The 281,150-nt window shown below is 27.2% G+C and overlaps 7 protein-coding genes and 3 long non-coding RNA genes across 14 annotated transcripts; 4 read left to right on the top strand and 6 right to left on the bottom strand.

Annotated features, from left to right (window-relative positions):
* Positions 1-8,153: 8,153 nt before the first annotated feature.
* LOC135922236 (uncharacterized) lies at positions 8,154-14,645 on the bottom strand. 2 transcript variants are annotated; one of them, XM_065456650.1, is made up of 4 exons: positions 14,593-14,645; positions 9,419-9,830; positions 9,330-9,367; positions 8,154-8,592 (listed from the first exon to the last, which is right to left on the bottom strand). In XM_065456650.1, exons 2-4 carry the CDS (start codon positions 9,813-9,815, stop codon positions 8,374-8,376), a joined length of 654 nt encoding a protein of 217 aa, XP_065312722.1. In that variant the 5' UTR covers positions 9,816-9,830; positions 14,593-14,645; the 3' UTR covers positions 8,154-8,373. The 2 variants fall into 2 exon arrangements, with proteins under 2 accessions (XP_065312722.1, XP_065312721.1); XM_065456649.1 differs by having other exon boundaries at positions 9,330-9,830.
* Positions 14,646-27,697: 13,052 nt separating this feature from the next.
* LOC135929305 (uncharacterized) lies at positions 27,698-29,472 on the bottom strand. The gene is made up of 2 exons (XM_065465834.1): positions 28,810-29,472; positions 27,698-28,321 (listed from the first exon to the last, which is right to left on the bottom strand). Exons 1-2 carry the CDS (start codon positions 29,470-29,472, stop codon positions 27,698-27,700), a joined length of 1,287 nt encoding a protein of 428 aa, XP_065321906.1.
* A 5,959-nt stretch (positions 29,473-35,431) lies between these two features.
* LOC135922844 (uncharacterized) lies at positions 35,432-35,916 on the top strand. The gene is made up of 3 exons (XR_010571049.1): positions 35,432-35,563; positions 35,602-35,812; positions 35,859-35,916. It is a non-coding gene; the product is annotated as an uncharacterized LOC135922844 (long non-coding RNA).
* Positions 35,917-65,904: 29,988 nt separating this feature from the next.
* On the top strand, positions 65,905-78,853 carry LOC135922674 (DCN1-like protein 1). The gene is made up of 7 exons (XM_065457106.1): positions 65,905-65,973; positions 66,024-66,240; positions 66,283-66,448; positions 66,692-66,825; positions 73,099-73,181; positions 73,421-73,517; positions 78,525-78,853. The coding sequence occupies exons 1-7, from the start codon at positions 65,971-65,973 to the stop codon at positions 78,629-78,631; spliced, it is 807 nt and encodes a 268-aa protein (XP_065313178.1). The 5' UTR covers positions 65,905-65,970; the 3' UTR covers positions 78,632-78,853.
* Positions 78,854-89,025: 10,172 nt separating this feature from the next.
* Positions 89,026-128,004, top strand: LOC135922785 (ceramide synthase 6-like). The gene is made up of 10 exons (XM_065457255.1): positions 89,026-89,257; positions 89,301-89,458; positions 89,498-89,684; positions 89,959-90,016; positions 109,209-109,259; positions 109,862-109,954; positions 125,327-125,455; positions 125,886-125,992; positions 126,309-126,468; positions 126,623-128,004. Exons 1-10 carry the CDS (start codon positions 89,067-89,069, stop codon positions 126,683-126,685), a joined length of 1,197 nt encoding a protein of 398 aa, XP_065313327.1. The 5' UTR covers positions 89,026-89,066; the 3' UTR covers positions 126,686-128,004.
* A 13,168-nt stretch (positions 128,005-141,172) lies between these two features.
* On the bottom strand, positions 141,173-154,918 carry LOC135922784 (uncharacterized). The gene is made up of 9 exons (XM_065457254.1): positions 154,760-154,918; positions 154,558-154,716; positions 154,419-154,512; positions 154,297-154,373; positions 149,124-149,305; positions 148,647-148,989; positions 143,766-144,134; positions 143,238-143,494; positions 141,173-141,903 (listed from the first exon to the last, which is right to left on the bottom strand). Exons 2-9 carry the CDS (start codon positions 154,645-154,647, stop codon positions 141,660-141,662), a joined length of 1,656 nt encoding a protein of 551 aa, XP_065313326.1. The 5' UTR covers positions 154,648-154,716; positions 154,760-154,918; the 3' UTR covers positions 141,173-141,659.
* An 11,079-nt stretch (positions 154,919-165,997) lies between these two features.
* LOC135922458 (uncharacterized) lies at positions 165,998-166,698 on the bottom strand. Its single transcript, XR_010570913.1, has 3 exons — positions 166,451-166,698; positions 166,097-166,235; positions 165,998-166,040 (listed from the first exon to the last, which is right to left on the bottom strand). It is a non-coding gene; the product is annotated as an uncharacterized LOC135922458 (long non-coding RNA).
* Positions 166,699-167,993: 1,295 nt separating this feature from the next.
* Positions 167,994-168,310, bottom strand: LOC135922459 (uncharacterized). The gene is made up of 3 exons (XR_010570914.1): positions 168,260-168,310; positions 168,151-168,212; positions 167,994-168,106 (listed from the first exon to the last, which is right to left on the bottom strand). It is a non-coding gene; the product is annotated as an uncharacterized LOC135922459 (long non-coding RNA).
* A 17,313-nt stretch (positions 168,311-185,623) lies between these two features.
* Positions 185,624-214,432, top strand: LOC135930999 (carboxylesterase 1E-like). Of its 4 annotated transcripts, XR_010572906.1 has the most exons (15): positions 185,624-185,763; positions 185,804-185,962; positions 186,004-186,150; positions 186,208-186,364; positions 186,843-187,034; positions 201,746-201,981; positions 202,598-202,772; positions 208,192-208,257; positions 208,720-208,976; positions 209,773-209,902; positions 210,247-210,412; positions 211,796-212,157; positions 212,721-213,087; positions 213,275-213,351; positions 213,438-213,656. XR_010572906.1 is itself a non-coding variant. In XM_065467840.1 (14 exons), exons 1-14 carry the CDS (start codon positions 185,671-185,673, stop codon positions 213,610-213,612), a joined length of 2,682 nt encoding a protein of 893 aa, XP_065323912.1. In that variant the 5' UTR covers positions 185,624-185,670; the 3' UTR covers positions 213,613-214,432. The 4 variants fall into 4 exon arrangements, 3 of the variants coding, with proteins under 3 accessions (XP_065323912.1, XP_065323913.1, XP_065323914.1); XM_065467840.1 differs by lacking the exon at positions 213,275-213,351 and having other exon boundaries at positions 213,438-214,432; XM_065467841.1 differs by lacking the exon at positions 213,275-213,351 and having other exon boundaries at positions 210,247-210,379; positions 213,438-214,432.
* A 34,071-nt stretch (positions 214,433-248,503) lies between these two features.
* On the bottom strand, positions 248,504-258,679 carry LOC135922382 (GRIP and coiled-coil domain-containing protein-like). The gene is made up of 8 exons (XM_065456768.1): positions 258,363-258,679; positions 258,212-258,322; positions 257,704-257,729; positions 257,034-257,183; positions 254,249-254,393; positions 250,957-252,450; positions 250,796-250,890; positions 248,504-250,267 (listed from the first exon to the last, which is right to left on the bottom strand). Exons 1-8 carry the CDS (start codon positions 258,493-258,495, stop codon positions 248,504-248,506), a joined length of 3,918 nt encoding a protein of 1,305 aa, XP_065312840.1. The 5' UTR covers positions 258,496-258,679.
* Positions 258,680-281,150: the final 22,471 nt, after the last annotated feature.

Raw genomic sequence — 281,150 nt, forward strand, 5'->3', positions numbered from 1 at the left:
TTTTGTATTTTTATTGGGACTATAAGTAAAATGCTTTTTAACAAACTTTTCTTTTTCATAGTATATTGCAAAATAAAAATAAACTAAAAGAAAAATCATAAAAACTAAAGTGACTCCAAAAAAGTAATAAAAAATAAAATATAAAAATTTAAAAAATATATGAATTATAGCAAAGCATATTTTAATATTAATAAAAGATTGGTCCGGACATCGGTCCTCAAAAAAGATAGACCCTTTGATCAATCCAGGTCGGTCCAAATCCAGGAACATGTTGACCTTCACTAATCTAAAACTAGTTACCCTCCAGACATAATTTGTTTATATAATTTTAACAAAACTTGAAATACCTCTTTCTTGCCCTACAGGTTTCTTTAAGCAAATTATAATTTTATTCTTTTTAAATCTGAGAAAGAATGTTTATGTATGAACTTAGTATAAGATTTTTTAAAATAGAACCATGATATTGGAAAATAAGTTATTATTTTTAGGAATTTTCTCAAATTTTTTAGGTATTATAAATTTATTTTCAAATTTTTAACTTACCATGATTAATCATAGGTTAAAGGAATTTGATAAATAGCCAATATATTATTATTATTTTTATATAAATCTTTTTAATTCAGAAGATAATTAAATCGAAAATTAAAAAGAATAATCTTAGGTTCAATAATAATAACTGTTTAATGTTTCTTTTATTATGGCAATGTATTAAAATTGGTTTTTTCGAATGTGTGAAAAACTTTGTCTATTTTTATGTCATGTTAACAGGCCCGTAGCCAGGAATTTTATGTTGGAGAGGGGGGGGGGATATTTATTTGAAATAAAACAAATAGTCAGACATTCATAGAATTCTTTTTTGTAAATGCAAATAATTATAAATATACAAACGATATTTATTTCTAAATTTTAACATAAAGTAAAAACTAAATTTTGGAGTATTTTTTTCATAAGCCATTAGAACTAAATTTTATTTTTGTTTATCTTTCATTGATTTTCTGGTGTTCCATAAAACCCTCAAAGCTCACAAGAAGCTGGATGCCCCAATCATAATAGCTACTGATAGTATTTATATTTCTTTAAATACTATGTGATAATTTATTTTATACATAATATTATTTTATTTTCAAAATCATATCACTCTTACTCCAGTCGCTTCCCTTTGCGATTTTTATTTCAAGATGTAATTCTTGATGTTAAGAATTAATAAAGAAATGTCTTCAATCGGTTTTTAATAGTGAAGCTGGCTAAATTTACCCTTTTACTAATATTTTTTCTTTATACTAGCTACAAACCACTCCAAATGATAGAAAAGAATCTAAAATAAGGCAAAATCAAAGAAGAAATGCATAACGACGCATATATGCAAAAGGCACAAAATAAAATCAAAATGATGCAAAATCAGAGATAAGCGATAAAATGACTTACACGTATTGTTTGAATACACAAAAAATATGTTAAAAAATTATTAATAAATTATGCATGGATCAGCACTCAAAATGATGGAAAAAGATATGAAAATACATTAAAAATTTTATTAACTTTTTTTGGAGAAAGGTAGTGTTAAATTACTTCTCTTTGGCCAACTCTTAAACAGCTTAGCCAAGTTTTTATTCTAAAATATTTATTTCAATCTTCTTGAGACTGAATCAAAAAAGTTAAAACCAATTTTTTAGGCTAGCTTGGCTACTAAGGCACAATAGAGGACAGATTTAGAACATTTAACCACATTACTTCTTCCAAACGCGTTTAGATCATAGAAGAGGGGAAGGGGGGAAGGGGGGTGATTTGACTTTTTAAAATTTTTTTCTTATAAAATTGTTAGCATCAAATTAAAAATATTATCTGATTGGATAATAATTACTATGCCTACAATGCAGATCTAAGTCTACTTTACCTTTCTGAATTGTATTATCACTAATGATAACAAAATTTATTTAAAAATCAATTTTAACGTTTTCGCCAAAATTAATTAAAATTCAAAAATGACAATTTGACAATTGTTACCTTGTATTTTACATACATTAGCACATTATACCAAATATATTTTAAATATCCATTTAAAATTATTTTCGCCCCCCAAAAAAATTAAAAATACTTTAAAATAATGATATGGCATTTGTGACCTTTATCTGAATTATGTTTAATAATTTAATGGAAGGCAATAAAAATTAAAAAATTATATTTTTAACACTTTATTAACACTTTATTAACACTTTTAACACTTAAATATTTAACATTTTGTGCTCTACATATATACATTTTAAATTTACATTTTTACATATTAAAAATAAAGTTTTTTAAAAGGTTATATAAAAAAAGAATTTCGACAAGTTGTCCTTTATATTTTATAAAAAGTAAAAGAAAATTTACGAAAAGGTCATTTAATTTAAAAAGAAAAAAATATAAAGTTTATTCAAAATTTATATATTAACATTTCCCTCTTTTTTTTAAATGTCTTCTTTCCTCAGTTTCTTATCTTCACTTCCAGTCATTCTTTTCTCAATTTCTCCATTAGTCACTTGTTCGTATATCTTGAGATTGTTTGTTTGACCATCTGATTATCGTTTGTTGAATCGATTATTGAACATCGTTTGTGAAACATCGTTGGTTGAACATTGCTTGCTGATTTGCTGTTTGTATTGATCATCCCATTTCTCTTTCAAAATTTTATATATATTTTTTTTTACAAAATTTTTATTTATTTATAACAATCATTTTCTATATCGTAAGTCATTTTCTCGCTTTTGAACTTGACTTTGAATTTTCGAATTTTGAACTTGAACTTGAACTTGTTCATTTCTTCCCCCTCTAAAAATTTTTTCTCCTTTGTAGTAGAATTTTCATTTGATATTTTGTTCGTTGTTTAGCCTGAGTCATATCTTTTCATTGGTTTGTTTTAGCTTGTTATCCTTATCGTCTAATCATTCGCTTGTACATCATCCTCACATTAGCTTGTTCATCTCGTTTATCATTTTTATTTATTTATCAATGTTTGTAAATATATATTATGATCAATATATCTCAAATAAAATAATTTTGGAATAATTGAAATGATAATGGAATAAATAATTTATCGAAATCATTCATAAGAATAAGAATCATAATTTGGAATATAGAATAATAGAATATTTGGAATTGTCTCTTTTTATATAATAATTTATTTATTTATTATTTAATTATTTTTAAATCTTACTCCTTTATTTTTCAATTTAAACAATTTTTTTATATCATAATTAGGGGAGACCGGGGTAAAGTTATTGACGGGGTAATAATGTTAACGCGAATAACTTTTTAACCCTTGAGCACAAAGATTTTAAATTTGGTGTGAAGATGTATTTTTATATCTAATTTCTTACCTATGTTCATCTTTTAAAAAACTTCCCTGGTTTTATATATTTTGTCAAAAAAACTGTTTTTTACCCAAAAAATATAAAAATCATTCTCTAGTATATTTTGCTTTTAGTAAAATATACATATCCTCAGAATTCAAAATTTGGCACACATGTTCCTTTATGTATTAGCTCTAAAATAAAATTTATCTGACATCTATAGCTATATTAGAAGTCACGTAATAACGGTTTTTATAATATATGTCACCTTGGGGTAAAGCTGTTATGGGTAAAACGGTTAAAATATATAATTATTCACATTAAATTTTCATTTATTATAATTTTTATTGTATCAATCAAATAATGAGAAATTATAAAAAAAAACAATATTCAGAGATGTAAGTATAATAGATGAAGCCATAAAATATAAAATAACAAATAATCATTGAATTTGTCTGCTAAAAAATATAACATACCTTATACAAAGTTGAGAAGAAGATTTAATAATGGTATTAAAAGTTCAGATCATCATAAAAAATATTTACACAATGAAGAGAATCTAAATTGTGTGACTACATATTAGAAGCAAGTAGCTCATTTATGGGATTAACGCCTAAACAAGTAATTAAATTACATATTTTATATTTGAATTGACAATGTGCCTTGAATATTCTAAATGTGCTAATTATGATAATTACTTTTCATGTCCTTATTGTATTGATTAGTTTGTAAATAAAAATCATAAATATATCTTAAATTTGTAATATTTGTTAAATAAAACAATAATATATGTCAAATATTATTTTAACCACTATACCCCAGTGCTTATCCATGAAAATGAGTACTTTGACATAACTAATCATAGCTCCTAAAATATTATAGGTTGAGGGCTACACTTTTTTTTATCTTGTAGATGAGGGATGAGGCTACACATTGATTTATAATTTGTTGTGTTTGACTCTTGTTTAAAATTTTTATGGTAAATATGCAAAATGCCTATCGTTTTACCCCGGTCTCCCCTAATCTTCAACTTGTTCTTTATAAAAAATTTCTCTTTCTCCTTCCATTTTTAACATACGATCTCCATATCATACTCTTAAAAGCTTTTTCAACATCAAGATATTTAATCATCTTGCCTCTCTTTTTAATATTTGTTCTAATTTTCTTTATTTCCAAAGTTTTTTAAAATTTTTTATTAATTGCAAATTTTTTTATTTCATTATTGTCTTTAATCACTATTATTTCTTCATTTAATTTAATTTATAAGAATTTATTTCTTTTTTAACATTTGGTATTAATTTACATAATTTAATTTCATTCAAGTTTTTATTATTTTGACTTTTAAAATTTTTATTAGGATAAGATATATTATTTGATCTAGATTTTCCATTTATCTCTTTTACCTCTTTATAATTACAAAAACATTTTAATATAGATATTGCTTCTTCATAACTTGAACTTCCATATATCGGTAACATTGTGTCCATAAGCAAATATAAGTCATCTGGTAGATTAAATGTTAAACTCAAAACATCTTTACTCTCATGGTATATTAAATAATCTTCTAATTCATCTATGGATTTTGTTTTATTCTTATTGTCCCATATAGGTTTATTCATATTTTAAATATTTTATTAATAAAATTTTATCATATATATTTTTAATTTTACATTTTAATCATCTCTTACGTGTTTTAGAATTAAATTAACATCATTTTCAATAATCCTCTTTCTTCTAGCTTCACCATGTTCCAGTATCTAAAATCATGTCTAAAATTTTTTTTATACATATTTCAATTGGTAGCGTAATGATTATCAAGTATTCTGCCACCATAATAATTTTATGGAAGGCAATAAAAATTAAAAAATTAAATTTTATTAACACTTTTAACACTTAAATATTTAACATTTTGTGCTCTATATATATACATTTTAAATTTACATTTTTACATATTAAAAATAATAAGTTTTTTAAAAGGTTATATAAAAAAAAAGAATTTCGACAAGTTCGTCCTTATATTTTATGTTAAAGAAAATTTACGAAAAGGTCATTTAATTTAAAAAGAAAAAAATATAAAGTTTATTCAAAATTTATATATTAACAATGTCTAAAGGTAATTTTGTTAAACGGCTCGTTTTGAGCCGATTTTAAAAACGGCTAACTCAATATTTTAAAGAAAAATGTTATACAAGCCTAAGATTTTGCTCATAGATGGCACAAAATTTTGATCTAATAATGAAATCTCTAGGTTTGTCAATATTTTTCTGGCGAAAATATTGAGTAAGCTGCTTTTAAAAATCAACTCAAATCGAACAGTTTAACAACTACTTGTAACGATATACTAAAATATTTTTAAAATAACAATTTTAACTTATTTTACTAAAAAATTTAAAATGTTTTTTATATCTTTTTGCGTCAATTTGCTTGCATTAAGTGTGATTTTGGGCAATTTAATACTTTCTTAAATCTAATTTCATGTAGTTTCAAATTTGGACTGCTTTTTTATTTGCGTAATTTTTGCATATTTTATGTGCCTTATGCATATTTGCGTTATTTTAAGTGCTTTTCTATATTTTGGGTGGTTTAGGTAAATATATTTTGCATGTTTTCTGTTTAATTTTGCAGACATTTTGCGTCATTTTGTGCATAGTACAATAATTTCCTAATAGGCATTTAATACTGGAAATAATTTAAGTGCTTTAAATTGTCACTCATTACTTTATGAATCTGAAATGTACATATCGTGGCATGAGAATTAGGTTATTTTATATCCACTTTTTGTCAAGAATGATTTTTTTACATAAGCCAAAATTTTGTAATTATACCATTTTATTTACATTAAAAAATTCGAAATATAGAAAAAATAACTCAAATTAAATCTTATACTAGGTTAACCATCCTATTATAAAACTATAGAAACTTAATTTTTAAAATTGCTCTCCTATAAAATTATAAAAAGTGGAGATAGAATATTCTAATTCTCAGGCGACGATATAAATAAATAAAAATCCCTAAAAAAATTGTTATCAAACCCCCAGCCTCTCATCACGTTATTGCTTGATCTTCTTTTAGGATAAATTAGAGAGATTTGTTGTTTTAGCAGAAAAATTGAATTCCAGTTTCCGGAGTGTAATAAAGAATTCATAAATATTATTATAGTATCACTATCATATAGCTTATTCAAATTTATTTAATGTTTTTGTTTCTAGCTTCATCCGGCAATAGCATAAAATCCAGAATAATATAATATCATTAGACTTTTTTATTATTATTTAGTATATCATTGATTGTATAGATCCAATGGGTAAATATTTGGAAATTAATAAGTTTTTTTAAATGAATCTTATTTTATAAAATTTATTTTCTTTATTTTTGCTTTATTATTTATATTTCTCTTTCCTTTGCATCTCCTCCTAATTTTCAAAAGTATCTCTATCTTTTATAGGATATCTCTGACTTACTGATTCTTTTAAATATATTTCACACTAATTGATTTGCCTTATTTTAGAGAGACCATAAAATGTTATATTTCGTTGCATTTTAATAATTTAAAAATAATAGACTTTTACAAAGGCCGATATAATATTATAGAGACTATTGGTTTAATAGAAGGAATTTTTGACAATTTTTTTTAGGAAAAGGAGGGCGCGTATTGACACCATCCCCTTTCCTATCCAGGATTGATTGAAAAAAATGCTATAATTAGTCTCACATTTTAAGATTTAACGCTTCTGTATTTATTATTTTGAAAATGTAACGAAGAGCTCTGTAATAGTTAAATTAACGAGTATCTTAAAATCAAGTTCCTTTTTTATTGCTTTATAAATCTTAGCCAATTTATTAAAACTATTATATTACCAACCATTAGAAAATAAAAAAATATTAATAAATTTGTTTTTGCTAAAATACAGTTTTTTTATATTATAATAACTTGTTGGGTGTATTTTAATATCAATCTCCCCTTCTCTAATTTCCACCAAAAATAACATAAACCCTAATTATTCATATATTACACTTTAAAATGGACTTTTACCCAATGACTTTGATTATCTTTATCGAATTTTCCCCATTTTCACTTATTATTTTATTGTAATTATGAAATTAAAAACCTTTAACAGTTGCATTTTTAAGTAATGATAAATGTATTGTTACATCTTATCCTTTATCGAATAACGTGCTTTTTTCAAAATACTTAGTAATCAGGGGCTTGCTGAAGGGAAATCCTTAAAATTAAGCATAATTTTCATTTTTGAAATTTTTGTGACTAAAAATATTTTTGATTTGAATTTTATTTTTCACCTTCCCTGTTTTATGAAGATAAACTATTATGCCTCAACTTATTTTGATAATCAAAATTTAGAAATAAATTCATTGGAAACATTAATATTATATATACTTTATATTTAACATAAATTCACTCCTAGCTTCATTAAAATTTTGTTTATATACATAGTAGTTTAAAATGAAATTTGATAGTCTGTATAGATTTTTCTTTCAAAAAATGACTTTTTAGAAAGGCATAAACGTGAGGAACTATCTACATTTTTACTCGTATTCAGTCTTAAGGAAACCACAATATAATAAATAGGTATTATATTATATTACTTATTATTAGAGGTTTATAATTTAAAAAAAATATAACAATTAAAATATGATCCATTTTTTCGAAACATGTCATATTAATTTTAAAGATTCTCTAGAGAGGTAATATTTTTGACAAGTATAACGGTATTATTTATACACCTAACTACTAAAAAAGTATCAATTTATGTTAAATTTTAATGCTATAAAAAAATATACATATATTAAGGATTGAACCAAAAATTATAAATTATTTTCTTTATATAAAAAAAATGATGTTCCATAAAATATGCCAATATTTACATGACAACAAAAGGATTTTTTGACATAAAATTATATTAACAAAAGAATGTTTAAACATTAATTAAATTTTAGATATAAAAAAAAATCTACAACTGCAAAAATGATAGAGACAATTATATGGGCATATTGTTATAATTGTAAACCTTTTTAAATATTTTTTTCAAGTCCCCTTGACCCTGTTGTCGTTTCTATCATTATGAATGTTACTAGAATCGATTGGTAGTTGTCCCAAATCCATTATGGTATTAACTGGGCTCATAAAAGACCACAAATTTTGTTTATCATTCAAAGAATTTTCAGGGATTCTCTTTATATACCTTTTCCAGTTATTCCGGTCACCATAGCTGCCAGCAAGGAATCGCTTAGCGTACAAGAAATCCTTTTCATAAAATAAGTTTTAGATAAAAGTGAGATTATAATAATTGTTTTGAGGTTGGAAAAGAATTATAATTTTACCAGTAGAAACATATGCCCTATAATTTTTTAATGATGGAGTCTTTTTCGTTAAGGTTTAAGTGAAAAATGTAACCATTAATAAATAATTATAAATATGCGCTCAATTTTTAAATGTATTTTATTTAAGCCTAAAAGAGACCTCGTCAACTAAGGATCCTATTTATAATAAAGTTGGTCGTTGTATGACCTTTCTATATTATATGCTTTAAGATTATTCTGTCCCGGATGTACCTACATTATAAATAGGCTAAGGAGTTCAACTGATAAATTTTCTAATATTCTAATTGATCCTTTATGAATCATATTAGAAACCTTCCAGGCTCCAAAATATCTTTTAAAATAACCTTAATAAATACAAGAATACAATACAATCTGATCCAAGTCTAAATCTAGCTAACCAATGTTTTAAAAATAAATTTAAATATATAAATATGCCAATTTATAAATCACGTGATGGATAATTTACACCCAGCTTCTATAAAATTCAAAATTATTTTAAAATGATTAAAATGTTAAAAATCGGGGCTGGGCCTAGAACTCGGGCCTAGCCAAAATTAAGAAAAAAATCCCGCCTGAGCTGCAAAATGGAGGAATTTATTTTAAAATTAGGGCTGGACTTAAAAATTATACCCCTGCACTTTTCTGTTCTATATGATGTACCTTATCGTAATCAGATAGGTATCCGTAAGAGTTGTTATCTATAAATTTATTAGAGTTATAATCGATAGACTGATAACCACCTAATATACCTTCCAAGGTTGGATGATAGTTTTGAAACTCAAGCTGATTATTAAAATCTTCTATATTAGGGAACAAATATTCTATTTTCATTTTTCGACGAAAGTTAAATCTATTTTCCATCGGATATTCATGATTGTTTTGTAGTAATCTTTTGTTATATCTGGTCACTTTATTATTTATCCCATCGTCCATATCCATTTCATTTGTTACACTGGGTTTATTAACTTTGTTAATATATATTTTATAAAAAGGTGGTATAAGTTTCATCTCTTGCTTTGTTGCATCGACATCTAAAAAATTTTTACCGTTATTTTGGTCATACATACTTTTTGCGAATCCGTGTTGAAAGATCAGAGCCATTACCGTTGATATGAAAGTTATATTAAGATATGTAAAGAATATCATTTGTAATCAGATTCCCTTTAAAAATATTATATGATTTTTTTTTTAAATGTATATTAAAACTTAAGATGAAAATTAAAATTATAAAAATAATAAAAAATGTGACTTCAAAATTTGACTCAATTTGAATTTTAGAATCATAAAATGAGTATTTTTAATGGCTGTAATTACTTTTATAGTTATACTTTACGGAAACGAGTTGTTATTCGTTATTTTTTAGAATAAATCTACGAGTTACTCCTTACTTTCAATCTAAATACTCTATAAATTTTTTAGCATAATATAGAATATATTTACCCATGATTATGAATATGGTTCAACATTAATATTATAGATTCTTAACAAAATTTTAAAAAAATGAGAATATAAATCTTAAAAAATTAAATTGAAAAGGAAAGAAAATTTGAATTTTGTTGAATATTTTCGACAAAAATTAATTAAATTATATAATTAATAAATTTAAAAAAAAATTATACTACTTAGCAGTATTGATTAAATTTTGTTAAAATATCATTTTAATCATACTTTTATTAATTAAAAAAATAAAAAATATTTTTGAAATGAGGTTTGATCCCTATTCATTAATTATGTATTATATTAAAATAAAATTTTTAGACTGTTTTGGAAGATTGGAAAAATCTTATTTGAGAAAAAGAAGAAAAATAGTAAAAATCGATTCTTAATTTGTTTTAATTGTTTTAGTCATCCTCCTAATATGAATTTTTTTTAAAAAATTAACAATTTATGTGTTCTATTATTTCCTTCACCAATAGTTGCATAGTCACTTTTATTTTATAATATAGAATAAAATATATTCTTTATGAATTTTAAAGGTTCAGGATGATATACTTTTTAACTAGTGATTATTTTAACATTTCTCTAGCAAACAAAATTTTTATAATGTTTTATATAATTCTAAAGCTACAGTAGAGACTTGCTAAAAAATTTATTTAGTTTTTTATTTAATCGGTCTCAAAAATGTTTTTCTCTAATAGAGAATTATGTTTTCTATCAAATAAATTTTATCCTGTTGAACAGGTATTTGCCGCTATCTAGCGGATGCCTATAAACAGTTATGAACGACAGATAATATAAAATGGCTTGTACCATATTATACAAATTTTGTGTATACATTATCATATTTTAAAACAAATTTCGATCTTTATTATATTTTTTGAATTATTATTTATAAAGAGTCTAGATTTATTTATTTTTCCATAATCACTTCAAAATAAAAAACCGGTCTATATGTAGTAGGGTTTAGAAAATTCAGCGCCATGTTTCATTTACTCAGATTCATAAACAAATTTTGAAAACTTATTATAATTTTGAATGTAGGGGAGACTGGGGTTAGGTAAACCCCGGGGCTTGGCATACCACTTAATCTCATTCTAAAATTAAATACACCAGAAGGTTAAAATTTTAACCTAATATAGTTTTTATTAGTTTATATCTATAAAAAAATCTTTTGATATATTTAATTATTAAAATTTTATTTAAGAAATATAATTTTGATAAAATTTTCAAAAGATTTTTACTTGACAGAATTTTAATTTTTATTAAAATATATAATAATTTATATGTAAATTAAATTTCATAGCAAAGTTTAAACCCTCTATAATTTGGGAAAGTTTTATAAGTATTTATTATATCTATATATCATTTTAATCATAATTTGTCAATTTAGAGCTAGCGGATCTAAACCATACATGTCAATTATGCAGTTAAATAATGAAAACAATTTCAAAATCTTGAAGAGGCAATTTCATGGCTGTTTTATGAGTGGTATTTAGGATTTATGCTAAGAAATCATAATCTCACCTTGAGATCCTTATTTAAATTAACCAAAATTAAGTTTCAATTTTTATATATAATTAGCTACAATTTATAAGTATTATGACATTTTAAACAATAGAACAATAAAATTATTCTATACGTATCATTATTAATAAATAAAAATGCATTTCAATTTATTATGACCTAAAAAAATTAATGGTTTAGGAAGCCCCATAAAGTGGATTGCCTTACACCGCTATCGGGCTTGTTGGACAAAATTTTCACTTTTACAAAATATAAAATTTTAAAAAAATGATTATATTTTTAAAATTTTTTATAAACCACCTTTATAGAGTATAGTTTTAGGTCTCTAATCATATATTATTTTTTATATTATCTAAAAAAAACCAGGAGCTATAGCCAATTTTGTAAAAATTGGTTCTACTAACCCGAGTCTTCCCTACTGACAATTTTATTATAATTTTTCTTAATATTTTATTTATATAAAATATCTATTACAATTAATTATATATTAATGTATTAACCACATTAGCACATGTATATATGTTGAAATATGATTTAGGAAATCAAATCTTTCAAGATTAAAAAACGAGAGCCATAAATAATTTTAAGTTAAAAATTTGCTAAAAATTCTATTTGACCGTTAGAATTTCGATGAATCGGGATCAGCCTGAGAAGCAATTAAATTTATTAATAATTTTTTAGCTAGCCAAATTTGAGAATTTGAATATATTCCATGCTGGAGGGTCAGCTAAAAATTTTAAAAACACAATAACAATTTTAAAACGTTAAGTATTTTAAATTTTAAACCTGTCCAAAAGCAAATAAGATAAGCCTTAAATTCTCTAATCATATTATTATGTATAACAGGAATGTCCAAATGTCGTGAATTTGTAGAAGAAAAATTTTTGGGGACATATTATAAATTTATTAAATGGGAATTATAATATCAATATTATAAAAAAACATGATTTATAACTGAAATTATTTATGGGGAAACATGTATAAAATTTCTTATTGAACTCGTGAAAAAATATAATAATAAGTTTTTAAAGTTTTATAAAGAAGTGGGAGTCAAAGAACGGAGAGCAATAAAGTATGGCTATAATATAATGACAATAATGATATCAAGGAAGATAGATAATATGAGCCGCAAAACACATTATCGTAAAACTGGAATATTGGGGAAAGTGGTCTCGATGGACAAGGATTTTTGCAAACTGAGCTGGTATGTACATATGAATAGAAAACCAGCTAATTAATAAGTTGGAAAAGTGTGAAAATTTATATAAAAATGGAAATGGCAGCACGTTATCAATATAGATATTGATAACTGTCTATGTATAAATGATTGATCCTGCTAAATGGAAACAAAAAATAAATGAGCTAATCACCAGCAATGGTAAAAATAGTGGATGATTTTTTAAAATAAATTATATTTTTGATTTGTTATTATAAAAAACCCCTATTAAATAGTCAATTGATATTGGGGAATCTCCATCATTTACTCAGAATTTCTACCAAAATTTGTTGGAAAATTTATATCTAAGATTTTTTGACTTATGCATATAAAAATCAAAACGAAAGATAGTAATCAGGGATGTGAGATTCATAAAATAAAAAGATTATAAATAAAATTATCGTAATAAGTTTTAAAGAACTTTTCAAATTATTTAAAATCTATCCTGATATTGGTTCCAACCATAGCCGTATCCAGGTTTGCCTGCGGACTATTAGGCTAGCTTCTCCGTCAAATTTTTTTGGAGGTCTTTAGGTCTACTTATTGTAGGCCTTTGGCTGTATTATATTTTATAACAATAATTTTTGGGTTTCACTTATTTTTTTTTATAAAAATGCTTTCTTTCTAGAAATTTTGATTCTAGTCATTATTTTAAAAATCTTAAAATGATATTTACGAGTGAACAGGCAAATTTGCAATGGGAGAAAAATTTCCTCCCCCCCCCCCCCAGTCCTTGGCTTTCACAACTGTAAGTTCAGAGCGTAATTTTCATATGTAAGAAAAATATTTGTAGAAATAAAACGAATCAGATTAGATTTTCAAATTTATTAATTTCAATTTAAAATTTTAAAAATTTATTCAATGATAATTTTGTATTAATTGAGCATTTTATACAAAAAAGTAAAAACATAAATATTACTATTTTGTATCGTTCAACTTAGTATTATTAAACAGCTCGAAGTAGCCTATTTTTTAAGACTAACTTAAGATTTTAGCCAAAAGTAAATTACTCACGCTTTGAGATATTGCCTACAAAGGGCAGCAAAGTGGTTACATTTATAAGCAAAATTTGAGGCATAGGCAACAATATTTTGGTTAAAATTTTGATATTGAGCCTTTTACTAGTCAATTAATAAAAAAAAATGTTATTTCCAAAATTTATTTCCTAATACTAAACGTGTCGCTTCATCTTTGAAAGATATGAAATTATATAAAAGTGCAATTAGGTTTATGAGGATTTATAAAAGTTAAATAAATAGAACGAAGGACTCATATCAAGAAAGTCGATAAAAGGAAAGCTGGAACAACTATAGAAGGATAAGTCAATGATTTAAATAAAAAAAATTTATAAAGGTTTTTGTAAAATATATAATAACATCAAAGCCTGTTCTTCTAATAAAATTACTCAATCCAGTGGCATTGTTGAGTGGCAAAAGCTTTTATCAATTAACTATATTTTAAAAAAGTGTGTGACTTTTTTTCGCATATTTATAAATTTCATCAAAATTTTCTTATAATTTTATATCGGTAAAATGAAAATTATTTTACTTATATTATTAATTTTTTAAAAGAAAATCAAATTTTATAGAATGAATCTCCAGCAAAATCTATATTAACATTTTAATCGAGATTTACCTCAGTCCCCAAATGTGCAAATCAAAATATGTAATAATATTTTTTAAATATGTAAATTATTTTTAAGATGTGAGTTCTAAAAAGAAAAAAATTATATTCGTGATTTACCTATATAACCTTTAGAATTTTTTTTTTACAAAAATAATGTGAAAGGAATGTTCTTATATAGTAAAACATCTTAGCAATCCAAAGAAAATATATAGAAAAAATTTCGTCATATTTAATTCAATGATCATCAATAAAAAAAATAGGAATTAGCACTAGAAGATTATGACTAATTACCTTATTTATTATAACTAACTATATTATCGAATGTATAAACCCTATTAATTATTAATCATTCTCTGAATATAAGTTGAAAACATTTTCCACATAAATAATTAATTAATTCTTTTCTATTCGATTGATTAGTTTGACCCCATTTAATTTTAAAAATAAATATATAATTGGCTTATTATGTTAGGCTTAAGATAAGTATGGTCAGGACCTTCAAACAAGATGGTACGATGTAATTACGTCATAAAAATGTCAGAGGTTAGGTTAATTCATAGGTTTGCACTGTTTTTTAGTGATTGTTGCCCATGCCCATAGATGGCAAACCCATCATGATTGATGCTATTTAATATAAAATAAATAAAATAAGAATTAAATGATCACAAAATTTGTTGTTGATTTTATAGACGGGCGGATTCAAGGAAAATTTAATATAGTATTAAAAAGATATCGCAAATTAATAATTAATATTGACGTCATAACATTTTATTTTCTGAAAATTGATTAACAATTAGAAAATGTTAAGATAGAAAAGATATATAAATAATTTATAAAGAAAATTTATATAATATAGAGACTTCACTTATAATATATACATTACATAAAAGATCAAGTTTATAACTAGATGTTTATCAAATCATTAATATGAATATTATATTATATATATACTACTATTTGTCTTCATAATATCATGATCCAATTCAGTTTAAGCGAGTTTAATCTACTATTACGATTTAATTGAAAATCGTGAATTAGAAATTATTTATCACGTATAATAATAAATAAAAAATAAAGAAATTTTATATCATTTGAAGGTCAATAATTCCTACCTAGCATTGAAGAAAGAAAACCTCTTCTAATATTATAAATTAGATAAATTTATTTCACTGAATTAAATATTGATCATAAGAATTTCATGTTATGTCATCGGTAGAGAGCTGTAGGCACAGGTCCCCCCCCCCAAATTTCTGGACCCCCAAACCTGGCCCCTCTAAAATTTTTTAGCCCCAAAAAGTGGTCGCCTAAATTTTTCCGACTACCAATTTAAAAAAATTATTAGTTATTAAATTTTAATCACAAAACAACTAAATCTAAATGAGAATATAAAAAAATTTCTAGAAAAATATTATTTATTATAAAAATATTATTTATAAAATATCCATTCACTCAATGGTCGCTCAAGACTCAAGAGATGAATATTGACAAAAGTGGGACTGCTATAACATGAAAGCTAAAAAGCTCATTTATATTCAATAACAATATTGCGTGATAAAAATCTTAATATAAATAAGGATACTGAGATAACAACAATTTGGTAAGCCAACAAATTAACCATAATCGTTAATATCTTAAATCAATATTTAATTTAATGCTATTTTTTTTAGCATACAAGAGCTATCTTTTCATGGGGATGGTTCAATAAAATTACGGTTGCTGCAAAAGATGAAAACATAATTTATTAGCTATTTTCATACATCATCCAAAAGGATCCTGAATTAAATAAAATTATTAAATTAATACCCAAAAATGCACAATATACATCAACCAAATTAGAAACAAATTAATAACTATTATGGCAGATATGGTGCTGGAATATATATCAGAAAAATATCAAAAGTGAGATGCCTTTATTTGTCTTAAGGTTGATGAGACAAAAGATGTACCAGGTTAAACCTGAGTATAAATATTCGTTATATTTTTTGTGGAGATATGAAATAAAATTTAATAGGAATTATTAATTTACAATATCTTTTTGCTGAAAGCATTGGCGTACGCAGCGGACCCCCCCCCCGCCCCCCAAAGCCAAAATGCAGATGCCGGACATATTTTTCAAAAATATTATTTTTTATATTTTTATATTTTATTATAATTATTCATATCTATTTCTTTTTAAATTTTTATATTATTACCTTTTTCATTTACTAATTTACTTTATCAATTAATTTCATTTTCAAGTTTTCCTTGTGGCGTAATATTTATCTATTATTTATAAATTTCCCGGTATTATAATTTTCAAATTTCTAGTCATGGATATTAGACTTTTTTTAAAAAACGCTGAAGGTGAAAATTATGCCAAAAAGAAAAAAAGTATAGTATAATAATTTAATAAACAAAAGCTGTGAACTGATGATTTCCTCAAAAGAATCAATTCAAAAGGGGGATATGATTCCCATTTCATCAATAATTGATAAAAATAGGGTTAAAATTGCAAAAGAAAATAGAGGCAAGATAAAACTAACTATTGAGGCTATTTTATATTGTGGCTTGCAAGGCCTAGCACTTCGTGGCCACAAGGATTCAGGAAGCTTAAATTTTAATAATAATGATAACGAAGGTAATTTCCGTGGACTTATAAAATTTAAAGCATTAGGAGATCCTGTATTAATGGAGAGCCTCATTAGTACCAATAAAAATGCTACTTATCTCAGCCCTAGGATACAAAATGAGATAATTGATATTTGCAACAATATCATTTTAGAAAAATTGATTGTTGAAATCAATTCTGCCCCATGCTTCTCAATTTTGGCAGATGAGACCACGGACATTGCTGGCATTGAGCAGATGTCGTTGTGTGCGCGATATGTAGATACTCATAAAAACAACATTATCAAGGAAATGTTTCTCCAATTTATTCCTGTTTCAAGCATGACTGGGTCTGCTTTAGCTGATGTAATATTTGTGAATCTTAAAAAATTAAAAGTAATAATTAATCTTATTATATAATTATTTTCAAAAATATAGCTAAATATAAATATGATACGTGGGCAAGGGTATGATGGAGCACGTGCAATGAGTGGACAATTCAATGGGCTTCAGGCATTTATTAAAAAAAATGCCCAACAGCTATATATGTCCACTGTGCTGCCCATTCACTCAACTTAGCAATATCGGATTCATGTTCTTTACCATTGATATCAAATTGCTTAGGTTTTTAATTATTAAAATTAAATTTTTTATATTTATATCAGGTAAAATATCTAGCATCCATGAGATGTTTAGATACCCCAAGCGTCAAAATATTTTGAACAGAATTATATCTGAAACTCCTTGCCCAACAAGGAGAAAAAAATTGCAAAAAGCTTGTCCAACAAGATGGAGTCTTCGACATCAAGCAGTAACAGCTTTTATCGAGTTAGAAGAGCCGATTATTAATGCTCTTACAGAAATATCACAATGGTCTGAAAGAGATATTTCTTCAGAAGCAAGCAAGTTACTGGATTCAATACTTATACCAAATTTTTTTTTCGCATTAGATGTATTAATAAATTATTTAATTATACAACTATTTTATGTAATACTTTTCAAAAACCTGATATTGATTTGATTGAGATGATGAGAATAGCAGAGACAATTTTATTAGAACTCAAAGAAATTAGAGCTAATGCTGATGAGGAATTTCATATTTTATATGTTAATGTTGAATCAAAAGCAGAGCTATACGAGTTCAATATTTGTCTCCCTCGACTTGCATTAAGGCAAACTTATCGTCCCTATATTAATATAGGGTCAATAGAAGAATATTATAAAATAAATGTCTTTATACCTCCTTTGGATGCATTTATAACCCAAGTAAATGAAAGGTTTTTAATACATCAAGAAGCACTTATCAATCTGCAGATATTACTTCCAAAAGCCCTCTGAACCTTTTTCAGATGGTGATAGAAAAAAAATAAAATATTTGGAAGATTTTTATCATGAAGACATTAATGTATCTCATAATGCTTTATTAGCTGAATGCCAACTATGGTATAAAAGATTAACTATGGTTGATATAGTCCCAAAAAATGCTATGGATGCTTTGCATCATTTCAAACATCTTTTAGATTATTTTCCCAATATATTGAAATTATTATATATATTAGCAACTCTTCCCATTAGTACTGCAACTAATGAGAGAACATTCTCTTCTTTAAGAAGATTAAAAACGTACCTAAGAAGTACAACTTCTGAAAGTAGGTTGAATGGTCTGGCCCTTTTGATAATTCATAGGCATTTGACGCCAAACACGGATGAGATAATTGAAAAATTAGCTCACTCCCAACGAAGATTGGATTTTACATTATAAAAATATAATGTTTCTATAATATATTTTGTGCTATCATTTTTTAATGTCTTATATATTTTTCTTTTACATAAAAAATATAATTATTCATATTTCCAACATTTCGATTTTTTATACTTTATATATAAATTTTAAAAGCTCAAATAAATTTAAATATATATTATGGATTATTATAGTCATCATATCCTGGTTATATCCACTTAATATTTTATAATTCAGATTTATTTAAAGTATTTATATGCCGCCGGTTATATCCGTTTAATATTTTTTAAATCAAATTTATTTTTATATATCGGTTTATATATTTAATTTTTTATAATTCATATTAATTTAAATTTGTATATTAGAAATAGTTATTAGTCCTAATAAATTTATGCTTGATATTTTTAAATAACAATAATTTTATTTAAAAAAATTTTAATTATCCCCCCCCCCCCCCACACCAAATTCCTGCGTACGCTACTGGCTGAAAGCATAATTAATTGTATTTTAAAGAAACTTAAATTAAATATAAATTCATCGAATGAAACCAGGCATGATGGTGCAAACTTTACATCTGGCCAAAATGAAAAAGTACAAACATTGCTTCAAAAAAAAATTAATAAAAAAGTGCCTTGGCATATAGTAATATTGTTCTAATTTTTTTATTGCATTGTATCATTTTTTTAATCGTTTAACGTATCCTGTAAATATTCATAATATTTTAAGAGAATTTTAGACCAGAGAGGTAGACTAATCATTTCAAATCGTATCATCATTTATAAGAATTTTGAGGTTATTTATGAAAATTATGTTACCTAGAACTCTTAACTCAGAGGCTTCCACTTCATGATTCAGTCGAACACTAGTTTTTGTTATCTCATATTATAATTTATGAAGTATAAATAACCATATATCCACTAAATAAGTATTTATAGTCAGTTGCTAAATGTATTGATTATACAATTAATATATTAAAAATGAAAAAAGTGTTCTTTTGATTTGATATTATGGATTTTAAGCGATACCAAAAATTTCTTTGTGAAAGGACTCCAATTGGAGTTCTTAAAAAAAATATTAAAAATTATTGCAGATCGTTTTTTAGACAGACTGTCCCAACTAAACCCTGGTTATTTATATCATATAAAAGGTCCTCATTAGAATCATTATTTAACTTAAATGTGAAGACGTTACATAATGAAATGAAATCGCAAAAGGATTATTAGCTAAAGAGACATAATTTTTAAAATGTAATAATTATTATGTATAAAAAAAATTTGCATCTTGCATTCAAAGACAGCCATCATCTGGGGTATCAATGGCTTCTTGTTAGGTTTCATTCTCTACACTAAAAAGAGTTCTTAGCAGTAGAGAATCGATGAGAGATCGACGTAAACAAAATTTTATATTTTAATTTATTTCTGTTAAAATTCAAAAATAAAAATCGTCGTATTTTATTAGTATTATTTTGTATATATTCATACTATAAGTATTATTTTGTATTCATATTTACATTTACAAATTTTTTATAAAAATGGCAAACTATGAGTGCCTAACTATTTGTTTTATTTCAAAAAAATATTGGCCCTCCCCTAAGCAAGCAACTGCCCACCCCCAGCAAAAAATTCCTGGCTATGACCCTGCATCGGTAGGAACTATAACCTGTCGATATCCAAATTTTAAGCCCGATCCGTTTAAAAAATTTCTATTTTCAAGATAGCAAAGTTAGGATTTTTTAAATTTTCATTATTTTACTGTTCAGTTTTAGTATTCTTAAAATTTATTATTTTAAATATTTTTAACTATATTTTGTGAATTGCCTCAAAAATTATGAGCAGTAAATGAATATTAAACATTCATTCCATTAGATTTTATAACATTTTCTAATTGGTATATTTTTTTTTTAAAAAAAAAGGTGACTCGACAGCTTATATATAGCCCCTGCCTGGATTTTTAAGTTTTTAAGTCTGTCAGGTTTTTAAAATTATTCAATAAAGGCCCCATCCCATGGCTAGAAGATCCCTGATTCAGATATTAAATTTAGACCCAGAATTGAAATGAATAGATTAATATTATTGAATCAATCATATGTCTGAATAGAAATCAGTAAAGAAATTTGATGAAGAGTGAACCCCATTGATGAACAATTTTCAAGGAAAAGAAAAATTTTCAAGTAATCTTATTTAAGAAAATTTAAAATTTTTCTAAAGATAACTTATATTTTAAATAGTTCTACGCAGAGACCCGAACCATTATTTATAATAGTTCAGTTTGGTTAGGGTTCAATATGTAAAAAATTATAATGGCTACGGGTCGATTACTGTTCTTAAGAAAAGTTTTATGAAGTTTCGGTTCGGCTCCGCTATTTGTAAAGGTTCATAAAAGTACATTACGATTAGACATTTTTTTCTAAATTATTTTTATTGAAACAACACCATCGTATAATGATTTTAATTATAAATATTATGTATTAAAATTTTTGCCATCACTTAAGTTAATAATATTATTTATTTATAAAATAGATGAAATTAATTTCTTTTTATTATAAGTATCTATGAATAATATAGAAAAAATTTATAAGAATCATAACTCATTTCTTATTTTATTAATTAATCCTTTTTTTTTATTTGAAACCTCTCATATTGAGCATCTTTCTCGCTCGTTGCTCGATTTTTCTGACATACATATTCATCATTCCTTCGCTATTTTTGCTCATCAATCAACAGACCTCTCACAGGCGCTTTTGCTTTATTATTGGCTGCATTTTTTTTATACCTATGGCCATCCCCCATGAACGCAAAATCTGCCCATCCTGCCTGAAACCAATACATTTAACAAATGATGGAAAATTTTTTGTTCATGGACCAATCTCTAACAGGTGTCCGCATTCAAAACACACCCCTCTTTCTCAGATCACTTACTCGCTTCCCCTCCCTCTCATAGATCCCCCCCCCCTTAACCAAGAAATTGGTGCCTCATTCTCAGATATTTTTCTTAACTCCACAAAACCAAGTATCATAACCCAAAGGAGCGAGAATACAAGTAGCTAAATCTCTCAGCAACTGCATATCTTCTCTTTTGCAAAATTTTAACAAAGAAGAAGAATGGTTAAAATTTCTAAACTTCGGGTACAATACTTTCAAAATACCTGACATATCACTCCAAAAATCCTTAACTCAACAAATAAAAGATGCCTGTTTAAACATCAACACTCATCTTCATGAGTCCCAAATCTCCAGACATCCCAAAAAAAAAAAATAACCCCACTTCAACAAAAAGCCTCATTGATTTCGAAGAAAATTGACAGTCTTAATATCAAAGGGGCCCTCAAACTCATTTCAACCAATTACACTCTGGCGGAATTTAATTTAGATACCTTAATTAAGCTTCGATCAAAGCATCCCACAACAACATTTATGCCAATATTGCCCCAACCCTACTCCCATTGTGCAGCAGACTTCACACAGGAAGAAGTAAGGAAAGCAATCCTATCTTTTCATCGGGATTCGGCTCATGGTCTAGATGGGATTAGACCAATTTTTTTACAGGACATTACCTCTCCTGATCTGTACACAGGTTTCAATTCTTACTAAAATCACAAACTTAGTCAACAAAATCCTAAATGGAGACGTACCCAGCTTTATTACCCCCTTACTCTTCGGTGCCAGACTCATCGCACTCCAAAAACCAAACAAGGACATTCGGCCCATCGCCATTGGTTCAACATACCGTAGATTGGTCGCTAAATTAATCGCATCTAGAATCAAACACGATGCTGCAACATTCTAAGCCCCTACCAACTTGGTGTAGGGATACCTGGTGGGTGTGAAGCTGCTGTGCACTACAAGAATTCACCTTAAAAATAACCCAAAAAACGAATCCCTAGTAAAAATTGACTTCTCTAACGCCTACAACACTCTTTCGCGCAACACGTTCCTACATTCAACTTGCTTCCATTTCCCCGCTTACACCAAATTTCTTTTCTCTTGCTACCAATCACCAACAATCTTACAATTCAACAAAGAAAAGATACTTTCTGTCGAGGGTATCCAACAGGGTGACCCTCTCGGATCCCTTCTCTTTAGTCTTGGAATCAATGACATGATAAAATCAATAAACTCTTCATGTACTCTATTGCTCCACGCTTGGTATATTGATGATGGAATCTTGAGTGGTCCCTGTAGTGAAATTACCAAAGCAGTCAACATAATTAAAGAAATGGACACAACCATTGGACTTTCGCTTAACCAGAGCAAATCTGAATTCTCACATTTAAATTCTAATGCTCCCAACACTCACGATTTCAAATTCACATCAAGCGTTGAATTAACACATCTAGGATCGCCTGTAGGAGGGCACGAGGCAATAAGCACCTTTCTTCATTCCCCACACTTGACATACTCCTTAAACTGGAGGACATCTTTACACTTCTTCCATCACACAAGTCCTTTTTTTGCTAAAAAATTTCTTTTTTATACCAAGGATTCTTTACGCACTTCGGTCAACACCAATTTTTAAATATCCTATTCCTCTCCAAACTTACGAAAAAGGAATAAAGGACTTAACCGAAAAAATAGTAAATATCAGATTCAACGAAACCGTTTGGGCCCAAGCAACTCTTCCAACCAAATTTGGTGGTCTCGGCATCAGATCTCCACATGACTTAGCAATAACTACTTTCATATCGAGTAGTCTCTTGACAAAGCCAATAACCACCGCCCATAATTCTAAAGAAGACCTTTCCTTAATCGTGGCTGTGGATATTTGGAAAACAAGGATCAATGCTGATTCTCATCCCCCCACAACCCATAGACAGAAAGACTGGGATGCTCCAGTGGTTGCTCGCTGCGTTGAAACTCTCTTATCTAGCATGCAATCTACCGACCGCACCCTATTCTCTTCCCTGCTCAATGGTACGGGACATGAGTTTCTTGAGGCCATCCCATCTACCAATCTTCAGCTTCAACTATCCAACAATGAATTTACCCACGCCATCGGCATTCGTCTAAATTGTTCCATCACTCACCCTCACATCTGCTCAGGGTGCAACTCGCCAGTTGACTCGAAGGGTAGACATAGTTTACATTGTCGCTCCTGCAATGGACGATTCATCAGACACAAGCAATGTAATACAATCATCCAACATGCTCTGAAATCCGCCCAAATTCCTTCCACTCTAGAACCACAGGGTCTTTTTAGATCTGATGGTAAACGTCCTGACGGGATCTCTCAAATCCCATGGAGGAGAGGCCAACTTTTGGTATGGGACTATTCCTGTATTGACCCCTTGGCCCCATCCAACCACGCCATCAACATCCTTGACCAGAAGGAACAACTTAAAACTTCTAAATACACAGAAATAATGAACGATCATTGCTTCATCCCAATCATATCAACCACTCTTGGCACCTTCAGCAAACTCGCCTTAGCATTTTTCAAAAACTTAGGATCACAAATCAGCAAACTCTCAGAAGAACCTCGAGAGGGTTTTTTTCTTCGTCAACGACTATCCATAGCGATTCTCAAAGCTAATCATATCAGTTTCAATGGTAGTCTTCTAGCCAAAGAGCTATCCTAAACAACACTTACGTCTCTTTTTCATTTTTGTTTCCCTGCGCCACACCATCTCCGTTCTTTTTTTTTATAGCATTATTATATATATTAATAATATATTTTTGTTTTATAAAAAATTGATTTCTTTGTTTGTTTTGGATGATGAAAAATAAAGGTTATTATATATTTTAAAAGAAATATATATATATATATTATTTGAACTTATAAGTAATACATCTTCTGATACAAGTGGAATCATATATATTCGTTGTGGCGATAACACAAATCTTAGCCCGAGAATGCCCTTTTAACAGAAACTTGTGTTGCGAAAACCGCAAAGAGCAAGTTTATATAATTTTGGATATTTTAATTTATATGATTCCCAATATATAAAAACTGATGTGATTTTTTAGATTAATTAAATAAAACTAAATTAAAAATTGGTTGTTTAGATATTTTGCATATAGGAAATAGGAATGCTCTAATACTATATGGAGCAAATAAAAGATTGTGGATTGGTTTAAGTATAGTGAAAAATTAATACATACTTGGATATTAAACAAATATTTGTATCATTTAATAATTATAAATAACGACATAGATGTGGTAAAATATATACATCACAAGGAAAAGTATGTAATAAAAGGTGAAATTATTTATTTTAACTTTTTCTTATAAAGGTTCTTTTTACTCCTTCTGAAAATATTTATATCGGTTTGGTTACGGTTCAGATATTTATAAAAGTTTATAACGTTTTAGTGGTTTATTGGTTCACAGCGAGTCCCTGGTTACAAGTCAATTCTACGTATATCTAATAAAATTGAAATTTATTATAAATTTATTAGTATAAAAAAAAGAATGATTAAATAGAAGTCATTTTGAATGTTGGTCCTATTAATTATTTCTTCATATTTTTTTTCTTTCAAAAATCTCAATTTTATTTACTAAATGTGTAATATCAATAAAAATTCTCTGTTTCGCAGTTCGGTTCGAAACCCTGATTTAAAAATGATATAATTTTTTATGATTAATAGAATTATTTTATGGATTTTTAATAAATCTATAAAATAAGTCAGTCTTAAAGGAAAATCTATTTTTAAGTCAATAATTATTTTCTAAACTAATACAATCGCTGGATATGATTGAAAAATTCAAACCCTAGCATGTCCCTTTTGTTAATTCTTTACTTCTAAAAGATAATTTGAATTTTTTGGATCAACACATCTTATAAGATGGTAATTTTCGAGTATAAATATTTGTTTATTAAATTTTTTTTATTTGATATCCAGCCCTCAACATGACTTCCATCTAATGATCCCTTTGTTTTATACTAATAAATTGCAACCATATTAGATACGCGCCAAATTGTCGCTGGGTTGAGTTGACACTGCGCCGAATTTTCCGAGTCGAATTGACGTGATACCTTTTAAAATATTATATAAATTTCATAAGGAGAAATAAAATTTTTACCACTCATAATATGGCGACTTTATTTTTTTTAAATCATACCATACCATTTTATCCCAATAAAGAAATATCCATCATAATTAGGTATAGGAAAAGTGTTTCAAAGGGTGAGTTAACCCACCTCCCTCCCCCCACTCCTTCAAATAAATAAATAAGAAATCTAGAATCTCATAAGAATCAATAAAATTTTTACCATCAATCAAAATTAAACTTAGGAATAATAGGAAGTGATCAAAAAAATGAAATTGATAGCCCCCCTCCATAAAAAAAATAAGTAAATTTAGAATTTCGGAGTATAGCAAGAGGAGAAGATTTAGGCAACTTTATTTTGTTCAGTTTTATTTTATAATGACTATATTTAGAGCCTTTATTAGATTATAATCTTTTTTCAATAATGTTATAATCATTAAAGGATGTTTTATCAATTATATGGCAAATATATTTTAAGGTTGTTGAACGGCTTGGCATGTCATTTTTTCGATTTCTTCATTCATTAAATACATTTCGCAAGGAAAACACGGTATCCGGGTACATACTACATTTTTAGCAACGGGAAAGCAATCCTTAACCTTTTTAGGACATTTCTTGCATCTTTAGGAAAATAACTGACATTTGATGTATTATATTAAATTTCATTCATTCATTCATCACCACGTTTCATCACCCACCAGGAGTTGAAGCGTGCATCATGTATTTTCACTAGTATATAGATCCCATACATGATGTCTACCCGTTTTATTATAGTGGACGGTACCACTATGTAGTCTGTTAGCAAAGTGAAGAAGGAAGAAGTACAATAATGGTGATGTATTAGTTCCGTTACCGGCAGAATAGTGTTAAGGAAAAAAAAATTGTCATATAATAATGTACCTGCATCCTAAAGTGGTATTTAGTGAGGCAACAAAAAATAGTAACCCTTATATCTTGTTAAGTATTGAGAGTTTATGTTAAGTTTGCATGAAGAGTCTCTTCCTTGTTTGTTGTTCGGTGTGCCAAAATATTGTATGTCCTGTAGATCTTGTATGTGCTGTGCCAATGATATTTGGGTTCGTCCGATTTATTGCGTTATTATTATAGCCAGTTTATCTTCTCATTGTCTATTACACAACTAATAGTTTCGTAATTGTTATCGTTATCGTCGCCGATATCGTGTGTCCAGAAAGGAAGGTCGTGGGTTAATAAAGGAAGTTAAGTTATGTTGTTGTTGTTCAGGTTATTATCATTATCAAATACACTAATTCCATTTATTGCAAGAACGTAAAGGTGAAGAACGGTTGCGATATTAATTTAGGCCATATTTTAGCATGTATTGTAAATGTTCCTTTAGCTGTTTCTTGTTTTTGCTGAGCGCCATGAAATCTGCAAACGAGAGGTTAATCAGGTCCATATCTTTTAAACATTTCGCCAACCAATAGTATTTAGGGGTTTTCTTCCTACCGTCAGGGCACCATTTCAAGGATGAGAATATCATATTTTCCTGCGAGTGTCTTAAGCTATGGCCTAGTAATTCTAGTCTCCTCAAGGGTATGAGACGATTGATTGGTAGGATGTTTCATCTATTCCAGAGCATTGTATTTGATGTGTTGTATGGGTAATACGTTTTGGTGATTCTTCTAAGGCATTTGTTTATAAAAGTCTGAATTGTGCTGATGTTACTTTTTGAGTCTTGCCAAGTCTCCAGGCCGTAGGTAAAAATGGGTACAATTAGGGACTTAAAGAGTCTTATTTTTAAATTAGTTGATATTTGGTTGGATGACCATAATTTCGACAGTTGATGATAGCGGAGTCTAGCATTATTCGTTCTCGATTTCATATCTAAAAAGGTGAGGCCTAATGACGTTATCCTGATTCCTAGGTATTTAAAATCTGACACTAATTCTATCGTATTAAGGGGTTTAAGTTACTCGCATCAGTATTTGAGGTGATCAGCTTGGTTTTTGTGTAGTTTACTCTTAAACCATATCCATCACAGTTGTTGACAAATAATGATAAAATATTTCTTAATTTGTATTCTGAGTTGGCTAGAATACATACGTCGTCAGCATAACCTAGAAAGTTTAAAGAGTTGTGCATATCATTGAGGTGTTGTTGATCACTGTAATATGTGTTGAGTGCATATTCCTGTTTAAAGGATTTATTTAGGATATCATTCATTATTACATTAAAAATAATCTCCCTAAAGAGGGGAAGTAGTAAGCTGGAACTTAGGTCTACCTCTATCTTCCAGAGTTCTGCAAAAATTCCATCAGCTCCAGCAGCTTTATGCATTTTTAGACGTTTGATGGCACCGACTATATCGGACTTGTTCAAATTCTGACTGGGTGATTGGAAGGGGTAGTCACATCTAGGTCTAGGCCATCTCGTTTTGTAGAGGTTCATGTAGTGGTCTATCCATAAGTCTAATTGTTCCTTAGGGTCAGTTATAATCTTGTTGTTATTTAATTGTAGTCTTGGTAAAGGATTGGTTTTAAAGGTGTTGAGTAGTTTTAGAGATTGGAAGGCCTTATAAATATTATTATTATCAAAATTTAATTGGATAGAATTCGATAAGTTAGCAATAAACAGTCTTTTGTCAGCTCTTATGCGGTGGGTAATGTACCTCCTATGATGTCTTGCGAATTGATGGTGGGATATATTTGTTTAAAGATTCTTAATTATTTGTATTGTTGAAGGGGTGAGCCACTCTCTGCGCTTGGTGCGTGGTCTTAAGCATGATGTTATACTACCTAATACATTATGCTTAATGTCCTTCCAGGTCAGATTTGGGTTTATCATGCCATTTACTGAGTTTCTCCATGATGTTAATTTAGAGACGAACTCTTCTTTCACCTCTAAGTCATTTAGTTGTGCCAAGCTTTTCTAGCTATGTATTTTACAGTGGTGAGACTGTTCTGTCTAGTGTGGTTTGGGAAGATACTGTTGTTAATTTTGAGTTCACAGCCCAGTGGATAATGATCCGTAAAAAGTGCAAGGTTTAGTTTACTGATTACCCTGATGTCTTTCACCCATTTGAAAATTTTAGTGGAAATTATAAAGAAATCTATCTGTGAGGTAGTGCCAAAGGAAGGACTCTTGTAAGTCATGATGTGATGAGTTGGATGATTGAAGAAAGTATTTCCAATTTTCAAGTTGAAAAGCTCGCAGATTTCTATTAACCTTTTACCGTTGGGGTTCGTGCTTTGTATTAATGTGGCGTTTCCAAGGCAGGAAGAGTTCTTAGATTTACCTACCGAAGCATTGAAGTCACCTGCTAGAATGATGCCATCCCGATGCGGTAGTTCCTTTAAGACATTTTCCAATTCCATATAGAAAACGCTATCATTGTGAGGCGCGTATATATTAAACAAATGGACTTTTTTGTATCCTAAGTTTAGGGTAAGGCAGCATATTCGGCTGGAAATTGGGTTGAAGCTTACGAATCTTATTAGTTTATTATGTATCATAATCGCCACCCCTGCCCATACGTGTTCTGCATTTGAGCTGCAATATAAGGTGTAATCTAAGAGGTTCCTTACCTCAGTTACTTTAAGGTGGGTCTCCTGTAAAAGGAGGATATCGTAATGTTGGTCTTTCATAATTTGCCTAAGTATAGTTAGTTTATCATTCAGGGATCTTATATTTAAAGAGATCATTTTAATATTGTGGTCCTTCATTGAAAACTTTATTAAAAATTTAATTATGATTACCGTGCCGATTCTGTAAGGGAGAGAAGGGAAAAGGTAAAAAGTAATATATATATATATATTCATTTCAATTATGTCATTCTGATGTAAGTATAGTTTATAAAGTTCCATTACTTATTTGTGTGCTACCTAGTGTTGTTAATTGGTTAGTTGTATAAAACCAGACCCGGGGTTTGGGTCTAAAAAATCGACCAACCAGCTCTGAGCACAGACCCGGGGTCTAGACCCGGGGTTCAGACCCGGGGTTCAGACCCACATTAAGATAAATTATCCTTAATAATAATTATTAAACTTTATTAATTAATAAAAGATAAAAAGTATAAATTGATATTATAAATTATACTATATTTTGACTTTAGAATAGGCACCCCCCCCCCCTTAAATAATACGAATATCCAAGTATTCTAATTATCTCAATCAAATTTAGGAACTAATGTTATCAAATATATATGTCCAATAGATACATTTCTAAAATTATTTAAAAAATCAATATTATAGCGATGAAATTAAAAGAAAGTTAGCACCTCATTCTGAACTAGTAAGGGGAATTGGCATAACGATACTAATTTATTAAGCCAGGGTATGCTGACACACTTTCTAAGAAAGTTTCCAAGACCCATAAACCGGTCTGTTTTTTTTATTCCTTTTTCCCAATACCGGAAATTATTTTTAAAACTCACAAAAAAAAGATTTATATTTTGATTTAAAAATTTTAAAAAAAATGAAATAAAAATATATTACTAGATATATAAAATACAAATGTGTTATCTTAAACATAGTAATTACTTATTAATTAGCGAGAGGAAAATATATTATAATAATGTATTATAGTGATCTGCATAGGGCCTAATTTTTCAAGCCCAACCCAAAATTTTTTAAAAATGTTTTCCGGCTCGAACCCGATTAAAAAAATTTTACCAGCACAGGCAGCAAAAATTTATTTTTTATAATTATTCATATATTTATATTTATTTTAAAAAAATTTCCAAGGCACTACCCTACCTGGCCGGAATTTAAAAAAAAAATTTTTTTTTTTTATAGAACCTATAAAGCTCAAACCCATTTTTTTAAAAATATGGGTTTAGCACATCTTTACTATTATATAATATGCAACACTACCTACACTCTCATTGGAAACAGTTATAAGCTTTTCAATAAATTTTTAAAAAATTTTTTTTTTTACAATTCAAATAAATAAAAATTATTTCACTTTTCTATGATAATATTAAACTCTTATATCAATCCAAAAAAAATTCTTTGTATTATAATTATATAAATATAATAACCATATTTTAAAAATAATGTGTTCAAGAGATAATTGACGATATAACTAAGAAATGAATAATAAATAAAATAAAACATTTGCAATTTATAAAAAAATTAAATCAATTTATATAGTTTATTTAATTATAGTTAAATAACTTTTTAAATAAATGTGTTATTTATTATAATTAATTTTACAAACAAAAATTTTTATCTCAACAATGGGTTTTATTTATTAAATCGTCACGCACAAGTGCAAGTCAAAAGCAAGACAACACAAGCACAACAAGAACAACACTGAAAAATAGTGACTATTTATAAAATATTGGCAATTTCTAAAACACAAATTCAAATATAAATTAATGATAAAATATTAAATATAAATAATATTAATATGGTTAAGTTTAAATGTTATGTTAGCATCACTCTCCTCAGTCAGTCAGTTAGTGTTGTTTTAATTTGCTATGCTATGCTAGGTCGTAAAATTTAAGACGAAATTTTATGCACAGGCTTGCTTGAGCCCGAAACCCGGGGTCGAAACCCGGATTGTGAATGTTTTAACAAATTCCAATCAAAAGCACCCAAAATTATAAATATTTAAATGGTAAGAAAAATGAGAATAAAATAAAGCTTTAAATTATTAATTTAGAAGGTATAATAATATTAATTTAATTTAAGATTAGATATGAGATTTATTTTATCTTACTTTACATTTATCTGAACCCCGTGTCTAGATTCCGGAATAAAAAATTTAACAATATAAAAATAATATGAACCTCGGGTCTGGACCCCGGGTCGGCCTGAGTACAAAATTTGGTCGTAAATTTTACGACCAAGCAAATTAACAACACTAGTGCTACCTACAAGATAAATTTCGAGTGATAATCCTTATTGGAGATAAAGAGACCAAACTATATATTTATTTTCATTTTTTTTGTGCCACTCATAAGATATATTCCGGATGATATCCTTGGTTTCAAATATTGTAAAAGGGGAGGGCAAGGCCATCCGATTAGGTTATTATCTTATATTATAATGTATTTAGAAACATAAGCATTAGAGTGAATAATGATTTACTCGTTATGTAATATTTATTAGTATAAGGGGTTAATTTTTATTAGAATACAATATATATCAAACCAATTATCAACTTATAAGTAGAACGAGTTCGGGACTTAGCTAGTTTTCAAGGTTCATGAAGTAAAACTTAATCATTTATTCCTATAATTCATTTCCTTAAATTATTTTTTCCCCTTTTGCCTAACTTAGAACATATATTCAAGACAGGGTGAGATACTAACTAATATATGCAACTGGAATTTAAAAGTTTTATCCCTATTAAAAAGTTTGGGATGGAGTTATATCCAGGTATGAGATTTGGCACAACCTGAAACCCCCTTCTATGATTCCCTAACCCGGTGGAAATCCGTTTGTGGTTCTAACTATGCTGTTATCTATTATAGTTGAGTGTCATACTACATAACGTATTATAAGTTACCAGTTAAAGTGAGGTTAATTATGAAATTTATTTAATCTTTTACCTATATCTTACAGAGAATCCGCCTTGTAATAATAGCAATCACACACGATGATAGATAGAATATATATAAGAAACTGTTTCAAAAAGATTCAATTAATATATATATATATATATATAAATGGTATCTAAATTAAATGATTATAGTATATGATAATAGATTAAATGAGTATTTGAGTAAGTTTCATATAGTAGTTTAGGATAGGATAAGAGGTTTTTGTTCTTATATTAAATTTATTTCTTCTTTTTTTCAACTGTTTAATATCTATAATGTTATATGTGCATAAATAAAGATGAATTCTAGTAATGTTTATTATATTTATTTAATATTATTAGAAAGGGATTATTTTGGATTGATAAGTTATATTTTTGAGAGTAAAGGGCATTTTTTTTATATATTTTTTTCAATATTGTTGCCAGCTGACCAGGATCGACAACATATGGATTTAGGTACACAACGCATAAGTACTAATCACTATACAGGTGTAAGTGAGATTAAGAGGTGAGTTTAGGGTTTCTATAATTTTTAAATATTTAGCTTACAAAGCTTAAGATAGAAAGTATGTAATGAATATTAGGCAGGAATATGAAAATAAGATCAGGAATTTAAGACAGTAATATTTGGTATATCATATGACTAGATGTATATTGTATATCCAATTTTGACAGTAGATATGGTCTTATTATTTAGTATGCCTTAAAACTCATTGAATGGTGTTATAGGTATTCCGTCATAGGAAGATAAGACCTTTAAAAATAGCAGGGCAGAAAGGATTGCTAAATATTTAAATATTTGAAATTTATGAAAATACATATAGAAATGGACTTTTGTAATTATGCATTTTAGGTTATTAAAGGGATGGACATGTGTGGGATAATTTATTATTAATCAATGTTAATATATTGTATATGTAATTAAGTTTCAATTAAGGTTGATATGTTATTAAGGGATCTATTGAGGGTGAGTTAATGTTGTTTATTTTGAAGTAATTAACCATTTTTATGAAATAGGGTGTAATGTGAATAACACATATGATATATTTAATTATGAATGATAATTTAAAGGAATTGAAGTATGATGAAGTCAGAATAATATCTATAATGTTAGATGTAGATAGTTATTTTGATTTAGTGTCTGCATTTGATATATATATATAAATTGGGTAGGGATTTATATTATATATTAGATGATGTGTAATATTTTTTTTTTAAATTATGAAATCTCTATATTTAATATATAAGGTTTTATTTGCAATTATTATATTATTTTTATGGTATGCAATGATGTGAAGGGAAAATATTTTTACAGATAAGGTCAGCCCATGTTGAGGGGTATGCCTTGAGGTGGGAATAATGTTTAGTTTGCATACTGGAGAAAGTTTTTTTTTTGTGTAAATTTTTTTTTGTAAATTTATGATGCATATTACATTTTTTTTATCTTTGTAATAATTTTATAGCACATCACATTTTACTATTTATTTTATGAACATTTTTTTTTAAAAAAAAGACTCAAATTATTTTATATTGTGAAGGTATATTAAAAATTCTTTACATATATACCATATAGCCTATTATATTCTCAATTTTTGTTACTTTGTATTCTACATTTTTGTGAATTTGGGCTAATTGTGATGGCAGAGTTAGGTAGAAATGGTATATTTTTCTTAGGATACTGAGTAATTCCTAGATGGGAAATATTGTATTTTCTACATATTATATATTTTTCCTCCCTATAAAATATTAAATTTATTTCTATACATGTGTCTTGTAATTTTATTTAAAATCTTTGTTCTGCAAATTTCACAATTATTTTTAATACCTAAATGGATTATTATATCTATTTTAGGAGATATTTATAAAAATGTAGCTTTGATTTTGTTTACATGACAGAAGGACAATTACATGTGTTGAAATTGCATTTCACACATAGACCATGTGTTCACATTACAGTATTATATGTAAAATCATTATTTTCTAATTACCAGTAATTATACCCAAATAATGTATATTATAGCTCCTATTTCCCAAATGTCTTAAAATGAATGAATTATTATGTTTTGCTGATATTACATTGTCCATATTAATGTTCCATAGATTATAGATACCTCAATATAGGGGAGACTAGGGTTAGGTAAACCATGGGGCTTGGCAAACCATTTAATATTATTTTAAAATTATAAACACTAGAAGGTTAAAATTTTATCCTAATATAGATTTTATTGTTTACATCTATAGACAAAAAATCTTTTGAAATGATTAATTATTAAAAATTTTATTTAAGAAATAAAATTTTGATGAAATTTTCTAAAGATTTTTACATGACAGAATTTTAATTTTTATTAAAATATATATTCATTTATATATAAATTAAATTTTATGGCAAAGTTTAAACACTCTTCTATAATTTGGGAAAGTTTTATGAATATTTATTATGTCTATATAGTATTTCAATCATGATTAGTAAATTTAGAGCTAGCGGGGCTTGCTAAACCATACATGTCAATCCATTTTAATAATTTTTTTTAGCAATTATTACATTATTCGATATGGTGCGAAAATATAAATCCAAAAAAATTAATATAGGAGAATCATTTAATATTGATAATTATTTAGAAGTATATAAAAATTTAATGAATTAATATTATATTTGTAATTAGGCTATTAGGGTATATGAAAATTGTAAATCAACAAGGAAGACTAGCCAACTTACAGGTAAATTTATCTACATTATCTGTCTTATTTTTAAGATATAATCACAATAATTTTATGTAATTTTTAAACAATATAATCAATTTTTAGCAAATAATAATAGAAATTATGTAAATATTTCTATTAAATGTAATTTATAAATGATCTTATATTTTAGATTGATTACAATTTAGATGAAATATAGTATTATTGTATTAATTTTATGTAATTCTTAAACATTAAAATCAAATTTTAGCAATATTTAATAATAGAGAATATGCTAATAAAATCTAAATGGTAATGGTAATGGTAAAGAGATTATCATTTTTAAATTTTATGTTCTTAAACGTTAATCTTATAATTAAATAATTATATATTTTACTTGACATTTTTATTTTAGGTATTCCTAGATCAAACTTTATGAGATATTATAAGAGATATCAAGAAAGTGGCATACTTACTAGTGTAGGATAAAATAATAAAAAGAGGATATTCACAGAAGAAGAAGAGGGAGATATAACTAAATATCTGATTCAATCTAGCCAAATTTTTTATGGCCTTTCAATTAAAAAGGTATAGTTTATTCTTCATTATTTTATATTGTTTTTTAGATAAAAATATTAGCCTACCAAATGGCAGTAAATATGAAGAAAAAATTTCCTAAATCTTGGAAGGACAATTCAATGGCTGGCCATGACTGGTATTTAGGATTTATGTCAAGAAATCCTACTCTCTCCTTAAGATCCCCTGAAGCTACAAGTATGGCTAGGGCAACTGGATTTAATGAAGAAAATGTTCTATACTTTTTTGATTTATATAAAAGTTTATTAAATGATTTGTTAAGTAAATGTTTACATTTAATATTTAGGAATATTAGATGAACATAAATTAGAATGTATGGCAATTTACAACATGGATGAAACTGGACTTACCTTACCACAGTTCAAACCCCATCCAAGATTATTGCACAAAAGGGTCAAAAACAGGTAGGATCTATTACTTCCGCAGAAAGGGGTACCTTAATAACATTAGCGCTTGCTGTAAATGCAATTGGTCATACAATTCCTCCAATGTTTCTTTTTCCCAGAAAAAAATATTATGACTATTTTGTTAGAGAAGCTATAGGGGTATCATATGGTTCTGGATGGATGCAAGAGGAGGATTTTATTATTTTTTTGAAGCATTTTTCTAAACACACTCGGTGTACTCCAAAGTCCAAAGTTTTATTAATCCTTGACATTCATATATCACACCACTCCTATTCAGCTGTCAAATTTTGTATAGATACGGGAATAATTCTATTATCTTTGCCACCCCATTGCACCCATAAATTACAGCCTCTTGATCGGTCTGTTTTTGGGCCTCTCAAAAAATATTACAATAATGCACTTGATTACTGGATGGGTAGCCATCCAGGAAAATTATTTACAATTTATGATAGTCCATTAGTTATTAAGGATGTCTTGCCTTTAGCAGCATCACCTCTCAATATATCAAATGGTTTTAAAGGTGGAATATATCCACTGAATACAGATATATTCAATAAAGAAGATTATGTGGCCTCAGTTTATGGAGATTCTATATGTGAACTTCCAAAAAGCCCATTATTAGAATCAAACTCAGTATCTTTGGTATTAAAAGATATTTTAAATACTAATAGAAACTTAGATATATGTAATGATACTCCATCTACGTCTTATGTTCATTTAGATAATATTCCTGGACCATCGTGCAATTTATCAATATCCTTGCCTCATCCCAAAAAGGAAAGAGTCAAGAGAGTTAAAAGGAGAGCAGAGATATTTACATCATCTCCTTATAAAAAGAAATTAATTGAGAAAGATAAGAAAATAATGGAAAAAGAAAATATTAACAAGAGAAAAATAGTGAAAAAAATTATTCACAAAGATATTTGTGTTTGTTGTAAGCTGGAATATATCAAACATGTACCAGTGCAGAATGTGCCACGAATGGGCACATGGTACATGTGCTAATTTTGATAAATTTTTTATATGTCGAAAATGTGTATTAAATTAACCAAAATTAAGTTTCAATTTTTATATATAATTAGCTTCAATTTATATGTATTATAATATTTTTAACAATAAAAGAATAAAATTATAGTATATGTATCATTATTAATAAATAAAAATATATTTTAATTTATTATGGCCTAAACAAATCATTGGTTTAGGAAGCCCCTTGAAGTGGTTTGCCTCACCCCGCTATTGGGGCTTGTTGGGCAAATTTACGACTTTTACAAAAAATAAAATTTCAAAAAAATGATTATATTCTAGAATTTTTTTATAAGGCACCTTTATAGAGTATAATTTTAGGTATCCAATCATATATTGCTTTTTATATTATCTAAAAAAACCCAGGAGCTATAAACAATTTTGTAAAAATCAATTCACCTAACCCCAGTCTCCCCTACTGACTAATATTAATGAAATAATGTTGATTTATTATTATATAAAAATAAAACAGGATAGAAAGAAATTTACAAACTAGACATGTTTTTCGAATAAATATTTAAAATTTAATTTAAAAATATAAAAATAATCAATTAATGTCTCAAAATTATTATTAACATATTAAAAACGTTTAAAATACTTTTTTAAAAAAATTGCGGGAGAAATTAAATTGCGGTAGATTTTTGCGGCAGATTTCCAATTGCGGTAGTTTTGCGGGAGAGAGATATCCTCTTTTAAACTAAAAAATTGCTGAGTCCCGCTGATGGGGAGAGACATGGCAACCCTGTTCATACTTAAAGGTTGCTATTGTCTATTTCTCTTATTAAAACTAGTTTTTGTTTATTGACTAGAAAAACTGATTGATGGAATAGTAAGTACTAATCTGGCATTTCTATGGTATGAGCTCACCCAAAAATATTTGTTTTTTTCGCATGTTTATATCGTGGCAATTTTATCTTATTTTGTCGAAAAACTATCTACCAAATGAATTGAAGAATCAATGTAATAAATTTCAATTATTGATTTAAGTTCCAGATTAAATGCTTCCAGAAATTTGGTTGGTTTTACGCTTTAATGGGAGATATTATTTCTCTTATAGTACGATTACCTTTTTGTGTGTGAAAAAAATGACTGAAGAATAAATAAATATTAGCGCAAACCAGCTATTTCCCATTCTATCAATAATGCCAAATTAGGCAATTTTTCTTATTTTGCTAATAAACTTTTTCTTTATACTGTCTATTAAACGAATTAAATTATAATTAATACGGAACATCGATAAAATTTTCTGAATAAATTATTTCCGTCGCTTAAATCATAGATTTGCCAAAATTTTGTTACTAATAGTTTTTTCCTTTTACGAGCTACTATACTCGTTTAAATGCTCAATTGGTACAAATAAAGCAAGAAATAGTGATAAATTTACAATTAGTTCGTAGAAATATTCAGCCGCCAAATTTAACGGCGCTGATATTAAAATATATAAATCTTGTCTATTCCTCTGTGATACACAAGTTGAAGCATATAAAGAAGTTACTCAGAATTATCAAACTATTATGGTAATTATAGATATAAATAGCTTAAACCTTTGATTTTGAATAATACGATCAAGTTAGAATATTTAGAAAGAATTAAATAAAAATGTAAATATAAGCCTAAAAAATTTCTAAAAATTTATTTTTAATTCTACATTCAAATGCTGGCTCAGAAATGAGTTTAATGAATATGATTAGGCGAAAAAATCTTTCTTCGGTCTCATTTGATTTATTAGAGGCCGAATTAATGGTAAAGCAGAATTTTTACATGAATTGCGAAGAGTTAAAATATATTTCATATATAATAAACTTTTAAATAAAATAAATTCCTTCCGATAAATATGTAAATTTGGATCTAATTTTTATATATTTTGACTTTATATTCAAATTCAAATTTAAATTTGTAAATTTTTATTAATTGCACATTATAATATAATATTTAAATATATGTAAAAAAATTCTATAAATTTAGAAAAAAAATATGATAATACATTATAATAAACTATTCATTACGCGATTAAAATTATATAAAATATATTCTAATCATCATGTGAGATGAGGCTGCCAATGAAGCTGATGTAATTGGCCCTGTGAATTGCTATGGCGAGTCTTTGTCTTAAGAAGATGCCTTCACGAGGTTCATCTGTTAGTTTGCGGATTAGCGATCCAAGTTCCTTGAAGAAAGAAAGAGCACGATTCCCAAAGGTAGTCAAGGTAGTGGAAATGATGGGAATGAATAAGTGATTTTGGGATATCTCTGAATATTTTGCAATTTTTAGAAGCTCCTTGTTCTCCAGAATGTTAAGGGATTGATTGGAAGGAGCCAATGGATCAATACAAGAGTAATCCCAGACCAAGAAGTGACCTCGCTTCCAGGGAATTTGAGAGATCCCGTCAGGGCGTTTCCCATCAGATCTGAAAAGAACAGAGGGTTCGAGAATAGAAGGAATTTGAGCGGATCTCAGAGCTCTAAGAATTATAGAATTGCAAATGTTATGTCTAACGATGAAGCCTTTACATGAACGACAATGTAGCCTATGCCTTCCATTACTCAAAACAGCAGAACTGCAGCCGGCACAGATGTGGGGTTGGGTTACTAAGCAATTTAAACGGATGCCTATAGCATGAGTTAGCTCATTTTGGGTCAATTGTAATTGTAAGTTCGCGGATGGAATGGCTTCGAGAAACTCATGTCCAGAACCATTAAGCAGAGAGGAGAATAATGGACGGTCCCATTCTGGAAAGGAGAGATTCGACGCAGCTTGCAATAATAGGCATATCCCATTCCTTCTGCTTGTTCGTTTCTGTTGGGTGGTCGGCAATGAATCGAGATTTCCATTCAATGATGGCACTATAAAAGGAAGGGTCAGAATTTAAGGAATTAGGATTGACTAAATATTTGGTTAAAAGACAGCTCGATATAAAGGCAGTTAAGGCAAGATCGGAAGGGGATCTGATGCCTAGTCCTCCCATCTTGGTAGTAAGGGTGGCTTGTGTCCACGCTAATTCATGGAATTTTAGATTAAGGATACTTTTAATTAGGACTTTAATCCCATTTTCATAAATGCAATAGGAAGTGGGAAATTTAAAAATAGGGGTAGAGCGGAGCGTGTAAAGAATTTTTGGGATATTAAAGAAATTTTTCAGGAGAAAAAAGGCTTTATGAGAGGGGAGAAGGGAAAATAGGTCAGCCAACTCATTAAGGGTTTCGAGTGTAGATTGTAGGAAGGATGATATGGCTGTGTGTCCACCAACGGGAGCACCTAAGTGAGATAATTTCTCCAGAGTTATCTGTTTGAAATTATGAAAATTGTTTTCAGATGAATTAATTGGAATGAATTCTGATTTTTCATGGTTGATTGATAGACCAATGGATAGCCCTGCATCCTTGATTATCATTACAGCTTTATTATAATTTGAAAAAAATTATTCACCAATATTTATATATAAAAGGATTGCAGTTGTCGCGCTTTCCCGCTTTTTATCCTTTAGTCATTAAAAATCCCACCTCACTTAGAATATGGGAGGTATGGCCGGGCCTAAAATTTTTGCAATTTACAAAATGAGAAAATTGAATAAGACACTTATTTAATATAATTAAAATATAGCCACTTTTTATAATTATTTTTTATTATCCTTCATTAATATACTCTTCTCAAAATTTAGAAAATGTTTTTAACAAACCCCCTCCCCCACCCTTCTCGTGGTAAAATATGTAAAAGTAAATAAATAAACACTTAACCCATTTTGCCCTGATTTCCCGATATTGGAATATCTTTATTTTCTTGATTTGGAACATTTTCTATTTATTTTCAAAAAATCTTGATTTTTTTAATTCCATTTTATTAGAAAACATGAGTAAAAGTGCTTACAAATTGAGTAGAAGCGTTTAGCGATGTTTTCACAAAAACGCTATGATTTAAATTGAACTGGTATTATTTTAAAAAATGATGAAAACTATTTTACGTTTTTTAATTTTTTTTTATATTGTTTAGTTTGACTTGTGAAATTAGCAAAAATAAAAAACTAAAATAATTGAAGATCTAATGATTTATTTCCATAATTTATTCTTCATAAATATTACAAATTTATGTAATCTAGAATATTTTGAATTTTTTTTTTGATTAATCCATAACTTTGCAGTTATTTCTATTTATTAAAATGCGAATAGAAGAAAAAGGAAAGGTCATAATATTCAAATGAATTAGTTACTATTATATCAAAGTTATATCGATGTGCATTATCTAATTGTAATTAGGAGGCATTAATTATCAGTAAAATCTTCTATAATTAAAATAATCTGAGAAAATCAATAAAAAATTCTTAGCTTTCAGTATATTTTATTTTTATCTAGATTAGAAATAAAATATTACTTTAAATGACATAAAGCACACTTTTAAATTTTATATTGGGGGGGGGGGGGAGGTTTAACTTATTCTGCTAAAAACTTAACCCAAAATGTCCGCTCCATACTTACAATTATGAGTGAGTGAGACCAGGAAGACTAATATATTTTCTATCACATCAGATAGAGGTTACATGCTTATTAAATAAACAATAAGTAATAAAATATTCTTAAAACATTCGCGTTTATGATTTAAGAAACTTCGGTTGGTAAATTGATATTGAATATATCAATTTCACTTAAAATGAATTCACAATTTTCGCAGTCATGCGCTCCCTATAATAATTTCGCGCAAATACATTCGCGGTAGAAAATTCGCTATAAATGGTTCGCGATTAAAGTTTCGCTATAACGAGTTCGCGATCAAAGTTTCGCTAAAATGTATTCGCTCTAAAGTATCCGCGGTTTAGGTTTCGCGGAAATAAATTCGCGAATGAGTTCGCGATCAAAGTTTCGCCAAAATGTATTAGCTATAAAGTATTCGCGGTTAAAGTTTCGCGAAAATAAATTCGCTATAAAGAGTTCGCGATAAAAGTTTCGCTAAAATGTATTCGCTATAAAGTATTTGCGGTTAAGGTTTCGCGGAAATAAATTCGCTATAACGAGTTCGCGATCAAAGTTTCGCTAAAATGTATTCGCTATGAAGTATTCGCGGTTAAGGTTTCGCGGAAATAAATTCGCGATAATAAGTTCGCGATATTGTTTTCGCTATAAATGTTTCGCGGAAAAAAATTCGCGGAATTGGTTACGATATATTACCTTCGCTATAAAATTCCTTCGCGATAAACGACATTCGCGATAAAAGTTTCGCGAAAAAGTGTTTCGCGATAAAAGTTTCGCTGAATTGACCTGATACGAATAAAATATGATTTAAATAAAAAAAATTTAGTGTTCTCAAAAAATGAACAAATGTTACGTTAAATATATGAATAAATAGACAAAATTAGCGTTCAATAAAAATGAATATAGTCATAAACTAATAAGTCTATTTTTATTGAATAACTGAAAAGCTTTGTCACTTCCACTTTGAATTCGAGATTAGTGTTAATTAAAAATTTGTGAATTTAGGTTTCCAAGCGGACATCAATTTTACAATTCATGATTTTAGTAAAGTAAGAATATAATGTAAGAAAATTCATTTATTATCTTTAGCTGAGGTAATTAATGAACCTCCTCGACAAGAATTTATTTAGTCTTACAATTGTCAAGTATTAAAATTTGGTAGAATAGAATCTAACAAAAGAAACGTTCTGCTAATGCTTATATAAATAAACCACCAGGCAGTGGCGTCACTAGGGAGGGGCGCGAAGGGGCTCGAGCACCTTGAAAAATTTGAATAACCCCCTGAAGCAAAAAATTTTTTTAATGGCTCCTTAATATCCCCTTGAACTAAAAATAATTTTTTTTGATTGCCCCCTGAATGATTTCTCTTATAATTCTATTAAATAATATATAGATTTTCTTTTATTATTTCGAAATTAATAAGACTCTCTGAATTTTTATTAAATGAATACTATTTTAATTATTAGATTAGATTATACATATAAATTATATTTTCACTAAGTCAGTTTGTAATCAAATTCTGTGTTAAAAATAGAATATCAATATCACTCACTATATATTAATTTAGCTTTAACATTTGATGCTTAAAGACTTTTGTTATTTAAGTTATTATATAACCCTAATTAAATAAATATAATCATTTATTAATTGAAAATTAACAAATTTAATATTGTAATTAGCCGAGTTCATAATCACTAATCAACTATATTAATAATTTTTAGATTTAATTACCATGCCTCTTCCTAAAAATATTTTCAATGTCCAAATAAGTATAATAGATTTCTTTATAAAAAGTAAGTAGACATATAGTTTATAATCCTCTATTATATATAATTGATTATAAAATATTATGTAAACAAACTACTATTATTTTAAGATACAATATACCAACTAGAGGTGGAGCGACAATAATATATAATATCCTAATTGCTCTCATCACATCACCCTGGTTCTTATTTTATAGTTAAAAAATGTTTCATTTATAATACTAACATAATAAATTCTGATATGAGTTAACATCGTGATTGTCTTGGCTAAGACTCAGTGGCGTAGCCAGGATTGATCCATGGGGGGGGGGGGGGGGGTTAAAATTTTTTTGGGGCGAAACCCCCAAACCGCATTTTAAAAATTTGCCAATTTTGTGCTTTATTGGTAGCGAGCATAAATGAAAAAAATATTAGTAACAAAATTTTGGCCAAATTTATGATTAATACGCGACTGAACGCATTATTCTAAAAATTTTATCAATGTTTAGTCAATTGTAAAAAAATTAATCCATTCGGCGTAGAAAGAAGAATAAAATCGCCCCCCAAACCTCCCATTTTTTATGATCACTCAATTTATCTTATTATAATTATTTTAATTAAATTTATGTATATAACAAAATTTTGCAGAGAATTTCATTATAGATTTTATTTATTATTTATACAATAAAATAAATTTCAAAATGTATAAATTTTATACAGATTATATTAAAAATTTATTCTAAATAACTATATTTTAAAAAAATAGCATTACAATAAAATATGAGTAATTCTTGTACGGTATTTAAAAAAATCTAATTTAACAATTATATAATATAATTAATACAAATGAGTGTATTAATAAAACAAAAATAATTCTTATTAGAGATCCACAAAAGTAAGAAAATCGGGCTGGGTCGGGCCTAATATTTTTTAAAAAAATTTGGGCCGGTTTGGGTCGGGCCTTGGAAATTTTTTTAAAATGTATCTAAATATATCAATTTATTGTTAAATTTTTTATATAAAATAAAAATATTTGATTTTATTTATAAAAACTAGACGCCATATAACATATATCTTTTATTTTGAGTAATTATAAAAAGGAATTTCTATATCTAAATAAATTTGGTCCAGGCCGACAAAACTTTTTAAGAAAAATTTATAGTTCGGGCCAGCAAAACTTTTTTAAAATAATTTCGGATAGGGCCGGACTTGAAAAATTAGACACGATGCAGATCACTAATTCTTAGTGCAAATGCAATGTTTTTATTAAAAATAGTATAATATATAAATATTATTACTAATTATAACTACGTTTTGAATATAAAAATTTTATGATTAAGATCATATTATAATAATATAGCAATTTTATAATTTGAATTTATAAAGAGAGGTCTACTTTTCTATGAGATTTGACTAATTCATCTAGAATCAAAATTTTATTTTAATTAGAATAATCTCCTTATAAATATTTAATATTGATCCATTTAAACGGCTTTCACCGGTGCTAATTCTTATATAGGTTTAACCTTTTCAAATTTTAAAAAGACCTTTCATTAGTGCAGGTGCTAATCGGTAAGGTAGCTAAGATAAAAAGCAATGTTTTAATATTAGGCAGGGAATCTAAAGTGAAATTAAACATGGAAAGGGCCTGCAAAGCATATTTTGGTCTCAAAGAGTACTCTATTCTGTCAAAATGTTTATTCCAAAATGCGACATCACAGTAATTTATCATACGATCCTGATAATTCATCAGGATAAAACTCTGAGATTTTCTTAATATCCTCTAGCGTTTCAAGTGTATTTAGACTCAACCGGAAAAAGAAAATAAAAGCTGTTTAAAATAAAATTATGACTAATAAATCTTTCATTTAATTGAAATAAAAATGTAGGGGAATAAAATTTTTATTTTTTAAAAATCCTCAATCGTAGATGCATCAATATTTAAGCGATTGGACTATCTAGAAACTAATCTAGGTTTAAAATTTTTAATCCCAAACATATTAGCGATCACATTTACTTTCTCATAATATTTACCAAATTAAATGATTTTTCTTTTATTTAAAAATTATAAAAAATCAATTAAAATTTTTAAAACTATCTAATTAGTTTAACATTATTAAATTATTAAATTTATAAATATCTAATGAGAAAAAATTTACAATATATTTTTATTGTTATTTAATATTTTACATATAATTTTTAATATATATTTTTAAACCATGTTATCATTTAAAATTAAAAATTCTTATTTGTTTTTTTTAAATATATTTCATTATTATATCGTATATAATTTTCAGTGTTGTTAAACGCTACTTTTAAAAGTAGCGCGCTATCGCTACCGCTATTTTATAAAAAAGAGCGCGCTACCGCTATCGTTTTCAAATGAGTAGCGCGCTATTATCTACTTTTTACGCTATTTTGATTTTTTTTTAAAATATTTTTTACGTAACTTTATTTCCACAAATAAAATATTGGTATAAAAACATGACTATAATTTGTTACACATATATATATAATTTATTTATTATTGTACTTTAATAATAATAACATTTCAGTACTGTCATCCCCAAATCTAGATGATCAGAAAGTATAAGCTATGCCATACTAAATAATCGTTCAGCACTAGCACTTGAGCGCAACGCAGTATTAAATTTAATAAACACACTTTTTATATGAAAAAAATTATAAAAATATTTAAATGAGTATTTTTAGATTTAAAAAAAGCATCTAGAGATTCAATAATAATATTATTATTATTTATTTCAAAAAAATTATCTATGGAAGACCGCGGTTTCGATCTTGCTATAGTATTAGTATCGTGGTTAGGCATGTCATTTTTTAACGTTCCCATCAGCCTATCAAGTTGCCCTTTAGATTCAGTTAAATTATTGTATGGACAATTTAACTTGAAACTAGGATGAACGATAGCAGCTATTTCATTATCATCATCATACAGATCTGGAAATCTAATTTATATAAAGCGATTGTATTTATAAAAATAGAAGAATACCTTTTTAATTTTCAAAATTTAAATTTATCTGAGATTTAGATTCATTTATAAAAAAATATTAAAATAGCATTAAATTATGGTAAATAAATATTTTAAAAATATAATTATTATACACAAGGTTGTCACAACTACAAGTTTGTCATTGTGCATCAAAACCTAAATATAAAAATAGAAAACAAATATATATATATAAAAGGAAATTAATAATAATTAGGAATTACGAAATCATAAAATCAACTTTAATTCTTTATTCAAAATTATAATAGTAAAAATCATAAAAAATTAAAATAAAATAAATTTAAAAAAATTAATAATTTAAAAAAAACAAAGATTATTTGTATCGTAAAAATTTGCCTTTTTATACTCTTTTCAATCTTCTTAGAACTAATCATAACTATTCAAATATAATCTTTTTATCACGCGTTATAACAATAAATCCACAAAAATTCTTTATGCAAATTACATATAAAGTACAACAAAATCCAAAAGAAATCTTTATGCAAATTAAATCTAACATTTACAACACCTCCCTACTTAAATTAGACCCAACATTCTGCGAATAATCAATCTTCTTTCGATTTCGACTTATTCTTCTTAATTTTTGCTGTCTTCTAAGTTCTAACGAAGGCTTTGTCGCTTGAAATTTTTGAATTCTATCTGTCGCTTGTCACCCTGTGAAACGATCAGCTTTTTATCGCTGTAAGCCACTGACGAACTTGATACACGCCTGTTTTCCACTATCCACGATTGATAACGATTATCGATGACATCCAGTTTCCTTTCCTCTCTTGTTTTTTGCTAGTCTGTCTTAATATTTTTTACAATTTATCGTAGCTTGTTTCTTATCAAGACTAAAGTCTCGGAATAATTGGCTATTATTGGTCAGCGATTAACGATTGCAGCATAACGTCTTGACCCTACTTTCTATCAATTCGCTTGTTTTCCCCTTTCTCTTGTAATTGATTGGTTGTTGCCTCTAATTCTTGTAATCGTATCTATCTTTCAGACTTCCGGGTCTTCTACGACAGTTTGTCCTTGCTGAGATATCGGGTAATCAAATCTAATCTACTTCTACCTAAAATAATCTATTTAAATAACTTCTGAAATATTTTATCACTTTCTTATATTTATTCTCAAATATAAACTACCTAATACAAATATACTAATAAAATATAAAATTATACCAACCTTATCCTAATGTCTACATTTCTCTCCTCTAAACTAATTCTGCCTTTAATAAATGGCGTAAATTATACTAAATCTTAAATTTATAATACGTAGCAAAATATAATAAATTATATAATATATCAAATTCTATCACCCCTCTCCCCTTAATGCAGCCTAGACCCATATTTTCAATGAAAAATTTACTTGTACTCATCCTTTAGCTATTGATCCTCATCTTCTTTTCAGCCATGTCTATACTAAATTTATATCTAAAAATCCTATTCTAAAATATATATCAAAACCTATCTTAAAAAAATTATCATTGTGTATTTATTTCCTCATGTACTCTTTGACACTCAAGTCTTTAAAAAAAACTGCTGAAATATATAAATCTCTTTTCATACATACGTTGTTGAGAAATCAATGACATCTAATCATAAAAGTTTTCATACTTACGTTTATGAACAACCTCTTAACTCTAATCACTATGGTTTTCACCCCACGTCTTTGAAGAACTTATGAAATCTAATCATTATAATTTTTCGCACAACCGTTGTTGAAAACTGATATGTATATTTCTAAAGCATGTTTTTCCTTTTGTATTATTAGAATAATATTGTATGATTCTTCTTAAATCTTATTCATGATTCAAAATAAAAATCCGATCTCAAATTGAGCTCGATTGCGGCATAAATTTTCTAATGACGAAAAGCCGATTCTCTCTATGAAGATTTTTTGGTTAATCTACAACCTAATATACTAATTCACATTAATCCTTGAGGCTGTTTTATCTCTCGCAGCCCTTAAAATAAAAGTTAAACGTAAATCTTCAATAAGAATTTAATCAACTATTTCCTAACAATAAAGTTATATTCTAATCTTATTCACCGAATTTTTTAATTATTATATCTCAGCAACCTATTAGTTAAATATTAACTTTCGCAATTTATGTTTCTATTTCTTTGTCAAAGTTATTTCTAATGATCACTTGATAATAATTCTAAAATCTAAAATATCATAGTCTTTATTAGTTTCAAAATTCCATTGGTTTTTAGTTTACCAGTAACTTCTAAATATAAAGTTCCTAATTATCACCTTTATAAACACAATTATCTCTATCTACTATGAATGTTACCTTTGTCTTTAATTTTAGATTTTATATTCCTACATAAACATAATCTTAACAACATAATTTTTCCTTTTCATCTTTAATTACATATTTTTCTTACGTTCTTCTGGAATTTTTTTTTGTATTAACAGTTTGACACATCTCCTTGTTGTCCCACCGGTCACAGACTGAAGGTTGTAAGGGGCCGGTCTCCTCCGCTCTCCAACACCATTGTCACAACGACAAGTTTGTCATTGTGCATCAAAACCTAAATATAAAAATAGAAAACAAATATATATATAAAAGGAAATTAATAATAATTAGGAATTACGAAATCATAAAATCAACTTTAATTCTTTATTCAAAATTATAATAGTAAAAATCATAAAAAAATAAAATAAAATTAAATTAAAAAAATTAATAATTTAAAAAAAAACAAAGATTATTTGTATCGTAAAAATTTGCCTTTTTATACTCTTTTCAATCTTCTTATAACTAATCATAACTATTCAAATATAATCTTTTTATCACGCGTTATAACAATAGATCCAAATAAATTCTTTATGCAAATTACATATAAAGTACAACAAAATCCAAAAGAAATCTTTATGCAAATTAAATCTAACATTTACAACAAAGGTAATTAATAATATATTAATTTTGAATTTTATATTAATACTATATATTAATATTATAGAAAGGATAATCTATATTTTTCTCATTTTCCAAAGAAATTTCGCTATCTTCAACAATATCACACATTTTTAATAACTAGATTTATAATGTATATTTTTAAATATAAATTTCAAAATTAAAATAAAAGGATTATAATTTTAGATTTAATAAAAAATATTTTTTAGATGTATTTATTATGTAAAATTGAAAAAAAATTATTTGCAATAGGAAAAAATTTTTAAAACAAATTTTTTTTTCGGTAGTTATGGGGGGGGGGGTTAAGATTATTACTACAGCTGCTGAGAGCATGTAGTTGTTTATATATAATTGAAATGGGAGATAATCTTTTAGAAATTTAATATCTCACAATAATTTTCTTGATTACTTATCTAGTTTCCATCATATCTAAGAGGGAGCTCTCGCAACCATATAGTTTTATGATTGGTCGTTTATATTCTATTCTTCAAGAATTGTTGATTTGGTTAGACCTCTAAATTTTTCCCTTTTAGTCCATTCTATAAAACATTGTCTAAAATAATAACAGAGATTTATATTAGTTTCATGACCTTTTCTCAATGCAAGTTGCTAAGAATTATATTATATTATGTGGTTTTTAAAAACCATTGTCAATTGTAACATGTATGAATTAATTAACCTTTTACTTGTAATTCTTTAGACGCAAAATTTTTTATATCAGCAATTGAAAATATTTTATATTGTCTTGCACAAGTTAAACAATGAATAATTTATATTTTTAAAGCAGACTTGCTTGATAATGAACGTGATAAATAATAAGCAGTGAATAATATATTATTTATGACAGGCTTTAGCTGTAATTTTTGCTACAATTTCTGTAAACAATATTAATCATTTTAACAAAGGTAGAACCATTATTTACATTTATTTATAGTGTTGTTAAATTGCCGGGTCGGGTCGGCTTGGCCGAAAACCCAGCAAGGTTTGAGCCGAAAAAAACGACCCTAAACCCGAGCCAACCGATTTAGCCATAGATCAGACCCGACCCGACCCAATGGGTCTTATGAGCTGACCCATCTGGTCGGCTTGGTGGGTCGTCCTGCTGGTTCTGATGGGTTCGCGTGCTGGGTCGTCCTGCAGGGTAGGCTTGCTGGGTTTGCTAACTGGGTTAAAAAAATATATATTGTAAATTAAACCAGTTTGTTTAAATCCGGGTTCAATGTTTTTGATATTAGAAAGATGTTAAAATCTTTGGTTCTAATAATAAATTGGCACTGTTATTATATCTTATTCCACGAGGAAAAAATAAATTGTAAAAATTTTTTAAAACATATCTTAACCCTAGTTAAAAGTTTTAGATACTAGAAAGATGTTCCTAAACCTATGGGTCTTGTATTAAATAGGCATTGCTATTATATTTTGCTCCACAAGGAAAAAATAAATTGTGAAAATTTTTTAAAATTTATCTTTAGCCTAGTTAAAAGTTTTTGATACTAGAACGATGTTCTTAAACCTTTGGGTCTTGTCATAAATTAACACTGCTGTTATATTTTACTCCATGAGGAAAAAATTTACGATTTTTTTTAAGACGTTGTTTTAAACCTAGTTAATTGTTTATGATATTAGGAAGATGTTCTAAAACCTTTGGATCTAGTATTTGCATTGCCATTATATTTTACTCCACAAATGTGAAAATTTTTTAAAAATTTATCTTATGCCTAGTTAAAAGTTTTAGGGACTAGAAAGATGTTCATAAATCTTTTGGTCTTGTAATAAATTGGCACTGCTGTTATATTTTACTCCATGAAGATTTTTTTTAAGAAGTTGTTTTAAGCCTAGTTAAATGTTAATGATATTAGGAGGATGTTCTAAAATCTTTGAGTCTAGCAATTAATTGGCACTGCCATTATATTTTTCTCCACAAGGAAAAAATAAATAGTGAAAATTTTTTAAAAACTTATCTTAAGCCTAGTTAAAAGTTTTTGATATTAGAACGATGTTCTTATCTTGTAATAAATTTGCACTGCCATTATATTTTACCACGGGGAAAAAATAAATGTGAAAAATTTTAAAAAATATATTTTAGGAGTAGTTTAAAGTTTTTGATACTATGAAGATGTTCTTAAACCTATGGGTCTTGTAATAAATTGGCACTGCCATTTTATTTTACCCAACGAGGAAAAAAAATATGAAATATTTATTAAATTTTGTTTAAGTCTAGTTAAGTATTTTACAATAAGATGTTCAAAATTTCCGGGTCTAGTAATAAATTGGCACCAGCATTTTAAATTACTCCACGAGGGAAAATTAATATGAATTTTTTTTTAAATTATGTTTTATAATTAAATGTTCTTGATACTAAAAAATGTTGAAAAACTTTTGGTTCTAGTAATAAATTGGCACTGCCCTAATATTTTATCCCACGAGAAAAAATAAATTGTTACGGAAAAGATAAATTATATAATTTAAAAAAAAATTATTTTAAGCCTAGTTAAATGTTTGTACTATAAAGATGTTCTAAAACATCTGAATTCACAAAGAAATTTCTAGTGCTATTATTATTTACCCCCAAGTAAAATATAAAAATAAAATTATATATTTATGTTTTGAGATATAGTATTAAATCCACACTGCTATTCTGATTCATTCCACGAGGAAGGTTAAATTATAAATATTTTTATAACTTTGTTATTAGACTAGTTAAAAGTTATTTATACTATAAATTTTTTTTTAAACCTTTGATTTCATAGAGAGATTCCCATTGATATTATTTTTTATAATTCCCTACGTTAAAATTTAGAAATATTAAAAAATATATATTTGTGTTTTGAACCCAATAGTAAGTTTTAGTCTAATAATAAGTTGTCGCTATCATTCTATTTAATCCACGAGATAATTAAAAATTTAAAAAATTTTACGAACTTTGTTTTGTGCCTAATAAAATGTTTTTGATATTAGAAAAATGTTCCAAGGCCCTAGTGTCTAGAATAAATTAATATTGCATTTTTTTTAAATCTGAATCTAGTTTAAATTTTTTGGCATTAGAAATGAGTAGTATATCATTTGAAACTTTTTAGGGGATTGGTATTGGAAAAGAAAAGACTGGGGAAGTTGATAGGCCATCCCATTTTAAAATTTAATTCACTTGGATATATTAATTTAATAAAATGATCTTAAATCGTCCATCTATATGCTAAAAATATTTTGAAACATTTAACTATTACAAATTTTTTATATCAAATTTGGAAAATGTTTGTAAGACAAATAATTTTAGCAAAATTTGAATTATCGTAATTTGTGATTTTTACAAAAATTTATGATGAATTTTACAAACATATATGATGTCAGGAAAAGTACGACAAAAATATTTTCTAAAAGAAAGATAAGGAAAAGTTATTGATATATTTGGGGAGATTTTTATACCCCCTATTTTTTTTTCTATTCTCCAGAATACTCCAAAATAAATGGTCTAAAAGCATTGGAGAAATGGGTAAAATATTTTAAAAATAACGATGAATCCAAAAAAAGATATACTATACCTATTTTAATTTTACTTTAATTTGTCCTCTTAAAAAAAAATATTTTTTTTATGTATAATTCACTGAGCTTGATTATAAACAACTTATCATAAAAATTGAGGAATTTTTTATTTCCTTATGTCATTTCTTAAAATGTATGAAGCCTTAAAATCGTACTTTCTTTCAATTAACAATCCACCAATTATCAGAATTTTTTTTAAATGATATGAAAAACGCATATCTGTGGTTTTTCCATTCTTTGATGTATAAGTTTCATTAAAAAATAAATCAGTTATTGAAATATTAATTAACTTAAAATCATTAAAATATTTAACCGAAAGAAAAATGAAATAAGGAAATTCCTCAATTTTTATGATAATAAGTTGTTTATAATCAAGCTCAGTGAATTAAAAAAAGTACATAAGTATACATAAAAAAATATTATTTTTGAGGACAAATTAAAGTAAAATTAAAATAGGTACAGTACATCTTTTTTTGGATTCATTGTTATTTTTAGTATTTTACCCATTTCTATTTTGGAGTCTGGAGAATAGAAAAAAAAATAGGGGGGTATAAAAATCTCCCCAAAGATATCAATAACTTTTTCTTATCTTTCTTTTAGAAAATATTTTTGTCGTACTTTTCCTGACATCATATATGTTTGTAAAATTCATCATATGTTTTTGTAAAAATAACAAATTACGATAGTTCAAATTTTGCTAAAATTATTTGTCTTACAAACATTTTCCAAATTTGATATAAAAAATTTGTAATAGTTAAATATTTCAAAATATTTTGAGCATATAGATGGACGATTTAAGATCATTTTAATAAATTAATATATCCAAGTGAATTAAATTTTAAAATGGGATGACCTATCAACTTTCCCAGTCTTTTCTTTTCCAATACCAATCCCCTAAAAAGTTTCAAATGATATACTACTCATTTCTAATGCCAAAAAATTTAAACTAGATTCAAGTTTTAAAAAAATGCAATATTAATTTATTCTAGACACTAGGGCCTTGGAACATTTTCTAATATCAAAAACTTTTTATTAGGCACAAAACAAAGTGCATAAAATTTTTTAAATTTTTTATTATCTCGTGGATTAAATAGAATGCTAGCGACAACTTATTATTAGACCCAAACTTACTATTGGGTTCATAACATAAATATTTTTTTTTTTAATATTTCTAAATTTTAACGTAGGGAATTATAAAAAATAATATCAATGGGAATCTCTCTATTAAATCAAAGGTTTAAAAAAAATTAATAGTATAAATAACTTTTAAATAGTTTCATAACAAATTTATAAAAATATTTATATTTTAACATTCCTCGTGGAATGAATCAGAATAGCAGTGTGTTAATACTATATGAAACTTATTCAAAACATAAATATAAAATTTTATTTTTATATTTTACGCGGGGGTTAAATAATATTGGCACTAGAAATTTCTTTGTGAATTCAGATGTTTTAGAACATCTTTATGGTACAAAAACATTTAACTAGGCTTAAATTATATTTTTTTTTAAATTATATAATTCATTTTTCCGTGATAATTTATTTTTTCTCGTGGGGTAAAATATTATGGCAGTGCCAATTTATTACTAGAACCAAAGGTTTTTAACATTTTTTAGTATCAAAAAATTTTAACTATAAAACATAATTTAAAAAAAAATTCATATTTAATTTTTCCTCGTGGAGTAAATTAAAATGCTAGTGCCAATTTATTACTAGACCCAGAAGTTTTAAACATCTATTTACTATATAATACTTAAGTAGGCTTAAAACAGAATTTAAAAAGATTTCCTAAATTTTTTACATCGTTGGGTAAAATATAATGGCAGTGCCAATTTATTACTAGACCCAATAGTTTTAGAACCTCTTTCTATTATCAACTTTAACTAAATATTTGAAGCAAATTTTTAATAAATTTTCGTAATTTTTTCCCTCGTGGAATAAAATATCATAACAGTGCTAATTTATTTTTTTTTTTTTTTTTTTTTTTTCTCTTTAGCTTTCACCTTTTCTGGTGGTAAGCTCCTTCAACATCTCTCTCCACTTTATGTTATTCGTACAATCTCTTTTATCTATTTTATACTTCTTTATATTGGCTCTAACTTTATGGCCCCATTGAAGTTTTGGCCTTCCTCTTTTACGTTTGCCTATCACTTCCAATCTTTCAACTTTATTTCCTATGTAGTTCATAGGCCTTCTCATTGTGTGCCCATACCACCTAAGTCTGTTTACCATTAACTTAGTCTTAATGGGCACTACCTTTAAACTATTTAGTATTCTTGTACTGCGCACCTTATCCTTTCTTGTTACCCCAGCAATCATCCTCAGCATTCTCATCTCCATAGTTTGTAGACTTCTCTCGTCTGATTCTTTGGTTGGCCATGTTTCCGAACTATATAGAATAGTTGGTTGTACTATGGAACTGTAAATTTTTCCCTTTAATTTGTGTGGGATTCTTTTGTCAAATAGCACTCCAGATAAAGATCTCCACTTTAACCACCCTTGATTAATCTTATTCTTTATCTCTTTTTCTATTGTGCCGTTTGTTTGTATAGTGGAGCCCAAATATTTGCAGCTTTCAATTGCGGATATCTGCCAATCATTTATATCAATACTCTCCGTTTCATCTCCTCCTATCACCATATACTCCGTCTTTTCTCTATTTACTTTTAATCCGTGCGTTTCTAGGATATTTATCCAATTCACTAACCTTTCTTTCATTTCATCCTTGGATTCGGCAAGTATCACAATATCATCTGCAAATATCATATTCCACGGGATTGTTTGAGGTATAGACTGTGCTAATACATCTATTACTGTAATGAAGAGAAGTGGGCTGAGAGCCGACCCTTGATGAACTCCTTCGGCTATTGTGAAGCCTGCTGAAGTACCTGTTGTGCTACGGATCATTGTTATATGGCCCATATACATATCTTGTATTATTCTTATATATTTTTCGGGAACATTTTTGTGGCGTAGCGCCCACCAGATAAGTTTTCTTGGGATTCTATCAAAGGCCTTTTCTAGATCGAGAAAGACCATGTGTAGCTTTTTGTTCTTTTCCCTGTATTTTTCACTCATTTGCCTAATTGCATGGATAGCATCGGTTGTTGATCTTCCAGGCATAAAGCCAAACTGTGTCTCTCCTATTTCGATTATATCTCTTAATCTTTTTTCTATTATTTTTTCGTATAGTTTTAGACAGTGTGACATTAGTTTTATGCCCCTGTAATTTTGACAATTGTGTGGATCCCCTTTATTTTTGAAGATAGGAACTAGATAGCTCTGCCTCCATTTTTGGGGGACCTCTTCATTTCCAAGTATTTTATTGTACAGATTTGTGAGGAGATGTATTCCATCATCTCCTAGTGCTTTAAGGCTTTCTATTGGAATATCGTCTGGACCCCTAGCTTTGTTGTTTTTCATATGCTTGAGGCATGTGATTATTTCTTGTTCTGTTATAGGTTGTACAAGGTTCTGACAAGGGGAGTGTTCGTCGAGATGCAATATGTGGGAATTAAAGTTGAGAAGCTCCTGAAAATATTCTTTCCATCTATTCATTATTTCTTTTTCCTTTATTATCAATTTCCCATCTTTATTTTTGATTATTTTCGGAGCTCCGTTTATATCCCTAGAGTTCTTTTCTCGCTGTTTGGCTAATCTGTATATTTTATTTTGCCCTTCTTTGGTATGTAGATCTTCGTACATGTCATCGTATGCCATAGATTTGGCCCTAGCCACCGCCTTTGTAGCTAATCTCTTGGATTTTTTGTATCTTGACTTGTCATCTGCATTTTTGGATTTGTACCATATTTTATAAAGGGCTTTTTTCTCCTGTATAGTGGTTTGTACCTCTTGATTCCACCACCATAGTTCTTTGTGTGATTTGTTGCCTCCTCTTGTCAAGCCTAGCGTCGATTTTGCAGTGTCTATTAATCTGGATGAAAGGTCTGTCCATATTTTTTCACTGACTTGTGAGCAATTTATTGTTTCAATGTTTGCATTGATTGCAAAGGCATCTGTCATTGTTTTTAATTTGCCCCATTTGATGCATGGTTCCAGTTTTATCTTATTTTGAGTGGATTTATTTGAGATTTGTAAATCCATGATTAGTAGCTTGTGTTGCGCGGCGATATCTTCTCCTGGGATGACTTTGCAGTCTATTACATCTTTTAATCTTCTGCGAGAGATTAGCATGTAATCTATCTGTGTTTTCCTAGTACCACTTTCATATGTTATTAAATGACTATCTTTTTTCCTATAGTAGGTGTTGGTTAAGGCAAGGTCGAAGGCTTGCGCAAATTTCAGTACGTGCTCTCCTTCATCATTTCTTTCTCCGTATCCAAAACCACCATGATGCCTTTTGTAGCTATCTCTTGCTTTCCCCACATGCGCATTTAAGTCACCACCAATTATGACTAGGTCATCCTTAGGGATTTCCATTACGGCTTCATCAAGGATAGCTCTAAAGTCATCTTTCTCTTCTTCCTTGCAACCCGTTTGAGGAGCATATACTGATAGGATGTATAGTATTGATTGACCAATGCAGAGTTTTATCTTCATTAGTCTATCAGAGATCCTGTTGACTTCTACAACTGAGGAGGTTAGATCTTGACTGAGGATGATGCCGACACCGTTCCTATTGCTAACAAGTCCATTATAGTACAATTTATACCCATCTCCAATCATCAAAGTCTTCTGTCCTTTCCATTTCGTCTCTTGTATGCACGCTATATCAACTTTTCTCCTGTTCAACATTGATGCCAATTCTCTCGTCTTACCTTTAAGCGTCCCAATATTCAAACTTGCCAGTCTTGTCTTCTTTGCTTTGACCTTTACTTTATTTTTCACAGGATGGAGGTCTACACCCTGCGCGTCGCATGGAGGGAACGCCCTAGCTTTCATATTCATATTTTCATTTGTGTCCTTCATTTTGTTTATTGGACAGGTATCCTTAGCACCCGGCTGTCCAGGCCTGTCGGTGACCGGGGTGTCATCTCTAAGCTCCGAAATTCATCATACCATATGTCTGTACACATCAGTCATCGAAGAAAAACTTGAAAGTTTTTATGGTTCTTACCAGGATTGAACCCGCGTCCTTGTTCATGCTCGTGTTTCCAAGCCTACATCTTACCCATTAGGCCACCCCGGCGATAACAGTGCTAATTTATTAATAAACACAAAAGTTTTTGAACACTTTTTTTAGTATCAGATACTTTAAACTAAGAAACAAAATTTTTTTAAAAATATAATAATTTAGTTCCTCGTGGAGTAGAATATAGTGAAAGCGCCAATTCACAAAGGCAGATAATCTTTCTAATATCACAAGCATTTAACTAGGTTTATAACAACGTCTTAAAAAAAATTCACAACTATATTTTACTCGTGGATTAAAATAAAACAGCAGTGACAATTTATTACAAGATCCAAAGATTTAAGAACATCCTTCTAGTATCAAAAACTATTAACTAGTAAATTTTTAAAAAATTTTAGAATTTATCCTTGTGGAGTAAAATATAATGGCAGTGAAAATTTATTACTAGACCCAAAGGTTTTAGAACATCTTCTTAATATCATAAACATTTAACTAGGTTTAAAACAAGGTTTTAAAACAATTCACAATTATTTTCCTCGTGGAGAAAAATATAACAGCAGTGCAAATTTATTACCAAACCCAAAGGTTTTAGAACATCCTCCTAATATCATAAACATTAAACTAGGTTTAAAACAACGTCTTAAAAATAATTCGCAATTTTTTTCCTTGTGGAGTAAAATATAACCACAATGCCAATTTATTAAGAATATATTTCAAGTATCAAAAATTTTAACTAGGCTTAAGATAAATTTTTTTTTAAATTTTTATCTTTCTAATATCAAAAACAATGAACCCCGATTTAAACAAACTAGTTTAATTTTCTATATATTCAACAAATTGACCCAGCAAGCCAACCCAGCAGGCCGACCCAGTAAGCCACCACGGGTCGGCTCAACAGGCCCAATGGGTCGGGCTGGGTCGTAGTCGATTTTTCGACCCTGGCTCAGGGTTGGGCTAATTTTTACGACTTCGACTCGGGGTCTTGGTCGAAAAAAACCAACCATTTAACAACACAACACTATTTATTTATTTCTATAATTCATTCACAATAAGTAGCAGCTTTCATTGACATTTTTATTCAGTATAATTTAACCATAAGGTGCAACTTAATTACAAATGGCGATATCTAATTACACGTTAATGGATGGGTGTACATAATACATTAGGAAGTTCAACAACACCTATTATATTAATCGTAAATATATATATATACGATCATATCTAACTGGCAAATATAATATATAATATGATAAAATATTTCAATAGATTACTTCTTTACTACATTTCCCCCTACGTTAATTGAGAGATGTCTATATCTCTTCAATCATTCGTTTCGGGGGCTTGTCTTGGGGTCTCACACTCTCTCTGATCGCTGTTAGCGATCACGCGCTCCATCGTATCTGATATCAAAAGGAAATGTTGTTTTCTTCACAAAATCGCTTAAATTCTATTGAAATAAATTGAGGTCCATTATCCGTTACAATGCTTTTAGGTACCCCAAAGGTAGCAAACCACTTCTTTAATCTCGTTATCATCTCCTTTGCCGATGTGTTTCTCATCAGGTCTACCTCAGCCCATGAATCTACTCCCACTAGCCAATATAAAGAGTCAACCGGTCCCGTAAAATCTAGATGTATATGCTCCCATGGCTCTTTGGAACAATTCCATGAGTATAGTGGTAACTCCATTACGTTCGGTCGATTTTTCTGACATCTAACACACAGCTTTATATACCATTCTATGTCCTCTTCACATTTCGGCAACTAACAATACAACCGAAAAATAAATTTCATCGTGTTCATTCCCGGATGTCCCCGATGTAGTGTTTCCGACACTGAATTCCTAAGTTTCGTAAGGATTATCAATCTACCATTTCCTTCAACTATTCCCCTGTCTACTGTAAATTCCTCTCTTTGGGTGTGAAAGATTACTAGCAAGCCTCTTCACCCTTGCTCAATATGGTGTGCCACTCGCTTTAGTATTGGATCTTTAATTGAATTCTTGCACAGGTTTCCCTCTGAGACCTGCATATCCTCTGTTCCGAATAGCCAATGCATGCTTGGTATCCCGATTAGGTATGATATCGTGGAGCGGTAGCCTAGATAAGGCGTCTGCAATAACATTCTCACGACCAGATCTATATTCCACGCTAAAGTCGTAAGCGGCCATGTTCCAGGCCCAACGTGTCAGACGATTGTTCGATATCTTTGGCAGATCCCTCTTTTCCCCGAACAACCGTTCCAAGGGTTTATGGTCTGTCCGAAGTATAAATTTTCGACCGTAGATAAAGTTTTGGAATTTTTCTATTCCAAATAACAATGCCCTCGCTTCTTTATCGATAGGCGCATAATGTTTCTCCGAGACGCGAATGCTATAGGGTTTCCCCGTTTTGTGAAACCTTATGAAGTAAAACAGCCCCCAGTCCTGTATCTGACGCGTCACACTCCATAATCAACGATAATTTAGCATTATACGGTGTTAAGGTTTCTTCTGCTGATAACAATGTCTTAACTTTATCGAAAGCCTCCTGCTCTACATTAGTCCAACACCATGGTACTTTTACACTAGTCAACAGGGATGCGAACCCGGCAAGTTCGGTTCGGGTTCGGTTTAAGTAAAAAAATAAAAGGTGGGTTCGGTTCGGGTTCGGTTTATGGAAATATTTTTGAACCCGGGTTTAGTTCCGGGTTCAGCTCGGGTTTAAGAATTTTCGAACTGATATTAAAAAACTAGACATAAATTTGGTATAAAAAAAATTTTTTATTTTATTTATAGGCAAAATACATTTAAAAATACAAAACAGTCATAAACCTTGAAATAAAAGAGTTAAAGAGGATAAATAGCAATGATTTCATAGAATTAAAAAACAGATATATAAATTTAATTTCAATTATAATATACACTTCATTAATATATATTAAAAATTAATCTGAACAAAAAATAAATCAATATAATAATTTTTACTTTGACTTGTTCATTCCTTTAATTAGTAATCTTTGAGACTAAGTTAAAAATTAAAAATAAATGGCGTGAATAATTGCTTTAAATTTATTTAACACTCCAATAGGAATCTTTGAAAATAAATTTTAAAAAAAAATTAAAAAATGGCGTAAATGAATTAAGTTGTTTAAAATTTATTATCACTTCACTTAAAAGGTATTATGATAATTTTTTAAAATCTCAATTAAATTATTAATATTTGTATTTACAATTATACAAATATCTTAATATATGATTTTAAACAAAACACTGAACCCGCTTGAACCCGGGTTCATAAAAATTCCTTGGTTCGGTTCGGGGTTGTAAAAATTTTATAAATGGGGTTTAGGTTCGGGTTCAGATTTTTTTATCAAAAACCCGGGTTTACTTATCCGGGTTCAGGTTCGTTCAAATCCCTGCTAGTCAATCGATATAACACAGCTGCTTCACTGTGAAGATTGGGAATGAACCGTTCATGATACGTGACAAGCCCAAGAAATGAACGTAATTGATGGACATTCTTTAGGTGCGGCCTGGATTGCTTTAACTTTCTCTTCGCTTGGATGTACCCCATTTTGGTCGATAACGATACCTAAAAACGAAACAGATTTCCGTAGAAATTGGACTTTTTCAAATTTAGCTATGAGGCCTGCTTCCTGCAGCCTATCGAGTACTATTTTTAAACTAGCCAGATGTTCGGCGTTATTTTTGCCGGAGATATTTACATCGTCCAAATACACTCCAGTCATCGGGCAATCTTTCAAAACATTGTCCATGTAACGCTGGAAAATAGTTGGTGCGCACGAAACCCAAACGGCATCCTTCGGTATCGAAAATATCCTTTATGTGTTGAGATGACCAAATATTCTTGGAACTCTGGCTCAACGGCCATTTGTAGATACGCGTCCTTTAAATCTTTCACCGTAAAACGGTTTCCCTTCTGAATCTGAACCAATAAGTCATCCAGCGTAGGAATAACGTGATGATCATATAATAGATAAAGATATAAACTCACCTTGAAATCTGCGCAAATACGAATCTCGCCATTGTTTTTCCTGAAATTTACTATTGGGGTTGCCCATGGCACCCTAGTTATAAAGGAATCGATGGGCTCCACAATCTTCGCAGCCACAAGGCGATCCAGTTCTAGTTCAACCGCTCTGCGTAACGGAAATGGCACTCGAAGAGCTGGAAACTATTTTGGAACAGCCGAATCTTTTAATTGGAGTGGCACCGCTACGTATCAACCCCGGTTTGCCCTCAAAAACAGCTTTAAACTGTTTAGCTAACAAATGCCCCATTGAGTCTTCCGTTAGTTACATCCTCGATCCGTGTGAGCATCGATTGTATTCGAACGGCCCATCGGAGCTTCGGCCCGCGGGGGCACCGATTGTATTCGAGTGGGCCATCGGGGCATCGTTGGTTTGGTGGCAACTTGATGTTATTGTTTTTCTATTCGTTTTGAAAACCTGTTGTATGCTTACCTGTCTCGGTAACTCAAACCCAAATGCTAAAATCCATGGCAACCCAAACAGAGGTAGGTTTATTATAATAACATTAATTGAATCACTTGGGTAAAAATGTGGTTTCACTGAGTTTAAATTGCGATATAAAGGCTTACTACGGCAACATGCTGCGAAATGTCCGGTTCTTTGGCACTTAAAACATGTTTTGTCTTTAGCTGGGTAAATATCTTTCATGCCAGCCGGCATAATTCTTACATTTATTGTCGTAAAACTTGTTATTAGGCTTCCTATAATTATTGTCTCTCTTAACACACTCTTGTGAATTAGGCATTATGTTTGCAATCTTGCGGTCTGACACTATTTACCAAGTCTTTATTGATAACCATTTCGTTTTGAGCATTCTGTTGCCGTTGGCATATCTAGCACGAACTGGAAAATCAGGGGCTTTTTGTTCACATCTAATGCTAAAGGATATTTAGTCCTAAGTTCAACTTCGAGACCTGGTAGATCTATACCCGAAACTAATTGATCTCTTAACCGGCCGTCAACTTCTGACGGCGTAAAACAACACGCTTTCGCAGTTATTTTGATTCTATTAGCGAACTCTTCAATTGGTTCATTCTCATTCCTAATTAACCTTATGAAGTCTAATCTACTACCGAAAATGGTTTTATTCTTCTCAAAAATATGTAGCGAGACATTCCTTATCTTATCCAATTTAGTCGTTAGAATGGTTTCAGGAAATAAATATTGTTCGAGAATGTCAATGCCCTCGGCGCCAAAACTCACCATGAACAGGTCCTTATTTTCTTGATCGGTCAGTGTCCAGTTCTTTAGTCTTAACGTTGAGTCCCAAAATTGGAACCAACGTTGTATAGACCCATTAATTTGATATTTTTCAAACTTATCAATTATACTAGTATTTTTGGACTGAGGCATAATTTATAAAATTAATAACTATTTTCTTACTTGTTTTAATTAGAATATTAGAATCCTCATCGTCGCCACTTTAACGAAGGTAGAACCATTATTTACATTTATTTATTTCTATAATTCATTCACAATAAGTATTGGTTTTCATTGACATTTTATTCAATATAATTTAACCATAAGGTGCAACTTAATTACAAATGGCGATATATAATATCACGTTAATGGATGGGTGTGTACATAATACATTAGGAAGTTAAACAACACCTATTATGTTAATCGTAAATATATATATAATCATATCTAACTGGCAAATATAATATATAATATGATAAAATATTACAATAGATTACTTCTTTACTACAATAATGCTGCCCTTTTTTGGTATTTTTTATAACGTTGCTGGTTCAGGGGCGTGGCTAGCCTTTACACTCTCAGGAAGCTCAGCTAAAAAAAATTATAGGGGTTTCGCCCCTCACATCCCCTAATTTGCGGGTCTTCGGTTAACTTTTGCCTGGCTTTCGGCTGGTTCTATATTAATATACTATACATTTTTTTAAATTTGATAACTCTGAACAATTATTCTGAATTTCACATTTTGTCATTTATTATATTGTGCATACAAAATAAGCTAGAATATAAATAATGAAAATAATACAAGACCTTTAAAAAATAAAATTTTAATACAAAATCTATTGGTCTGTTTTAATTTTATGAAAATGATTATTAAATAAGTATATAAAAAAATATAAAAAAATTATTATGGCAATCAAAAATCTGTTATATATTTTATTTATTATAAAAATGCACATTAGATTTTATCAATATATAGGTAAATATAAATATTAAATACTATGTATAATATACACAATATAAAAATAACTGCATTATGTACACAGATAAAATTTGCATTTAATAGTTATGCAGTATTAATATAAAAAAATGATTCTCAGAGAAATAAAGATTGTTCCTTCTATTAAAACTCTTGATTTAGATGTCATTGATTGATTTGGATATATTTAATTGGAGATTGTTATATAGGTTATATAAATTATAAACTGCAGATATATTCAATAACTTTATGGAACATGGGAAGGCCCAATTTTAAATTATTAAGGCTTGTTAATCAATCCTTTTAAAAGGAAAAAATCACGGAAAACATATGCTTTATGCGAAATTAAATAATATGAAAATTGATTAAATTTAGTGTACATTTATTTAATTAGAATAATATAACAATAAATATTCAATTATAATCAATATTAACCTTTTTTTTAAATTACTCATTAAAAACTAGGTTAACTAAACAAGCGCTCCCAGTAATAAGAAAATTTTTTTAAAGTGATTCATCTTTTGAATAAAAAATTTTTTTAAGGGACAACACATTTTAAGAAGTACTTTTTCTAAAGAAAGCATCTATTTTATGTGTACAGTCATTAGAATATGCATCAGCATTTACCATATGCATCTGCATTTGGTTGATCTTGCGGGTTTTCAATAGTGTTATGTTCCCAATTTGAGTCAAATTTGTAGAAAGGTCCGTTTATAATTTTAGCCAAAATAATATCAAGCTGCTTGATTTGGCAAATAGAGGTTCAAACCTTTCTGCCATCCACGAAAAAAATCTATTACATATATTTTGTTAAGCTTTCTTTTATCAATAGATTTTGTTGTAGATTAATATAAGGCTAATTAACCTTAAATGTTGGGTAAATTATTACTGCTAATATTCTACTGTTTTCTTTAAGTTAAGGAAATATATATTAAGAATTGATAATTAACATTAATATATAAAGCTGAGGAAAAGGTTCTCATTTATATCTGTCACCTCAATAATTGTATGTGCATTATTTTCTACTATAATTGGCATTAGTAAATACTAAAAATAATATATTATATGTCGTAGTTTTATAGATAAATTTATATTAATTGTTGTATAATGCCAAAACCAAAATATATTAGGTTTATTGGATTATAATTATCATAATAGAACACGTGATATATTTTTTTATTGTGTGGGAAAATAATTGTAAAAAAATTATCATTAAAAAATTATGAGATTTTTATCATTTTATCATTTAATTTTTTATTAATAAAATATATGACTTGTGCTTTACTAAATTCTAGCTCCTAAAGGAACAGTTAAATTGTCAGTTAAGTTTTGGAAAGGTAGAGAGGATTTTTGTTAGTTATTATTTATTTTTCATTATATTTTTAATTTAATAAATAAAATTGTAAATCTAATTTGTAAATGTTGTCTTGATAAAATTTGTGAGGAAAATATTCAAATATGACGAAGGAAGCCAAAATATGTGTAAAAAAATTTGTTTTAAAAAATCATATTTTAATTTTATTAAAATTTTTATTTTTATTTTTAAATTTTTAATTTTAAGTAAGAAATAATTTTTTAAAGGGATCGATGGATTATTATAAACAAATTGATCTTAACAAGATCCTTAATTTAAGAGAAAAAACAAGTCTGAGTACCATAAATAAGATCAAATTAAGACTTTTGATTGCGAACCTACTCGGCACATTTTATGTTTATTGTAAATTTAATTGGTTTGCAATAATGAGCAAATAATTTTTGGCTATGTTTCTATTGAATAAATTGAAAGCTTAGGTTTTATCATGTTGAAATTATTTAAAAAAGCATATCATTTAGGAAATATTAATAATTTTTTGTTGATCGCATCCTCTGGTTTAAATAGAGTTTATATTGGGGGTTCATCTTCTCGAAAATTAATATTTTGGAATAAATTTACACCTATCCTTTTCTCACAATCCATATGTTTTGAAAAAAATCTACCTCGATGGTACAGAATATAGATGTAAAATATAATAATAATTTTAATATTTTATTCAGTATAAACTTAAACCTTCTCAAAAAGACAAGGTAAAGCAATTCATATCATTTACACAAACCAATGAAAAAATAGCTCTTGCCACTTTGTTGCAAAATGATTGGAAATTGGAAATAGCTATCGATAGCTTCTTTCAAAATCCACTACAATATCAACCAAAAGATTACAAAAATACAACAGACAAGAAGAAAATTGAACAATTGTTTATTAAATATAAAGGTATAATATTTGTCTTATAAAATTGTAATTTGTTTTTGAAAGATAATCATGAAAATAAAATTGGTCCAGATGGGGTGGTCAAATTGTTGGATGACTTACGATTAACTCCTGATAATGTTTTAGTTCTCATAATGGCTTGGAAATTTCAAGCTGCAACTCAATGTGAATTTTCCAAAGAAGAGTTCACCCATGGGATGTTTAATATAGGGTATGCACAATATAAACTTTATATAATTATATATGTTTCAAATGCACACTTTATTTTAAAAGGTGGGATATTAACACATTAATTTTAATTTTGAAATTCAAATTTTAACTATATTATGTCTTTTGTTACCATGTAAAGAAGTTGTTTTGCTTATTTATTTATCTCTAAAATTAAATAATTAGTATAAACATTAGCTATTATCAATTAATTATATTTTTATAAGCTTATTTGCATTAATTATAGTTGTGATGCCCTTGAAAAATTAAAATCCAAGCTCTTTACAATTGAAATAGATCTTTATAAAGATATCTGTGATTTTAGAGACTTTTATCAATTTACCTTTAATTATGCCAAAAGTCCTGGACAAAGGAGCCTAGGTTATAATGAAATTATTCTGATAAATTTGATACTCAATGTCAATCTTTAAAATTACTTAAATATAAATGGTGATCTAATATAATGCAGGATCTCTATAATATGTGATTGTTTAATAGAGGATTCTTAATTTACACTTTCTTATTTTAGTCACTCCCATTTTTATTGATTCTAAATATATAATAATTGTCAACAAAATTAACATGGAACATCCATATAATAATTTGCCATAGTTCATTTTTAAATGATACACATTTTTTTAAAAGTACGACAAAAGTGTCACAGTTTTTAACAGGGTTGTGCATTTGACCGGTCAAATACAATTCGGTCAATTGACCGATATTTGACCGGTCAAATACGGTCAAATATGGTCAAATTCAAATAAATGTTTTTTACACCAATATTAACTTTATTTTGCATTTATATAATATTATAATAAATCTATGTATATAATAATAAATATCATAATATTTTTTAATTCATTCTATAGTCAATGTTTCACCCTCCGTGGCAGAGTCTTGTTCCGATTCATATTCAATATCATTATTTTCTTTAATATTTTTAATCAATCTTAAATATGATACACTCTTACTAATTTTCCTGCTGTAGAAGCCTTTAATCTATTTCTGTTTTTCGTGTGAATATTGCCCCAAACCGACCAATTTCTTTCAGAAGAATAAGTCGAACTAGGAAATGTTAGTAAAATATTAGCGACTTCTCTTAATGGGCAAGGTGGGCAAAATGCATTCCACCAACTTGAGGCCGAAATTTGATTGTTTCTTATGGAAGTTACAACTTTCCACATATTATGGCTATTAAATATACCGCTTTTGCTTCTGAAATTTACTATATTACTCAAAATATTTTGATTATCACCACCTTGTAAAATACCCAATTCTTGTATTATATTACATGCTTCATCAAATTCAGTATTAGTAAGATGCTCCCCTTGATATTGGGGGTCCAATAAATAAGCAGCATTGTGAGCACATGTATTTATATCAGTTTTTCTCTTTTCAAACATAACCTTAATTTTTTTTTCTTGAGATGGAGAAAATATAGAATCATGGCATGATTGTATTATGTGTTTTTCCAAATTAAGCATCTCGTTTTTCACTTGGGCCAAAGTACATTTATCCCCTTGCACTTTCAACAATGAGGTAGCTAAAGGTTGGAGTATAGCTAAAAATTTTAAATTTTTCGTCCAAAATTCTTCGTTTAATATATTATTGGTAATTTCTATGGGACAATTATCACAAACAGCTTCTTCAACAACTGATGCTTTTAGAGCTTTCTTGCATATTTGAATTTGCTCCATTTTATTGACGATGCCCATCTTGTTTGGCTAATTGTACTTAATGTAGATGGTATGCCCTGAAGATTCTTATTACGGGAAAATACTGCAGCTGGTATGTGTTTATTCTTGAAAAATTTAACAATTTTTTTAATTATTGAAATATGGTCACTGAAGGCGTCCAATCGTTCAAAATCGTGAAAGAATAACTGCAATGTATGCGCTGCACAACCATAACATTGTATATGATTATAAATAGATTCAGATTTTAGAATTCTCCAGGCTGCTTTCATGTTAGCGGCATTATCAGTAACTAAAGAATATACTTTTACCGGATTCAATTCATGAATTACATTTTTAAATTCCTGGGCAATATAATCTGCCGTATGGCGATTTTCCTCAGTATTTAGAAATTTGTAGAACACTGGAACAGGCGTCATCACCATAAAATTAATAATACTCTCGTTTCTAATGTTGCTCCAGCCATCTGATACAATTGATAAGTAAGGAGCTTTATCTATTATATCTGCAACTCTCACCTCCATATCACCTGACGCTTTGTCTAGAAGATATCCAGCCAGCTGCCTTCTCCTGGGTAATGTGTAAATAGGACGTATTTTTTTAGAAAATTCTTGGATGTAGGGATTTTCAGTGATGTGGAAAGGTAAATTGCTCGCATATACAGCCTTTGCAAACAATTGATCCAGCTCATTTTTTTCTTTGGGATTAATTCTATCTATGAAACCGGTTATACAAGATTGAGATTTATATTTAATCGCCTTGCTTGTAGATTGATTAGAAATAAGGGAATCAAATTCTCCTGAGTCACAAGACAAAATATTGTTCATTTGATAATCATTCTCACTAATTTCACCCAATTCTTCATTAGAGTTAGACTTAGAAGTATTACAAATTACATTTGTGATATTTTTTGTAGAGGTTGATATTTTGGAATTTGAATAAAATTTTTCCTTAATTATAACAGGGCACATAGTACAGCTGCTTAATAAATGTTTGACCATTCTATCAACGTGGGTGATATAGGACATCTTGTAAAACTTGCACACCGCTTTAACTGATTTACCATCGCGTACTTCTTGAAAATGTTTCCAAACATGATGCTTTGGTTTGACCATAATCCCTAATATATTAAAATTTAACAAAAAATGATTTTGATTATTGTAAAGTTAATCAATCTTAACTATTTTATAATTATCGACCAATTATTCCAATAATTTCTTAATATTATAAATATAATATAATAAACTTTTTACCAGAATTGAATAATATTCCGTAAATCTGACCAGAACAATTAAAATGAAAATTAATTTTAAAAACCAAATATAGCAAGTGTAAGTAAAACAAATGAGAATTAATATAATTTATACTCGGCTAAATATTAAATAAAATTTAAATTTATTAAAAAATAAGAATGAAAAAATTATATTATGATTATAATAAATCGGGTATTTTTATTTTTTTTAAGAAAAATGAATTGAAAAAAATCAAGAAGGTGAGAAACGGCAATGATTAGGCAAAAAAATAACTAAAAATATTACTATATTTAGAAAAATTACATATTTATATTTTAATAAAAAAATAATAAGATTGATAAACATGCTTTTAATGCATACTAGTTAATTATATCAAAATATTTATTCGCCATTAATATTTTAGAGTATTTGACCGTATTTGACCAGTCAAATACTCCTCCGGTCAATTGACCGACATGCCAACCCTGGTTTTTAATATTTCAAAATACATTTCTTTTCTGCTCCTAGATCTGTTTTGGTTCCAAGGGCCTTAATTTTTTTCAGCCCAACCTGGCTTAAAATTTTTATTAGTTTTATTCCCAACTTGGCCCATTTTTTAAATTTATTTGTAGTAGTGCTGTAAACATTTTTAAAAATCGAAAGTGTTCAACATTCATTGGCAAAAATTGAACGCGTTCACTTTCAAAAAAAAGGAACGCGTTCACGTTCATGAATGCGTACACGTTCGTTCAAAATTTAATGATAAATTTTTTTTTAAATTTAATTTATTAAAAATAAATGTCTTATATTTTTTAACACAATATTTTAGCCATGTTAAAAAATAATATAGTTTTATTTAGATAATATAATTATAAATGCAATATAATATAGCTAATAAAAAGTTAATTTTATTTATAAAAAATTCTTCTTATTAATTTTTAACAATTATTTTTCAAAGGAACTCTTGGCAGTTAATACAGCATTATCTGTACTAAAAATGCGCTCTACAGGCCACACTCTGACAGCATTTCGCATAGAGCTTCATGAATAACATTATCAAAAGCTGTACTAAAATCCACAAATGTGAAGTAGGAGGGTATTTGTTTGTATTTGCAACATTTCTGAATAATTGGGTTAATATTGGCTCTAGCATATATATTTGGGGAAAATATGAAGTGTGGATGATATAATTTTATTTTTTAAGAGGACCATAGAAATCTTTGAGACAGGATGTGAGGGCCACGGTTTGGTAATAATTAAATTTTTGTGGTCTTTGATTTTAGGGAAATTACATAGGAAGGATTTGTTCCATTCCACTAAAGTATTTCCATTCTCCCATATTTTATTGAAGAGGGCTAGTAGGAAGGAAGATATTGTCATAGATGCGATTTTAGTTATTCAGCTGTGATATTATCCAACCCCGGAGCTCTGTTTTTTCGTTTTCACTACATGGGACGAGGTTTGTTGGTAGAGTTACTTTCCTTGAGTCAAAATCATATAATAATCAAGCCATAATGCCATTTGTTCATCCTGGTCAATGAATGCTTTTCCGTTTTCTAAAACTATAGAGGGGGTTTAAAACTGCAAATTTTACAAAAATATTTTAATTTATATAGGCGTCATAAATCCTATTTTCTTTCATATCTTTATCGATATCAATGGCTTTTTTTGATAAGTATATCCGTCTATCACTCCGCAATAATCTCTGTATGTTTTTCCATAAGTCAATATTCGAGCCATTCTTCATTCTTAGTTGATTTATTTTTTCTAATGTCTCACTAGACATCCATTCTTTCCTTGAAAAAAGACTTACATTTAACAAACCATCATATTATTCTGCAAGATCATTTTAAAATAGTTTCCAGCATTCTTCTACGTTTCCGTGCATAGTTATGCTTAAGAAGTTGGCTCTTTTCCTATTTAATGCTTTATCAAAAATTATTACATCTTCCGGCGTTTGTAATTTACTGAATTTGCGTGTAAAGTTATCAAATGGATTATACTAGCTCCAGTCGAGTTTTGTCTAATTCTGTTATAATAGCCCCATATATTTTTTACGGTAATATCAGCTATAAGTATTCCGACAGGTTTATATTAGACTTTAACGCCTTCAAACCACTCGTAAATATTAGAGATGAAGAAATCAATTTGGGATTTCTGCCGAGCTATCATGAAGGTGTACGTGTTTATTTCTCGGTGTCAAAAAAGATATTTTACATTTTAAAGTTCTTGTTTCTGCAGAAATCAAGAATTTTCTTGCTATTCTCGCTATTCGGTTGTTGTATAGTAGCATACCCGATGACATTAGTGCTAACATATTCTACTTCTTTACCAATTTTCAGATTTAGATAGCCTAGAAATATTATATTATATCTGCACGGTAGAGAGTGGATCGTATTTATGATTATGTCGATGAAGCCTAATTTTTCATTTCTAATTGGTGGGGCATTGAAATTTGCTATTATTATGGGCCTAAAATTTGTGTTTAAATGGAGAAGACCATCTTTCAGATATGGGTACGAATTTGATGAATTTATTTATTCGTTTATTTATTAGGAATGCTATCCCAGACCAGCTTTTAGAGGTGGTACTCGAGCAAAATATTTTATAATCAATAATGTTTGTGTTATTCCCTGGGCAGTGGGTTTTTTGATTACCTATAATGTTTACTTTCACCACTTCAAGTAGCCTTAAGAGATCCGCTAGTTTGTTGGTCATTCCATTTATATTAAGGAACGCAATTTGTAACTTGCCTGTGAATTTGTTCTCCATTTGGTTATACTAACTTGAATCCAAGAAGATTTTATAAAGATCCAGGTAAAGTTAGGAAGAATTTTATTTGGTTTAGATTAAAGATTTGAAAAAAAGTTATAGTAAAGGAAAATTTAATTTAAATGAATTCAGCTCTTATCAGTTAAAAAATTGAAATATAAAAGAGGAAAAATAGTTAATTAAAAAATATAGGACTTTTTTCTTAAAAAATTCAGATTAATATTAAATTTTTCAAATAAATAAAAATAAAAAGTGTTTTTAAAATTGAATGAACGTTAAATTTGAACGCGTTCGTCAAAAAAAAAGGAACGCATTTACGTTCAAAGTTCTTAAAAATAAAAAGAACGGCGTTCATATTTTTTTTCAAAAAAAACGAACTTCATTCACGAACGCGCTCAAAACGAACTTCGTTCACGAACGCGCTTAAAACGAACTTTGTTCACGAACGCTCTCAAAATAAACGCGTTCGTTTACAACATTAATTTTTAGACATGGGCCCAAAATTTTAATATGAAAAATATAAATTAAACCCATTTTATGAATTTAGATTTAATAAAAATATCTATTTGTTGTGTACCCAGATAAATTCCTTGGCCAAATTTTAAAAAAAACCTAAGCCCAAGCCTGAGAAATTTTTTTTTACTTTCTAGACCTGACTTTAGGTCAACTTCGCTCTAGCCTCTCTTCCAAACTCTTTTAGTAACACGAAAACAAATTTAAATACTAAATATACAATATAAAAAATGAATTACAAAATAGGTTAATCTTTTTATTTAAATAAATACATATAATTATTGTTATTTTTTTAGAACTCAGGTTCTTAAAAACTGATTATAGTTCCTAAATATTTTAAATACAGATTTTTAAATTTGTCTCTATTCTGAGGGTTTTTTATTCTAAATTCTGATTGTTACATATACCTTAAAATATATATTCATTTTTTTAAAAAATAAAAGATTTAGATATGGGCATTGCATATTGGAATATGGTTCTGGTAAAAAGATTCAAATTTTTAGATCTATGGTGTCAATTTTTATTAGTAAATTTAATATTTTAATTACATCCTTTGTTACATTTCTTAGCAAAGCATTTTATAATATTATTTAAAAATAAATTATAACCATTATTCATTTTATTAGAGGTATCTCAAATTTAAGTATACTTTATAAACAGGTATTGAAAAAGTATTTTCTTATTCAAAAAATATAGCTTGACATATATAATTTTTTGTATTCTTATTTCAAATAAAAGTTAAAAAATATTCTTAAAATTTCCTAGGAACATCATAAGAAATCGATATCCCGAGACACCTGGAATCTCTTGTTAGATTTTTCTCAGTCAATATCAGATGATATGAGTAATTACGACCAGGAAGGTTAAATTTAATTTTTTTCTCCTCAAAATCTCTTCTCTTAAAATTGTTTGAAAATAATTAAATACATTCTTTAACACTAGAAGGTACCAAAATTTTACTTTACCTAAAACTGTCACCTATTTGTAAATTTTATTAATTATATATATTTTTTAATTTTTATTTACAAAAGAATTTTATTGAAAAAAAAAATTGATATTCAATATATTTCGAAAATATCTATTAGGTTTCCTGATATTATGGACATTAACATCACCTTTTATCTCTCATTCTCCACATAGGTTTTTAACATTTGCAATAGTAGGACTCGGACTATGCCGATCCAGATATTTTTCACCGATCCGATCTTATATTCGTTTAGACCCGATCCGATGTTAATTTTTCTTAACATTTCACCCTTGAACCAAATATAATTTTAAAAAGATATTTTCTGTCTAAATAATCGAATTATGCATTTTATTTTTACAATTAAGATTAAAATTTAAAAAAAACACTAATTAGATTATAATAATATCAATGCATTTTATTTTGAACAGTATATATATATATATGTTGGTATGAATTAGAAGTGAGCGAGGGCCTAATTTTTTATTTACGCCCACCCCCCCCCCCCCTGAAAATTCACGGTGTTATCAAATTTTTCAACATTTTATTGCTATACTTTTACTCGCTTTTGATTTATTCTATCTTAGCTTTTATTTCTCTAATTCCATATTAATACACAAAATAATTGCAATATATAAATTAATATTTTTATTTAGAATAAGAAGAATATCTATTTTTTTTATTTCAATTGTGTTCGCCTTTCCGCTAATGCAATTGGCTAAAGGAAATGAATTTTTCTGCTTCCAAAACGTCAAAATATTGTCATTTTTATTTGTTTTATGAGCGATGAATTTTATAAGTACATATTCACAACTTTCATCGGTAGATGTTAGGGCTTCATCAAAATAATCTAGAATATACTGTTTATTATGCAGGATGAATTAGAAAAGTATAAATGATATATGGCAGTGCCTTATGCATATCCAAATCATTTAGCATTTTTAACTTGTTTATGTTATCTGCTTTTTCATTGACTTTTAAAAACTTAAGACTGTGGAAATTTGGATTTAGAATTGAGCTTATCTTATGTAGTGGCTGCATAATAAATATTTCCTTTAAAAGAGATGTATCCTGTTCTTTAGGGTTTTGATTATTACACTATAACCTTCTGAAGGTTAATAAAATATCATTAATTTTTGTTTTCATGAATTAACTTCATTTATATGGTTTGAGAATCTGCGCTCAGACTATCTGAGCATTCTTTGAGATAAAAAATTATCTAACTGGCATGTGATATTTGTATCAATGTTCGCTAATCTATTCTTGTCTGTTAAGCAGGTAAACTTATACTTCATCATATGATTTTAAGTAACTTTGTATCATAATATATACATTGTTCCATCGTTATTATATCTTAATTGTTAGCTTGCTGTTTAATGTAGATTGCCCTCAAAAAATATTGCACTAGTTAAAGCTATTAATTATCAAAAATATAATGCATTATGTTATTTAATATATGGCTTGAATATGGTACCCCTTCATAATCTTTGAATGCAGTTATATTCATTACATTTGAAACTACATCATTTATAGGTAAATATGAGAAAATTTAAAAGTTAAGATGTTCAATTTCCCTTTTATTTTAACTGATTATAATTTGAGTGCAAGTGATTAGTATATAGTAAAGATAAATGAAAATAAACATATATAAATTAAATTTATTGCCGAATTTCCATTGCTGAACGAGAGTTGAGAGACTTTAAATTATTTTTCATTCAATTAAAATTTTATAAGACAGAGGGAAAAAATGTTGTTTATAAGCGTAATTTTTTTGTTTCCAAAAATTATTTATTTTTCAAAAAGAAAAAATTAGTAAATATATATTATAAATGAAAATTTATATTCATAAAAAAAACAATTTAAAAAATTAAAATTTCCGTGATTCATGGGAAAATTATGTTTACGCCCAATCACACCCGGCAAACATTTTGGGAAGGCCCATCACGCCTAATAATTTAAAATTTATTTTACTCACGCCGTGACACATCCTGTCACCCTCTATGGATATCAAAATAGTTATAAAATTATAATATTTTAGAGTTTTTAAAATAAAAATAAGGCCTCTATATTTTCTGGCAATAATATTCTACGATGCGGATATCTATTTCCCATGAAAATTCTCTTTATCTTTTGTAAAAATTATATCATAACTCAGATGCCATCTTAAAAAAATTTATAATAAAAAATAAAAGATCCTTTCTTAAAGTATAATAGCGAAATTGGCGAGTTATCATTTATAAAAAAAGAATCCGATATTTAATGTCGACACAGCCCTACTTATAAGTAGTTTGATATTTGCGCTACTACATTTTTATCTGATTTTATAACTTTGTATTTATTTTTTTATATTTTTTTTTGCACCAACCAACTTCACCTTGAATTTTGGTTAAATTTTTAATCAATGTTTGATAAAAAATTATCTAGAGATATTTGTTTTCATAAATTTTGTTCAAACAATTTATTATATGTATCTAGATCATTTATATTATAAAGAAAACCGATCTCCCACTTCCAGACTTGTTGAATAGAATCTAGTCATCTAAATAATTGAAATATATATATTGATTTATCATATACTCGGATTTTGGAGCAAGCTCTTTGTTCAGGAGAGTGCCTTAAAATATTGTCTTTAGAAAATCTCTTATGATTTTTTTAAAAATATTCATGTTTTTCCAAACTGAAAAATCGCGGGATATTTTTTTTCTTTTGGCTCTGATTCAGAACTATCTTACCCAAAGAACATATATTCAATGAATATAAGTTGCCAGAATTTTAGAGTTCTTTTGAATTATGATAACGAGCATCATGTCTGCTATCATCAGAAGCAAGATACATTTTACATTTGACAATTTTTTGAAAGGAAGTCTTCCTACAATGATTGGGCATTTAATTTAAAAAAGTCACGAAGCCGTAAAATTAGGTGATTATAGGTAGAACCATTAATTATAATATTATTCTGGATGGTTTGTTGTGGAAATGTAAATATTTAAAAATACATAGTAATCACGAATTTGAGATGATATTTATGGAAAAGCGTAAAAGTTATTAACAAAATAAAAAGGAAAAAACTATTAGATGATATTCTTGGTGCTTCTAGTTCTAGTGTTAAAACTTGTATATTAAATATTATTGTATTTTTATATTAGATATATAATTTTAATATTACAGTAATTCCTGTATAAAATAATTACTCATGGGATTCATTTATATCCATTTTATAGAACTGTTTATTGCTTAGCACTGACGCTATCTACGTTAAGTAACCTCATTACATTTAGCGTTAATTTTCAAATAGCAATGTCGTTAGGTTTATGTTAATATAAAAAAATGCTCTACCTTTTTTTTACCGAAACCGTTACTATAAAAAAAAGATTGAAATTGTTTTCCTTTTATACCAATCGATATTTATTTATCGCACAATCCTTTCTATTTTCCACGATTCTGAACATCGCCATTAGTATATTCTTTTTATGCTTCTTTACCTCCTTCCCGGGATTTCATATATTATAACTGGTGGTTCTTTTAACATTTAGATATACTAATACAAACTTTTATTATACCGAAAATACATATTTCTCTTACTACTTATTCAGACAAGAATTTATATGATTTCCTTACTTTTTTTCATGGGTATGGTCAAGTAATAATAAAATGGTTGCTATATCAATAATGAAATGTATATAAATTTTTAATACTTAATAATAAAATTAAGTTAAAATAAAATGTTCCAAATCTCAACTCTTAGATAACATTCGCCAATTTATTTTAAAGATGATTCATCATATATTAGAATTACATCTGAAGTGATTATCTTGAGTTGTTGAAAATAATTGATTATCAAATGCAATCATTTTTGAAATACATATATTAATTTATTTAATAGATCTGTTATTAATTCATCATTGTTTTGAAAATTTTAAGTTTTGATTTATTTGGATTTCGTTTATTTTCTTTATCTTATAACTCTTCAAATGATTTTTTTTCTGATACCTTACTGGATGTCATCGTAGATTAGCGGGTTTAATTATTTGTTTGTCGTCTCACCTCTTGGAATAAGTATTAAATCGCATACAATAAATTTCGTAAAATTTCCTTTTCGTTTCCTACCATAAAAAATATTAAGTACATTTTAATTTTCGAATCATAACTTCTACTTTATAATTATTTAATATAATTTAATTTAGTAAGTGCTTTGATTTCTTTTTATTGAACCATTAGTTCGGTTTATTAAAAAAGATCGGCCGTTCTGATATTTCCTTCAAAAGATCAATATCGACGTCCACCCGATGCCTATATTAAGAACGGTGCAGCCCTAGTAATATTTAAAAAAAGTATTTGATCAGAAAGAAGGGTCTGGCTCGTGTTGTTAAAAAGTCCGATTTGGATTGATTTTTAATAATGTCCCGATTATGATTTTAGTCAAAATAATATAATGTAATGTAAGCCTCGAAATTTGACAAATATGTATCCAAACCTTTCTGCCATCTATGAGCAGGATCTCCATTCTTACATGATATTATTTTAGCGAATATCTTAATCGAGCCATTTTTAAAAATCAATCGAAATCGGGTTTTTTAACAACACTAAACTTGACATATATATTACTATAAGAGTCAATATGTAGTGTTGTTAAGCGGCTCGATTTGAACCTATTTTTAAAAGCGGCTAATTCAATATTTTATTGAAAAAAATATTACGCACACGGAAGATTTTGCTCGAAAAAAAGTCGGTTAAAATATTGAATTAACCGTTTTTAAAAATCAGCACAAATTGAGTCGTTCAACAACACTAACAATATGGCAAAGGGAGGGATTAATGAACTCCTCTCTTGACAGTATATGCAAACAATTATGGGCATAATAATCCACGAGTAATTCGAATACAACATTATTTTATTATTTTTAGGAGCATGGCCCGTGCTAATAGATGAATTCGTTGACTATGCTAAACCGTTAATCGACGATTTCAAAAAAAACCCTAATAATAAACACATTAAACTAACATCGCCATGATTTTTTAAAAATAAATTCGTTTCCAAAACAAGGAAGAAATAATACATATTTTATATAATGCCTACCGCATCTCAGATGCCATTATATATACTTTTTAGAAATTACTTGTATACTATTATACCATATTGTAAGTGTACTATATCTCTCTTAGCGTATCATTTTAAAATTATGATTGAGAAATAAAATATCGGAGTTAAATATTTTAGTTTGGAACTATATTTTAAATAAATTAACATTGAAACTTGTGATTCATGATAACTCGATGATAAATATAACTATTTTGTGGACAATGGATACTAAGTCTATATGTAATTATTTTTAATGGACTATCGCAAATATTCCATAAATACACGATGCTTTTGTACCTTGTATCTTTTGGGCTTATAAAGTATCTTGTATTTGTATCGTAAATACTTTAAAAATGAGTGTCTATATTTTTAACTATTTATTACGCAAAAGATACAGATACTTTTAATTTTTCATCATTGTTTGATATATTTAAACCTTTATAAAAAGTCAATAATTAAATTTAAATTCGAGTAAACTATTAACCATTTTTAAAGAAAATCCCTATCAATAATTATTAACATCCTAATGATATCTTCCTTAAACAATAATTTATTTAAATATTTTTATGGTAATATTTAATTATTTAATAAATATATAATATAAATGGATCCCAATAAATGTTTAAGTTTCTTTTGCTTCAATACAACACCAATAATAGCCTATAAGATAATTTCGAAGAATATATTAAAGCAATGTGTCCCTTAGCAATAGTTATTCATAAGATGCAAAGCTAAAATTATTCTTATCATGGGGATTTGATCCCAGTTTTATTTGCTAATTTTAATTATGAATATAAAATGCCCTTTTTAGCCAACATTTCAATCCTAATTTAAATTAGATGGGTTGATAATTATAATAAAAAAAATATTTGCATAATGTTACTCAACTAAGCACGTGCTATTTTTTAAGGATGAGGGTAATGCATTTGACCAACCTACAAATTCATCCTCTTTTATTGAAGAGGATGATTATTTTGTTTTGATAATAAACCTTCTAAAAATAATGAGACTAATGAAATTACAAAAATATTAAAGTGGATTGTCTAACTTACATAAATATAAGCACATTTAAGAATTTTTTCTAAAAAGTATATTATTATTTTGCCCTTTTTAGCCCCAGTTAAACAGCTTTTAACTTTGTGCAAATCTTGTTAATAGGCATAGATTGTCAGATAAATTATCTGAAAAATTAAATATATTAAAAAATAATATTTATAAAATTCTAGGTATTTTTTTAGACGATCTAATAAATTAATTTTATGAAATAAATAAATAAATATTTTTAATATATAATCATAATTGTAATATGCTACATTATTCACCTTATACTAAAATATATTAAGTGTATTAAGTGAAATGAATATAAATAAAGTGTTTTGTTTAACTACATTATGTCATAATTTTTTAACACAATGCTCAAAAATATTTTTACATATTAATATTTCAAAGTATCTATTTTAAAAATTTGTATCTTATCCTTTCCCAATTTTTTTTACAAGTACCTATATCTTGTATCTTATTGTAATTTTTGAAAAAGTATTTTGCATCTATATCTTTAATACTTTTATTTAAAGAGTATTTATATCCTTATCTAGATACTTTAAAAAAATTTTTGCCATCCCTGGATATAATTACGTTGTTACATCTGCTGGATAAGACTAATAAAATATTTTTTTAAATATAAATATTGAACAGTATATAAAAACAGGCAAATTAGAGTTGACTTATTTTTTTAGGCCTACAAAAATAAGAATCAAATAATTTTATTTGTGGTAGGTCATTGAAACGCGGGGAAATTTTATCTTGTAATTTATTATTTTTTTTATTTTATAAAAAAACACTTGATATTTCAAAATTATTTTATAAAAAAAATTTAAATTAAATTATCTAAATTTTAACGAGATTATAATATCTGATACAAGAACTGTGGCATTATTGAAAAATTATGCTTACCTTATCTATTAAACATGTTGCTATAATAGTATGGAAAGGATGAAAAATGTATCATTTTATAGTGAGAAATGCTCATTGTTTAAAGAGCTATTCTCGATGGAAAAGTTTACAATTTTTCCTAGCAAATCTTATTAAGACACCATTATTCGAAATTTTATCGATCCAAATGACTAATTTATACATACTCAGCGAATTGAGCTTGTATGATGGAATCTATAGGCTAAAATTTCACGATCGGGAAAACAATTATGTCAATTGTATATTCGTGAATATTGCTATTTTAGAAATATTAGAATAAAAAATACGAAATATATGACAATTTTTACTTATCCTTAAAATTTCATTTTGAATTTTACTTGAATATTTCATATTTAATTAAATAAATTGCTTAATATCTAATATTTACTCATTCATGAGTTATTAATTTTTCAATGACATAAATTAAAAAAGTTCTTAAAATTTTATGACAATTTTTGGTTTTTTTTAAAATTATATTTTAAATTTATTTATATTTATAATTGTTTAATTTCATGTTTACTCAAATAAATAAAAAATCATGTGTTTATTTATTTTTACATTAAAAATATGAAAAAATTTCCCGGTTATTCAATGTCTTACCTTTAATTGTATTATTTATATTCATACGAATCAAATAATTTTTTATCCATATGAATAATTAAACCATTTTTCGATTCGAAACTATTTTTGAAAGTGAAAAAATGAATTATTAATTTTAAAAAAAATTTTGAGAAAAAAAGATAAAGTTTCACGATAAACTTGCTGGATACTTGCTAATAATTTTGAATAATATGAATAATTTCTATTAATTTGATCGAATAATGGAAACATAAAAGACTCGATTTAGCCTATTTTAAATTAAGATTTTAGCCAAAATAATATGCAATAATCGAGATTTCGTGAATAGATTCAACCTTTGTGCCTTATGAGCAAAGTCTTCAGGCTTGCGTAATATTTCTGGGCCAAAATATTGGGTTATCCGTTTTCAAAAATCGAACCATTTGATCATACCATATTTGACGAATAATTCTTTCATTATTCTCTTATTTGTATTCGTAAAAACAAATCAAATATGAATAATTCGTTTCAGGTCATTTGTGAGCGAGCCGCACATATTTGTAAACACAATAGTCCAAAGAACTGTCATTTAAACGTCTATAGGCTCTGAGATTAAAATAGTTGGGAAAAGAGAAAGCCGGATTCAGGTATAAATAGGATTAGCATCTTTACTTTATGTTATCACTGAAAAATTTAAATACTATAATTAACATATATATTATAAATATATAGTTAGAAATATTAATATAAATCAGTGACGAAGCGTCAAGTTTACTACTATGGAAGCAATCAAAAAAAATTTTTATTTAATAGTCAAATCATAAAAAAATTTAAGATTTATAAATAAGTGGAATTCGTCTTTGTTTATGTGTAAAATGATCAATTACTGCATTATAAAAGTTATTGCTATATTTTATAAAAATTTTTCAATCGAAAGTAAAGATAGATTCGATAATCGATTTTGACTCATCCTGTTTATGCAATAAGATTTGATTCTTTTTAAAAATGAAAAACCCCGTTCTGCACTTGCTATTGTTGAAGCCAATGAAGATGAATTTGCATAATTTAAAAAACTCTTTAAAACTTTTTATCAAATCGGTACATATTAAAAATTCAATTATTTCATTAACATTCTTTTTCTTTCTAAATTCATCGTCCGAAACACTACCTTTAATTCGGTTTCCAGCTTGTGCAATAGAAAAATTGAGAAAAAGTGTTATTTAAATTGTCTAATAAATATTTTGAGAAATTTTGATTAAATAGGAATTTACTAACAATTCGACGAATTTGATATTTTTTAATGTATCTAACCGAAAATCAATTTCATTGATTATATTAACTGTTATTTTAATTATCAAATTTTTATAAAATTCTTTTGTATTGGGCTCTTCAATATTTTCTTTTAAATTTCTCCAAAAAACATAGTTTTCTATGTTTGATTTAACTGAATTTCTTAAATCGTTAATACTTTTAAGACAATAAGCTATATCGTTAATTTTAGTTTGAAGTATATAGAAGAATGCCCCTTACTCTCAACCCTTCCCTCTAAAAATATAACTTAACAATCCAAAACAATCCTTTTCTAATAATTAAATAAATACCGACAAGAGACATTACCAACTAGAAATAGTCCAAGTTCCCATATAGTTTAAAAGTGCAATTTATTCACACAAATATCTAGCCAATTTATTCATACAAATATGATCAATCCCGCTTCATCCAATATAAATATCTAAAAATATGATCCATCCCGGCTTCATCCACTATAATGTTTTCTTCACTCCAAACCGCACACCAAGAAACTTCCATTGTTCTTTACCAAAAATCCATGTATTGATTTCGTTTCACTCCCATCCACAAGGAAACACTAATTCCCCTGTTAGAAAATAACTGACATTTGATATATTATATTAAATTTATTTCTTCTTTTTTTCAACAGCTACAACAAAGTATATCAAATAATAAATCAAATTCTGGAAAAATCTTCAAAAAGATATATTAAAATTAGAAAATTTGCACTAATTAATATATTTAAATAGCCACGAGATGTTATTAGAACATCATTATCGCAAACAATATCAGATTCTCCATCAATCATACTTTAAAAAAAACTACTAAATTCTTCAAATAATTGAAAACTGTTTGAACCAGCCGACCATTCTATACCCATCTCGTTGTGGCTACTCGTGGTAATCTTTTTCTGACATATTTATCAAATTCCGCTGTTCGCTTAGATGATGTACTAAAAAAACTGGCTAAATCAGATAAAGTTGCAAAAAAACCTTACATTCTTTAATTTTGCTGTATTAATTTGATAATATAAGATTTAACTTATGGGCAAAGCAATGAATAAAAAGTGCTGAAAGATTGATGTCTCTTATTTCGCTTGTAGTTTATGTGAATCTCCTGACATAACAGCTACGCCATCGTAACATTGAACTATTAATTTTTTCAAAATTTTTTTATCATTCAAGAATTTAATGTCAAATTTTGATAAAGAATTAGCATCTCGATGCATAGTAACATCAAAGATTTAAATAAATCTTTCATACAATGTCCCGTTATTTAAAACATATCGAAGAACAGCCAGTTGAGATTTATTATTGTTATCTGATGTTTCATGTATATTATTGATATAAATTCCATTTCTTCTAATTCATTTAATATTTTTTGGTGTAAGACGTATGAAATGGAATTAATAAAATCATTTTGAATATCGCTTGCTAGTCATATAAAAACTACTATTTTCTAAATGATGTTTCAATAGTAAATTATCTTCTACGAGCAATTAAATTACTTCAATATTTTCTCTATTTACTGAGAAGATTCATCATCACCACGGAATGCTAGCTCCTGAATTCCAAGAAAACATATAGAATTGATCAATATTTTGATTTGACTTTCGAATTATGCTGTTCGATTGATATTTTGCGCATCGAATCCATCATATTTTCAATACGATTTTGGCCAAATGTTTTTAATTGAATCATCGACTGCAAATGAGCGGTTGATTCTTTATGCTGTTTAACTGCCTTTGAAAAATATTCATATCCGAAAATCCTTTATCATTCCAAACATATTTTTCCCTTGGGAATAATAGACAGGATCAACAATCTAGATAATTAGAAAATTCACATCCAATGAGCCACTCATATTTTTCATATTTATAGATAGAAAAATTACGATGCAAGTTTTGATTTCTTTTTTTAAGTTTTGTAAAATTGGTTTTGGTCTTCCTTTTCAATAATCAATTTTTTCGTATCAAAATTTCTTGAGCTAAATGATAATGTTAATAAATTTTCAATAATACAATTACAATTATTGAACATTAATTAAGGCTTATAAAAACGAAAAAATTTTTTATTTAAAAAAAGTAAGGAAAAAAATATAATATAAAAAATTTCTTTCTCTTTTATCTATTTTATAATTTTCCGATGTCCTCACTACGTCATCGTGACGTCATGTCATCGCTACGTCATGTCATCGGTACGTATTAGTTGATTTTATTTATTTATTTTATACAAACAGATGATCCTACCAACAGTCTTAATTTATTTTTAAATAGATTATATTTTTTATTATTTTTAGCTATTATTACTTTTAGCGATTTATCACATTTTATTTTGCAAAAATGGATAGATATTTATAAATAATACTGCTTGGACGATGGTTCAACAATTTAATCATTTTCCTTGAATTCCTGAAATCGGAGTGCCAGTAATTTAAAAAAATTCTCTAAATAAGGGCACTCTAGGATTTTCATGTGAAACAGGCTGAAAGCTATGGATCTTACAAGTATATTGTAAATCTTCAGGCAACTAATCCTTATAATTGCCTTATTCACTTATATCTGTTTGTTTTCTGAAGTTTAAATATTTAAATAAGAATATTAAATTTAATTATACTAAATGTTTTATCTACTTTATAAATTTAGAATAAAACTCTTTAATTAGGTTAAAGCGTTGTATAAATTTAATCAAGAAAGTGTTAATTAAAAAATAGGAAATTTGAATGCAGGTTTATCTTATGTGGTTCAAAAACATTATCACCAATGTAAACTGGGTTACTCTTTAACACTTACTTTCACTATCCAGCAACTACTTGATATAAATTGCCTTATTCAATCACATTCCCCTGTGAAAATTTTAAATATTTGAATAAGTTTATTAAATTGTGTTAAATTAAACTGAATTTCTCATCACATTTTCCTGGTTTGAAAATTTTAAATATTTGAATAAGTTTATTAAATTGTGTTAAACTAGACTGAATGTCTCATCTATCTCATAAATTATATTATGAATTATTAAAATTAAGCCAAACTGTTGTGTAACTAAAATTAATAAATTGATGACTAATAATGATACAATCTAGGATACTGTATGGTTTAATTAACACAATGGATTCATTTTAATATAACGGCTACATAGACTTTTATACTACCTGAGGAATTTTAATAATAAATGTTGCTTTTGCTCAACCTTATCTTCCAATATAATCTCCGGAGGAAATGAACGGAGGAAATGAATAACGAGTGCACTCTTATCTTAAAATAGTAAATTCTAAACTTAATAAGGAAATACTTATCTAGGTTAAAATATTATATCTGAAAACAGATAAATTTAAAAGTAACGTAGGAATGTAAATAGTTTTATTCTTCCTTTTCTTCCAATTTAAATCATTTATTTTGGGGGCCATTTCTATAAATGTTCACAAAATAAATCACCCTTATCCTATTTTGTTTCATTCGCATGACTTTTGCGCACAAATAAATATAAAATAATATTTAAGAATATATCTATAAACAAACATAATAATTCTGGAAAATGTAAATGAATAGTGAATATGAATAATTCAAAATTATCACTTTTTATCTCCTGATAAGACTTAATAATTTAGGCAAGTCATTTTTTTAACTTTTTAATTAAATTTATATTATTTTAATCATCCTACCTATTTTTAAGGCTATCCATTTTGTCAGGCTGCACAATATGTCCTTTTATCTCTTATGAATATTTTATCTTACTAACTGAAAAATATACAAATTATATTTTTAATATTTAACTAAATTAATATAACAATTTTTAAGGATCCTACTTTTTAAAAGCTTACCATTTTGTCGGATCCAGAGATTTACCTATCTACAGGTTTGGGAAAAAATTTTGAAAATTACTATGGGTTGGCCAGGCTTGAGAAAAATTTTTATAAAATTATTATGAGTTGGACTGGGCTTGGATAATATTTTTATAAATTATATTGGGCTGAGCTTGGGGAAAATTATGAGCTTGGACGTTTGATAATTTTTTTATTATTAACTATATGACTTTATACCTTAACTGGGAATTTTTTTTAATATTAAATATTATGTATAAATGATCAGTAAATTTGACATATTTGTATTATCAAGTAAAAGCTTTAAATTTATTCTTACTCAAACCATAGTATTTTGTCTTAGTTTTAATGGATTGAACCTGCCTGAAATGGGGAGGGGGTAAAATGAATAAAAATGGATATAATTTTCAAATAACAGGTAACATCTAGCATAAATATAAGAAGAAAATTCTCATTCCTCTTCATTTTTGACGGGCTATTAAAAATATAAGCAATATTAAATTTGCTTCCATCATGTATATTTTTTTAAACGTAGTAAAAACTATAGTAAATTTTTTAACGTAATAAAAATAATAGTAAATTTTTTAACAGTAAATAATAGTATTATTTAACGTAGTAAAAAAAATAGTAAATTTTTTAACCTAGTAAATAATAGTATTTTTTAACATAGTAAAAATAATAGTATTTCTTAATATAGTAAAAATAATGTTAATCTTTTAACGTTATGAAATTATATTAATTTTTTTTTAACGAAGTCAGTTTAGTTTATTTAGCATAGTATGAAAATTATATTAAGTTTATTTAAGAATTTTATAAGAAAAATTTCAAGGGAAGCAATGCTTCCCTTGCTTCTATGGACGCTTCGTCACTGATAGAAATAAATATATTATATATATATTATATATGTGATGTGTGTAATCATTGTGTGTAATTATTACATATATATACTATATTAATAAATATATTTAAATGATACATACATATATATTATATATTACATATATAATAAATAAATATACGATTTATATTTTCATACATATTGAATATTTAAAGATATTTTATATAATATTTCTTGTTTAGTGGATTATAAAAATACATAAATAGAGAAAAGGTAATATAATATTAGAATTACATTTAATACGATATTACTCCAAAAACGTAATATATTAATGACAAGATTACTTAAAAATTTTTATTTAGATTGCAAACTTTATCATAATATAACTATGTTATTTAGAAAAAGAACGTTGCAGCCTAACCCTGGCCGCAATTTATTCATTTATAAATAAACATATAGTATTGAGCTGATTTTTAAAAACGGCTAACTAAATATTCCATCCAGAAAAATATTACGCAAGCCTGAAGATTTTGCTCATAAAAGGAACAAAGGTCTAGACATATATTATCAAAATCTCTTAGACAATATTTTTTTGGCGAAAATATTGAGTTAGTCGTTTTTAAAATTCGGCTCAAAACGAGCCGTTTAACAACACTAACTTAAACATACAATATTAAGTAATGATTTAGCTACCACTTTGCCATCGTGACTTCAATCATGAAATTTATTAATAGTAACGTCACGTGAACATTCGGAATTATCATATATTATACAGAGAAAGATAGGTAGATTTAGTATTGCAAATATGGTGATAAAAATTTAGCGAAAACTAAAATAAATTACTTTATTTTCTAAAATATATTATAACTGTTTTACTTATAAAATATTTAATATATATATACAAAATTTAATATATCCAATTTGAATACAAATAAAGATTTTCAAAAAAATAAAAAATTAGTTTTACCAAAATAAGAATAAGAGTATAAAAATAAAAGTTACAAAAATAAGACAAGGTCAATACAAAGTTAAATGTTTAATTTTCATTATTCAACAAGCATGAAACAATGAAACAATTTTTTTACGGCAAAATATATTTACGGATACGGCTACTACATCTTAGAATAAAATAAATAAAGTGGTTGATAGCATACTGCATATTACTACCTTTTGTAAATGCCCACGGTAATAGATGCCGCTTTAGTTAATTAAAATGTATTATAATAGCTCACACTAATGCAATTTTAAAAAAATTGATCTTTTTATCGTCAATTTTAAATTTATCACACCACAGCTCTTAAACTGTAATTGCTCTCTCAAATAATTTTGTAATTATATTCTTTTTCCTATTGTATAATAGAGAGTTAGGCCAGTTTATAATAATATAGTATGAAACTATAATATCTAATCCTTATTTTTTTATAATATTAATTAAATATTTTATATGTTTTTAAAATTATTAAGTCGCCAATATTATAGTTGAGATTGAGAAACTATATTAATTAATTTTTAATAATATTAAATTTAATCATATATTCGAATTGAACATTCTTTAATTAATACTATAATTAATATATTACAATATTTAAACCTTGAAAGTTAAATATTTTATTACATATCACTTATTTTAATTTAGCAAATTTGAATGTGAACGATATAGAGATAAAAATCCTGAATGTAATAAAAAAAATTATATTTTAATATTAATTATATCTTATAAAAAGTGCTCCTCATAGAAATAAATATTAAAAATAAAAACATTTATAAAAAATAAAACATGTTTTTTTAAAATTTGTTTAAATAAAATAGAAAAATATAATATTTTATTACAACTTTTTCAAGGATATCCTAAATTCAAGTATTACATTCGTTCATTTATTTATTTTTTTAAATGGAATTCATGGTTTATTCAAAAAAATTCAATAATTGGTTGTGGAACCCTTCATTCTGGCTTCCACCTAACATCACCTGGGAAGATCTTAAAAATAAAAGTGCTAATATATATTATCCCCAATATAATGATCTTTGGATGTCGTTATTGTTAGCTTTTTGTATTATTATATTACGAAATATTTTTGAAAAGTATACCTTACTATTATAAAAATTTTACAAAATTAAATTTAAGATTTATAGCATACCCAATAGGAAGAAAATATGGGCTAAAAAACAATCATCAGAAGCTTAAAACTTTTAATGATGATAAAGAAAAATTATTTAAGAGTACTTTAAAATTAAATGGTCATAATGCCAATGATAGGACAATTAACGATTATATTAATGAAAGTTTAATAAATATCAAGATATCGATTTAAAAATTTATAGGTGAAAAGAATATTAGACATCCCTCAAATGAATTAAAAAATGGTTTTTATAAAAGTTATCAATCCAGTGCTTTAAATGACATATCAAATCATACTGGTCTTTCTCAGTTTAAAATTTTAAAATATTTGAGGCAAAAACATATATCATCAAAAAACTATAGCAAATTAACTAAATTTTCGGAAAGTTTGTAAGTCATGATATTTTACCATAAATTTTTAAATGTATTGAATATACTTAACTAAATCAAGATAAATTTGTTTAAAGGGAAACTATAAATTATTTGAGTAAAGATTAACTGTTTAATTATTTAGTCAATTTTAAAAAAAAAATTTAGAATATTTTTTATATATGTTTATTAATTAGAATATTTTTTATATATGTTCATTAATTGGTTTTTATATATGTTCATTAATTGGAATATTTTTTTATATGTTTATTAATTTTTGTCATAATTTTTACAGCTGGAGATTTACCTACTACATAACTGCTTTCTTTTATGGATTAACTATTCTTTACAATGTAAATAAATAAATATATATCGATACAATTTTCGACAGATTCTTAGTTTTTATCAAATTATTGTAAATTATGTTTTCTTGTGAAAGTTTTTTGCCTTTATAGGTCACCATACAGTGGAACATATATATGGCTACTACTCATATTAAACATATTAAAAAGTTGTCTATTAAGAGAACTTATTTGTTTTAAAATTAATTTAGGATGGTTTAGGAATCTAGAAAAATGTTTATTTAATATTCAAAGTAATAAATTTACACAGTTTTTTTTATTCAAATATAGCAACTATTTGTACTATATAGTTCACATAATGTCAAAACATTATGATTTGACTGACCCCTTTTAATTCCTACAAAATTTGATATACAAGCTAATGTTATAATTTATATTTGGGCAAAATACTATACTTTTGGAGATATTAGGTAAACACATGAAATATGTTGACCTGTTTTACAAGTGGTAGGTGGTAGTTTCTGTTTAATTAATGGTTGATTGAAAGCTAAGTATTAAATAATAAATTTAGTAAAAATATAACGTGTAGTTTATAAGATTTTTGAAAAATAAATTTAAATGATTTTTTAAATTTTTTGGGCACCTTTGTTCTCAACAAAATCCCTGATTTTAATTTAACTAAGGGTCATTCCATGTCAAATCGACCAAAAAAACGCGATTTTTGGACGACCATCTTTAAAATAAACGAAACTTGGCATGATAGTTATTTATTTTGTATATTTTTGTAAATTCTAAATTTTAGATTGCTAGCTCAACCAAATCCAAAGATATACGCCTTCAAAGTAGAGAATCACATAATGCGTGATTTCTTAAATCTTGTTTTTCTTAAAAAATACTTAAGATTAAATTACAAATAATATATCATTTTATAGCCCTTAAAATTTTACATTGGAAAATATTAAAAAATTTTAAGTGTTTTTGTATTTCCGGTAAAAATAAAAATTTAACATTCCTGGGAAGGGATATTTTTTTGGTGTTGATACTCTCTAAAAATGTTTATTACCTATATATTAAACTATTTAATAAAAAATCTCGATAGCCATTTTTGTTTTTTTAATTTTATTAAAATTTTTATTATTTTTATAAATAAAAAAGGATAATATAGATGGCGTTATATTAATTTTAATAATAATATATTTAATTTAATAAAAATATGTTTTATATCGGTATTAAAATCAAAAAAAATCGATTAAATATAACCAGTATGATGCCTTGGTGCAATAAATAAGGAAGCGGCCCATACGGATATGGTTATTAGGACACTATATTTTAAAATAAACATATAAAATTTCATATACAAACAATTATAAAATAAAATACCTCTTGTTTTAATCTTATCCCATTTTGCACTTATTAATAGAATTTCCTGAAGCGATTTATAGGTACAGTCACTGTTATAGGATCTACTATCGTTATTATTTGATTCATGGGCAACCATATCTTTTCCTCAATTGTGGGATAAAAGAAGGATGGTGATGGTCCATGGGGATGTAAAAATGAAATATATATCTCCTCAGTATTTTCATTCTTTTTCAGTACTGTGGCTAACCACCAAAAATCGTCATAAACACATGTTACGAATCCTTTAATATCAGCAAAACACAAATGAATATATTTTTGATTTAAGTTTACTTAAACTCAAAGGAAAAACAGCATGTATTTCCCTAGTTCCTGGAATGAGACGAGCTAAATTGAATCTTTCTCGTAGTTTAATCTCTTCTAAATTGTATTGTTCATTGGTTATATATGTAAAATTTACTGATGGCATATTTTGTTTTGCAAACTGATATAAATCAACTGCTGTTAAAATGTGTCCAGAACTGGTGCGCTGAAGGCTTGAACGTGCTTCTAATCTTTTTAATGTTCTGCCAAGGCCGTCACATGGACCTTTTCCGTGAGATGTATCTGAAAAATGCCATTCAGCTGCTACACCAAAATCTGATTCATGATAACACAGATTTATGAAATTTTTTCTGTTTTTATATTGAGCAGCTGATCCGTCAGAGCAGTAATAGATTTTACATGGCTTTTTGTTAAAATGATTGGTCAAAAATTTTATCATTTAAGTCTGGTATAAATGTACTGCAATAACATCATGTTGAAGTGACTCTGATATTACCACATAATTTAGGTTTTTTATATTGTTATTATTATTATAATATGCTATCATAGGATGGATAGTGGCCTGATTATTATTCCAGTGAAATCCTTGAACAGTGTCTTGGATTACAAAGGCATAATTTTCAGAGAAATCACAAATTATCATAAATTCATTTTGTTGTAAAAAATGTTTAAGTTTTGAAATATATGATGACTGATTGGTAGCGATAAAGGAATGACATAACATAGGTGGAATTTTTTCTAAAAAAAAATTTTAAATTCTTGAGAAGATTTTGTTATTGTTTCCAGATTACTTCTATCAACAGACACCCACTGTTTAAAGGATATATGATCTATGTCATTTTGGGCAAATACAACATCTAATTGTTTTTTAATTGAGAATGTGCCTGGACAACAATCTCTTAAATAACAAATAGGGAGTGCTGGATTGCATATTGTTTGAGCTAAAATATTTTTATAGTTATGTAATGGATATTCTGGCATAGCTAATAGTTTTGCCAAATTAGCATCTACAAACATAAGCTTAAAATTTTGATGAATTACACAAACATACACACTGTGTGTTCCACTGGCTCCAGCCAGAATACAATTTTTTGGCCGTAAATCTGCAAATTAGAAAATCCAACTTTAATTATCGGGTACCTCTCTAAAATTAATCTTTTTTGAGACTGCTCTCTTTTCCCTTTGATCATTATGGATTTATAGTCTTTTTTCCCGGGCATCGCGCGACTGACTTCATCAGAAGAGTAAAAATTTTCTATAATATTCACGGTTTCCTGATAAATTGTTGGCCCAGGTTTTATATTGGGAGATGACATAAATCCTTTTAATTCTATTAGTTTTTTTGATTTTCTTACCAAGTAATTCGTTGCTTTGAACTCCTCAATTTTTTAGAGGTTCAAGAAGGGGGCAATATAGTAAGAAGTTGATATTTTTTTAGAAATAATTGGATAATGATGTTTTAAATTTTGAAGAAGTTCGTCATTTTTATTATTTTGTATATCAAACTCAGGAAGGCTGCTTCTTAATATGTTTTGACTTAATGCTTTTGTTATTTTTTTAAGTTTTTTCTTACGGATATTTCTTTTCTCGTATTCTTTTCTTTTTTATTGGGGATTGGCCTATTTCTTCTAGTGATACATTTATTATATCCAAAGTTGAACTGGATGGGGCTAGTTCGGGCTCTTCATTTTCAGATATATCTTCAATGGATTCCATATTTATCAAATATAAGCGACATGAGTGACATAATGATTGGCCTATTGTTAATAAACCTTTGGATTTTTTAATCATCTTTGGTGTAACCTAATTTTATATTTAATAAAAATAATCACGATATCAATCCAGAATCTAAAATTAAAAAGGTTTTAATCCATAATATAAATAAACTTACCTTTTGTAGATTTTTTGAAATAGACTTATGGCCTTCTCTAATGAATGGATTACTACACAGTGATTTCATATTATTACAATTTTTTAAATTTAAAAAAAAATTTTAAGTAAAAAAAAGATAATCCTTATGTTCTTTTCAATCATGATTGATAATTAAATTTCCTATTTATCGATATAAAGATTTAATAGAAAGAAAGGAATGAAAAATAAAATAAGATGATAAAATCTTTAATTTCAAATAATAACGATAGATCCAGAAGTGTGAAATATATACAAATTACGGCCTCAAGAATTTCTATTTAAGCGCAAAATGAATTGCGATAAATAGATATATTTTTATAATAGCTTGAATATAATTTTAAAGTATCTTTATATGGGCCGCTTCCTCATTTATTGGCCCAGGACATCATACTGGTTATACTTAATCGATTTCTTTTGATTTTAATACCGATATAAAATATATTATTATTAAATATAATATATTATTAATAAATTTAGTATAACGCCATCTATATTACCCTTTTTTATTTACAAAAATAATAAAAATTTTAATAAAATTAAAAAAACAAAAATGGCTATCGAGATTTCATTAAATAGTTTAATATAAAGGTAATAAACATTTTTAGAGAGTATCAACACCAAAAAAAATCCCTTCCCAGGAATGTTAATTTTTTATTTTTACCGGAAATACAAAAACACTTAAAATTTTTAACTTTTTTTCAATATTTTCCAATGTAAAATTTTAAGGGCTATAAAGTGATATATTATTTGTAATTCTATCTTAAGTATTTTTTAAGAAAAACAAGATATAAGAAATCACGCATTACGCGATTCTCAACTTTGAAGGCGTATATCTTTGGATCTGGTTGAGCTGGGGCTCTAAAATTTGGATTTTATTAACATTTACAACATAAATAACTAACATGCCAAGTTTCATTCATTTTTGAGATGGTCGGCCGAATCACTGGTCGATTTGTCATGGAATTACCCCTAAGCTTACTATTACCATTCTAGAGAGTTAATAAAGATTATGAAATAAATCAATAAAAAATTAGTACAAAAAATGACTAATATTTTAATAATAGAGATGACCTATTCTTTAAAAAAAATTTAATAGTAAAGGTGAGGCTTTAGGCGGGCCTGTATAAATCTCTAATGTATAAATACATAAGTTCTTTTATTGATAGATTTTCTTTATCAATAAAAGTATATATCAGGGATCCACACAGAACCTGAACCGGAGTGTTAAACCTGTATTAACCACTATTTTCATCGAATCTGAACCAAACCTGAACTGATTTTCTATCTGAACCTTAATGGAACCGCTGATATTGCCTTTGAACCGGCTCGAGCTCATGATTTTGTGCTTATAAAATTATGCGAAAGTTATTATTAGTGTATTGATAACATTCTTATTTAATTTTTATAACCATTATTATTTCGCTATTTTACAACATTTGAATATTTTTAAGCTTAGATCATATCCTGGGTTGACTTAATTTTGATGCTTTTTCTTTTTAGTCTAAGATAAAAAGCTTGAACTGGAACACCCTATTTTTTTAAGTATTTGGAGGCGTTTTTATTTTCCGTATTTTTTTTCTCGTTTTTTCTTAAAATACAAATTTTCTCTTTTGTTTTTATGCCTAGAAATAAATTGAATTATAAATTATTTACATATAGTATTATAATAACACATCAAAATGTTATAATACTGATTAAAAACTATAAAGGGGAACCGGGAGCAAATCTTGAGCATCTGATAAAAAGAAACCACCCTCTAAAACTAAATAAATTTCACAAAATACACAGTAAATTAAATATATAATTTTTATCTAGGTTTATATACAAAAGTGTTCAAGCACGTTTTTATAGGTTCAAACTGAACCTATACCTTTTTTCGAACTGAACCTGAACCTTTATTTTTATCTTAACCTGAACCTAAACCGAACCAATATTCGTTTCCATTCAGATCTCTGGTCAGAGTTGCCAGGTCAAAATTTTCAAATTGCGGGAGAAATTTGGTATTATGAGGGAGAAATATGAAAATTGTGGTAGAAATATAAAAATTGCTAAAAAAAAATTTTGCGAGCCTATCCGCCTATTATTTTTTATAATTAGTTTATATAAATACAAAGTCGGTAACTATTTTTCAAAATAAAATAACATCTTGATTTATTAAAATATGTTAATTTATAAAAAAAACCAACGATCTTTTTTAAATATAAAAGGATGTAAACAAACAAGATAAAATTTTATAAAAAAAACGATTTTAATTTTATAAAAAAAACGATTTTAATTTTACAATTAAAAATATATTATTTGCGAATGTCCCGCAAAACTACCGCAATTGGAAATCTACCATGTGTGTGTATAACATTATAGGGATAGGCGCTTAATTATCACTTATCACGTTTAAATACATAATAAGATACTCCAAAAATAAGAAATAATACAGATGCAACTACAGTTGCGGTAATTGTAATCACTTACAGTGTTGTTATGATTTAATTAAACATATTGATGATTAAATTATAACCCATCCATATAAAATTATAATCTTTGTAAAAATAATTAAAATAACAAAAGGAATAAATAAAAGAAATTTCAATAATGCTTTGTCTATATTTTAATTATTTTTGCAAAGATTATAATTTTATATGGATGGGTTTTATAATCGTCAACATGTTTCATTAAATCATCACAACACTGTATCTTGTAGTACAACGTTCACAGAGAAATGTTGGTAGAATCTTTTTCCCATAATATTTAACAACTCTAATATAAATGAAAACTATACTTGTAGGACAAAAATGAGGAAGGCTATCATCAATGTTTTAGGACCTAAATCCAGGAGGTCAATTCTTGACGATTTGAAATCATAAAAAATAGAGAGAATTACAATCTCCTCAAACAAGACATCAATGTCTTTCGGTATTTTTAATATATTTATTAAATTATAAAAACCATCAATTGATGGTTTCTGTTCCAAGGCCATAATATTTACACATTTGTAAATAGAGTTAATAAAATCAAATTTTGATTGTTAATATTCTAAAATTGTCTTAATAAAAATTCTGCTTCATATAAAAATGTATTAATTAGAGTATTATTTGAACATTTTAATATAATATTTATAGCAATAGCGCCATAAAATTTATTATCAATTTTTAACTGTAGAGATGAATAGAGCTGTAGCAAGATTTTGTGAATCTTTTTTAATAAAGAATATTCTGATAACTGCATGAAGTAGATTTCCTACATGTGAAACGAATCCCAAATCAAAATTTTAAGACTTTTAAAATCTCTTTTTAAGAAGTATTTTTTTAAGGGTTTGTAAAATTTTAAAATTCAATTGATGGCAGGTATTAATGATAACCACCTGATAGGTATATATCGCAACAACTCACACCATTCCAAGTCAGACCACTTCACCAACTCTTTTAATTCATTAACTCTTTTAGTTGCTGACTAAATTTGTTAAAACATTTCATCACAATTATGTAGACATCCACAGATAGTACATTTATTGCCTTCTTGCAAGAATTATGTAGTATATGGCATATACAGCCAATTTATATTAATTCATTATTGTGCTACCTTAATTCGGTAACTTTGGTTTTTGCCAAAATTTACAGAGGCATTATCAGCGCAGAAAGCTGACATGCAAATCACTGATAACCCTGAATCAGCTATATTTACCATTATGTGGCTAGCTACATCGTTGAATTTTTCACTATCAGAGGAAAAATTTTTAACAACTTTATTGAAATATTCTTATTCTTGTTGAAATAGCAAAGGATCGAGGGAAATGTTTTAATATTTCCCTTATTAGTAGATTCTGTTAGAATTGCATATGGATGCCCATCTTTAAAATCGTCTAGAATTGACCTCTAGGATTTAGATACTAAAACACTTGTGATAGCCTTGCTCATTTTTGTTCTACCACAAATAAGGTATGTACTTAAATTGGAGATGTTATATATCATGAGAAAAAGATTCGACGCACATTGTGATGATATAGCTCTGTGAATGTTGAACTATAGATGTATACGATTTCTGCAAATGTAGTTGCATCTGTATTATTTATTATTTTTGAGAATAATTTTGTATTGCAATCAATTTTGATATACTCCCCTATACTGACTTATATGAATGAAAGATTAATTATTGGATAAAAATAAAACAGGATAGAAATAAATTTACAAACTAGACATGTTTTTCGAATAAAATATAAAAATAATCAATTAATGTCTCTCAAAATTATTATTTATATATTAAAAACGTTAAAATACAAAAAAAAATTACGGGAAATTGCGATAGATTTTTGCGGGAGATTTCCAATTGCGGTAGTTTTGCGGGAGATTTCCAATTGCGGTAGTTTTGCGGGAGAGAGATGTCTGCGTATATACTAAAAAATCGCACTCCCGTGGATGGGGGGAGACATGGCAACCCTGTCCCTGGTACACATGCCATATTTTAATTATTGATTTGCATAGTTCAGTTCACAAACCAGGTCAGGCTAAATATGGTCATATGCATTTTGTGGAATTCTTTAAAAAAATTAAGCTTGAACGAATTAAAATATTTATGATTTCTTCATTTACAAAATTTTTTATGAAAAATATATGAAACTTGGACAAGCGAATCTATAAATTATATAGATTATTATTGGATGTTTTTATTTAACACTTCAACTAAAATTTTGGGCTTAATCATTTGGGATTTCTGGAATCCCTTTTGTTGGCTTTTACATTCCGTTGAAGAAAGAGTGAAAATATTCTAAACCTAGACCAAAGGGAACCTTATTTTACCACTCCCCCATCAAGTTGAGGTTGAAGATATAATTTTATTTTAAAAAAATTTTCTTCATTTTATTGCAACCGTTTAACCTAGTTAAGGCAGTTTCCCCTATGGTCCTGGGCATTACTATTTATAAGATTCTTTTCTCATCCATTATAACTTTCATCCACATCGTCTGGGTCTTCCTCATGCCTTGATCCACCTATTTCCACTAATTCTTTGCCCAATCATCTATCGTTCAATATGCCCAAAACAACTTGAATCACATCTAATCCAATCTTTTCTCGTAATTCCTTGTTTGTTTTCTCTCAGAAATATCACACACCCGCCTAACTATTCTCATCTCCGTTCTATTTAATTTAGTTTCTCTCTTATGTCACTTTCATTGCCCATGTTCCACCACCATTGACTATACAAATTTTCACGCAGCTTAAACTTTTCTCTTCAACTTTAATGAAACATTTTTATTTTTGTAGACGACATCTCTCGAAATTTCTACGCATATCTGACTTGTAAGTTGTAACAACAATTGAATAAACACCCAATCTTCGTTTAGCATGTCACCCAAATAACAAATCTTTTCCACTTTTTCCAAAGGAGATTCATTGCCAATATCCCATCCACCCTTGTCTACGTTATTATCATGGGCCCTTTTCACATATATTCTACAGATAAATGTGAAGTAAGCTATCTTTAGATTGCCTTTATCACCACCATATTGTTTATCCTATTTATGGCAGCGGATGCATTCGATTAAATGAATATGCTCATCTACATTTTAAAATTCATAAATGTGCCTTCTTTGGCATTCCTTTAATATAATATATACAATTTTATTTAGCGCTTGAGCCTGACCCGAAATTCTTATTAAATATAGTAAAATTCACGAATTGCTTTGTCCTTATCACAAATTTTTTTTTATTTATTTTTCAAGCCTGGCCAACTTTGATTTTTTTAGGTCCAGTCACCTCAGGGCTCTACCCCTTTATGGTCTCTCATTTGTATTTAAGTTCAGTCCAGCTTGCGGGCAGAGCTGTGCAAATTTCTAAAAATTAAAATACGACATGGTCATAAATACTTTTATTGATTGATGATAGAAAGAAATACTAATTATATGTTTTTTATATTAAAACCTGCACAGCCCTGAAGCCTCGCCCATTGGTCGGGTATTGAAAATATTATAAAAAGCTTGTAGATAATTTATTTTAAATTAATAATTTGGGAAATAAAATAAATTGCCTATTTAATAAAAATCAGAGACCTGCAGGCCCGGGCCGTATTTTAATTTTTTAAATATACCCGAGCCTGGTCTGAAATTTTTTTTAAAAAATTATCCGGGCTGGGCTGCATATTTAAAATTAAATATTTTAAATCGTTAATATTAGATATAAAAATAAATATAATATCTTTTAAAAAAAAATATAGGCTAGGACGGGCCGAAATTTTTTTTAAAAAAATCCAGATCGGGATATGCAAATACTTCTGCAGATCTCTGATAAAAATATTGTTCATTTTATAACTAGTTTTAACTATTTTACTTATGAAGTTTTAAGACTTCTCTCCAAATTTTTAATATTCATGTAGAATGGTAGTCTTTCAAATCCATACTCTCACCTCTTTCCTAAGTTATCTGCTTGTGTTTTAAATGTTATCAGTTTTAAAACTAAATTTTTAATTATATTTTATCTAACAGATTGGAAAGTAAGAAACAAAGTGATGAAATTTTAAATAAATTAGTTAAATTAATAATAATCTCTATCAGAGACCTGCAGGCCCGGGCCCGGCCGTATTTTAAATTTTATAAATATACCCGGGCCGGGCCTAAAAAATTTTTTTTTAAACATATCCGGGCCGGGCCTAAGATTGAACCCGGGCCGGGCCTTAATATTTTTTATAAAAATTTTTACATTATGAGTTAATGGTTATAAGATTATATTATGTTATAGTTATGATCAGGGTTGCCAGGTCAAAATTTTCAAATTGTGGGAGAATTCGGTATTTTGTGGGAGTAATATAAAAATTGTGGGAGAAATATGAAAATTGCTAACCGGGATTTCGAATTGACTTAGTTATCCGCCTATTATTTTTTATAAATATAAAATCGAATCTATTTTCCAAAATAAAATAGGTAATTATTTTTCAAAATAAAATAGCCAACTATTTTTCAAAATAAAATAGCCAACTATTTTTCAAAATAAAATAGCCAACTATTTTTTAAAATAAAATAGCCAACTATTTTTCAAAATAAAATATTCAACTCTTTTTCAAAATAAAATAGGTAACTATTTTCCAAAATAAAATACGCAACTATTTTTCAAAATAGGTAATTATAGTACGACACAAAATTTCTTAAATACTATCTTTATTATTAAAATAACATATTGATTTATTATAATATATTAATTTTGTTTAAAAATAATAACCAACGATCTTTTTTAAATACAAAAGAATGTAAACAAGATAAAATTTTATAAAAAAAATTGTAATTTTACAATGTAAAAAAATATATTTTATGCTAATGTATAAATAAGATTTTATAAAAAAACAAACAATTTTAAATTTACAATGTAAAAAATAATTATAATCAGTGCGGGGAAGTTGTTCTACAGTATTTAGTTAATACAATGGGGGAAGGGAATATGATATTTTGAGGCATCAAAAATCTTCAAAGCATAAATCAGTACAGGGCAGTCTATCAACATTTATTGCAAAACAAAAATATTCTTCAAAAATAAGAAATAATACAGATGCAACTACAGTTGCGGAAATGGTAAATACCTATCATTCAGTACAACATTCAGAGAGCTACTTAATATCACAATGTTGGTAGAATCTTTCCCCATAATATTTAACGACTAATATAAATGAAAAGTATACTTTGTAGAACACAAATGAGCAAGGCTATCATCAATGTTTTAGGATATAAATCCAGAAGGTCAATTCTTGACGATTTGAAAGATGTGCAAACATATGCAATTCTAAAAGATGCATCTAATAAGGAGATATCAAAACATTTCCCTTGATCCTCCCCTATTTCAACAAAATTAATGTCATTTCAATAAAACTATTAAAAAAAATTTCTCCAGATATGAAATATCCAAAGACATAGCTAACCATATATAATGGTAAATATGGCAGATTTGGCATTACCAATGAATTGCATGGCAACTTTCTGATCTGATAATTCCTTAGTGAATTTTGTAAAAATCAGAGTGTATTTACAGAATTGAGTCAGCATAATGTTGGTTGACAGGTTTCTCCTAATACGCGCCATCGTAGAATTTTAATGGCAGAAGTATATTTAGGAATTTTACATATAGGAAATCTACTATATACTGTTAATATGCAGTTGCAATCAAAAGAATATAATTTAATAAAGGTTCACTAAATTATGCTGCAGAAATACCAAAGTAAGAATATTATTACTATTATCGGATAATTATTAATAAGATTTAATATGATGTCATGTTTGAGGAGATTGTAATGCTTCTTTATTTTTATGATTTGCCAAAATTTTCAAAATATTAATTTTACAATGTAAAAAATAAATTTATTTGATTTTATGCAACTGTATAAATAAGATTTTATAAAATATAGAAAGTCAAATAGTTATAGTTAATTATATTTTATTTGAGATTTAAATAATGGAACTAAACGTTTACCGTCGTTATTAAGATATTTATAAAATTCCTGGCATGACATTTTATAATTTTGTTTAACCATTAACTCGGCCTCTAATGTTGTTAAAGCAATTCGATTTCTCTCCTTTCTCCAGGCAGTCCTCATCAGGCTAAAAATGCGCTTCGATGAGGCATTAGAATGAGGTAAGGAGAAAACATACTCGCAAATTTTTTCCAAGCATGGGGATTTATCATTATTACGAAAAAATTCCACCCATTTATCCTCTGCTTTTAGACCATCTAATATTCTCTCGAATCATAAAAAATGGAAAAAATTACAATCTCTTCAAACAAGGCTTCAAATGTCTATCAGTAATTTTAATATATTTATTAAATTACAAAAACCATCAAATGATGGTTTCTGTTCCAAGGTCATAATATTTATACACCTGTAAATAGAGTTATTAAAATCAAATCTTGATTTTAAATATTCCAAAATTGTCTTAATAAAAATATTTGCTTCATTTAAAAATACGTTAATTATATTAATATTTGAACATTTTAATATGATATTTTTAGCAATAGCGCCATAAATTTTATTATCTATTTTTAACTGTAGAGATGAACAGAGCTGTAGCATGATTTTGTGAATCTTTATCAATAAAGAATCTTCTGATTGCAACTGAATATTAACTACATGAAGTAGATTTCCTACATGTGAAACTAATCCCAAATATGCTTCTGACATTTCATCCTCGAAAATTTTTTTTAGCAAAATAGAACATTTTATTACTTAAATCTGTTTGGTATATGGGATATAATATCCACTTCTAAAAATTCTATTCTTCTAACACAAAAATTTTGAAAATGTCGAGTGGAGCACTGCAATTCTAGATAACGATATAAAATATATTAAGTAGTGTTGTAAATGAACACGTTCATTTTGAACGCGTTCGTGAACGAAGTTCGTTTTTTTGAAAAAAAGGTGATGAACGGCGTTCCTTTTTTTTGACGAACTTTGAACGTGAACGCGTTCCTTTTCTTTGATGAACGCGTTCAATTTTACGTTCGTTCAATTTTAAAAACACTTTTTATTTTTATTTATTTGAAAAATTAATATTAATCCGCATTTTTTAACAAAAAAGTCTTATATTTTTATTTATTTGAAAAATTAATATTTAATCCAATTTTTTAACAAAAAAGTCTTATATTTTTTAATCAGCTGTTTTTACTTTTTCCTCTTTCATATTGCAATTAACGTACCATAACGTGCTACTGCTAGACATATGATTATTTAGCTGAAACAATTTCAAACTTTCTAAAGAAATTTAAAATACATAATAAGGTAATATTATGTGTCACTGATAATGCAAGAAACTTTTTAAAGGCCTTTAGGTATAAATAAATAGTCTATATTTTAATTTTTATATTTAAAAAAAAATTATAGATTATTTGAGAAAATATCTGAAGATGAGGAAGATGAAATTGAATCATTATCATTAAATGAGGTGTTTGAAAATCAAAATAGGGAGGAAAACTTTATCTATCTCCCCAAACATCACTCTTGTGCTTGCCACAATCTTAATTTAGTGGCAAGTGTTGATGCTGAAAAAGCATTAGAAGATGTATCTTTTAAAAGAATATTAAATAGTGCATTTGATAAATGCAAAAGTTTATGGAACAAACAAAATCAGTCAACATCATTTGCTGCAGACTTAAAGAGTAATTTGTCAAGATTACTTATTAGGCCTGTTATTACCCGATGGAATTCTTATTATAATTCTTTGAAATTAATAGATTACTTAGTAAAAGAAAATTCTAGTTTGTTTGACAAAGTCTGTGATATGGGAGGATTAGCTAGACTCTCAAACAATGATTAAATTTTTTTGGAAGATTACTGTATTGTAAGTCCTAATAAAATTTTTTAGAATAAATATTATAATGAATTTTTTTAAATATTAAAATAGATCATGGAGCCTATTGCAACAGCTCTCACTATTTTAGAAAGTGAGGAAAAGATGCATTTGGGATATTTGACCCCGACAATAACAATAGTTAGTATAAAATTAAACAAAGTCAGTGGTCTAAAATATGGGCAACCATTGATAGATGCTGTATTAAATGGGATTAATAAAAGGTATTAAACCTATCACTATCAAATTAATTACATATATTTATTTTTTTTTAAGATTTCAACATATATATGAAGATCAATATCTACTTTCAGCAATTATACATCCGATATTCAAGCTTCAATGGCCTTGGATAAAGCTTCCACAAAATGAACCTTTAAAGAATAAACTTATAGCTTTTTTGAAAAAAGGCATTGAAACCCCAAGAATTGATAATGAAAGAACTGTCAATTCCGAGATATCTTTTTTTTGACGAGGAAGAAGAGGGCAGATTGGAGGATGATAACATAGCTCAATTTTTTCAAACAAAGGATAAAACATTAAATGTTTTTAATAAATTCCCCCTTTTAAAAGAATTGTTTATCAAGTATAACACCGCAATCCCTTCATCTGCCCCTGTTGAGCGAGTTTTTAGTATAGCTAACGCTGTATTAACTGCCAAGCGTTCATGCCTATCAGATCAAAATTTTGAAAAGCAATTATTATTAAAAATTAATAAGAAAAATTTTTTATAAATTTATTTTTTTATCGCTCTATTATATTGTATTTATAATTATATTATCAAAATAAAACTATTATTTTTTATCATGGCTTATATATTGTGTTGAAAAATATAAGGCATTTTGTTAAATTAAATTTTAAAAAAAATTTATCATACAATTTTGAACGCATGAACGCGTTCATGAACTTGAACGCGTTCCTTTTTTTGAATTTGAACGTGAACGCGTTCGATTTTTGTCAATGAACGTTGAACGCGTTCGATTTTTTTAAAAATGTTTACAGCACTAATATTAAGTAATTTAAAATATATTTATAATAATTTTACATACTGTTCTAACTTCTATTCTTTCTAACACAAAAATTTTGAAAATGTCGAGTGGAGAATTGGAGAATTTTATAAAAAATATATTTTAGAGCGGAAAAATAAAATAAAAGAACTAGACATATTATATTTAAAATTTATTTTAAAAATATAAAAATAATCAAATACTGTCTCTCAAAATTATTATTTATTTAAAATGCTAAAAAAAATTGTGGGAGTTTTGTGGGAGTGAGATGTATGTGGGTAAACAAAAAAATTGTGGGAGACTCCCACTGATGGGGGGAGACATGGCAACCCTGGTTATGATATAATATTGGGTGATGGTTAACACTACCTAACACCCACAGATCGATCTCATTATTAATTTCCTGCAAATTTATTCAAAGTATTAATATATTTTTTTATAATTCATATCTAAATTTTTACAACATATTTTACCAAAACAATCAAATAAAGGAATATCACTTCTTGAAGTTTGTAATACCTTTCAAAGCGAAAAAGGAGAAATAAAATTGATTTTACTTAATATAAAGCATTTTTTAATTGAAAAATTTGTTTTACACAAGTATCATTTTATTTCTCTTTTTCTCTGTCCCAAATTCAAGCAATTACGTATGTAGTCACAGGGACAGATCGCAAGATGACGGAAAACTATATAAAAGATTATATTAAATTACAAGAGGCTCAGGAAGTAAATGAAATACCATCGACCAGTCAAATTATGACTGTTGTTAAACAAACTGAATCGTTTTATGACAAATGGGGCGATGGTAATTCTGGTAATATGTCAATATCCGATGATGAATATTATAATTACATAAATAAAAAAATATATAAAACATATAAGGTGGATGATTTGTTAGAGTGGTGGGCGGCTCATCAAAGCGAATTTCCAATTTTAGCAAAATTGGCAATTTCTGCTTCAAGTGCAAGCTGTGAGCGGAATTTTTCCACTACTTGGAGAAATCTTGAAGAAAGAAGAAGTAATCTTCAACCTGAAAAGGTAGATATGCTTCTCTTTCTTCATGATAATTTGTGAATTTTTATATCTTTCTTGAGTATAGGGTTTCGTCAATCATGCTGGTTTTTTACTTTGCAAACTGTCAAATATTTATTGCATTTATTATATTTACCTTGAGTCATGAAAGTTTTTAATCCAACATTTTTCATTATTTTTTTTTACAATATTATATAATACAATTATCTTCTTTTGTTAAAAATTTATATTATAAAATAAATTATATTAATATTGTGCAATTAGATAATATTTTCAAAATACTATTTATTATACATGCATTTTTTTAAATAGCGATTTAATTTTATTTTATAAATTAAATAGTAAATTAAATACAATATATTATATTCTCAAAATATTTTCCATTTTTATAAATTAAATATTAGTTTTATTTTTTTTAAATGCAATATAAAATATAGTATATGCTCAAAATATTATTACCATTTTTATGAATATTAGTTTTATTTTTATAAATGCAATATAAAATATAGCATATATGCTCAAAATATCCATTTTTATAATTTTTATAAATTGAATATAATATTCTCAAAATATTAGCTACCTATATTTTTTAAATAATAAGCGATAATACTCGCTGAAAAATATGGTAAAATACCTCATAGGTGAATTTTTGTATATACCAGGTCGAATATAATTTTAAAAAATTCCGAGCAGCGCCTGTTTTTTTTAAAAAATATCCGTGCCGGTCTTAAATTTTTAAATCCGGGCCGGGCCGTAAAAAATTTTTTTTTAAAATATCCGGGCCGGGCCTAAAAAATTTAAAACCGGGCCGGGCCGTGCAAATGGTACCTATGCAGGTCTCTGATCTCTATAACCATTTTTCTCACTTCTAATTTTTAATTGTTTTTCTACAAAATATAAAAATATTTTAATTTCAACTCAATCATCTTTACTTTTGGAGTGTCTAAATTTTCCAAAATCTTTGGAGGTATCCTCGGCCGGTACTTGTTTTACTCCACTGAGAATAATAATGTTTATCTTTAATTTTTCAAAAATCGGAGTTATTTTATTTATGAGGATTTTATTAGTTAAAATAGTCCATAAAATTTTTTAAAAATAGAATAAAATAAAATATTTAGGTTTTTATTCAATTGCTTAGTTTTTATCATAACGAAAACTGGCACTCGTAAAGATGATTATGCTTTACCCCTAATATCTCCAAAAGTGTAATAGTAGTGTTAACATAACTAATTAGACCTTTTGGCGTAAAAGTAACTGTAAGAGTTACAATTGAAAAGATATATTAGTAACTAGTAATATTTTTGAAATATGACTACAAGACTAACTAGTTACTTATTAGTTACATCTAAAAATATGTTTAAACAAAAATGCGAACCCGGCAAAATTTTTGCCCGAGGTTTGGTTCGAGTTCGGTTCGGGTTCAGTTTAAGGTTAAAAAAAATAGGTGGGTTCGATTCGGGTTCGGTTCAGGGAAATATTTTTGAACCCGGGTTTGGTTCCATGTTTAGCTCGGGTTTAAGAATTTTTGAATTAATTAAAAAATATTTTATATTTAAATCATAATTAAAAAACTAGACATAAATTTGATATAAAAAATAAATTTTTTATTTTATTTATAGGCAAATATAGTTAAAAATACAAAGCATACTCATGTATAGATTTAAATTTAATTTAGACGTATTTCTTTAAATTAACAATATCCAATATAATCATTTTTACTTTGACTTGTTCACTTTCATTTTCCTCTAATTAATAATCTTTGAGAATAAGTTAAAAATTAAAAATAAATGGCCTAAATAAATTTAATTGTTTAAAATTTATTAACAATCCCATAGGAATCTTTGAGAATAAATTTACAAATGGAGTAAATGAATTAAGTTGTTTAAAATTTATTAACACTTCACTTAAATGGAAATTTGGAAATATAATAAAATGTCAAGTAAATTATTAATATATGTATATACAATTATACAAATATCTTATATTAATTTAAACAATACACAAAACTCGGTTGAACCCGGGTTCAAATAAAATTCCCGGGTTCGGTTCGAGGTTTTGAAAATCCTATAATAGGGGTTCAGGTTCGGTTCGGGTTCAATTTTTTCCGAAAAACCCGGGTTTTGTTCTCTGGGTTCGGTTCGAACCCCTGGTTTAATAATAATATCTCTTATTACCTTTATATGATCATTTCCCAAATTTGAAATTACTTTTTTTTATATAGAGATTCACTTACATAAATCATTCATATTTCTGTTGTCTAAGAAAGCTTATATTTAGAATAGGCTTATTAAAAAAACAAAGCGAATGAATACAAGTAGTAAATTATTTGTTTTGTTCGAATACAAATAAAGAACTAAATTCGAATAATCAACTAATTATTCGATTTATTTGTTTATTCGAACCCAGATTATGTATTGCATGTGAAAGACTTTTCTTAGTTGTAATTAATTTGTTGTCAATAATCGCATGTTTTATAAAGAAGATAATAAGAAAAATTCTTTACCTTAAAAATGGTTTAGCATTATAAATTTAATTAATATCCATTTATGTATGAATTACTTCATAATATTTTGAAAAACAGATAGTAAATTGTATTATTCATACGAACCGAATATGAATAATACGCTATTTGATTTGTTTTTGAATGGGCCTAATTTAGAGAAAAACAAGGATACCTTTAGACATAAATTTTGAAAAGAGCCCAATTTTAATCAAATAAAAAAATTCTTAATCTCAAATTTTTATGAAAAATAAATATTATTTATATTTTCTAATTTTTACATTTTTCTGTGGAAATAAAAATATATAAATTTTATTAATAATTTCATATTTTCATTTAAATTCTTTTGATTTACAATTTGTAAAAATTATATTAAAAAATGGTGGGTTATATAAATTATTTAAAAAGTAACTATCAATAATTAATAACTGTAACTTATTACCTTTCAAAAGTAACTTTTAATAACACTATAATAGGTAATCGAGGTTAAAAATTTGCTCAGATGTTAGGTCACATCAATCTTAATTATAATTTGGCATTGTTTTAACCAACCTTTAGAATTAGCAGGATTTTATAAAAAGGGTTACTGGCGTAGTCATTTTATAGTTTTTATTGATTATAAATTCGATCTAAAAAAATTAAAAGCATCAAAGTTGGCATTTGGTTAGCTTTGTATACTGAGTTTCGTTAAAATCAAAAGAGGTCGGTCGAATAAAATTTTTTAACATATAAATTGGTATGTTTATTTTTATATTCCAAATTTATTTAAATAAAACTTTGATTATGATATGATGATAGAAACCTTGGTTATGGGACACTAAATATTGTTGGACAGATTATCCTTTTCAAGTTAGTCAAATTCATTATTAAAATTAATAATTTTTTAACTGGTAAATAAATAATTTTTAAAAAATGATAGATTAATCGGGGAAAAGCAAAAGCTTAAAAATAGGAACGTTCTATCTACATTAGGGGGGTTGTGCATTACCCAATATTTTGATTTTCCTCGAGGCAATTTTAACCTGTTGATTTTATTTCGTCTTAGAGCAAGATTGAAATAGTATGTACTTAAAATCTTAACTATTTACACTCAAAATCACTTTCATCAAGGTTGATAATTTTCATTTTACTATTTCAAATAAAATATATCAACATTTTGTAGGGCTTATCATTGCTTCTATTTCGGGTTTTACTCTATTTAGTATATCCAATTCATTGGCGCTCAAACATTTTATCTTAATTTTTTTTTGTAGATTTAGCACATTTTTACAATGATCTCCAAAATTATTAAAATTATATATGGTTGGCTCAAGGAAGCACAAGTTTCTTAAAAGATCTTGAGAGCCCCCTAGAAATTTTAGTTCTTTTTGGGTATGTGTTTTCCTTTTTTGCCCTATATAAAAAAAATCTTAGGATTACATAATTATATTCGATGTTATAATGTTTTTTAGCACGTGAGTCGAGACATTTACTGGTATTACATGATACAGATGGGCTTTTACTGTTCTTTGATGGTCTCTCAATTCATGGATGTAAAACGAAAGGTTTATTATTTATATTAATATTAATTCATTTTTTGGTGGGTCTATTTTAGATCGCCTGAAATCTAATTCACAAATATTTCGCTGCGTTTCCTGCTTTTATATTTTCAATTTCTGGTTCCGCGATAAAGGTATAGTTAATCTGTATGTATGTAATAGAGGTTTACAGGACTGGGTATGGGCTTAAACTAAATTAATTTTTTGAAACCAGGGCAATTCCAGGACAAAAAGTAAAATAAACACGATTAGGATAAGACACCGGGAAAAAATAAAACCCGGCTAGCCTAGTTGCAAAGTTTTAAAACCCAACTTCAGCCAACTATTGTTAGACCTGCTAAAAGAGTACCTCTAATTTATTTTACATTTCCTTTGCAGATTCACTCTCACCCTCCAATCTGAACCATGATGCTTAAATTTTCTGCTTTGCTTTCTAACCATGGATTCATACCAATCATTGCTACAACACTAACTTCCTTTGGCACTCACGCCCTTTCCTTTTTCAAGGATTTCGGGCATTGCATTACATCTAAGACCAAAAACCCAAATTAAGGCTTTTTATCCTTCTACAAGGAGTCTTAATTAATATAATTCGACCTAAATACAACAGTTTTGTATCTTCGTTATCGATAAAACATTTATGAATGGCATAGGTGAATCCAGGATTTTCTTATAGGGGGAACACTATTGGGCTGGGTTTTCCGTCATAAATTTTATTGGAGGTCATTAGGTCCACTTATTTTAGGCCTTTGGCTATTATGATATTTTTAAAAAATAATTTTGGGCTTTTAGAAATTTTGAATTATAGTCATTATTTTAAAAAGTTTATTAACTTTTACTAATTTTTCTTTCAAATTCTTCTTTATAGTGATATATTGTATACATTTTTTGGGAGATGTGGGTGGAGTGGGGGGGGGGGTTGAGTAGGGGGAAACTTTTATTCGCTTAAAACGATACTTAAGAGAACAGACAAATTTACGATAGGGGGATTTTCACCTTTCCCCAACCCCTTGGCTATGCGCCTTACTTAATGGTTAGATTACCAATTTTTCTTCACACTACCTCCTAATATCCAACAAGAGCCTATGTCATAATATTATTGTTAAGCTTAAGATCCTCCAAAAAAATCGAGCTCATAAAATGATAAAGTATATCCCTCCTCGCTCTATTAACTTCATATTAAAAAAAATACTTAGCTCGTGTCTGGTTCGTTTTTCTAGTTCTATATTTAGCCCTCTATATAGCCTCCTCTAAACAGCCTAAAAAGAAGAGGCTATTTAGATTTACGTAATTGGTAATGACAATTTGTTTTATTTGTAACCAAAAAAAATATATGTTGTATTCCATATCAAATCAACTGAAGATTTAACTTGACCCTCTTCGATTTTTTAAAAAATTTGTATGATGTTAGTATATACACTAACTAGTAAAAATATAAAATTTTAATTCTCAACCAAAATACACTATATTTAATTTTAAATATCTCAAAAAGTAATTAAGCTAAAGATATAATTTGATTTTATTAAATAGCTCTAGAACCGCCCTTTAATATGATATAAAATTTATTATATTAAAAATAGATCTATTACCTAAAATCGGAAATGGCTATAATTGCTTTTTTTTTCTTTCATATTTTTTTTACTAGATATATTTCTTAATGTTTGTACAAAATCCTAGATTGGAGCATTGGGCCAATAATTATTACACTTTAAATATAAGTAGTATGGGATAAATTCATATTATACCAAATGTATAGTAATTTACGAAACAAATAAAAAGAAAATTCGTTTGGGATCGGGCCGGATATATTTTTTTATAAATCTTTCGGTTAGGCCCTATGCAGATCGATCACTAGTAGACTGTGTCATATTTAACACATAAGTTTAGCTATTTTATTTTAGAAAGAAAATAATTGTAAAAATATTTATAACTTTATTTAGCTAATTATTTATATTACATGAATATCAACGGGAAATTAATATTGTGATAAACATAAATTAAATAATATCATACCTTAAATAATCTAAAGAATTAAAATAAAATTTGACTTTTTTTCTTCCTTCTATTGGAATAAATGAATTATATTTTTGTGTCCCGGGAATTCGTTAGGCCGTTAAATATCTATTTTCGAGATTGATTTCCATTCTTAAATATTCAACTTGCTGATAATGTAATTAATCCCCGGGATATTAATTCTCGCATAATTATACAAATCCATAGGAGTTAGTATGTATATGATTTTTATAAGGACGTTGCAGGCTTGCTCTAGCCGCCAACCTCTTAGTAATTCCCCCGGAGTTTTGCCATGTGCAGTTGCAAAAAAATGTCATTCTGCCTTGATCCCAAAATCGTTATAATGGTTGTAGAGGTTTAAAAAGATTTTTCTTTTTATACTGGATAACAGCTCCATCAGAAAAATAAAAAATTATTGAAATCTTATCAAATCTTTCTTTCAAGAATAGAATTAATTTTATTTGAAATATATAATAGGAACAAGTATTGTGTTTTAGACAATATGATATAACCACGTAACTTACATGTTTGATGATATCGCTTTCGCTGTAATAAATCATAAATGGATAAGTGATGCCTGATTATTTGTACAATGGAAACCTTGAGACTATCCATTTCCTCCCTTAAAAATTATAAACACTACATTGCACAAAGCAAAGTCTATTCAATCTATCCCAGCCTTGCTGTTACTTAAGTAAATGCCAAATATGTCTCGGCTTTGGAACTTAAAGAATGACACATTTATTGTTTGATATTAATGTCATAGATTATATAACATTTAAACAATGGTTGGCGGCCGACCGTGCTACCCTAGAAACGTTAACTAAGTTCGCCAGCGAATTTGTGGAATATTTGATTGGAAAATTAAATCTTTTAATTCCTCATGCATTTATTTCTTCGGAACAATCTTCATTTTTTAAGTCATTAAAATCGAATTGCTTTGTTGTTCAAGATCACTCTCAAGGTTTCCATTGGACTAATAATCAAGCAACACTTCATCCATTTATGATTTATTACCAAGCGATATCATCAAACATGTAAATTACGTGGTTATATCAGATTGTCTAGAACACAATACTTGTTCCTTTTATTTATTTCAAATAATTAATATATTCTTGTAAGAAAGATTTGATAAGATTTCAATAATTTTTTATTTTATGATGGAACTGTTACCCTATGAAAACAAAAAAAACTTTGTAAACTTCTAACAACCATTATAATGATTTTGGGATCAAGGCAGAATGGTATTTTTTACAACTGCACATGGCAAAACTCCTTGCAATAGCTTAGGGGGAATTACTAAGAGGTTGAGCTAGAGCAAGCCTGCAGCGTCCTTAATAAATTTATATACTAACTCCTATGGATTTATATAATTATGAGAATCCCGGGGATTAATTACAAATATCAGCACGTTGAATATTTAAGAATGGAAACCAATCTCGAAAATAGATTTTTAACGGCCAAACAAATTCCAGGGGCACAAAAATATTTTTCATTTATTCCAATGGAAGGAATGATGAAAGTCAAATTTTATTCTAATTCATTAAATTATTTAATGTATGAAATTATTTAATTATATGTTTATTTACAATATTAATTTCCCATTGATATTCTTGTAATAAATAATTAGCAAATATTTTTACAATTATTTTCTTTCTAAAATAAAATAGCTAAACTTATATGTTAAATATGACACAATGTCTACTAGTGATCTGCATAGGGCCTAATTTTTCTAACACGGCCAGAAAGATTTATAAAAAAATATATCCGGCCCGATCTCAAACGAATTTTTTTTTATTTGTTTCATAAATTACTATACATTTGGTATAATATAGGATTTAAGCCATATTACTTATATTTAAAGTGTAATAACTATTGGCCCAGTACTCGTCCCAATCTAGGATTTTGTACAAATATTATGATGTATAATGTCTATCTGTAAAAAAATTTGAAAGAAAAAAAATAACAATTTTTATTTTATAGCCATTTCTTGTTTTTGGTAATAGATTTATTTTCAATAAAATAAATTTTATATCATATGAAACGGCTATTCTAGAGCTATTTAATAAGATTTAAATTGTGTTTTTAGCTTAATTACCTTTTGAGATATTTAAAATTAAATATAGTGTAATTTGAAATTTTCGCCTTTCTAAAAATGGCCATATCTCATGAGTAAGCCGATTTGAAAAGTAAAATTTTACATTTTTATTAGTTAGGTATACATACTACCAAAATACAAATTTTTAAAAAAATCGAAGGGGGTCGGGTTGAGAATCGACTTTTTTTGGTTGATTTAATATGGAATACAACATATATAACAAATAATTTTAATACAAACTTAAGACGAACAAGGACATGGCCTTTGTATTTTATTGTATTCGCTCTTTTATATAGCATATCCTGTTTATGATATTTTATAAACTATTTTTTAATATGAAATTTAAATATGCCTAATTAATAAATTTAATTGAAAAAAGATATTAATCTATTTGTATGGAGCATATTTTTAACTAATTTAATTGTATGTTAAAGGTGTACCAAAGATTTAACTAAATTGGATACTTTTTTTAATATTTAAATTAACTTTATTAAAAATTTTTTTATAAAACTTAAAATTTAGACTAACGTTTAGAACGATTTAAGATATTGTTAACATTGTTTTTTATTTCAAAATTAATTACATAATTAACTTTACCTTAAATTGAATACTCATAAAAGTTTTAAAATTATGTTTTCAGTTTCACAAATATAATAAAAATTATTTTATGAGAAATCCTATTACCAACAAGACACGTATTTGGCTTGCTATTGTTTATTATTTTAAATTTGAAAAAATTTAAATTACTTTGTTTTTCTGGGTTAGATTTTAATTTTTATTTAAACGTTTGATAGTTTATTGATTTTAGGAGTATTTTCGAGATTTTAAATTTACGATGATCATGGTTTTTATGCGAACAGGGTAGGGGCGAATTTAACAGTATTTTTTCCATTATAAAGCCCTATTCAATATTTTTGTAGATGTTCTTACAGTGACTTAGACAAAGGGGTGATGGTTGGGGTTGAAACCCTTTCTATGGAAAATATAAGTACAATTTTGTAAATTAAATCGTCACATTAAAATAATTTCTATTATATAAAAAATTGAAAAACGAAAACTTTCCAAAGTCATTATAATTCTTATGGGATCTACGTTTCACCTTTTATATTTCCAAGTATAAAAGCACACTTAGTATTTGTAATATTTTACTAAACAATCGCCCAGTCTTAGCGCTTGAGGGTAAAAATCATCTATTTTCAATTTCACCATAATCAATTTATCTTATTTTAGTTATTTTCCAAAGATGCCACACCATAAGTTTATTCTAACGCTATTTTATTATAAAGGTATCAAAACTATAGCCAGAGATATCGAGTCTCATATTTAAAATACCAGAAAATATGTATTTTTATATTGATTATGGCAATTTTTATATAAATATTTCATTATTTTATTTTTTTATTACAATTTTTCTTCTATATTTTTAGTTCAATTTTAAATCTTGATATAAATTTTAGAAATTTTCTCTTTGCTAATAATATTTCTATTCATACCTTCTACCAAGCATGTATTAAACCAAAATATTACTAGTTAAGCTTTACATTGGCAGTACTAAGCTTTACAATGAATGAGATTCAAAATATGATGAGATTTAAACTATTTACTTATATATGTGTTGTATTCCATATCAAATCAACTGAAGATTCAACCTGACCCTCTTCGATTTTTTTTAAAATTTGTATACTGGTAGTATATGCACTGATAAAAATATAAAATTTTAATTCTCAACTCAGCCTACTTCATGAGATTGGCCATCTTTAGAAACGCGGAAATTCCAAAATAGACTATATTTAATTTTAAATATCTCAAAAAGTAATAAAGCTAAAGACATAATTTAAATTTTATTAAATAACTTTAGAATAGCCATTTAATATGATGTAAAATTTATTATACTAAAAATAGATCTATTACCAAAAATCCGGAAATGGCTATATAATAAAAATTGCTCTTTTTTTCTTTCAAATTTTTTTTTACAGATAGACATTATATTTCTTAATGTTTATACAAATTCCTAGATTGGGACGAGTACTGGGCCAAAAGTTATTACACTTTAAATATAAGTAGTATGGCTTAAATCCTATATTATACCAAATATAGAGTAATCATTTTTTTTTTTAAAAAAGTGGGCAATATATGTGAACTGATTATTTTGCGTTTTTTAATATTTAAAAACGCAAAATAACAATTTTATAATTCTGACGAAAACATCACTTATATGCCAGGTATGATTAATTTTATATCAATTAAGTTAATGGAAAAAGAACCAAGTGCATAAGAGATTAGTTTTATGTAATACAAAAGAATTATTTACCAATTCGAAATTAACAGTTCGCTATCATGAGACCAAAAAACTGTATTTTAGCAGGCGGGTCTGGAACGCGTGTACATCTGCACATTTCATCAAAATTTTAAATTAATTATATTTGGTGGTAAATTATATAAGTTAACTGCAAACCAGCATAACTATCCATTATACACTTCATTGCACAAAGTCTAAGCAATCCAGCCCAGCCTTGATGTTACTTAAGGAAATGCCAAATGTGTCCCGACACTTTGGAACCTAAAGAAAGACTACATTTATTGTTTGATAATTCCATAGATTATATATCATTTAGACAATGGTTGGCCGCAAACCGTACCACCCTCGAAACGTTATTTAAGTCATCCAGCGAATTTGTGGAGTATTTGATTGAAAAATTAAATATTTTAATTCCTCATGCATTTATTTCTTCTGAACAATCTTTATTTTTTAAGTCATTAAAATCGAATTTGAAGAATGGTGAATATCTAATAATATCCGATTTTGCAGAGAACTACGCTTTTGTAGTTCAAGATCAGGCTCAATGTTTCCAATGTACTAATATTCAGGCCTTCATCCATTTTTATTACTACGAAAGCGATATCATTAAACATGTAAGTTACGTGGTTATATCAGATTGTCTAAAACACAATACTTGTTCCTTTTATTTATTTCAAATAAAATTAATTCTATTCTTGAAATAAAGATTTGATAAGATTTCAATAATTTTTTATTTTTATGATTAAGCTGTTACCCAGTATAAATATCCATGAAGATTTTAAAATCATAAGATTCAAAAATATTTATAATCGGGGAAAAATAAACCTTAATGTACTTAAGACATAATTGATTTTTCAATCGCGATTTAAAATCTGATATTTAAGATGCACCCTATAACAAGTTTCATATTATTGTTTGGAAAAACGATTAGCATAACCATTCAGTGCTTCTATAATTTTAGGTTAATCATGTATTTTGCCAATACTGCGTTTTTCTTTAAATTATCTAAAAAACGGGTTGAAGCACTAAAATATACTAAATACTAGAGATGGGCGCGGGCCGTGAAATTACGTGAGTCACGGCGTGAATGTGAATAAGGCGTGACGGGTCTTCTCAAAATTTTGGCAAGCGTGATTGGACGTGAATAACACGGAAATTTTAATTTTTAAAATTGTTTTTTTATAAATATAAATTAGCATTTTTAATATTATAATATACACTACCGGCCATAAATGATTGCCCACCCTGCTTTTTCTTAGACATTTTTCATAAAATAAGACAAATAACACACAATATGAGGTTTAACAAATTTACTTATAAGTTTACATATTATTGCATAAAATTACAAAAAATAAAAGACATAGCAATTAATTAACATCAAATTTTGGTCTCATCAATATGACCACCTTTATTCTTAATAATTGCTGCAAAAATTTTTGGTAATCTTTCGATGAGATTTTTTAAATATTCGGAAGTGATGTTGTTCTATTCTCTCTGCATTACTTCCCAAAGGTGCGAATGAGAGGTTAGTCGGCTTTTTCGCGCGTGTCGAGCAAGGTAATCTCATAAAAGTTCGATTAGATTGAGATCGGGAGACTGGGATGACCAAGTCATCAACTCGAGAAAATCGTGTTGTAGGTTTTTTAATGTTGCTGAAAATAACTAATGAACCCTATTTTACCAAATTGGTCATTTTTGACATGTTATTTTCAAAGGCTAAAATTTCATAGAAAGATTTATAGAAATTTCGAGTTTTTTATTTCTAAACATGTCTAGACATTTTAAATTAAATAATCAATTCGCTTTTACCCAAATAAGTTAAAAGTTTTAAGTTATTAATTTTTTTATGTAAAAATGCAGCCTGGGCATTCATTTATGGCCGGTAGTGTATATTTGTTAATTTAATTCATTTTGGAAAAGTAATAATTTCTGAAAACAAAAAAAATAAATTTTATAAACAACTTCCCCCCCCCCCCCATCTTATAAAAGTTTAGTTGAATGAAAAATAATTTCAAGTCTCTCACCTCAGGTTCAGCTTTGGTAATAAATTTAACTTAAATATGTTTTATATACTAATCATTTGTACTTAGATTTTAAATATCCTAATAACTTTATATGATGAATATAAGTGCATTTAAAATGTGAAAGGATAGCACGTTCATGCCATATATTAAATAACATAATGCATTATTATTGATAATTGCTTACCTGAAAGAACTTTAAATATAAATGGAGTAAAAAAATAGTGCAATATATAATTTAAGCATTCTGCAACAAGCTAAGCTATTTCATATAGCCTGATTATAACGAGATGGAACTCTGTATATATTATGATACAAAGTTTCTTAAAATCATATGATGAAATACGAGTTTACCTGATTAACAAACAAGAATTAATTAGATTAGCCACCATTGATATAAATATCATAAACCAGTTAGATATTTTTTTATCACTATTAGAAGAATGTTCAGATATTAAAGTGCAGATTATCATCCCACTATAAATGAAGTTTATTTATGGAGACGAGAATTAATAAACTTTTGTCAACCATCAGGAGGTGATACAGTAATAATTAAAACATTAAGAAAACAGAATAATATTGCATTTAAAGGAAAGATATATTATGCAGCCACTACGTAAGGTAGGCTTAATTCTAAATCCAAATTTCAAAAGTCTTACCAGACGATGAAAAGACAGATTTATATTGAACTACTTTAAAAATGGTAAATGATTTAAAAGTCGACGATATGTCCTACACACATAAAACAGCATATTCTAAATGAAACATTTAGCCAATTTCTAGAATATATGAAAGTTTTGGGAATGACTTAAAAGATTCATCCTTCGTGAAACAATTAACAATTAAAATATTTTGAAATTTTAGAAGCAGGAATATTCATTTTATTTTTTGAGTAAATTTGTTAGTAAAATCTTATTAGCCCTGCCAGTTCGGCTTCCAGTGAAAGATTATTTTTCGTTTTTTGAAATTTAAAAAAAAATGAAAAACCTTGAATTCTTCAGGGGTGATCAAAATATTTAGTTGGCGTAATTGATTAAAGAATTAATAAATGAGGCATTGAATATTTAAGTAAACCAGATATTTACAACTTGGCATGATTTAAATTTTGGCAATTTTTTCTTATTTAATAATAGACCTGTGCGCCGACGAAACTCTCGGCGGCCGGCGCGATTTTCAAATATTTTATCAAAGGCCGGCGGCGCGCCGATTTTTAGCCGCCGTCAACAAAAGCGGCGTAAATCGGCGCAGTTATAAATTTTTATATAATTTTTTTTTTAAATAAAATATACACTACACTACACATATCTTGGCATATTTTTTTATTCTTTATTTATGAGAAAACTCATTATACATCCAAAAAAGATTTTGCAATTATATAATTGTCATGTATAAAAATTATTTTATTTAAATTTTCCGGGCATAATGATGACCTCCTCGAATTCAACGTCAATCCAGCGGTAGAGAAAACTCTTTCACTGGGTGTACTAGTCGCCGGAATAGATAGAATTTTTTTCGCCAGCCTGGAAAGATTGGGAAGTTCACTCTTCTTTTCTCTCCAAAAATTTTAAACACCCATTTCTTGTGAATGTCGTTTTCCAAGTAGAATGTGGCATTCTTGTTCTAAGTCACCTAATGTGGAATCATAATTGTTAATTGTGGAATGTTTATTTGCCAGTTTTGTCAAATAACTTTAATTTGATAATACCTCTTGATCCTCAGTCGCTATATTTACTACCTTAATATCATCATTCTCTATAAGTTTAAGATGTTTTATTATAAATTCTGAAGTTGTGCAATTTTGCTCTTCTATATACTTTGACACAATTGTCAATTTTTGAAATCTTGGATCTAAAAGAGAAGCCAATACCTAGATAATTTTTTAAATAAAAAATAAATTAAATAAATGAATATACATGTATATTATTACTTGCAGATCACAAACCGGAAATCGTAACGCAAGTTTTTTTAGTATATTTTCCTTAATTGAAATTATTTCAGAACTAACACTATCATTTACTATTAAATGTGTTTCAATTTAACTTCTAAAAAGTAACGCCAAGTTTAACGTAGGCCCTTTTTGTGCTGAAAGAAATTCTATAGTTTCTTTAAATTTTGATAGAAATGCCAATAGTTCTTCTACCAGATCAGATTCATAGGTTGATAATTTTATAAAATGTTTCCCAATTCTTTTTAAAACATTATTTATTAAATTCTTATTTAATCCCGATATGATTTCTAGCATAATTAATATACTATGCCAACGTGTTGGGACATTTAATTTTAAAGTTTTCATATGCGTGGAATTATTATTATTATCATTGGAATTTCCAATTTGAAAACGGGTATCTGGGTATGGATCAGTGCTATCAAGATCTAAGAAAATTTAATGAGTGCGTGAAATATAATTTAAATATATTGCTATTTAATAACTATTTTAATTTATTAATTCCTATTATATAATAAAAACATGTAGAAAATAAAAATTCATTAAAATCCTGATTGGCATTAATAAAATTACAACAGTGATGTTGACTAATTATTAGAATAAAAAGGTATAAAATATGAAAAAAAAATTCTGCGCCGGCCGTACGCCGCGATATGAAAATCGGCGGCGCGCCGGCGCAATTTTCATAAACGGCGGCGTTTTCGGCATACCCAAAAAAGCGGCGCACAGGTCTATTTAATAATTTTTAATAAAATACTAGTATTATTCTGAAAAGAATCTTTTTCATTTTCTTGACCAAAGATATAGATATTGATTCTTTTTAATATTCATGTTTAAAATTTTACATATCCCAGTAGATATTTTATTTTCTTCGGGAATCTTGTATTAATTTCCTTATTTTATCCGCCATATTTTAAATATATTGACAACCAAAATTATCTGGAAAATTTCCAACTCATATTAAGTTAGATAAAAAATAATAGCACCAAAACGAAATAAATAAAGATTATATTTTATCAGAGTTGTTAAAGTAGCGCGCTATCTTTTTTGGTAGCTATAGCTAATAGCCGCTACTTTTTTTTTAAATTATTTAATTTTTTAGCGCGCTACTTTTTTTAAAAGTAGCGAAGTAGCGCTATAAACATGAAAATTTAAATATAATATCAATTAATTATAATTTATTATTTAATTTTGAAATTTAAATATATTTTCGATTTTTAATTTATATTTTCAATCTGTGTTAATTATCTAAAATGGCATCGCCCATGGATATCCAAATCCTTGAAAGTGATTCAGACATCGAAGAAAATGTACTAAATAGCTCTAATAACGATTTTCCATTCCCTAGATTTGAAAAATTTTTTAAAATAAATATTAAAACAAAATCTGGATTAAAATTCCTGTGCTTAAAATGTAAAAAAAAATATATCATCAAATCAATCGAGTAGCTATAATCTGAAGAAACACCTAAAGGTAAATTGTTATTTTTACATTATAATATTATTTATTTTATTAGTCTGTTCACGCCAATTGCTATAAGGAAATAGAGAAACTTATAAAAAATTTTGGTATAAAAGAATCTTCATTCAAAAAGACAAATACTATCCAAACCAAATTAACTGATAATAAACATGCCTATATTTCACAAAAATTGGCTGATAAAGTAATTGTTGATTTTATTATTGACACAGTTCAGCCATTGTCCTTGGTTGATAATCCATCATTTACTATGAAGATTAAAACTTTATCCCCTGGCACAATAGTTTTATGTTACCAGACACTTATGAATAAAATAGCCGACAACTTCAAAGTGATGAAAGATGCTCTAATAGTAGAGTTATCAGACATATCTTATGTATGTACACCGGCAGATAGTTGGATACATAACAGAAGGTAAAAACTTATTTATATTTATAAATTGATCTGATTAAATATTTTTAGAGCTTCCTTGCCCTCAAGTGCTAGTGTCGTGAGATTATTTAGCAAAGCAAAGCTTATACTTTCTGATCGTCGCTCTAGACTTGGGGATGATAATATTGAAATGATATTATTATTAAAATGCAACATTAAAATAAATATTTATTTATATTGCTTATTTTTTTTATAATCTAAACTAACTATATTTTTATATTTATAAATTTTGATTTTTATATATTATTTATTATACATTTACATTATAAGCAAAAAAAAAAATAATTTGTTTCTAAAATTTTTTTTCTAAAAAGTAGCTAATAGTGCGCTACTTTTTTTGACAAATAGCGAAAGCGGTAGCGCGCTACTTTTAAAAATAGCGTTTAACAACTCTGTATTTTATATTTAAATGTAACTCGATATACTAATTTATTTTATATATTTATTAATTTGTACGATGATAACACTTATGGTAGTGAAGAAGGAGGCAGTGAAATTTAAATTATGGAAATAAGTTCTTCTGAATCAAATCCCAATCTTAAAATTTTTTATGAAAATTTTTTTTAAATAAAAGTTAAAAAAGACAATATAGGGGCTGAATGTAAAACCTGTATAAACAAAAAAAATGATAAAGGGTTCAACACAAATTTTGTTAAACATTAAAGTATATTATTTATATATGGTTAAAATGGGATATAGGTCATGTTAAAAACTCAAGTTTACGATATTTCTTACCTTTATTGAAAGCTGCCCAAGATTGTATGGGCCAAAGATATTAAGAAAATATTTTCCTATGATATAATTATAATGAGGCTTTGGCATAAATATCACATCCATATTTTAAGAAATTGAGTAGTCGGATGATAAAAAAATACTTTCAGAATATATTATTTTAAGAAGCCCTAAATTTAGTACCAGAGTATATAATCAAGTTCAACAAACTATAACACCAATAGATTTAACATTTAATAAATAAAAATTTTTTTCTTTCTGAAACAAATGTTGCTGAGTTCAATAATACAAATAATTTAAACTGGATGTTTTAAATTATATTAGAAGTCGAAATACATTATAAAGGTTTTAAAAGATTAGAAGTCGAAATATATTTAATACTTAATTATTATCCTTCCATTAAGGAATTTTTTTTTAAATATAATACTGCAATATCTTCATTAGCTCCAATTTAAAGGTTAATTAGTTTTGGCACAATGTTAAGTACGCCGAAACAGCAAAGATCTAATGATAAATTATTTGAAAAATTTGATTATCTTATAAAATAATGAACCTATTTTAAATACTCTTTGGCAAATTTATATTTCAACTCCCATTAAAAATACTAGTCTCCCTTTATGCTAAGAATGGGCTAATACTAATATTAAAATGCCTAATTAAACTCATCATTAAATATTTTATTAATTATTGTAAATTCATTCTTATTAGATGCGTATGTTATGTTCTTCACATATAAATAATAAAAATTGTATTTTATAAACTATTCTAATTTAATTGGTAATGATAATTTAATATTATCTATCATTTAGAATATTCTAATTTAGCAAAAGGTACAAGTATCTTTTTGATATTTTGAAAAAGATACTAGTATCTGTATCTAAGATTCATTATTTTATAAAGAATCTATCTAGATTCTTTTTTGGAGGACCTTTCCAACTCTGCTTGATATGATTTTTATGATTCGCAAAACTTGTGTTTATTTATGTTTTATCGAATGTTTTTTTATTACATTCAGTTTAACAAAAATCTTCAAATGAGCATTCGAAGATTTTTCGTTCAAAATTTTGGGCAAAAAATCTTTGAAGATCAAAAAAATTGAAATTTTTTTATGAAAAAATGTCAATTTTTTAATCTTTAAAAGAGCAAAATCTTTGAAGATTTTTAAATTTTAAGCAAATTACATTATAAATTTTTTATTAAAATTGTCAGTTTCTTTAGGGTTTTATAATTAAATTTGCATAGCTATGTTCGAAATTATTTATAAAGATTCCTATTACATAAATTTTTTATTTATTTATTATTGTATGTAAATGATTAAATGTACTATTTATCATTTTGGGATTCGAAATAAATTTTAAATCATTTATTAGGAGCAATTTAAATTTAAAAAATCTTATTTTACCGGAAATTTGTTCCAATATATACAGAGTACCATCCCTGTAACTAACAATTTTGCCTAAAACTGTTAAAATTTTATATACATTTTTCATATAAACTGAAAATACCAAAGGTTTATCGCGAAAATTATTTGAATTTTATAAGGTAGATAGACAAGCTGGGATACATTTCTAAATTTAAAAATTGCTCTCAGTAAATAATATAAATTTGAGAGATTCCTAATTCCTATATACGACATATATATATATATATATAGTTAGATCGAAATTGTTTGGACCACCATCTTTATTTTAAAATTAATTAATTTAACTTTTTTTAACTTAAAATCAGCTCAAAGTTACCATGTTTGAGGAATATAAATACTAGTCTGGCACTAAATCAGGTATTTAGTTCTTCTATATTTTCATCTTGGTATGATTTCAATTTTTTCTAATTTAGGTAATATTGTGTGAAAAAACGGATTTAAAAGAATAAATAATTGTGCACTGAATATTGATAAAATTTTCATAATACTTGGTTTCAGCCATTTTTTAATTGTAAGGGTATCCAAAATTTTGTTGCTAATTTTTTTTCCTTGATAATGACTAGATGCTATATTGCCTAAAGCACACGTAAGCATTATTAAAATACTAGATTATATAATTATTGCTTCCATATGTTCAGCCAACTTTATCAGAGATGATAGAAACAAAGATATTACACATTTAAAAAAGATAAAAATAGCGGGAAAATAAAAAAACATAATTTTTTATAGGCGGCAGGGGACGAAGGGAAATGTCGTTTGGAAGCGAAGCCATCCAAAAAATTTTCGTAACCCCCCTCAATAGATAAATCCCGACTATGCCACTATTTGTTATATGTTTTCATATAAACTCTCTATTTTATATTATTTAATTTTGATAAAAGAAAGATTGAGCAATTCAATGACTAGTATATTATATTAATTTATTAAAAACCTTAGGATTTTTGGCAAATGTTTACCCATCACGTTTGCACTTTGCTCTTGATGACATTCTCCTGGGCAACTAATCTGGTGAGAATCGGTACCCTGGTTCTGGTTATACATGATGCTGTCGATTTTTGGTTGGAAGTACATTTTTTTTGTCCCTGATTTCTTAAAATTCGTATCAATCTCAATAATCAAATATAAGTACAGTTGGAGAAATCCATTGTGAAATTTATGACGAGATCATGTTATAATTATTGTCGCTTGATTACACCTCGATGAACATCGATTTTTTTTTAAATATTTGGTTAACACTTTTATCAAGAGGATAATTAAAATACACATATTATTTTCTAGAAATTTATTTTAATCTAAAGGAGAGAGAGGGGACCAACATAAAATTCTTACTCTAACTTTAATCGTTCAAAAGTGGAGTTAGAACCCTATAAATAATAATGAAATGGCTATACGTTGTTTTATACTGATTATGACTTAAAAATGCTATTTAAATTTATTTTTTTTATTATCATCTAGATATATATTTTTTAAATAATTTGTTATACATATTTTTAAGGCCACAAAGATAACTAATTATTGTAAAAAGCCTAAATTGTGCAACGTTATATTCTGCATATTTATCGTTACTTGGTTCCTAACTAGATTGGTTATATTTCCATACAGGTATACCATTCAATGAAATGGGTTATAAATATTTAAATACACATATTTTAATTATCTAATTATTTATATATTGGGAAAAGGAGAAATAGTATAAAATATTTTTAAATATTTCCACTAATTTAGTTAAATTAACAAAATAAATGGACACATTACTATCTTTATTAAAATGACAGCTCAAATATTAATATAGAACTAGAACCACATTCAGCCTTTGCCAGACATGCTTGGAGGGCTTTTAGATGAACCCTTATTATTTTAATAACCATTGTCACTTACCCATTTTATCTACTTACCCATTATCAAATATAATATTTAGAGTCATATACCCTGCTATGTTCCAAGCCCACAAAGTTTTGAAAACATTTTTTGCAGCTTATTACGTCTACAATTCCCTTTTGTTGCTTTTGCTAGCTCTTAACATTTTTTGGTTCGTAATCATATGCAAGATGGCTTACAAATCCATTAAATATGGAGAGGTTTAATCAATCATACATTTAAAATATTTATTATATGAATTGGAACACAATTAAGATAGAATTAGAAAAAATATCCACTTTAATTAAGGATTTAATTTAATATATGATGGGTTAATAAAAATTATGAATGATCAATGTAAATTGTTTAAATCAGGTCAAGAAAGATGAAAGGAGCAGCTCGGAAGATGAAACCCGGCAAGACGCTAAAAATAACTGAAAAGCGATATATGGAAGGAAATATTACACTAAAGGAAACCTAATCTATAAAAATTGTTTAAAGGGTTTCTAAGAAAAACGAATGTTTTATATATATATACAAAATTTATAAAGATTTTTTTAAAACCACTTCTTTGTTATTGTAAAATTTTTACATCACTAATAAAACAGTTTTTAATATTGTACAAAAAGAAATACGCTTATTATTATATTTATTGTGTACCTTGTGATCTTATATTTTTTTTATTTATATTAACACAGCTTTGCTCACTAACTGATATTTTATAAACATTGCTTAAAGAGTTTCGGAAAAATGCTCCCTTAGTCTTTGAAAAGATTTTTAAAATTTTTTTTTGAAAATAATATTGTTTTTTGTCCAAAATGACAATTTGTTAAAAAATAATTTTATATAAAAATAAACATGCTTATATTATATTTAACAATATGTATTTTATGTAAATTACTCTTATATTTTCTTTTATTGAATATGAATTATATTAACAGCTTTGCTCACTACTCAGCATTATACAATAGAATTTTTTAACCCTGTTCCTTGCAAAACATTCTTTCTCTATAACCAAAAAAATATACTATGTATAAATCTTAATGATATATTAATATGTTTTTATTACATATCGTTGCCTAATATAAACTAATTTCGAGTTCTAACCACAAAAGTTTATACCAATTTGCCCCATATATTTTTACGGCTAAAAAGTGGCACTTTTTTATAATTTTTTCTAGTTATAATTAGCGAATTAAAATATAACAGCATATTTTCTAGTCTGATCATAAAAATTCAAATTTTAAAAAACCTAAATTTATCGATTCAAAAAAAACTTTTGATATAAAAAATATTATAGTATTCTAGCTATATTGTGGTTGATGTGTTTTTAATATTTTAAAATGTCTCAAAATTTTGACCTCAATCAATCCTAACATAAACATAAATTTTTTTATGCAATCGCTTTATCATATGAAAATTGTTTTTATTTTTTTATGACCTCTAATTTTTTTTAAAAATCGTTATATTTTTTACTACCGTATGATAAAGTTATAAATTTTTCCCTTTTAATTTGATTTCATTATAATTTTTTTTATACTTTTTCAAATAGATTGATGTTTTTGTTTCTTCTTATTTTCATCAAAATTATCTTTTGTAACTTCTATCTTTCCTTAATCCTGCAAATAATCCATCAATATAAATTCTTATTTCTGTGCAATTAAAAACTAACCTAAATTTTTTTTACCTGTATATTAATTTATTATATATTTTGTATGAAAATGGTCTATTTATATCGTGAAATTTGTAAAAAAAAAAATTAAAGCTATTTTACACTTTTATCCCTCTTAAACAAATAAAAATGACTTAGAGATAGCATATAAATTTATGGATCTTTGATCGATTAAAAGATTGCGTTTTAGATTTATGTTCATATGGGCATAATCTATATATCCCTCGTCCGGTTTGAAGGCTTAAATAACCTTATTATATGGGTGTTCTATAGAAATACCACGAATCGAAAAAAATTTACTATTTTTGTATGATTCGAATAAGTTGAATAATTATATATAAAATGCCTAAATATAGGCAAATATTTTATTAGACAAAGATTAGATTTCTAAATTTAAACTAATTGATCTGATATATTTGAGGCTTAATTGGAATTAAATATATAATGTATTTAATTGTAATGGATAAATATATATGAGATATATTTGAAGTTTAATTTGAATTAAATATATAAAGTATTTAATTGTAATGGATAAATATATATATGTGATATATTTGAAGTTTAATTTGAATTAAACATAAAATATTTAATGTTAAGTGATAAGTATATAGGTGATATAAGGCTTGTTAATAGATCCGAGGATCGACCTTTTTTTTTAAAAAAGGATCGCGACTCCTTATTTAAATTTCTGATCGATGCAAAATTAACTAATATAAAAAATAAATAAGCGATGGTATACAACAAGGTGACCCTCTAGGTTCCTTTTTGTTACGAGACATTAATGACAAATGCAAGCTAAATCTGCATAACTGGTATATCGACGATGGTATACTAGGCGGCCCACCGACTGAAGTTATGAAGGCAATCCAAATAATAAAATCCAGCGAGAAAAGTTTGGCACTTCGAGTTAATCAAGACAAAAGCGAATATTGTCCACTTGGGATCATTTACTTTAACCACGATACTATGTTCAATCATACACCATTGAACTCTTTAACATATCTCGGATCTCCAGTAGATAAAGACGTGTCCTTTATCAAGTTCTTTGCCGATATTTTACGAGAGATATTCCTTATGCGCGATACACTATCTCTCCTCCCAGCTCACCAAGCTTTCTTCTTATTAAAGAACTACCTTCTAACTCCTAGAATTTTATATACACTCCGATCGTCATGGATCTTTCAATATAACGTCAACCTCGCTGCACACGAACAGGAGATTAAATGCCTTACAGAAGATATACTCAATCTTAAATTTGGGGAATTATCATGGTTATAGGCTGCCTTACCAACTAAATCCGGCGGCATTGGCATAAGATCACCTTCCCTACTTTCCGTTAGTGCGTTCATATCCTCTCGCCTGTCCTGCGAACCCATCACACAAATACTCACCAAATATCCTGACCCCTTACTCCTACAGGCAATCGATCTATGGAAGTCCCTCTCATTAGTCGATCCTCCATCGTCGGCACTACAGATGGATTGGGATAAACCTGTTGGCAACTCCATTGCATTCCTTAAATCGAGGAGCCAACCAGAGGACCATTCTCTACTCTTCTCCATTTCCACAGGTAGTGGATACGAATTTCTTGAGGCTTTCCAATCGCGAAACCTTGACCAGCTCCTAAGCAATGATGAACTACATCACGCCATAGGTCATAGACTTAATTGCGATATGGTAATGCCTTATCACTGTATCTTCTGTCAAACGTCGGTCAACTCCAAAGGCCGTCACTCTCTATATTGCAGATACATTAGGCATTCAAAATGCAATGACACCATTGCTTGGGCCTTAAAATCCGCCAGCATCCCATCAACCCTCGAACCTACCTGCCTTTAAAATTTCGAAGGTAAGCGGCCCGATGGTTCAACTATTAACCCTTGGAAGAAAGGGAATTCCTAACCTGGGATTTCTTATGCATGGATCCTCTTGCCCCTTCCAATATAAATAGAGATGTCATACTAGATGCCGAGGCGAATAAACTAGCTAAATATTCGCCATCTCTTCCTGCCAATTATACATTCCTACCATTAATCGCCACGACTCTAAATTCGTTCGGCTCTCATACCATGGCCTTGAGCTGGGAAAACGGATCTCTGCTAGGACCGGGGATCCCAACGAGAGATTCTACCTACGCCAAATATTAGCCATAAACATAGTAAAATACAATTATCTCAGCTTTATTTTTTAACTATCCGATACCCCCTAATTGAACACTATGCATAGGATAGACTTTGGCCATTTTGCTGCCTATTATAATGTTAACGCTAAAAAGGAACTTGAATCTCAATCAATAAAAAATAGCAAGAATTAATGACTTTATATAATTGTGATTTACTAATATTATATTTTTTTTACTATTATTATAGCTTACCTTGTAATAACATATTATTATAATATATATATATAGATTATATATACAATGTTCAGATAAAATTTTTAATTAATTTATTGTAATTGAATAATATAATATAAGTATAACAATTAGAATATATTTATTTATAAATAAATTAGCCTTTAATAATAACTTTTTTTCTAAGTTAATCATCATTTAAACAATCACGTTTAAGTACATGTTTAGCTTTACTAAACAAGCTCTCCACCGGAGCGCTTGATGGTAAAGGTGTGTTATATTCATTAAATGTTTTTTTTAATTAACATTATTATTAAAAATATTCACTGAATCATCATTAGAATAAAAAAAATTATTAATGGAAAGAGCATTTTGTGAAGAGTTTTTCCCAAAAAAGGTATCGATCCATGCATTCATTTGAAGGATCTGCATATGGTTGACCCTGTATATTTTCTATATTGGCTATTAACCTTTCTTTTAGCAACAAATTTTGTGGCAGATTAATAAAAGGCCAATTGAGCTTAAATTTTGGGTGAATTATTGTTGCCAATATATTACTGTCATCATAAAGTGAAGGAAATCTATAATTTTTATTATATGCATATTGTTATGTTCACAAATAATAAAAATTGTATTTTTAAAAGAATTAATTACTTCTAAATGCCTCTTTAGGTTTGAACTGCTAATCTTTGAAGAAGATATTTTGTTTTTACATAAAGCATTTTGCATAGATCATTGTATGGTTACTTCCATCCGTTTCACATAAAGTAAAATACTTAGGTAAATTATGAAATGATAAAAGATTCTCATTCTCACTTATATCTGCTGTCACATCAATAGAAGTAGATGTATCATCTTCTAAATCTATAATGGAGGACATTATTAAAACCTAGAATTTATATTATAATATAATTAATAAATAAATATAACTTGTTCTTACAAAAAATTTGGGAAATTGTTGAAATAAAATCTGATGGAATGGTGGTTGATAAAATATGATATAGATAGATATTTTTTTTAAATGATATTTAAATTTAATTTTCAAAATTTTTATTTATTGCTTTTTAAGTAAAAAAATAATTTTTAAAAGGATCGGGATCGAATATTTAAAAAATGATCTCGATCACGATCCACAATTTAAGGTCAGGATCTTAAATCCGAGAAATTGACAAATTTAGGATTGAATCCAGGATCGGCGATCTTTTGATTCGATCCTTTAACAACTCTGGGTGATATATATTTGAATGTAAAATAAATGTTATCATTATGGAAACATATCTTATGATTATTTATTGTTAAATGCTAGAGGTGATGCATTTTAAAATTAAAGAAATTTTTGAATGTAAAGTTATCATTAAGATGTGTTTGAAATGATAATTTATAAAACATTTAAATTCAATTTTTTTTTCATTTTTATTAGATTTTACAATATTCCCTGTCCAACAATTGTAATAATATTTCTGTCTTTATTTATTTTTAACAATTAAAAATTTTTTTTTAAAAATCAAAATATTTTATTTAGTTACGTGTAATCTATATAGTTTTAATAGCGATTATGCCATTATTTATGAATACATAAAAAAATTGTAGTTATATGTAATATATGTAGTTTTTATCATGATTATATACCAAAATCATATTTTTCTTTATGTTTACCAATGTTCAATGATTATGTTAAAAATATTACATTACCTCTGATGATTTTTTTTTAAATCAATTTTTTTTTTAAACAAAATATCACATTAATTACGTGTATGTAAAGGAATTGTAGTTAGATATAATATATATTTTGATTGATAATGTTTGATAAATAAATATATGTTTCATTTAACCCCTTATATGTTTTATTTAACCTCTGAGGTGTTAGAAGATGAAAAATGGTGTAAATCTGGGAGCATTGATGACTAAGAGCTAGGACTCAATGAAAAGTTCTGAAAAGATTATGAGAAGATGATATCAAATAACTGATGAGAAATGAAGCGAATTTTGGGAAGATTATATGAAAAATGAAGAATATCTTAGAAATTAAATTATATATTTTTTTAAAGAAAGTAACACGTGGTTTCTAAAGGGTGGTCATGTTGTAGTTTTGTATTTTGGTTATATATTTATATATATATAATGTTATATATGAAATGTCAATCAAAAGTGATCTTTTGAAGTTAGTTGTTTAGTGGATGATTATTTTTATTGAAACAAGGATAACGGTTTTTTTTGGAAGTTTTCTTCCAGCTGATTGCATGTCAATTTTTTTAATTATGATTATTTGAAGTGTTATTTTAGGAATGTATTCTGATTGGATATATATATTGATCATAATAAATTGATGTTCTTAACAAAAAAGGAAAAGTGTCAATCAAAAAAGGAAATTCATAAAAAGAAATGAAAAAGTCCGAACAAAAAAGGAAAAGTGTCAAACAAAAAAGGAAAAGGTCCAATAAAAAAAGGAAAAGTGTCAAAAAAGGAAAAGTGTCAAAAAAAGGAAAATTCCCAAAAGAAAAGGAAAAGTGTCAATCAAAAGAGAAAAATTCCCATTCAAAAAAGGAAAATCGTATTTTTTTTTAATTTTTTTAAAATAAATTATAAATTTTTCAATTTTTCTTAAATTTTTATTTATTTTTGTCATTCCTTCTTATTTTATTTCTAACTTTTTGCAATTTCTTTACTTTATTTGTATCTTTTCTCAAATTATTTATCTTAATATATTTTTTCTTCTCATTTTTGATAATTCTTTTGTATTTTTAAAAATAATGTCCATTTTTTAACAATTCTTTACGTTTTTTTTCATCATACATATGTCGTAATTTATAAAGGAATCATAACTATCCGGGATCTTCACGGGATTTAAAGGGATCCCTTTAAAATTACAGTTTTTTAAAGGATATAGAACTATACGGCATTATCACGTTTGAACCATGATATAGAAGAATATTTTTTAAAAAGCGTTTTGCGCGTGTTGTTTTTTAATTTTATTGTTATTCATTAATTTTCAATGTTGTTTTTTTTTGGCCTTATGAAATAAGATATGTCTAATATAGGGTATCAATCGATAGCTAATCAAAAGATCTATTTAACTCTAGGTCAATATCTCCCCCATAATGGGCGGGTCTAGGACTTGATGGAGGGGGGAGGGATGGGGGGTCAGAAATATTTTTATCAACATAAAATATCGATATGGGTATCAAATAAAAGCTAATATTAATATCGTTTGACTGAAAGTCTCTATTCAAGGTCTGGATGGGTATAACTTGCTCTGAGGGGGGGGGATAAAAATTAAATTTTTTTGATATGGGTATCAAATAAAAGCTAATATTAATATCGTTTGACTGAAAGTTTTTATTCTTTGTCTGGATGGATATGACTTGGTCTGGGGGTAGGGGTGGAGGGGGGGGTGTAAAAAATATTTTTTTTGATATGGGTATCAAATAAAAGCTAATAAAAATATTTTTTTTATAGTAAAAATAATAATCACTTATGGAGGGCGGGTCTAGGTCTTGGTGGGTCAGGAATATTTTTTACACCATAAAATATCGATATGGGTATCAAATAAAATCTAATTTAAATATTTTTAGATTGAAATTATTTATTTTTTGTTTTGACGGGTATGACTGTCAGGCCCTCAACATACAGGGTTTGATATTCAAAAAAGGAAAAGGTTCAATCAAAAAATGAATAATTTCAATCTAAAGATATTTAAATTAGATTTTATTTGATACCCATATCGATATTTTGTGGTGATAAATATATTCCTGACCCCCCAAGACCTAGACCCACCCTCTATGAGTGATTATTATTAATACAATAAAAAAATATTTTTATTAGCTTTTATTTGATACCCATATCAAAAAAATATATTTTTTACACCCCCCCCTTCCACCCCTACCCCCATACTAAGTCATACCCATCCAGACAAAGAATAAAGACTTTCAGTCAAACCATATTAAAATTAGCTTTTATTTGATACCCATATCGATATTTTGTGTTGATAAAAATATTTCTGACCCTCCCTCCCCCCCAAGGCCTAGACCCGCCCATTATGGGAGAGAGATTGACCTAGAGTTGAATAGATCTTTTGATTAGCTACCGATTGATACCCTATATTAGACATATCTTATTTCATAAGGCCAAAAAAAAACAACATTGAAAATTAATGAATAACAATAAAATTAAAAACGAAACGCGCGGAAAACGCTTTTAAAAAAGATTCTTCTATATCACGGTTCAAACGTGATCATGCAGTATAGTTCTTTATCCTTTATAAAAATTGTAATTTTAAAGGGATCCCTTTAAATCCCGTGTAGATCCCGGATAGTTATGATCCATTTATAAATTACGACATATGTATGATGAAAAAAAAAACTTAAAGAATTGTTAAAAAATGGACCTAAATTTATAAATTATTTTTAAAAATACAAAAGAATTATCAAAAATGAGAAGAAAAAAAATTGAGAAAAAATATAGTAAGAAAAATAAATTGAGAAAAGATACAAATAAAGTAAAGAAATCGCAAAAAGTTAGAAATAAAATAAGAAGGAATGACAAAAATAAATAAAAATTTAAGAAAAATTGAAAAATTTATATTTTTTTAAAAAAATTTAAAAAAATTACGCTTTTCCTTTTTTGAATGGGAATTTTTCTTTTTTGATTGACACTTTTCTTTTCTTTTGGGAATTTTCCTTTTCCGATTGACACTTTTCCTTTTTTGATTGGACCTTTTCCTTTTTTTTTGACACTTTTCCTTTTTTGATTGAACCTTTTTCTTTTTTGTTTGACACTTTTCCTTTTTTGATCGGACCTTTACCTTTCTCTTTTTGGGAATTTTCCTTTTTTGATTGACACTTTTCCTTTTTTGTTTGGACTTTTTCCTTTTTTGATTGTACCTTTTCCTTTTTTGTTTGGACCTTTTCCTTTTTTGATTGGAACTTTTCCTTTTTTGTTTGGACCTTTTCCTTTTTTGATTGGAACTTTTCCTTTTTTTAATGAGAAACCCTGTATGTTGGTTCAAGTGTTTTTTAAATATTGTTAAAATGCCTCTAAATTCCGAGTTGAATTTAGATTCTAATGATATACTTCAGATAGAATAAATATTAATTAGCCGATTAAAACATGTGAAATTTTAACGCCTGAAAAATTAAATGAACAATGTTCTTGTCCTCGGGGGTTAAATTGAGGATTCATCATATGTACATTGATATGTTATTAGTTACGGATGCTAGCATCTTTATAATGTCAATTTTAATAAATATTGGCCTAATGGCATTAGTTAAAAAAAAATGATGTGTGTAAAACAATTTGATGGTTCTGAAATTAAAGTTTTGGGTAAAACTAAATGGGATGCTACACTCAATGTTACTACCATAAGTTTATATTTATGGCCAATAGAAAAAAATGTAGAAACTATATGGGGTGGGATTGGATTACCAAAATCGGATCTCGTAATAATTATTGGGATTTTTTTTATCATTGATAGCGAATTGGCAGCTGATAATGCCGAAAGAAAATAAAATTGCGGTTAGCATCCTAAATAAAATTCGGGAAAGAGAAATGTTTAATTATTGAACGAAAGTAACAAGTCCTGTCGTCAATAATCATATTCTTGAGTATACTGAAAAATTAATGATAGAGTCGAGTAACTCTATAGTAAATAGTGAAATTGATCAAAATAAAATGATAAATTTTGAAAATAAAATTTAATAAATTTAATAATGCTATACCTATTTTAGTTAAAAAATATGGTTTAATTTTTAAAGAAAAGTTAGGAGGTCTAAATGATTATCAGGTAGATGAAAGAAGGTTTTCACCTATTTTCTTGGCATGTCGAAGAGTTCCTTTTGAATGGAAAAAGGAAATAGAAGACGAATTAGATAAATCGGTAAATGATGAAATTATTATATAATGAATGGGCCACACCAATGATTCCAGTGAAAAAATCTAATGGAAAGTTGAGACTGTGTGCTGATTTCCGAGTTACTTTAAATCCAGGGATTGTAGTAAAATATCCATAACCTAGAATTGAGGAAATCTTGGCCAATTTAAAGGGTACATATTTTTCAAAAGTGGATTTTTCTTCTGCATTTTACAGTTACCTAAGGAGAAGATTCATAAATTGTTTACGATTAACTACTCCTAAAGGATTATTTGCTTTTGTAGGTTACCCTTTGGATTAAGTGTGTAAGCGCCGATTTTTCAGCATACTATGGCATCGGTTTTCTAGGGCTTAGAGGGAGTTTTTTATTTATAATGTGTTAATTACTGGTTTAACACCGGAACAATATAATCAACGTTTGGAAGTAGTTTTCAAAAGAAATGATAAAGGTCTCAGGACCAGTAAAGAAAAAAGTGTTCTTGGGGTAAGAGAAGTTATCTATTTGGGACATCAAATTAATGGGTTGGAGATGAAACCTCTGGACAAAAATGTAAAAAATATATCGAATATGAAGCCGCCAACAAATAAAGCGGAGATTAAATGGTTTTTGGGTATGATAAATTATTATCATAGATTTGTGGATGATTTTGCAGGGATTGTACCTTTATATAAATAATTACAGAGAAGAGTTTATTTTGAATGAGACAATGAATAACAAATAACATTTGAAATGTAAACAGAAAATTGGGGAAGAACCGATTTTGGTGTTTTAATAATGATTTAGAAATAATATTAGTTGTTGATGGATCTAACAAAGATGTTGGAGGTGCATTATTAAATTTAATTGATGGTTTGGAAAGACCAATTATTTTTTCAAGAGTTTTCCGAGAAGTGGAAACGCGATATTCTGTTATTAAACAAACCGTCATTTTTGGTTTAACTAAATATCAATTAATCGTGAAAATTTGTAATTTATACCGATCATAAACTATTAATTCATTTATTCAAAAATGATAATCGAGAATTAATTTTATCTCCAAGATTACAACGTTACGTTGGTTGTTATTAACAGGAAGTTTCAATGTGGAAATTAGATATCGTCAAGGCAGAGAAAATTGTTAGCCCGATATTTTATCCAGGTGATCGAGTGAAGAAGATATCGACTTTAATAAAAATCAGAGGGCCCGCCCGGCCCGGTTTTAAAAATTTTAGGCCCGGCCCGCATATTTAAAAAAAAATTTTTTTAGACTAGGCTCGGGATTTTTTAAAATTATATTCGACCTGGTATATACAAAAAATTCACCTATTCGGTATTTTATCATATTTTTCGGCGAGTTTTATATAATAAGCAAGCATTTATTTTTTTTATTCTAAACAAATATTTAGTATATTACAAATTGATACTATAAAAAATTTGGTAAATAATATTTTGAGAATATACTATATTAATTGTATTTATAAAAAAAATAAAAGTAATATTTTAATTAATAAAAAATATAACATATATTATAAAATAATGTATTTATTATCTATTATCATTTGCGTATTTATTCCATGGCAGGAAAACTAAAATTTTATTATGTAATAGATATTATGAGTGTTAGCTAGTGTTAACTTTCACCCACATTATATTAATCATAACTATATATAATCATTATAACCATGTCTAATTGACGAATATAATAATTCATGTTGGATAAAAAAATTTTACGACCCGGGAATTTAAATCATGCCCGGCCCGGGTATATTTTAAAAATTTAAAATACGGCCCGGCGCTGTAAAAATAAAGTAATGGATAAAGAGAAAACATCGGTTTATTCTTTTTCACATATGCTAAAAGGTGGTCTTACAAATTGGGAAGATCTTAAATTCAATACTTTAAAAGTTAAAGAATTTAGTCAGATAAAATTATTCTTAACGAGAAAAAACGTGGAATTGCAAAATTTATAAAAAAAATTGTCCGTGGTGGATGATTTTCTAATGAGGGGAAATAGAGCCGTAATTCCTTTTAAATTACGTAGTAAAATTGTCGATTTATTAAATGCCGGACATCAGGGTCGGGATAAAATGAATTGGGCTCGTGAATATGTATGGTAATGATATTGAAAAAATACAAGTAAATGTGTTCCCCGTAATTCGTGTGCCGCTATGCCCCGTAAAGAGGTGAGCCATATGTGACCCAAATCACCGTGGGAAAGTATCCACATAGATTTCTTGGATATAGATAAAAAAAATCATACTTCTAAGTGGTTGATTTTTATTCAAAATGGATCGAATATGAACAGGTAAGTGTGGATATACCACAAAAATTGTTAAGAAATTACGGGAATTATAAAACAGATTCAATTTATCTGATACAAATGTCTTTGATGGAGGTCCAATAAGTGATGATTTCAGACAGTTTTGTGCGGAGTCACAGACCCAACACATTCTTGCACCACCGTATCATACCAGCTCGAATGGACAAGCTGAGAAGATGGTAACAATTGTTAAAAAAGCTGGAAAACTTAAGGATGAAACTTACATGTCTCAGTTATATTATCTTAATTCTCGCAACAAAGAAGGTGTCACTCCTTCGGAATTGTTTCTTGGTCGAAGAACAAAAGTTTCGTTAGATTTGTTTAAATTAAAGAAAAAGAGTGATATAATCCTGGTAAACCATCTAGTGTGGGATATATGGGCTCGTTTACAATAATAAAAATAAAATATGGGAAAAAGGTAATATAATAGAAAATGTGGGTGTGAAATTGAATCACATAGTTCGAGGACGGTACTATGGTTATCCGTCATAATGACCACCTCAAATTAAGGGAATAAAAAAATTGTATTTTCTCAATGTGATTTTGCCTCAGTGATAGTGATTTTATGGCTATACCATGTACAATTTTGGTTCTATATTATAAGAAAATTAAATTAAAAATTTGTTGATTGAAGAAATTCATTTTTTATGGTACCATGTGCAATCGTTAGTGGTAAGCTTAGGGTTAACCACTAACGCGGTTCGTGAACATAGAATGAGGCTTTGGCATCAACCGCATAGTTCGGTAAAAAGGAAAAGAAATTTATTGGCTACTTCGCGCTGCTCAGCAGCCCTAAGCATCTTTTAGATTTTACCGAATGTAGTGGGTTTATTAATTAAACATACTCAATATATTTTGTCACACTACGATTTATTTCTGTCAAATATTGCCCAAAATTAGTAACTGAAATGGAATAAAGTTTTTGGTCTAATTTATATATAAAAAACAGAATTCTATTCAGCATCTCAATTAGTGAAGATCGGGAACGGACCGATCTTTTTTGTGGACCACAGTCCGGCCTTTTATTAGTATGTTTGCTTTATTATTCAATTAATATAATTTTTTTCCTAATCATTTTGTGTATATTATGTTATTTTTCTAGAGAAATTATTTTAATTTTTGTAAATTTTTAGTTCTTATTTTGTAATATGAAAACCATAAGTTTTTCAACGAAGTTTTAGGTATAGTCCCAATAAACAAGAATTAAATTAGGTAAAAATGAAAATATTTTTAAAGAACAGAAAATAAAAATATCTATTATACTTTAATTTATTTTTTTATTATTCTAAAAAAAATTGTTCAGGGCTGTGAACTCTCCTTCTAAAAAAGGTTCTGGTTCAGTGAAATATCTCTGAACCCTATTCGGGTCAGGGTTTGCAGTCTAGAAAAATAAAGCCCTATAAAATTTAGCAATAATGGAAAAATTAATTTTTTTAAAAATTTATTTTATATAAGAATATAAAATATTATTTTATTTGTTTTTTAAAAGATCTTCCAAAATCTAGATGTTAAAATTTTAAGATCGATTTATTATATGCCTAACTTTGACAGTGCATTGAAACTTTTCATGTACTCGACATAGGTAATAGAATTTAATTGTTTAAATGAAAACTGGTTTTCCTAAACGATTCCTATATTTGAAATACACTCCTCCATATGATGAAAATACTCTATTGAAGCTGTTGATTGTTTTTCTGTGAATGAATTTTTATTATTTCATTTGAAAAAATAATATTATTAAACGGGTCAAATGTATCTTGGAATTTTACTGGTTGAAAGCATGATTTTCAGGATGGTTATAAAAAAATAGCCGCTATCAGAAGAAGGGAGGAGTTTTAAAAATGTTAATTTTTGGGACTTACTAAACAATTGCCAAAACTAATAATCAAGATTATTTTAAATTAAGAGTGAATAACGAATATTTTAATTTGGCTATAATGCATCAGGGCCTATTGGGAAATAACAGTAGCTAAAAAAATAATAAAACCATCATTATTTTATTAGTCAAAAAAATAAAATTTGGTTTAAGTTTTATTTGAGGTTATTCATAATAGATTCGTTTTATATGAATGATTTTCTTTCCGACTCACTGATATCGTATAAATTTTTAAACAGTTTGGCCATATTATTTAAAATATCAAATAATCTCATGAAATGACTTATTATCATTATATATTTTTTCAATATTTTCCTGACCGGATCTCCTGAAGCATTATCTTTTTACTTACAAAGAAATATTATACTAAATTTAAAAAAAAATTATGCCAACCCTAAGTTGTTGAGCAAATATATTAATAAATAAGGTAGTGAATCGCGGGAATCAATAAATTTTAAACACAAACATATAATTTAAGAGGATTAAAATCTGATAAATTTGGTTATAGATTATTAATATTACATCTTTAGGAAAGAAAAAAATGCTTATCTTTAAAATGAGCTTTAATAGAGAAGAATCTCAGATAAACGTTAAAATTATCAAATTTCAGATGCACAAAGAAAAAGAGAACTAGTAAAATTCAAATGCTTTAATCACCTGGTTCCATTTTTTAGATACACGACCTTTTTCAAATAAATACGTTCTTAAATGTCTTAATTATATTGAAAAGGATATTGTTTTATGTAATAATCTCTCAATCTAAAAAAACACCATTTACTAAGTTGTAAAGTTGGTAATTTGATATTTTTCAAATACTATTTAAAGTTATCAGATGAAAAATCCTGATATAGATCCATATAACCAAAACCATTATTTTATTGATTATTAATATTAAAAAATAATAATTTCGCTCAAATTTAAACATAAAAATGAAATAAAAAACATCAATTACAAATTTATAATTTAATTTTTAAATTATATTTGCTATTATGCAACTGTTCAAGTGTCGATAAAAATAATGATGAATGTAAAATTGATCGAGAGGAAATATAAGTTTGGAGCGAAAACCCCAACTAAACCCATTCAATATTGGCATAAAGATTACAAATCATTAAAAATAATCATTTGACTTTAAAATTCTAAATTTAAAAAATAAAATAAAAATGTGGATTTTTACTGGGATGGTTGATAGGTAAATTATGGGTGTTAATATATGCTATTTATGTTAATTTATTTTAACAAAATTTATTAAACTGCAAAAAAAATCAAGAGATGATGAATAAAATTGGTTCTAAGTCTCACATCAATAAATTTGAGTTAGTAAAAGTGTGTAAAGAGTAAATTTTTATATGGATTCAACCAAATTGACTGGCTTGTAAATAAAATCCATACCCTGCTGTAAATTTTCTGTATTATCCGCCATTTCAAACAATCTACTTAAATATATATCTATTTCGATAGTAGAATCATCGTATTGCTCAATTTCTTCATCATATAATGCAAAATGCATTATTTCGTGAGAATTATGCTCCTGATCAAAATTTCGTGATTCGTTGCCCTTGTATATCAAAAAGTCGGTAATCATATCCCTTGAGTAATAGAGAATAAATATATTTATTTTTTTAAAAAATGTTTTTAAAAGTCATATGCGTTATTTTATTGCCAATTTTTTTATATTATTCGATAAAATGCTGTATTTTTAATTACTGTCCTTAAATGAATTTGTTACTTTCCAAAAAAAGCTTAAATTACTTCGAAAAAAGCAACGTCGTTCGTTACTTTCATAATAATATAATTACATATATTACGATGTAATTTTTCTAAATATTATGTTAAAAAAATGATATACAAAAATATTATTGATAGAATGCCTAAAAATTTAAAATTAACTAAATAAAATTAAAGTAAAATACCTAACCATTTTTTATTTAGTTTTTTCAACTGATTGTTTATCAAAATATTAATATAAGAAAACAGGGATATTAAGCATTTAACATAGTTTCCAATGATGAAAGGGTAATCTTTATTTAATATATTTTAATGAATTCATTAAAAATATCTATATATAATTAGTTTTGTTCTGAAAACGAGGCTATAATTAATATTTCTCCATATTTTAATAGAGAAAGGTACTGGTACATATTTTTGTCACTACTAATTAACAAACCGGTTTGGCCAAAAAATTTATTTCATTATTATATGCTGTATTTATTTAAATAAAAGCTTAGATACAATTCATCAATAATTTAATTTATATTATAATTAGACAGAGTGATTTAATCTTGAAGGATTTTTTACATACGAAAATTATAAAAGATTTTTTTAAAAAGGTTATAATATTTATAGGTAAAATTTAATCAAAATTCTTTGTTCTTCAAAAAATTCAGATTTTTACTAAAAAATTTTCTTCAAACTGTAATTCATGAAATTTATATAAAATTAATTTAATTAAATCCACTTTTTCTTACTTATCGTTTTAGATAGTAAATAATTTATTTTATAAATTCAAAAATTAATAGAGGTTAAAAAAATCTAATTTATGATTAATTATCATTTTTAAGTTAGTCCACTAATACGGTTAAAATTGAAAGGTTCATCGGCCAATATTGATATTGGTCAATACAGTAAATACTGTATCAGTGCATCTCTGTTATAAAATATTTAAAAAAGTAACGAGTAATTTATACAAAAAAAGTAATCTTGTAATTTTATGCGTAACTTTCCAAAGATAGCATAGTAACGAATGTTATTTTTTCCCCAAAATTCTTTTACGATTTTAGTTTTAGCACTGGAATAATCAATATGAGAGGTTAAATTTTAAACGGCAGGAAAAAATCATGTAATTTATAGTACGGCATAACGTTAAGGTAACAAGATTATAGATGCCTTTATATTTATTAATATGCCTGACATAAAATTTTACCGATGATCATGTTCAGCAAAATATATCGACTTAACCATAGGTTGGTATTTTAATCTGGTTTGATTTTTCGAGGCATTGTTCTTCCTTTCCTCATAATTGTCGTAATTAGAAGAGTCAAAGTGAAAATAGAGCCAATCACTATCGTTTAAGTCACAGTGAGATCCAAAATCCGTAACAATTTTATCTTCAGACAAGCCAGTGTAACCGTATATATCATATAGCTGGTGAGCGTTTCGTTTTGGAAAAAAGCCGTTTAACTTGAAATTTAATGCAAGTCATATTTTGGATATATGAAATTATCAATAAAAGAAATTTCTAATATATTTTAATTTAAGTTCGTTTAAAGCAAGGAGTTTCATGTAGAATATAATAAAATCATCAGAGTTTAAACTTTGTTCAAACGAAACGTTTTATAATGAAGATTTGATCATAAAAGATTTCTTTTCTCAAAAATTGGACCAAAAAATTTCTAAAATAGATTTTAATCTAATCATCTTCAGAACATACTTAATCCAAATCTTTTTAAACCTCAGAATCTTGTCCGATTTTCAAAGTGGTAACATTGACATAAGCTTTATTGTTATCGCAGTTATTGTTGTTACATTTGTCCTCTAAACCATCATCAGCCATTGATCGATTATTCGCATATCGATCTTCATTAACAAACAAATGTTCAAAGACATCGTATACACTGTTATTGATAAAAACACTGGGGTTCGGTGAATTTGACAATGTTTTCGAACTTTTAGAGCGTTCGGTAGGTCTAACAGATATAATGGGAGTGGCAAAAGACCACGCGGAATGATTTGACAATAAGAAATCGGTAATTTGAGATGAAACCATCAAATTTTGGGGATATGAATACTGGTCAAGCTGATCAACAAATAAAGACGATATCTAAAAAATCAAATTATTATTTAAATAAAAAAATTTGTAAACAACTACTAAAATAAGTGTGAAGGTCAATGGCCCGGTCTTATCAGTCTAAGACCACAATCGAACTGATTGATGACCCGGTCTTTTTCGATGGCTGCATCCCCGGTCTTTTATTAAAATTAGTTTGCCTTATTATTAGGGCTGTGCCGATATTAAATATCGGATAGGGCCGATACCTGTAAAAATCGGATCAGATATTTTTACTTTTCTTTTTTTTGTTATTTTAATGTATATTTATTTTACATTATTATAATATTTTCTAAGTAATTTTTATTTTAAACAATGCAAATTGCACAACACCCCCTAAATTTTATTTATTTTGTTAAAATAGGTTTTAGTATTTTAAAAGTTTTTTTTATAAAATTAGAAAGGAAAACCCAAAGTTTTATTTATTTTAATTTTATTACTTTAATAAATAAAAGAATTTTTTAAAATATGGTATCTGAATTATGAAAATATTTTACAAAAGACAAAGATAATTTTGCAAAATGGGTTATCTGCGGAATTCAAATTTCACGGGGGGGGGGGGGGGGAATAATGAAAAATTCATTTAATAATACCAATATCCGTAAATATTTAAAGGATTCCATCAAACAGAATTCAAAGAGCTAATATAAAAAGAACGAGAAATATTAGAAAAAACAAATCAAATTTTTAAAAAGAGCCCTGAAAGTCTGCCAACAATATGCCATTCTTAATAAAACTAATATTTGGAATAATTCTGATCCTAAATCAATAATTATTTCTAAATTTATAGGGGAAATGATAGTCTGTGACCACCAGCCGATTTCTATCTTGGAGGATGTCGGATGGCTTTTACATTATTTATGTCCAAATTATAAAATTGAAGCTTATTGCCAGAAAATCTAGAGGCACTCTTATTTATTTTAAAAAATTTAATATATTATAATTTATTATATTAAATATTACAATTTTATGATTCATAACAACATAAAATGTATTATCTATTATAATATAATTTTTTTAAATTATAGTCTTAATTGTAGAAATAAAAAAAAATAAATTAAATGCATAATTCGATTTTTTGCATAAAAAATATTTATTTGTACATTTGGTTCAAAGGGAGGTGGTAAAAAATCAGTATAAATATAAGATCGGCTTTGAACCAATATCGGGAAATATCAGATCGGTGAAAAATATGTAGATCGGCACAGCCCTACTTATTATTATATACATATATTTTTGTGTATATTTAATTTTACTTTTCTAGGGGAGTTATTCTAGTTTTTATTTTAAATTAAATATTTGCATTATTTATTATATTATTCATATTTGATTTGATATTGTTAACATAAAATAATTATTTAATAAAATAATAAAACACGAAATAAATTAGGTAAAAAACAAAAATAAATTAAAACACCAGTCCTGGGCCTGCCTTTTATTTAAAAACCGTGGATCCATGCCCATTAATCCGAGTCAGACCAAAGACTAGACCAAGATCTTAAATAGTGTTTTGGATAAATAGTAGTGAATAATATTATACATGGGTGATTTCACGTCAAATCGACCAAAAAAACGAGATTTTAGTCCAACCATCTCAAAAATGAATGAAACTTTGCATGTTAGTTATTTATGTTGTAAATGTTAAGAAAATCAAAATTTTAGAGTGCTAGCTCAACCAGATCCAAAGACATACGCCTTCAAAGTTGAAAATCGCGAAGTGCGTGATTTCTTTAAATCGTGTTTTTTTAAAAAATACTTAAGATAGAGTTACAAATTATATATCATTTTATAGCCCTTAAAATTTTACGTTGGAAAATATAAAAAAAAATTAAAAAATTTCAAGTGTTTTCTTATTACCTGTAAAAATGAAAAATTAACATTTGGAAGGGATTTTTTTTGGGTGTTAATATTCACTAAAAATGTTTATTACCTTTATATTATACGATTTAATAAAAAATCTCGATAGCCACTTTTGTTTTTTTTAAATTTTATTTGAATTTTTATTATTTTTATAAATAAAAAATGTAATATAGATGGCGTTATATTAAAATATTTTTATAATATATTATTTTTAATAAAAATATGAATAGTGTTGTGATTAAAATTAAAAAATCAATTGAGTATAACCTAGAATGATGTCCTGGGGCGATATGTAAGCAGGCAGCTCATACAATTATTATTTTATTTGGACGCTATATTGTAAAATTTTAAAAAGAAACAATTTAAAAAAAAATACCTCTTGTTTTAATCTTATCCCATTTTGTTCTTATTAATAGAATTTCTTGAGACGATAATTTGCTGGTACGTCCTGTCACTGTAATAGGATCTACTACTGTTATTATTTGATTAATGGGTAACTATATCTTTTCCGCAATTGTGGGGTAAAAGAAGGATGGTGATGGTCCATGGGGATGTAAAAAGGAAATATATATCTCTTCAGTAATTTCTTTCTTTTTTAGTACTTGGCTAACCACCAAAAATCGTCATAAACAATGTTAAGAATCCTTTAATATCGGCAAAAGACAAATTATCGGCATTTGAGATATTGTTGATTTAAAAGTCCTCTGCTTATGAATATATTTTAGATTTAAGTTTACTTAAACTCAAAGGAAATACAGCATGTATTTCCCGAGTTCCTGGAATGGGATAAACTAAATTGAGTCTTTCTTGTAGTTTAATCTCTTGCAAATTGTTGGTCGTTGGTTATATATGTAAAATTTACTGATGGCATGTTTTGTTTTGCAAATTGATATAAATCAACTGACGTTAAAATGTGTCCAGAATTGATGCAATGTGTCCAGAATTGATGCGCTGAAGGCTTGAACGTGCTGCTAATCTTTTTAATATTCCGCCAAGGCCGTCACATGGACCTTTATCATGGAATGTAGCTGAAAAATGTCATTCAGCTGCTACACCAAAATCTGATTCATGATAACACAGATTTATAAAAAAATTCTGTTTTTATATTGGGCAGCTGATGCAGCAGAGCAGTAATATATTTTGTTTGGTTTTTAGCTGAATTGATTAGTCAAAAATTTTTTTGACTGGTATAAATGTACTGCAATAACATTATTGAACAGTGTCGGATTATAAATGCATAATTTTTAGAGAAATCAAAATCATAAATTCATTTGGTTGTAAAAAATGCTTAAGTTTGGAAATATATGATGATTGATTGGTAGCAATGATAGGAATAAAAAAATAAAATAAGCTGATAAATTTTCAAATAATAACGATAGTAGATCCACAACAATGAAAGGATATATCTACAAATTATGGCCTTAGGAATTTCTATTAATAAGCTAGAAATTATAATAGTTTGAATATAAAATTTTAAATTATGTTTATTTTCCAATATAGCGTCAATAAAATAATATCTGTATGGGCTGCCTACTTACATATCGTCCCAGGACATCATTCTTGGTTATACTCAATTGATTTTTTAATTTTAGTCACAATAATATTCATATTTTTTTTTAAAATTATATGTGATTAAAAAAATAAATATAACGCCATCTATATTGCATTTTTTTATTTATAAAAATAATAAAAAATCAAATAAAATTAAAAAAACAAAAATGGCTATCGAGATTTTTTATTAAATCGTTTAATATAAAGGCAATAAACATTTTTAGTGAATATTAACACCTCAGAAAAATCCCTTCCTAACAAAGTTTATTTTTTATTTTTACCAGAAATAAAAAAAACACTTTAAATTTTTTAATTTTTTTTAATATTTTCCAACGTAAAATTTTAAGGGCTATAAAATGATATATAATTTGTACTAAAATTTTGATTTTCTTAACATTTACAACATAAATTGCAAAGTTTCATTCATTTTTGAGATGGTAGGCCGAATCATTGGTCAATTTGTCATGGAATTACCCACATATAAGTACTAAAACAGTTTATTAGAAACCGATAAGATCTGTAATCACCAATATCTTTTTTTCTATGTATGCTTTAACCCTCTAGTTGTAACGGGATAAAATAACGTGAACTGTTGAGTAATAGTTTCCTATTTTAAAACAGTTGCATCATGCATTGATACAACTATTCTATTGAATTAGTCGATATCAAATACAAAAAGATCAATACTAACAAGATATTGGCCTATATCAAATACAAAAAGATCAATACTAACAAGATATTGGCCTATATCACTTCTACCCAATACTCATGCCAAATAATAATGTAGTATATGAAAAAAAATAGATAATTGATCAATATTATCATTTAAAAATTCATCATTAATTTATAATCAAAATAAAAGTAAAAAGAGAAAAATTAAAACGTGCTAAAAAAAATAAGTATTGACTTTGGTTAATAAAACGCCAATTAAAATCTAAGAGACTGGGGCATATATATTTTTATTTTATAAAAAAATTTACGCCAAAATTTGGGCGTACTGAATTGACAGACGCCAAATTGGTATGATATCTAATTTTGTCATTAAAAAATATAGTTGTCTAAAAATGTCCTTCAACTATTATAAAATTTTATAACCTTTTCTAATGTCCTTTTGTTTTGGCATTCACCAAAACCAGGTATGTCAAAATGCAATGCATTCATTGTGCAATGCTTATAATTTTGATTCAACTTTTGATCACACAATTCCAAGGCTCTAAAAGATGCGTCAAACAATTGTTTGTACCATATCAAGGCTTGTTGTCCACCATTTAGTGAATTATCAAAAATTTTTATTTCCTGTGATGTGACACAAATTCCAACAATATGAGGATATGTTTGAATAATATCTGAAACACTGCTTAATAATTTCTCAAATTTGTCCAAATTTATGTTAGAGTTATATAATATGGCATTCGTCACATCCAACTTTATCAGCAATCTTCACATTAAACAAAATTAGAATATAATTATTAATAAATGTAATATTTTTTTATAGAAAGTAAATGATTGGGGTTCAAATTAATTTATTTAATTATACTCAAATAATGTAAATATATATAATTATCAAATTACTTAGAGTTAGGATAAAATTGAGTCAACTTTTGTAATTGTGATAGATTTTCAAAAGTCATAATGGGAACTTTGCTTAACTTGGCAGACTTAATATGTGATTCCAAAAGACATCTAGACTGAAAAATAAGCGGTTTTGAACTATCTTTCATTTCATTGGATAATTGTGCATGAGCTATGTCATTCTTCATTTCAAAAATTATAAAAAATATCTTGATTGGTAAAAGTTATAAATTTTTATGTTTAATTATATTTCAAATAAATTTAATAGCATGTTAAATGATAAACAAACGTTAAAAGAGACCTGCAAGTCAGGTCAGGTTGGCTACTCCCAGGTAATGTGAATGTGTTAAAAATATAAATTGTTAGATGCAAGCATATTTGATAAGCATTTTTTGGGAAAAATTATTAACTCACCCATCTTTGCACCCGGGTCATTCCATGACAAATCAACCACGATTCGGCAAACCCCCTTCGATTTTTTTAAAATTTGGTAAGCAAAGAAAGGTCAATGTAACTAAGAAATAGCCAAAATTTTAGCCTCCTAACATTTATATTTTTGGAGATATTAGGGTTCAAAGTGGCAAAAATGACGTATTTTTACCGTTATCTGCCTTCATTCAATTAAGCATATCTTAAAAACTACATAATTGCAAATAACAAATTTAATATCAAAATTACGTACAAAGATTCTACTTTTAGATAAAAAAAATTTTTTAATTTTTTTTCCAATTTCCGTTTTATTTTATATATAAGGACTAAAAACAATTTTTTGGAAATAATACGACCTTCAATTTTTTTAAAAAATTTAGTATAGATTATTAAACTCTTCCTTTATATTTATATAAAAAAAATGGTTTGAGGCGCAGCCATCTTCATTCTCAAAATCGATAAAAATATTTAGAAAAATGTATAAATATTTTCCCGAAAGAGGGCGTTTTTGTATAGAATTATATATTAATCAGTTTTTAATGGTTTTTCTTGGACTATTTGATATAATTTAAAGGATTATTCATCTTGTAAGTGAAAATAACAATAAACGGGGGTTTCGTTCAATTATAGAAATTGTATATCGATAAAAGAAATTCAATTTATTACTTTATTTATAATTTATTATTAAAATTTTTGCCCATATAACATATATTTAATGAATATTAATAAAATATATTTAATCAAGTTTATAGTTCTTGAATATATGAATCAGAATCTTGTGCATTTCATAGACGCCAAAAAATACTATCAAAATTTTCTCTGCTCAATTTTTTAAAATAATTTGATATTTTTAAAATATTACAAATATTAATTTATTATTAAATTATATACAAAATAAAAGTATAACCCAAAACAATATAAATATTGGATCGGATTTTCTAAAATCGGCATAGCCTTACTAAATTAGAATAACAATAAATAAGTGTTTCAATCAATAAAATAAATAAAAATTTTAAAATTGATTAATCATTCAATAATACATGCTCACTATATTAATTCATTTTTTAATTAATTTATTGGTATACCTAACCCCAAGCCTGGAAAAACTACAGACGAATATACAGTTAAAATTGTACAAGAATTTTATTGTATGGACGAAATAAGCAGAATCATGCCAGGCAAGAAAGATTGCGTTTCGATTTTGACCAAAGACGGAAAAAAGAATACCATACATAAGAGATTAATTTTAGATAATTTGAAAGAAATTCATATATTTTTTAAAGAAATGAGGCCTGATGTTAAAATTGGGTTTTCGAAATTTGCAAGGATTCGCTCAAAAATTGTATACTCGTTGGAGGTAGTGGTACACATGGATGTGATTGCAGCTACCACCAAAATTTTAAATTATTGATAATTGGATCAAATTTACCCAATGATATGTTGCCCTTTTAAGCATACAAACATATTTTACACTTAACAATTTGTAATTCGCCTCAACCATCCAGTTTATATGGGCAAATGTGATAATTGTCCAGGGTCAACACATTTACGCGATCAAATAGAAATATTGTTTCAAGGACATCGAATTTATAACATACAAACAATGGCTATCCGTAGATAAAACCACTCTTGAAACAATAACCATACCAGTAGGTGAATTTATCAATGCCTTTTTTGAAAAAATGGAATCTTTATTACTCCATTTTTTTTATTTCAATGCAACAATCGTTGTATCAAAACAATCTAAAATTGAACTTAGACGAAGACCAATATTTAATTTTATGTGATTTTTAAGAAAACTATAGCTTTATACTTCAGGATGAAATACAAAATTATCATTGGAATAGGGCTCAATCCACTGCTCACCCTTTTGTTATATATTATAAAGATAATTTTGCCAATATTTGTTGCCATAATTATGTAATGATATCCGAATCTTTGCAACACAATACAATAGCAGTACATAATTTCAAAAAATATTGGTAAATTTTTTAATTAATAAAATTTGTAGGCCAAATATTTTTATTTTTCCGATGATAAAAATCATAAAATTTTTATTAATATTTGCCATCATGAGATGGATTTCGGGGTACAGGCGAAATGACATTATTCTGCTATAGCACAAGGGAAAAGTGTTTGTGATGGGAATGGTGGCACTGTTAAAAGATTAGCCGCTAGAGCTAGTTTACAAGCCCTTACTCAAAGTAAATAACCACATCATATGAATTGTACGAGTTAAATAAAGAAAATATTAATGTCATATATTTTGAATAGATGACCAAAATAAATTATGATTACGAAGATCTATTACTCAGGGGAAGATTTTCAAAAACAAGATCTATACCTGGAACACACAAAAAACACACCTTGATTCCAACAGATCTACATCAATTTAAAATTAAATGTATTCCAATTCAATAGAAAGTACTTTAGAATCGTTATCATTTAATGATGAAAATATAATTATTGAAGAAATATCAGGATACCTAACGTATCCTTATGATTCTAATTGGTGGATAGCTTTGTTTTAGTGAAAAATCAAAAGCAGGAAGAAATATATATAAATTTTTAACACCTATCCGGACCTTCTAATTCCTTTACATTTCCAAGTATAGACGACACTCTTTACTTGCCCAAATGTCATATCTTAACATTAGTTTCACTGTTAAATGCTACTGGCCGTAGTTATACATTGTCCTCATAAGAAAGTAAATGCGCTACCAAAAAATTTGAATCCTTTGAAAGTGAGTTTAAATTTAAATTATATCAATTTTTAGGGCGCCATATATGAAATGCACAAGATTCTGATTCATATATTCAAGAACTATAAACTTGGTTAAATATATTTTATTAATATTTATTAAATATATGTTATATGGGCAAAAATTTTTATAATAAAGTAATAAATTGAATTTCTTTTATCGATAGACAATTTCTATAATTGAATGAAAGCCCCATTTATTGTTATTTTCACTTACAAGATGAATAATCCTTTAAATTATATCAAATAGTTCAAGAAAACCCATTAAAAACTGATTAATATATAATTTTATACAAAGACGCCCCCTTTCGGGAAAATATTTATACACTTTTCTAAACATTTTTATCGATTTTGAGAATGAAGATGGCCGCGTCCCAGACCAATTTTTTTTATAAATATAAAGGAAGAGTTTAATAATGTCTACTAAATTTTTAAAAAAAATTGAGGTCGTATTATTTCCAAAAAATTGTTTTTAGTCCTTATATATTAAATAAAATTACCGGAAATTGGAAATTTTTTTATCTAAAAGTAGAATCTTTGTATGTAATTTTAATATTAAATTTGTTATTTACAATTATGTAGTTTTTAAGATATGCTTAATTGAATAAAGGCAGATAATGGTAAAAATATGTCATTTTTGCCACTTTGAACCCTAATATCTCCAAAAATATAAATGTTAGGAGGCTAAAATTTTGGCTATTTCTTAGTTACATTGACCTTTCTTTGCTTACCAAATTTTAAAAAAATCGAAGGGGGTTGGCCGAATCGTGGTTGATTTGTCATGGAATGACCCATTATATTTTTACTATGAAAGACATTATTGAATAATTTATTTTTTAGATGCATGTTTAAGCTATAGGTCAGCAAAATATTATAGATTTAACTAGGCCTATTCAAAAAATGAATTATTTGTATTTGATTTGTTTTAAAAAATTAATTAATTTACTATTCTTATTTGATTAGTAAAATTAGAAATAGTAGATTAATCAACACTTTTTATAAAAGAATTGAATTATCCACTATTCAATTCTTTCATTTTTGAATAGGCCTGGATCTAACTAATATAGTTTTGCCAGATAACTTATTTTTACACTTTTTATAAAATAAATATAGAATAATGTGTTCATTCAATTAGTATAATTACAAATAGTTGATTAATCAACTTTGTTAAAAAATAAAGTTCAAAAATTGATTAATAGATTTTTTCATTTTCGAATAAGCCTAGATCTAAATATCATTTTGCCAGAAAACTTCTTTATATACTTTTTACAAAATGAAGATAAAACATGTGTTAAATTTAACAATTAAAATTAAATGTAGTATATATAAAATTATCATATTGTAAAATATAATCCATTAAGATTTTTAAATTATTGTCAAAATATTATTAAGCAGATTTTGCTTAGATTATTTGTTAAGATGTTTTATAATGAAGCCACCTATATAAATCATTTGATTTTTAGAATTCCAATTATTTTAAGGATATGGAAGATTATAAGATTATACTGCGAAAATTGGAAACAGAATAATAAAATAATGTATTCAACAGTGAAAGGATTTATTGCTAGCATCAATATTTATTTCCATCAATATGTTATTTTTTTACCTTTAAACCATTTATTAGGTGTTTCTTAAATTTAAAAAAACACCCACTTTTATCAAATTCTAGCATGTTTATTTAGAGTACCTACCCTATGAATTTCAGATGTAGATACCCCACCTCCTTTGTTTTTGTACTGAACTAAACCAATTCTAAAATATCAGGTTCATAAGGTTGATTTATTATGTTGTAAGAAAAATAAAATTAAAAAACCTATGACAATAAACTGTAGTGAGGGGGGAGAGGGTTAAAACATATTTCCAAAATTCAAATCAAGCATGGAAAATAACCAACTTCAAGGGATTATTTTTTTAAATTATTGTCTGCATTTTTTTTTGTTTTAGACATATTTGCAAAAATTTATAAATAAATATATATCTCACTTTAGAATTGCATTGAAATCCTATGTCACAATAGGATAAAAAATTTAAAATGCTTGGGTCATAATTAATTGAGACATCTGTGTAATTAAAACATAATTATTGTCGATATTTTAAAAATATACCATAATAAGGAAGAATATTGGGGAAAATGTTTTTCCATAAACAAGTTTTAATATGGATTTCACTGAGATTTATGGCAAAAAATGAGTCCTGATGCTAATATATATCAAATGATTATAAATTAAGCTTTTTATTAGATACCTTAATTAATTTGTTAAAATTATATTGGATAAAGCTATTTAATGATAAATGAGAAGGAATAAAGTGAATGGGTAGCTGGGATTTCATCATATTAATAATATTATCTGATAAATATTAGCAAATGCTAGGGAGGAAATTGATGATGATCGCGAAACATATCTAAAAATATGAGATTAGTTATAATTAAAACTTAATTTATTACCTGATTATATCTTCTTAATGTTATAAATTTGGGTTTAGCCAAAGTTAATCAATGTGTAATTAATGTTTGAAGAATATTGTGATAAATCAAGTATCAACCTGTCTCTCCAGTTGCCAATTTAATCACGTGATATTTGAATAGAATATTTAACTTCGCAAGGTTAAAATTCAAAATATAATGAATCAGTCTTTTTTCAAAACTAAACTAAATAAGAAATAATAAAAATAAAAGTTTAAAATTAATTTAAAATTAAATATTCAAAGGACCTGATTTTTGAAGTGTTATCTCGTAGAAAAAAATAATAACATGCAGTATGCTATAAAAACAACTTTCTTTAATTTTAATTAGATTTAATTGCTGAATTCGTAGATTTTATGGTGTAGGAGTGCTGAATTGGTAAAATATTTGTTGTTGTCTAAAATATTATGTTGTTTTAGTATTAAATTTGTAGTCTATAATATTTTTCTCTATTTTTATTCATTGCGAAGCATTTAACAAGAATGTAAATAAGCACTCTCGTTTTATCCATTGAAAATCCTTTTTATTTCATTTATTAATCCCTCTTTTTTTATAAATAATAAAAAAGGTCTATCAATTGGTTTACTATTTGAATTAGTAATGTTTGGTAGGGAAGAAGTACATTTGGGGTAATGTTTAAAGGAATGAATAATGATTATAAAAAAACTTTAGATTAACTTAATCTTCGTAATAGTCCATCCAATCCAATCAACTAGGATGCTTGATAATTTAATAAAGCTTAAGATAGAACGATCATAACTAGACCTGTGCGCCGACGAAATATCAGCGGCCGGCGTATTTTTAAAAAATTAATAAACGGCCGGCGGCGCGCCGATTTTTAGCCACGGTCAATAAAATCAGCGTAAATCGGCGCATATATAAATTTTTATTTTTTAATTGCTGATTAATTTAAAACAAATAAATATACACTATTCTACAGATATCTCGGCATATTTTTTAATATTCATTTAATAGAAAACTTATTATATACAAAATCGATTTTGTAATTTAATTATCATGTATAAAAATTATTTTATTAAAATTTTTGGGACATAATGATGATCTCCTTGAATTTAAAGTAAATCCAGCGATAGAGAAAACTCTTTCACTAGGTGTGCTAGTCGCCGAAATGCAAAAAATTTTTTTGGCGAGCCTGGAAAGATTGGAAAGTTCACTCTTCTTTTCTCTCCAAAAATTTAGAACGTCCATATCTTGTGAATGTCGTTTTCCAACTGTGTCATTCTTGTTCTAAGTCACCTTGGAAACGTAATTTATATTTGTTGAATGTTTATTTGCCAATTTCGTCAATTAACTTGAATTTAATAATTCATCCTCATTAGCTATATTTACTACATGATTATCATCATTCTCTATAAGTTTAAGATGTTTTATTATAAATTCTGAAGCTGAGCAATTTTGCTCTATTAAATACTTTGACACAATTGCCAATTTTTAAAATCTTGGATCTAAAAGAGAAGCCAATACCTAGATAATTTTAAATAAAAAATAAAAGAATATACTTATATAACATTATTTGCAGATTACAAACCGGAAATCGTAACGCAAGTTTTTTAGCATATTTTCCTTAAGTGAAATAATTTCAGAATCACTGTCATTTACTATTAAATGTGTTTCAATTTCACTTCAAGTAACGCCAAATTTAAAATAGACCCTTTTAGTACTGAAAGAAATTCGACAGTTTCTTTAAATTTTGAAAGAAATGCTAATAGTTCTTCTACCAGATCAGATTCATAATTTGAGAAAGTGCTTTCCAATTCTTTTCAAAACATTATTAATTAAATTCTTATTTAATCCAGATATGCTTTCTAGCATAATTATTATACTATGCCAACGTGTTGGGATATTTAATTTTAAGGTTTTCATATGCGTGGAATTATTGTTATTATTATCAATGGAATTGCCAATTTGAAACCGGGTATCCGGGTATGGATCAATGCTGTAAAAATCTAACATGTCTGATGTTAAATCTATTGTACTTAGGCATTTTCTTATATTCCTCGAATTCAAATTTAACCTCTGCAGTTTTATATCTTAGAGCATTAATAATTTCTCTAATTCTTTTGCAAAAAATTTTCAGACTATGAATTTTTTATTATCCAGAGTTAGGATACTAAAATTATTTAAATTATTAAAGTAATCCATTTTAAAAATATGTAAAATTATGGTAACTTTTGGAATTCTAGATTTTTGATTGATTGAATTCTATAATGACGTCAATATAATTAAGATTTTAAAATAGTAGAAAATAAAAATTCATCAAAATCCTGATTGAAATTAAAAAATTACAAGAGTGATGTTGAACAATTCTTAGAATAAAAAGGTAGAAAGAAATTTATGCACCGGCGTAATTTTCTTAACGGCGGCGTTTTCGGCGCAACCAAAAAAGCCGGCCGGCGCACAGGTCTAATCATAACTGACAAATGATGTGAAATGATTTGATTAGTTTATTGTAAAGTGATTTAATATAATATTATCAGCTATATATATATGTTTTTCTATTTTTATAAATTGTAAATAAATTGTATCTTTAAGCGAATATAAAAAAATCAATTTATTTAAATACATTACAGTTCTCCCTACTATAATTGAATTCATCATAATAACGTAATGGGGGTTTCGAAACTCTTTTTTCTAGAGTTGTATTTCCATTATGTTCTGCAATGTCCAAATCCTCGTCATTGTCATGGGTGTTTCTTTAGCTTGTGCATGAGCTTCCCTCAGTTGGTCGGCATGCTTATTTTTTACAATACCCTCCGACTCATCATAATACAATATCGCACTTTTCCGTTGAACCACAGTTCCTTCATGCCATCCCGCAGTCCTTTCGTTTTTTTACCCAAACATTTTGCTTCTTTTTAAATTCACGGGGCTCAACGTTCCTATCATTATAATTTGTTTGTTTCCATAACGCGTTTTCAGTCCTTTCTCTAGTAGATAATTTCCACTGATCTAGCGTCGTCCTGAGCGGCCTTCCAAACATCATTTTGGCAGTGGATTTACCGGTAGTTGCGTTTGGAGTATTTCGGTTTGTAATTAAAACATTCGCTAAATTTAACTGGTCCGGAGTACCACTTCTCCTTCCAGCATAGAAACGCGTCTTTATCGTACCTATATAGCGCTCAGCCAAACCATTCGACTTGGGGCTATAAGGGGCCGATCTAAAATGTTTTATATTATTTTTAAAAAGAAACGTTTTGAATTCAGATCCAGTAAACTGAGTACTGTTATCTGAGACAATGTAACAAGGTAAACCAAATCTAGCGAAATAATTACGTAGATTATTTATTACACTCGTCGAATTAATATGTGTTAAAATTGCAACTTTAACCCATTTGGTGAAAGCGTCTACGCAAATTAACCAGTACTTTCTGTTGTAAAATGTAAATTCGTTAAATTTGTACTTTATATTTAATTTGCATAAAGAGTTCTTTGGGATTTATTATTATAACGCGTGATAAAAATATTATATTTGAATAGTGAGAACTGAAAATAATTTAAGTTATGAATATTATTTATAAAGAAGATTGAAAAGAGTATAAAAACTCCAATTTTTACATTTGAGATAATCTTTTATAATTATTAACTTTTTTGTATTTTATTTTTTATTTTTATTTTTATTAATCTTTTTTTATTATTTTTACTTTTATAATTTTGTTAATTTGATAATGTTATAATTTTGAATAAAGGATTAAATTGATTTCATGATTTCATGATTCCTAATTATCATTAATTTCTTTTTTATATATATATTTCTTTTTATATTTAGGTTTTGATTCACAATGACAAATCTCCTCCTTGTGATACTTTCCAGACACGGGGCCTGTCAAATCAATGTGTATTCTTTCCCAAGGTCGGGTAGGAATATTCCAATTGTATAATGGTTTATCTCTGGCTCCCGGTCTTCCTTCCTGACAACTTTTGCAGTTTTTTACGAATTATTCAACATCTCGATCAAGATTTGTCCAGAAGACATAGTATCGGCATAAGGATTTCATTCCCACTATCTCCGGATGTCCTCGATGGATAACATTCAAAACCTCTTTTTTTAGGTTATCAGGAATGATGATTCTATCATTATAAAATAAAAGCCCTTCTTCGAAAGAAATATTATCTTTAATTAAGATGAATTTTTTTAAACTTTCCGAATAATTATTCATATTATATATGCCAATGATTTTTTATTAATTTAACAATCTCTTTTAGATTTATATCATTGATCGTTTCACTAATAACTTTATTTCGAGTGAACGATAAATCTTCAATTAAATGGATCCTTACTTCTCTAATTTCATTTTAAAATTTTTTTTAAACTTCATTCCTTTTTTCTCTCTCTACCACCAAACGGGACAGAGCGTCGGCGCATTTGTTTTGATTACCCGGCCTATGAGTTATCTCATAGTCGAATTTAAAAGCTTCGTGGCCCACCGTATTAAACGGTTATTTGTTATCTTATTAAGGTCTCTTTTATCACCTAAGATATATATTAAAGGTTTATGATCAGTAACCAAAATAAAATGTCTTCCATAAATGTACTGATGAAACTTCTCGATAGCGAACATGATCGCCGAAGCCTCCCGATCAATAGTGGCGTAATTCTTTTCAGCTGCTGAAAGTGTTCTCGATGCGTAAGCAATTGGTTTCTCCTGGCCAGTAAGAAATCGGTGTGCAATAACAACTCCTAGACCATCTTCGGAAGCGTCACAAGAAATCACGACAGGAATATCGGCTGAATAAGGAATTATTGTATCTTCTTTTGATAATATTTTTTTAACTACATTAAATATTTCATCTTCTTTAGCTGACCAAAACCAACTCACATTTTTACTCGTTAGTCGGTGTAAAGGCGTACAAATAGAATGTAAATATTTAATAAACGATTCATGATAATTTACCATTCCCAAAAACGAACGTAATTCTTTAATATTAGATGGTGTTTTACAATTTTTCATAGCATTAATCTTATCTTCGGGCGGGTGAATTCCGAATTCATCAATAACATGACTTAAATAAGTAACTGACTTTTCTCCAATTTTAATTTTATCGGTCGTAGTCGTCAGTCCAGCCTTATTAAATCTTGTTAATACTTCATCTAGATTAACTATATGATCAAAATTATTCTCGCCTGCAATAATTACATCGTCTAAAAATACACTAATCATAGGAATTCCCTTTAATAGGTTTTGCATATAACGTTGAAATATTATCGGAGCGCTAGTCAACCCAAAAGGAATTCTTTGATATAGGTAATAACCGACATTAGTCGAAATTACTAAAAGGTCTCTACATTCTGGACTAACTCCGAATTGTAAAAATGCATCTCTTAAATCTATCGTTGAAAATATTTTACCACCCGCGATCATATTTTTCAGGTCGACGAAAGTTGGTAGTAAATCGTTATCTATCTCTAAATATTTGTTGATTGTTAAACGAAAATCTCCGCATATCCGCACGGCACCGGATTTCTTTAAAATATTAACCGTTGGCGTAGCCCAAGTAAATGGAGTCTTTGTTGGATCTACCTTCTCGATAACGCCTTCATTTAAAAGTCTGTCCAACTCAGCTTTAACGGTTTGACGCAACGGAAAGGAATTCTTCTAGATGGTAACGCAATTGGCACTGTATTTGTTTGTATCTTTATGACGGCTTCCTGTAATTTTATTTGTCCTAATTTTTTTTTAAAAACTTGCGGAAATTTTGAAACAATTGTATTTAAACTGGAATCTTTCATATTTAAATTGTTAATACGAACTTCTTCAGGGAGTTTTATATCAAATTCTTTAAGAAAAGGCATTCCAAAAATGAGGGAATTCTCACCCTTAACTACCCAAATAGGTAGAAATTTTAAAATATTTTTTACTTCGACTTCCACTAAACATTTACCCAATACTTCGATTTTGATATGGTTATATCCTACTAGTTTATAAGCAGGTGATAATGTTGGTTTGCCTATGCGACTCCATGTAACCTCGTCTATCACACTACACGCCGCCCCAGTATCGAATTCCATAGTAAGCTGCAGTCCATTTATCTTCGCATCGATAGTAGCTTTATTAGTAAAAGACATGCGAGGTGTCCGTGGTAAAATCATTTGTATAGCATGCGTTCTACACTCTTTCGCTCTGTGGTTTGCTTTTCCTCATCTAAAGCATATTACTTTTTTTTGACTGAAATTAGGTTTAAAACTTGGTTTATAAAAATATTGTTGAATTTGTTAGCATTATAATTATTATTATTGAATTTGTTTACGTTGTTATAATTATTCCTAGAATAAGTATTTTTGGAAACTTGCATAGGCTTAAGTTTAATTATTTTATTAACTTCTGTCAGGGTTTCCTTCTCCAATGAAGACAACGCGATAGCTAGACGCACAGTATCTTCAAAAGTAATATTTCCTTCGGCATATTTTGACCGAAGTTCTTTATCCAGCTAGGGTAACCCTACACCTAAGATGAAAATATCACTTAAGAGTTCATCAACCAGCGATTTAAAATTACATAAAGCGCAAATGCTTTTTAATTTTATTGAAAAGTCAATTATACTTTCGTTATTTCTTTTTAATGTAAAAATTATTCCTATAAAGAAAAATGCTAGAGACATCCTTAAAAATTTTTTCTAGATTCTAGATTCTCGAATAAAGTTAAATAATTTATATTATTTAAAATATAAATAAAATATTTTAATTTAAATTAAATTTTCGGTGCCTATATAGGCCAATAAAAGATCCTTATTTATATTTTCATCGAAAATATTTTTTACCTTGAAAATGTAATCCTGAATATTAACTTTTTCTTTGACAAATTCTGGAATATGAAATTGAGTATGTTCTTCAATCTTCTTCAGAGTAACTTTTTCTTTGACAAATTCTGGAATAAGAAATTGAGTATGTTCTTCAATCTTCTTCAGAGGCATGGTATAATTTTAATCTTTTTATTTTAAATAATTCGTCGTCGTCAAAAATGACTTGAAAAATAAATCGTCGTCGCCAAATGAAATGATTTGATTAGTTTATTGTAAAGTGATTTAATATAATATTATCAGCTATATATATATGTTTTTCTATTTTTATAAATTGTAAATAAATTGTATCTTTAAGCGAATATAAAAAAATCAATTTATTTAAATACATTACATGATGCAATGGATAAATCAAGCTATGAACCACACACCGTCAAATTAAATGATAATCAACAGCTCAATGACTACTACGTATGATTAAGTAAATATGGGTAGCAACAGCTCAATGAAAGTTATGTATGGTCTTCCGGGAATGGAAAAAGAAAATTTAATAAAAATAAATAATAATTTTTATATTTCTTTTTGATCATTTATTAGAATATATGTAGACATTTACTTTGGTTATATATATGCGTAAATTGTATTTCTTTACTCCAGTTTGATTTCTTAAGAAAGGGGGGCATGTTGAATCTGTTGATATATAATTGACATTTATGGACGTTTTTCAATTGATTTCGCATAAATATTAGATAACATTTTTGTATTTTTTATTTTAGATCATGTGTTATTAGATGAAATTGTTAAGGTTGGCAGGGAGTTAGACAAGATTTAACTAAAAAATTTAAGATTTTTATTTATAAAAATATATATAAAATATTTTAACTGGAAAGTACAATAAATTTATACACTTATATAGTTTACAAAATCTATCAAGTAATTTATATCGAATTATTGAGTTAATTTATAAAACGAGTCCGCGAGGTTTAAGTTAATTTAATATAAAGAATAAAAAAAAATCAATCTTTAAGGTTAATATCGAGTTAATAGATTGCGAAAAATAAATATAAAAAAAATCATTTAGGTCATCACAACATTCCACTTTAAGAAATAAACATCGCTCAAGTTCTTCTTGGACGTGAATCTTTTATGCTCAAAATATAATCTTGATATCGAGTGGGTAATATTTATTTCGACTAGGCCTCGTTACGTCGGCTGTACAATCTTTTTCTTGGTCAACATTTCTCCTTTTGTAAAATGTGACCATTGGTGAAGTGTTTGGGTCATGAATGGATATTTCGTCAGTGGTAAATCTTTTTTTTAGTTGGTCCAAGTGCCTCCTTAATATACCATTTTTCGTTTGAATTTGAAATAGCATATTACTTTCTTTTTTAACTATAACACCTTCATCCCATTTGTTTACTTTAAAATTTTTATACCAAACTTTTTCTCTAATATCCATAATTCTAGTTTTCGGTAAAGCTGTGAGCATAATATTATCCGTATCTTTTTTATATTATAATAATTCCAATTAGTTCTCATGTCCAGTTTCCCCTACACTTTTTAAGGGATAGAAGCAGAATACCCCCCTAAAGTACCCCCCCCCCCCCACATTGTAAATTATTTTTTGACACCAATAAATTTCAAAAATAATTTTTATTGCATCAATATTTATTATAATATAAATATAATGTAAAAAATATATGCTTTAAAAATATTATTTTTAAATTAATAATTTAGATAAATTAGGGGAAGAGAAAGCAAAAGAATTTATAATTTCATCAATATTTAATTGTTTAAATAAATTATTTTCCATTGATAAAATGGTTAAATTATTAAGAAATGGATCTTTCATGACACTACGAAGTCTTGTTTTAATTAGTTTAATTTTACTCATGACCCTTTCGGCAGTACATGATGTAGTAGGAATAGTTAATAAATATTTATATAAAATTGTTAAATTTGGGAAAGCAGAAAAATTTATAAGCAGACGATAAGGTAAGATAAATGAATAGTTTCTCTAGTCTGAATCATTCATCTCAGAATTATTATCATCATCAGAAGAAGCTAAATAATGTATTAGTAAAAATTTTTGATTAAATAAATTTACAATTCTCAGAATCTGACAAATCTTCTTTAACCTCTAGGTCACGAGTAATAATTACGTCCCCCGTTTTAGCCATTTTATAAATATTTTTAAACATCAACATTTCCTCAAAAACTTGACTTGTATTTAATTTATAAAATTTACAGATATCCTTGATATCATCTTTAACAATTGCCTTTTCCGCCATTCCCTTTGTGGTAAAAAATGATGTTTGACTCAAAAATTTTATCGATTCATCTTTAAATCTTTCACTAAACTGCATAATAATTAAATCAAGTGCAGCATAAAACACACTGATTTTAAAGCTAAAATAAAATATTATATTTAATAAATGAAAGTATATATATACCTCTCCTTTTTGGATTGTAATGTTTGAAGTCTTGAACTTTCAAAATCAAAAGGTAAATTTCTCTTCTTCATAAAATCTTGGGCTTTTGAAAAGACATCCAAAAATTCAGTGTTATTATCTATTTTAGGATTATAAAATAATAAAAGATAATAATTTAAATTATACTTCTCATATTAATCAGGCAATCTTTTGCCAATTGAATTTGATTTATTGCAAACCCTATATCCTTCGAAATGGTTTGCAATTTTGTACAAGCCAAGCTTGTTATCAACAATATTTTATCCAAAACACATAGTGATAAAATAAAATAAAATTTTTCTATTCTATAGACTATAGCACTAGCCATAGTGGAAGTGGCAGGATCTTCAGAATCCTTTAAATTTGCCAAAGCTGCCCTCAAAGCATCATAAAGTAGGGAAAAATTTACAATCGCCTTATATGATGTTAGCCAGCTTCTATAAATATAAAATAAACATTATATATCGAAACAATTAAGATAATATTACCGAGTGGTATTCTTGATGCGTAAAAATCTATGTGATTAGTAAATCACTCTGACATGTTATGAGCACTTCATATCTTTTAACACCATTAAAATATACGTAAATTTCGTCTAATATTCCCAGGACATTTCGCAGCTCTTTTACTGATTGGCATAATTGAACAACTATTAAATTTAATCGATGACAATAGCACCAAATAAAACTGCCTTTGGCACCTCCGCTCTAATCAAAGCCTGCATTCCATTAATTCTTCCACTCATGTTTGAGGCGCCATCATAGCTTTACCCCACTAGGAATTCGAGAGGTAGATTCATGGAGCCAAGCTTGGATATTATATTCTTTTTAATATCGAGGCCCGTTGTATTTCCCGTACAATAAATGTCTATCAGCCTTTCAACGGGCTTAGGTGTCTCGCTATTTTCAACATATCTCACTATCAAAGCTATTGCTTCTGATTTCGATACATCATATGTGCCATCAACTATAATTGAATAGCACCTGTTGAATTCAATCTCCTTTTGAATTTTTTTTATAACCATATTTTTCATGGTTTCAATAAGAATGTTTATGTTATTATATGATAACAGATTTGAATATAATTTAGATTTTAATCCCTTAAATTTTTTCTCTCTTCTTCTTTCTTCATTATCTTGTATATACATTTTAAGAACAGGCTCAGAATCTGCAATAAGTTTAATAAAGCTCATCATATTGCCATCTTGTTGCCTGTTCCCCCAGAAGGCTTGATTGCGAGATATTAAATATCCTAGGCATCTTATTATTATTCTAACGATATAACGGTTATTATCGACACATTCCTTTTGGGGTATTATAAATTGTAATATGGAATTTTTATTGTGAGAAAGCCTTCCATAATCGGCCAACATATGTGCCTGTGAAGATTCATGCACAATAATATCACGATTAATATTTTGCCATATATTAAGACCTTCACATGTCCATTTTGAATTTGAGTGTGGACCTCCAAATAATAGACATGTTAAGCAAAAAACTTTATTCATTTTAATACTAATTCAATTTCTAGCAACTTTGCTCTTGTCAATATTAGTTTTCTCATAAAAACTTTCATTAAAGGATCTGTTTCTATTATTAATATCTTTGGAGAATAAATAATGTTTAGGTTGGAGAGCTCCTAATTCTAGATATTTATAAATTATAAATTTGTCAATTCTTTTTCCGACAATATTGATGGGATCATTTGATTCCTAAGAAAAGGGAGGGGGAGGGAAGATAAAATAAACATAACATATTTTACATTAAATCGGGGGTTAACTTCTTTTGCTGATCTTGATAACTCATTATTCTCCATTATTATCAATCCCACAACATCAGATCCAGATGCTCTTCTTGATGTTGATCCTCTCCTGTAACTGTAGTAGTGTCCATAATATTTATCTTTGACATGATAATAATTATAAATTTATATTTATTTAAATATTGTATTACTTGTTTTTCTTGAACTTTTTCTTTAGCTGAAAAAGAGTGAGTAGACATTGACATTGAAGTATCTTTTAAAATAATATCTTTTGCCTATTAATTTTAAAACAAATATAATGTAATAATAAATATTTTTTTAAATGTTGAACTTGAAAATAATTCTTTATGGTATTACTTTTGTGTTTTAATAAAAATTTTGGTTGTGGTTCTTCACCTTGTTCTTGTTCCATAGCCACACTCAGATTAATATTAATGGGTCTAAGTCAGGCGCGTACGCAGGAATTTAGTCTGGGGGGGGGGGGGGTTAATAAAATTTTTTAAGAAATATTATTGTTTTTTAAAAATATCAAGCATAAATTTATTAGGACTAATAACTATTTCTAATACACAATTTCAATTAATGTGAATTATAAAAAAATTATATGTAAAGAATCACTTAAATGACCCAAAATAGAAATTTGAATTTTTTGAGCCTTTACACATTTTGTATGTTATAAATTTACAATGTAAAATCCAATCTTCGTTGTGATAGAGCTAATTTTTCAATTATCTCATCCTTGCTTGTCGTCAAATGCCTATGAATATTCAAAAGATCCAAATCTTTCAATCTACTTTCAGATGTTGTACTTCTTGGTATGTTTTTCAGAGATCTGCAGGCCTTGCCCCCAGGCCGGACATTATTTTAATTTTTTTAAATATACCCTGGCCGGGCCCGAAATTTTTTGAAAAAAACACCCAAGCCGGGTCTGAGATATTTTAAAAAAACACCAAATCCGGGCTGTATTTTTTAAAACAGCCTATATTTGAAATCGTTATTATTAGCTATAAAAATAAAAAATAAAAATAATTTATTTTAAAAAAATTCGGACCGGGCCTAAATTTTTTTTAAAAAAAACCGAGTCAGGCCTAAATATTTTTTTAAAAATCCGGGCCGGGCCTGAAATTTTTTTAAAAAAACCTAGGCCAGGCCGTAAAAAATCTTTAAAAAAAATCCGGGCCGTGCCCTGCAAATGGTACTTCTCCAGGCCTCTGTTATTCTTCTTAAAAAAATCTCTCATTCGTTTACTAATGGGAAGAGTTTATAAACCCTTTTAATACATTGGGAATTTAATCTAAAATGTGTTTGAAATAATGCAGAGCATCCACAACATTTTTTGGGACTATATTAACCATAGTTAATCTTATAAACATAGTTATTCAGCTAGTAAGGCATCGTAAGATACTTTAACATATACATAATAAAAATCTAACAAATATTTTTTTTTCTATCACCATCTGCAAAAGATTGGGAAGGCTTTTGTGGAAGTTATTTGCAGATTAGTAAGTGCTGCATGATGAATTAAAAATTCATTTATTTGGGTTATAAATGTATCTGATTTAAGATATACTCTTCTACTGATCCTATATTAATGTTTTAACGATGAGCTTGCCTTGCTACAAGTCGAGGGAGACAAATATAACACGTATAGCTCTGCTTTTGACTCAACAATAAAATATAAAATATGAAATTCTTCATCAACATTAGCCCTAATTTCCTTGAATTCTAATAAAATGCTCTCCGCTATTCTCATCTTCTTAATCAAGTCATCATGTTTTTGAAAAGTAATACATAAAATAGTTGTACATTCTAATGAGAAAAAAAATTTGGAATAAGCATTGTATCCAATAATTTTCTTGCTTCTGAGGAAATATTTCTTTCAGGCCATTGTGATACTTCAGTAATAGCAAATAATTGGCTCTTCTAACTCCTTAAGCTGTTACTGCTTGATGGCAGAGACTCTATCTCGTTGGACTTGCAATTTCTTTTTCCCTGTTGGACAAGAAGTTTCAGAAATAATTATTATTTGACTAGAAATTTGAAAATGGTAGATAAATATTACGCCACTAAAATTTTGAAAATAATAAGTAAATATTACGCCGGAAAACTTAAAATCGAATTTAATTGATAAAATAACTTAGTAGATAAATGCGATAAAAAATGTAATTAAATATATATTTAATAAGGCGAATAAATATTAACAAATATAAATTAATATAAACAATAATATTTTTGAAAAATATATCCGGCATCTGCATTTTTTGGCTTTGGAGGGGGGGGAGGAATTTGTCTCCCTGCCCCCCCCCGCTGCGTACGCCAATGGTGTAAGTTCTTTTTCTTCCTGTTGTATTCATTAAAATTTAAAGATAAATTAATATTTATTACCAGTAGAGAGATAATAGGTATTACTTGTTCTTCATCTTGTCAAATCTCTGCTCTATGTCTGCCTATAAAAAATATTAGAGTAGATAAAAAATAAGAATAATAAAATAACTTCTGGTTCACCAATTTTATGATCATTATCAGAGTCAGATATAATATTTTCTTCTAACATATTTTCATTATTAGTACACTTTTAAAAAAATAATCATATTAATAAAAATATTTATTATACCAACAGCATTGATTTGCCAATTTTTACTTCTTTTTCCTTAAATTGTGTTTTAATACCCTTTATAAATAAGTATAAACAATTAAATATTTAATAAAAAAAATTACTTTGCTATTTGTCCAATTTTGAGAAATATTCTTAAAAGCCACTATTTCAAATTTCTTTATATCGTGAAAATTAAGCCCACCATGTCTTTTTCTAGTATGATCTGTCCATTTATCATCTCTTATATTATGATATGTACAATTTTTAATCAAGCATTTATATTTTTTTTGGTTAATTTTTTGGGCATATTTTGACAATGATCTAAAAATTATAAATAATTATATATAAGATTTAATATTTAAATTTTTACTATTCCCTTTGATAAAATTTTAATTTTGCGCCAAGTCTTGAAAGTGGAAAAATAATTTTATGATAAAAAATATCGGATAACAAACTAATTTGCTAAACATCGACCATAAAAATTTTTAAAAAAAAAAAATAAAAAAATTTTTTTTAAAAAATTTTAAAATAAAAAATTAAAAAAAAAAAGTACCCCCATAGAAATTTATAGAAGCAGTTGCTTCGGACCCCCCCCCCGTTGTAGGAGTCACTGCTCATGTCATGATTGAACATGAGTTTTCTAGGTGGGATACCAGTCATTCTGTTTGGCGTGTTTCTATAGTTGAACAAAAATTTTTCCAAAGCGATATCTATATCCATGTTATTTTGTTCCATGCACTTTTTCATATGTGATTTAAAGGTTCTTACCATCCTTTCAACTTGCCCGTTTGACTGTTGACGGTGAGCTGAAGTCTGAAAGTGATGTATATCATGGTCTCTACAAAATTTTTTGAACAGTTGACTTGTAAAGTTTGAGCCATTATCAGAAACTATTTGTTCTGGAATACCAAATAAGCTAATTGTTTTCATCAATTCTTTTATTGTAAATTCCGAGGTTATTGATTTTACCAGCGTGATTATAGAAAACTTACTGTACGCATCTACTATAAGCAATCAGTACTTGTTAAAAAATGGCCCAGCGTAATCAATGTGTATTGTTTCGAATGGCTTCGTCGTTAACATCCAAGGATGTTGTGTATTAATGGGATTATCGGCCCAAATGTTACATGATTTGCATTCTTTTACTTCGTTATCAATATCATTGCTAATTCCAGGCCACCAAAAGTATTCTTTAGCTAAATGTTTGGTTTTGCCAGCACCCAAGTGTCCTTCGTGTAAATGTTGTAGTATTGATTTTCTTGAAACTTTAGGTATGATGATTTTATTTTCTTAAAATAGACAATTTCCCATAATACATAATTCCGTCACCATATTGTTATATGTTTTATTTTTTATCGTGTCACCGTCTCTAATATCGTTCCTTATTTCCATTAATTCTCTGTCGTTAGAAGTTTTTTTTCGATCATTTTAAAGTTAATTGGTACGTCCCATAAATCATTATTTTCTTTTATATCATCCACAATGTGTATTTCTTCTTCTGAAGGTGTTATTGGCAATCTGAACTAACAATCTGGCACCGTGTTGTGTTTACCCGCTCTATGTCGTATTTCGAAGTCGTAAGCTCCCATTGAAATATTCCACTTCTGCAACCTCATCGACATAGATGAATTTTCTTTTAAACCTTTGGAAAATATATTAATCAACGGCTTGTGATCGGTGATGATTGTGAATTTCCGTTAAGATATTCTTGAAATCTTTTCATCGCAAAAATAATCGCCAACGCTTCGCGTTCAATGTTAGTGTAATTTCTTTCGGATTTAAGTAAGGATCATGAGGCAAAAGCTATCGGCTTTTCTTTGCCGTCTATTTCTAAGTGAAATAAAATAGCTCCCAAACCGCGTTTAGATGCATCCGCGGCTATACCTATGGGTAAATCAGGATTGAAAAAGTTCAATGTGGGAGGTTGACTGATTAAAGTTTTTAATCTTTTATAGCATTCTTGATGTTCGGTATCCCAAGACCATTTATCTTTGTTTATTATTTTATATAGTGGATCTGCCAGATCCGCAAAACTGTTTAAAAATTTACGGTAATAGCTCGCCATGCCTAAGAAAGTATTTTTCAGAATTTTTTGGTTCCGGCATATCTATAATTGCTTTTATTTTATCATCGTTGGGATGTGTACCATGTTTGTCTATATCATGTCCCTTAAAGCGTATTTTGTCTTGCAGGAATAAACTTTTGTCGAAATTTGGGGTTAATCCATACTTGATGATCTTTTCGAATACTTTTTTAATGTTCTCCAAGTGTATTTCATCGTTATCGCCTGTAATTAACAAATCGTCTATGAAAAATATAACATCTTTTAAATCTCCGAAAACCTGTTCCATAGTCTGTTGGAATATGGCTGAAGATGTTTTTAGTCCGAACGGAAGTCTCGTGAATCTGAAGTATCCTTTATGCGTGGATATAGTTAGCAAATCTCTAGTCTTTGTGAATAGGAATTTGCAGGAAGGCTTGTTTGAAATCAATTTTACTAAAATTTTTTCCTCCAGCTAACTTGGCAATCAAATCGTTAATTCTAGGTATGGGGTATTTGAAATCTTCAAACGCTGGGTTAACTGTGTCTTTAAAGTCGGCGCACAATCTTAAACTCTCATTGTTTTTTTAAACTGGTGTGAGTGGACTCGCCCATCTAACGTCTTTTACCGGCTCGATGATCTTGTTTTCCAGCCAGGTATTTAATTCTTTAGTTATAATGTCTATTCTAGAATAAGGTACCCTTCTCGGCAGTATAATTTTTGGCTTAGCATTTGACTTTGGTCGTAATCTGACTTGAGTTTTTATGACAGGTTTATTATTTAATTTAGACTTACAATTGGATATTAATTCCGCTAAATCGTCTTTATGATCCGTGTCAATTAAGCCTATGAATCTTTCAAGTATGTTTTTAAAATGTTTCAACCAAGATCTTCCTAATAAAGGCATCTTGTTACTGTTTACAATCAATGCATCTAAAATTTGAGAACTCCCTTCGTATTCTACATTCAGTCGCGTTGAGCCTATCACTTGTATGGTCTTGCCGTCGTAACCAGATAACTGAATGTTGGACTTCGTAATGTTTTTTATGCCTACTTTCTCAATCATATACTTTATTAGAATTGTGAATTTCGTGCAGGTATCCACTTGTAGTGAAGTCAAGATGTTATTAATTTTGATTTTCACCATGTATGCGTCATCTTTAATATTTTGTACTTCGTTTTCTACGTTATTTATATCAATATTTAATAAATTATAATCTTTCTTGTCGTTTGATATGATTTTGTCGTCTTCGATCTCTTCTATATCAACTGTATTGATTTTATTTGAATAAGGTGCTTGATGTCTAGGATTATGATTCATATAATTTTTATTGTCACGATCGTAAAATTGTTGATGCACGTTGGATCTATTATAACCTGTAAAATTTTGAAACGGTTGTCTGGTGTTGTCAAATCTGTTGTGGTTTTTGAAATCATTAAAAGGCTTGTAATTATTTTTATATCCATTGTTGTTATTATTAAATCTATTATTATTGTTATCTCTTATGTCGTGATTATTGAAAGGAATACAAGAAGTTTCCCATCTATTTTGATCATAAAATCTATCATTGTTTCGTCTTGGAAAATGATAGTTATTTTGGTTGTTTAATCTTTGGTTGCCATAATATGGTCGAGTCTGCCATGGTTGTCTAAACTGATGTCTGTAATTATTATCATAATGTTTGCTCTCAGTATATGGCATCATATGGGTATTGTCATATCTAGTATTAGTTGGTTTTTGTTCGTAAACTTTCTTATACTGACCATGTTAAGGTTAGCAGGGAGTTAGACAAGATTTAACTAAAAAATTTAAGATTTTTATATATGAAAATATATATAAAATATTTTAACTGGAAAGTACAATAAATTTATACGCTTATATAGTTTACAAAATCTATCAAGTAATTTATTTCGAATTATTGAGTTAATTTTATAAAACGAGTCCGCGAGGTTAAAGTTAATTTAATATAAAGAATAAAAAAAAATCAATCTTTAAGGTTAATATCGAGTTAATAGATTGTGAAAAAAATATATAAAAAAAATCATTTAGGTCATCACAACAGAAATAAAAGTGGAATTATTCTTTGGGAACGTATTTTAAAATATATTTATATATACTTTATTTTGTATTATTTGTTTAGGGTTTAGGATTGTTGTATCTGTTGATATATAATTGACATTTATAGATGTTTTTCAATTGATTTCGGGTAAAAGATAGATAACATTTTTATATTCTTTGTTTTAGATCATGTGTTATTATCAGATGAAATAAAAATAAAATTATTCTTTGGGAACTTATTTTAGAATATATTTCTATATACTTTATTTTGTATTATTATAGTTTAGGGTTTAGGATCAGGGTTGCCAGGTCAAAATTTTCAAATTGCGGGAGAAATTTGGTATTATGCCGGAGAAATTGGTATTATGCGGGAGAAATATAAAAATTGCGGTAGAAATATAGTTAAAAAAATTTTTTGCGGGATTTTGAATTGACTTAATTATCCGCCTATTATTTTTTATTTAGTTTATATAAATACAAAGTCGGTAACTATTTTTCAAAATAAAATAACATTTTGATTTATTAAAATATATTAATTTATAAAAAAAACCAACGATCTTTTTTAAATATAAAAGAATGTAAACAAGATAAAATTTTATAAAAAAACGGTTATAATTTTACAATTAAAAAATTTTATACGACCCGCAAAACGACCGCAATTGGAACTACCGTGTGTGAGTGTATAATATTATAGGGATAGGCGCTTAATTATCACGTATCACGTTTAAATATATAATAAGGTACTCCAAAAATAAGAAATAATACAGATGAAACTACAGTTGCGGCAATTGTAATCACTTATCTTGTAGTACATTCACAGAGATACTTATCATCACAATGTTGGTAGAATCTTTCCCCATAATATTTAACGACTCTAATATAAATGAAAACTATACTTGTAGAAAAAAATGAGCAAGGCTATCATCAATGTTTTAGGACCTAAATCCAGAAGGTCAATTCTTGACGATTTGAAAAATGGGCATATATATGCATTTCTAACAGATGCATCTAATAAGCTCAGCTATTTCATTAAAATTAAGGTCGTTTCAATAAAACTATTAAATTTTTCCCCTCAAATAGTGAAAAATCCAAAGACATAGCTAACCATATAATGGTAAATTAGCAGATTCGAGGTCAGCTTTCTGATCTGAAAATACCTCAGTGAATTTGATAAAAACAGTATGTATTTACAAAATTGAGTCAGCACAATGTTGGTTGCGATATGTTCCTAATACCCGCCATCGATAGAATTTTAAAATTTTGTAAACCTTTAAAAAAATATTTATAAATAAAGATTATAAAAGCTGTCCTAATATTTTGAAATTTTTTTTCAATAATGAATGGCAGAGGTAGAAATCTACTACATGCTGTTAATGTGTAGTTGCAATCGGGAGAATCTTAACAAAGATTCACAAAATTATGCTGCAGATGTGTTCATCTTTACAGTTAAAAATTGACAATAAATTTTATGGCGCCATTACTAAAACTTAATTTTATTTTATTTGAGATTTAAATAATAGAACTAAATGTTTACCATCGTTATTGAGATATTTATAAAATTTCTGAAATGACATATTATATATTTGTGTAACCATTAGCTTGGCCTCTAATGTTGTTAAAGCAATCCGATTTCTCTCCCTTTTCCCGATAGTCCTCATCAGGCTAAAAAGCGGTCGGATGAGGCATTAGAATGAGGTAAGAAAACATACTCGCATATTTTTTCCAAGCATGGGGATTTATCGTTATAACGAAAAAATTCTACCCATTTCTCCTCTGCTATTAGACCATCTAACTCTAAGTATTTTGGCGAATCATAAAAAATAGAGAAAATTACAATCTCCTCAAACAAGAAATCAATGTCTTTCGGTATTTTTAATATATTTATTAAATTATAAAAACCATCAATTGATGGTTTCTGTTCCAAGGTCATAATATATATACATTTGTAAATAGAGTTATTAAAATCAAATTTTGATTGTAAATATTCTAAAATTGTCTTAATAAAAATATCTGCTTCATTTAAAAATGTATTAATTAGAGTATTATTTGAACATTTTAATATAATATTTTTAGCAATAGTGCCATAAAATTTATTATCAATTTTTAACTGTAGAGATGAACAGAGCTGTAGCATGATTTTGTGAATATTTTTTGTAAAGAATATTCTGATTGCAACTGAATATTAACTGCATGAAGTAGATTTCCTACATGTGAAAAAATCCCAAATATGCTTCTGCCATTTCATACTCTAAAAAATTTTTCAAAATTTTTGGACAGCTTTTAAAATCTTTATTTAAGAAGTATTTTTTTAAGGGTTTGAAAAATTTTAAAATTCTATCGATGGTAGGTATTAATGACAAGCACCTAATAGGTATATATCGCAACAACTCACACCATTCCAAGTCAGACCACTTCACCAACTGTTTTAATTCATTAAATCTTTTAGTTGCTGACTAAATTTGTTAAAACATTTCATCACAATTATGTAGACATCCACAGATAGTACATTTATTGCCTTCTTGCAAGAATTATGTAGTATATGGCATATACAGCCAATTAGTATTAATTCATTATTGTGCTGCCTTAATTCGGTAACTTTGGTTTTTGCCAAAATTTACAGAGGCATTATCAGCGCAGAAAGCTGACATGCAAATCACTGATAACCCTGAATCAGCTATATTTACCATTATGTGGCTAGCTACATCGTTGAATATTTCACTGTCAGAGGAAAAATTTTTAACAACTTTATTGAAATATTCTTATTCTTGTTGAAATAGCAAAGGATCGAGGGAAATGTTTTAATATTTCCCTTATTAGTTTATTCTGTTAGAATTGCATATGGATGCCCAAATCGTCTAGAATTGACCTCTAGGATTTAGGTAATAAAACACTTGTGATAGCCTTGCTCATTTTTGTTCTGCCACAAGTAAGGTTTGCACTTATATTGGAGTCGTTAAATATCATGAGAAAAAGATTCGACCCACATTGTGATGATATAGCTCTGTGAATGCTGAACTACATGATAGATGTACACGATTTCCGCAAATGTAGTTACAGCTGTAATATTTAATATTTGAGAATATTTTTGTATTGCAATCGATGTTGATATACTCCTTTGTACTGATTTATATGAATGAAATTATGTTGATTTATTATTGGATAAAAATAAAACAGGATAAAAAGAAATTTACAAAATAGACATGTTTTCCGAATAAATAAAATGTTTAAAATTATTTTAAATATATAAAAATTATCAATTAATGTCTCTCAAAATTATTATTTATATATTAAAAATGTTAAAATACTAAAAAAAAATTGCGGGAGAAATTAAAAAAATGCGGTAGATTTTTGTGGGAGATTTCCAATTGCTGTAGTTTTGCGGGAGAAAGATGTCTGCGTGTAAACTACAAAAATGCGGGAGTCTCCCGCTGATGGAGGGAGACATGGCAACTCTGTTTAGGATAGTGGTGTCATGACGACGCAAAGACACTTGGTGGGTGATAATTTTTTTAGGGAACCATTGGATATGATATATTAGTGTATTTTGAAAAGTATTTTGGAACTATTGGATATGGTTTGTAATAATAATTTTTGTAAAATTGGATATGGTAGGGGTATTAATAGTTTTTGTGTTAACTGTTTTGATTTTAATTTTTAAACCTAGTGTTTTGATAGTAAGTATTATTTGTATTATTTTGTAAACCTTAAGACTCATTGACAGGAAATTAAGATCTCACGGTAAGCAGGACAGAAAAGATTGCTTAATATTTAATTTTGGATAGAATAAATTAATTTTTTTTGAAATATAATGTGAAAATAGAAAAAGTTTGTGATAATATTAATATTTTTTTTAAAAAATGGTGAAATTAAAATTATGGATATAAAATAAAACATCTTCCTAATTTTCAAAAAAAAAATGAAAAGAAAATTATGGATAGATGTTTGAATAATGTTGTATATATATAAAAAAAAGGGGATTAATAAATGAAATAAAAAGGAAAGATTAGGTGATGAAGTAAAAATATGGAAATCCCAGATATGAAAGTTATATGTTATACATGTGCTAAAAATGAATTGAAAAATGGGTCAAAAATAATTCAAGTTTTTAAATAGAATAATGTGTAAAAGTAAATTGATAAAAATATTTTTGATTTTATGAATATAAATGAGGATTTATAATAATGGAGGGAGCCATTAGATAATTTTGGAATATTTCTATGGTTAAAATTTTAAAAGTTATATAAATGAAAATAATTGGCCAATTGATATTATTTTATAGCAAAGGGAAGGGGGAAAGTAATAGTTCATCATATAATATAAGGGCTCTTGTTAATTGGGATCAGAAATTTTGTGTTTAATATTTTAAATTTAGCAGGCGCGTACGCAGGAATTTGGTCAGGGGGGGGGATAATAATTTTTTTTTAAGAAATATTATTGTTTTTTAAAAATAACAAGCATAAATTTATTAGGATTAATAACTATTTCTAATATAAAATTTTAAATTAATGTGAAAATTATATGTAAAGAATCACTTAAATGACCCAAAATAGAAATTTGAATTTTTTGAGCTTTAAAATTTATATATAGAGTACAGTGGCGTAGCTACGGGGGTGGTTTTCGGGTTAGGACCCCTCCCAGAGCAAAAATTTATTTTTAGATTATACGTTCAAAAGACTTATAAGTGGTGACTTTATATCAAATAAATATCAATAATATTTATATTTTTCTGGTTTTGATGTTTGTGGAAGGATATTATATTACTATTGAAATTATTCTGGATAGTATTATTATAAAGTCATTGAGAATAATCTATTAAATTATAAAACAAATTATTGATGCATTTGAAAATATATTTATTATATATTTTCGAAGATATGGTTATGATTTGTAAGATAAACCCGGCCATGGACCCCCTCTAAGGAAAATTCCTAGCTACGCCACTGATAAAGTATAAATTTAAATGTTAGAAATATAAATTAATATACAAAAAGCTTAGGGAATAATTGTATTTTGTATATTATATATTTACAATGTAAAATCCAATCTTCGTTGGGATTGAGCCAATTTTTCAATTATCTCATCCTTGCTTGTTGTCATTTGAATATTCAAAAGATCCAAACCTTTCAATCTACTTTCAAAAGTTGTACTTCTTGGTATGTTTTTAAGAGACTTGCAGGCCCGGCCCCTGGGCCGGACCGTATGGCCGGGCCCGAAATTTAAAAAAAAACACCCGGGCTGAGCCTGAATTAAAAAAAAACATCTAGGCCGGGCCTGAAAATTTTTTTTAAAAAAATATCCGTGACTGTATATTTTAAAACAGCATATATTTGAAATCGTTATTATAAGCTATAAAAATCAAAAATAAATATAATTTATTTTAAAAAAAATCGGGTCGGGCCTGAAAATTATATTTTAAAAAAGGCCGGGCCGGGCCTGAAAATTGAGCTTAGCCGTAAAAATCTTTAAAAAAATCCGGGTTGTGCCCTGCAAATGGTACCTCTGCAGGGCTCTGTTATTCTTCTTAAAAAGAGAATGTTCTCTCATTAGTTTACAAACCCTTTTAATATATTGGGAATATAATCTAAAATATGTTTGAAATAATGCAGAGCATCCATAGCATTTTTTGGTACTGTATCAACCATAGTTAATCTTATAAACATGGTTATTCAGCTAATAAGGCATCATAAGATACTTTAACATCTTCATGATAAAAATCCAACAAATATTTTTTTTCTATCACCATCTGAAAAAGGTTGGGAAGGCTTTTATGGAAATAATATTTGCAGATTGGTAAGTGCTGCATAATGAATTAAAAACTATTCATTTATTTGGTTTATAAATGTATTTGTATCTAAGATATACTCTTCTACTGATCCTATATTAATTTTTAACTATGAGCTTGCCTTGCTGCAAGTCGAGAGAGACAAATATTAAACACGTATAGCTCTGCTTTTGACTTAACAATAACATATAAAATATGAAATTCTTCATAAACATTAGCCCTAATTTCCTTGAATTCTAATAAAATGCTCTCCGCTATTCTCATCTTCTTAATCAAGTCATCATGTTTTTGAAAAGTAATACATAAAATAGTTGTACATTCTAATGAGAAAAAAAATTTGGAATAAGCATTGAATCCAATAATTTTCTTCCTTCTAAGGAAAAATATCCTTCAGGCCATTGTGATATGTCAGTAATAGCAAATAATCGGCTTTCTAACTCCATAAAAGCTGTTACTGCTTGATGGCGGAGACTCTATCTCGTAGGACAAGGTTGCAATTTCTTTCTACCTGTTGGACAATTTCAGAATAATTATTATTTGACTAGAAATTTAAAAATGGTAGTTAAATATTACGCCACTAAAAATTTGAAAATAATAAGATAATATTACGCCGGAAAACTTGAAATCGAAATTAATTGATAAACTTAGTATAATAATTGTAATTAAATATATATTGAATATGAGATAGGAATAAATATGAACAAATATAAATTAATATAGTACTGTGTAAATTTAATTAAAAACATTTCCATATTTATTAATTTATTTGAAAATAAAATTATTTGACTTGTAAATAGTTGTTAAAATAACATATTTATATATTCTTATCAATTTTTACAAGTTAAAATTTTTACTTACAAACGAATTAAAAAATATGGAAATGTTTTAAATTAAATCTGCACAACACTCTAAGAAAAAATATTTTTGAAAAATATATCCGGCATCTGCATTTTTTGGCTTTGGGGGGGGGGAGGGGATTTGTCCCCCTGTCCTTCCCCGCTGCGTACGCCAATGAAATTTAGGGTTATAATTGATAGGGAAGAAATGTATCTGGGATGAAGTTAAGGAAAGAATAATGAATACATTTTGGATGTAATTTAAAAAAAACATTTTACTTTATTACTCTTTGTAATATTCTGTCCTATCAACTACAATATGCTGGATAATTTCATAAAGCATGACTGACCAATTATGCAATGAATAAATCAAGCTATGAACCAAACACGATCAAATTAAATGAAAATCAACAGCGCAATGACAACTATTACGTATGGTTAAGAAAAAATGGATAGCAACAGCTCAATGAAAATTGTGAAAATGGATAGCAACAGCTCAATGAAAATTGTGAAAATGGATAGCAACAGCTCAATGAAAATTGTGTATGGTCAAAAAAAAAATATGCAACTTCCTGAAACAGAAAGAAGAAACTTTAATGAAAATAAATAATAATTTTTATATTTCTTTTTGATAATTTACTAGAATTTATGTAGACATGTATTATATATATATGCGTAAATTGTATTCTACCTCAGTTTGATTTTTAAAGAAAGGGTGTCGTTTTATAACTGTTAATATGTGTTAATATATAAATTTTGCATATTTTTTACTTTGTAATTAATGACCTTTTTGTAAAAATTCTTTCTTTTAAATTTATTTAATGACTTTTTATATTTTCCTAATTTTCGTAAATGTTAATTTAATTTAAGGACGAATTTGTTAAAAATTAACCTTAAATTGTATATATGTAAATAGTATTAAAATAATAATATATATAGTTGTAAAATTTTCAATATATTCAGTAGTAGTAATAGTAATAAAAATAAAAGATAAATTAAATAAAAATTTCAAATATATTTTTTGGTTTTTCTTTACCTGCCTTCCCTGAAAATATCAATATGTAATTAACAAATATAGACGTTTTTCAATTGATTTCGAATAACAAATAGATCATTTTGTATTCTTTCTTTTAGATCATGTGTTAATATTAAATGAAATAAAAGTGGAATTATTCTTTGTGAACGAATAATTTTCTCGATTACTTATCTAGTTTCCATAATCTAAGAGGAAGCTCCACCATATAGTTTTATGATTTGAATTACTCCCTTATATTCATTTCTTCAAGAATTATTGATATGATTAGGCCTACGAATTTTTCTATTGGTCCATTCTATATAACATTGTCTAAATGGTAACACAACCTTATTTTGTTTTATTCTAAAAATTATATTGCTTTGTGTGGTTTTTAAAAACCATTATCAATTGAGGCTGTGTATAAATAATTATCCTTTTTTATCACTTGTAATTCTTTAGACACAAATTATTTTTATATTCGCAATGGAACCTATTTAATATTATAATAAATGGATAAATATTTTATAAAAAACTATTATCTTTATAAATGTCTTGTATTGTTTTACTTTCATTATTAGTTTGTATAATAAATGAAATATAATTCGGAATAATTGTTCAGAGTTTGCAAATTCAATTAAATATAATATAGTTGAATCCCCTGAGATTGTAAAGGCTAGCGACGCCACTGACATATATGTGATTTTGAGGTGCTAATACATTTATAGGATACAGCTGTACCAAGATCGTTTCCAGCCCGTAGGGTATCATTATGCCTTTATCAGAAAATATTCTATCAAAAGAGTCGAAGCAAGATTAAATTTTAAAAAGTTTCATTGCATATCAGCATTGGCAAAACTTTGAATAGAGAAATAGTTAATATTTATAATTGACGGGTAGAGTCCATGGTTGCCAGGTCATAGTTTTTAAAATGCGGGAGAAATTTGGTATTATGCGGGAGAAACATGAAAATTATGGTAGAAATATAAAAATTGGTAAAAAAATTTTTTTTGCGGGCGGCCTTCGGCCGGGATTTTGAATTGACTTAATTATCCGCCTATTATTTTTTATAATTAGTTTATATAAATACAAAGTCGGTAACTATTTTTCAAAATACAATAACATCTTGATTTATTAAAATATATTAATTTATATAAAAAAACCAACGATCTTTTTTAAATATAAAAAAAAGATTTTTTTACAATTAAAAATATATTTTATGCGAATGTTCCTCAAAACGACCTCAATTGGAAATCTACCGTGTGTGTATAACATTATAGGGATAGGCGCTTAATTATCAGGAATCACGTTTAAATACATAATAAGGTACTCCAAAATAAGATATAATACAGATGCAACTACAGTTGCGGCAATTGTACTTATCTTGTAGTACAACATTCACAGAGATACTTATCATTACAATGTTGGTAGAATCTTTTTTCCATAATAACGACTCTAATATAAATGAAAATTATACTTATAGAACAAAAATGAGCAAGGCTATCATTAATGTTTTAAGACCTAAATCCAAGAGGTCAATTTTTTACGATTTGAAAGATGGGCATATATATGCAATTCTAACAGATGCATCTATTAAGAAAAATATTTCCCTTGATCTTCCGATATTTCAACAAAATTAAGGTCGTTTCAATAAAACTATTAAATTTTTTCACCTTAAATAGTGAAAAATCTAAAGACATAGCTAACCATATAATATTAAATATATCAGATTCGAGATGATCAATAAATTGCATGTCAGCTTTCTGATCTGATAATGCCTCAGTGAATTTGGTAATATCAGAGTGTATTTACAGAAGTGAGTCAGCACAATGTTGGTTGCGATATGTTCCTAATACCCGCCATCGATAGAATTTTAAAATTTTATAAACCTTTAAAAAATATTTCTTAAATAGTCCTAACATTTTGAAATTTTTTTTCAATAATGAATGGCAGAGGTAAATTTAGGAATGATTTCACATGTAGAATGTGCAGTTGCAATCAGAAGAATAACAGAGATTCATAAAATTATGCTGCAGATGTGTCCATCTTTACAGTTCAAAATTGACAATAAATTTTATGGCTCCATTGCTAAAACTTAATTATATTTTATTTGAGATTTAAATAATAGAACTAAATGTTTACCGTCGTTATTGAGATTATAAAATTCCTGGCATGACATATTTTACATTATTTAACCATTAGTTTGTTTTCTAATGTTGTTAAATCCGATTTCTCTCTATTTCCAGGCAGTCCTCTTTAGGCTAAAAATGCGCTCGGATGAGGCATTAGAATGAGGTAAGGAGAAGTTTTGGCGAATCATAAAAAATAGATAGAATTACAATCTCTTCAAACAAGACATCAATGTCTTTCGGTATTTTTAATATATTTATTAAATTATAAAAACCATCAATTGATGGTTTCTGTTACAATGTCATAATATTTATACAATTGTAAATAGAGTTATTAAAATCAAATTTTGATTGTAAATATTCTAATTCTAAAATTGTCTTAATAAAAATATCTGCTTCATTTAAAAATGTATTAATTAGAGTATTATTTGAACATTTTAATATAATATTTTTAGCAATAGCATAAAATTTATTATCAATATAGAGATGAACAGAGCTGTAGCATGATTTTGTGAATCATTTTTTAATTTTTAATAAAGAATATTCGGATTGCAACTGAATATTAACTGCATGCAGTAGATTTCCTACGTGTGAAACGAATCCCAAATATGCTTCTGCCATTTCATACTCCAAAAATTTTTTCAAAATTTTAGGACAACCTTTAAAATCTATCTTTATTTAAGAAGTATTTTTTTTAAGGGTTTGTAAAATTTTAAAATTCTATCGAAGGCAGGTATTAATGACAATCACCTGATGATAGGTATATATCGCAACAACTCACACCATTCCAAGTCAGACCACTTCATCACCTCTTTTAATTCATTAACTCTTTTAGTTGAACTAAATACGTTAAAACATTTCATCACAATTATATTATTTCGACATCCACAGATAGTACATTCATTGCCTTCTTGCAAGAATTATGTAGTATATATGGCATATACAGCCAATTGGTATTAATTCATTTGTGCTGCCTCAATTCGTTAACTTTAGCTTTTGCCAAAATTTACAGAGGCATTATCAGCGCAGAAAGCTGGCATGCAAATCATTGATAATCCTGAATCAGCTATATTTACCATTATGTGGCTAGCTACATCGTTAGATTTTTCACTATCGAGGAAAATTTTTTAACAGTTTTATTGAAGTTTTTATTCTTGTTGAATATGCGAAGGATCGAGGGAAATGTCTTAATATTTCCCTTATTAGATGCATTTGTTAGAATTGCATATGGATGCCCATCTTTCAAATGGTCTAGAATTGACCTCTAGGAGTATTAAAACACTTGTGATAGCCTTGCTCATTTTTATTGCCACAAGTAAGGTTTGCACTGAAAGAAATTTACAAACTAGACATGTTTTTCGCATAAATATTTAAAATTTTATTTAAAAATATAAAAATAATCAATTAATGTCTCAAAATTATTATTTACATATTAAAAACGTTAAAATATTTTTTTTAAAAAATTGTGAGAGAAATTAAAAAATTTCGGTAGATTTTTGCGGGAGATTTCCAATTGCGGTAGTTTTGTGGGAGAAATTGCACGAGTCTCCCGCTGATGGGGGGAGACATGGCAACCCTGGTAGAGTCATCTACCGATTGTGTTTTTATAGAATGGAATAGGAGATTGGTTATACCTAATAAATTAATCAATGCAGTGCTAGGGATGATTCACCAAGGACATCCTGGGGAAAATGCAATAAAATTTTAGATTATATTGTTGGTGACCCAGAAATATTTTATAAATATGTTTTGGGTACCAGAAAAAATAAATCTGAAATCAAGAAGTGCCTCGTGTAGTAAATGAGGAATTATTGTAATATTTTATTTACATATTTTATATTTTATTTATCAGTTACTATTGATTATATATATGGATATTTTAATATATGTTTTATAATGTATAATGAGCGTAATATTTATGTACGAAGAACTTCCTAATACATATACATCCATTATATACATATTTCCTATGCAATAAAATGGCTATTATACAATTGTATAACCTCGGTATTCTTGGAATGTAGCTAAGAATTCTTGGGAGAGATCTATACTGATTTTACTGGACTGAATTAAATAACTTACGCCATATACGTTTGACTATCATTGGAAAACTAATGGATTAATTTGAGCGTATAATATGAACTTTTAAAGGTCGATATTGCCCAACTAGAGTCAATTGATCCACAAGAGGCTTTGATGCATGTTTTAACTACCAATCGACTAAGGGAGAATAGCTTCATAGGGAGATCTCCTGTCAGGATTACGTGGAAGATAATTGAAAACTAGTTTGGAATGGATTGGTAAGACCAAATGTAGAACATGATATTGAAAAGGCAAATGAAAGACAAAGTCAAAATCATGATTTACATTCAAAAGGGAGAGAATTCGAGATTTCACAATCTGTGTGGCTAAATGTAAATACCAAAGGTTGGAGAAAATGAGCGATTTAAAAAAAGGACAGTGTTATATTCTAATATCGTTGAAACTCTCGACATTGCTGAAACACAGTTGATTATTACGACTAATAAAAGTTCTTCGGAAGTTACAGAAATAGTTGTGCCAGTAAATGAGTCAAGTACAGATACTGCATTGTTCATCAACAAACCGTAAATACACAAAGAAGTTTATTGAGGAAATTTAACTTATTAATGTTTGAAGGAAATGTAATAAATTTGTATTTATTATTAACAAATTTGTATTTATTAGTTAAATGTAATAAATTTGTATTTATTACTTAAATATAATAAATTTGTACTTATTACTTAAATGTAAATACTGTGTATTTATTGTTTATTTATAAAAAAAATGGAACATTCTAATATTTAAAAATGTGATAATTTTAAAATATAATAAAGCTATATGGTTTAATTCATGATAGTTTTCTAAATAATTTACGGTCGTATTATTAATCTTTCAAATGGGGGGGGGGGGGTTCTCATACTGGCTTTATAAAATAGTAATATTATAAATAATAAATAGACATATGTTTTGAACAAAATATAATTAACATCATTTATCCCATAAAATTGTTTTTAATTTAAAAAAAAAATCTCGCTATTTAGAGGTGGAACTAATATATTTTTGCTCCCTTTTCCTTTCTTCTATTATTTGCTATCATTTTTCTCATCTTAAAGTTAGGTCCCCCTTTGCATTTAAAATCTATTATGTATATAAGCATCTTATGGGTGTGGGCTGTGCTTATTTTGTCCTTTCCACATCAGCCCATAGACGTTTAAGTAATAGTCCTTGGACTATTTCGCGTACAAGTACGTGCGGCTTGCCCACAAACGTGTGAAGGGCTCCTCATTTTTATCCCCTTTTAATTTGTCCAGTTAGATGGATATTGAGGAAAACCTAACGTAGCTCTGTTGTATCCACAACTAGAGGGCGTAAACGTTCTATATCACGTATCACGTTTATCCCATAAAATACTTTTCAAATGAAAATAAATGAAATATTGTATTTTTAAAACATGTCTTCTTATATTCATTAATATTTGTAAATCGCAATATGATTTTAAAGAAAATTTAAATGATAATTTGGTTTATAATATTATTATAATTTGTTTATTTTAAATTAAAGCCAGTTGTTGAACTTACAACAGGATATGTAAGAGGAAAGATTATTAATATCTATGACCCCATACCTCAATTAACAAATGAGCAAACATTCAGTCAAAATATTCAAGCTTTTTTAGGAATCCCATATGCGGAATCTCCTACAGAAGAAAACCGTTTCAAAGTTTTATAAATAGTATTGTATGCTTAATGAATTATTTTTAGCCTCCTAAATATAAAAAAAGATGGAATAATATCTATAATGCTTTAAAAGAACCACCCTTATGTCCACAAGAAATTACAAAATTTTTAGCTTTGTTTAAAAAGAATATAAATGAAGATTGTTTATATTTAAATGTATATATCCCTAATGTAAGATATTAGTGATTAAATGAGGATTAATATTTTACATGTTATCTTGATATGTAGAATATTAAGAGATTGCAGGATATAAAGTTAATGCCAGTTGTTGTTTATTTTCATGGTGGATCATATCAATATGGATGGAGCTCATTGTGGCCCCCTTATAAAATAGTTCAAAAAGATGTCATATTTGTATCTGTTAATTATCGATTAGGAATTTTTGGTATGTCATTTTATTAATAAGTTAAAAATGAAGTATATTTTTTAGCCATTTTATAATATAATCTATTTTTAGAAATGTAATACAATTTTTTCTTTTTTAATTATCTGGCCAGCACTGGTTTAGGGAAAAAATATTTAATAATTCTCTTATATGTAGATTGCAAATTCAATAAAAATATGTTAAAGTTTATTAGTAAGTTGAATAAATAAAAATAACAATATTTAATATTATATTTACCCAGAGATTGTTGTAACTACTTTGTTTATTATTTTACATTTTTTAAACAAAAGAGCGTTAAAATTTTTTTGTAAATCTTCATTTTTCTAAATAAATGCATTTATAAATAAATATATAATATATATATTTCTAACTGGCCAAAAACCAACTATTTAAAAAAACTTGCCAGATTCAAAGAGGACCAATCTGGACTTAAGCATCTCTAATAATGATAAACAATTTATTATATATATTTATTTAGGCTTTTTTACTACTGGTGATAAAGAAGCAACATCAAATAATGGAATGAGAGATCAAATATTAGCTCTAGAATGGGTCAGGACAAATATAAGATCATTTTCTGGAGATTCTGAAAAAATAACCATTATGGGAGAATCAGTTGGTGGTGCAGCAGTAGGCCTTCATATCCTCTCTCCTTTGTCTGGAGTCAAAAGTTATTCTATTTATAATATATTTAAACATTAATTTATTATTATATATTGCCAATTGCACTTTAAACTAGAAGTTGATGCAGTCTAGACTGAAGTCTAGCCTGCAGGCTGATATCTTCCACAAAATTATTTTATGGACAGGCCAAAAAAAGTAAAACTCTTTCAAAAATGTCCACACCTATTTCTACTTCAAATCCTTGCATCTGACATATTTAGCAAATCCATTTTTTATATTGGAATTTAAAAAATTTTTGTCTCTGTGAATCGATTTTTAAAATGTCAGATATGAGCGTAGCTGTAGAGTTCTACCAGTTGACCCATGAGCTTTGATCTATTTTTAAATTAGGCCAGGCTCAGGTTTAAAGATATATATTCTAATTATTAAAAAAGGATAACTAAAAGGCTTCTCATTAGGACAAAGAATAATTTTATAAAAATGATTTTAATTTTTATCAAACTAAAATTTTCCTTCTGGACTGGCTAGGCTGATTAAAAAATAAAAAATTTGGGCAGGAAATATATTGGTAATTATCTTTATTAACTATTTTTATCACCATTTTAATATTATATATATTTTTTCGTCTAATTACCCTCTTAATCGAACCCGAAACTAATCTGGAATCAAAACCTTTTTAGAAATGTAAAAGGAATGGAACTTTACAAAAGTAAAACTAATTTATATATTAAAAAGTGTAAGTTAAATTTTTACTCGAAACAGAACTCGTTTCTGATAATTGTTTTCCTTGCCTGCTGATCAGGCTTTAGGCCTGCAAAATTGTGGGCGGGACTGAGACCCTGGACCTCCAAAATCGAGACTATTTTGAGGGCCTCCAAATTTTGGTTTTAGTGTATCGATGTTGATTTTCTTTTTTTTTAAAAAAAAAATCGAGTATATTTATTTTGATTCCCCTATTTTGGTAACCTTGATTAGGATTTCCTTTTTTTGCTAATTTTGATTTCATTTTTTTTTCTAATTTTGATCTCTCTCTTTATTAGGTTAATTCTTTTTAGGTTTCGAACTTTATATTCCTTTGGGCCACAAAATGTCTTGACAAGACCATGCCTAACCAGTGTTAGTGCGCTACTTATTTTAGTAGCGGTAGTTAGCGCTCTATATTTAAAAAAATAGTGATAGCAGTAGCTCGCTACTAATTTAGAAAGTAGCGAGTAGCATGTTACTAATACACAATAAAATTGTTAAAATATTTTTTTAATTATATCTAAAATCATAATCTTTTTATTTTATTTAATTTTGAAATTAAAATATTTTAATCTCGGTAAAATAATGCAGGGTATAAATTACATTGTAAAATGTGCTGGAAGGTTTTATAATCAAACCAGACTAGTAGCGTCAATTAATGTTGTTAAAGGGCTCGTTTTAAGCCGATTTTTAAAAATGGCTAACTCAAACTAGAGGTCTGCAATTGGAGGGTTAAAAATATTTAAAACAGACGGGTAAAAAAATTTTGTTTTTTTCTTCCATATTAGTGTTATTTTTAAAATCGACTAGTCCAATATTTAAGCCAAAAAATTTGCGGTTCGAGATTTCTTTAAAAGATGCTTAAACCTTTCTGCCATCTATGTGCAATATCTTCAGGCCGTTTAAAACACTAATCCATATTTTTGAAATAGGATTCATAATTATTATCAAAATTTTAAAGAAAACATTTCATCGGAATTAAAAATAATAATTATTATAGTTAATTCTTGTCAACCGTTAGGCTATTCAAAAATGAATGTAATAGTAACAAATGGTAAATTATTTTTTAAATATGTAAGAACGATTCGATTCGAATGAAATATATATTTGACAAATTTTTTTTAATAATTCTTTTATTTGCTATAGAATAATTTGATCGAATATTTGAATTGTTCAGAATTATGATTAAGGTTTTTTGAGGCTAATGAAATATTATTTGGCTAAAATATTGAGTTAGCCGTTTTTAAAATCGACTTAAATCAAGCCGTTTAACAACACTAGCTTCAATGAGGAAACATTTAAAAATAATATATCCAGAAAATTTATTATCAATGTGTAGTTCATTAAAAATTTGAATCAAAGCTGTTCTATAATAGTTTTTAAGCTAGAAGATTTATGTGAAACATAGTATGTTTCAACAGGCCATAAGATACAATTTATAATTAATAGTAACATTTCATTTTATCATCAGTCATTTATTTAATGATATAAACATGCTTAAAATTAACCACTTATCTATTTATATGTTTATAAATTTTATCAAAACATGCTAAGAAATACTCATTTCAATACTTTCGCTTTCTAACCAATTTTGAGAGAAATTGGTTTAATAGATAAAAAGTTTAAGGGTGGTGGTCTGGCCAGTTGGCAAACATGACCATCCACTTATCCTTTACATAATTTTTATTCTAACTAATTAATTATAGACTGAGATAAAAAAGGCCATCTACTATGGATAATTTTTGAAATAAATAATAATACTATTGAAAATCCTTTATACGCATTTTTAAAATGTATATAAGTACTCAAATGAATATTTTTGATGATTTTTCTTATATAAAAAAATATGTATATTAAATTTAGTACGGCATTGCATGCTAGTGCTGAACGATTATTTAGTCATAGCTTATACTTTCTGATCATCGCTCTAGACTTGGGAAGACAGTATGAAAATGAGTGATCGGCACCAAATTTTTAAAAAATTTGTCCTGCCAGGGCCGATCCCGAACACTTTTTATTATTTGTCCGCCCGACCCGAATTATTTAATATAGAAAAATTTAATATTTTTTTGATTGTAAAAAAAATATTCTACATAAAAAAATATCAGCGCCTTGTTTCTTGCAAAAATTTATCAATTTTATTTGACAAAATATAATGATATCATATTTAAAAATATAAGCCGGTACGAAATTTTATAAAAAATATTAAGCTCAGGTACGGTTTGGGCCGTGACTTTCGGTTCCATGTCAATTCAGCGAAACCTTTATCGCGAATGTCGTTTACCTTTAATGAATTTTATATCGAAACTTTTATCGCGAATCTACAATAGCGAATATTATTCCGCAAAGTCACTATCGCCAAACAAATATCTAGAATTTTTTTTGGCGAAACCTTTAACGCCAATACATTATAGCAAAACTTATCGCTAAAATTTTATAGCGAAATCATTATCGCGAAACCCAAATTGCAAAGACATTCTAGCGAAAACTATTTCGCGAAACATTTATCACAAAGATATTATAACGAATTTAATATCACGAGATCAATATCGCGATGGTTGATAATAATGACTATTATATTTTGAAACATTTATTTTTATGATCATTTTAATTGAATAATATTTAAAAAAAAATAACTAGATTCATTCATTGGTTGACTTTTAATTTTCTTTAGTCTAATAAATATATATAATACAGTGCCGTATCCAGAATTTCCTTATAAGGGGGGATTTTTTTTTGAGGGGGGGGGGGGGTGGCTTCGCCCCCAATCCCCCTTAGCTGGCATTCGGCCAGTTTATTCCGGCCTTCGGCCGGTTCATATTTTAGAGCTATTCTTTTAAATTATTCATAATTCAATAATAATTACATTAATATTTTTAGCTTTTATTTACTAATTCGCGCTTATGGATATTTAAAGAAAAAATAAAGGGATCTGCATCGGGCCTAATTTTTTAAGCCCGGCTCGGCCGAAACCGAAATTTTTAAAAAAAGTTTTGCAGGCCCGACCCGAACCCGATTTTTTTTAAAAAAAATTTACCGACCCGACCCGGCCCGAATTTATTTAAATATAGAAATTAATTTTTATAGTTACTCAAAATTATAATAAAATCAAATATTTTTATTTTAAATAAAAAATTCAATATAAAATTAATAAATTTAGATATATTTATAAAAATTTCCAAGGTCCGACCCGACCCAGCCCGAATTTTTTTTAAATATTAGGCCCGGCCCGAACCGGGCCTAACTTTGCAGATAGTTAGGTTATAAACCAAGGTATATTATATTAAATAAATTTTTTTTAAATATAAAATTGAAATAAAGTTTAGTGTCATTTTTTTTTTATAAAATTGGCTTTAAAAACTAGCCTCAGCCTAAATTCTCGTACAATATCATAGAATAAATTTTTTTTAGTAAAAATACTAATTGTAATGTGTGTAAAATATTGACTAGAAATTTTTTTCAAAAACAATTTTTTTAACTTCTTATCAAATACAATATTATACAAAAAATTTACAACGTGGGAAATTTGCCAATTCATCAAGAATTTCGTTTGTCTTTGGAACCAAATATCTGCAGATATTTATCAGAGCTAACCCATTTAGCCGAGATTCGGAAGTATTATTTCGTAAATAAGTTTTCAACATTTTCAAGCTGGAAAAGGTCTTTTCAAGCGTACAGGTTGTGATAGGCAAATTTGCAAGAATATAAAACAACTTCAAAATATTTGGGAATTGAGCCAAGGTTTCCTTACACCGATTGAGCGCATCAATAGCATGCTTAGTTAAAATAGTCAAATATAATAAATATTTATACCACAATTCGAATTCACTGACTAAATTGATTTCAATATCAAGGGAATAAAATTTTGCTAAATATTTAATTTTACCAATAGTGGCTTCAGAAAACGAAGAAGGGTCTTTAGGTAATAAAATTTGAAGATTGCATAAGACTTGTTTTTTATCTAAAAACCGTACTTTAATTTGCGATAAAAAAGTATGTAAGAATGGGATGAAAATAGATATTTTATAATACACTTCAGTTGAGTCAAGATTAATTACATCAATTGCCTAAGTGCTAGACGAGGTTTAATTAGTGTTATATCAAATATTATGAAAATATTCATCTACATTCTCTTATTTACCTGTTCATATACATTTTCCGGCAAATCAATAACCTGAACCAAATCTAAATTTGGTTTTTTAAATTTTTACAAAGTAGTGAGCCATAGGAGAATAATTTATTAATAGCAGCAAAGATAAACTCTGGATATTGCAAGATTTTGACGAAGGAGGTGGGGGGATAAAATTTTTATTAGCTTAAAATGATATTTATCAAAACAGTCAAATTTGTGATGTAAGTAAAATTTCACCCTTCCCCGCCCACCATTGGTTATGCGCTTGATATAATATATAATGAACATTATATTTTATAAAATTTATTATTTGAATAAAATCTTTTTAGCTGCCCTATCTTTTCTTCGAAATTTTAATTTAATATCGCATAATGAACTTAGGCTTATTAATATAATTATAATTGAGTTTATTAGTTGAACCTTGATCCTATTGGCATAATTGTTATCTGTGTTTGCCAATAGCTATTGTCTGAAGTTCTGAATATTTATAAATTCATCAATCACTTTTGCCAGTCACTAACCAAATACGGAGTTTTATCGAATTTTGATGGCGATACAAAAATAAATTACATCTAAGTGAAATAAGGGATATCCATAATTTAAAATATTTTGAATCTTATAGTGCGCACATCAAAACGCAAATAATGCATTTTAAATGCATTCGTTAAATTAATTATTAAAAGACAAAATAGTTTACGTTTTTTGAAACGTTTTTAAATTTAAAAGTGATAGAATGGATATAACATTTTCTAAAATGTAAGAATAATAATTATTGAATGAAACAATAATATTTTTAGTACATGGAATGATGAAATTACTAAAAGGTTTGCCTGGTTTTAATACCAGTACTTTATATCTAAAGAAGAGTGAGAAATTTTAAAGGCCAATTGAACAAATCAGGTTGGAGGAAAACATGAATATAAATACAATAAATATATAAATTTAATGCAAAAGACTGTTGTAGATAGAGTATCATCAAGAAATTTAGATGTGTCACCCTCAAACACAATAAAACCTAAAGTGCCTAATGATATTAATAGATTACTAAATGTATTGGAAGAAATGCCATCTGGGATGCATTAAAGGCTTATTTTTATCTACAATTTTTTAATATCTTATATAGACTTTTTATGGAAAGCCTTGTAGAGGATGTAGAAACTTAAGTTTAGACAATTAACTATTGTTTAAAACTGAGGTTTTAAAATTTATACATTATCTAAAGACAAATGATACCCTACCAACACCTGCTAATGAATCTGCATTAGATATATTTTATAGTATTATATAAATTATTTATTATAAAAATATATATCATTGATTTTGTATTTTAAATGTGATATTTTCTTATTTTGTGATATTTTTCTTATTATTTGGAATTTTCAGTTAGGGAGGCCAGCTGCTTACTTAGGGGGGCGCTATTTTTTTTATAAAACTTAACATAAATGAATTAAAGGATAAATTTTGTGTTAATTTTTTTCATAAGCCATCAATACTAATTATGCTTACTTTGATCTTTCATCGACCCTCTAGTGCTCGATAGAACCCTCTTTATTATAGAGAAAGAAGCCACACAAGAAGCCGTTGGTACCCCAATGACGATGGCTGCTGAGTAGCATCTATACAATTCTATATATACATGATGATATTTTTTTATATGTAATATTTAGTATATTTTCAAAATTATGTGTTTCTTTAATTTCTGCAGCTAATAATCCTTTAGCTATTTCCATTTCACGATGTAAAGTTTCCATATTTAAGTTTAATAATTAATCTAATCGGGCCATTTTGTCGATATAAAATAATCACTATCAAATGGGGACATTGCATTAAAACTTGATAGAAGATTATAATCATCTTGTGTAAATCTATCTAAAAAATTATCAACAAAGTAATCAATAATTTCATAGTAATTCCATTTTAAAGAACTCCAATTGGATTCTTTTTCGCAATCAAATTGTAATTTGGTTTCGACTAAAAAATCTTGGAAATTTATAGGCGTTTTACGTACGCTTGATGATTTGTGGGGAGTGAGATTAAATTTCGCTAAAAGTTTTTCAGCCTTTATTCTAATCAAATCAATAGAATTATTGCTTCTTATATTTTTTAAATATATTGATCGTGGAATCAATACAATTATTAGCATCCACTTGATTAGCACCTACTGACTGTAGATACTTATATAATGGATCTATTGTTATTAATATCTCATAAATTATAATGGCTAATATAACGTTATTTATATTAACGTATTGAGATAAAAGACCAAAGGCTTCGACAGAAACATGAGTGGAAACCTTTGAATTAAGAGTTCCATTAGAAATGTAAACTAATACTTCACCAATAGCCTCAAAATTAACATAAATGGTGCGAGATGTTTCTAAATGACCAGTCCACCTCTGGTCTGAAAGTCTCTTAAGAGTATGGCCTACATATTTACAGGATACGTTAAACCGCCTAAAAAATTATGCAATGCATTGAATAAATTAAAAAAATTAGAAATGATAACAATATTATTATACAATTTTGAGCCACAAGATGCAACATGTGGTCGTAGCAATGTATAAAAGGATTTTTTTTATTAATTTTTTTTTGAAGTAGGGTTTGCACTCCTCCATTTCGGCCAGACATAACGTTTGCACCATCATATGCCTGGTTTATCATATTCGTTGAATTAATATTTAACTAAGTTGCTTTAAAATGCAATTATTAATGCTTTCAGCAGAAAGACACTGTAAATTAATAATCCCTATTAAATTTTCTTGGACTTCTCCAGAAAAAATATATATAATTAAGCTCAGGTTTTCACAACCTGATGCATCTTTTGTCACATCAGCCTTAAGACAAAATAAAAGGCATCTCACTTTTATTATATTTACCTGAAATATAATCAAGCACCATATCTACCATGATAGATATTACTTCATTTTGAATCTGGGTGATGTATATCGCATATTTTTGCATATAAATTTCGTGGATCTCTTTGGATGGTGTATCAAAACATCGCTACAAATAGTCCAGAAAGAATAAAGTATGTTTTCTACATTTGTAGCATCCGTAATTTTTGTTGAACCAGTCCTACGGAAAGGTAGCTCCTGTATGTTAAGAAATATCATGAAATCTTGATTTAAGATCGTAAAGATTACGGTTAATTTGTTGGCTTACCAAAATTGGTGTTATCTCACTATTTTCTTTATAATGCTAAAATATAGTGTTGTTAAACAGCTCGTTTTGAGCAGATTTTTAAAAACGGCTAACTCATTACTTCATCCAGAAAAACATTACGCAAGCCTGAAGATTTTGCTCATAGAAGGAACAAAGGTCTATACATATATTATCGAAATCTTAAGGCTTAGGCAATATTTTTCTGGCTAAAATATTGAGTTAGTCGTTTTTAAAAATCGGCTCAAAACGAGTCATTTAACAAACTACTAAAATATTCACCGCTGTTTTAAATAACTGGTTATATCGGGCATAGATAATATTATTTTGTCTAAGATCTTAATCGGACCATTTTTAAAAATCGGTCCAAATCGAGCTGTTTAGCAACACTGCACAATAATTACCAAATTTTATAAAAATTTAATAAGAACCTTTTTTGTTTTAATAAATATTTACGAATCGGTATCCATCTGTTTCCTTAGATTTGATATATATAGTAATCACTTGATTAGCTTCAGAAAATCCCGTTTTTTATGATTTGCACCCAGAATATCAGAGACCTTCAAAAGATAATAATATTATGATTGAACCATAATAAATAAAATAATTATCATTGAAATAAGATTTGAACGTTATAATTTAGCGCCTATATAATGTTATAAACAAACAAACATGAAAATGATAAAATATGAATGAATGATGATTTATTATTGGATAAAAATAAAACAGGATAGGAAGAAATTTACAAACAAGACATGTTTTTTGAATAAATATTTAGAATTTATTTTAAAAATATAAAAATAATCAATTAAAATTTTTAAATTTGGAGGGCCGGAAAAATTTATGGCGGCCAAAAATTTTTTACCCCCCCTCCCCCCCTCGGACCCCTCTTGGCTACGGCTCTTTTACAAGTGATATTATTATTTTTTATTGACATTTTTTTATATATATTCTTACAATTAATAAAATTTTTATATAGTTGTATAGTGTCTATTTTCACATTTAATATAAGTTAAGTGATATATCAATTAAATTTTTCTTAACATTCAAATAATTTATTTATATCATTTAATAACTAAGTTTATTAGTGTCCAAATTAATATTTAATAGAATAGAAATTAAGGGATATATCAATTAAATTTTTCTTAACATTCAAATAATTTGTTTGTGTCATTTAATAACACAAGTGTGTATAAAAATTAAATATGTGAAATAATTTAATATAAAATATTTTCATAAATAAATTTATTACAATATAATATGAAAATTTAATAATTAATAAAATTTTTAAATTTGTCTCTAAGAATTTTTAATTCCATTGAAGAAAAATTATTTTCTCTGCTAGGCAAGAATGGTCGTGCAATAAGGCTTACCATAGTTATATCTGTATAATTTTTAAGATTGCATAATTATAAAGATATAAAGAAATAAGATGTTTAATAATTTTATATTTGAATATTTGTAGTACGTGTATCATCAATGGAAGCTGATCCTACTTTGTTGATGATTATGTTGTGTAAGATATATATTGTTTTTATCACTATTTCTATGTTAGCTAGGCCAATTTCTATTGGTCTACTCCGTTGCTCAAATTTTTTAACAATTCCCCCAAAACTCCTTTTAATTGTGCAAAGGATAGACCAGTATTTAAATACCTTTTATATAAATAATTACTAATGAGTTAAATTTATTTTACCTCAAGGTAACAAGAAATCTGTCTTCAGCATCAATTTGCTTGTTACAATTAGTAATTTTTGTATTAATATAATCATATATTAGCCAGAGAATATGTGAAAAGGTTGATCTTCTCATTCTTTTATAATATAAAATTGGAAATTTATCAAATCCTCTTTTATATTAATATATTCAGAAAAAAGATTTCTTTTAACATATATTTGAGATGTCTTGCGCCCCTTCCTTCCTTTATTTCTTTTAAGTAAATATAATGCAAGCATTTTTTTGTTTTAAATTTAGACGTTTCATATTGAAAAATATAACAAAAGTTCAATTTACGTCCTTTATTTCTTTTAAGTAAATATAATGCAAGCATTTTTTTGTTTTAAATTTAGACGTTTCATATTGAAAAATATAACAAAAGTTCAATTTACGTTTTTTATATGCGATTTGAAACGCTGCGTTTAAACGTTCAATTTATGCGCACTATTATGATTTTACGATCTTTATAGATATTTTTTTTATATATCTTTTCTGCTTACTTAGATTTATAATATTAGTTCAAAAATTTGATAAGAATCTGAATCTAATATTACGACGCAGCCTTAAACATGAAGTTTGCCAAACTTTGGCGAATATGTGATGCTTAATTACAATACATGTAGGTTAGTGCTACATCATATATATTTTTTTTCCTTTAATTATCCAGAAAAACTACTTAAAGTAATTTTTACTGAACTCATAAGAGATGATTTTGTTAAGTAAAAATTTTAATTTTCTCATAATTGAATTTATTAGAAATATAATATATCGCTCAGAAACTTTTACTATTTCTTTTATTTTTAAATCCATAAGCATGTTTTTTCGAGTTTTAAAATTAATCATTACTCTATGTCTTAATAACTCGGAAAATAAATAAAAAAACATTTGAGAAAATTTAGAAAATTTACTTATCAAAATCTTCTATGATTTTTATAAATTGGGAAAATCAGCAAAAATTCTTAGCTTTCAGTATTTTTTATCTTGATTAAAAAAATTTCTAAGCATTTCAGAATATTTGTTAAAATTTACTTTTAATAGCATAAAACACATTTTAAAAATTTATGTGAAGGGGGGGGGTTTATTGGGGTAAAAGCTCTCAACCAAAATGTCCGGAGGTTCGACTGGGCCAGATCGGATAAAGTAATTGGTTAGTTAATTTTTTATCAAACAAAAAATCCATAAAATATTTAATAATTTAAGGAACTTTTGTGGGTAAATTAATAATGAATATGTTGTCCTTTAATAATTGTATTCGCAATATATTTAGTGTTTCGCGGTAATGCGCTCGCGATAATGACTTCGCACAAACACATTCGTGGCAGAAAATACCCTATAAAGGGTTCGCGATAAAAGTTTCGCTATAACGGATTCGCGATAAAAGTTTCGCTAAAATGTATTCTAAAGGATTCGCCAATAAGGTTTCACGGAAATAAATTCGCATGTGGTTCGCGGTCTTCGTTATAAAATTTCTTCGCGATAAAAGTTTCAAATTGACGATACGGTGATTTTCAGATGGAAATGTTACTAATATTGAGTATTAATAAAAAATTAATAAATTATATATGTATTTGAAATTTTAGTCATAATTTTTATTTGTGGAAATAGAGATACGTAAAAAATATTTCAAAAAAATTATAATAAAATGTAGCTAATGCGCTACTTTTTTTTAAAAAATAGCGATAGCGCGATACTTTTAAAATTTTGGCCTGATCACAGTAAGCAAGATTTGCATTATTATTTTATCTTAAAATTGGTGTCCAGGGAAAAAATATTCGCATTGTTGAAGGTCTTATAGCTATTAAGTTTAAAAAAAATATTTTTTATACCTGCATGAAACCATCTATATGCCAAAATAGCTAAGTAAAAAAATTAAGATTATACTATTATGTTAATTTATGATAGTATACTTTTATGATAAAACTTCATTTTAAGATGTTAAAAAAAATGATCTTTATATATTTTTTTTATCTATCGAGGTCATATTTAATCTTTACCATATTTACTTCAATTATTATATAATTGGTATTTTTTTTAACATGTAAGGTGATTATCTAACATTCTTAATTTTTTTTATATGACATGTATGATTGATAAATATTTTCTTAATATCAAAACTAAACAATTATAAATAAAAAAAAATTGAACTAAGTCGCAAATTTTAATATTTCTTACAGTTTTATACAGGCTGACAAAAATAATTTGTACGAGTAGTGTTGTTAAATGGCTCGTTATGAGCGATTTTTAAAAACGGCTAACTCAATATTTTAGCCAGAAAAATATTGCCTAAGCCTCTAGATTTCGCTAATACCTTTGTTCCTTCTACAAACAAAATCTTCAGGCTTGCGTTATATTATTCTAGATGAAATATTGAGTTAACCGTTTCTAAAAATCCACTCAAAACGAGCCGTTTAACAGCACTATGTACGAATAATAAAACTATTATTCAATTCATAGAAAATTCGAATCGATTCAAAAATTAAACTGAAAAAATGGATTATTAATTTTAGAAAAGTGAGGAAATATAAATAAAAAAAATTTTAACAAGAAGTATGTTGAATAAATATTTTGAAAAATCTAAATATTTTCAATTATTTACTAATAATTTTGAAAATTTATAAATAATTTTGAATAACTTAATCAAATAATGAAAAAGGCTATTTATTTGACAAATAATTTTTTTGAATCGAATAAGCGTAGTAGATAAATCAAAAAAAAAGAAACAAGACACTCGAATTGTTATGTATAAAGGTATCCTACCGTTTTCGTAAAATTATAACGATTTAATTCGAGTTTTGTTTTGCACACAATTTTAAAAAAGGAAATTAATAGTAACTTCCCCGGGAAAAGGGAGAGGGTGCCACATTTATATAATAGATAGCTTATCTCGCTTTTTTTAAAGAATTTGGTATGAAAGCTAGGTTACGGATAAGGGAATTATAAGGGTCTTTCCGATTTAGCGATGGTCTCGCCTATTCCTCAAAAAGAAACTAAAAAAAATTCCGCCTATTCAATAGAAATAAACTAATTAGAAATTTTTTTCTTCTCGCATATATATTTATTTTATAAAGTTCTTTCCGCTAGTCGTTATTGTCGCAATAAATTTAAAGAATAAGTAAATATTATAATACTATGCTTTTTTTCAATCTTTCTTATTATAAAATTAGTTGATAATTTTATTTAAAAAAAATATATAGATCCCATTTGACCCGAAAAGATAAGAATAGGCCTATTCTAAAACAATATATTCTTTTGAACGAATTAAATAATTAACTATTCGAATAATATATTTTTCTAAAGTAAGTTATTCGATTTGTTCAAAAAGAATTTACAAATAATCCATTATTCAATTCGTATTTGTTTTTGAATAAGGCCTACTGGCAATAATATATTATATTTAAGTAGAATTTAAAATTCATCTTTTTTTTTTAAAAGTAACTAGTAAAAAATAAATAAAAAAATTAATATGTCAACTTATCCCCCCCCTCCCTATTCTAGAGCCCTGTAAATTCAAATTTATTTGGCTCGAGCCCCGGCTTATATTTTTATTTTAGGCCTGAGCTTAGCCCGGCTTGAAAATTTTAATTAAAAATATAAATTAGAAACTTTTATGAAGTAAAATGAAGCAAAAATCACTAAATTATTTTGCCCTTTTCATAGAGGAATTTAATTAATATCTTTGTTTTGGTAAAAGAAAATTTTTTTTAAAATATATTTTTTTAGAATTTTTTAAATTATATTTTCACGTCCGACCCTTATTTTAATTTTTTTAGGTCAAAAAGACTTGCAGGTCTCTATCACTCAATTCTCTAATTAAGGAATTCCTGTATTTTTGGGTTTTAATATTTTGCCCTATTTATTACTTTTAAAATATCTGTCAAAAGATAGTTTTAGTAATCAAATGGTGTTAAGAGAGGTATAGTTGCATCTTTCTCAATACTTTATTGCTTACGAAAAATAAATGAACTCGATTTACTTAGCTTTAAGTTAAAAAGGATGATGCCATTTTTTAAAATTTATTTGTTATATTTTCCAGAGACCTGCTTTTTAAAAAATTTTCCCCGGCCAGGATTTTTTCGACCCGGCTCAGGTTTTTTTTTAAAAAAAATTTTAGGCTCGGGTCGGATTTTTTTAAAATATATTATATTTAATTTTTTATAGCTACGACAATTTAAAATATTTGGTTTTAAAATATCCTGCTCGGGTATTTAAAAAATTTTTTTGGGCCTGGCCCAGGTATATTTAAAAAAATTAAAATACGGCCCGACCCATGTACCCAGACCGGACTTATGGCCGGGCCTCAGGTCTCTAATATTTCCTATCGACCTGCTCTCAAAATATTTAAAATTACTTGTTTTTAATTTCATAATCAAATATGGAATTGACGGATCCACCAAAGAAACAAACTTTAAAATTGTTTTGAAGTTACCCCTAAAAGTTCGAAAAAATGACAATTTTATTCCAATATTTTAAATTATACAACATTTCAGAGATCTAGCCCGGAATGGACCACACTATGGTATAAACGATTTGCTCATGCGACGTGGAATTAATCGCTAGCAAAATCACAGTTGATTCGTCACAGCTATGATTTTTTTGTTGAAATAAGTAAACAGCTGTCGCGATTTTATTATTTCGCTCCATATTTATAAATATAACCATTATTGGTTTGCTTTTGTAAATTTCGCAACGCTTGAGCAAATTGCACTTACTATAAATAAGACGTAACGTATTTATTTAAATTTAATAAATTAATCTCACTAATCAATTAGAAAATTCATATAAATCATTTAATATTTATTTCCAGCATATTTCTCAATTTTTCTTTAAACAATTTACTAAGAAGCCAAAAATATAAATGACAAAATTTTTAAAAATCCGGCAGGTTATAAAAATCAAAATTTTAAAAATAATTTTTCTTTATATATTCTATTTTCTAATGATCTCTAGGCTTTATCTATTTTCTATTTTTCTATATGTTTATTTTTTAAAAAAATATCGCACTTTAGATTACTTTAGTTCTGCCATATCCATAAGCGGTACCCCTATTTCCTCCTGGGCTTTTTACCGATATCCTGATACCGTTATAACCCTTTCCCGGCTTGTAGCTCGCCGAGCCGGATGTTACGAGACTGCCAGCGATAAATTAATCAGTTGTTTGAGACGTAGAACCGTAACCGAGTTAATAAAAGCCGGTAGTAGTGAACAGCGTTCTCGAGAAGAAGGGCATATGAACGGAGAATCGGTATAAAAAAATTTGCACTTATAATATTTATTTAAATTATGGTGGGGGGGAGTCGAATCAAAGGACTCTTTTAGATGTGGCTCATCTTCAACAAGTACAAAAAATGTAATGTCACAAAATATATTTCTCATAGAATACAAATATAATATACTTTTTATAAGAAATAGGAATCGGAGATTAAATAGCTGATGTAAGTTTAGGAAATTCTTTATAAAATATGAGCATTTTAAATAAAGTTTGTTAAAAAAAATATTTGATTATATATGTAGGTTTTTTCTTACTGTTAGGCTTGAAAAATAAAAGTAGTTATAAATTCTCAATGTTATAAAAGATAAAAAAAAATCAGAGAGTCGAATAATCTAGTTAGCTAAGAATTTTAAAGTTTTTATTGTTGGTTGAAGAAGATACAATAAATGTAATTTTTATGACCAATAAGTTCTTTTAAACGAGTTACCAATTATCACTAATCCTATATTTGTGCTCAATTAAATTTCACAGAATTTAAAACAATATAAACAAATTATAATAAAGAATGAAAAGAAACGATTTATTTCAACCTTTTTTTTAAAAAAGATATAAATTTATCTTAACTAACCAATTGTATAATTGAAACTAGAATTACATATCATTAAGACCATTTTGGGGGCCCGTGATAGATGGAACATTTACATTTCCTGATGACGTGAAACCATTCCTTCCTGAAAATCCAGAATCGATTCTGCAAAAATCTAGCTACCCTAAAATTCCTTATTTGCTTGGAACCACGCAAAACGAAGATTCTACTATTGTCAGTTGAGTGCTCGAATTATTTTCAATAAAATTTGTGGAAAGCTCAATTAGATTAAGTTCTCTATACATATTTTTATAATTGCAAATAGGTTTTAAGTTTAAACTTATACTCATAATAATATCTAATTTACTTATGTTTTATGGTCATATCAATAAAACCTCTATTTGACTTTCTCGAATCTGCATGTTAATTTTTTTTCCCTCAAATTTCATAATTAAAATAATTAAAGTTTTTTTTAATGTTCCTTCTAATTATTATACATTTGTAAAAATAATATTTCTCCCCTTTTGACATTTTTTAAATATTTTTTTAGAATTTTATATTTTATGTAAAAAATTCAATCATTTTTTTTGCCACTTAAAATCTTAAAAAATGTTATGAATGAACTAACTCTACATTTAACGAAATTATTTGAATCCAAATATTGAGAGTTTTATTTTAGCAAAATAAATTGAAATTCCAGTCTAGTGATTAAACGAAGAAATAATAAAATTAAACTTTTTAAAAAATTTGAAAAAAATCAAAAACCTACAAATATTACCATATTTTTTTGAGTAAGATTTTCCTCGGATTTTATTACGTAATTCATTTGCCACTTATTGACTAAAATAAAAGAATATGCGATAAAAATATAAAAATTATCTAAAAATATTCAAATTATAACTGTGCCGATCCACAGATCCGATATTTAGATTGATTTTTATTTACCATCTATCATTGAACCACTGTTATAAAAAATAATATTCTCTATAAATAAGAAACATTTTGAAATTTACCATTTTACATGAAGGCGATATTTGGTGCATTATCACGAATGATAATTCCCTATATGTTAAGTTAATCGTCTCATTTAAAATATAGGCAAGTTTTATGACTAAATGTGACTTGTTAAATAGTTTTAATTTGAACCCTCCTTTTGTTACAAATAATATAACAAAAAAAAGAATATAACATTTTTTAGTTACTATTTTCTTTAGAATTCTTTTTTTTTTAAAAACTACAAATAAATTGAATCTTGGTTCATTATCCCCCTTTTCATTTATTATTATGAAATTAGGTATAAAATATATTTTTACAATCATAAATAACCAAAAAATGATAATATAGAATTGGAATGGTTTTTTTGTAAATACCAGCCCATCCAATTTTTTTAAAAACAGTAAATATTGGCCCCGATAAATCTAGGCTTTACTGTATATGCTCTCAGAGATCTAAAAAATATTGGCATGACATTTTGGGCTTGGCTCGCCTGGAGTTTTACATTAAAAAAAAGCTTGAATGATCTAAATTTATGATTTTTTTTCTTTTAACTAATAACCATATGGTAGACCATGTTATCATTATATTCTTAATTTTAAATTATGATTAAGATTTAATGTATGTTTTGTATATAATTTTTTATTTTATTATTTTGCATACACATCTTTTATGATAAAATACGATAAAGAAATATATTGCTAAATTACTACTAATATATGTTAACGGTGATACAAAAATATCTGTCTAACTACAAATATGAACTAAATATACTTCAAGAATGGCGCAGTCGATATAAAGTATAACGGATTCAAATCTGTGTTACAAAGATTGGTACGACTTATCTAAAGAATTTAAAAACACACAATCAAGGTTAGCATCAGTAAAAATCACTGCTATTAACAATAATAGGATGTGATAGTTACAAAATAATGGTAAATTTATGTGCACCTGATAGTCTAGGAAACAAAGAGGTATTAGAAATACATAATATGTTAATCAAATTTTTTCATCCCAAACCTAATATAATTGTAGAGAGATGTAATTTTTATCAATATAATAAAAAAAATAAGGAAAAATTAATAGACTATATACAGAATCTTCGAAAATTATCAACGACTTGTGAATTCGGAGGATATTTGAATACTGCTTTTAGAGATAAATTTATATTTGGACTAAAAAAATCTAAAATATTTCAAAGATTATTTTCCGAGGATGATTTAGATATAAATAAGGCTATTCAAATAGCTAACCAATTGCATTCGCCTCAAGAAGGCTTAATGCAGCCGAAAGAAATTATAACCAAATAGAAAGAGAAGCTCTTGCTATCCTAATTTGTGTTACAAAATCAAATGATTTATATATAGAAAAAGTTGATATTACAAATATACCACAAGCCATTTATGAGTTTATTTTATCCAAGAAAATTCCAACATATGATGGACTTTATTATTAGCAGGTTACTAATATGAAATAGAATTCAAAAGTAGTCGACAAATAGCCAATGCTAACATACTATCTCGATTATTTATACAAGGAATCACAATATCAAAAGAAGATACACTAGATCAAATACAGGTGGCAGAACAAACACCTTTGAATGTAAACGAAATTTAAAGAAAAACAATGCAAGATGAGGTACTTTTTAAAGTATACAGGTTTACATAGACGACCAATCAACCACGATACATGCTTAAAGGAGTATAGCCAAAGAAGAGAGAAAATTATCACAGAGAGAGGTTGTTTACTATGGAGAACTAAAATGATAATACAACAACAATATCGAAACAACGTGTTAAACATCTACATCAAGGACATATTGTTCCTCCATCCTCAGACTAACGGCATGCGGCATAACCAAACGTTTGGTTCGAACAGAACATAAATAAAAGAAACGAGGGGTATTTAGAAACCAGTTTAGCTCTTTTTCTCTACAATTACTGAAATACACCGGGGGCAGAAAATGAACAAAGTCCCGCCAAAATACTACAAAAGATTAAATCTAGAGGTTTGCCAGATTAAATATTCTAACGGGGGAACAAAAAAGAGAATAAGACACTAAACAATTCGAGATAAATTACTAAGTGTGGTCGCGCATTTACAATAATAAAGAAAAAAAAATCGGAAAAAGCGATTATTAAAAGCATACTCGGATCACTACGATACAGGCGCGTACGCAGGAATTTGGTCTGGGGGGGGGGGGATAATAAATTTTTTTAAGAAATATTGTTTTTTAAAAATATCAAGCATAAATTTATTAGGACTAATAACTATTCCTAATACACAATTTTAAACTAATGTGAATTATAAAAAAATTAAATGTAAAGAATCACTTAAATGACCCAAAATAGAAATTTGAATTTTTTGAGCCTTTACACAAAAAGTTTCTTAGGAATAATTGTATTTTGTATGTTATATATCTACAATGTAAAATCCAATCTTCGTTGGGATTGAGCTAATTTTCAATTATCTCATCCTTGCTTGACTTCAAATGCCTATGAATATTCAAAAGATCCAAACCTTTCAATCTATTCACATGTTGTACTTCTTGGTATGTTTTTCAGAGACCTGCAGGCCCGGCCCCTGGGCCGGACAGTATTTTAATTTTTTTAAATATACCCGGGCCGGGCCCGAAATTTCTTTAAAAAAGCACCTGGGTCGGACCTGAATTTTTTTAAAAAAACACCCAAGCCGGGCCTGAATTATTTTTAAAAAAACACCCAGGCCGGGCTGTATTTTTTAAAATAGCCTATATTTGAAATCGTTATTATTAGCTATAAATAAAAATCAAAAATAAATATAATTTATTTTTAAAAAATCCGGGCCGGGCCTGAAAATTTTATTTAAAAAAAAGCCGGGCCGAGCCTGAATTTAAAAAAAAAGCCGAGCCGTCTGAAAATTTTTTAAAAAAAACCCAGGCCGGGCCGAAAAAAATCCGGGCCGTGCCCTGCAAATGGTACTTCTGCAAGCCTCTGTTATTCTTCTTAAAAAAGAGAGTGTTCTTTCATTAGTTTACTAATGGGAAGAGTTTATAAACCCTTTTAATACATTGGGAATTTAATCTAAAATGTGTTTGAAATAATGCAGAGCATCCATAGCATTTTTTGGGACCATATCAACTATAGTTAATCATAAACATAGTTATTTAGCTAGTAAGGCATCATAAGATACTTTAACATCTTCATAATAAAAATCTAACAAATATTTTTTTTCTATCACCATCTGAAAAAGGTTGGGAAGGCTTTTGTGGAAGTAATATTTGCAGATGTAAGTGCTGCATGATGAATTAAAAATTCATTTATTTGGGTTATAAATGTATCTGCATCTAAGATATACTCTTCTACTGATCCTATATTAATGTTTTAACGATGAGCTTGCCTTGCTACAAGTCGAGGGAGACAAATATTAAACACGTATAGCTCTGCTTTTGACTCAACAATAAAATATAAAATATGAAATTCCTCATCAACATTAGCCCTAATTTCCTTGAGTTCTGATAAAATGCTCTCCCCTATTCTCATCTTCTAAATCAAATCAATGTCATGTTTTTGAAAAGTAATACTTAAAATAGTTGTATAATTAAATAATACATTCTAATGAGAAATAAAATTTGGAATAAGCATTGAATCCAATAATTCTTGCTTCTGAAAAAATATTTCTTTCAGGCCATTGTGATATTTCAGTAATAGCAAATAATTGGCTCTTCTAACTCCTTAAGCTGTTAGTGTTTGATGGAAGAGGCTCTATCTCGTTGGACAAGGTTGCAATTTCTTTTTCCCTGTTGAACCAGAAGTTTCAGAAATAATTATTATTTGACTAGAAATTTGAAAATGATAGATAAATATTACGCCACTAAAAATTTGAAAATAATAAGTAAATATTACGCCGGAAAACTTGAAATCGAAATTAATTGATAAAATAACTTATGAATGTGATAATAAATGTAATAAAATATATATTTAATATGAGATACGAATAAATATTAACAAATATAAATTAATAAACAATAATATTTTTAAAAAATATATTCGGCATCTGCATTTTTTAGCTTTGGTGCGTACGCCAATGCTACGATATGAAGTAAGTGTAGAGGGTAAAACGACTATACTTCATACTGATCATTTAGGGAAAATAACCCAAAATATATTAACCGAAGAGTATGAAGTAGAAGAGAAAACCGTAGAGGTAATAAACAAAGAGGACGTAGTAAACAATAACGTTGAAATGAACCTAAAGGAGAGTGAGGAAAATAATACATGTCAAGAAGTTGAAGGAAGTATTTTAGAAACTGCAACAGGTCAAGATCGATATCCTAAAGGAAACGGACGAAACTAATTAGATTGGGATAAATGTTGTATATTAAATTGTTTATTTTATTATTTTTGTAAAATCAAATTTGAATTAAATATACTTCAGTAATCATTACATTATACATTACCAGTACCGAAAGTGTCGTATTGGACATATACTTTGCCTCGGTATGGGCAAGAAACAGGTGAATGTTGGCATAATCAAAATAAGGATGAAGGCATGATTAAAATAGCTTAATCATATATGGATTTAAGTTTTTAAATTTTGTTATATTAAAATATCAAATAAAGTTAAAAATGAATCATAATTTATTCGTACAATTTATATATATTTTTGTATAAAAATACTTTAAGGTTCATTTTATTCCGCTGTATATGATTGGATAGACCATTCTCCTCACGACACAAATCTTAAGGCTGGTATGCGATTTAAAAAAAAACTTTTTATGTCTAAAGATATAAATAATGATCTAATTGAGGGATCTTTAAACCTGGAAAGGGCTGATTTTTTAAAGAAAAATTTAAATTGTATTAATTAATCATTTGGAAAATCATTAATCGAGCATTTAATATTTATTTTCCCTATTTAAACAGTTTACAAAATAAAGCCAAAATTATTCAAAATAACAAAATTGTAAAAAATTCGAGCCAGACCTAAAATTTACTTTTGCAAGTCTCTGTTCTAAATAGAGAGCTGCTTCCTAAAATTTTATATATAGATAGATATTTACTTACTTTTCGAATAATGTTTTAATGTTAAATTTAGACAATTTTTTTAAAACTAACTCAGTTATTATAAAAAAAATTACAAATCTCATTTAGATTAAATTCTTAATTTTTTATAATTTAAAGAAAAAATGATAAATTTTTATTAAATTTAAGGTAATAAGGATCCGAACCTGCCTAAAAATTTTGCCAAAGCCATACGAAATTTTCTAAGAGGTCAAAATATAACCCCCGTTTTCCAGAAAACCAATTATAAAAATATCGATTCAACAAATTTCGATAACCATTATGATAAAAAGAAACGATATGAAATTGCACTCCTAGAGGATATTATCACAAGGGTGTTATATTACGCTTATATACCTTGGGAAGACTCTCAAAATAAAACTACTCTTAAAATAGCTTTTACTCAGGTAGAATAATTTGTCCAATTGTTTATATCAAATTTGATTTGTACCATTCATTTATTTTTACATCTCTTAATTTGGAAATTGGTTTGAGCTATTATTAGCTGGACCATTATAAAATAAATGATTATGCTCTAGATAAATAGTGCTGTGACGATTTTCAAAAAAGAACGAATTCGTTCACATTTCTCGTTTATCGGTAAAAAATGGATACGTGTGTTCAAAATTCGTTTGTAAAAAAGTAACACGTTCAAATTCGTGGACGCTTTCGCGTTCATCCATCTAAAATTTTTCTTAAAATTCATTTAAATAAATGAATGCAGAATATAATACCAAATGTGATGTAAATATCATAGGATGAGATAGTGTTCTATTATCCATATTTTTAAATTTTTTAGGAGATATCTAAAAAAAAATATTTATTGTATTTTAAATAAGAGATCACTCTTATAAGTGCAAATAAAGGATTATTCTAAATTATATTTTAAAATTCTTATTGTTGATATGGTAAAATACAATACTGAAGAATTGATTTATCGACAAATATGCATTTTGCAAAAAAGTGTTTATATGACAATATGGAGAATCCATTTCAAGTGATGGATTTAAAAAAAATATATTTAAAGACACTATTCTATAATGTCATTTTAGTACATATTTATTTAAAGTTATACATATTTATTTTTTCACAAAATTTCAAAATGAACTAAATTTTAAATTCTTCATAATATTTTTTCTCTAAAAGATAAATATACTATAATTTTTAAATAATGATGATGATATGAATTTAATGTATATTCAGTTATTGACAGATAATCAATTCACAGCTCCCATGGACAAAATGGCTAAGATGTATTCTCAAAACGGTGGGAAAACATATCTATATGTATTTAATTATAGGCCTCCTTTAACCACATATCTACCATGGCAGGGTATTTCTTTACTTCAAATATTCATTATATATGATTGTTATCTTTTTTTTAAAATGTGTAAAAAAATAATGGTTTGATAATAATATTGAATACCATATTCAAAGACAGAGACAGGAGTATATATCGAATATAAACATTTTAATTTAATGGTAAATTAATAGGAAATATTTGCGAACAAACATCATAATTAAAAAATAATTATAGAATATTAAAAGAAGGTTAAGATCATATATATTTGGGATAAAATTAGTTATCAATCAACCATGCAATTATTATAATGAACATGATTTTGCGTTATATTTAAAATTATATATTCACACATAAAAAATGTTTACAAAAAAAAGGTGTAGGTCACGGTGTTGACATGCCATTTTTCTTTGGAGCACCTCTTTTGAATATCGAAAATTTTCCCAAAAATTTAGAATTATCCGATGTTACCAGTTGGACTCAAGCTGACAGAAACGTTAGTTCGATGATGTTAGATTTCCTGACCAATTTCGTTAAATATCAGTTTGTATAAATTAATAAAGTTGTTGATTTTAAAATAGTGCTGTAAACATTTCTAAAAAAAATCGAACGCGTTCATGTTCACCTTCAAAAAAAAAAGAACCCATCATTCACGTTTGTTCAAACTATATGTATAAATTTTTTAAAAATTTAATTTAATATAAATAAATGCCATATATTTTTTAACAATATATTAGCCATGTTTAAAATTAATAGTTTTATTTTTATACTTATAAATTCTTCAACCCTTATAAAAATTAGCCTCTCACGATTTTTTTGAACATTAACCCTTGAAAAAATTTTTAAAATAATAGTGATTAGTAATTTCAAAGAATCACACTAAAGATAAATAATAACATATAACTATTCTATATCTATGTATATAATATATGACATTTAATGATTTTTACTTTATGCAACTATTATAACAATCATAAAAATTTAATAAGTATATGAAATACAACAATCTAAAATAAATTATTAACAGGCTACTCAGAGATATATTATATAAAATTATAAATATTTCAATCAAGTATCTCTTAAAATTTTTTTTTTTGGAACTTAAAGATTTAGAAACTGATATTATCTATTTTGGACATATTTTACATTTGGAATGAATTTAGTTTCTATATAGGATGTTACTATAAATATATTTGGGCCATGGTAATTTCAGAATCAGATGATGATGATGAGGTAACAACATCCATGCTTATTCTAATCTATAGAATATAAATAATAATATTCAAATTAATAAACTATTCTATAGTATCGAAATAGTGGCGGGTTAAAAAAATTCAAATGTGATAAAGGAAACAGTTGATTAAAAAATAACCCTTTTTTCTTAAAAAATTTGGATTAATTTTAAATAGTATTTTATTCTCAAATGGATAAAATTAGGAAAAATTTTCAAAAATTGAACCAACAAAAGTACGCTATCTATCAAACAAAAACACGCTATCTATCAAAAAGGAACGCGTTCGTTCACCTTCAAATTCGTCAAAAATAAAAGGAACGCTGTTCATCATTTTTTTAAAATTCGTTTTGTTTACAGTATTATTTCAAATGAATGAGGATAATTAATATTCATTTGGAGATATATTATAGAGGACGATAATATATTTGTTTTTTTAATGTGAGGAGCTAAACTCATATATTAATATCAAATAATTTATTAATTTAATTTAAATAGTTTTATTTTGATTAAATAAAACGTCATTAATCCTCCTGTAATTACCTAGTGCATCGCAAATTTTTAAACATTTCTAGTTACACATCTTTATTCAATAAATTTTTTAAGTGTTGTCCAGTTGATAGATTATTATATTTCAATTCTATACTATAATAAAATCAATTGAATAATTAAAATAATGTCATATGCGATTATAGGGAACCTACACCCAACCTTAACTTGCCGTCTACTTTTTCCCCACCAATTTCTAATCCTTCCATATTCACTTCATTTCCTTATTCCCAAAATGTTTTCAATACTCATAGCAATAACCCTAAATTTCCGCCAATATGTACTAATTCAAGGAATTCGTTACCTTCTTACTGGCCCCCTGTTAAGGAAAGCCATCTGTACTATCTTTATATTAAAGACACGAAGGCTAAACCAACTATTAACCAAGATAATTTCGATCTACAAGGAAATTCCTACAATTTTGAACTCAAGGAAAATTACAGACAGATTTATTCCTCTTTGTGGAACGGGCTTGTACCAACATTCTTGGATGGTGGGAAAGATAAAGGTTTAGGGTTTTTTTAATAATTATACTATATATCGGTACGTTTAATGTTTTTCGATATTATTTAATGTTCTAAGCCTTACTTATGAAGCAAGTATATATCTTTAATAATTTAAAATTATATTAAAATGGTCTACGCTGGATTAATTGTTAACGCGTTATCTTCAAGCGTTGCGTTATCTAACGCAGTATATTAAAAAGATTATTCATTTTAAAAAATAATTTAGATAAAGCTAAAATAGAGATAATTATTTTATATAATATTTAAGTAAAATCATATATTTATCGAATTCGCTATTATTTTTATAATAGTATCGCATATTTTTTTATAAATGCATCGCAACATATGTTTTTTAAATTTTATCATAGTGTTATCATCATATTTTATAAATTTATACCCATATATAGGCTTTATTTTCTAATAACGCTGCGTTGAATAATGCAACGCTTGAGCAAAACGCGTTTACTCTAAATGCGGCCTAGCATTTGTAAATGTGTTATATTTTTTTAATTACTAACTTCAACCTTTTAACCTTTTTTTTTAAATTGCACTATTATTAATAAAGAAAAAAAAGACATTTTTCAAGACAGTTCCGTCCTCAATGCCTACTCATCCTACCAAGACACTCCAGCCTATACCATCCTTTACCGAAAATTCAATTCTTATAGGATGGCTACTTTTGCCCTTACGGCAGTTTGCTTGAGCCTTATTACTGTGATAACCGTTTTATTCTTATTTTCCTCTAAGCCATGCCATAAGAAAGATGCCAAAAATTCTACCCTTCGTTCTTCTTTTAGGGAAGAAAAAGGCCATGATACCTACGATCACAATAATTATTTTGACGGTCACTCACAAGTAAATACAGACATGAGCGTGAAATATTGGGACGGGCGTGGAACTTCTAACTCCAACAATCAGCTTGATACATTTAGGTTTAGTGTATTATTTTTAATTAAAAGAAAAAATTGAATTAATATTAAACAAGATATAAAGTACCTTTGGAATTCGGACACCAAATACTATGATTTATAAAATGATATTAATTATTATACTTACGGAGAATTGAGTGTTTTTTCCATTTTTATATTTACCTCTGTCAAAAAAACGTTTCGCTCAAAGCCAAAACATCTCAGGTGTGCGCTAAGTACTCTTTTGCTCTTAATAGCAACGCTATCTGACATAAAATGCCTTTTAAAGTGCGTAAGAAAATCAAAATTAGTCTGTTAATAAATTTATCTTAAACTTTTTGTATAATTTTATATGATTCCAAAATATAATTTAGAAGTGATGCCGCCTTTTACAATCGATATATTCCTGATTTAGAAATAGCCACCAGCGTTTCTGATACCATAATATCTAGTGTTGATAATAACAATATAGAAAAATTTCCAAATTCTTTCTCCTCTTCACAAAAAAATGGCATGGCACCTTTGTACGATAAATCCGAACCTTTATAAATTCTCTATTAAATTTGTAAAATCAATTATAAAAATCAATTTTTTTTTGTTTAAAATATCAGTCGGTTTTGTTGCTTGTTATAATCGTTATATATATTTTTTTACTTGCAAATCAATGGAGTCGTTAGAGAGCGGCACGACTAAAATCACCCAAATAAAACAATTGACCTATTAGCACCCCCTCTTAGACGACGCCACGATTACAAAGTTCTACTTAATATCGTAAATTTTATTTATATAATTGATAAACCGGTGATAATTTATTTTTAAATTTTTTTTTCTAACAATATTCTTTTATATAGCTATTTTTATAAATATTTGAATAACTTGTTTTTAACCAAAAAATTTTAATGTCCATATTTATATTTTTATAAAAATAATATTTGATCTCTCTTTTTTTTAAAATTATATATTTTTCTATTTCCCTAAAAAAAAATTAAGCACTATAGCTACCCACTTCTTGTAATCCTTTTATAACTTTCTTATATAGCGAAATTCTTACTTTTGTGGGCCTAGAATATAAATTTTTTTTACATTTGAGCAAGATTACTTGTTATTTTTATTCCATTTTTTTTAATAAATCAATTGTGCATTATACATTTTATTATTATTCAATCATGCATATAAACCTCTTTTCTCATTCCATCGAAACCTTTTTTTTTAATTGATGTATTAAATTATGAGGCAAATTGATCATTCAATTATTGATTTGTTAGAATCATTATTATAAACGAAAGCAAAATTTTTTTAACACGTTATCGAAAATTTATTTTCATTATAATTATATGCGTAATTATAAAAAAAAATTTAGTTTGAGATAGGTAATTCTCTCACAATGATTTACAAAGTTATTTATTCTAAATAATAGGATATTTCATCGTTATTGTTATAAGATACAATTCTATCAATTTTATGGCACAAAGATTTTTAAACGACTAGGACAAGGTTTTGGTCAAAAAATATTACCTAAGACTCCCATAAGATTTCACTCCTTAGCTATTCAAACTCGAGGCTTAGGTGATATTATTTTAGATTTTAGCCGTTTTTTTAAATTAAGATAAATCTTAGTTTTTATATACTAATTATAAGAATTCCCTTTTATTATATTAAAAAATTATTTTAAATTAATATTTAAGATTTTTTGGATTTTAAGGGGTTTCAACAAAAATAAATAAGATTAGAACCTTTTGCCAGCGTTATTATAGAATAATTTAAATTATTGTGATGATCAATTGTAGTTCTTGCGGTTCAACACATAATCATCCGAATAATAATTGTCATTGTAAAATTCCGTCCTAGTCAATGGATATTTTTGGTCTTTTTCATTACCCATTCTTCTACTAACATGTCTATCAGATTTAAGATTGTTGTTTCTATGATGCTTGCCCAACATCCTGACTTCCGGTTTTGTTATTTCGGTTTCAGAGAACCCCTGCTGAAAAATTCCCTTTTCATGACTCGTTTTTAATAAATTTCGCTGCCCTTTCTTTATCCCTTGTAGCGCATATTGCTTACTCGCTATGGCTTCTTCGCTTTGAATTTTCCCGTTACCTTGATATATGTGGTCATCGTATATGACGTATTTTCTATTACTTTTATTTTTGTCTCGAAATTGAGCATCCGAACTGATCCCACTACTTACATTGTCGCTGCTCCACTCCAAATCATAAACTTGTGTCTCTTTGGAACTGTTTTTGCTTTGGGCGTTTTTATAATTCGAATGTTTTAAATGCTGATGAAATGTTGGTTCTTTTTGGTCATATAGAGTTGTAGTGGTTTTCCTAATTTTAGCATTTCTTGCCACAACTATATGATTTTTTTTTATCTTCCTAGTGGAAGATTTTTTCGATTTTAGCATTAACGATTGGGAAGATCTAAGGATTAACCGCTTGACCTTGTGATTTAAAAGAGTAAAAATGGATCGGTTTGCACCTTTTTTCGATGATTGTTTTTTTCTTAGTCTTTGTCTTACATTTTTCTTTTTGTTAGTGTGCCTTTTATTTATCTTTCTTGTTAAAAAGATAACATACATAATATAATTTATTGTTATTATTATGTTAAGTCAACTTTATATAGTACATAATAAATAAGAAAACTTACCTTTTTTGTATTTTGTATTTAATTCCAGCTGCGACTGCTATCGTAATTATAATTATACCGAAAGTTGGAACCAAGTAATTGAGTACTATTAAAAATATATAAATTTATTTTTCTTATGATTAAAATTATGTTTAAATAATTATTGTTGCCTATCTTTTTTTTTTAAAAAACAAAAATTTAAACCTAAATTTAATTATCAATCTAAATGATTTCCATATATTTAAGCCTTTTCAATAGCGGACTTCAATATAAGTATATTTTTAAATGCATTTTAATAAATGAATCGTAAGATATATTCCTTTTAACAAAAAAAACAAATTTTATCAGATTTTTAAATATTATTTAAAATTAAATTAGTTTTTATAAAAATTTATTTCTCTTTGTTAAATATTTTTTATATTTAGGTATTATACAATCACTTTTGGACCTCGTTTTCAATCGATAAACATAATAAAATGTTGACCCCATGGCAATACATACGTCGCCACTGCCTTACATAGACAAATTAACGAACTGCGAAACCTCATAGGTGATTTCAAAATCAGACTAACTTAAAATATTCTACTAAACAGTCATCACCAGAATTTGGAGCTACAAGGACAGTTTGATTAAAAGATGTGCTATAATTTTGGAAAATAAGAGAAATGGATCTTTCCAAACTTTTGATTTTACCTAAAGAAGTCCTGGTGTTAGCTATAATGACTGAGCGTGTATTTTTCATAGATCAACTTACTCTGAACAAGATCTTCATAATGCTCTTCAAATCTCGATAAAATAATTTTTATAATGATAATTTTTAAAACCTAATAAAATTTGAATATTATTATAACTACAAATGATAATAAAATAGAAAAATATTTGGCGCCTTGGACTTTCGCCAATTTTCAGGGTGATACGCAACGGCTAGCCATAGACTGACTAGCCAATCATTCAAAAAAAGAAACGACAACGCCGATAAAGCTATCGGTGCACAGGTATTCGTAACAAATAGAAATAATACAATATTCCAATCATACGAATAATGCAATTATGCGAATACGAATACTAAATTATTAATTTAAATTTTTAAATAGAATATAAATATGTGGTTATATGATTCAATTTATATTTATTTCTTGATATACGAAAAATAAATTACGCTTAAAAGGTTATGGCATCTTTGGGAAGAGAAAAGATCTTATTCAGCACTTCAAAATTAAAATTGAGCTCTCCTAAAATATATTCTATTTAAAAATCAAACAAATTAATTATTTGGCCACACCTAAATAGTTAGAGCTCTAACTACCCCACTTTTAAAATATAACTATTATTTATATATTTTATAATAAAAATAATAACTTATTTTAAGCCAATAGCTCCAATTTTCAAAACTGTTAAATGGGGACAATATGATACCACTATCTAGAAATTAATTATTTATATAAGGTTCATTTAAAGATCATAATTTATACCATCTTCCCGAAAATTTTTGTCTTCTTCACTACTGTATATAACAAATTTAGATATATCCCTTAAATCTTTTGCCAATATGTTTTGACTTACATTGGGATAAAGATTTGAATCATTATCCTGCTGAAATATGGTTAATTCATTTAAACGTGTAACTGTAAATGGAGGCGACCTCAAATGCGTAAGGTTTGTGACACTCGCAGGTGATTTTTGCATAGAAATTGGGATGGTATAGGTTACCTTTGTTAAAAATGTTGGAACTGGATTTTTTTTAATTATAATATCTTTGGGTTTTCTATCTATCAACATGATAAAAAAATATAAAATATGATATCGTAGGTTTATGATTATAATAAATAAATGAACCTTTATATCTAACCCATACCGATATCTTCTTGAAGGTCAAATCGTAGGATTTTTTATAATGTATTTTTATGGTAGTATTTTTAGATTTAGTCTTGAATAAATGATGCATAGATTGATTTAGACTTTTATCTACCATTATAATGTTTTCGGACCCATTTGGGTTAAAATTAATCATTTGTACACTCACGTACCGACCCATCAACAAACTTGAACAATAGACTACGAGCTTATTTAGATTACCTAATTTTATAAAATTGCATTACTTTTGTTTGAAAATATTTAGGCTTAGATACATACTTATTGTTTCTCTGATAACTTGACACAAGGGATTGTAACGAAAATCGGAATTATCACCTATACGAATTTCCAAGTTGTTCCTCACTGTAAAATTAATATTAAATATTAACATTTTTCTAAATACGCTATTTATAAGTAAGTTAGGCACAAATTTTTTTAAAACAATTCGGGCACGGATTGCAGGGAGGGGGGAATTTAAATTTACATGGCTCTAAATTAAAGTGGTTATTTTTCTACCATATTAAGAAGATAACTTTAATGTTAACTTATTTAGATGACCTCTATTGCTCACTTTATAGAATTACGTTATTATTATTTAGAAGTTGTCAACGGTGGGAGTTTAAAAAAACTCATGCAATTTTTTCTATATTTAAGTAAATAAGATCATAGAATTTTTATGTGCTGGGTTTTCGGTCCGGCTCGTAAAATATATTTGTATGATTTGCCAGGTCGAATATTTTTAAAGGAAAAAAAATATATCATTTATTTGCTATATAATTTAACCACACTCACAAAAAAACTAAAATAAGTAAATAAAATTTACTCAACATAAAAAAAATTATTTTGTCAATCAATTGTTTTAAAAGAATTTGGGGAAGTACCCAACAAAATATTTTTCCCAAGTTACCTGGCTGGGTACGACCAGTGGATATATTTTCCCGGCCTGTTAGGCATCAAGCTGTGAAAATTTATAATCTAATCAACCTTAAAGGATTACTAACTTGACTAGAAATAATATTTAATACATTTTATAGATATTTTTTAAATATTGCTATGTGTACCTGTGATAATTCTCAATTTTTCTGCAAATATTTTGGTCAAATTGCTAGTCCTGACACTCACAAAGGATTTCTCCATCATATTACCTAATCCAATCACGGGAAAAGCTTCAATCCCAAAAATATCAAACTTCTCCAACATGTCAATGACCACCCAGGGATTTCGAATTCCTCTCATTATTTTAATTGTCTCAACATTATTGTAGTTATTTGAAGATACGAACGGAGTATTATTATTATTATTATGAACCGAGTGATTACAAACGAAGGAATTGATTTTACGAGCTATAGGATATTGCTTATTATTGTAACGAGTTCTTCTTGCTAGAACGGAATTATTGTTTTCGATTTCAGGAATGCAAGACCAACTGGGTTTGCCCATACCTACGTCTTTGACTATAAAATTATGTTCAAAACCTAACTTAAGGAAGTAATGAATCGATTTTATTTATGAATTTGATTTAATTGTGTCGAGATGATTTAGGAAGGGGAAGGGAAGTGCGTTGAACTCGCTTAAATTTAATTTTTACTTGATTAAGATAAAGTATTTATTATTTGAGAAGTAGCCTTTTAAATAAAAAATTTTTATATACTATTTTATAATTATTATAAAACTCTAAATAAACTTAGAAATTAAAATTAGTTAGAGGGTCTGATTAAAATATCAGTTGTGTTTCAATTGGGGGGAGAGGAATACATCATTAGGTTTAATTATAATTAACTACTCTTATATCATAATTTTAAAGATTTAATTTTTCTAAAATCATCATATTTTCAAACCAATAAGACTTTATAAAAATATGGAATCATTGCTAGCTTTGTTTGCTATAATCTGGAGTAAATATACAAATAAAATAATATGATTTAAATCAAATCCATATATACTAAGGGCCATTCTAAGACGTTTGGCGGACAGGGGCGAAAATCAATTCGGTGGCTGTTTAGAAAGCCCAATTTACCTAAGCCTTAAGAAAAATAAATTCAAATCAAAGAAAAATAAAATAAAATAGCAAATGAGGGAAATTCAAACAAATTCTTAAGAACTAAATTGGCGACTCCTAAAAATGTAGTTTCCTTGCGCAATAGCATAACGTTTTCAATCGAATAAAACTTAAATAATTGAATAATAATGACCAAAACTACACCTAAATATTTTTCTTAGACTTCATAGTGATACATAATTTATTTAAATTCCTGGTTTATTATCCCTCCCCCACAATAGTCACATTATGATAACGTGTATATTTGCTGACCGCAAAATGGCTTGATGCCTGACCATCCTCCATTTTTCTTACATCTTCGGATAGCTGACCCTATTAATTTTAAATGGGATTCTTTGTTGCATGAATAAGTCACGCTCAATGGAAATTTATGTATGACATAATGTGCACCTTCGGGAGATTCGGGTAATTTTGAGCAGTCATCTTCCGCTTCAAATAATATTTTTTAAATATTATCAAGAATAAACATAATAATAAAAAGTAAATAATTGAATTTGCCTATTAGCTCAATAAATATTATAAACCCGCGTGCCTGGCCTGAGGTCTAAATTTTGTTATTTTATGACCTAGTACAGCTTTTATATTTGCACTCCCTGGTTTATGCAAAGAATAGAACTGCCGTCTCTGCTTTGCAGGTTTTTAAAAATAATGAGATGATCAAAAGAAGGTAAATTTTTTAGTGAAAATGTAATATTTTAAGATTATACCAGGGATCCGAACCAAAACGAATATTGGTTTTGGGTTAGGTTCTTATAAAAATAATGGTTCAAAGTTCAGGTTCAGATTCGGTTCGTTAAAAATAAAAATATCGATTCGGTTCGAATTTCTAAAAACCGTTGAACACTTTTATATACAAACCTACATTCTAATTACAGATTTTTTATTATAAGGGTCGCAAAAAGAGAACCTTAGTTTTTAAATTATAGGAATATAGAAATTCGCATAATCAGTTAATACAAAATTTTAGCAAATTCGCTTATTGCCATGCTAATATATAAATTAAAAAGGATTCGAAAGCTCGTGATCAAATTATCTGTTATTTATAGGATAGATATTTCGCACATTGAATAAATTTTTACAAAAACAGTATTAAATGTAAAAAACAACTTAAAACAAATGATCATGCTATTTACTAACTTTAAATTATTTATTTAGGGCCTTGTTTAAATTTAATAATCTAATTTTTCCGGAAATGTATTTCAGTATATGTAGAATATCTATCTTATAATAAAACAATTTTGTAAGATATTACGCGATTGACTGATTATGGATTACGCGATTTGACTGTTGCACATATATATATTATAATATGTCGCATGGCATTTCGGTATCCATTGAGATTGGGAATCTTTTATTTTAAATAATTTGCTGATGGCGATTTCTAAATTTAATTTTACTGAAAATGTATTCCAGCAAATATAAGCACCTACCCTATGAATATCAGACATATTTGCTAAGAACTTTTGTGTATTTGCTAATTTATAAGAAAATTCTAGGTAGTATTGCGACTTGGAATCTATGAAATTGTTAGCTGAGGGCAATTTTTAAATTTAAAAAAATTGATTTGATGTAAATATTTTCTAGTACTACCTTACCTATAAATTTCAAACATTTTGAAAATTTTTAAGTATATTTTTAATTTATAAAAAATATCTTTATAAATTAATATAAATTAAAAGTAGCTTAAAAATACATGGCAAAAGTATATGATATTCACTTTCACAGTATGGGTACTATATAAATGTCGGAAGGAATACATTTCCTTTTCAAATCTGATTTTTTTAAATTTAAAAATCTGCCTCAGTAAATAATTTGAAATTGAGAGATTCCGAACCCCCATGGATTCTATATCTCAATACAATAATGTTTAAATTTGAATTTCAAAATACTCTTAAATTCTTAAGGTAGGTACTCTACACACGCTGAAATACATTTTTAGTAAAATCAGTTTTTCATTTTAAATATCACTATGGTTATACAAACATTTATTTATTTTTTTCCTCTATAAAATTTTAATTCATCAAATAATCAAAATATTGGACTAATTATAATAAAAGGAGAATACGTTATTATAAATTACGCCATGGATGGATATCCGTGAGTAGAGAATTGCGAGTGACAAAAGGCCTAACATGCCCCGTAGAAAGAAAAATATATTTCCGACCCGACACCAACTTTTTTTTTCAAAAAAATTCCAACCCTCTGAACAAAAAATTAATTCTAAACCCAATCCGACACTCAAAATATATAAAAAATTTACCATATTTTTAGTACGTTATAAGAAATAATCTAAAAATGAACAATTTCACAATTCATAGATACTAATTTTATTCAAAATTGTTGCAAATGTATTTTTAAAACAGACCCAACCTCACCTACCTAAAAAAAACCAGTCCTAACCCAACAAAATAAAAATCAATTACAATGACTCAACTCAATTATGTTTGGGTTTTAGGGTTAACTCGGCTTATGCAAACTTCTAAGACCTGGGTGGGGGTCAGGTTTCCGTAGATTGAGATGAATTTGGAAGCGCAAATTTCTAGCACGAAGGTTAATTCCCCATATTTTATTTTAGAAAGGGAAGGGTTTCGTTATCAAAATTTCCTACTTGGTAAGCCACCAATTAAATGATATGATGATTATGAGTAGTATTTGCTTTTTGTGTTTTATTGTCCACAATAATTTTGGTGCAAATGAGATTTTTCTAATGTATCTGGCTAAAGGGACTCTTTTCTTCAAATATATTAGGTCAGGTCACCTGATCTTTTATTGCTGACGATGCTTAGTCAGACTGGTTAAATAGTTCAGGGTAAGTTGGCTGATTTTAAAGCCCAGCACAAGTGGGTGATGACTGAAAAATTTGCAATTTAGAGGATAATATCCTTTGCGTTAGACGGGTGATTTGCAGTACATTAAAAGAAAAACCAGAAATATGGAGTTCTAACTTCTGGCTCGAATGAATTCCAACTATTTATACCCGCGTTTTATGACTGCATAAGTAAAGTGTACATTTTTCTGAGATTTCGGGTTTAAGGAAAGCTACGGAACGAACAATCAAGGGGAGATGTCATTATTTCTGGAACGTATTGAGAACGAATACAAGTTTTAAGCTATCGTCATTCCAAATTAAAAGGCTTGGACAAGTTAGTTGTCTGGTAGAAGGGTCAAAGAATATATTAAGGTATTGGTAGAAAGTTTTAAGAATAAAAACTCCAAGAGAGAAATGGAAAGAGAAAATCGAGTTCCAAACCCTCATAATTTTGTTGGGAGGGATTTCGATTTCAAATATTATGAAATTATATATATAATTTTTTGCATGTAAAATAATAATAATTATGAATAAATTTAGCTTTTATTACAAGCATATAATCTTTTAAAAAAAGTTATATAGAAGAAGGAATAAATATAGAGCAAAATAAAATTTACCCATTAGATTGTTTATCTTAGTTAAATATAAAAATCTTTGGTCAGTAGCTTTAAAAAAACGGAAGCCAGATTTCTATTCCCTCTTTCCTAATATCTTTAAAAAAAATAATTTTATATTACATTATTTTAAAAAAGATATTTTTTTATTAACGACTGCAATATAATTTTTATATACTAAATTTACATTTAATCACATCACATAAAAAATACATACCTGAATATCCCAAGTGAAAAAGTAGGAATATATATGGAAATAAAGTCATGAGTTAAAATAGAAATCAAGTACCATTTTTAGTCAAAACGAATAAAATTTTGTAATAAAGAAAAAAGGAAAAAAAATTTTTATTCTTACGTTACATATTTTTATTATTAAATAAATGGTAGAACCTCAAAAATTATTGTATTATTTGTGACATTAAAGAATAATATATTTCTTATACTACCCAATGTTGATATAGCCCAAAGCTCAAAATATAAATTAATAAAATTTTATCTTATCCTTTTTATCCCCCCTTTTTTTTATTACTTATAAAAAACATATCTTAGATTTTATACATTTTAAAGCAAATACATGAAAGTCAAAATAATTTTATTATAGAAATTTAATGATTATTACATAATTATTATAAAATGTCTGATCTTCTGAGGAATTATATTTAAAAAGAGATATTGTTTTAAAATACTTAAATAATACTACATAGTGTTGCCAAAGTAACTTGATAATTTATTAGGATGAGTTATGTTTCAAGTTACTTCTAAAAAAAATTTAAATTTAAAACTTTTATTTATTTTAAAAAATTTATATATTAAAAATTTTTAATATAAAACCATATTACATAATATAAAAACTATATTAAAATAAAATTTAAGAACCATATAAAAAATATGAGATATTGAAATTAAAACAAAAAAAAATTCCTTGATGAAAAATTTGATCTGCAAAATTCTAAGCCTATATTATGGGGCAGCTCTAAGTTTCTTTAGGATCGCCGTGTAGTAGTGAAAGCTTTTTGCCGAAAGATTTTAAAAAGGCAATGACCTATGTTCAAAAACGAAGTGGACATTGTTTAGGAATGAGTATTTATTTCCTTTGCTTTTTTTTCCACTTCAGAAATGGAATTTTCATGAGTAATTGATTTCGAATAATATATATATCACTTATTATCTCTATATAATGATTTAAATTACTGTTTGTTAAATACAATGTCTCACTTACAACAAGTGCTTCAGTAGAATGTTAGTTTAGGAAAGCTTATTTTTGGATTAAAAAAAAGCCCAAATTAATTTTGAAAATAGTTTATCAAAGTCAAATAAAAATTCATTAAGCCTAGACCCTTGATTAAAATTAGTAATCAAAAACTATTATGTATAATTAAGAAAAAATTATATTAAATTGATTGGTTAAATAATCTACAAAGTAACTTGCAATTAGGAATAATATTACTAGTTACCTTCTTAAGAATGTAACTGTAACAAGTTACTTTAAACAAATAATTTTTAACAGCAGTATATTTAGTAGAAGCTTCAAATATGCTACCTAAAACCCTCTAGAGAACAAGAAATTTACCATGAACTTTGGAGTATTTAATTTAGTAGAAAAATCTATATAAAAATTAATATAAATTAAGTTACACAAAGTTATTTTCAAAAAGATTTTTCAAATTTAAAAATCACACTTAAATGATTTATAACTTAAATTCCGAAGTTCTATGGATTCTATACCCCAATTACGACATAATTTGTGAAAATAAAAAATATATGAAAACTGTTACATATTCATAACGATTTATTTTTTATTGTGTTAATCGTTAATATACTTTTCCAATTTAGATAATGACGGTTTAAGGCGATCGTGTGATATATTAAATTAAACTTTGATATTATGTTAATTGGATATATTACTTTGATATTATGTAAATTGGATATATTAAACGTTATTTATATGATATATATACATATTATTTGAAAGAAAAACAGATATTTATCATAAAAGTTTAATATCTTAATAAAAAAGTTACACATCTTAATAAAAAGAAATATTATAAGTCAATATTCTACACAGACTAATACACATTCTACAGGCAAATTCCCCCAATATCGACGACTATCGAAGCATTATCATCCCCAATACCGAATAATAGAGAGACCATATTCTCTGGGCAAGACCTTCCCCGCTTGTCCATATGGTGGAGGATAAGGGCACCAGATTATTGGAAGCAGGTGCGGAGAGAGACTGGATACTACCTTCGCGCACCTGGTATGGTACTGAACGAAGAGGCGCTTGTTTTAAGAAAGATTGATGTCAGACTCCAGTGGCGTATCCAGGATTTTCTTATGGGGGGGGGGATTTGGGGGTTTGGGGGCGCCTTCGGCCAGCTTTCCCCCTGCCTTCGACCGGGTTTTATGTTTTAGCTATTCCATTTAATTATTTATAATTTAATAATAATTATATTTCTATTTGTAACTATTATTTACTAATTCGTGCTAATGGATATTTCAAGCCTATTTTTTATTATTTTTAGTTAGGTATATTATATTTAATAAAGTTTTTTAAATGTAAAGTTGAAATAAAGTTTAATGTCATTTTTTTTATAAAATTTGCTTTAAAAACTAGCCTCAGCTTAAACATACAATATAAGTATAATATAATTTTTTTATTTAAAATACTAATAGTAGTGTGTATAAAATATTAATGTTGTTAAACTGCTCGTTTTGAGCTGATTTTTAAAAACGGCTAACTCAATATTTTCACCAGAAAAATATTAACTAAACCTCGAAATTTCGATACTATATGTCTAGACCTTTGCTCCTTCTATGAGCAAAATTTTCAGGCTTGCATTATATTTTTCTGGATAAATAACTGAGTTAGCCGTTTTTAAAAATCGGCTCAAAACAAGGCGTTTAACAACACTATAAAATATTGACTAGAAAATAATTAAAAAAACAAGTTTTTTTAAACTTCTTATCAAATACAATATTATACAAATTTTTTTATTAAATACTATAATTATAATGCGATTTTTAATTTTCGTGGGAATGTTGCCAATTCATCAAGAATTTTGTTTGTCTTTGGGACCAAATCTCTGTGAATATTTAACAGAGCTAACCCATTTAGCCGAGATTCGGAATTAGTACTTCATAAATATGTTTTCAACCTTCTTAAGTTGGAAAGTCCTTTCATTCGTACATGTTATAATAGGCAAATATGGTAGGATATAAAACAACTTCAAAATATTAGGAATTTGAGCCAAGGTTTCTTTACACCGATTGAACGCATCAATAGCATGCTCAGGTAAAATAGCTAAACGTATTAAATATTTATCACAATTCGAATTCACTGATTAAATTTATTTCAGTATCAATATCATAGGAATAAAATTTTGCTAAATATTTTTGCCAATAGTGGCATTAGAAAACGAAGATGGATCTTTGGGTATTAAAAACCGTACTTTTATTTGCGATAAAAAAGTATCTAAGGATGAAAGTGGATATTTTATAATATTCTTCAGTTGAGCCAATATTTATTTTACATCCCAATAATTGCCCAGGTGCTAGACGAGGTTTAATTAGTGTTATATCATAAAATTTAGCCTTCGATTCAACGTCTATATAAATATTATGAAAATATTAATCTACATTCATTCTTATTGTATCTACCTGTTCATATATATTTTCCGCCTAATCAATAACCTGAACCAAATCTAAATTTGGTTTTTGTAAATTTCTACAAAGTAGTGAGCTATAGGAAAATAATTTATTGATGCAACTAGCAGCAATGATAAACTCTGATTGATCAATTGAATTCAATAATGATATCGCTTCTGATGACACATTACTTTTTTTCATGCTCAGCCTTATTTAACTTTTGTATTTCTATTTCTTCTGTTCTCCAAAATCGAAGTAAAAATAAAATATTTAAAAAATTATATATATTTATTAATAATTAATATTAAAAATACTTATTAATTCTAACTTACTAATAATTTTGAATTTAAATAATAATAAAATAAATTACCATTTGATTTCAATCTCTTTGAACTTACGTGATACGTGATACGTGATAAAAGCGTTTTCGCCCTCTGGTTGTGGATACAACAGAGCTACGCTAGGTTTTCCTCAAAAATCCATCAAACTGGATAGTTAATTTAGGGGAGAAAAAAATGAGGAGCCCTTCACACGTTTGTGGGCAAGCCGCACGTACTTGTACGCGCAACAGTCCGAGAACTGTCGCTTAAACGTCTATAGGCTAATCAACAAAAGAAATGGGCAAAACAAAAGCCTATACCCATGAACTGCCAAAATAATTTAATTACTTTAAGGGTGGGTGGTGGCTAATTTTAAGTTTAACATCTAATGTAAGCCTTGATAGTTACTAACAAATAATTGAGAATGTGTTCATATCAATTGAGATTAGAATTTATTCATGAAAATAAGGAAAAGCTAAAATGGGTTTACCACAAATTGTTTAAAATAGGTGAAAATTCCAGTGAATAGGCAAAAACTAGTCAGTAATCGGTTTATGACTATCCAGCAACAAACACCACACAACAAACGGTTATTTTTTCCTTTTTCCAGAGAAACAAAATACTCTATGGAGTGATAGATAGATTATATAGCGAAAAAGGTCTTTGATAATGATAAAGATATGAGAGAAAGGAAACTATGACGCAGAAATAGGAACCAGCTCCGTAAGTTTTAGGAAATGGAAAAGTAATTGTTGGCCAGGATTAACAAAAGGCATTTTGGCTTGATTGTTATATGATAGTCTATCACTCACGGAAAGACTCTACCAACAAAACATATTTACAAACCTCGCCACCCCCCTGTCGACTGGTTTCTCCATAAATGAAATAACAAAAGACTAAGAAAAAAACACTAAGAAAAAGCAAAGCTCCAGGGCCAGATAATATCACAGCAGAAAAACCAAAAAAATAAATAGCATCTATAACAATATCGCTACCTATTTGCCCTCATTTAATAGAAATATGGGAGAGCGGAACTACTGCAGTGGGATGGATCAAAATCCTACCTAAGTAACTACCCAAAAAACTAAGACCACAGAAATTTAAGGCTTATTGAGCTATAGCCATCACATCCTATAGCATGGAAAAAAGCATATCACCCACACCAAAATACATAAGTATATACAGGCCAAGAAAAGAAAATACTGGATCCAAAAATTAATTTAGAAAAATAATCATGCAGAAAAACTAAGTACAAAACCCCCTTCTGCTTTACATTTGTGAATTATAACAGAGCTATTGATAATGTTAACCATGCAGTTTTTTCAGAAAATAAGATAAATAAAAGCTGAAGTCAGTGAAGTAAGTAATTCACAGAAAAGGTGAAAGACAAAATCAAGAGGTAAAATTGAGAGATGAAGAAATTAAATAACCTGAAAAAATACAGAAAAAAAAATTATGAGAGGTTTAGGTAGTTCGATTTAATTTTTAGTAGTTTTTTTTATAGATTTTTTGTTTTTATTTAGCCTTAGGAATTGCTTCAAATTTAAGTTAAGATCCATTATGTCCTTCAAGGCTCTGTAGAACCATAATGTCTTATATTTGCAATATGTTTTCCCATTAAAGGAGTATAACCAATTAATGGCATCAATAACAAGGCTATTGTTGCTATGATTTCTTAAAATATGGGCAAAGAAAGTAAGACGTTTCTTTTTTAAAGACACGTGAACCTGGGTATGGTTAGACTTCTTCCAAAGATTTTCATTTGAGATAATATTAGGGTAGAAGATTCCATTTATTATTCTAAGGCATTTATTTACAAACGTTTGTAATTTCCTAGTTTCGGTCTTGGTAATCTCCCATGTATCACCGCCATAAAAGAGAATCGGGATGATGGTTGAGTTGAAAATACAGAGTCTTGTGAAAACGGATATCTCTCTAGCTTTCCACAGTTTAAAAAATAGCCGCCCTAGCATTTTATAAACGAATTTTTAGTTCTTCTTTACAACTACCTTTATTGTCATTGGCTACACCTAGATATTTAAAAGATTCTACCACCTTAACCAACTTTCCCCCCACCACCAAATTATTCAAAAGAGGCGCCTGGGACGAGGGCATTATCACTGTTTTATCAAAGTTAATATCCAAGCCAACCTTAAGACTAAAGGAGTTTAATATAGCGATCAAATTTTGGGTTTCTTCCAAACTTTTTGTTATCAAAACTATGTCGTCAGCATAAGATATCACCCTATTTTCCAAGAAAAAAGACTGACTGGAACTTAATTCTAAGAGATTCGCAGTAGCCAGCGTATCTAATATGATTTTATTCATAAGTATATTAAACAAAAGCGGGGAAAGAACACATCCTTGTTTTACCCCTTTTTTTGTCCTAAAAGATGGAGAAACCTTATTATTAATTTTTAAGGAGGCAAAAAGACTACTATAATGTGTTTTAAGGATCCTTATAATATTAGAGTCAATGCCACATTCGGTTAAAATCTTCCAAAGCGCATCATGGTTAACATTATCAAAAGCACGTTTAAAGTCGATAAAAATAAAGTAAAAAGGTAATTTATACTTCTGACATTTCTGCATTATAATCTTTAAAGCTAATATTGGTTCGTTTATATTTCTACCTGGACGGTAAGCACAAATGTATTTAGACAAAAGGTTTGGTGTAGAGGAAAGAATGCGATTTTTTAAAAGAACCATAAAAACTTTTGATGCAATAGACGTGAGAGCGATGGCTCTATAATCCTTGAATTTAGATGGATTTGGAATTTTCGGGAAGTTGCAAAAGATAGTCTTATTCCAATCCGCTGGCATCATCCCAGTCAACCATATCTTGTTAAACAAAGGAAGTAAGAACCGAGAGATCGTTAAGGGAGCTGCTTTCAGATGTTCTCCTCTAATGTTATCTGTACCCGGAGATTTATTATTCCTAAGCTTCTTAATAGCGGACACAATTTCAGCCAATGAAAAGTTTGCGTCCAATTGTCCAACATTTTGACTAGTGGATGGGATTAAGGTAGGCCTCCTAGAATCAAAGACTCCCATATAGTGGTCAAGCCATAACGCTATCTGTTCGTCGGGGTCAGTAATTAACCTATTATTATCCAGTCTTATAGTTGGAAGTGTCTTGAACACTTTGGCTTACAAAAATAGTTTAGTTTCTTGTAGGCGTCGAAAGTTCTATTTTCCCTCATATCCCTGTCTATCTCAAAAGCCTTTTTAGCAATATAGATCCTTCTATCTCTCCTTAGGAGTCTATGAATTGAGGTCCATAAGTGAATATTTTTCCATTTTATTAATATTTTTGAATAATGTTAATGTACTCACAAGGAAAGTAAATTTTAATAAAATTTATTTATAAAAAATAAGTGTTATGTTGGAAAATTGATATTCAAATATTTGTAAAATTTTGATTGGGGGGGGGGTAGAGGGTAAAATTTTTATTAGCTTAAAATGATATTTATGAAAACAGTCAAATTTGCGATGGAGGGAATTTCCCCCTTTCCCCCTTCATTGGTTACGCGCCTGTCAGACTCGATATATGAAAATTTTATATTCACATAATTGCGAAAGAACGAAAAAATTTGTAAACACATTTTCATTTTGATAATCAAAACAGTTTTTAAAGGCTCTTAATTTTATTTTTTTTTGTTTAACATTTATATTAAATAACAATGATTAGTATTTTAAAGTAATATAGGATTGGCCTGTGGTAATATAATAATTAAATTAAAACCAGTATTAGTTATTATTATTATATTATTCCAATTAATATAGTGTTAGATATACCTTTCTTATATATTTCCTAGTCAAGGGTATAACTACGAAAAAAAGTTATATTGGATTGTTAGGTTATTAACGTAATTTATACCTTTCTAAGTTAAGGGTATAATTACGAAAAAAACTATTATGGATAACTACTAGCACAATTATAGTGTAAATTAGACCTTTCTTATATATTTCTAAGTCAAGGGTATATTTACGAAAAAGAACTATATTGTTTTTGAATTATTTGCAAAAAAACACTTATCCTTCAAATAAAAATATCTATAATTTGATTTTGATAGAAAATTACAAGAAATGAGTAGATCCGTGAAGTTGGCCCCACATTTTTTGATTTTTAATGGTTTATTAGTTGGATTGATTTGTACCCGATGTGTATCATTTTCAGTTCGATTTGTACCATCACCGTTTTTGAGATATTCAAAGAACAAAATGAGGGGCCAACTTCACGACAGCCCCCCAACTTTTGAACTTAAAAATAAAAAGAGCATAGGTAGATACAGAATGATTTGTACCGTTTTCAGTTCGATTTGTACTATCACCGTTTTCCAGCTATTGACCGTTAAAAATATGGCGCCAAAAATAAAAAACACTCAAAATTTTTTAACGTACAACGATAGAGAATTTTTTTCTCTTCCTAATGATACCTCAAATTAAGCTTTATCTTTATTATTTATTTCGGAAATCAAATTTTAAACCTTATATTATAGCGTTAAATTAGCCCTACCGATATTCAAAATTTGAGATTTTTCAAATTTTTAAAACGGAATTGATTTGTACCCGATTTCTACTGTTTTCAGTTCGATTTGTACCATCACCGTTTTCCAGCTATTGACCGTTAAAAATATGGTGCTAAAAATAAAAAACACTCAAAATTTTTTTTAAAAAATTTTTTTAACGTACAACGATAGAGATTTTTTTTCTCTTCCTAATATGCCTCGAATTAAGCTTTATCCTTATTATTTATTTCGAAAATCAAATTTTAAACCTTATATTATAGAGTGTAGTTAGCCCCCCCTTCCCTCCCAAATATTCAAAATTTGAGATTTTTCAAATTTTTAAAACAAGATTGATTTGAACCGATTTGTACCGTTTCAAACTCGATTTGTACTATTACCGTTTTCCAGCTATTGACCGTTAAAAATATGGCGCCAAAAATAAAAAACACTCAAATTTTATTTTTTAAAAATTTCTTAACGTACAACGATTGAGAATTTTTTTTCTTCCTAATGATGCCTCCAATTATGCTTTATCTTTCAAAAATGGACACATAATATAGAATATTACTTTATTTTATATATAAATGGATTATTTTATTAATTTAAAATTTTTCAAATCTATCCATTCCAAATGGCGAAGACTTTCCGGTTCATTTTTAAGAATATGACTTAATAAATGAAATGGAATTTTGATGTCTATGGATTCAAATATTCCTAACTCACTCTTTATCATGAATATGGTTATTCAAGACTAAAAAACAGATGAGATTTATATTTCTTTATAATAATAATTTATTAAATTACTATTACAATATCGGAAAGGGTAAGTTCCACTCATTTAGTTAAACTACAATTGGGTACAAGGTTTGTTGGTATCCTTGAGAAAAAAAAATCGTCGCTCATTTTTGGCAGGTCTATGACCAACGTGCTAAATAAGATAAGATAAGATAAGATAAGATAAGATATATATTAATAAATATATTTACAAATAAACACAATAATATATGATTTCGTTTTATTAAAGAAATATAATTTTTGTAATTGTTGAAAAAAAAAGAAATAAATTTAATATAATACATAAAATGTCAGTTATTTTCTGACAGGAGAATGAAGTTTTCCTTGGGGGAAGAAGAGGAGAGGATGAACACATGGGACTTCATTGTTAGGAAAAACCTCTAGTTGGTGATATTGGATTAATGGTAGAAGATGTCAGCTGTGGACCTTTGGGAGATGAAGAATTGGATAATTATGATTTATTATATTATATTTTTCTTAATAGATTAGATTGGTGTTTTATTATGGATAAATATAATTTTGAATAAATGGGTTACGTTAAATATGGATCGTCGTTAATGGTCAATGGTATTTATTTAATATTATTAGAAAGAATTATTTTGGATTGTTAAGTTATATAATTGAGAGTTATGTTAAATATAGATCGTCATTAATGGTCAATGGTATTTATTTAATATTATTAGAAAGAATTATTTTGGATTGTTAAGTTATATAATTGAGAGTAAAAGGCATTTTTATTATATCTAAGTTAACTTGTAAATGTTGTAGCTGTTGAAAAAAGGAAGAAATAAATTTAATTTAATACATCAAATGTCAGTTATTTTCTGACAGGGGAATTAAGTTTTCCTTGGGGGAAGAAGAAGAGATGATGATCACATGGGGTTTCATTGTTAGGAAAAACCCCTAGTTGGAGATATTGGATTAATGGTAGAAGATGTCAGCTGTGGACCTTTGGGAGATGAAGAATTGGATAATTATGATTTATTATATTAGATTTTTCTACATATTATATATTAGATTGTTGTTATTTTTAATGAATAAATTTGGGTCGTCTTATTATGAAATATGGTTTGTTTTAATAATGATGGTTAATTTGAAGGTGTTTTTGTTGAATTTGTAGGTTATAATTCAACAGTAGTGTTTTGATTCTTTGATTGCTTCACCAAAGTCTCACATTTGAAAAAGTATTTACTCCTGCTATGATTGTAGATACAATCTAAAATAATATTAAATTTATAGATAAAAAAAATATATTTTACTGGCTTCAGATGGCACCCTTTCCAAAAGAGCTAAAGTTTATCATCCAAGAGCGCATTTATTTTTTAACTAGTAACCTTTGGTGTAATTTCCGTATGTCAATTCAGCGAAACTTTTATCGCGAAACACTTTTCGCGAAACTTTTATCGCGAATGTTGTTTATCGCGAAGGTAATATAGCGAAACCAATTCCGCGAATTTTTTTCCGCGAAACATTTATAGCAAAGAAAATATCGCAAACTTATTATCGCGAATTTATTTCCGCGAAACCTTAACCGCGAATACTTTATAGCGAATACATTTTAGCGAAACTTTGATCGCAAACTCGTTATAGCGAATTTATTTCCGCGAAACCTTAACCGCGAATACTTTTTAGCGAATACATTTTAGCGAAACTTTTATCGCGAACTCTTTATAGCGAATTTATTTCCGCGAAACCTAAACCGCGAATACTTTAGAGCGAATACATTTTAGCGAAACTTTGATCGCGAACTCGTTATAGCGAAACTTTAATCGCGAACCATTTATAGCGAATTTTCTACCGCGAATGTATTTGCGCGAAATTTTTATAGCGAGCGCATCATGACCGCGAAAATTGTGAATTCATTTTAAGTGAAATTGATATATTCAATATCAATTTACCAACCGAAGTTTCTTAAATCATAAACGCGAATGTTTTAAGAATATTTAATTACGTATTGTTTATTTAATAAGCATGTAACCTCTATCTGATGTGATAGAAAATATATTAGTCTTCCTGCTCATGTTTGTAAGTATGAAGCGGACATTAAGTTTTTACCAGAATAAGTTAACCCTCACCCCAACATAAAATTTAAAAGTGTGCTTTATGTCATTTAAAGTATACTTTATTTCTAATCTAGATAAAAAAAATATACTGAAAGCTAAGAATTTTTATTGATTTTCTCAGATTATTTTAATTATAGAAGATTTTACTGATAATTAATGCCTCTTAATTACAATTTTGAGATAATGCACATCGATATAACTTTGATATAATAGTAACTAATTCATTTGAATATTATGACCTTTCCTCTTTCTTCTATTCGCATTTTAATAAATAAGAAATAACTGCAAAGTTATGATTAATCAAAAAAAAAATTCAAAATATTCTATTGGATTACATAAATTTGTAATATTTATGAAGAATAAATTATGGAATAAATCATTAGCTCTTCAATTATTTTAGTTTTTTATTTTTCCTGATTTCACAAGTCTAACTAAACAATATAAAAAAAAATTATAAAACGTAAAATAGTTTTCATCATTTTTTAAAATAATACCAGTTCAATTTAAATCATAGCGTTTTTATGAAAACATCGCTAAACGCTTCTACTCAATTTGTAAGCACTTCTCATTTTTTCTAATAAAATGGAATTAAATAAATCAGGATTTTTTGAAAATAAATAGAAAATGTTCCAAATCAAGAAAATAAAGATATTCCAATATCGGGAAATCAGGGCAAAATGGGTTAAGTGTTTATTTATTTACTTTTACATATTTTACCACGACAAGGGTGGGGGGGGGGGTTTGTTAAAAACATTTTCCGAATTTTAAGAAGAGTATATAAATGAAGGATAATAAAAAATAATTATAAAAAGTGGCTATATTTTAATTCTAGATTTAATAAGTGGTTTATTCAATTTTCTCATTTTGTAAATTGCAAAAATTTTTAGGCCCGGCCATACCTCCCATATTCTAAGAGTGAGATGGGATTTTTAATGGCTTAAGGATAAAAAACGGGAAAGCGCGATAACTGCAATCCTTTTATATATAAATATTGGTGAATAATTTTTTCCAAATTATAATTTACAAATTTAAATTTGAATTTAAATATTATCCATATTTATAAAGTCAAAATATATAAAAATTAGATCCAAATCTACATATTTATCGGAAAATATTCTAACTTGATCGTATCATTCAAAATCAAAAGTTTAAGCTATTTATATCTATAATTACCATAATAGTTTGATAATTCTGAGTAACTTCTTTATATGCTTCAACTTGTGTATCAGAACAGAGGAATAGACAAGATTTATATATTTTAATATAAGCGCCGTTAAATTTGGCGGCTGAATAGTTCTACGAACTAATTGTAAATTATATCAATATTTCTTGCTTTATTTGTACCAATTGAGCATTTAAACGAGTATAGTAGCTCGTAAAAGGAAAAAATTATTGGCAAATCTATGATTTAAGCGACGGAAATAATTTATTCAGAAAATTTTATCGATGTTCCGTATTAATTATAATTTAATTCGTTTAATAGACAGTATAAAGAAAAAGTTTATTAGCAAAATAAGAAAAATTGCCTAATTTCAAAATATTGATAGAATGGAAAATAGCTGGTTTGCTCTAATATTTATTAATTCTTCAATCATTTTTTTCACACACAAAAAGGTAACCGTACTATAAGAGAAATAAAATATATATCTTCCATTAAAGCGTAAAATCAACCAAATTTCTGGAAGCATTTAATCTGGAACTTAAATCAATAATTGAAATTCATTACATTGATTCTTCAATTCGTTTGGTAGATAGTTTTTAACGACAAAATAAGATAAAATTGCCACGATTGGCAACATGCGAAAAAAACAAATATTTTTGGGTGAGCTCATACCATAGAAATAGATTAGTACTTACTATTCCATCAATCAGTTTTTCTAGTCAATAAACAAAAACTAGTTTTAATAAGAGAAATAGACAATAGCAACCTTTAAGTATGAACAGGGTTGCCATGTCTCTCCCCATCAGCGGGACTCCCGCAATTTTTTAGTTTACACGCAGATATCTCTCTCCCGCAAAACTACCGCAATTGGAAATCTCCCGCAATAATCTACCGCATATTAATTTCTCCCGCAATTTTTAAAAAAAAGTATTTTAACGTTTTTAATATGTAAATAATAATTTTGAGACATTAATTGATTATTTTTATATTTTTAAATTAAATTTTAAATATTTATTCGAAAAACATGTCTAGTTTGTAAATTTCTTTCTATCCTGTTTTATTCAATAATAAATCTATGTTATTTCATTAATATTAGTCAGTACAGGGGAGTATATCAACATCGATTGCAATACAAAAATATTCTCAAAATGAAACTATATTTGTGGAAATCGTATACATCTATTATGTAGTTCAACATTCACAGAGCTCTATATATATCATTACAATGTGGGTCGAATCTTTTTCTCATGTTAATTAACGACTCCAATATAAGTGCAAACCTTACTTGTGGCAATAAAAATGAACAAGGCTATCACAAGTGTTTTGGTACCTGAATCCTAGAGGTCAATTCTAGACAATTTGAAAGATAGGCATCCATAGGCGATTCTAACAAATGTATCTAATAAGGGAATCCTTTGCAATTTCAACAAGAATAAGAACATTTCAATATAACTGTTAAAAAAAATTTCCTCAAATAGTGAAAAATCCAACGATGTAGCTAGCTACATAAGCGTAAATATAGCTGATTCAGGGTTATCAATGATTTGCATGCCAGCTTTCTACGCTGATAATGTCTCTGTAAATTTTGGCAAAAAGTAAAGTTACCGAATTGAGGCAGCACTGAATTAATTCCAATTGGCTGTATATGCCATATATACTACATAATTCTTGCAAGAAGGCAATGAAAGTACTATTTGTGGATGTCGAAATAATTGTGATGAAATGTTTTAACGAATTAGGTTCAACTAAAAGAGTTAATGAATTAAAAGAGTTGGTGAAGTGGTCTGACTTGGAATGGTGTGAGTTGTTGCGATATATACCTATCAGGTGGTTGTCATTAATACATGCCATCGATAGAATTTTTAAATTTTACAAACCCTTAAAAAAATACTTCTTAAATAAAGATTTTAAAGGCTGTCCTAAAATTTTGAAAAACTTTTTCTAGTATGAAATGGAGATTCTTATCACATGTAGGATATCTACTGCATGCAGTTAATATTCAGTTGCAATCAGAATATTCTTTATTAAAAATGATTCACAAAATCATGCTGCAGCTCTGTTCATCTCTATAGTTAAAAATTGATAATAAAATTTATGGCGCTATTGCTAAAAATATTATATTAAAATGTTCAAATAATACTCTAATTAATACATATTTAAATGAAGCAGATATTTTTATTAAGACAATTTTAGAATATTTACAATCAAAATTTGATTTTAATAACTCTATTTACAATTGTATAAATATTATGACCTTGGAACAGAAACCATCAATTAAGGTTTTTGTAATTTAATAAATATATTAAAAATACCGAAAGACATTGATGTCTTGTTTGAGGAGATTTTAATTCTCTCTATTTTTTACGATTCGCCAAAACTTCTCCTTACCTCATTCTAATGCCTCATCCGAGCGCATTTTTAGCCTGAAGAGGACTGCCTGGAAAAAGGAGAGAAATCGGATTTAACAACATTAGAGAACGAGCTAATAGTTAAATAATGTATAATATGTCATGCCAGTAATTTTATAATCTCAATAAAGACTGTTAACATTTAGTTCTATTATTTAGATCTCAAATAAAATATAATTATGTTTTAGCAAGGGCGCCATAAAATTTATTGTCAATTTTTAACTGTAAATATGGACACATCTGCAGCATAATTTTGTGAATCTTTGTTAAGATTCTTCTGATTACAACTGCACATTCTACATGTGAAATCATTCCTAAATATACCTCTGCCATTCATTATAAGAAATATATTTTAAAGGTTTATAAAATTTTAAAATCCTATCGATGGCCGGTATTAGAAACATATCGCAACCAACATTGTGCTGACTCACTTCTGTAAATACACTCTGATATTACCAAATTCACTGAGGCATTATCAGATCAGAAAGCTGACATGCAATTTATTGTTCATCTCGAATCTGATATTATATGGTTAGCTATGTCTTTGGATTTTTCACTATTTGAGGGGAATAAATTTAATAGTTTTATTGAAATGACCTTAATTTTGTTGAAATAGCGGAAGATCAAGGGAAATCCCTTATTAGATGCATCTGTTAGAATTGCATATATATGTCCATCTTTCAAATCGTCAAAAATTGACCTCCTGGATTTAGGTCTTAAAACATTAATGATAGCCTTGCTCAATAGTTCTACGAGTATAATTTTCATTTAGAGTCGTTAAATATTATGGAAAAAAGATTCTACTAACATTGTGATGATAAGTATCTCTGTGAATTTTGTACTACAAGATAAGTACAATTGCCGCAACTGTAGTTGCAGCTGTATTATATCCTATTCTTATTATGTATTTAAACGTTACGTGATAATTAAGCGCCTATCCATATAATGTTATACACACACACGGTAGATTTCCAATTGCGGTCGTTTTGAGGGACATTCGCATAAAATATATTTTTAATTGTAAAATTAAAATCGTTTTTTATATTTAATAAAGATCGTTGTTTTTTTTTATAAATTAATATATTTTAATAAATCAAGATGTTATTGATTTTGAAAAATAGTTACCGACTTTGTATTTATATAAATAATTATAAAAAATAATAGGCGGATAATTAAATCAATTCAAAATCCCGGCCGAAGGCCACCCGCAAAAAAATTTTTTTTAGCAATTTTTATATTTCTACCGCAATTTTTATGTTTCTCCCACATCTCCCTTAATTTGAAAATTTTAACCTGGCAACCCTTAGTATGAACCAAAAGTTATTAGAATTTCAAAAATTATCAAATTTAGATTGAACAAAGAATCTAAAGAAAGCAATTATAATAAAAAAATTAAATGAAATTATCATTATTTATAAAATCAACTTTTTACATATTTCAAAATATGAGGATAAAGATAAAAGGCTAACTCGATATTTTAGCCAAAAGAAAATTAAGCTTGGAAACTTTTCCGACAGATGACATAACTTCAACTTTGGAAAATGTTATATCAAAATGAGATGGATTGGTTATGGTAAAATTTAAAACAATTAGGATAGCTAATTATTTTCATCAAGCGAATAGGTTGAGCTATTGTTTAATAAAAAAAATTTAGATTATTTATAATGCCGTAAAAAAAATATAATCAAAAAAAATGATGTATTTTAATTTTAGTTTTATTTTTATTATTCATGATATGACATGAAGCCACCCAAGCTCATTTACATTGTTATCAAATCAAATGAGAATATAGTATATTAAAAAAAGTTAACCAAATTCCAATATTTAAATAATTAATAACCTTAAGGAATTTTAAAGCTATATAACAAAATTAATACAACCAATTTTTTTCCAAATTTTTATAGCAAGGTCAATATCGTAACTTGAACTGCGAACTCATTAGAGGAGCATCATTGAAATTACAGGGGGGATAGTTAGTTATGAAATAATTATCATTATTTGAAAAATTGGAAAGGGGTGAAAGGTATTTTCTTTTTTTAATTATTTATATTTGGTAGGAGGTTAAAAGTTTTGAGAGGGTTGAAACATTTATAGATATGTATACAAGCCCCTGATTATATTCTCCGCAGTCCTTTTCTTAAGTTAAAATAGGAAATGGTATAGCAAGTATTATCTTATTTTAATAGATCCCTTTAGGTCATATTTTTTTATATCTAATTTACATATAGAATAAATATCCTTAAAAAATAAATTTCATTATAAAAAGTTTTTTAAAAAATGATTTTTTTATTTATTGAATATGTGAAGGAAAAGGTAGAGCATTGCCATATCATATCGTCTAAACCAATAGTTTGTTTGTTTAACTGAAGTGTAAAATTTTAAAAGAATCACTGATTTGAACAAAGACTGGTTAAAAATAACCATGGAAAAAAACATCTGACAAAAACACCCCGATATAAATTTACATGCTTTAATAAATAAAAGGAAAGTGTAATCCTCGTTTTAAACTTTGCTCTTTAGTGTAATACTTGAGTATTATTTTATAATAGTATTTTTCTAATAATGTTGCTCATCAAAAATGATCATATTGATTTTCGAAATCATAAACAATTGTTACTATTCTCGCATGTAGATTTCGATATTTTTTTCTCGGGGTAGAGGGTGTTTCACCAGAATTATATTGAGCAATTTTTAACTCTGTCAACCCTTGTTGTTTTTTTAAGCCTAGTAAAAATTATATAGTTTATTACTTTATACTTTTTAAATCATTTTAAAATAATAGATATATAGATAACTTGATATAAATTTCCACATGTTTGGATGGTAACTTGTTAGGAGGGAACTGAAGCATCTATGCCACCCTTCAACCGCGTTATTGGTTTTCGCTTCGCAATGTTGATTGGTAACAATTCCAGAGTTCAATATTAAACAAAGCAAGTAGTCTGCCTCTTCCAAACGTTTTACCAATATAAGCTTTTTCAAAAGTTTCAATTAGAGGCTGAAGTAACAATTGATTATTAGAATAAAATTCGGAGTTTATTAGTAATTCAAATGTTTCAACTACATTTAAGGGTTGCACAAACGCCAAACAAACCATCAAGTTGTATATTAAATTCCACATCTGTTTTATATTTCTGCGATATTTCTGGATATTTTTGAATGTTTCGCCAAAAGGATTGGCCAAAATGGAAATAGCAACATTTGTGTTGCGAACTGGCAAACACTTCATTGAAAGCTTTTACACTGGCCATTTCAAAATCCGTCATAATATTTTTTGGAGTTGATATTAAGTTGTCACCTATAATAGTAAATATTCTTTTATATGTTTCATAATCCTTTCTATTGGTCAATATATATATGAGAGGTAAAATATTATTTTTAATCCCATGAATTGTATAAATTTGCGTAAATAAAGGTAGCGATAAATGCACCATCAGAAAACCAATGTTGCATGAAGCTTCCAAATTTTTTCTTGTTTCAAATATGATAACACGGTCAGGAACCTAGCACACATGATAAATAAATAAGCAATTATAATAAAGTGTTTCTTATCGGGCAGCTTATCGCAATAAAAATGAAAGATTTAGTTATATTTGTTCAAAAAATTTATAGAAAATCTTACCGGACCATTATCATGAAGTATGAAACCCTCATACTTATCTGTAATTGATCATGCGGGATTACCAGCTCAATCAAAACTGTTTGAACTCCGCGTTCGTTGAATTATACGTTTCATAAGATGGTAGTGCCATTGATATGGAATCATTTAATTGAGATACGTGTTTCGCCACAATTAAGTTTGGAGTTTCCATAGTATTATTCAAAGTTTCATTCTTAATTGAATTGATTATTTTCTTGGTTTCCATTTCGATTGGATTTTCTGGATGATTGTGTATTTCTTTATTATCTTTTATCTTACCATTTTTTTTTGTAAGTCGTACGGGACATTTAAATATATCATGATTAATGCATCCATAATAATTAGTATCAGACCACTTTATCCAGGCGGAACAAATAATTTTTAAAGGTTAAGATCTCCTTATTTTTGCTTGATAACATATTTTATAAGACTCCGAAATAAAGAGGAAAGAATGGTGAAAATATTTATAATTTATAACCAAAGGAATGGCACCAGCCAGACGAGAAATTTTTTTTTTTAAATTTCGGCAATACTTTTTTTTTTAATAGTTATAATTTATCAAATATGTCATTAATTATTTGTTAATTTTTAGTGTAGCTGTTTTTTTTATTATATTTTAAAATTATTTAAGCTTCAATAAGAACCCATATCAAAATATTATATTTAAATTAATTGAGATTAATGCCGAGATATTATACTAAAATTTTTATCACGCCCCCCCCCCCCCTCATCCAAATAAACAGAAAAGATAAAAAGATATCTATAAAGATCGTAAAATAATAAGATTAATAAATATTTTAATTGGGGAAATCCCTTATTTCACTTAGATGTAATTTATTTTTAAATTGCCATTCAAAATTGATATTCTAAACAGTAATGTTGTAGACTTTATTCATCTACACTGTTTAAGAATAGTGACTGCCAAAACCATTGTTGTGCATTTGACCGGTCAAATATAGTTAAAATCAAATAAATATTATTTTATATTGAATATCATCATTTTCTTTAATATTTTTTAATCAATTTTCTTTTTGTCTAAATCTTCAATCGATTTCTGTTTTAGTAAGATTATTGACACAAATCAACCAATTTCTTTCTGAAGAGAAGTAGATCTAGAAATTGTTAGTAATATCACTTCTCTTAATGGCCATGGTGGTCAAAGCTAATTCCACTGCTTGAGATTGAAATCTGATTGTTTCTTATGGAAGTTACTGCTATCCCCATGATTTTCTATTAAACAAGCCGCTTTTATTTCTGAAATTTATGATATAACTTGAAATATTTTTATCACCACCTTGTATGCCTAATTCTTTTATTATATTACATACTTCATTAAATTCACTATGATTAAAACGCTCTCCTTAATATTAGGAACTCAATAAGCATTGTGATCACATTTCACTTGTATTTATATCTTTTTTTCTTTTTCAAACATATTTTTATATTCAGATCTTATAGAATATTTGACTATTTTCTCCTGTTCAACAAAATCTAGTCATTTGACTGGTCAATTGACTGACTTGCTAACCCTGGCCAAAATTGATTGATAAATTTATAAATATTAAGTCATCAGACAATAAGTAGGAATGCTACCCAGATATCAATTTCGCCAGTAAATAACAAGATTTAACTAATAAACTCAATGATTAATATATTGATAAAGTTGAGTTCCTTGTGCGCGATTATTATAAAATAAGAACTTCGAAGGAAAGGATAGGATAGCGAAAAAAGTGTATTTCAATAAAAAATTTCATAAACCAGATCTAAGTTTATTAATCATTAAAAATATTATTCAAATAATATAATTATAAAAAAATGATTCAAAATAAATTAGTCATTATTAGCAATTATCGCGATATCTTCGCGATATATGTTTCGCGAAATAATTGTCGCTACATTGTCTTCGCGATTTGGGTTTCGCGATAATAACTTCGCTATAAAATTTTCGCGATTATTGATTTACGATTAAAGTTTCGCGGTAATGTATTCGCTTTAAAGGTTTCGCGATAAAGGTTTCGCGATAAAGGTTTCGCGATAAAGGTTTCGCTATAAAATTTTTGCGATAAAGGTTTCGCTATAAAATTTTCGCGATAAAGGTTTCGCTATAAAATTTTTGCGATAAAGGTTTCGCTATAAAATTTTCGCGATAAAGGTTTCGCTATAAAATTTTCGAGATTATTGATTCGCGATAAAAGTTTCGAGGTAATGTATTCGCATTAAAGGATAGGTTTCGCTATAAAAAATTCGCGCTATTTGTTTCGCGATATTGTATTCGCTATCCAGATTTCGCGATAAAGGTTTCGTTATAAAAAATTCGCGATATTTATTTCGCGATATTGCATTCGCGGAATAGTATTCGCTATTATGGATTCGCATAAAAGTTTCGCTATAAAATTCATTCGCGATAAAAGTTTCGCTGAATTGACATGGAACCGTAATTTATTTTATCATTGTTCATAAATATTTACTAATTTTTTGGTAACCTTATCCTATATTGTAAAATGTTATAATATCAATTAATATATTATAAAATGATATAATATAAATTACTATACTCTAAAATTATATAAATATAAATTAATATATTCTAAAATTATATAAATTAATATATTCCTAAAGGATATAATATCAATTAATATATGAGATAAATTATACATACAATTTTGTATACATTTTCAATTTTAGCGCAAAATTATAAAATAAATCAAACCAGTTAGCTTTTTTTAACGCTTACAGTAAAAAATCCAATTAGCACAATACCATCTAAAATGCATTATAAGCTCTTAAAACGGAGCGTAATAACATATTTATGTATTTTGTTATCCAAATTTTATATATAATAAATCATTTATTGTTATGATAATTATACAAATCCAAATTATTATGCTATTTTTTATATAGTTAGAAAATAAATTAATACATATTTTTATAAAATCTATACTCACATTTTTTACTTTCGTACCCAAATTAATTTCGTTTTTCCAATTAGATGGAAGTGAGGAATACCTAGCGTAGCTCTGTTGTTTACTCAACGTCTAGAGGGCATATGCGCTATATTTCACGTATCACGTATATCAAATTATAAAAAATAATAAAAATTTAAATTGAGAATAGATTTCAATACAATAATGATAGGATATCAAATAGTGTATATGCGGTCGAATTTTTTTAGGTATATTAAAAAAAAAATTTAACTTTTAAATTATTAAAAACCTCCCATATTATTGCGACGTAGGCAATAAGCGATATAATGACCTAAAATATTTGGATCGTTTTGCTCATTGCCTTCATAAGCTATTACACCTCTAAGGGTGTAAATAATTTGATCAATTTTGATATAATTTGGCATTGTTTTTATATCAATTAAAGTTTTAAAAAAATAAATTTTGAGTGTTTTTTATTTTTGGCGCTATATTTTTAACGGTCATTAGCTGGAAAACGGTAATAGTACAAATCGAGTTTGAAACGGTACAAATCAATCCCGTTTTAAAAATTTGAAAAATCTCAAATTTTGAATATTGGGGGGGGGGGGGGGAGGCTAACTTCACGCTATAATATAAGGTTTAAAATTTGATTACCGAAATAAATAATGAAGATAAAGCTTAATTTGAGGCATCATTAGGAAGAGAAATAAATTCTCTATCGTTGTACGTTAAAAAATTTTTTTAAAAAAATTTTTGAGTGTTTTTTATTTTTGGCGCCATATTTTTAACGGTCAATAGCTGGAAAACGGTGATGGTACAAATCGAACTGAAAACGGTAAAAATCGGTACAAATCATTCTCTATCGACCTATGCACTTTTTATTTTTAAGTTCAAAAGTTGGGGGGCTGTCGTGAAGTTGGCCTTCCATTTTGTTCTTTGAATATCTCAAAAACGGTGATGGTACAAATCGAACTGAAAACGGTACAAATCGGGTACAAATAGTCTAACTGATAAACCAATGAAAATCAAAAAGTGTGGGGCCAACTTCACGGACCTGAAATGAGTTCTAGTAGATAGTTATAAATTGTTTAAAAATTATATTAGATTCTTTGTTTCCAAAATATCAATAAATTAAAATGTGACCAATCTTTTAAAATTTATTCCGTAGCCTGGAAGCTTCGGTTGAAGCCTAGTCCCCCCCCTCCCTCGTGTACACTGGGCTGGTCTTCCTTAAAGTTATAAAATATTTAGAGTTCTGAAACAAATTTTGGATAAATCCTTATAAAGAACATTTAAGTTTTTATTCATATAAAAATCGTAAAAATATAATATAATATGCATTTATTTATCACGTCAAGTCTTCAAATTTAACGTGATGTGAATAGGCATATTATATATCGTTAATAATGTAATTTTATTATAAAAAGTTAATTTCCTTTTTTTATATCTACAAATATAGACTATTTCATGCTTAACAGACGGAGACTATTCCTTACCCAATACCCCAATATCGACCTGAATTTTTTACTTCCTTTGAGTCAATCCTCTAATGATTTCAACTCCACAAATCATGGCAATGTTCCAAAAGATTTCAACTACACAAATTATGGCAATGTTCCATATGATTTCAACTATACAAATTATGGCAATTCTGCCGCTATGGCTAGAAGAGATTTGGCTGGAAAAGGTTATCTTTTGGATCTTAACATTAAACCAATATGGAATTTGCAAGATACATATCCTCTCTTATTTAGGATTGATAGAACACCTATGGGCTACAAGTCGAAGGAAAAAAGACTGGAAGAAAGACGGGAAGAAATAGAGGAAGAAACCGGCCCTGAGGAAATGAACCCAATAGATCTTGTTAAATTAATAAATATGTCACTTTGGGATTCTTCCCTATGGACCCTACGTGGACCTATAGGAATAACCGATGAAAAATTCATATTTCTTAAGCCTGAGGATCCCCTTAGCAAAGGGATAGCTCAAACAAAAAGAGAATACCGAGCTGAACAAGGAAAACCGTTGATTCTATCAGGAATAGTTAGGTTTGAAAACTCAAATTCTACAAACGCTGAACGATCAGATAAAAATGATTGCGGAATAATTGAAATAAGGATAAGATCTGAAGATATTCTATCTCTTCCTATCGATCAAACTTCCCAAGTTATTATTAACGATAGTGTAAGATCAAAAAATTCTATATGCTTAAAATTATCTCAGAATGATGAAAAGATTTACGTCGAGGCATCGTTGGACATAAATAATACACAAATAGTCCATCAAGTAATTATAATATGTATTTAATGCCTTTTATTTTAACAAAACTTTAATAAAACTTTCTTTTAGATACATGTCAAGGTTAGCGTGAAAAACTTTAAATATTATATCTCCGATAATGGCGAAAATAATCAAGTCAGAATGAAAGTGTTTTGCCGCTGTAGTAAAACGGAAGAGGACACACCGGGATCTAGAAGCGTAACCCCTAAACCTTACTTTACGAATAACTTATTAAGCTATGATTTTGAATGCCCAATAGTTGAATATTTACCAGACCAAAAATTTTTTGTTTCAATAACCAAAATGGGATCAATAGTAACAGAGGTTGAAAATCTTTCTATTTCATAATCATCATTTATATTTTTATATTATAATTTTACGTATATAGATATATTTTTTATTAATGTCTATTTTTTAAAAATTAATTCGGTAATTATAATGCAAGTGAATTCTTATTTAGACACCAAATTATGACTAAATTTATAAGCTGTTTAGCTAAAATATAAAAAAAATTGACTTTATAGCTGCCTGAATGATAAGGACAATCGACTCTACTGTATGCTTATTCTAACTCATATATTTGATTCATTTAGAAAGTCTAAATCGAATTAAGTAGAATAGTAACAAATATAAATTATTCTTATTTTTTGAATATTTATAAACAATCATTCGAATAATTTTAATAATTGATTTTTAAATAGCAATAAAATTCATAATTAAAAATATTCGTTTTATTTTTATTACTTTATAGTTGCTCATTTTCTTAAATATCCTTCCTTATACTTATGCAATTGATATTAAAGAAAAAAAAAATTATTCATTTATTTTTTAATTTTTATTTATGTTCGTCATTTTTAAAATAGGATTCCTGAATAAGCAGTGGTTGGTTAATAATATTTCTACAATATTTTATAGTAAAATATAAATAATTTGTAAAAAATGACTCTAATAGGTAATATTAAGCAAAGCAAAATTAATGTATAATTACAATTCACTCAATGCATAAGCAAATAGTCCTCACTATATTTGGGTAATGGTATATTTCTGACGGAGAAGGCCACCTTAGATAAATTTTTATTTCCATAAAAAAAACTATAGATGTTTAAAAATGAGGATTAGGACAATTTTCACACTTTAAATTATAATTAAAATAAAAATATACTAAATCATATTTAACATATTTATTTATTTTTTACCTGTTTCCATGAACAAAAATGTAATGACAATCATGTCACTCTTCTCAAATACATTAGCAATTATTAATATACTAAAATAGATTTGAAAGATTGATTTTTTAAAACATATTTATATTAATAAATAACCAAAATATTTTAAAAATGAAGATGTTGATAATTATTAAATGAAATTGGCAAAGACTTAATATTAGTAAAAAAAAATCGGCTCAGGATAAGCCTTATTAAAAAAAGATTTAAAGTAAGCCTTAGTCAAAATAAATCGGCTAAGTCTAGGCATAACCAAATTAAACCGACTAGCTACGGCTGAGTCATAGCCAATAAAAAATTGAGGAAAGACGACTACCCAACTATAATCCTGACCGCTGTGTATCTATGGAAAATTTTAAATAGCTTAGCTATAACCTATACACTATTTATTACAACTTTTCAATGCAACCAATTTTCCTTAGAAAAGTATATTAATATACATTTTTTAGAAGTATTAATATTACAAATTATATATATAGTTAATATAATTATTTAAATTGATTTAACGCGTATAATTATCAATGTGATATTTGGTTATGTTTGTGTTTGGTGTATTTATTCTATAGCCAAAATAGGCATTTTGATCATTCCTATTGATATCCAAGGAACGAAAATCATCATAATGTGGGAAATCAATTATATCAGAATATATAGGGTAACGCTCATCAGTAAATCTATTATAATGTTTAAAATAGATGTTGTCTATCCTCCTGATTTTTTTATATTTAGAATTTCTTATGCTATTAGTAGGATCATATTTTATTTTGAGGGACGGAAATTTCTGAAAGTTTTCCGCTGGTCTAGCCTTACCGATGCCTACCCGTTTGAGCTCTTTTCTCTGCAAACTATCGTGAGAATATTTGCTAACTCGCTTAAATAACTTGACCTTACTATTTTTTCTCGTTTTTTGATCCCCTAAAGAAGGTCTCCCCCTGTGCAGATTAGAATCGATGATGTGATTTTTAAAATCAATAATTTTGCAGTAAACCGGAATTTCGTATGAAGGATATTTGTCTCTGTGTCTAACATCGTATTTTGTTCCCATGTAATAAGTTTGAGTAGGCTTTATGTCTGCTATGCGACATTGGTGATTGAAATCGTAGACATCCCTATTTTTGGGCGAATAATCGTCGAGAAATTTGCTGGGTATATCATTTTTGGCATTGTTTAAATAATTTTTTAGGATAGCGGATTTGTGCTTATTTTGGTAAGAAGTCATCAAATCTCTCGAAGAATGTTCGTACAGGGCTTCGGATGGATACGATTTGTTCGACGAATAATATATGGATGAATTATGATCTCTATCATTACTACTGCCTATACGTTTATTTATTCTTAATAACTGGTCATGATAGGTTGCCGACATATTTGGAACAGTCACTATTAACCCATATTCTCCCGGTGATCTATAATTAGCTTTAGATATTTCGAAAATATGCATGCTACCTCTATTTTCAATATTGGGGACATCATATAGTATTTTCGAATTTACATTATTCCCATTACCTGCTTCATCCGTGGTGCAGTATAAATATTCGCTGTATGTTGGTTCTGTCTTTTTGGAAGCATCGTAGAATAATTTATTCACATATGATTCATCATTTTCTGATAGTGAAGGATACACTTTTCCGGTGTAATCACAAAAATAATCAGCACTTTTAATTTCAAAATTATTTGATCCGGCTTGGTATATGGGAATTTGTAAATCGGATCGACTATTGCTAATTTTGATTTTACAAATATTCTCTAAATAGTCATCGAAAACATATTTGGCATCGTAAGAAGGTTTGTTAGAATCTGGAAAATATTTTTTCATAGGTTGATCGCTTTCTTGTGAACTTCCATCCATGATTAAATTTTCCGGTTCTGTGTAATGAGGGCTAAACATGGTTCTAATATTATTATCGATAACTTTAAGAGGTGTAGATTCGTTTGAGCCATTTGTAATTTTTATGCTAGCATTTGATTCTTTGATAAAATTTTTATTTTCTTTAGAAATCTCAATTAATATTGGGTCATCATTTTCTTCAAAATTATTTTTAATATTTGTACTATTAAAATCCGGATTGACACGGGCTAATCTATTACTAATTATATCTGCTGATGGTTTAGTTTTCATCGAAGTTCTTGATGAGTTATTTTCATTTTCCTCCAGAAATGTGTTCTGTGCAACAAATAATTTTTCATGATGGTGGGAAGAATCTAAATCTTTACGTGCACTAAGAGTAGGCGTACATTCTTTATATTCCGAATCAGCTCTATATATCTAAAAGTGATAAATAAATATAAACATTATTGATCAGAATATATAGAATCACTCTCTTATAGATTTGATATTTTTTTTTTTACCAAACCAAGTTATGATGTTAATAATCTAAGAAGTATAAATTCCTATTAAAATAAGAAAATGCAAAATAAAATGAATTAGAGAAATGATCATATTACGAGAAGAAATTATTTTAATTTAAATCAATTGAATATGATAAAAATTAGTGTTTAATATATTTTTAATATATATGACAAGGATTTATTTAAATTCAGCAAAGTAAAAATTTAAACCATGATTATTATAACAATGACCTTTAAGATTGAGATTTATATAATATTGAGAAAAAAAGACATATATATATAGCAAATCAATTCTGAAATTTCGGATCAAGTTAAATTCGACTTTAAAATGTTGAATATTTTAAAATATATAAAACCTATATTATTTGCAAGCTCCCCAAGTGATTAATGATCCTAATTTATTTAATTTGGCAAATTTTAAGTTTCATTCATGTATAATGTTTACCTGCTCATCTGATTTGTATAAATTCTTCTGATGAGTTCTATTTTTGGCCATTTCTCTTGGGAAACTACCCACATGAAATCCATTTACATGATTGTCTAAAAGGTGATTATCAAATAAAATATCAAAACTAGCTATAGTATCTATCATGAATGAGGAAGAACTTGGAAATTCTATATCGTAATCATTGATTCCCGGGTTTTCATAGTTTGAAGGAGCGTTATTTTTAGGGGTAACAGAATCATTTTTTCGGTTAAGAAATTCTTTAAATGCAACATGAGGTTTAGTTTTTTTATCATTTATCACATTTACGGAATCATTAATTTGGATTGACAACTCGCCAATTACATCGCTACCTTCCTTAATCGTTAATTTCTTCGAATTATCGTTTGAAATATTATTTGAATCATAGTTTACTTTGTAAAAGGTGCATTTGGGAAATCTTGTTTCCATATCGGTGAAATCTTTGTCATTCATTAAATAATCCAAAATATTGGAATTTCTATGTATTTTATTCTCTTTAACTTTTAAGGGCGAAGATTTTGTTGAAAGAGAAATTGACCTTTGTAGATTTCCTTTATTGTTTAGATCTGATTTGAGGGATTTAAGGAGCTTGTTTATGTAGAATTGATATATATCCTCCAAACTGCGATTGTTCCTCACTAACTTTGGCTGATGTAAAGCAACGTAACTTGTAGGAAAATTCGCTGCATCAGAATTAATTTTAGCGTCGAATTTAGCTAAATCAGAAGTACTGCTTAACTTTTTCTTGATGTTCAGTTTGGCTCTTCTATATTTGTCTTCCAATAAATGAGTCACCGAATTTCTTTTATCCTTTCTGTTTTTGCCGTAAAGTTTGATGGCGTTATCTATGTCAACATCATCGTGCATTAAGTCTTTGTTAATATTTTTGGTTTCATGATATAGATTTGGACTTGATTCTATTTTTTCTAAATCATTAACTCCTAAGTTACTCTCGTTAGTTTGCAAAATTTTGTGATCATCATTATCTCTAGTCAACAAATAATCGTTGAGTGATACAGTTGATATATTTTTATAGTCTGAAATACCGCTGATATTTGAATTATCAATAGCATTGTTCACTCTTAACTCTATCTTTTGTCTTTGTCCAGTTTCCTGCTTTGCGCCAGTGTTTTTGTTATTATTAATATTCAACCATTTTTTAACATTCTTAACGTAGTAGGGATAGATATTATTTTTTATGAATGCTTGCTTTTCGGATTTGATCGATTTGTCGTTGATTTGTAAATTGAAGGGGGTAATTTGTGAGTCCTTTGTTTCGGTTATATTGCTCAAATCTTCTAGAGAATCACTTCTGTATAAAGTGTTTAATATTATCATATCCATTTTTTGTTTACGTCGAGCCTCTTTAGAAATACCTTTCTCCGTCTTATTACTCCAAATGCTATCGTTATTATTAAATCCATTTTGATATACTTCACAATGGTCATCTTCTGTTCTAGCATCGTTAAAACACGCAGAATAAGATTTTGAGGAATCTTGCGTTATAACAGATGGGGGCCTTTCTCTCAATAGCTCTAATACTATTTCATAGGGAGAGCCATAACTAAGTATTGTTAAAGCGTCTTCATACATCATTTTATTAAAGGATATTGTTAATGATAGAATACGATCTCCTAATAACATAAAATTACATTTATTATTATTAGTAAACATAAACACCAATATGAAATAAAATTTAATTTAATAATATCGTTAAAAAATGGTATTTATTCCAATATGGGATATTCAACTAATATCTTATTTAATTTAACATCTCCTTTAAAATCCCCAAATAGATGGGGGGGGGGGGTCATCGCAAATTTTATACAGAATAGCTAAATTATCATATCCTATCTTCTAATAAAATAACTTATAGTCTATCGCATGTCAATGAGCTATTTCAATAACTCAATCTATGCATTTCTTTATTTCAATATAGCCGGGAGAACAATGCAAAATCGTGGGCACTGCCCCTAACCTTTTTAAACCACTTTTTGAATTTTAAAGAACTTTACTTATATCTCATCTCCTTCACCATTTTTCCTCATTTTATTCCATATATATTAACCATGGTAGTAGAGCTTAAATTTAATCTCGGCCTAAAATTTCACCCATCAATGATAAATATGAATTCATCATTCGTTAGAATTCACTAATATAAATTCATATATTGGGAATTTTCTAATCCATAACTAAAATTTTTTTTACACCAACCATTTTTTCCTTAAAAAGCGTGTAAACCCCAGGTTATCTGAAAGTAATTACCTAAAAAGTTTATTAATGTTATATCATATCTTACATAAATGGCAAACATAAACGGTGACCAAGTATTGCGATGAAGGTCTATTTATGAGAAATCCAGTCAAGCTTTATTATAAACCCTTGGCATATGCCTTAGATTACCATAAATACTTGAGTTCAGTTATATCGTTATTTTCAAAGCTGAACTAAATTAGTTTTATGGAAATTATATCTAAAGCTTTATCCAAACTCGAGGGAGCAACTTCGATAATTTTGTTTGTCTCTAAATATTATACAAGGTTGATCTAGCATGCAAAAACTAAATCGATTCTCTATTTTTTTTAACATGTATAGATCATATTTTTCTCAAAATTAAAGGGGCTCATTATTTGATGCGGACTGTTATCTTCTAAATCAACATTCATAAATCTTTCACTTTAAGTGACTTGTTAGTATTTATGCATTTCCTCTTTAGCTTCCTCTTAATTTTCTTTTATCTACTTCATAACTTTCTTTTATCTTTAACTTCTATTTTTAATCTAGATATAAAAAACCTCTTTACTCATAATTCTTTTTCTTTTGTCAGTTTTTACTTTAAACATCCTTATTTAACCATAACATTTCAATATATAAACTTATCAGGCTTATTTTCCTACTATTTAGCTATTATTCCTTTCATATTCGTCATTAGGATTATTAAATAACTTTAAATTTAAAAATGTACGCCTAGAGGATTTTCAATTTTTTCCATTTACTTTTGGAATAAAGTTTTTAATGCTAATACCTCTATTTTAATTAAAATCATTTTCGACCTATCTGAGTTCCAAAAAGTTTTCTCCGGTATGACTTTAAATTTCTTAGAAATCATTATGTGAGTTCTCTGAATTTTAATGTTATTTAATGTAGTGTCATCAATCTTTATATTAAAAAACGAACCAATCCTAATTACTTTGTCAAATATTATTCAAAATTCTAATTCTCTATGAGTCAATTGACGCTGCATTTTAAAAAATCAACCAATCCTAATTACTTCGTCATATGCTATTCTAAATTCTAAATACCTATGAGTCAAACGATGTATATATTTGGATATCCTTCAATTAAAAATGGTATTTCTCAACGCACATAAGCTTATACTTTACAATTTCATATAATTGGTAAAAATGTTATCTATATTTATTTTATATTTACCAGTTTTAAGTTTTCCTGCTTCTTTGGCTGGCCCCCGATTTAAAATATCTTTGATAAATATCCCATCATTAACGTTGCCGCATATGTTAAATCCCAATCCAGTAACATCTTGACTCTTTAACGGAACTTTTATTATCCTAGAATTCTAAACACATTTTTAAAAGTTAAAAGTTGTTGGCCAGCTTTTTATTTATACTTCTGTATCCACCAAATTTGGGAGCAAAATAAAATGAAAACTTTGCGGAAAATTAATATACTAAATTCTAAAATTTTTCAGGACCAAATTAAAAATTTTAAAACCCAATTATGAAAAACAGTTTTCGGGATTCTGCATATGAACTACAAATGTAATATTTTAAAAAGTAAATTTAATTTATTAAATATAATATATGCTCTTAAATTTTACTTAGCCATAGGGGCATTGAGTAATTACATATTGACCTGAAAAATCGATGCCCTAAATAAATTAATGCCTATGATGTATTTTATAAGGGGGAGACCGGATATTAATTTTTTTAAATGTCGGGAAAGGATTGAAGGTTGTGCTTATGCGGTATAAAATTATATATTATTTATAAAATATTTATTTATGTAATAATATTATTTTAAAAATTTAGAATAGTAATCTCTGATGATATTATAAATATTAAAATTGTTGTGCAAATTGTTCGTATGAGCATTCGAAAATAAATTAGCCACTAGCTTTAAAATTTAATTATTAAACATATTTTTTATTGAAATATAAAGTTTAATTTTTTATAGAATATTGTTTAATATTTTATATAAGATAGTCATTAGATAATTAAAACCTCTATTGTTTTATATATCTGAAAAATTGCTACATTTGAAAAAGTAACGGTTAAATTCTAAAGTTATTTTATGTGATCTAATCGGGCTAGGCAGTGGAGCCCCCTTCCCCTAGTCAAAAAATCCAGATGCAGGCAAAAATATTTTTCAAAAATATTACTGTTTTATGATTATTGTTTTATGATTATTAATTAATATTTTATAATAATCATTCCTAACTCTTACATATATATATATTCCAATTTACATTTATTATCACATTCACAGCAGAAATACATTACTAATTTATTCTATGAATTAATATCCATTTGACATTTTCCTTGACGTTATATTTATCTACCATTTTAGAATTTCACATCAGATCATTAAAATTTTTTTCACTGCAAAACTAAAGTAAAATATTCCAAAATGACATCGATTTGATTGAGACTATGAGAATAGCTAAAAGGATTATATTAGAACCTAAAAAATTTAGGTAAAATATAGATGATGAATTTTAACAATTATATGTCATTGTTTACAAAAGCAGAGCTCAATAAATTTAATATTTGTCTACCAAGACTCGCAGCAAAGTTAACCCATCTTTTCAATACTAATATAAGGTCAGTCGAAGAATTCTATAAATAAATCTCTTTATCTCCACTTGGATATTTTAAAATATAAATGAATTAAAGGTTGATTAATCTGGCAGCACTTACAAATCTGAAATATTATCGTAGAATCTATCTATTTTAAATCATAGAAAAAATTAAATATTAGATTTTTATTGTGGGGATGTTAAAGTATCAAAAAGCATTCTAGCTAAATGCAAACTATGGTAAAAAGTTAAATAAGGTTGATAACTTTCCAAAATTTTTATAGATGCTTCGCATAATTTCAAACATATTTTGGACCATCTTCTTATATATTTTGGCAATTCTACCCATTGATATTTCTTCCAAAAGAACGTTTTATTCTTTAATAAGAATAATAACATACTTGGAAAGTAGTTTTGTTAAATGGCTCAATTTGAGCCGATTTTTAGAAACCGCTATCTCAATATTTTAGCTAGAAAAATATTACCTAAGCTTCGAAATTTCGCCAATAGATCTCCGAATCTTTGGGCCATCTATTATCAAAATCTTCAGACTTGCGTAATAATTTTTTGGATAGATTAACCGTTTTTAAAAATCGGTTTAAATTGAGCTCTTTAACAACTTTGTTGAAAAGTACTATCTCTGAAAATAGATTGAATGGATTAGCCATTTTTAATATACAAAGTTGGCACCAAGCACTTATGAAATCATTGAAAAATTAGCTAAAGAAAGAATAATATATTTATAATATGCTTCTAAATAAAATTTTCCCCATTTTACACCATATTTTTTTCATGAATACTTTGTAAGTTATACATGCAATAATTCTTAAGAATATTTCTGTGCATTAATATAAATTTTTTATTCATTTTTTTTAAAATATTATTTAAATTTATATATCAAATTTTAAATGCTTAAAAAATTTAATTTTTTTACAAAGTTCCTAATATTTATTTTATAGTCATTCATACGCCGATTATATACATTTAATATTTTATCCTTAATCAATTTGCATATTAGAAATTGCCAATATTTTATAATCACTATTTTTAATAAATTTCTGAAACATAGATATTCTTAAATAATTCCTAGAATGATTCTAAAAAATATTTAAATATACCCCCCCCCCCTCCCTTCATAGCTAATTTCTATGTATGCGCCTGGAATAATATTAAAATTATAGTAAACTATTGGAGTTTAGTACTCTAGAAGAAAATACAAGCGTTCACAAGAATAGTACATAAGATCCCCGGTCTCCCCTATTTCTAATATATTGTGAATGACCTATATTTTAGTAATATTAACTCCACTCTAAGAAAGCTTATTTTTTGTATTGGACTTTATTTATAGCCAATCCAGTTCAATTCCTTTCCTTTGGAATTAATGCAATTAAAATTATTTACCGGTTTATATTTTTCGTCGTTATACCAAAATTTTTTGGAGGCGTTAGTAAAAGATATGGAAGGCTTAGAGAATCTTTTTAATTTACTTGTATTTATGCTGTTTTTCTTATTTTCCGGTTTGTAATTTTCTTCTCCATAATTTTTGTAAGTCTTTATTTATTTATTTTTAACAGGAAAGTGATAACATTTTTCTTTTGTATAATGGTAACTATAATCCTATATTATATATATAAATCAGAGACCTGCAGCCCCTGCCTGGAATCCGGGATGGAGTGGGCCAAAAAATTGTATAATTTCAAAAATCCGGGCTGAGCTCAGTGGCGTCGCAAACAACTCTTTCAACTTGAGGGGGGAGGAGTTCATTTTTTCAAATTTCAAATATTGGCAAAAAAATGTAATTACTAACTAATTTTGCCAAAAAAGACCATAAATTTATAAAAAAAAATATCTTTAATTATATCTATTATTCATTAAGAAAATCATATAACTTGTGTGTTGAATATTCATTTATTGTTCATATTTTATAATTTAAAAAGAGCTATAATTATTCAAAACAACAAAACTTTAATGAAAATCCGGGACGCTGAGTATTTTTTTTTACATCCGGACCTAAAATTTTGATCTCTGCAAGTCTCTGATAAAGATTGTTTATATTTACTATTTAAATTACTTTGGCTAATTGACTTGGATCGTTATCTATAAATTTTTTTGTGAAATTATTATATATAGAGTATATTTTTCATATTAATAACTTCTGTAATAATTCATCTTTAAAAAATAAGGATCAAATGTATTATTTAGCATTTTTCTAAAAAGATTCTAATATATTTATTTTAATATAAATCTTGAAGGTTTGGGAAAAGAAACCCTAGCCCTGAGTTGTTAAGGTAACTTGTTAGATGTAACAAGCTACAGGTAATTTGTTACCTCTTTGTGAGAAAAATACTGTAAATGGCCATATTTAGGTAAAAGTAATTTTTGAAATGTAATATACTTTTCATGTTACTCTTTAGCATTTATATATCTCAATATATTTGTAATTTTTAATGTTATTAATTTATATTTAAATATAATTAATTTATTATTTAAAGTAAATTGGGGTATCAAATTTCAAAGAAAGTATAAAATTTATAGAATACTTGACTTAAATATTATTATATACTGTTATTTATATTTACCATCGAGTGGGACATCGACGAAAACATTTTGCTCCAAATCATTTAAATACCGATGGTTTACATAAGTTTCTTTGTGCTTTATATCATCTGAATTAAATCTATCATGTATTCCTTGGTAAAAAAAATATTTAGAATATTTAAAATAAATTACTTGAATTAAAAGTATAATTAGGTTTTTTCTTCTTGATTAATATAATAGAAAGTAGAAGGGCTGTTATAAAACTGGTTCCTAATATTGTTCCTGACACTAGTCCAGCAATTTCTGATTCTGTTAGACATTTCATATTCCCATCTGATCCGTGTATATATTATTCCTCTTTAACTGATTAGTTATAATGATATCATTGTGTGCTGGTTCCTAGAATGACAATTAGCAAGGATGTATCTAATAAAATATAAATGTTCAATTTTTTACGAAATCTTATTAAAAGTTAAGTTTTCATGGGCAATTAACGATTCTAATAATGTAAGATAAAAACTATTATCACAAATTCAAAATATTTCAAATAAAGCATTTTTAATAAACATTTGTCAAAAAATTATCATATTGAAAATAAAAAGTTAAAGAAAAATATATTAAAAAATATTAAAAATTTAACATCTCTCCAGATGGTTACGCTAAATACTTGATTTTTAATCCTAGCTGTTAATTGATCAAAAATCATTTAAGATTGGAATCCAAATTTTTAATCGAGAATTCCATTTGAAATATGAAATGGATTTTTTTTTGATTTAATGTCGCAATGATTTATTAATTTAATTAAACATTAGTGTTAATTTTTTTACCATGTCGTTATTTTTTATTTAAAAAAAACATATCAAGTTCTATTTTATTATTAATATGGAGTTCAGCAAATTCAGAATATGCTTCAGAGACACTGGTTTTTAGCAAATTTCAAAAATCAAATCATTAATAGCGCGCCTTTTTTAATTAAAAAAAACCTGATTTTAATAATTGTATTCCAGCATCTATAGAGTGTTGCTAGAGGTCTCCAATGGGCAGGTTTTAGCTAACAAGCACCTAGTTGTTTCAATATTTTAATCCCCTTTCCCGCCCAATCATGTTTTTTAGATTCACCCGCCTCTTGTTTAATTCCCGCTCAATGTTTATAACTTGTTTTAATGGCTGGTTAAGAACTTTATTTATTTTAATGAGTTAATATTTAAACTGATAAAATAAATAATTTTTATAGAAGTCTGTTCTGCTCGTTTCGCCCAAAAAATATTTGAAGTTCATCTGCCCATTGTTTTAAAATATTTTTTGCCCCGCCCACCACCCGTCATTTAAAATATTTTAGCCCACCCTTTGCAGACCTCTCTTGACCTGCGGATTTCAGACACTTTCATCATAAATTTGTTAATTTTTTAAAATTTATATTAAAAATTGAATATAAATTAAGAGTAATTAAAAAATTCACCACAAATTTTCTGATATTCATAGGGTAGCACTTTATACATGTTGGAAAACAATTCCAGCATAATATGGTCTTTTAAAATTTAAAAATAACTTGCGCAAAAATGACATAAATTCAGAAATAAATGCCGAATAATGGACTGGACAAAACCAACTCTGTGTTAACGGCCATCCTGTATAATAATTTTGCAAGTTGCCAAACCCAATCAAATAAAAATTTATCAATAAAAAGGGCATAAATTTGATTTTAAGCTTTGTCAACTTCTTTCCCGGCCCTTAAAAATATTTTTGGACAAGTTGTCCTGCCCAAACCAAAAAATAATTAAGGATGACTTTGGGACCTCTAGTATATATTACAGCAAAAGTTCAAACATTGAACTAAATTAATTTAATTTCTTCTTATAACATCCGACTAGTTAGGAAACAGTTAACTATATTATAAATTTATTTATAAGCTAAAAAACTGAGATCATATACAAGAAGGATTAATAGCACATAAAAAAGTTTTAGTTTTCGAGTCCTTTAATAAATAAATATATGCTTCTATTGACTTCGTATCATGAGTTTGAAAGTTAATAATTTATTAGATTCGTAAAATTAAATAATTTTGGTTTAATTATAAAGATAAACCTTTTTATTCTTATAATGAAAAATTATATCAATTCAAAATTTTATTGGTAACTTTCGGAAATTGGATAATAGTAAAAATTAATTATCGAATGAGTATTTACATCAACAAGATAGATATATTAATCCATCAAAAACTTTTCATTCATTTATTTAATAAAATTAATTTATTCATCCAAATTATTAACGCAATGAATTATTATTTTGAAGAAATAGAGTTTCTGAATTTAAAAAATTCAGGGATCCGAACCGAACCGTAACAAAAGAATATCAGTTCGGGTTCGACTTCAGATGAAAATAAAGTATTAGGTTCGTTTCGTAAATAATAATCATATCAGTTCGGTTTGAATTTTTAAAAATCGGTTTGAAATGGTTGGCAAATAACCTTATTTGAACACAATTTTTAAAAAAGATTCTATCATTAAAACCCTTACATAGCATAACGTTTTTCTATACTAATAAATTTTAACAACTAAACAGTTTTTTTAACTATAATGTAAATAAGTATATTAAATTATTTTCCAAAAAAAATTATATGGAGCTATATAATTAAAGTAATTAAAAGACTCTCTTCTGTTAATTTTACAAAAAAATTTTATGGTTGAAACAATTTTGCATGCTAACTTACATAGCTAGCGTGGCACCGTTAAATAGCAATATATATAAAATGTATCTTAAAATAAGTACTATTATTTATCAATGGTATTATTGTTGATAATATTTAAAATAGTTAGCTTGAAAAGATTCAAACCAGTTCAAAGACCTTTAGAAGATTAGGTTCAGACGCGAGTGACAAAGTTTTCAACGGTTCAGATTCTGTTTAGGTTTGGTAAATAACGGTTAATACCGGCTTTCAGGTTTGGCATGGATCCCTGAAAACCGTAAATATTTTAGTGGATGGACCCTTTAATTAATATACTATCATATTCATGTAAACGCTACAGGGCTTAGTTATGATAAATAATAATAAGTTATGTATATAACGTATATGTCGTATTGGGTTATGGAATCCATGAAAAGTAAATCTCAATTTTATATTTATTTAAAAAATCTGAGTTGACCGAAAATGTTTTCCAGTGTGTAGAGTAACCACCTTATAAATTTTAGACAATTTTCACAAACTGGGAAATTTTTTAATTTATAATAAATATGAATTAAGAGTAGTAGAAATATTGAAGATAAATTTGTCTGAAATTCACAATGTTGGTATTTTATACAAAATATATTTTTGGTCAAATCAGATTTTTCACATTTAAAATAATTTAAAATGGAGAGATTCCGAATCCCCATGAATTCCATATCTCAAATGGGATGTTAATTTATCGCAACTTAACAGAGGACTCTATGGAAAATAATTTAATAACTAGAATAGAGACAATTTATATGGTAGATCGAAATAATATACCCGACAAAATTTTCTAATTTATATACTTTAAAATTATACGAAAATAGATTTGTGATATATATTTATAAATTTCCCATTTTTACTCACTCACATCAATAATATTTTGTAGTAATTAGTAAAATAAAATTTATTATAAATACTATATAACATTATCATATAAATTTCTAATGAATACAAAATATTTAGGTAAATAAATATAAATAAATTAAAAATCAAATTTAACTATATAGTAAATAAATATGATTTTAGATAGGTAGAACTTAAAGATTATCTTGTGGCGTTAAGTACCAGCGATAGAAAAGATGCTTTCTATAAGTGTACTTAATTATGATGCAAAGAATCTTTCTAGCTAAATTTGCTAGTTCGGCAGTTTCATCTACTTTTTTCCTCGAAATGATAGTGCAACTTGTTCTGGTGCTGACCAAGTAAAATATAACATTCCCATTCCAAATAGTTAGTGCATATTGAATCTTAACCTAGGACAGAATGATTCAGAGTTATTTTTGCAATATATGAGCTAGAGATCCTTATTTACAAATGAATCTCTCTTTATGCATTTCGAAAATTGTCAATAAGTTTTAGATGCTTAATTGAAATTTGAAGTGGTGTCTTCAAAATATGTGAAAATAATCTTCAGAATTAGTTTAGCGTTGCTAAAAAAATTTCCTAATTTCCAGGGGATTTTTTTCCATAATAATTTCCTAGTGGAATTATTTTTCTAGTAAATTATTTTCAGAAACTATTTTCCTAGAGATTAATTATTCAGGGATTTTTACTGCTGCAGAATTATTTGCGGGGAATTATATTTTGGGAGTTTATATAAGGGGTTTTTTTAAATGGAATTATTTTCCTCTTACTATAGAATAGTATTTCACTTTCAGTAAATAATTAACAATTTCTTTTAAAATGAAGAAATTGTTTTGAATGAAAGAAATTGTAATGCCTGTTTAACTGGTAATTAACCTTCATTAAATTAATTTAATTTATAAAAATACAAACTGCTATAGAACAATTAAATATATCACAAATTTTCAAATTTATAAAATTACTTTATCAATTATCTTATATAAAACCACAAAAATACTAATAAGCCATTTTGATTTAACGTTTATAGGCTTAGGTTTTGGTACTGGTTTAAAGAATATAGTTCACCCAAGTATCTCTTACATAATTTGTTTTAATATTTTTAGATAGCATTGTTATTTCATAGTTATAAACGGGGTGTTTTAATTCGTTTGAGTCTAAAAATATTTTATGAATAAATGAATGGAAATGGAAAGGATATAATTCGCTTAGTAGATCTATCAATAAAATTCATATTTTATTTTATTTTATTAATTTTAATATTTAAATGTAAAAAATAATTATATATATACTGCGTTCCAATTGAACTGATTCTATTTATTTTAACTATAAATCTAACAATTCTAAAAATCAAAAATTATATAGATTGAGAGAGATAAATTATGAAAGTTTTCTATAAATTTCATCATATTCTATTAACAGTACCAAGTTAGGCACATTCAAAGTTGGATACAAAATTTGAACTTACCATCACTTAAAATTTATGTTTTATTAAATTTTACATTTAAGCAGACAAAAAAATGGTTTAAAATAGAGATGACTTGAGTTCAATTAAAATTTCAAGTTAAGAATAATATTACGGAGCAAAATGTTTTTTAAGGAATTTTTAAACAGAAACTGGTTCATTGCAGCCTTAAATCGATTAATTTCAAAAATTGATATTACCGAATTAGCAAAACGGTATGCATGCACAGCTGGTACTATAAAATGTTGATTATGTTAAAACACTCGTATTGAGCCAAGAACCGAACTGAATCCCATAGAACAATTCTTCAAGTTTCCCGAAGAACCGGTATTTTGTAAAAACTTCAAAATGTTTAAAAAAACATATCCAGAACCTAACCGATAATAATAAGATTTATCTGGTATGTACCAAAAAACTTCTATGAAAAAAATACTCTCAGAGGTTACTTCATTTCATATGGTTCACGAATGAAAAGCCGTTTACAGTAACTCTACCGGTAAAGCAAAATGATAGGTATACGTTGCAGTTTCAGAAAAAAAAACAAGTAGAAATTAATCGATTTCTTTATAGTTGTCATTTCTCTAAACCCGTCATAGTTTTAGTCAGGGTATCAAGTCTAGCTGCGCAGAACTCATTTTTATCAATTAAGGGGTAAATATTAATGGTGTATAATATATTAATTTACTCGGTGAGCACTTATTGCTTTTGATTAAAGAATTCCGAGCAAAGAAACTGTAGATCTGCTTCCAAGAGAAATCCAGATTTTATTTTACTCATTATGGCCACCAATAGCCCTAATCTCAATCCGGTTGAAAAGATATGGAGCATCCTTCAAGAGCGTGTTAATCAGACCTTCATACGCGACGTTGGTCATCTCTAACAGCCACTTGTTAAGGGAAGAAATCGTTTTGATCAAGGAATTGTTGATCGTGTAATGAATGGCGAGATCGCCTTAGAACATGTAAGCTAATGGCGGCAATTTGAACATCAGCTTTGAAGTACAACATTTGATTAAAATTAATCTTAAATGTTGATGTTTTCATGTTTTATCGAATTGCAAAGTTTAATATAAAAAAAATGATTTTTACATTTTTAGAAATCGATTTTTGCTTGCCCAACTCTGAATGTATAACTTTAGACTCTATAGATAGAATTTGATGAAGTTCGTAGGAAACATTGAGATTTTATTTATCTCTAAATCTATATAATTTTAATGAATTATTTTTAGAATTGACAGATTTAATCCTAAAACAAAGAAATATCAGTTCAATTGGAAGTTGAACAGTATAAATATATGTTAGCGTCAATGTGTTTTTTTGGGCAATGTGTTATTTTTTTCAACTTTCGTTTTTTGAGCGCGTTTTTTTAAATTTTAAATTTTGATTTTACCGGAAATGTATTTGAGCATGTTTAAAATACCAATCTTATGAATTGTATATAATTTTACCGATAACTTTTGAGTCATTTATAATTTATAATAAAAAACAAAAACTAATATAAATTATATTAAAGTTTAAAATTTCATGACAAAATTATCTGAAATTCATAGGGTAGGTATTCCAAAGATGATGGAATGCATTTCTAAAAAAAATAAGATTTTAAAATTTAAAAAACGCTCTCAAAAAATGATTTATAGTTGAAAAAATAACACATTGGTGGAAAAAAACACATTGGCGCTAACATATATATAACTCATTACCATTTTAAAATTTTCCATGCCGTGCCAACACCACCGTATTAAAAATAGGTGGCAAGCATATTGTTGCGGCTCAACGGTCTTTCGGCATGGGAAAAATTACCGGGATGGGGCCATCTGCAGAGCTGTCAGGATTAATATATGATTAAAAAAATAGTATAAATTGACATTTTTAAAATTTATTTATATGAGATATAAGTTGGTTACAATTAATTTATAATAAAAAATGGTACATAAAATTTGGTCGTAACATTTTAACAAAATTTTTTATAAACATTTAATTTTTTTACTGTTTAATATTTTATAAATATTGTCCAAAATATTTCGCTATTAAAAAATAGTATACATTTCTAATTTATTGCTAAAAAAATCATAGCCCTTTTTATACAATTATTTTAATTTTTGGAAAATTGTAAAATCCTAAGTAACTTTTGTAAATGTACAACATATAAATTATAAATTTTTGCATCCAATATTTAAAAAATATATATCGTTACCTTAAAGAAAAAGAGGCCAAAGATCGCTATTACCCCGGGGCGCATTATATCCCCGATCTTTCCCAGGGTTTATTCAAAAATATCTATTTTACTACATGAGATATACAATCTCATTCTATTTTATCCTTATCAATTTCTTTTTTTTTCATATGATCCCATAACCTGAAAATTCATTAATTCTGACAATCATAATTTATCAAAAAAAATGTAATAGTTTTCTTTTCATTATTTAAACTTTGAAAAAAATTAATCATTTAACTTTCTCACACTTTTTACCTACTTACTAACTAATATTAATTTTTGTCATTTTATAAATACAATTTGATGAGAATTTTTAAATTTATTGCATCTTTCATGGTTTTTTGTGTTTTCATATAAAATATGTAAATATATACAAGTAAACAAATGATGGGTTTAGTTTAAGTTAATACTTTTTATAAATATGATTATGAATGAGGTTAAGATATCATAATTAAGAAAATTTAAATATTGTAATATCAAAGAAACCTAAACACCATTGTTATAATAGATTTATAATAATGTGCAATTGCAATTTGCATGCATAGCATAGTAATTTTCTTTTCTTATTAATTACATAAGCGATTTAATAAAAAATAAAATTTTATCAAAATAAAATTATTAAAGTTCAAAATTTCAAATTATGAATTTAAATTTTTTAAATCAACTTCTATACTTTATTTGTTAGACAATAAAAATCGGCATATAAAGGAGATAAAATAAAGAAGTAAATTCGGGAGTATGAAACATTGAAAATGTTAAACACCATTTTATTTTCCCCTTTTGTGGATCTTGTATAACCCTTAACTAGGAATATATTCATTTATTATATTTTAAATAATATATTTAAAATTCCCCCTCCCCTCACCTGTTATCTATACAATCAAGAATCTAAGATACAAAAATCAGATATTTAGTTGAAATTTTATACTGTAAAATGAACAAAAATAAGTCCAGAACAAGATACTTTAATCCAGATTCATGATGTTATATGCTACATTTTAATTAAATTAACATATCGTATTGAAATTAATTTTAATTCTATAAATTCCCTATTATAATAATTCAGTAAATTTGATTTTTTCGATTCAATCTCAGTGTGTTACAATAACTTGTAAATGTAATATTAAGGAGACCGACTTTAATTATTATCAATGCTGTTTAAAATAGGGAGGAGGATTATATTTATAATAATGACTATTACAGGAAATCCAATAAAGTAAAATATCCGTTTTTTCTATATAAGTATATGTTAGGGGAGAAGGGTTGTAAACCTCATTTAGGATGTCTAATATTGAAATAAGTAATTTTATTCAGGCTATTACCTCCAAAATTTACAAGCGATTGTTCGATTTTGTTTTTCTTGAAAAATCAATCTATAGTGGTTTATTCCGGTTATAACGTTATATCAGTTCGTTTCGTTTAGTATAAAAGTTTTGTTTCGAATTTAAAAAAAAAATTTTTGTCGCGTCTATTTTTTTCAAGAAAATTTTAAAATGTTGTTAACTAAACAAAAATTACAGATTAGTTGAATTTCTTTAATGTAAATTACTCGATTATGGATTATAAATGATTATGACTAAGGAATATTGAATAAAAATTACAAAAAAGGGGGCCGGGCCTATTAAAAATGCCCAGGCCGGACTGTATATTTTAAAAACAAATACTTTAAATCACCATTATTAGCTATAAAAATTAAAAATAAATATAATATATTTTAAAAAATCCGGGCGGGGCCTAAAATATTCTAAAAAAAAAAATCGAGCCGGTCCGGGCAAATGGTACCTCTGCAGGTCTTTGATATAATTGAAATTGGAAAATATTCTCTCAACAGTATCCATGTAAGTAAAACTGTGAGCAGATTTGAAACTTATGAATAAATTTAAGGAATATTGATCTTCATATATTATGTTATCCAGTGCCGTCTCTGACTAATCTAGCGCCCTACCCAAAAAAATACATATGATACTGCTGTCTCTATACAAAATATAAACAAGCAATGTGTTAATTTTTCAACTTGGTTATTTAGACAATTTTACAAAATGCATTTTCATTTAAAGTTTAATAAATTTGATCACGCTTTTAAAATTGAATTTTAAAGAAATTGGACATATTCTAGGGAATTTTTGAGAATTCAATAAAATATTCCCTGGAAATTCATTCAAAGAGAATATTCCCATCAATTTTTTAATTTTTTTTGAAAATCGTTAAAAAAATTAAATCCTCGTTTTCTTATAAGTAATCATGAATAGCTTGGATACACTCATTCAAAATATTATCGTAGCTCACATTTAGTAGTTTTTGTTTCCTATAAGAACAAATGACAATAGGGGAGACCAGGGTTAGTCGGCACATATTGGTTCAGCTGATTTTATTTAAATCCAGACATGTTTAGAAATTCAAATTTAATTATGTAATAGCATTGTATAATATGTATATTTGAGGCTAAAAATATCTTATACCACGCAGCTATTTTAATTTTTTATGATAAATTGTGTTTTTTTAGGTAAAAATCAAAATGTTTTATTGCCTGCATTAAAATATAAAAAGTTTAAAAATAATAAAATTGACTTTTATAAAATTAAAATCTATCTTTTAGCATTTCAGAAAGTTTCATAATCATATATCATGTTTAAATATATATATATTTATGTAATAAATATTTTATTTATTGGCTATTATTATATATAGATCAAATCTATATTAGTATGCAATAGAATTAGGAAAAAATAAAAAAATGTCATATTTTTTTCATTTTTATATGAATTATTTTTAATCTAGGTATATTATCAATAAAACATTGTCCATAAAAATAAAGCAATAATAATATTAATTATGTTATGGAAAATTAATATAATAATTGAATCTACAAACCCCGGGTTGGAGGTTTGTGGCTCAAAAAATGACTTTTACTATAATCAATCCTGAGAAAAAAGTAATAAATATTTAAAGAATCTAACAATGTATAAGGTTAGGTAGGTGTTTGAGCTATCTCATGGTATTTTTTATATTCTACAACAATTATTTTCGAACCTATGCTGATTTTGACAAAAATTACGCCGACTAACCCTCTCCTATAACTTTTCCCAAAATAGATCACTTTTACCTAGGTATAATTTTATAATACTAAAAAGGTTGAATCCTAGTTTTTCTTATAAATAATCACGAATAGCTAGGATATATTCATTCATTCAGAATATTCTCGTAGCTCACATTTTATAATTTTTGTTTCCTAAGCCTAAAACAAATATATTTTATTTGACTGTACAACCACCAAAAAAGATTTCTTATTCCAGGTATGATTTAATTACACTAAGAAGGCTATGAAAAAAGGCAAAATTCTAATTTTTCTTATAAATAATCATGAAAGTTTGGATACATTTATTCATTCGGAATAATCTAGCAGTTGATGTTTTATAGTTTTTTTCCCCTAAGCCTAATAACAATTATATCTTATTTGACTGTACAATTTTCACAAAATAGATTACTCAGACTCTCAGACTTAGGTATTAATTATATTATGAATGATTACAATTTAAGCCGTATCATTAATTCATGCAAAATTAATCACAATAAAAATTCCCCGGAAATTTCCAACTTATCATATTTTTATTTTTTATAATTGCATCATTAATAGAAATATTATTGCCAATTTCCATAAACAGCTCGACGATCTCAAATAACTTTTGATTAGTTTTAATTTAGAAAAACTTCTTTCATTTCTTACCACGGAAACAGAGATAGTGGCTTACAATTATCCTTAACCTAAAGCTCTTATTGCATCATTTAAAATTTTGAATAAATTGATTAATTCATTCGCATGTCCTTATAGTGTTTTTCATTAAATTTGCTTAAAATTCTAACACTTTTTTCTTCTTAAAATATTTTTTAACACTTCTTTTGCTATTGATACTGTAGAAAATCTAAATTCTTTTTTAATAATTTTCATCTTAATTTTGAAGCTGAGAAAGATTTCATAAATAATATAAAAAAATTTGCTTGAAGTGATTTTAGAATAATTAAAATCAAATTTAGAGTATGGTTACAGTAAGGTGTCTAAAAATGTTGTTCTTAAATCAAGATTATTTTTTGTAGTCCATTTCTTTTCCTCTTACGTAGTTCCATTATCATAATCCTGGTCTCGCAGGTTTTATATAAAGTTCGTATTTCGAACAATTTAAAAACTTCATTTTTTATTTTTGTCAGTGCTTCTTTCAACGGATAAAAAATTTTTAAATGCTCTCTTATATCTGGACATCTATTTTCCACATATACAAATAGAAATACTACTTAAATAAATTTAATCATTTTAAAGAAAGACTAATAGTTTAAATCTGGGTTAAATCGGCGCTCCTAAAAATCAAATTTTGTTGGTGCTGCACTATATACACACTCTATATTTGCAAAAATAATAGAGCCGGCCTTGATGTTACCGGGCGTAATCAGGCAATATGTTTAATATCTTATAAGATTATCTGAAATTTATAGGGCTGGAATACATTTCTTGCGAATTCAGATTTAAAAAAGGCGCCAAATAAATACTTTAAAGTTGGAAAATAGCAAATAAATTTGTTGATCGTGTCTTTAAATTTGGAGATATGATTTTTGCCCATAATACAATCAAGTATGAATAAGATATCTATCCTTATAAATTATCAGGCTATTTCATATCAACTTTTGACTTCTTTAAAATTTTTTTCCTGATATAGTAAAAAGACAATACACATCCTTATCCCAATATGTGAAAAAAAATTCTTTAAATACCTTTCCCTAATATAAATTGAATTAGGGGAGTCCGGGACACATCGGAATGGATTTTATTAATATGCCTATTTAGAAACATTGATAAAAATGATTGACTAATATCTCTAATTTAATTTGATAAGTTTATTTTCAATATATATTTTTTAAATATTTAAATTTTCATGGCCACTAAAATAGTGGGGCGAGCATGAAAATGCCAGGGTACGTTAAAACCTAGCCTGATCGCATTTGAAAGTTTAAAATTAATATTTTCCTTCCTTCCTTCTTTACCCCCCCCCCCTCATTCCTCCCTTCCTAGTTAGATTATGATGACGATTCATTCATTCCGGCAAGGCGTAACAACCTACTTCAATATGAATGCGATGCGTGAATTATTAATAAATAATAATAACCAATTAAATTTTATTTTAATATATCATACTTAAGCTTCTTTGTAAACTAAACATTAAGTCATTCATAATCGTAATGATAATTAGTCTTTCTCAAATTAGACGAGTTACAAGTATTGGGCATCAAATTTTCACAAAATATAAATGAATCTAATTTTAGGTGCAAAGTCTATATTGTATTGACTATTTGATAAATACTTTAGAAATTAGCAATCATGTCGATTAATTGCAATTAGTCCTAAAATCATAAATCCCCCATTTTTTTTATTACTATAAAGCCAAAAGAGAAGGGTGAGTGAAAAATAGATAAGTGTGATATGACTAAAAAAGCTGGCATACATATAGTAAAAGTTTATACATTTTTGACAATAACTTCTTTCTTCTATTTATGCCCACAATGTAGGAAAAAAAATTGAAAGATGTAAGTAACTCATAATAACAATTTGGTAATATATGGGTTTTCGAAAATATTTATATTTTCCCTTTAATTTTTTTTATTAATTATGTAATTATATAATATAATTTATAATCATAAATTTAATTGATTCAAAATATAATAAAAAGTAAATTATTGGGGTAAATAAATTTATAAAGTTTTACCTTCTACAAATAAAATTGAAACTAATTAGGAAATTCACGAATTTATGAATAATTTTTTTAATTTATAATATTTATAGGGAATATTGTATTTTTTTAAAAAGCGTAAATTTTACCTGAACTTTTTTTTTATGTATATTTTTTTTACATTTTTTTTATGATAATAAGGTTGCCTTTTTTATATAATTTAATCAATATTTGAACATATTTATTTTTATAGTCGAATGCTGAATGATAATTTTGGATAAAAATAACTTTTTTGAAATTTTATGTTTTAAAAATTTTAATTTTGTTGATTTTTTTACAAAAAATTTCCAATATTTTGACTAATAAAAAAAAATATAAATATTTACAAATTTTTTTTTAATAATTTGGTGTATTTTTCATCTATAGGTACCTATTTTTTCCCCTTCCCTTCAAACAAAAAAAAAGGCAAGGAAAATTAAATGAAAATAATCTAACTAGGTTACTTTTTTTTACACTTATATCATGACAGAATATATAAAAAATTATTATAATTTTCATTTCTATATTTTATATTTTTTTAAAACAATAAAATTATAAAAATAATTTTACTATCTTATTCTTCTTTCTTTTATAACTCATTCCTTTTTTCACGACTAAACTCTGTGTCTTTTATATGTATAAAATTATCTTCATTCATACAAATTAACGCAACGCAGCCATCAGGAATATATTTTAAAAAAATATATATTTATATTTATTATATCAATAAAGATAGATGATGATTGATAATAATACAAAAATAATAGCAATAATTTCATTTAAAAAAGTGTTTCCTTTTATAACTTTAATGCATAATATTAAAAGGTATGTACATGAAAGATTAAGAATTCTTGTTCGGCATTAAACCCTTTTTATAAAAAAAAAACAGTGCCTCTTATTTTCTTATATTATAAAAGCTGTGCCCCGAAACTCTTGAGATAAGTTTTAGCTAAATTGTTACAATTACTTATGGCTACTAATAACATTTGAGCTAGAAAACGTCAAAAACATTTCTTAGCATATCTAAATCGAGAAAATGAATCAGAATGCGCTTATACCCGATTTAATTAGCCAGGAATTTAAGCAAGGGAAGGGGGGAGGTGGGCAATTATTTTAATATTGTAATTAGTTATTTTTGGAACATTAAAAATATATTAACTAATCAAATAAAATTTATTTGGACCGATCATAAATGACAATTTCAAATACAAATTATAAAATATTGAAAAATACAATATCAAAAATACAATATCAAAAATAAAAAGTTAATCATAAATCGTTCATAAATTAAACATATAATCTTCTATGCGATTGCACCAATTTTCAACAAATTTTTTTATATTGGGGAATAAATCTCTATGTGGATATTTAATTTTCTCAATATCAAGATTTAATATATCCCCAAACGGATTTCTAAATGATGGTATTTGTAAATTAGATAGAGCTATTTGATGAATAACAAATCATTTATTGATTTGAGTCACTATATCCAAAAAGTGGAATAAAAACGATTATTTTATAGTAATCCTCAACTGATACCTTAATTTGGAACGATTTGATTTTCATGGTGGAAGTAGAGGCTTGCGTCTTAATAATTTCGTCCCAGTGAAATCCTTGGTGGATATTAATTTTTAGTTTTCCTGGAGGTAATAAAGGGGAAACCTAGGATAGTGTTATTCCGGGGCAGATAGTTTCTTCTCCTTCACAAATAATTTTAAAACCAATAAACTTTGATTTTTGAAATTTAAACCGTAAATGTATTTTAATAAGATGCTTCAATGATTCTTTGCAGAAATAGGTTCATAAAAAGTTTTAAATGTAAATTTTATAATTGTCAAGTGTAACTTTTTAATTTTTACATTTACTAATAATTTTTCTAATAAAAGTTACGCAGACTAAATATCAACTCTAAATGATAAGGCAATCTCAATATTATCCTGTGTAAATATTGAGAATATTTATGGTAATTTAATATCTTAAAATTAAGTTTTAATTAAATTGAAGACTGGGGCGGTTTTGGCGGCGTGGGTATTAGCCATTTTTAATTAGAGAATATTTTGAATAAAAAGAAATCAAATCTATAACATAAGCCACGAGTTTGTCTAAGGTCCAATTAACTTAATTTTTGTAAATTATATGACAGTTTTAGGTGACAACAGGTTCTTCCGGGTTATATATAATATAGATGAACCTGGTAAATTTAACATATTTGACAATTTATCTTCATTTATTTACTTATGATTAACATTTTTATATAAAAAAAATTTTTAAATTCAAAAATAAAGACGCTATGAACATGCCCCGCGAAAGGGTAAAAAATTTTCCGGGTGTTTTTCATAATTCTTAATTTTTAACTTTTATATTAATAAAAATTAAAAGATTTATTTCTTAAATATTAATTTCTACGGTAATGTAAATTTAAACATTTTGAAAAATTTTCTTCTATTTTATATAGCCCTTCAATTTTTTATGGACAATATAAACCCAGTCTCCCCTAATAAAATTCATGATTCTCGTATCCTCAGCCCAATCCATATGATTTTTTTTCAATTGCATAAAATTGGTGTATAATTAAATAACTTAATACATACCAATGCAAAAAAAGAGATTGTAATGATGAGTTATTAAAATTTCTGAAACAATTATTGGGTTTGGGTTATATATTATATATTTTTTTGGCTGATAAAATTTTCTTATATCTATCAGTGTTTAAGGTTTAAAAGTAGGTAAAATAATATCCAAATTATCGTGGGAAAAAATATTAAAAAACAAGGAAGAAATATTTAAATTTAATTTAATTTTTTGCTAAAATTTAAAATAAAATATAACCCATTTACAATAGAAATCATTGCATTCACAATTCATGGAAATATTAAAATTTCTTTAAAAAAAATTAAATTTTTCATTTTTTTGTTAGGGGAGTGGAGGTTGTCCAAATATCCTCCTCCCCCCCTGGCTACGCGCCTATCATGGATAGTCTTGCGTTTAAAATACATTCAATTGTTTTTTCTGTCTTCATTTAGGTTAACCATCAAGACTTTAGTGAATAGGGTGCACTTGCAGGGGCCTGTATTGCTTCAATGTGATTTTTTAAAATATGTTTTATGATTTCAAAGATTATCAAAAAATATTAAAGTGCCAACTTCTTTTTCTTATGACAACAGAACACTACTGAGCAACTATGTTTTGTAAGGTATTTTAAATGCAAGGATTCCCTATTTTTTATCTTTTTGATTGCAAAAAAAATCTTTTAAAGATCAATAAATTTGAGATAAAAAATAAATTTGTTTTAATATAAATATAAAGTTATTTTTAACACTTGTTTAAACAAGGAAACCATAATTATCTATATTTTACATTTTCAGGGTTATAAATATTATATTAATGTATATATATAAAAATCAAAAATTATGACAATATTAATTTGCAACTTGATAAATGTATTAAAAATTAATAATATAGGCTTAGGCAGTAAAATAAGTTAAGTTATATATAACTTTAATTAATATAATTCCTATTTAAATTCTATCACTTACATATTGTATAAAAGCTTGTCAACTTAATCTAATTTAATTTCTTTAAACACTGAATGACTTTTTTTAAATTTAAATAATTCCACTTTCAGGTGATAAATTTTTGAAAAGAAACATAATAAGAAATAAATATTTAAAATTATAATACATAAATTTATTATGATAAAGTTTAAAGAGAAAAGATTTTTAAATTTTGAATAATATTATAAAATTAAAAATAAATGGTTTTCCGAGATAAGAATGGCACGAGGTCAAAAAATTTAACATTATAAATAAGAAGGGTCTTGTATTCTTAGAAAAATTATATCGCAGTGAAACCTCTGTAAGCTGGCCACTCAAAAACTGTGTTATGCTTTGGTAAAGTGGTCAAAATAAGGATTCGATTAACTTTTTAATAGGATTTTAGTAGGAGGAACTGATCTAAAAAGGGGGGGGGTCAAAATAAAGGAGTTTACCTATCTATTCACTTGGCAAAAATGGGTGCAGAGAGGGCAATCAGGGGCCCGCAAGATTCATCGGGGGCCCAAATTTGGGGAGTTTCATTATTAAATATCTTAATATTGATACCGATTCATGTCTATTTAATTAAAAAATTATTCCGTTTATAGTAATAAATGTATGTTTTTACAAAAATAAGCATTCATTCACATAGAAATGCAATCATAGGTGTAATCATTTCTTAAACATTTTTGGTTATACAATAAACAAAATAAATACAACATTTAGCTAACAAATTTCGTATCGGATTCATATATAGATAAAATAATACTTTCAGTGTCTAATCATGATCCTTATTCAATGGTCGTTAAAAAGCCATACAAAAAAAAGAAGTATCAACTGAAAGTCTAAAATTTTATATACTATAAACTCTAAACGAATAGGTTCTTTAATAACCTTAACTAAAGATGAATATAAAAAACATCGAGTACCCAAAGATAATAAGATCAAGCTACTATTCATATAATTATAGATATGAGTGATCTAAATCGCAATTATTGAAATTTTTACTATTTCAAAAACATGGATTGGTAAATGATGAGCAAAGATGAAGAGTGTATTTGTTAAGCTACATAAAGTAAGAAGTGTCAGATTGTCATACAAATCACTTTTGGACCTTTTATAAATATTCAAACCTGACGGCCAAAATTTATTTAGAAATTTCAAAAATAGTTTGAACAGTTTCAATATATCCTCAATCTAACTTATATATTTTATGTGTTTGGAGGAAGAATTTTTAATACATTCATTCAGAAGCTGTAAAAAGAATATTTAATAGATACACAGATAATCTGCATAAAAAAACTTAGTATTTATGGATATACTAAGTACAAACAAAGTCCTATATATGTTCGATTTGAAAGATACCATTATGCATATCTTAGAGCATATAAATCTTTAGATTATAATATATCTATAAATTACTTAATTATATTTTGCATTACAGAACTATTTCTCAAAAAATAGTTACTGAAAATATTAGGTAAAAAAAGATTCAGGTAATTAAAAAAAAAGAATTTTTGAGCCAGGCTAGTGACGCCACTGCTTGGGAGCTCTTCTGAACATTCATAAAAATGTATTTCCTTCTTAGAAATTGTTATTTGGTTATAGCAATTTAGTTACATATATATGCTGGTTTGTTTTTGATTAGTAGAAGAAATAAAAAGATAAAAAATTATGTAATAAATTTAGGGGAAATAAAATATGTTTATGAATTAATGCCAATGCTATGTTTGTAAAGAAGGTAATAAATTAACTAGAATTATCATTCATTTATTATATAATTATTGTCAAATATTTGAATAAAAGAGCTAGATATACTGATATATTTTTAGGGCCTCAAAAGATCCCCCATTACAAGATGTTTTGTTCCGAAGGGTCTCTCATGAGTCCTAAATTATGAATTTTTAAGGGGTACCGTGAAACTTGCCCACTATTAATATGGCCAGTCCGCCCCTGCAAAAAATAAAGTAATTCTTTAAAAAATAATATGTAAGTATAATTAATCATTTTTGAAATAATTTTTTAAATCAAAATGTTTTTAATATAAAAAATCATATTTATTAGAGTATAAAATTAATATTAACTAATAATAATGTTTAAAAAGATAAATGCTACCCGGACAAAGACGAGTATGGGAACTCCTTGAAAATAACCCTCCTTGTAAAATCTTAGTTCTGCCTATAATGTCATGGCACTTTTTTAAAAAAGTTGACTATATGAATATGTACCATATCTGGATTTTAATATTCTCACTTAACCCGCAATGTTTAATTTTAATTAAGTTTGACTATAAAAAAATGTAACAAAATAAGAAAATATATTTAACTTTTAATCTGGTTATTTATCAAAAGTAGGAAATATTGGCAAAAAAATGTTACATTTCCTAGTTTGTATATGGTGTCTTTCGAGTTTCCATTTGATGCATTATGTATATTAGGAAATATTGACAAAAATGTTACATTTCCTAGTTTGCATATGGTGTCTCTCGATTTTCCATTTGATATTATTGTATACATAACATAGTTTCTCTATCAACATATGTAGGGTTAATTATATAAATAATCCTTCAACATGCACCTTTATTGTAAACAACGTTACATACTATTTTAATTATTTTTTTGAAATAAATAATTGTTAATTAAAATTTATGTAAACGAAAATTTAATTTTTTCCAAACATTAATATATTTTGAATGACAACGAGATGACTGAAAAATTATGGCATATTTTAACTTCCTTCTTTCTGCAATTTCTTATAGGTAAATAATTTATATCAATTAATTTTATAATGAACATTATTATAGCGTAGTCTTTTTATTAAAAATTTTTTTTTAAATTCATTTGATGGATTATCAATTAAATTGATCAATACAATATGATAATCATATTTTACCGATTATCAACAGAATTTAACTCTTAAAATTATTTACATTTTCAATGATTTGAAGCTTACAGTCAATCTGCATGCAGTGGAGATTTTATTGGTTCGTTTGTAGGGCCGAGAGCAAATGGAGCTACTTGGTATGATTTGAGTGGAAGGGTTTATATAGAAAATGAGAAAGCCATTTGTATACAAAATCTTAGTTACAACGGACAAGGCCCTGGTATACTTTAATTTTCAATTATAACTATAAAATTTTGAAGATAATATACTTAGACAAACTCTTATAATTTATTGTTCATTTTAAAAAAAATAGATGTAAAAATATTTATTGGATTAAAAAATGTCCATCAAGATGAGCCTAACAGTAGTGGTCGCACAATACCAGATGAAAGGGGCAGGTAATGTGTTCTTTAGTTATTTTTTGACATCATCAAAACAATTGATACAATTATTAATAAATGCACAACTAAAATAATCATTCAAAATTGATTTAGGATTTCAAATTTGAGATCATACAACGACGAAACGATACGCTTAAAATTGAGCGGAATAAATGCTTCGCAACTGAAATGGCTGTCTATTTGGTGTGAACAATTTGCGGTTATTTTTCAACATTTTTTAATGTCATTATTAAGAAAAATGAGGAAGGAAGGAAAATGAGAAAGAAATATACATCCATTTTTTTAACGTATGATTAAAATTACCATTATTTTACAGGTGGACTTTGGACATGTTAATTTTTGATCATCGTGGAAGAAGATAAATTATTCTACCCTAATTATTCTTATATATATTGTGATTGTATTTTTATTCTTACATGCATTTTTATCTCTTTGAAAAATATTGAAAAAAAAATTATATGTCCTTACTTATTAAGAGAAATAATATTTATACTAGTGATCTGCACGGGCCTAATTTTTTAGGCCCGACCCGGCCCGAAATTTTTTTTAAAAAATTTTTCCCGGCCCGGCCTGGCCCGAAATTTTTTTTAAAAAATTTTTCCCGGCCCGGCCCGAACACGAATTTTTTTTAGAAACTTTTGCCGGCCCGGCCCGAACCCGAATTTTTTTTAATTCATCCTAAAGTAATAATTATATTTTTTTTAGCTTTTAGTTTATTTTTTATATTTAAGATTTTGTTTTTGCAAAAAATATCTTAGTAAACAGAATATTTATTTAGTATTTAATTATTTATTTAAAACACTATCAAAAATACCTATAAACCAAAAATAATTATAATGTTAAATTACACAACTATATATTAGATTCATATTTATAATTATCATTTAAAAATATCAAAGCATCAACATTTTCTGGTGACAGTCTATTTCTTCTTTCGTCTAATAACCTTCCAGTCTTTGAAAAAGTTCTCTCTGAAGTTGTGGACGTTGCAGGAATTGCTAGAATTTTTCTAGCCAATTTTGTCATCTTTGGTAATCTAATTTCATTTTTATTCCACCATTTTAATATATCTTTTTCTGGATCTATATTTTCATTATTCTCTTTTATGTTTAAATTCTTATAAATTTCAAGCTCATCTGTTTCTTTTTTTTCATATTCTTCGTCATTGTCCTCCCATCTTTCATATTCATTGCCTGATATATAAAAATAATATAAATAGAACAATTTTAAATGTACCTTTAGATCTTTTAGGCGATTCCACAATTTGAGAAACGCCTTGAATATCCAAATCTATAATATCAATTGAAGGACAATATTCTTCAGAATTAATTATATTTTTGACTGAATTCTCTACTTCTAATATTTCCATTGATGATAACATTCTTAATTTTCTATATTTGGGGCATAAAAATGTCGCTATTTTATGCAAAATATTGATTTTAAATTTAGATAATAAAAAATTTTTTAAATTGGTTTTTATTTCTTTTATTTCATTGTTTTGATAAAATGAATCATTTAAATCCTCGTGAAGAATATTATTAAAGCATAGCAGTACTTTATGTAAAGTAGGATTAATATCTCCTTCTAGTTCTTTAGTAGCTTTATCAAAAGGATATAAAATATCAATCAAATTTTTCAAAATAGATTTCTCCAAGTTTTCCATTTTATTAATATCTCCCTTGGATGATAAAAAATTGACGATGTCATCATATTGGTTATAAATAGATTTCAACATATTTAATTTTGAATTCCATCTAGTTTCGATATCTTGTTGTAATGTTTTGTCTAAATATTGATTCATGCCGGTTTGTTTAAAATACATGGTTAATTTTTTAGCAGAAATAAGGGTTTGATATATATTAGGAGCGATAATTTTCAAAGATTGTTCCTTAAAGGTATTTCGAAGAACAGTATTTAATAGATGTGCGCTGCAATTTAATCTGGTGTATTTTTCTAGGGCTTTAATTATATTAGCTCCTTGATCAGATATAAATATTATATTTTTCACTTGATCGGGAATTATTCCAATTGCAGCAAAATTTTGTAGCATTTCCTTATGTATGTTCGCGGCGGTTTTTTTCTCTTCTTTAAACTTATTCGTAAATAAAACATGTTTATATAAGGTTTCACCTTCGATATAATGAATTGAAACAGTTAAATAGGAAAACTTTTTAAAAGAATCTGTCCACATGTCTGTTGTAGCAGAGCATTTTTTATCAAATAATTGAACATTTATTTTATTAACCAAATTTGTTCTAATTTGATCCGTCATAACTATAGCATTTCTCGATAAAGTAGTTGGATGGGGAATAATTTCGCTACAGTCAATATTACCGTAAATGGAGCCAATTTGAATAAAATTTTGAGCCATTTTTATAAAGCCATCTCCAGTTATCGAATCAAAGGCACGCATGTCCTTGGCGCAATAATAGATCAAGGTATCACATAGTTTCTTTTTAATAGTTAAGGAAGAATTTAGATCTATTTTCTTTTGAATATACCTAGTTATTTTAGGAATAGAGGAATCGTCATTCTTAACGCACTTGTGACGTCTTAAATGAGAATTTCCAGATGTGCTTTTATATTGTAATATACTATTACATTTTTTACACTGGACGTAATCAAGTTTTTTGTTTTTATCATCAAATATGTCTTCAAAATTTTCCCATATATTGCTTTTACCTAAATGGGGCAAACAAATATATGTTCCATTTTGTATTTGTTTTTTTAAAAAATATAAATTCATTTTAAAATTATATTTAAAATTTAAGTTTTATAAAAAAACATTTAAATTATTTTACCCATAATAAAATATATATGACATATGGCGTCTACTTTCTAAATAAATAAAATTAAATATTTATATTTTACAAATAAAAAATGTTGCCGCCTTGTTTCTTAAAAAAAAGTTTAATTATATATTTATACCAAGAATAAAAGATACATGCCATCATATGGCGTCTAGCTTCTTCAAATAAAATTAAATATTTTTATTTTACAAAAAATATTAGTGCCAATATTAAAAATATTTTAAGGCCCGGCCCGACCCGGCCCGAATTTTTTTAAAAAATATTAGGCCCGACCCAACCCGAACCCTAATTTTTTTTTTAAAGTAGGCCCAAACCCGGCCCGAAGCCCGTTCGGGCCGGGCCGGGTTCGG

The sequence above is a fragment of the Gordionus sp. m RMFG-2023 genome, chromosome 1, assembly GCF_954871325.1.
Source record: "Gordionus sp. m RMFG-2023 chromosome 1, tfGorSpeb1-WG-v2, whole genome shotgun sequence".
Classification (NCBI taxonomy): Eukaryota; Metazoa; Nematomorpha; class Gordioida; order Chordodea; family Parachordodidae; genus Gordionus; species Gordionus sp. m RMFG-2023.

Excerpts from the sequence above, each read along its gene's own strand:
- LOC135922236 (XM_065456649.1), bottom strand. The coding sequence starts at position 9,815 with ATGATATTCTTTACATATCTTAATATAACTTTCATATCAACGGTAATG. Across the intron at positions 8,593-9,329 it reads ACCTATCTGATTACGATAAG|GATTTCTTGTACGCTAAGCG; the intron begins GTACATCATATA and ends TTTTATGAAAAG.
- LOC135929305 (XM_065465834.1), bottom strand. The coding sequence starts at position 29,472 with ATGAAGGACCACAATATTAAAATGATCTCTTTAAATATAAGATCCCTG. Across the intron at positions 28,322-28,809 it reads AATGGGTGAAAGACATCAGG|GCCTTCCAATCTCTAAAACT; the intron begins GTAATCAGTAAA and ends AATATTTATAAG.
- LOC135922674 (XM_065457106.1), top strand. Across the intron at positions 73,182-73,420 it reads TATGGTGTCAATTTTTATTA|GAACATCATAAGAAATCGAT; the intron begins GTAAATTTAATA and ends AAAATTTCCTAG. Across the intron at positions 73,518-78,524 it reads GAGTAATTACGACCAGGAAG|GAGCATGGCCCGTGCTAATA; the intron begins GTTAAATTTAAT and ends TATTATTTTTAG.
- LOC135922785 (XM_065457255.1), top strand. The coding sequence starts at position 89,067 with ATGGAATTCATGGTTTATTCAAAAAAATTCAATAATTGGTTGTGGAAC. Across the intron at positions 89,685-89,958 it reads ACTAAATTTTCGGAAAGTTT|CTGGAGATTTACCTACTACA; the intron begins GTAAGTCATGAT and ends TAATTTTTACAG. Across the intron at positions 125,993-126,308 it reads TTGGTTATATTTCCATACAG|AGTCATATACCCTGCTATGT; the intron begins GTATACCATTCA and ends TATAATATTTAG.
- LOC135922784 (XM_065457254.1), bottom strand. The coding sequence starts at position 154,647 with ATGATGAAATCCCAGCTACCCATTCACTTTATTCCTTCTCATTTATCA. Across the intron at positions 154,374-154,418 it reads CAATATTCTTCCTTATTATG|ATGTCTCAATTAATTATGAC; the intron begins GTATATTTTTAA and ends TTAATTACACAG. Across the intron at positions 141,904-143,237 it reads TTTGCTGAACATGATCATCG|GGATATGATTACCGACTTTT; the intron begins GTAAAATTTTAT and ends CTATTACTCAAG.
- LOC135930999 (XM_065467840.1), top strand. The coding sequence starts at position 185,671 with ATGAAATATTGTATTTTTAAAACATGTCTTCTTATATTCATTAATATT. Across the intron at positions 186,365-186,842 it reads TTATCGATTAGGAATTTTTG|GCTTTTTTACTACTGGTGAT; the intron begins GTATGTCATTTT and ends ATATTTATTTAG. Across the intron at positions 208,258-208,719 it reads CGACACAAATCTTAAGGCTG|GTAATAAGGATCCGAACCTG; the intron begins GTATGCGATTTA and ends ATTAAATTTAAG.
- LOC135922382 (XM_065456768.1), bottom strand. The coding sequence starts at position 258,495 with ATGAAATGTCTAACAGAATCAGAAATTGCTGGACTAGTGTCAGGAACA. Across the intron at positions 258,323-258,362 it reads TAATTATACTTTTAATTCAA|GAATACATGATAGATTTAAT; the intron begins GTAATTTATTTT and ends TTTTTTACCAAG. Across the intron at positions 254,394-257,033 it reads ACGACGAAAAATATAAACCG|AATTCTAGGATAATAAAAGT; the intron begins GTAAATAATTTT and ends AAATGTGTTTAG.